Genomic DNA, 279,697 nt, shown 5'->3' on the forward strand with positions numbered 1-279,697 from the left:
CAGTCAAATTAAAACAAATATTGGAGAAAGGCTGAGCAAACCTGACAGTAACAGTGGTACTCATGTTTTCGGGTGGCAGGACTCTAGCAGCTGACCTGAATGTCCAAGCACCACTAAGCAAAGCTCCTTGAATTTTAGCAGTCCAATGCCAGTAGCAACAGCTTTGCAAATGAACCAGACAGAGAATTTCTCCAGGAATAACTCTCTGGCAAGTAAATATTTGGCAAGTCATACTCAAATAGTGAATAAATCTTGGAGATACTGCAATCTACTTGCAGGCAACTTGTTAACATAAGAAGAGATGGAATTTGTCAAAGACATCTTTGCCCAGGAATGACAGGCTCATGGGTTAATAGAAGTTAATTTTCCATCTCTAATACTGGGCACTAATTTTGCCTCGTACTGCAGACCTTGACACTTTTTTGGCACGTGACATTGAAAACAGCCAGCCGCAATTAGCGTTCACTGCCACATTCACTGTTTAGCCAAGGGAGATGAGAAATGCTCCCTGTTGGGAGCGAGTTTGCCCTTCTGCTGTGCCTATACAGGCTCTGATATCCTCTGTGAAACCTCAAAGTGGTTGGGCATGAGGTGAGGGCGTTGCATGGCCTGGCTGGCTCTGGGGTGGGTGAGTAGAATCATAGAATCATTCAGGTTGGAAAAGATCTCTAAGATCATCTACTCCAACCCCAACCCATGCCTACTAACTGCATCTCTCAGAGCCACATCTGCAGGTTTCTTGAACACCTCCAGTGATGGTGACTCCACCACCTCCCTGGACAGCCTGTGCCAGTGCTTTACCACTGTTTCTGAGAATATGTTTTTCCTAATATCCACAGAGTCAGAGAATCCTACCCCACAAGGCTCTACCTCCTGCTCAGGGGCTCTCCTGTGGCTGTAACCTGGATGAGTAACCTTGCACTGCTCTCCCACCAACATAACAGGCACAAGATGATTAATTTAAAGGCATCAGTCTCTTTTCTGCACTCAGCACAGTGCTTCCCTTCAACATCCATGCACACTCATCTCATTAAAATGCTGACTTCTCAACAAAGTAATTCACAGTCCCTCCTCTAACCCAGCCATGCTTGCCTGCCAGTAAAATAAAACACATAACATAAAATACAGACACCCAATAACACTCCATTCCCAACACACACTATAGTAAATAGACATACAAAATAAAAGTAGTTTTAATACATCACCCCGTGCATCACCTTTTGGATGGGGCCAGGGCCAGCTGCCTTCAGCAGAGATGTCTGAGGTGACCACTGTATGCTCCACCTGTCTCCTATCATCGTTTTGTAGGGGGGTAAAAAGCCTTATGTGGACAGAGACACTATAAAGATGGTGATATACTGCTCACTCTGCCAGCAGAAACCCCATGACAACTGATACTGCCCTAATCTCCAGTGGGAACAGGTGAGTTGAAGCATATCAGGTGTTCTTCCACCTAAACATTCAGCTGCGGTGAGTTACCTGGAGCAGGGTGGTAACAGCAGAGCAGAGTCGCTACCTTGTCTTTGTATAATAAACCTGCAGGGGTACTACAGAGAAAAATGCCTGACACACTTGCCTCATTTCACAAGAAACTTGCACACAGAAGTCCTGGCTTGACTTCGGCAGCATCTGCTTGCACATATGCATGTGCTGACCAAGCATGGCAGTACAGAGTTGTATAAAGCTTCCTCTGACTTGGCTGCAGGATTGTACCACATGCAAACAAAGAAGCCCTATGCATATTATGGAAGCCAGTCCTGTGGAAAATTAATTTCAGGAATGACTGAGGCGGCACTGGCACATTCAATTGGATCTGTTTCCAAAAAGACCTTCAGCCATTGCAGCCAGGTGCATTAGTTTTCATGAGGACGAGTGCATAGAGTGCTGTGAGTGTCATCCATGTCACATAGAATTCTTTTCCTGAACCCACACCTAGCACATTTTTGAAGTCTTTTTTCAATCTGCTCTTCCTGGTTGGACACAGCTGCAGGTTCCTCACAGTGCTGGGCACAGCCCCTTGCAGAAGGGACTCTGCTCCCCTCTTCAGCTTCTGCAACAGCACTGAAAATGTGCCCAGCAGGAAAGCTGGAATGAGCCTGGCAATGACTTCCCTTGGCTTTCTTGCTAGGGTAAATTTCCAACTGAAATTCCAAATCTGGCAAGAAAAGGAGGAACCATTTTCCTGGAAGTCCCCTGTTGGTAGTGAGGAGAGCGGATGTGGGGAGCCTCAGAACAGATGGCAATATGAGACAGAGGTAGGTATAGTGGTAAAAAATGGCAATACACAGATTTAGCAAAATATGCCACACCACAACACGTGACATATGTATGTAGTTTGCCATGGGGAGCAAGCACAACACTAGGTGCTGCCTCACCTACGTGAGTGATGAGGTCTTTGTTCCCATGGAAGAGCATGTTTTTCCTTCAAGAAAGGCAGCACAGGTGATAGCAGTCTTTGCGGAATCGGAATATGAAAAGAGCCTCAACTTTACAGTTTGAGGTGGGGAAAAGACTGGAAACACAATAGTTCTCATGTATCTACGCTGATACTCACAGATATCTGCACTGTTCCATGATGGGGGGTGAGAGCTGATGTTGATGCAAAGAGCAAAATCTCCAGACAATGCAAAAAAATACAGTAAGGGAACCACTTGGGGAAGAATCTACAGTGTTGAACACCTTTGCTGTTTGTGGCCCACAGACGGCTCTCGCTGTCTTTGAACTCCTCCAGAGATGGCTTTTTAATGTGTTAGATCAGAGGTTTGTTTTTTATCTTTGCAGCAAGAACGCTTCAGGTATGGAAAAATGTGTTCTTGGGGGCATCTGCTGAGGTCCCATCTCTGGAGATTTTTGAGGCACGGTAGATAAAGCAACTTCAGTGAATATTCAGTAGGGAAAATCCTGCTGATTATACAGAGCATTGTGGGATGAACTGCCAGGGCTTTTATTGTCTGTGACTCCATGACTATGTGTAAGGAAGCGAGTTCTTACACAAAAGCCGTTCCTGGCTTTATTTACGCCAAGGCTGCATTCCAGGAAAGGGATATCCATCATGTCAGAGACAAATGCAAACACAGAGCTTTCTCTCTTGCTCTCTCTTCCCTTTTGGACTGTCCTTTTCATCTGACAGGGAGTCTGTGCTGCTCTGCGTATACTCTGCCACTTGATTTGCTTGAGACTCTCCAGAGGCAAAGAAACGCTGAGGGCAAGATCTCCTTAATATAGCAACACGTCTGTTTTCTGGGAAATGATGGCTTGGCTAGAAGAGATGGTCAGGAGGGAAGGGCAGGCCAGGCTGCAGGGAGCCAGGGGAGGTGTTGGCTGTGGGGGCTGCTGGTGGGGATGGCAGGACACTGCAGGGGCTGCAGCATCACAGCAAAGCAGGTAAGTGTCCAGAGGTGGCCATTGCAGCAGGACCAGCATTTGGGGACCGGTGGCTCGTGGAAAGAGACCTGCAGAAATGCAGGAGTTTGGCCACAGTAAGGGGCGTGTGATTTGCAGAGGGCCCTAGTGATGCTCCATCATGCTGAGCACATGAGGTTTTTTTTCTCCCTGTGTTATGTGTGTGTGAACAAAGCTGGCTGCGGGGCTTTTCTGGCAGTAGCAAGAGAAGCTTCTCAAAGCTGCAGGAAGCTCTAGCAAGCTTGAATTGGCCCAAAACATGCCTGTACCCCAGCATAGAGGATCTAACACCTGGTACCAGCCATTGCTTGCTGCTGGCTGAAAAACCAATGTGCAGCTGCACAGACAAAGATGTCCCTGAGGTGGCAGAAGGGCAGCCCTGTGCACAGCCTGCCTGCAAATGCAGCTTTGCCAAGCTGCTCCTGCACCCAGGACGTGCCCGTCCTGCTAACAGACCAGGCCCTGTGGCTTTGAGGTTGGGACAAAGAGAGGGTGAGTCCAAATCCACATACACATCACTGTCTGCCTGTTTAATTAAAGATCAGGTGCAGAGCTCCACCATCTTCAGCAGGGAGATCTCAGTCTGACAGCCCCTTTATGAGGCACACAGACCATCCTGAAATAGAAGCCAAGAGGGGAGGGGGAACTGGCAGTGGACCCGCAGGTGCTGCAGCAGTCACCGCATGGTGTGGCGGCGGTACCTCAGGAAGGGTTAACAGTGCTGCAGCTCCCTGCCATGTAGCAGCTGGGCCCTGCTCTGCCAGCTGGCTGCCCGCCCTGCCCGGGGTGCCCAGAGTGAGCCCTGAGTGGTCACCATGCCTGAGCAAGGCCAAAAAATACACGGCGCTAGGAGGTCGTGCAATGGAGCTGCTTTCATCCACTTCCCCAGACCGTAGCAGAGATCCTCAGAGATCACCTGGCCTTGTGGAACTCACCCGCACTCCCTTGATGCTCCGAGTGCTGCCAGACGCATCACACAGGTGAGAGGCCCTTCAGGGCTCTTTCCTTGTAGAGAAAAGTGCTACTGTGCCTCTTTTCTGTGTGTGGCTCCAAACGGCCTGAGAACAGCACAGCTGGGCAACTCAGAATCCCTCTTGGGAAATGTTGTGCTGTGTAAAGCATCATTTGAATTTTTCATCTGGTGTGCCTTAGCTCACGTGGCTGCAGGCTGACACCAAGGATGCCAATGAAGGGCTGTGATGCTGTGTGGCATGCAGGCATAGCCCACACAGAGATGGATGGAAGAAACCCTGACATGGATCCAAGTGGAAGCGATCGCTCCTGAAGTTCAGCCCAGATAAGGCTTTTCTATTCCAGCCATAAAAGGAGCAGGCCAGATCTTTTCTCTGACTGCCTGGGGAAGGGTGGCACGGTTTAAGACCCCAGAGAAAACAGGTGCAAGCTCAGTTTTCTATCTCTGCTGACAGACAGCACTAGTTAGGGGTCACTGCAATCCCACAGCATTCTCCTCTGCCACGTGAGACGTGTCAGGGTCTATGTAGGCCTCCAGATGGGAATGTGCTGGTAAACCAGCGTCATTGCTGACAGCCCTGACAAGCCTTGCTCACATCCAACCATCTCCAACTGCGCTGGGCTCCTTCCCCTGCAGCACATCCAAGCTGTGAGCTTGCAAACTGCTCCCTACGTTCTGCCCACCAACCTCCAGCCGCCAGAGTGCATGCGCAGCTTCCCACTGCTGATGGGAGTGGGCAGCCACACTGATGCTTGTGGCAATGGCCATAAATTCATGTTAAGAGTCTGTGAGTAATGGCATTGCTGTATAAGGCAGACTCCTGAAAAGCTTGTTTTCAAATGCTCAGCAGCAGGATTAGGAGGTTGCTGGCTCTTAGCGGTGAGCCTTGCAGATGTTAGGGGCTGGCAAAGCAAAATCTGTAGCACATGAAAAAGTTGATCAGGTCTGACTCCCTCCTGCCGTGAGATTACTTTTCTCACTACAAAGCGTTTCTCCTCGCCAGTAAGTTCAAAGTCCGTATGGGCATGAAGATAGCGCATTGTTCGACGACGCGCTGTTCTGCTGAGCAGCCGCCTCGCTTATTCTCTGTCTCAGGTTATAAACAGCACTGAGAAGCTGCAAAATTGCTCACAGCTTAAACTACAAAATCATGATAACCCAGCCTATCTCACCCTACTGCGAGCTCTGCTTTAATATTCCTACTTAATCATTAAACCACAATAAGAGTAAGCCAAGGAGTATAAGGAAAGAGCCAAGCCAAGGCATATCAGAGTACTGCTCGGAATCTGAACCGAACTCCACTGGCTCCAGACAGAGGGAGGCCTATCAGGGAATAGCAAAGCTGTTGTGTGACAGATCGGAAAGCTGTGCCACAAAATCTGTCTCTGTTGGGTCTGGTGGAAGGAGGCAGAGCCAGCTGTGAGCTGCTCCTGCTGATGTCGGTGTGCAGTGTGCCCTATATACGTCCCCTCCCCAGGAGAGCAGCTTGTTATCTAGCACACACACTCCATCTGAGCTGCACTGTTGACATAGATGCTTAAGGTTATTACCGAGTATAGCAGTGGGTGCTGTTTTGTTGTGTGGGTTTTGTTGTTTCTTTTTTTTTTTTTTTTCTCCCCAGAATGCTTTACCCTTTACAAAGGGCTACAAAGAAAGCAATCCATCCACCTACTCATTGACCACCTTGCTACACGTTGTTTTACAGCAAACTGATCTTTTCTAAAGACATTTCTCACAAAGGTGGTGCTAAAAAAAAAAAAAAAAAGGAAAAGCAGGAAGGCAACAAGAAATACGACTTGAAGAAGCACCCACCACCAGCCACCCACCTGGTGACACTGAGAACTGGTCCCATGGGCATACATCAGGTTCCCACTGATTCTGGCAAGATTCTCCATGTGTGCATGACAGACAGAACAGATTCGGTCCTCATTGCTTTGACTTTTCCAGGATGCTCAATTTATTTGTGCATTTCAGGAAACAGGACAGTACAGTCAGATGTCCTGTACCTAGTTTCCCATCTCCCCCCAAAACAAAAATAGCTGTAGTCTGAAAGCACCACCCATTCCAGAAGTTGACAGAGCCAAAGCCTTCCCAAGGCAAAGGACCAATGAATTGCCGGTGTCACCTGAATGAGGAGTGACTGAAGAACCTCACCATCTGTGCAAATTTGGCCAAAAAGACGAGTCAAGTCATTATTTCCAGACCAATATAAGAGTTTGGATGGGGGAATGCTCTCACCTCAGCTTTCTTGAAAGCAGGAGTGGATGGTATTGGTGTTGATGAGACGATTCCAGGATCTTAGTTACTATGCAGAGAAAAGACCCATTTTTTATAGAAATGGGGCACATATTGCCTTGTCTCATTACCATGTCTTGTAGGACTTGCCTGCAGCATGGAAGCTTCCTGATATAGCTGTACAGTGCATTGTGTTGCTGTTACTGTAGTAACTTATTACTTGCACACCTTGTGTTGGCTTTATTGCTGCAGTACCTGACACAAATACTCCAGACTGCCCACACATGCCATCACTACTGCCTTACTCCCCAAACTAGTTTACTGCAGCGTCCTGTTGTGTCTTATTGCTGCATTACCAAAATGCTACTTTACTGCAGTGGCCTGTGTTACCTTATTGCTACATTTATCCTGGTATTATTATGTCAGCTTACTGTGGCTTTTTATGCCCTGCTACCATTTTATTACAGTACTCTATGGGATTTTAGCACTGAGTTATACATACATAGAATGTATTAATCCATTTGCCTTAGCCTAACATTGCCCTGACCTGTCAAAACCTCCTCGTGCTTGTCCTGGTGCTGGCCCACTATGATGGTCATTAATGCTTTGGATATTCCATTATCCAAATAATAGTGTACAGCTGTATTTCACAGCTATAGCCCTGCAGGTATGGGATGCCTGGTGGCTAGCTCTCACAGCATGGAGATTGTAAAAGCTTTCCAAGCCTGCTTTTCATTGAAACAATGCCATTGAGAACATAAGGAGAGGTGAAAAACTGATTTCCTAACTCATCTTCTGGGCGATGAGGTAGCTGGAAGACATGGATGCTTATAAAGCAGCAGATTACTGCTTGCAGCACTCAGTGGGTGGTGCTCACTGGCGAGTGCGCAAGAGAAGCATCACTTGCAATAAGTGATGTCATTAAACAGCAGTAATTCAAGGATGCAGGTTGCATGGAAATACTTACACGTTAGCATTGTCATATGTGAAGTAAAAGACATATGAACAGCCATTTGTATGTGCTCCCAGGAGGAGACCCTGTCTGATCTCATGATGTTTGTCTCAAGAAATTTGGGCAGGAAGCTAGGAGGGGAGCTCTCCCCTCTACAGAGCATACGCAGCTCCATCCGCTCGGCTTGCCGCTGCTGAGCAGATTAGCTGTGCCAGTGTGCATTTAGATAGCAAGCTGTTCAGCATCCAGGCCCCCTGATGTATGCCCATATGCATACTCACTGTCCGCAGTTCCCCCATGCTCTTGGCTGTTCAAACCCAGCAAATTATCTACAGGCAGCACACAGCACGTTCTTAGGGGTGGCACAGGGGGACACGTTTGAACGTGCATGGCTGGACAACTGGGACTGTTGCACAAAGACTTACTACTACCAGAGGGGAGCCTTTGGCTGGATGGTCAGCATGGAATGGACAGGTCCTGCTGAGATGGTTTAGTGAAAATCAGCAAAGACCCGAATGTCTCCATGAGAGGCAAAATGTTACCTGTATGTACGTGCACAGCCATGATGATTCTGCAGTCCTGGAGCTCTCATTTGCCATGTATTGCCATGTATGTAGGAGGAATTTGGTCTGAAGATCCCAGTTAATAGGCATATTATAGGAACTAGGTAAGTGTAAACAACAAATACCGTACTCAGTACTCTACTGTATAGTCATGCAGGTGTAGAGTCCTATAGACCTTATGTAAAATTGATATCAAGAGCTGTCTGGGAAAAATAATTGAGGTATCAAAATGAGAAAATTCATGGGTAAAGAGGGAAAATTCTTTTACTGGTGGAAACTATGCTGGCCTGATTTTATGCATACATTAGCCTCAGATATTAGGATAATATTTGCCACAGAAATAAATATGGTTGGTAGCCAGCTGTCTACTTAGCAAGATAGATAATTTTGCCTAGATAGGAATGCAGACATGTACCCATATAGCAATTTCTACCACCTGCACACACACACACACACACACACACACAAAACAAAAAACAAAAAACAAAACAAAACAAAAACCAAACCAGCTTGGCTTGGCATAAGGGAAGAAGACCAAGTGTCTATTTTCACATACACTTCAGATCTGAACTGCTTAAAAACTACAGGTTTCGTGGTACTAAGTCAATTGAAATTGAAAATTTTGTATATAGGCAGTATACTGTATGTGAATGCAATCCATTTTACATATCTGCAGCTAGTATAATGTGAGTTTTGTCATTAACCAAGTCACTTCAGGTCCGTCTTCATCCTAACCTCTGTAATACCCACGTTCCGAAACAAACTATTGGGTCATCTCTTGCATTTGTATTCATGGGCTCTACATCAGGTGAAACACAGGCACCCAAGCATCTGCACAGCCACAAACTTCTTCTGACAAGCCTTTCTCCATCAGATCTCTCCTTGCTGCAGACTGAATTTTGCTCTCCATTACACATGCCTACAGCAGAGTTACTTTCCCCTGTATACGCATGAACAGATTTTGGCCCACTGTAATCAGGGCTAAATTTCCTCTAAGTGGTTCAGTTCTACCTACTTGGAATAAAACTTGAACATCCATCATTAAGTAAGTATGCAAAACCTCAAATAAATAGAAAACCAAATACAATAGAAAACAACTCACTTTTAAATACCGCATGTGTGTGTCTGTGTGTTTGTGCATATGTGCGTCATACATCTAAAACACAACTACGTCAGGCAGTCTTGCACTAAACGTACATGCAGAGCAACCCCGCCGATGTCGGAGGATGTGCACCAAGATCAATCTGACGCAGTGGGGCAGATCCTCAGGTGATGTAAGCCACTCAAAGTCTCCTGCCTTTGGACGAGGATCTGACCATCGTCTTTGGACATGCTACATGCCATTGGAAGGACAGCGAGTGACAAACTTAATGAGGGCCATTTTTTCCTGATATTTTAAAGGAGGAGAGACATAGGAAATTAAAAACAAAGCTAAAGTCAATGGATCTGCAGGAGAGATGCATTTGATACTTTGTGGAAAGGAGCAGCAGCTTCCAGCAGATATTTTATTGGATCCAGATGGCCACAGGAAAAGGAGCAAATGGGATTGCAGTGGCATCTTTTATAGCAGTGTCTGTGCTAGGAAGAGAAGAGGTGAAGCAAAACCACCGATCTCTCTCAGTTCCTCTTTCTCCAAGCAGTGGTGAAGTCTGTTTCCTCAAATAACAACACACCAAGCCATTGTCTTGCTTCCTGTGTACTGTGGCTTGTGCTCCTACAAACCCAAGCAGGAATCCAAGTCCCCATGCAGAGCTCAGTGTCACTACGAAGCTGTGCAGATAAAGTGTTGATGTAATTGGTGACAGGCGGGCTGTCCCTCGCTGAGCTGCTCTCTGCTCCTGCTGTCCTCCGTGGCACCCTGCCCTCCCTGGTGAGGTGGCAGACTGGTGGGGTGACTGTCAGGAGGACTGCATCAGGCCCGTCAGGCGCTTGCTGGCCAGAGACTTTCCCTGGAGGAAGGCAGAGACAAACAGACAGACAGGAGACCCACAGTGTGAGTGAAGCAGCTGCCACGAGATGGGGACTGTTGGACAGTTTGGTGAGGGTTTTTCAGTTACCTGCAATTTTACCCCTGGATTTTGCAAGGTGAGTTGTGGCTAACTGGCCTCAGTCACTGCTTGTCCACCCCTGCAGACAACACTTGTCCCTGGTCTCAACCCAGATATTGAACTGTTGACTGCAACTCTTTGAATGTGACCATCCAGCCAATTCCAACTAGAGAAGTTGTTTGATCATCTTGCAACAAATTCAGAGTGCAAAGGGAAGGAAAATCAGAACTGGCATGGAGTTTATACCCACAAGGTACGGAAAATCAGTAGCTTAGGGTGGTAATTCACCCCAATTACTCTTAAAAACCAGGTGGCCACATCCAAATCACCTACTGAGAATAGCCCTGTGTTCGTGACTCCTGTTCTCAGACTCTTAAGTGTGCCGTTTGGTCCGGGCCAAACCTCTGCCACGGATCATACGAGCAGTTTGAACAGATCCGGGTCTGTTCTCTAGATCAACACATTAACATTCCAAGAAAAAAGGACCCGTCAGCCTCTTTGTTTCCTCATCTCTTCCCATTCAGGACTACAGCAGATGGATGCAGTAGCTATCTGCAGAAGCCTGATGTTACCACTCAAACGTGCAGCCTTTATCAAGCAATTTGCTGGGCTGACCACATGACCACACTCTGCTGTGACAAACAGTGCTGTTGCTTGGACCATCCCTCCTGGGATGGAAGTGCCACCACCACCATTTTGCAGGCTCTCTCCTGGGGCCCAGCTGCTGTATGGCACTGCTGCTGCTTAAGATAAGCCTATTTTCTTTCACTGTAAATCAAATTCTCATTTTTGAACAAACTCCTGGGGAGCTTGGGCCAGTGCAATCCCAGGAGGTGGTAAGTCCTCTGCAGGAGCTGCAGGCATGGTCAGCACACACTGCTATTGTGAACACCAGTGAAAGGGTGCTGAGGAAGCACTGATTCTTAAGCCCAATTTGAAGGAAAAGAAGGTAAACATCCAGATGTTAACTTCTGGAGCCATAACATGGCTGGTTTTAGGAAAAAAAAAAATATTTATACCTGTATTTGGATAGCTCCTTAGGAAAAAAACCAATGAATACTCATTGGGTTTTTATAATGGCCCTAGATAATGGCAGCCAGTCAGCTTCTCTGTTATCTTCTCTGTGGCAGGCAGCTGGGGACACGCCAGCTCCCGCCTCAGCATCTTGTTTGGCAGTGCAAGATGCTGCAGCACTCCCTCACAGCTTCCTTTGGCACTGTGGACGTAGCTCCTGGCTCTGCAGTGGGCTCGATGCTGTGGGTCTGGCCCAGTCTTGGCTGGCACAGCAGCAGCAAGATGGGTAGAAAAAGAAGCCAGCACACATGGATTAACACTGAGAGAGCTTTAGAATACATACTGCACTGCTTTGGTTCCTCAGTGGTCTCCAGCCACACACACATTTGTTCTAACCCAAGGATCAGCCTCACTTTTGGGGCCTGAATGGGGTGAGCACCTGCAGGCTGAATGTTACTGGTTTGTGGGCACCTGATTTGGGATTTTTCTTCTCAAAGATATAGCAACTGGTCCCTCTTATTTCTGCTTCTTTTTAATCTTCCCATGCTTCTGTAGCACGAGGTTCAGAAGGAGACACAGCACATTTGGGAATGCTATACTTAGCTTTCCACCAGACAGATACAACATAAACCCCAGCTCGTGCGACATGCTTCAGCATCCCTGGAAAGAAGCGCCCCTGCAGTGGGGTGGCCAGCTGAGAAGCGAGGCTGGCCCACATCGCCTCAGATGGCCGGGGTAAGACACATACCTGTATCTTGGGTATCTACAGCATAGCTGGGTGCAAAGTATGCCAGAGAACTTCAAGGGTCCTTTCGGGTCTGATCTGGCGTTGGGTCAGGATTCTCTTAGTGAGATCACTGACAGGTAGATGAAGTTTTAGGTCATTACAAAAGACCTCACATTTTCTTTAAACGGGCTCAGCCAAGATAAATGATTTTTTTCCTTCCACTGTCTTTGCTTAGCAGGAAGCCAGCTCCTGGCCCACATTTCTAGCTCTCCTTTCCCCAGTGCACAAAAATGTCTATAGCTCCTGCCTTATTTCCAGAAGTTTCACCTAAGCTTTGCCGACAGAGCACAACGTCTTGAGCTCAGCACACTACAGCGCTTCTTTTACTCTGTCATACGGAGTGCAACCTTACAACCTGGAGTAACCTAAGGAAAAAGTCAGGGAATTCTTAATAGACATTCTGAAATTTCCAGCCGTGTGCCTGGGAGGGGACCAGCTGGCCCCGGGATTAGCAGGGCTCTTACCACACCCTGCCGAAGCGACCCACAGGCTACTGGATGTACACAGCACTTTCTATGGCTGAGCAGCTACAAAACTAAAATATAAAATGCAAGTAGCAGTTATCTGAATGAAGCAGAATTCAGCAATTTAACACAGGCAAAAAGCAAACAAGAGGGGGAAAAGCCCATCTGGGATTGACAGAAAAACTAGGCAGATCTCCTTTCAAATCTCTTGCACAAGCCACCACTTTCCACCTTGCTCTTTTCTTTCCTCTACCAAAGGCAGCACTTGGCCTAGTAAGAGAGAAGGCAGGGGATGTGAATTGTGTTTTTTTCGTAAGTAGACGGTTTAGTTTTGTCCCATACCTGTAGTTTCACACAAGTGGCATGCTGTGCCCAGCACACAGTGCAGCTCACATGCACAACATGCAGTCGCTCACCACCAGCAGCATGCACAGGCCAGCACTCCCATGCACCCCATCAGGCACTTACCTTAACATCGGGTGGTATTTGTCCCCAGTAGTGAGGCCGAGGAAGCGTGTGGGATGCTTCTGGTGCTCAACTCTTTACCACAGCAACACAAACAAAGCACTGTCATGCCACTCCACTCCACACTCCTCACCCACCCACTTAGGACTCTGCTACAGCTGACTCCACTAATTGCTCTCCATCCCCTTCTTCTCCCTGGTGCTGTCCCTTCCCCAACCAGAAGGATCGCTTTCCTGGGGGAGAGGCCATCTCCCGGGGAGTAGTACATCTCCATCCCTCTGTAAGACCTCAGCAGAGGACTGGGACTGCTCTGTGTACCGCTGGAGGTGAGCAAATCTCCCACCAGCTGCAATTTAAGCTTTTTCACATGCTGACAGGCACCATGCAATTCCGTAACTTCTAGCTACTGCACTTTGACAACTTTGGGAGTGGGCAGGCAGTGTCCTGCAACCAACCAAAGGAGAAGATTTCCAGTGCCCTAGCCCTGCCAGTACTCCTTGATTCTCAGTGTTAGAGTACATCTTGGGGAAATCTTATTCAAGTATCATTTAAAAAAAATTCTTTTATTAGACTTGTTTTTTTTCATGAGAAGATACACTGCAAACATAAAATAAGCAACACAAATTAACAAAGTTAAGTACAAAACAGAGTTAAAACATAAACAATAAAGGAAAATAATTTAGTTCAATGCAAAATAAATACAAACTATGAACAGATATCACTTAAAGAAGCACACAGACTATCATGGACAACACCATCAACTCCATGCTGACACAGACTGATCCCTGGAGCTGCTGTAGAGGGCAAGCACAACAGCAGCATGCAGGATGCTCATCTGTTGCCACCAGCACCATCTCAAGAGTCACCCCAACATGGTGCAGCATGAGCCTGCTGCTGGTACCAAGGTGCCTGAGCTGCTCACAGCTCTGCTAACCAGGGTCAGGCTTCTACATCTGACATCTCCATTTCAATTTATCCCCTTTTTCAATTAATATGATGGGATATAAAAGCAGATCAGTGCTGTAGTCCAATTAAAATTGGTATCATCCATCCCTGCCTTATTTTTTGAGATTTTCCCATGCTTTCTAAGCAGATGCTACGCTTTGCTTTCAGAATCCCTGGTGCACCACTACATGTAAAATGAACATATATGAGCCCAGTACTCACTAACTCCTTAAGCAACTCCAAGAATGCTGGAGCTCTCCTCTGCCTTCCCAGCAGCACCGGGAAGGTGGATGCATCCCCACTTCTGCTGGGAAGCATTTTGGGCCCTGCGTATCTAAGAATGTGTTAGGGCCCATTTTGGCATTAGTTCAAGCAATCTGTGGACTGCTCCAACTCATCCTGTGAAGGGATGACCCTAAGAGACCACACAGTTCCAGTGCCAATGCTCACCAGGTGCTGCATGGTGCAGATAGCCCAGATCCTGTCCAATAGAGAACTTCCTGGGCAAGTGCAGCTCAGTGGTGTTTGAGAACCTGCCTGAAAATGTGCCCCATCCCTGTTTGTTTTACAGGGCCTTTCTAGGTGTCAGCCCATCCCTGCTACCGTATGCCTGTTTAAAAGATGCTGTCTGTTGGTGCTGGAATATCAGCCTGGCTGAAATCACAGAAGGGCCCAAGCCCTCTCCCCAGAAATCCTTGCTGAGGTCGTGATTCAGTAACCACAGCATGTAGAAGGTAGTTTTATCTTCCTGAATTTGTATGCAGCTGGAATAAAAGGCAGTAAATGGATAGTAAGCATATCCTGAACTCCAAATAGGGCCTTTCATTCAGAAGTATCCCAAAGATGGTGCAAGCAGGGATCACTCACCCAGTGCAGGAGCAGTGTCCTCTGGGGCCAATGCAGTGGCCATCCTGTGCCAGCAGAACCACACAGCAGCGTTTTAAGGGTAGGAAGTGAAGAGTAACTTACCCACGAGAAATGAAGAATACTTATCTTTTGAAGTAGACCTGCATACCGAATGGATAACACAATGTACATGCAATACATGCAACCCGCCATTTCCTGAACTGAGCGTGCAGCATAAACCTATCCAGCCCACACACTGTACTGGTAGGGCACTCTGTGGGTACCAGGAACAGATGTAGTGCACACAAGCATGCAGAGTCCTGTCAGTACGTGCACTTACGCCCCAGGCATGCGGCTCCAAGCAGGGCTAGCCACTGACTGGTTACTGCACATAACAGGCAAGTTGTCAGTGCGCACTGGGTCCCCTCATGCTTCACGTATGTTCTGGTGCTTCCCACACCTATAGAATGCAAGAACCTTTTCCCAGTAGAGACAGTATTTGTTAATGATTTGAGTACTGGAACAAGCAAATTTTCTTTTTAAGTAAGACAACATCCAAAGATAAAAATAATCCTTTTTCCAGATGGCTTTTCTTGGTGCCAAATCTAAGAAGCTTTGGCATCCATTCCTACATCCTTCCCTTCTAACTGTCTGTTCCTGACACCCATTTCATCAGCATTTCAAGGTATCACCTTCTACTATCCACACTTCGTCTCACTGTATTTTCTAGCCATAATGGCTTAAACTTTTGGCTTTATTATATTGCAGGTCATGAATACTTTCCATTCCCTCAAATGCAGTTATCTATTTATGCAATTAAGTAGAGCTGTGAAAGTAAAAAAGTAGAAAAGCTGGTAAGTTTATGACAGTTCTATGACATTATCAAGGAGCCAGCTGAAAAGAGAGAAATGATGATATCAGGCAGCAATTCCTCCTACAGTCCTATCCCGTGAACTGTGTTCATGGTTAGTATTTGTAACACATCATGGTGACATACAACTGCACAAAATATACAGTTCTCCTGAGGAAGGCTAGACCCTCCTGATACATTTTACGTGCGTGACTTCATACTCATGAATTAGGAATAAGGACCGGGAGAGTCAGAGTGTGACTTGGACTTTGATCCAACAGCAGACAAAACAAGAGGACATGCAATTCTGAACAGCAAGGGCCAGTAACATTGGCCAAGGGATGCAGTCAAGGGTTGGGAATATAGGAAAGTGAGAGCAGGGGTAACAAGACATAGCTGGAGGAGAATACTGCTGAAAGCATCTGGGAGGGGACAGCCACATCGGCAGGATAGACAACGAGGCTATCGTAGCTGCATAATGCAAGGGAATAGATAAACATGGACAAAGCATGGGACTTGAGGTTTTACAGAGAACAGTAGCTTCACCACACTGAATTGGGATAAACATACAGGCCTGAGCCAAGGACAGTTCAGCATGAAATCACTAAGACGTACCAGAAAACTAAAGTAGAGCAAGTGCTACTCTGAGAATACTGTTTGAATCACTGCAAGAAGGAGTGCACTTCAGACATCAGACAGAAATTATATAAAACAAATATAAAATATAGGCTCTCCAGTAATATTCTTAGAAAACTCACCCTTCCATAAGAAACCATGGAAGGACACTGGCTTTACAGACACGAAGGAATTACGTGTGAGACTCTGTCTGCAAGGCTCCTGGATGAGAATGCAAACACCAACTGCTGCTACCTCATAGACTTGAAGCAGCTCCTGCTGACCAGCCCCCGCTTGCTGCCTCCTGCAGTTCTGTCTCATACAGCTAATAAAGCTGAGCCCTTCTGTCAATTCAGTTATTCACCTATGACTGAGAAAGGAAACAATCCTTGGTCTTCATTGACTTGCTGTCCTGTACAAGATGCTCCATTCATAATGTCTAAGGTTCTTTAAATGAAAGCTCATTAGAGAAGTTCTATTCTTCTATTCTTAACCCACAGTCCAATCCCCATGTAAGCCAAACACAGACCACCTTCTCTTTCACCTCATTCTTTCTGCAATGTGTTTAATTTACCACTTGGAAATATTCCCCAATTCCTTGGATACATTTCACAGTGCATCTCTCTTCTGTACCTGATATCTTCTACTACTCTAAATTTAAAGTAAATTTCCGGAGTCTCTTAGTCTCACTGCATACTTGCATTTCCCCTAAAAGTTACCAGGAGGGCTCCTTTTCCTATTAAATATTTCACTTCTTACGAACTGTAACAATGAAAGATAAAATACAAGCTGTAGTTTACCATATCCAAACATAGGTTGCAAGCAGCTATGATGTGCCTCTACAAATCATGCCAGAGCATATGCTGCAGTGGCCAACTACTACTTGAGGAAGGAGGTAGGGCAAAGAAAACACAGGTAAGAGATATCTCATAGACTCCAATATGTAGCCAAAAGTCTTTGCGTTTGCATTTTTGGCTCCCCATGGCAGCTGCTGGTTTCACCTGGGAGCTGCCAGGTCCTATCACTCTTCTCTCATATTCCACTGATGGAAGAGCAAAGCAGGAACTTTTTCATCTTATTCAGGAACAGAGCTTTCTCGGCCCAGGAACACAACAACTAACAGCATGAGATGTCAAATGATTCAGACAGAAGTTATGACAATTCCAAACAAACGCTATATCCAATATCTGGCAACATTCTTAAAACACAGAAATTGAACTCCGGCACTCTCAAAAGCCCTGTGCGTGCCTTTTGTTCACAAACAAGTGCAAGTTGGGAATAAAGTGTAGAGATGTGCTCAATACTAGGTCAGTGCCTCAATACTGAGTTAGAAAATTTAACACCAGTTTACTTAAGAGAGATAATTCCTTCCTTGGAATAGTGTGATTTTTAAAAGTTCAAAATCAAGTCAGAATATTACGGCCCAGGTTTATCACTTGAAGTTACCTGCTGAGGCCAGTATCCCCATAATCCCTGTTATTGCTGAGTAACCACTGCTGTTTTGGAGAGAGAACTCAGGATGCTGCAAGGTGCAACAAAGAAAAATAAAAACAAACACTCTTGTTTCCCCTTCCATTAAATGGCCACCAGCACAAGTTAGGAAGAAATTGGTAGCTTCCTCTATGAGACAACAACACCAGTGGTTTCCCTAAACGTACTCATTAAAATATATTTTCCTTCCACTCTTGGCCCTGAAGGATCATCTCAGCTTACAAGAACTAAGCTTCTGTCTGATTATTAAATCATTTCTAAAGCAGATGGGAAACTACTGTGGTTTAAACAGCTAGGCTGAGACTGCATAGCTAAAAATAGTATAGCAGGCTCCTTTTAATTAGTAAGATGATCAGATATGACAGAAGAGAGAGATGTAGATATATGGATTTGTGTGTGTGTATGTCTTTAAAATTAAGTTATTACCTCAGTAACAAGTATTATTTATAACATATATGATACATGATATCTGATTTTTATGATGTCATTTATCTTCACTTGGGCAAGAAGACAGGCTAACTCTGCTTTCATAATGTCAATCCTTGCTATATTCGAAAGGAAAATTGTAATAAGATAAACCTGCCACCGTGTGCAGTGCCATCATTTTTTAAATGAGGTGGATTAGTAAGTGCTCTGGTGCAACAGACTGTCAGATCTGCAATGCGTTGCCCAGAGCGAGTGCGGCTCCCCGAGGCCGACCGCGTCCCTTGGTGCACGCAGAAGAGCCAGTCCAGCTTTGCACCTCTGCCTCCACAGCCGGGAGCCAAGCATAAGGCTGAACTGGACACGGACTGCTATGTCTGCCCTACTGCTGTGCTGCCCATGTACTTTTGAGGACTCCTCAAAGCTTGAATGGTGCATCTGGGAGTAGAATTTGCTACTCAGTGTAAATATATCGGCATAGTTTATTTAAAATAAATAAATAAATAAAAAAATCTCGCCTGTTCCTCTTTCTGGCAAACTCTTACAAAGTAGTAAATATGCAGATGGGCACAGTGATATATTTTGTATCAACATGCTTCAAATGTGTGCATATGCATTAGCTATATAAATACATTCCTCAGGAAGCCTGCCAGACATATACTACAAAGCTCTGCATTTAGTTTGTTCAGAAAGTACCCCTCCAGGTTTATCTGCTGTATGATAGCTCACACTTACCTGCAGTTTCCTCTTTTCTATCTGGATGTACAAATGTTTCATATTTATACAGTGTGTGTACATATATAGCATGCATATATATTAATGTACACAAACACACAAGTAAAAGCATATGTACTGTATATACACAGTCCAACATCTTTGTTATAAAGCTGAATATCACAGCGGTATGCCAAAACTGTACGGCATATCAAATCAAAACATACTTGATACTAAACAACACCAGAACAACTTGTTGATATACCTTCAGTGCTAGCTCCCTGCTGCCCCATGAACACTGCTGATCCCATCCTGCACACTTCCTCTGCCTCTGCCAGCCCTTCCCACCAAGCCAGCTGTGCTACTGCAAGAGGGGGGCACCCCAGGATACATGCACAACACTGGGAGAAGAAGAAAGCCAAGAATTGCCCTCTTTCTCTAGAAAATCTTTAGGGCCCAAGTAGCTGAAGATCAGAGATTGATGAAGGATGAGAGGAGAAGACCTCTGCCCACTGCCCTTGAGGTCTCACCATCCCATTATCTGAGAGGTTTCAAAGTGTCATGTTTTTTGCTGTTACTGCACTCCTTTTCAGGTGATAGTACTATGAGCAAGTCAGAGGGTATCATCCATCACTACTTACATGAGTACTGACACACGGGGGCAACAGAGGGAGCAGCTGCAGTGTAGTGGATGGCTACGTATATATATATACATATGGCAGCACGAATCATGCATGGAGGTCAGTATGGATACAGCTGAAATGGTGGGTGCTACTAGAATCATGCTTTTCTGATCCTTTGCACAAGGAAAAGCCAGGAAACATTCTGTAGTGGGCACACAGCAAAAAGACATCCATACGTTTAATTCTGGACACAAAACAGTTTGCTTTTGCAGTGATGATTAGCTGGAATGAGCGCTGCGATGGAATTCTGCTCCCCACCCACCCCGTTTTCAGAGCTGCTATTTAGATGAGCTACGGTACTAAAAGAGAAGCTGTAAAGATGCTATCTGCAAACATAAAGTTGAAATAAAAAGATAAACATCCGCATTCCCCCCAATGAAAAATGGAGTTCTGAAGAAAGGGAGGAGGGAGAAGAAAAAGAACTTACCATGCTGCGAGTGAACTTTTCTAGAGAAGTTCTACGACCTTGCTCATTCTCTGGCTTAACGGGGAATAAAGTGGGGAGAAAAAAATACAGAAAAAAAACCCTTCAGCTTAAATGCAGTTTTTCAAAACAGCAGCAAAATATAAGGAAGCAGCAAGGGGAAAAAATCGTAAAAAAAATTGTAAAAAGCAGAAATCAATGTTTGCAACAGCAAACATGAGAAACCAAAACCCCGTACAGAATGAGAAACATCAGTACTTCTACTCTTGGAGAATGTCACCTTTCCTCCCGTGAGTTTTTTGAATGGATCAAACAGCATCTGTGCATTGCTGTGTCTCACAGCTATTGGTATTGATTTCATGTTCATTGAATTTTCCTTCTGTAGCTGTTTGAGCTGGGACCTCTGATTCTGGTTAACATCTGCCAAACAGCTGATTGGAGACTGCTGTCTACTTACTTCAAGAGATGAAAAAACACAGCAACTTTTACAACATTAAAAAACAGTGTGTGAGTGAATACAGTGCTGGAAGGAAAATCCTATCGAACTCATTGCCAGGGAACTATGTACTCCTCTACTTATCCAGAGGACACAAGGAGATTTCCAGTACGGTTGGCTACGTCAAGACATGAGACAGCCTTCACATGTCAATGCAAGGCCATGTAAAGACACAAGCCAATTTGGGGCACTGGCATTTTTCTATCTGAGTCCAGAACTATTGATATGCAAGAAGACATTCAACTTCACTGCAAGAAGACAAGTGTATGTATCATGGCTCTGTTAATGTATCCATGAGAACTCTGCTCACCGTCACATTTCAATTCATTTGACAACAAGGAGATCTAACTGTCATTAAAAAGAAACTAAATAATTTATTGTCATGTATGTTGGCATATACAGTAGAAAAAAATTGTTATGGAGCTGAGAAAAAACTCAATAATACGAAGCAAAGCTCACTACAGTCAGAAAACAGTGAGCATTGGTGATTTCCAGGAGAGAAAATAATTTCAGTATGGTGAGTCGGTGAAATGGAGATAATGAGATGGAAGTAAAATGGCAGTGAAGGGGATAAGAAGCTGTTTTTGAGAGAAAGCCACAGCAATGAAGGTGCATAATACTGCATTGGAAATAAGCATTGCACTGGAGCTCCTCATCAGATGATGTATTAAAATGTCGGAGAGTGGCAGCTCATTACACCTTGCCTCTGAGACCTAAAGCAAGGGATGGGTGGGAAGGGAACAACAAGAACAACAGCAAAATAGAGTGAGGGGGTCCCCTGGGAAGAACTTCCACAGAGACCTCTGACAGAGAGTTAGAAGAAATGCCAGCAGGAAACACATTTTCAGCAATGCTCTTACTGTGATCAAGCTCAGCTTTTCTCGTAGATGCATCACATTTGGGCTGCTCCATGTTGTGGCCATGGTGCTGTGAGGATAGGGACATCAGTTCTCATCCTATGTGACAGATATCACCTCAGCCAGTGTTGAGAACAGAGTCAAGGCACACATCGGGTGACAAGACAGGCTCTGTGGCTGATGGGGAAGCAGGGACATACCCTGGCTGCCACCAGGACAAATCCACAATTTCACCCAGGGAAATAAACACCTTGACAAAAGACAGTGCTCTGCTAGGCTCCATGGAGCAAGGTACTTGAAGTCTGCAGCATCACATTGCTACAGGCTGGAAAACTGGCCGTTTAAGCTGAAGCATTGGAATGCACTGGCGACAAAGGAGATCAAGCTGCTGAACCTGGTCTGCACAGTCTCCCTGTACCTACTGCCAAAATGCAGTGTCTTTGTTCTTACTTCAATCACAGTGATGCAGCTTCCGGCCTTGCACAAATGCAGGTTGGTGGTCTCCAAGGATGCTGAGCACCTCACTGTGTGCCAAGAGCTCATTTAGCACAGGTCACTGCATGTGAGGCCATTTTCCTACCACAGCTGAGGACATTGTGGGGAAGCAGGCACAGGTCACCCCAAAGCACAGATGTGCCCCACAGAAATGCCTTGCAAGCACAGGCTGCAGCAACGCCGCGCCTTGGCATGGGGACAGGAGGCTGGGACCAGCTGAGTGGAACAATCATTCCCATAGCATCCAGCTCTGAGTCAAAGTGTGACATTCTCTAATAAAATAAAAAGCAGCTGAGGCTGGCTGGCTACAGAGCGATGAGCTGGCACGAGTAGATTTCCTGGCAGTGAGCAAGGGTGCTGGTGCATGGCTCCCCAGCTTCCCCTGCCTGCATCCCACCAGCAAAGGAAAGGAATAATAAACAAAAAATAATGAAAAAAAAAAAAAAATCAAGAAAAGAGACAGGCATTTCTGTATCCCGTGAACACATCTTGGGTCCAGCCCAGAAAGTGCTGGATGAGACTATGGACTACAGAGGTACAGCACAATGGCAGCACTTGCACAAACACACACTGCTACTGCAAAGTGCCACATGCACAAGCCAGGTCAGGCAGTCCTTGTAGGTGCAGAAAGGAAGTGAGCTATCCTTGCCGTAAACACAGCAGCTAACAACAAAGGACATGAGTATTTGGATAAAGTGTGAAACCATCACCCCTGCTGTAGATGAACACGTCAGGCCAGGTGGGTGCTGAAAAACAGATCTTGTCAATTAGCCATTCACTAATTATTGACAATTTCCTCTGAGTTTCTCTTTTTCCACAATTATTTATCTAACCATCCTGATTTTAAGTTCCTTTGTGTGGATTCTGCTGGCATAGAATTGCGTAAGTAGAAAATCTTACGAAAACCAGCTGACACTAATTATTAAAAGTAATTAGGAGAAAATTGCTCAGCATCTTTATAGCATTCAAGCCAGTCCTGCCACTGAATCACACTGGTCATATGCACACTGATGGGACCAAGCAAGGATGGCATCTGCAGTGGGAAGCAATACAGAGAATTGGGACAGCGGCTCCAGATAAAAGCAATGCTTCAAAAAGCGTACGCTAAAAAGGCAGCCTGCCCTTCCTGGCATGAAGCTCCCAGCTACCACCTTGCTGACATTTTTGCCAGGGACTTGAAAAGGAATCAGAAAATGCATTGCAGGTCTGCAAAATTCCTTCCTTCCCTCCCAGGATTCATTTTGTTGGCTACTGAAGGAGAAAACCATGTGTTGCAGAGGGATGCTGCTGCACGAAAATGAAGGGTAATCACTTCCCTGACATCAGCTCAGGAAAAGGCTAGAAGCATGTCCCCAGCTTCTCAGGCAGCCATTTGTAACTGTCCAATGGGAAAAAGCAAGAGCCACGGACAACGCTACCATATGACTGAAAAAGTACTTCGCATCTTTTTTTTCTGAACACAATGAGCTCACCTTTTGGTGCCAGCTGATGAGGGCAGTCCTGCACAAAACCCTGCAACACCAGTCTGCGCCTGCCGTGGTGCAGAGCTCATTCCTGCAGCTCTGCAGCCCCTGTGGGACACTCCTGTGCCTGTGGGAAGCCACCACGTGCCCGACAGGAACATGGGAGCTGTAGCAGTTCGGCCACCGGTCAAGCTGGCAGTCAGGTGGAAATGCCCACCAGAATCACTGCTTCACCTTCTTTTTGTGCACAGTAATGGAAAGCACCTTGAGGTCTTTCCTGCTCCTTTCACAGAATCAACCAAGTTGGAAAAGACCTTCAAGACTGTGAGGCCTCGCAATCAGCCCCATGCCCTCTGCCTTGCTCACTATGAAGCCAGCATGGAGATGGTGAATGGGGGCCGGGCCAGGCCCTCAGCCCTTTCTCCTCCCCAGTGTGCTACTTCCAATCAAACCCATGCCAGAGGCTGACCTCCTGCTCCCTGCTGAGCTCCATGAATCTGCAGGATGGAGGCCAATAGTATTGTGGTTTTAATAATGACATTGTGAAGAACAGAGGGGAAAAAAAATCCAAAACAAAATAACAAACAATGTATGCCTGGTCTGTATGCAGCCTATGTCCTCCACTACCACGCATCAGTTGTGCAGTGTATCTCAGTCCTGGCCTGGAACTTCTCTCATATCTCTCCCTTTCATTACTGCACTCTCAGAGCAGGGAGTGGAAGCTCGCATGTATGTGGTTATTGTACAGTGTGGAACTTATAGTGTTTTCCAAACTCCAAATCCCAGCATCCCAACAATGTCACGCATCTTTTGAGGCACTAAGGAAGCCTTGAGATGTCTCCACTGAGCAGGTAGCTCTTATTCTTACATTTGACAGAGAATAGAATATGAAGCAGAGTAAAGCTGAACTTTCTTTTCCTCCCAAGACCACGCAAGAATGTAAATGGGGGGAACTAAAGGATACACATGGATTTTGTGGTTCCCAGTCCTGTGCTTTAGCCACACAGCAGTCTTTCCCCTTGTCCTGCCATCTCAGATTACCACGACCCAGTGCTGCAGGGCTGAAAATGCCAGAAGACATAAACACACCCGTGAAATATTCATGCGTGAATATAAGCCATAGGCATTCATGTACTCCGTGCATACAACTCTCTTTGCCCAAGTCCAGTTGGAACAGTGCTGTTCTTCCAAAAAAATGTATTTTCTGTAATGTAAGTAATATTGGTATTGTATAGAGGCAGCATTAGGACACTGTCTGGTGGATAAGACATATTCATGCTCCTGACATACCTCATCAAGCCTTTAACAATTGCAGTGAATTTCTGCTCACATCAGTAAAGCCAGGACTTTGTGTGCAGGCTCTAAACCAAATCCTCCACCCATGCAGGCTTCGACAGCTATGTTTCCTTCCTTCTGATTTCCAGACATTTACAGGAATTTTAAATGGATGCCTCTCAAACCTGCACCAAAAGCACTGACGCTCTTACCGTGCAGCTCAATGCACAGAAACTTCATGTTCTTTCTGTCAGCATTTGTGTACCTATGCTGCCTTGGAAATGTTCACTCGCTCAACACAATGCGGCATGATTGCTAAGAGCTAGGCAGATTCTGGAGTAACATCAATTCCCATCTTGCACAGTGTGAAGCAGGTGAGCAATGCATCTACACAGAACTACATACCACTGCCTTTTTTGCACCTATGTTTACTTGTGCACCCACAGCTCTTTCTAACAGAAACTTGATTCTTACTTTCACGGCTGTGTTAACATGACACCAAGGCCTGCTCCTCCGGCAGTTTGCGGGGGGGATGAGGATGTCATGCTGACACATCCAGGCCTTGATCTGACAGCAAACAAGGACTGCAGAAAAAAGCCTCTGGTTTGAATGGGCTCAGCTGGGAGGAGAAAACCCTTCTGCTTTGAAGCAGATGAACCCTCATGTGTTCAGCGGAGGGAGGATGGGAACGACATGCCAAAAGCTGATAGAGAAGAGGATGGCAAAGGTTTTTATGCTTTATACTATCAGAGGACTTTGCATAGCACTTCCTTCTTTCCCCACCACCTCTGAACTCTAAGAAGACCTAACCTTTTCAAATATAAGCAGCGCTGCACAGTGCTGTCTCAAATCAGACATTCTGAAACAAAGGGCTGACTGCTGCCCTCCATTACCGGCCCCATGCCACCTGCCTGCAGTCCCAGGCATAGCGGACAGAGGGGTTTGTCTCCTTCTGTCACACTGCGCATGCTTTTAGGATACACAGTGACAATCAGGACAAAAATACCACTGGGATTTCATGGTATTGTGCCAGTGCAACATAATTTGGCAGCACACAGAGAATGCAGCAGAAAAACAACAGGGAAGATGGTAATGAGAAAACCCACGCTCAGGCTGTAGGAGCCAGTTTATGAGTGGTCCTGGAAGTCAAACAGAAGAGAGACATACAAATGTTAATATGCATGCACACGAACACACATGGACACACAGACTTACAGGAGTCAGGAGATGCAGGAAGCATCTGAATACAGCTACTGGTGCAGAGAGCTGTAGATTACCTCCCAGCCCCTTGGAAAGGATGGGCATTTGGGCAGGAACTGCCACACACCAGGTAACCACTCCTTCATTACCTTGAACTGGGGGTTCCTGGCAGAAATGCCGTGCTGGCAAAGCACACGTGGGTGCCAGCAATGCTAAAGAGCTCAAAATCAGCTGACCTGTAAAAAATGTGGCTGAAATCCTTAATTGTTGCATGGGTTGCAATTATTTCCTGTCTCCAAGGAAAAAAGAACTATCTTTTTTATGGCCAGAGCAAGGGAAAACGAGAATGGAAATCACTACAGGGCAGTCTAGAGGTAAGGCATCCAAAGGAAAGATCACCTGGTGAGACTGAGGAGGTGAAAATCAGAATGGGTGAAATTTGCAAGACCAATTAATAGATTGATGAGTTCTGCTTCTCATACAGACACCATCTACAGAAAAGGCATTGCAGTTTTAATTGCCTGCACTGCATTTGGGAGGCTGTTGTGCAAGACAAGCAAATTTCTGGGTGTTGTTTTTTGTTTTTGTTTTTTTTGTCTTGGGCCATCCTACTATCCCAAAAACATGTGTTGAGGTTGTGCATACGGATGCCATACTCTGTGCCCCTCGTGAAGAAAACAAAAGTTCTTATTAAATAAAATGTTTTAAAAAAGGAAACAATATTTTCATTTTCACACTAGCAGCAAGCAGCAGGCGAGAATCAAGAGGTGCAAATAGATGCAAGCATGTCCTTTCCAACAGATACCTTCTTCTTTGCCAGCAATAAGTCCTGGTAAGCATTTGAACGGAGGAAGCGCGCATAGCTGTCACTCTTCATCAGCTTGTAAATGTGCTCCTGCGGGACAGGAGGAAATGAGAGACAGAGAATTGTTATCAAACCTCATTTAGACATCACAGAGATTTAAAACACAGTGAATTAGAAGGACGAGAGACTGATCAAAGTCCTAATTAAGTCTGCTATTATCGATTATGTGTGTTGTGCTGGCATACAGGAGGTCCATCCTGGGGCAGGACCCTGCTGTGCTTGGGGCTGCATAAACACAAAGCAAAAAGATGGCCCTCACCCCAAAGGCTGGCACATATTATTCAGTAATCAGTGTTATTCTATAATGACTACAGCTCTCAGAAATCCCCAGATCATGAGCAAGTGGCTATCCAGGCTGAAACTACTGAGATGTCTCAGGAAAGAAGAAATAAATGCCAGAATTTGTCCCATGGATTAGGTTTCATTGTACTACTCATAGATACTTGCACTATCACTCCACCCCCTCATTATAGTTCATGAAGGAGAACCTATACTTGAACACATTTCATTTCCACTTAAACATATGCCTAGAACAAACAAACGTATTCACATCCTGAAAAAGCCTTTATGTCTGACTGACTACTCATTAAATTTATTGGGCAAATGCACGCATTTGCATTGTATGTATAAAGTTATGTCAGATGAGTCCCACCCACAGGACTCTTTGACTCCTATTGAGCCAAACTGCTGGTATTAGTTTGCTTGGAGTACATCCCCCACCTATGTGCATCTTCAGATTTACAAAAGAGTGTTCCACTGCAGCAGAACCTATTCCTTTCCATTGCCTTGCTTAGTTTTACTTACTGAAGAAAATTCCTTAATTCTGTCAGCTCTTCTCCTAATTGTCTAATTTTCCTTTGATTTGTAAATGGATATTATCCCAAACATCAAGAAAATCACATCAAAATAATTCGACCCAATAAGAACTAAGATTACATTAAAGGAATTCAAAAGAAAAACAGGCACTCTAGACATTTATCTTAGAATTTGCCTATGGAAGCGTTCTTACAGAGTTAATGAACAGTTTTATCTACACTGATTTATACAACACAAAATATTTTCTCCTGCCCTACAGCCACTGCAGTTGAAATTTCAGAACAAGCAACCCAGACACAAGTCACAGAGTTTATTTCACAGTGCTAACGAGCCAAGCAAAATTCCCTTATCTTCACCATCACAGCCAATCAGAGATGACCTGTCTGTATAGAGAACTGCCTCATTCAGCTTTCTTGTGCTATTCAGTGCACAGTTCTAAGAGGGGCATAACTACCACTGGTTTTTACTGAGATGCACAATAAAATGCACCCTTTGAGCTACAACCTGGCGTGGAGCACTTTTTACCAGTTAATTTCATTTCCACAGTTGCTTTCAGACCTGTCAAACCCTTACTTGTGTGGCATTATCTATCTGAAGTACAGCACAAGATGTTGCAATGGAAATGGTCGTATACAGTCATCTAGCAAGCATGACCCCTTCTCACTGCAGGAAAAAAACAGAAGTGAGGGCACAACTCCATGCTGATCACCTACGGCACTGCCAAGGATTTCCCATCCAGCTGTGGGAAACTGCTTTTTACTCAGGGCAGAACAATCCACGCATGATCTGAGCTGAGGACAGGGAAAATAATGCACGTCATGGGTATGGTCACTGGCAAGTTTGTATTTCTCTGGAATGAATTATGATTTTCAGCATGAAATCACTCTCAAACACCTCAATAGAAACAATTCAATAGGAATAGAAATAGAAATTAACTTGAGTTAATTTAAATCAACCACATGGCAACCAGTTCAGCCATACTGTTATCTCTTAAATTCTCAGAAGGAGACTCTATCTCCTACTAATACATTCTTCATAATTAAGTGGAGAAAAATAACCCTAACTGTATATCTAGAAGACTTTTCCTTCTTCCCCATAATTGTGGGGCAGCTGATGAGTACCTGGGGCAGGCACTCTGCAGCCCATCAGCAGCAACAGGTCAGAGGGGTCTCTCAGAACCTCTCTCTTGCTGTGATCATCCCTCAGTGCACCCATAAGGCAGGACGCTGGAGGGAACAGTGCAGAGCTGGGAAGGAAGGGGCCGCAAGGCTGAAGGCACAGCAGTGGGCAACAGAACATCTTGGTTGACATTTTGATAGACAGCTAATTAAATTGTTGACTACCTTTGGATTCCAAATGGTTTCTTAAATGGTCAGATAACAGGGTCTGCTCTGAAAGGCAAAGATAACATTTTTGGAAATCAGTGTTCAATTTTCATTGCCACACAAGCAGATCACATTAGCTGCTTGCACATAAAAGAAGAACAAAGCAGAGCAGAAACTGCTGGCTATACAACCCTCCAGCATGCCGACAACAACTATCAGTCTTGCTCATGTCAAGATGACTTCAGGTATTTGACCTTAAAACAGTATAAACTCAATATCTGACTGCTGAAAGGGGAAAAAATTACTTTGACCCTGAAATGAAATAGACCACAAGCCAATGTCTTAGCTAAGGCCACTCTCTGAAGAAGTGGACTACAGCACACTCATCCCCACTGCCACCCTGGGAAGGTAGCTGGTGTGCAGGATTTTCTCTGCTTTTCACATCCTGGAATCACTGAGCAGCAACCCCGCTACCTTTCAGCTGTTCACCAGCGACACAATCAAAGAGGGAATTCTTAGGCTTTGAATGCTAATGAAGAAAGAAGGCTGGGCATAGGGAAAGGGAGGGACATGCTTCAGATGCAAACTTTACGGCTTAATTGCAAGAATTCAAAGGGCTTGCTTTGAAGAAGTACTGGAGGCACAAATGATGCACTGATCATTTATTTTATAGCGCTTCACTTTTGAAGCACCTAGAGAAAATCTGAGCCAGCTGCTCAGGTCAGCAAAGACTGCCTTCCAATTTGCAACAGTCCAGGACAGCTTACATTGCTGCAGCTAACTCCCTGCTGAGACTGCACCACAAAGCTTCCTGTAGAACTGTGGCTGCAGTCCACATTCAGCTCAGTTACACAACAAACCTAGCTGCAGGACAGGAAATGCTGGTGCCTGGGACATTTGCTCTGATCCTTAGCCTAGTCCATTCTTTGTCACCAAGCTGTTTGCTGCTATACCTTCTGCAATCTGCAACTTTCTAGGGAGAATTTATAGCTAGCATTTAGCAGCTCCTAATTTCTTAAATAAATTGAAAACTACTTGAGGTTGAGCAACTGAGCATAATCTTTTAAGGCAGCCTGAGCAACGGGCATATTAGCAGAGGTGCGTGCACAGATTTAGCTGCCCTGTGCAACATGTGCAAATTGGCTTGTTCCCTTGCATCACAGATTTTTAGCTCACCTGGGATCACTGCAACCCGCTGGTCTCTCACTTTCTAATTTACTGAGCAGCTGCTTTCATTCCTTAACACGTGGTAGAGAGGGAGCATAACTTCACCAAAGACTGCAGCCAGCATCTTCAGTGGTGCACCTGTAAGTACACATGCTCCAGGACATACCTGAGGCTGCTGGCAATAAATTCAAGCCCTCTTATCCTTTTACTAAGAGAACTTTGCATTTTATAAACTTGCTTTTTGCAATGGAATGAGCTCATTATTACTGACTCCCTGATTACACAAAGCAAATTCACTATTTGTCTGATTTTTAACAATTCCCTCACAGGACTCCTGCAAACAGAGTGGGCTTACTGCTGACCATCCTCAGTTGTGCTCCTGCAGTCCTGAACTAAGATGCCATCCCTCTTGCTACTACCATTGCATGACAAACAGTAAATTTCAAAGGGCAAAAGGCTCTCACTTTTGTGAATTAGTGAACAAAGGAACCAGACACGTAAACCACAGAAAATTCCTCTTCTATGGCGTTACATGTAACCTCAGCTTCAGCAGAAGCGTAGGGAAATAAATGCTGATAAGCTCCAGCATCTTTTGGCTTGTTTCCATTTACAAGCCCTATCTCTGGAAGGAGATGAAAGACAAGCTCTGTAAATTTTCTTGACAAAAGGGGAATGGGAAAAAAATAGAAGAAAGTGCAATCCAGACGGGAATGTGGGAGGTGGCTGAGATAGCAGAAACACCTCAAAGCTGCCCTTGCTTCAAACCAACGTGCTGCAACGTGACCGGGGCCCTCTTCCCCCACAGGCAAAGCACAGCGACCCTGAGGAGAGTGCGTAGCAGCCAAGCAGGACCTTGGGAAGTATGTGGGAAAAAACCAAATGACAGAAAAATAACAAAGCAAACTTGCTTGCACAGAGCACCTGGTAGGCCTCTGGAAGCCTGTTATCTGTTGAGAACATTTATTTTCAGCAGAATATCTTGGTTCCTTTCTCTGAAATATGCATGTGATAAAATAGCCGTGTAGGTAGTTAAACACAGCCATTGCTAGTCTCACCTCTTAGCCATTGTGATATTTTGTGACAGGTCTGAAGCAGGTTTTGCAGTTGTGAAGGCCAAGCACAATTTTCTCATGACCTCTGAATACCAGCTTGATTCCAGCAAGCCCTTAAACTTTAACTTGCTGAGGGAAAGTTTTCTCTGCTTGTGCCTGAGCACAGTTGTACACTTGGGTGGTGAGGAGGATGAGGGGGAAATATCTGATTCTTTGCTCGCCTCAAGCCCAGGCTTCCCACTAAGCACACTTGTAGCCCATACTGGGTTTTTACATCATATAGACACTGGATAGCCAGACAGCTGTTGAGAGTCACCTGAGCCCCAGTGCTCCACTTCGCCATTCACAAACAGGTTGGGAGCCGCTTGCTGTAGCTATCCCACTTGCAGCCCTTCACCCTGCCACCAAGACCTGGCGTTATAATAAGGCATTTACAGACACCTTTTTATGCTGCAAGCAGGCGAACGCAGCAGCTGCCCCTGGAGCCAGCTCAAGGGATATGTGCAGCATGTCAGACAAATCCATTTGAACACAAGCCCCAAAGCAATATAAAGCAGCAGAGAAAACAACTAAATAAACAACAGCAAACCATCACAAATGTTCTACCTTTGCACTGGGGGAAACTGTTCTGCAGATTCACGCATGAGAGAGCAGAGCCTTATTGAACGCCTCGTGGCCTTCACTGGAAGGGATGACAGAAGCCAGCTGAGGCCCTGTCAGGGGTCTGCATCCCAAAGGGATGTCCCCAACTGCACAAAGAGGGTAGAGGAAGGAGAAAACAGGATGATGCATTCTGAGCATGCAACGAGCAACTGCTGCACCTTGAATTGGGCACAGGAAGCCATAGCATCTGCTGGCAGACATAGTGAAGATGAGGCATGCAAAAGACCTTCACCCCTCAATGAGCCCAACTGATAACATCAGTGTGGGAAGGAGGAGGGGAAACATGGGGTTTTCAACCCAATTCTCTTTCACGTCTCCAAATCCCTGCTCATTCAAGTCCCTGCACATAGCACTGTGTCATTCCCAATGACAGTGTGCTGCCATTTTGATCAACCAGCCCACATTAACCAGTGCTGCCCAGCAGCACTGCCACCCAGCTGCTGCTAGAGTGCTACGTTTGCCTGATTGATAGTTTAGAAAATAAATGTTTCAGGTTGGTAAGTGACACTTAAGGGTCTTGGCCTGAGTATGAATTGCTCTGGAAAATTTGAGCAATATCTTTTTGGCCTCTCTGAAGTTATTTAAGTGACAAAATAATTTACACCCACAGTTTATCTGGTGTATTTTCTTCACACTCAACCAAGTTGTTTTTACTACTTCAGAAAAAAAAGATGAATAATTATACTATAACATAGACTAACCACCTTGCTAATCTAAAAAGCATAAAACCTCTTTTCAGACCCCAAATGAAAGTACACCAGGCACAGCGGCGTAAAAGAGCATTAGCAGGAGAAATCACTGTAAGCAATGAGAGCTCATTTTGAGTAATACACAGAAATCCTTTGTTTAGCCCTGTAGATACAAAGTTAGAAGCCTAATGTAAATCTTCTGTGAGAAAGTGCATTGATAAAAGTAACACATCAATTTAACCCCGGCTCCTCTGTAAATGGATGAGACAACTGGTTTGCCTCATACCTTCAGAGGTACAGAAGGGCTGCTGGGGCTGGGGCAGATGCACTGCAGAAGGCAGAGCCCTGCCAAGCACTGTGCAGTTTAGGGGTCAGCTTGGTACTGCAGGAGGATTTAGTCCTAAATATAGCAAGGGCTATCCAGGGAGACCAGAATGGGCTGCTGGGAGTCTAACACTGTGTGAGCAGCTTTAGGTTTTGAAACAATGATCGTGGTTAAGAGGCTGATTCCCACAATGTGGGCCAAATCCTGGCTACTGGCAAAAAGCCCAATTGAACAGGTTTTGCCTGGGAGGAGGGGGACAATCTCATGCAACATTTGGAAGACTGGTATCTCTTCTCCAAACAGTACAGTACAGTACCTAGGAGACACAGCAACAAATATGGCTTTTTGTGCTTCTTCTACATGCTGCAGTACAGCCATGAGACAAAACTACTCAACTTTTTGACCAAGATCTTTGCAAGGCTGCCTGTATCTTTTTCTTTCTTCATTTTCTAGGGAAAATCCTGCCAAAAAGCTGAGTTCCACTCTTGGAAGGAACATGCAGCATCCTTGCCACAGCAGAAATTAAACTGGGGCAATCTATGTCCCCTAGGGGACAGTGACAGCAGGACGCAGCCATATAGAAGCAAGCAGCATCCAGCTTCTGAGTAAAGGTGGTGATGCTGAGGTAGGTAGGACTGATCTTGCTTGGATGCTGACACAGGGAATACATCCTGGATACAAAAACTGCCTTCCAGGTCTCGTAAGCATTTTGGCTGCACTTCTATGTCCCCTTGGGCAAGCCTTTAGGTGACCGAGCTCAAACTCTTCAAGTCCATGCTACAAATACTTATCAAAAACTTATATCTGTTTGCAGATTAATGCAATTCAGACAGCACAAGAACAACATTCATACCTGCTGTGGTCTGCATTGCTGATAAATCTCCCAACAGATTGTTATTATTTTTAATTAGAAAGATGAACTCTTCAAGAAATAGCAAGCCAAGAACAATTAGACTGCAGTGTTCCTGCAGTATGAGGGTTAGACAGGTGTGGAAATGACTTATCTTTAAGACTGCTTATCCACTGTCCACAAGAGGTGGACTTACAGAGTCCTGGCTGCTCAGGAGGAGAGGGATGCATTTGCAAGCTTTTTGGTCACTGCCTGGGAGAAACAGAATAGTGTCAAGTATGCCCTGACTTTCACACGAGCAGGAAAGGCTCCTGCTTTGCAAGAAATGGTTGTTTCTTGCAACCCAGATGCACAGCGCTGGCACAGAGGTCCCAGAGAACCAGCCTGAGTGTTAAATTCAATTTTCAAGCAAGCCAGAGGCTTTCCCAAGCCATCCATTCAAAGGTATTTTTCAGAGTTAGGAGATGGTAAAGACAAACGTCTGGTAAAGACAAAAGTTGCTTGTTCAGACATTCTGTCATAGAACATGACTATTAGAGCACAAATTAAAAAGCCAAAGATTGAAAAAAAAAAAAAAAAAAAAAAAAAAGTACTTTCAGATGTGTAGCATGTACATACATTTAGGATAAAGTCTCAGGAAAGTTGTAACACTTACTATCTTACTATCTGCTCTTACTTTGACCTCTGCTTCAAGTCTTTCATTTCCTGGTTTGTGCAGCATCAGACACACCAGCATAACCCTCCACGATCACTTTCCTATTTTTGTTGCAGGCATCTAATTGCTCTTCTGGGTGCATTTGTGGGACTCTTGGTTTTAGATTCAGTTTAGATGTAAGCTGTTCTGGGAAATCCACAGGGAAGGAACTTGCATTTTTGTTTGTACGTGTAACAAATACTCAGCAACAGTGAGATTTCTGGTGAAGGCTGCATCTACTGGAGAGCACGACAAGGGAAGATCTTCCCCTTCTGCCCCACAGAATCAGAGCCAAAAGGGGAGAAGAAAATAAAGGCCAAATTCTTGTGAAGTTTCTACTTTTCATAGACAACATCAGGGTGCCAAAGGCCTGCAAGAGGACTGGGCACTATGTGTGTATGTGCATGCACATGTTTTGTACATACCGCAAAGCAGTGCTTTCAAACCCTCATAGTGTGAGCTGAGCATTAGGGGCCTCTCGAGCCACCCTTCAAGGCAGGGTGCCTGGGTCTGCTCCATGTCCTCTTCTGACTGCCCATACTGCCAACCAGAACTGCTTGGTTTTCTATCCCAAGTTACTATCCTTGACAGACAGACAGGTAACTGGGGTGAGTAGTTGAAACGTAAAGAAAATAACACTAAGCTTTCCTCAAGTTCTTACGTGAGAGGTGATCCAGATGTGTGCAATGAATGATTTTCATGTTTTCCTTCCGTGCTGTGATTTAGCTCAACATCTACAAAAGGAGTTCTGTATGCTTGGTGAATAGGCACCATGAATATGCTGCTTTATATGCTTGCTTTCACATCCTCTGCATGCTTGAAAAAACAAAGTCAGTAAAAGAAAGGTCACCCCTTATTTTCCCTTCTTGGTAGAAAATGACATTACATTTCCAAGAGACCCTTTCTCTCACTCGGAGTTTTTTTTTTTTAATTCAGCACGGTCCCATCACCTTATGTCAACACTCACAGCTTCTTGGTGGCACCAGAATGAAAACTAAGGACTGACCACTGACAAATACTGCAAGGGCTCAGCTGTCTGTTACCAGCACCAGCAGAGGAAAGCATGAACTGGGCCCAAGTCTGGGCCAGGTACATTTCTGGTTTGAACAGCACAGGGTTCGGCATTGTGGTCTAATCTGCTCAAGAATTAGCTAAGGATCTGTGTAGTACAGTCAAAATCCCTAACAGAACCCAGATTAGAACTGAATTTCCCTGAATCATCTTCACAGAAAAAACAACAGCTAATAATTCAGGTAAAGGAACGTCATTCTAAAATTCTACTTCATTTATAGAAGAAGAAAAATAAACAAAGCAAGCAGAAAAGTAATAGCAAAGACAACTACATGGCTCACCTTATCCTAGCATGCCTGGCTCTGAAGCTTACCAACAAATGCCCCTACAAGCAAACATTAATACTGGGCAACACAATACATCCCTACAGTACTAGATCACAATGCCAAGGTCTATGGGATTGATGGGACTGGGGCAGGGGGTAAAGACTTTCTGAGAGTAGAAAGACATCTCTAGAGAGGGGAGGTGATGCTTGACGCGAAGGAAAAACTGCTAAAAATACGCGTTGTGCAGAGTAGCCATAATTGTCATACTCACAACTTTTGAGTTCTCATGTTAGACAAGTTAGTTTGGCTGTCAGCAGCTTCATCAGCCAAAAGAGGCCATTTGGAAGGACCAATGACTACTCTCCAAAGCTGGCTGTGCCTGCCTCATATTGCAGGGCCCCAAAGGGGTTGTTCTGTGATGCTGATAACTCCAGTGGGAGCACCGATCCCACTAAGTAGTTCACTGTTTAAATGAACTGACCTTTCCTTATGGTGCCCCATGTATTAAAAGCTGCTTCACTCCCAAGTGAAAATGGTTCAATAATTGTAATGTTTTACTCAGTGGACAGTTGTTTAAGAGCAGAAAATAATCAGCTCTGTTGGTAGGCTCTCCTCTGGAGGAGTCCAGCACCAAATCAACAGAAGGTGCTGCACGAGTGAGTTCTATCATCAGTAATAAACACACCCAAAGTCAGGTTAGATTATGAGCTCTTTGAGGATACTTAGAGCTAAGATTTTCAGTATCGTTTTTTTGAATGCAGAGACCATTTGTCTTCATACATTGAATGGCCTTGGGATGCAGAGATTTCAAATGAGAGGCATGTTTGTCAGGAGCCCTCTTTCTCCCTGTTTTCTTCTAGTTGTCTGACCAGATTTATCTCTACTGCCTTCTGTGTTGGCCTTGATGGTTGTACAGCATCTGGGAGAGCTCTCTGGGGCTGGAAGCCAAGGTTACACAAAGCACCACATCTCTGTAGACTGTTAAACACCTGATAAAAGATGATGCTTTGTTATCAACTCACAGCTATCAGGCAGTCACTAGCTTGATGTGCGCTGGGCTCTGCTGCACCTTCTTCCTCCCAATGCTTTACTTTTCAATGCTTTTTATACACAATCGACATTCTGGGGGTCTCCCAGGTCTGCCCATGGGCTAAAGTGCAACATCACTTTGTCATATTTTCCACCTCAGAAGCTGCGATTTCCTTTTCTCAGTCCAGCCAACCCTTTTCTTTCCTCATAGTCTTAGTGTCCCTGCATTGCAGGCATTCAAAGAATGTCCTGTTCAGTAATGTAATTATTTTCTTGTCCCTTATTCACAAGGACATTTAAGTTATTTTCCTCCATGCTAAGCCTACACAGGACAGGACAACACTTACATTTCCTCTCCCACAGTGGACTGTTTTGACTACTTGCGTCTGGTTGAATCTCTAGGAATGTGGGATGTGTGTGAGCTCAACCTCCTGGTGCCAGCATGCCAAGATAAGGCAGCTGGGCTATTGCCTGCTGCAGGTCTGTGAGACAACACAGTCCCCAAGGTGGCAATGTGTAGTAGGCGATGCAACAGCAATGCTGATGGCCGGAGATACCAGGAGGGTACCTGAGAGACTCAGGGGCACCTATGTGGGCTGCCATGAAGTGGAGGTGTGAACAGGAGTGGTCCCTCTCCAGGTGAGGCAGTATCAGCCAATGTTGTGCCAGCTTCCAAAGGGGCATTAGGCATACTGGCAATGTCTGGTTTATCCCTGCTTCTTAGCTATCTGTTCAGGCAGTCAGAAACAGCTGGCTTGGCCTTTGCAGAGCTACCAGAGCCCACCATGATGCACAAGAAGATGACCAGGGTTCCCCATCACTATTGTGGCAGACTCTTTCTCTAAGATGACCATAGCTGGGCCTGAAAGCCTACCTCTGCCTTGTATTTCTGTTTCAGTGAACCAAAAGAGATGAGTTGAGGACAGCAGTAACATAAAAATTCTCTGAAATAAAATTAACCCAAGGAGCTAAAATTGCAGTCTAACTGCAAGAGCTCTGGCCTGATTTCATCAACTACCCTTTGAACGGCAATTACATTGTAAACTGATCGGTTCAAACCTAAATCCTCAGTGTCTTCTTCTGATTAAATTCTCATTGCCTAAACATCCATCTTATTCTCTGCTCTTCTACTTATCAATTGAATTAATTCCTCCATTTTTCACCTATCTTCTTTAGCCAGCATTTTACCATCATCTTTTTATTTTTTTTCAGGCAATGTAAATTTGCACAAGTTCTAGTTCACTACAACTGCAAAGCAAAATAAAATACATTTTAGCTAGAATGTCTTTATACTGCACTGTTTCTCAGATTTAAAAAGAACATTTATGTTGTCTGATATTCACAGGGGATTGCCTTAAGACTTTGCGTACATTCCTTCTACGTGGGCCCTAAGGAGCAGGACTGCATTCAGGAAAATACAGTATTTGATGCTGGTTTGAAAAATTCATTGCCTAACCTTGTATAAGTGGTCCTCAACATCTCCCCTGAGATGAAAATATTTTGTTAGCAGAGTATTTTGAAGAACTGCCCTTGAACACCAATTTAAAGAAAATACAAGAACAAGGGTTCTTTTCATTTGTTGTTGATTTTACTACACACTCTTGATAAAAATGATTTTAAGGAGAATATATTTTAATTGTGTCCCTGTTAATATTTGCAGAAAGATTCATTCTTCCTTTCTCCTTTTTTAGCCTTTATAAAATGACATTTTCACTTTTTCAGAAGGTTATGCTGTTTTATCCTAGCTCGCAATGGTTTTTCACAGATTATCTATTTTCCTAGAGGCATTTTCTGTATATAGTTTATCAGTAAAATTTCCCTGATAAATACAGGGCCCCTAGGAGGGAAGGATTATGCTCACTGCATTGCTTACTGTCCTAACGTTATCCTAAGGCAGTGTCTGCGAGACAAGTTTCTAGTTGTGTTTGAGGAGATGCTGTGTTTGGGGTTTGGTTGGGAAGACGTAATCAGCTATAAATGAATAAATGATAGAGCAAGTGTATTAATAAGAATTTTTACAGGATATCAGCCATTCTGAAAATGTGACAGACTGTTGACAGGGGGTACAGAGAGCCCAACTGAACTTTATGGCACTCTTTCATCTTTGCTTTCTCTGAGACTTGGCTACAGCTCGCTGTGCCTTGCAGACTTGTAAATTTCAGAACATTTGTTCCCAGAGGAGCATTAGCCTGTAACAGCTGATAGATTCAAAGAAAATATCATTTGCCCAGCTTGAATAGATACCCTCAAAGTCACTTCCAACCGTGCCTCTCTCCTTTTTCTTACAAGTGAGCAGTGACAATGTGATAGTAGAATATCATGGTAAAACTGAAAGTTTTATTAGCAGTAGTTCCATAAAATCAAAAACAAACCTGTGCATCTTCATATGTGTATCTCCCTGGGTCTTTGACGTTTTGGCTTGTTTTCTCATAGCTGTGGGAATCCAGGTTGATAGCACTCTGGGCCCCAGGAGCTAGAAACTCTTGCCAGATTTCCTCCACTCTGGTGGTCACGTCCTGTAGAGGTTGTTTTTTGAGATCTTGGACAGCCAACCAAAATCTGTGGGCAAAAATAAAAATGGGAGAGACTTATTAAGATAAGAGGAGATAAGATTTTATCTTTAGATAAGATTTTGTTGATAAGCCTGGGAAGAGTCCCAAATGGCAGCTGAATTTGCAGAAGGCTCTCCATTTAGCATGACTTTGGGGGAAGGTGTGATATACTTTACACTAAACCATTACAATGTGGTTAAGATCAGAAAAGTGACTTTAAAAAGCGAAACATCCTTATTCAAACCATCTCAGCAGACGTGTGACATTAGGCGAGCAAGCAGGAAACCTCAAGAGCCCATGCAGCTGGAAGAGGAACACGAACTGCCTTCCACCACCCGCTGCAATCTGCTGGTAATTTCTGCCTGCAGGATCTGTTGTCTGTAGAAGATGCAAAATGCAGAACAACAAACTTAATATTCATATCATTTCCATGGTGAAGTTGTGGCACCGGCATTTAGAAAAGTCTTTTCTTTTTTTCTTTTTATTTTTGAGACTTGTAAACTGACCATTATTCAGATGGATGCCATGAGAAGGGATGAATACAGAACCCAGTTATGCCCATGCCATTGTGCTCTGCAGGGAGAGCCAAGGTCAGTGCTTGGTCAGGGCAGCTGAAAGAGCTTGCACAATACTGAAAATCATGTGTCCCTCGCTTTTAATTATGGAAGACTACCAAATAAATGAATTGAACTTTATCTGAAAGACTCATTTCCCATCTCAAATTATTAATTGGTGCCTTGCCTATTAGCACTAAAGCAAAAGCTCCCTCATGTTGGAAGGAAGATGAGGCAGTCTATTCTAAAGCAAAACCCTGCGGGCAGCAAGGGAGGATGGAGAAGCCAGCAGTCTCTGTGACTCCTGCGCTGCTTTGGCCCCTGGGCTAGCTATCAGCAGGGTTTCCTGGTGCTGCCACAGAAACAAGAAGGGATCATCATCAAAGGAGGCTGCCAATCCATTTAGCCTTGTCCCATACTTGCAGAAGGGGAAATGGGCCTGTTTGGGAAAAAATAATTGAAAATTTTTAATTGTAAACGTGATGGTAACTTGCAAGTGCAGAAAAGGCATGAAGAAGAAAGATGCTAATCAACCCAGAGTAGCTGGGACATTTTAAGATGAATACTTGCCTAGACAGGAAATGTTCTGTCCTGAGAACCTGGGAGCTGGGCTGGGAGCAGGCACAGTGTGAAGTGACAGTTTGCCAGCACAGGAGCACCATCCATTCTAATAATCATTTGGCTCAGTCTGAAAACCACCCAACCAAACCAACCTGACGCTAACAAGAACAAGCTCTTCCTACTGCAAGCAACTGCAAATTCATGCCCAAGGCAGAATGGCCTCTTCAAGGCAAAGGGGGTTTTTGCCTTGGTGGAACTTTCAAAGTAGTTCATTTGAGCTCATATCTGAAAGTCACAGAACATCAAAGAGAGGTACCCAGCCCTACAGCCATGACTCCCAGGCAAATTATCTGCTATGAGAGCCCATCCTTAATTCAGTGCATAAGTTGGGCTTCATATGGCATTTCTAGAACACTTATAAGGCAGCAGCAGAGCCTTCTGCTCAGGAAGGGTGCAGACACACAAACGCTACCTTGAATTTTATAGCTCTTGAGCAAACACACTCCCTGAGTCAGTCCTGCAAATGCTGGAGCACAAGCTGGTCCCAGGCCTATGAACAGCCAGTAGGAGATCCTGCATTCCCTCCTCCTTCCCCCGGGAGCTGACCCATGGCAGTCACCTTGTGTGGGGCAGGAGGGAAATGTCCACCCATGTTGTCCCCAGCAGTGCCCCAAGGAGAGCAGGAGCAGCACAGAACTGCTTACACTGGGGGGGGAGGCAGCCCTGATTGCAGGTTCTCTGCCCTTTACAAAACAGAATGTTAGATCTGGAGAAGGCTGATAATACGGTGTCCTAAACTAGTGTCAGAGACATAAAGCATTCTAGCCTCATCCAGCATGTAATTAACTTGCTGTCACTCGTGGGAGATATCCTGTAATGGTGCTTTATCCCATGCAGACTCCTCATGGCACAGGGAGCTCCTGGAGCTCCAGATGCCTGCTCTGCCCCTATGGGGTGCTTGCAGATGCCCTCAGCAAAAACGCTGCTGGGAAGCCCTGGGGCTGCTCCTGAGATATGGTGCAACACAAAAATGAATTTCAAAATTGAATCAGACACAAAATATAAACGATTAGAGGAGAGACTGTCAGCATGAAGATGGTGCTGTAACATCATCCCAGGGCAGGATGTGACACCCCTGGTTGGCTGCAAAGTTCTGGAGTGACTCTTGGTTTGAAACATGACCATGTTCCTCTCTTCTTGCCTCATAGCCCACCTTGCATCTTTCACCAGACAGCCTTGCTCTCATTTCCTTTCAACAAGATAAAACCATCAATTTAACAGCACAGCTGGGAGGCTAAGTGAAGGTACAAAATAAGCACACATCATCACAGATGGGGGTGGGGGGTGTTCACACTCCTGCATAGCTTTATGGCTGCGGTAAGCATGGGGTGGCTGAGGCCAGCAGAAAGCCGCCCTCAAAGAGACATGCTGGGACTGGTGGCTCAGCGAGGCCACGCGCTAGGGGCAAGCACAGCTCTGCTCCTTCACTGCTGCAGCATTCCTAGCCAGTGCAGGCAGGAATGGGAACAACACGCCCACTGCCCTGCTGCCTCCCCTGCTCTGTCCTCCCTCCTCCTCCCCCACAAGGCTGGGCACCCCACTTCTGAGCAGAGAGGTCCTCACACTGCCATCTCTTTCTTCTCTTGGACAGGATGTGACTCTCTGCGGTTAAGCAGCACCCAGTGTGCATCCGGCTGCCTGCCAAAGAAGCGAATAAAGCTACACAGAGCTCAAGAAGCAGCTCTGCTCACAAGTGACAGCTGGAGCGGAGAGATGCAGCCACCAGGCTCAGGTCTCCAGGATGAGTATGTGTGATTCGCAGGCAAAGGCAGAAGAAAATCTTTTCATGCCATGCTGCTTTCCCTCGGCTGTGGAGCGCCCGTGCCGCCTGGTGGCCAGCAGGGATCGATCCTTGCGCCTGGGGCACCAGCGCCAGGGCACCCACATCACCTGTGGCACCTGGGGCTGCTGGGAATGGCTGCAGCTAGGGCTCGGGGACAGCCTCCAGAACAGTTAACAACTTAGTGTGAATGATTTTGCTTTGTAGAAGTACTGGCTTAAGTATTTTTTGCTTAATAGGTCTGCTTTCTGTAACGTCCCAAAATTTCATTTCCTGATGAAATTTAAAGGAAAAAAAAAATCTGGCAACATGTTTTGGCCATTAGGCGTCACGTAAGATAGAAACACTTTCTGCAGACAAAATTATTTTCCAGATCCATTTGCAACATGTGTTCACAATAGCACACAAAACTCCCATGCTGCTATACTGCAAGCTCCACAGCACATTCCTATAAAGTGTCAAGTGTTCCCTACTTAGACCCATAAACAGGTGTGCAGTCTTCTTTCCCATTGGGTAAAATTAGCATGTCCCACATTCCCACCTAGCTTTCTCCTTCCAGCTGATGCCCTCTGAAGTTGGGGAAAAAAAATCAATCTACTGGTTAGATGAACATCTCAGCTATCTTGAGGTGTCTCACGAGATTTGCAGGACATGAAAAATATATACAACTCTCTCTGTGGGCTCTTTTTTTTTTTTTTTTTTAATTGAAGTTTTGTCATTGCTATATTTTGGGTATTTCTAAAATCAACGGAGGCAAAACAAGTTGTAGATGAAAGACAGCAAAAGAGACAGAAGAGAACAAGAAAGAGTTAAAATAAAAAAAAGAGAAAAATACCCACCTACCTGGCTTTCCTGCTCTCACATAAATAATGGACAGACAGTAAATAAATAAGTTACAGGGCTCAGCCAAGCCCAGGAGACTGGTGGACATGATCCTGCAAGTATATTCGAACACAGAAACACAGTTGGAAGGAGACCTGGGAGGTGATGGAGGCTGATCTGCTTCTGTCTCAGGCAGTGCCTCTCTCGAGACCCTCAGCAGCACTGATTTTTTATTTTTTTATTTATTTATTTTTTTTAGGAAGACATAGAAATGCCTCACTGTCATCCAGCCTGGGATTTTGGTCAGGGGCAGAATTTAGTCCCTTTATTATACTGCTGGATTACAGTCAGAGCACACATAATGGAAGTTCCTTTCTACCACCAGGAATTTCTAGATTTTCCAGCAGTCACTTTCACAGATCTGTCCTTAGGATAGCATGGTGGCCTGCCAGACTACTGCCAACAAAGATTCACTTGATGCTCCCAAGGTAGAACATGTCCCTGCTGTGACAATTCCCGTGTCTCCAGACCATTACTAGGAGGAGGGGCTTTAACAGACACCTGCAAAAGTAATTGCTCTACCAAGGGGTTACATGGTGTACCCTCAGAAAGTTCCTCACAGCTTCCCAGAGTTTGGGTTGGAAGCATCTCACTTATCCATAGCTGCCTACCATGCAGACACTGTCACTTGGATTCGTCTCAGGCATATAGATATTGGAAAACGAGAAAGCTTTATGGTGTAATTTAGTTGCTTTTAGATTTGTTTTCACTTAAAGCTAAAATGAATCCTTCTCTGGTGATCCACTGACTCCTCTTCAGCTCCTCTTACACTAAAAGGAGCCTTGGTACTGGATGACAGAAGAAAGCATGTGCTATCAAGCTATCAAGCCTAGGTGAGACAGGTTCCAGCCTTGATGGTGAGCATTAACTTAAATCCTGCTTGCATGTTTAAGCATCCAGCAGTTGATTTCCTTTCTACCATATACACTTAATGAGGATTCAGGAGCTTTCTCTGCCACACCTGAACCTCAGGGAGCCACCTTTTGCTTCTTAGCATTTAACAATCCATCCTGTCCCAGCTTTCTTTATGAGTACTTCTACCTTCATGTCCTGTTGGTTATTATTTACAGCCCCAAGCAGGTCTACCAAACTGATCCAGTATTAGGTCACAATGATGCCACATTAGGCAGTAGCATGATAACGACACCATAAGAATGAAAGTAATGATATAATATTAACTAATGATGATACCAGAGTCCTCCAGAAAGGATGTGGGATTTAACCTCTCTATCACAGCCACTAATTTGCAACTTCCCATGGCTACAGGCTTTCTCATAACCAACAAGAATGCATATCCGCAGGAGGAGCACCTCTGATTGACTGAGAAAGGTAAATGCTTGCTTTGTAATAATGAAAATTTCACGATCTGTTTGAATAGGATGCACCTGGGGGACACCCACTAGTGGTAAAACCTGCTAGATTTCATTAGTGCAACCCCAAATATATTTCAGGAAACCCATTTGAGGAGCATTTCAATATAGTATATTAATTTTGCACTTCATCACTACAATTTAATTGCAAATGAGCACCAACATACGTAAGTTCAGTCATTAAGCACATACAAGTTCAGTACCTGTTCAGCAATATACCTGTTCAGCAATACAGTGTCAAGTTCTTTTATGTAATTTACCAACACTTCCCCATTTATCTTAAAAATAACTTTCAAGTTCTTAAAAATCACTAACATAAAAGCACATTGATTTTTCACTGTTTTGCTACTGCCATGCTTTTTGTATTTCTCCCTGGGCAAGCAAATACGATAAATATGACAGTCAGTTCCAATGTCATTTAAAGTCACTTTCTGGGAAATTTCACTTTCAGATTTCACAAGCTAGCAGACAGCAATAAAGCGACAATTGTTCATATGCTTTATTAATGCATTGAAGTGAAGGAAGTTTAACAAAACATAAATTTCAAGACTGTGCAATTAAGTTCTGAACTGGTATAAACTGAGAGCATCACCAAAGCTTGTCATAGCCAGCAAAGGCACAAAACCAGACCAACTGCACGTTCAGCTGGTGGCAGATTTCTTCATCATTTGAGCAGGTATGAGTCGGACAGTAAAACTGGGAGCACTTTGTCTGCATCTGCCAGATACCTTTGTGGCCTATTGGAAGAGGACATCTCCTGTGCTAATAGCAACAAAGAGAGCACAGGAGTGCACACTGACACCGTACCACCAATTCAGACTTTGACTTTGGCATTAGCTTGCCCTGATGCCAACACCGAGTGCTGGCCCACCAAAATTGGCAACTTACTCCTGCTGCCTTTTCCTGCTGTAGTTGAAGCAGCAGAATTGTGCCACAGTATCTACATCAATATCTACATCATGTTTCATACTACAAGTTTCACCTTCTTCACAGTGAAGGAAGCCAGAATGCACCTAGAACACCCACAGAAGAGAACTCTAATATAGTGAGAGTCAAGCTCTCAAATAGTTAAGAGACACCAGAATTTGAAGTACCAAATGCAAACCTGTTTTGCTGAGTGAAAGCAACAGCTTTTGGCCACATGAACATCACCCCATATTTTCTCCACATGACCCCTGCCACAAACACATGCACAAATTCTGTGTATCATTAAGGGACTTACAAGCCATGTCTCATCACAAAATTTCAACTTTGCAAACCTATGAATGTTATACTTGACAACACTGACTCTGCTAAACACTGCTCCTGGGATTACTTATCTCATTCTAACGCAGGTATTTGTAGCAGTGCTACAGGCCAGACCTTGCCATTCTCAGCATTACTCAAATTGGTGTTTTCAGAAGTTCAGCACAGACCAAGAACTGCATTTCACCTATGCAAGAGAGTATGGTTAGCCCCGTTTATTTAGTTCAAGTGAAAAATGGTTTCACCTGAGGTTTTCTGAGCTGAATTCTGATTCCAGGAAACGAAGGAATTGGTCACGTCCTACTGGGTCCTTCAGCACCTCATCCATGGAGAAGCCCCATCTTTTCACACGCTGCTGACTAGGTTCTTTGCTGTTTGGAGAGAGAGGGGAAAAACAGATGGAATGTGCATTTCTGCCTGCTGTCCCAGCAGCTGCTGCTGTTCCTGTTAAGCAGCAAAGGGAAAAAAATTATCAGACAAGGAGACGGTAGCTGTTTCCTTAAGAATTTCCAGATATACAAGATAGCAAACAACACACAAGAAGGAGCTATAAAGACCAGGGTCATAGTTAATACGATTGTGCTGCTAATACGATTTGGGTGCTGCTTATATGGCAAAATGAGAGAGAAAGTGAATAAGGGAGACTTCTTGTACACTTCGCATAAAGAACTATTCGTTTTATGTCAAGGCAGAAAGAAATGTGCCAGCAATGTTCTCTAGGCTATCGGCAAGCTCCAGAGCATCACCCCATATTCCACACAGTACTGGCTGCTAACCTGGAACTGCCTTCAGACTGAGAAGCAAAGAGTACAAGATTTTTAAGAAATGATTACTGCTTTGTGGTCTTGTATTTTTCACTGCCTCTGACTTTTGGGTACTTAAGTCTTGCAAGACGTAAAAGCAACCCTCTTCCCCTCCATGACAGTCATACTCTCAGCTGGGACACTGAGATGTGGAGGCACCCAAATTCTCTCACAAGCTTTCTGCTATATTATTTCTTAATACAATCCTGCTTACATAAGCTGTTGTTTGAATTGCCAGACATGTTGCAGAGATGCCTATGGGGAGAGGTACTGCCTAGGAATTATGAGGATCCCACAAGACAGCCTACATCAGAGAGTAATTTGGGCTCACAATGTGTTTGAAAGCTTCTGGTGTGATGGCATCATACTATGAGACAACCATTAAAACACAGCTCAGCTGCTCACATTTGTGACAGTAGAGCCATTGTAAACAGTACGTATCTATTAAACTATATGTCTTGTCATGTCCACAGTGATTCCTAATCCTGGAGCCTTAGGGGACAGTGGCGATCTGTGCTGAAGACAAATAAGCCACAGGGGTAAATAAAATGCCCACTTTGATTTCCTCTTGCTATGGAGACTAAGCAACACTGATGGGCATGTCCTCACTCGAGGCACAGAGCACTGGGGCTGGCTCCTCCTCTGCTGAGAGAGCCACACTGGACATGGGGACATGAGAGCTGCGCTGGTGCAGAGCTATGCACCAGCCGAGTTCAGGGAATTTCCTGATGATTCTGGAAATTAGAAGCTGCTCTGCTTGCTGCTGCACGGACTGAAAAGGCCAAAGTGCTGTCGAAGACAGAAGCCTTTCTGAGACATTTCCCCAGTGCCGCAAAGGATGAGTTGCACAGCGCTGACCCTGCTCAGAAGCTGGCTTTGCCATTAGAAAGGAAAGGGGCATAGTTTCTCTGAACAGGGGCTCTGCTTTCCTGACACAAGAAACAGCCTTGCAGGCAGCGCAAGGGCTGCCAGAGCTTTTGGGAATCATTTAATTATTCATGCAAGTTGCAACTAGATGCAGACACAAGGAGGTATCTTGCTATAGTGAATAAAATGAAAATACAAAGATGTTTGTTCTCTCATCTCACAACAATACAGCAGGAGAATCACTTTCGTAACTCTGAAATCATAACAGAAACAAAGCTTTTACTCTAGTTCTTAGTAAGTCCAAGATATTAGGTTGATTATATTCCTTGGGGACACAGAAATATTTTCAAGGGTATCCAGCCACCTCAACAGACCCAGAAGTAATGATGTCTGGATTACAGTGTGGGTGGAGCTCCTCCAGAGTAGTATTTTGCAGGGGTTGCATCTGTAACCCTGCTAGGGAGGATGGAGAAATTGAGAGAAACTGACTGAAAAAGAAATCCAAAATATTGATTTTATATGAAAAGAGGCAGAGACCAGGGAACTAATTACCAGCTTCTGTGACTTTCAGAGAAGCAGGGGACAACACCTTTCACATCCCACATCACATGTGTTTTTACACAGAGAAATAACTTGCCCTTTTCCTGGAATACTGATTCATGGTGAACTGGCTCTCCTAAGCTGGCAGCATCTCAAAATTTACACGATGATTTAAGAACAGATAGTATTAGATTTGCCATTCTTTTTCTCAAAGATTTGCTAAAATGAACTCCCAGTTCTGTTTGGCACTGAACAACAACAGCACCTCTGCTTCAGAAAAGCTGCACAGCATTTGCAGCCATCTGCCAAAGGATGCTCTGAGTGAAGGTGGCATGGTGAGTGACAGCATCTTGCTATTACTCAACGTGTCCTGTACAGCAGTGGCATCTTGCACGGGGTTCCGCAATTTGGGGAGGATCTAAGAGCAGGCTCTCAAGGGTCAAAGGAGGTGTGCTGGAACAAGGATCTTGTAGAGGTATCTTGTACTAGTGGGCTCTAAGAACCAAGCCCAGGCATGCCCTGTAGGGGCATGAAATCACCCTAACTTACACAGTAATGCAAACTGAGCACATGGAAGTGAAAGGGCTGTATAAACCACAGAAATAATAAACTATACCATTCTGTTTAACTTCAGTTATGTGAGTGTATCATGTGAAGATTCAGAGATGAAACTTCCTATCCCAACAGCCATAGGAAAAGCAAACCAATAAGACTGCAAGACAACTCTAACATTACCTAAAACTGCCAAATCTTACCTCATTTCAATGTCCCACAAAGCTGCATCATCACTTATCCAGGGGTTAGAAGGCTCAGCAGGAGTGATAAAAGGGTCATACTCCACATACTGCTCTGTGTACGCTATTAAACTGACATATGAAAAAAAGTAAAAAAGAAGAAGATAAAGACAATGCCTGAATACTCAGTCATGTATCAGAGATATAGGTTTTCTCTCTGCTCCTCCCTTCCCCCCTTGTTGGAGGGCTTTTTTTCCATGTTTGGATCAGAGTGGTTCTTAGTACTCGCACACAACAGCCCCTTTTTCCTGGAAGGGTGCATGCAAGGATTTCTCTGCAACACTCACCAGTTCACTCAAGGTTTCCTCAAGGTTGGTTCTGCGGAGATGCCTACAGACAGCCTGATGTGGCAGCAAGTGAACTGATATGATAGGACTTCCCACAGACAGCAACGTGACTCTGAAGCACATGTCCTCCACATTTGTTGCATGCTGCTATTCCCCCCTTCCCTTTTTTTTTTTTTTTTTTTTTTGCAAGGCCTTTTGTACTCACTGCTTTAAGCATTGCAAGTAACCCATCAAAATACTGTCATGCACTGTAGCTAAGAACACAATTAAGTCATTGTAGGATCACAGTCCTAAGCATCAGATCTTCAGCATATAGGAAATTTTGTTTTGCCAGTGTATCAGTTAGCACAGTGACAATGCAATGTACTCAGTGTAGTTAGTTTATAATCATTAATGTAAAATTAAGTAAACTATACAGGTATTGAATAAGCACTTGGCTTTTATGCTGGTCTGCTTCAAGCCTAGAAAAAGCACACAGCCTCAAATCCTAAGAGCTGCCTGTGAAAAGGCCCATGTCTGCTTGCATTCCATTGGGCATTCCATTGGGGTTGGGACTAGGTGGCAATTTTATGAAAGGTAGGCAGTGAAAATATCAAAAGAAATTTGTCCCAGTCTATACTCGAAATACTCCAGGGCACTTTTTCCTTTTTCTGCCTCAGTCTGCCAACTAATTAAATAAGTTAATTGAGTCTCACCATACTGAAAACTAATCTATTTTCACTGTGATTGTCCATGCTAAGTGTTACCTTTGGGTCTTCCACACCTTCAAAAGACAGGAGAAGGAAAATACCCCGTGAAACCATGGGTCACAAAAGGCAGAAACTTTCCCTGACCTGCCCTACAATAATTACTTCTTTTTGTTTGTCCTAGCTCTTATCATGAGGCATTAAAATCATACACTTTTGTAACCACAGCAGGTTCCCACTGCCCCTCAGGGCACTCAGGGCTGTCTCATCTCATTTCATTAATTACATTTCACGACTGCTGTGGGTCAAGGGTTGGAGGAGGGAGCAGCGTCCAATTTCAGAGAGCAGCAATCCCAGAGACATCAATGAGAGAGAGGGGTGGTTAAAAAAATAAAACATAAAAAGCCAACAAAAACCAACACAGAGGATAAATCAGGAGGTATATGCTGTGAAACTTGAATTGCTTGTAACAAAATAATAAGGTGGCATCAGAGGGGAAAAAGTAGATGAAATAAGGGTCGATTTGCTAAACGCATGTTGCTGATTCAGTATAATGACAGGAGCTGAATTATGGCCTCATTGTCTAAACAAGGCTACAGGCAGTGGGAATCCTAAGGGAAAGTGTTTCTGCCAAAAGGTAAACCTGGGCTTTTGACTTTTCAGGTGATGCTGTGTCATTCTGGCAGAAGAGGTGATGGCTAAGAGTTCATGGAAGGGGGCAGAGCTTGCACTGAGAATCTGTCTACCTCACTATCAGGTGGCCCTGCTGAGTCTTCACAGCAACTTCAGGTGGTTGAGAGGATAACACAGGTTTGTGACACATTCTCATTTAGGGAACCAAGATTACTTTTGATAGGAAGGTGTTTGGGCTTTCCTCAGCCATTTCCGTAATGTCACATGTACTGGGATTGCATCAGCACTTCAGTACAGTAGGTATAATTTATTCACAGTTTTACTAGAGAGCTGTCAAATGTCCTTGCCACATCCTAAAACCAACAGTGTTCATGTCCCAAGAGAGGAAAAAGGATTTGGAAGTAGAAAAACTGTTCCCTGTGTTCCTGGAGCAGCTGAGGGATGCCTCAGTCTTAAAAGCAGAGCCCAACCTGAGAAGTGCCTTGCTACTACTAACAGCACCTCCTTACTCAGCACATCTGCTCTTGGATCACACATCCAGTGTTTCACACACAGTCTTCAGGCAACATAGGCTTCATTTCAGGCAACAGGTCAACTTAGGCCACACAAACTCATTCTCTCTCACCCACCCCTATCACTGCTGAGCCCCTCCAGGGCCTTCCTTGCCACCCCTTGTGCCAAGCCCCACCACAGCCTGGGGCTCTCCAGCAGCACTGTCATCCACAGTCCCTCCAGACCAAGAAAATTGTTTTTTGTCCAGTTCTACTGAAAACTAATAGATTTTTCTTCTGGCATTGACAATGACATATTTATCATGGCAGTATAACTTGAACAACAGGTGTGCTGTGTGGACAGGACCTGATGTTCACAGTCAGTGAGTTTTATTGAGACCATCTTATTGAATAAATACCAACCCAGAAAAAACTCAAGCAAAACACATCTGCTTGTCTGTAAATTACCAGCCTGGAAATTATTACTGTCACAGTATATTAAGGTCACCGTAAGTAAATTCAGTATATAATGAGAATTTTTGGTAAAACACAAAATTATCAGAACAGAACCAGAAAGCCCAAAACATAAATGTGAATGTGCTAATTTCAAAGGTGTAAAATAGTGTGTGAAGGATTTCAGAAAGACTCTGAATATTTTCTTTTTAACTGGATAAACTTTAATTTAAATTGATAAACATTATGAGCCAGTAGGAACTTTCTGTTGAGCTCCTGCCATTTAATTTGCCTAGTTTAGTGTACACACGCTAATTACAGGAGCAAGTACTGCAAAGCACAAAATTTCATAGGGAAATCTCTTTTTAATTTGTTTAAGTAAAAATTCCTGTTATTTCTCCAGAAAGAGCCATCCCTTGTCATGCCCATCATGTTCAAGACAGCTTTGCTCTGAAAGTGATGTCACAGAAAAGCATGCTGATCCGTACATTTGTCACAGCAATTCCACTGAAAACGTGCGTAGCTTACAAGTATCTGAGTAAAGGAGCTGTCACTCTCAGGAAGCTAAATTTGAGCTTGTTCTTTACTTGTTCATACTTTCCTACATGGACTAAATTTTCTGCAGTGAAACTGTGCCTTGATTTGCCTCTATGAGAAATCCACCTCTTTATAACATTGCCTTGAGTAGTCCAGATACAAACCTAGTACTTTCCATAGGGTTTCACATGCATAACTGAGGGCAGAAACTGGCCATACAACCCCAGCACAAATGAATCCCAGCATGAACGCAAACATCACATGCAACAAGATGCAAACACAGTGCCCTCCACAGAGATTTGTCAGTCTAACAGGAGAGGAGCACTCAGAGTTCATCCAGAAAGTAAAAATTGAATGCTTTTCAACTGAAAGAAGAATGACTTTTCTTTAAGTAAACACTAGACTTTAGTGATGTAGGAAATGAATGCCCTGCAATGGTTCTTTCCATTGTGATCACATTTCTCTTGCTTTTACAGTACAACATCCTCCTTTTTCACTCACTTTTTCTTAGTGGCAGAAGGGCAAATATCAAATGTCAGTGGTCAGCAGACAAGCAGCATGTCTGGACGAGGAGGGAAAAGAATTCACTGCTCGGAAATGGAACGAGCCTTTGTGCATCCCTGCCTACTTGCTATTTCTAGAAATGCTAAATTTGAGATGAAGAAGTAATGAAAAATCACATACTTGGGGACACTCACCTTTCTGCTACTTTGGACATCTTTAAACAATGCCTGTCTATCTGCAGGTTCAGAAAAGTTATCTGAGGAGAGAGATGACAAGGGCATTAACAATCCAGGAGCTCCACAGCATGCATTGATCACATCCCAACACACTATTGATTTCTCATTCCAAACAGCTTGAAAGTAACTCAGAAAGAAATGGGACCCTCCCCCAGGTAATAGAAGCAGCTTACTAGCTGCTTCCATCAGGAGTCTCCATTTCATGTAGCAAAGTCCCAGGGGGAGCTTCAGAAGAAATAATTAAAAGTAGGAAAGACATATTTGGAGCTGAGGCTCCTAGACAACTCAGAGTGCAATGTGATCCTTATTTTATAACACACACTTTCATTTCTCTAACCAAGAAAATAAAGGTTTCAAAGTACATTTGTACTGTGCTATAAAGTAGTTCTTCACATACTCTGCAGTCCATATTGCCTATGATGGAAAAAGCTCAAGAGATGTAGTGTTCAGTCTTAGTTCAGAAGATCAGTCTAAAACTAGCTGCCTAAGAAACATGTTTAATGCCTTCTTTACTAAAAAGCTGACCCAGCAGTTCCTGCCCATACTTCAGCGAGAGCTGTTTCTTGCAGGAGAGCAATTTTGAGCCAGAGCTCCCCATGGAGGGGCAAGAACCCATGATTAAGACCTTTCCTCAGGTCAATTCCTCAGAGCCATTCCTCAGAGCAATTCTACAAATAACTTTTTTCCAGTTCCCCAAAAGCACCATGCCTGTGTTCTGGCTGTGCCAGCTTCTCTAGCCTTTGTCAGTGCCCACTTTTCAGGCATCCTCGGTGGATGGAATTAATCTGCCTACTAGCCCACAGAGAAAGTAATCAGAAGGTTAGTGTTGCCCATAACTGCGCTGCTCAGTTAATACACATCTTTAAATACTTACTGCTTGACATAAAGGAAGTGAGGATCAAGCATAGTTAAACCAATGGTGGTTTCTGCTGATATCTCTACAATGTTAAATGTTCTTTTTTTTTTATTTAAGCAGAAAACAACTGCCTGACTGTTCCAGATGCACCCAGCTCTCAGGACAACTGAACTGCTGCACAGATATCCACTTACTTGTTTCCGGAAATCCTCTTTTGTAGTTTTGCGTATGGGTTGGGAGGGCACATGAACAGGGCTTTGGGGCTGAGATTCCTCTGTAACCCCATACACTGACTGCAAGGAACCAGCAAACAAACAGAATAGATGAGAGCTTTTTCTCTGTTATGCAATGAGAAGTGCAGTATGCAAAACAGTAAGGTAATAAGCCAACAATTTCCTACATTTTTTTTCCCCACACAGGTAAACAATCATTCAGCCGGGAGCAAAACTGACAGATCTGACTGTGCTGCAGATGCCTGCATTTGGGATGTCTGTAGGCACGCCAGCGGTGTGCTCAGAGCTTCCTGCACAGCTTGCTTTCCAGCAAAACACTCTCACCTGAGACCTTCCCCTGTTGCACATGAGGTGTCCACTCTGTGCTGCTGCAGTCTATAGGGCTGCTTCACAGGACTTACTGAAAAAGGAGCTCATCTTAAATACTAAAATACAGCTGATCATTTTTAGGAGCTCTGAGGGCTGTGTCTCTTGTATTTGCAAGAGGAATGCTGTGAATGATTGTTGTGGCGAAGTAAGCGCAGAAAAAATGTACTAGAATCCAACCCTTTTCTTTCATTTTCTTCCACTCACTTGAATTTCTTGTCATAAAACTACATATCAAAGAAAGAGCTTAACCAGGTGTCAGTCGCTCAAGTTCACGTGAACCTAAAGATTGACTTGTAGCCATTTGTTTTCAGGACAGAGACTTACACTGAAAGTAATATCAACTGTCCTGTCATTTAATATTTTTGCTTTTCACTTTATGTTCAAAAGAGACAGGTGAATATCTCTGCTGAAATTTAACTACCAATGGAATTTAGCAGTCTAATTTCACCTCTAAAACTGATAAAAACACATAAGAGTAAGAACTTGCTGGAAGTCAAGAGAATTCAAGCTGCAAATGATCAAGCCTTTGAGATTATTAAGGCACATAAAGCACTCTGAAAAACCTGTGTCCAAATAACTTCTGAAAAGTGTGACCCAAGTGTTTTTGCCAACTGATTTTATTTTTATGGGAATGTAGAGACAGTAGACATCTGTTGCTAAAACTGCAATAGTAAATTCACCAATTAAATCAAAACAGAACTGACATTTGCCAAACCCGTCTTTTGATTTCTATTGGGAAAGTCTGATATACTCTAGGTGTCAAGAATGACTGACGTTAAAAAAAATGAAAGAAAACCAGAAACTCACGCTGACCTTTTTCACCTTCTGTGGGTTTTTCATACGACGACACTTTCTAATGTCCATTTCTGTGGTGTTCACACAGCCTGGCTGAAAAGAGACAGTTAAAGGAGATGGGTATCACATTAGTGTCTTCTGCTTACAGTCTGCATGCTTCCTCACCTACCTAAAATAGAGTTTAGATCTTGTCCAAAATTCTTTCCTTATGTTTGCACTCATAGATTGTGCTTTCTAAACAAGAGAGTGCACATACCCAAAGTTGGCATCTCAGCATCAAATCCGTTTACTTCTAACTTCAGCACAAAGCAGAAATGCCACAGCTAAGAGGAGAGCTTTTTCTAGGAAGTCTGTGACAAACTGCTTTTCTTTCACCCACACAAAAAAAAGATCTTCAATACTTGATATTTATAATATATTTCTGAGTCAACAGTTCCAAGCATGCACAAACCAATAATGTCTGAGATACTCTTGTAGAAGCCTGTTCTAAATTGTGAGGAAAATCCATACAGTGACCTTAAAGACAATATCACTGTGCAATTCACGGCACAGTGTTAAATGAATTAAAACTGATCATTTAAGAAAGTCTTTACCACAGGCCTGTGCACATCCCAGAATGCTCTCTCCTGGCTGTCCAAAATTTTCCTTTCTGTTTTGTCCTTTTTCCTGTCAATTCTGAAAAAAAACCAAAACAAAACAAAAAAACAAACTTGTGTGCATAAACACACAAGTTACCACACAACTATTTTTTCCTTGTTCCATTTTCTAGCTAGAGTTTTAACTCAGTGACAAAAATGTTCAGAAATCTCTCTCTCTCTATTTTTTTTTGGGTATAGAAACGTTACATTCTGACTTCCAAGTCCATACATCATGAGCAAAACATCATGGATTTTTACTGCAATGTGTGTCAAGAGGACTTTTCCTATTAAGATGGAAAATTTATCTTAACATATGTTTGTTTGTTTGTTTTCCACCTGGTGAGAAAAGCTTCCTTTCCTGATGCTCTCTTCCCAGACCATTTAGCTTTGGCTCCGTCAGCATCATCTGGCCTATATCTCTGGGCATCTCTCTCCTGCAGGCTGAAGGGCCACCTCAGAAGGTCCTGCTGCACCCAGAGACCTCACTGCTATGATCACAGACTCCTATGAGGCAGCTGCCCGAGGCAGCTGCCCATGGCCCCTGAGCAGTGACAGCACAGGCAACACTTGTGGTCGCTGTGCCTGGAGATTCCAACAGAGCGGCTCCATCTGCCCTGGTGCTGGCAGTGTGGGGTGACAGCGTGAGTGACAGGGCCCAGCTCACTGACAGTGTTGTGCAAGCCAGCACTCATCTGGAGATACGTGATGGGGTTAGCATGGGTGTAAGTCACTAATTTCAGCCATCATGTAGCCAGTAAATTGATTCACTCAAAGCATACACATCACAGAGCACTGGAGGTTGTTCAAAGCAGCTGTACCTGTACCTCTCAGCAGCATCTAGCAATTCATGTCTGATGCTCAGCTCTACACGTGAGCACAGCACAGTCACCATCAGCTTGTAGGACCTGCCTGCATAAAGACAGATGACACCCAGAGAGGAGGAACCCTGCGTAAACCCAGATGACACCCTTGCCTCCAGACCAGGCTTGAGAGCCTGACAGCATCCCCGTGCTGACTTCTTGCACTGCTGCCACCTAGGATAATGACAGCAGTGAGAGAAAGCACAAGCAAGCTACAGCTTCTGACAATCAGGTTCTCACCTCTCTTGTCTTTCTTTAGGAGAGGCAGTGATTCTCAGCTGAGTCTGTGCTAGAAGTGTACCAAGGAAATTGGGGACTGAGGCTGACGCATCTGAACACCCCTTCCCTCCCCACAAAATCCTGGAGTCCAGCGCATTTTGGAGCTGGCTGAGATAAAAGAAACCAGCTCAGCATGAGCAGCCACCAGACACCACTTCACTGTACCAAGCTGAGAAGCAAACACAGAATGCAAAACCAGGAGAAATGCTTTTTAGATGTTTTGCTTTGTTCTCTGTTTTAGTTAACACACCGCCAAGCACTGTATTGTGAATTTTAGTCCATTTTTTCTCCATGAAAAGATGAGTATGCAGTGCTGACCCTGTAAAAAATCTGAAATTAAAATTTCTTTCTTAGGAAATAATTTATGCTGTAAATGGAATGCAGAATTTTGTTTTGACTGAGATTTTTTCCCTTTTGGCAACAAACCTTTAAGTAAATTAAAGTACAACTGCTAGTGTAACTTCCAATTTTTTCTTCTAAGCAGAACACTGGTATTCTCTTCAGAAAAAAAATCCCTTAATTGCCTTGTTATTTTGAGGATAATTACCACATACTTAAATAGTGCATAATTACAATTAATCAAAATTCCAACGAGTTAATCAAAGATAGAGACCAATGCCTCAGCCACCCCCTCAAGTAAAAGTGTCCCTTAACTTTTTAGCATCTGATGCTAAAAGTGCACATTCTTTCCATTAATACAGCCCGTTAGTACCCTGTATTCTTATACACCACCTTCATCAGCCTTCCAGTTTTACAGGAGATGATTACGTGCACAAAATGGGCACACGGGCTGTTAGGTACACTAGTCTACAAACCCTGGACAACGCTCATTTTGCAGCAATAATAACAACATGCTAAAAACATCAAACTGTTTTTGGAAAGATGTGAACAAGAATGAGCATTTCAACTGTGAGTAGAAGACGGGGAAAAAAAAAAAAAAACAACAGTATTTAGTTGGAGTAAGTTTCATATAAGTGGTACCCAATCCTCCACAATGTTAATCCAGCATAAACTGGAGTGCAGAAAGTAGAGGTACAGCTGACTGGGGATTGCTATAAATGAGAAAAACACAGTCTGTTGTAAATAGCACCTTTATAAGCACTTCTAAACAACAGTATTTTAAAAATGCTTTACAAGCATCGAGTTATAGAGACCGATATCAAAATTTTGTTCTTTCCATTTATGGGAAATAAAAATACTATCCAACAGTAGAAGCAGAATGTGCAAGTGAATCGCCCAATCTTGCATGGAAAATTCAGGCTCAGGAACTCCTGATGGGCATTTCTACACAGAGACATTTAAACACGTCTTTCAGATTCTGGCACAAACCTTAGCAACTGGCTCTCTATTGTTTCCAGTCTGCTGATGATTTACCAGTTCCATCTGAGCTTAGCTGCAGTGAAGACTTTAAGAGAGAAACTCTAGGAGTCCCCCTCACTGTGCAGCCCTAGATACTGGGGCAGTTCACTGCTCCAGAATTACTCACTTCACTTGGGCCTCAGCTTGCATGAAGATGAATTCCCATTTCCTTGCAAATGCTCTCTGAAGTCTTGCTAAGTTTTCCTGACAAAAGATGAAAATAATTAAGAACAATTAATTCTAGTAATTACAACAATTGCTTGAGAGCATTTAGTACGTTGGGAGTTAATTTTATTTCCCCTTCTTTTTTTTTTTTTTTTTTTTTTCTAAGCTGGAGAACTCAAGACATGGAAATCAGTGCTGGTTTCAGGTGATTTATACCACAGGCAAAGCAAGGTCACGACACATCTTTTCAGGCTGCAGCCAAGAGGACCCTGTCAGGAGAAGTAATAGAGTGTGATGAAGACAGCCCGAGATCTCTTAGTAAAATGGTGATGGTCTTGTTCCCAAAAGATAATACTGAGAAGCTCTGCAAAGCTGACAATTTCCATTTCTGATAGCAGATGGCTGCCACCTGCATGATTCCCTCTCTTTGCTACTTCCTTTTCCTCCCCACACTGGTTCCTTTTGCTAAGGTGTAAAGCCTGAGCATCCCCTGCTCTGTTCAGCCCTGAGAGCACTGCACAGCTGCACCGCACTCAAGTCTGGGAATTGCCAGAATGATTCACAAAAGGAAATAGCTTGTTTGTCTGAACAATGAAAATAGCTCACTGAGAGACCAGATCCAGATGCAGCCTTTTTCCTGCATCTGAAGAATTCTAGTTCAGGTCCATTGCAGAGAGCATCAGGATCTGAACATTTGGAGATGGGTGTAAGTTCCTCACAGACCGAGGTCAAGCTCACTGACACGGCCAGAATCTGAGGCTCAAAAAGCACCTTCTATGATTCTATGAAGTCACATCCACAACCACTTGAAGACTAGTGGTCTATGAGACCACTAACCTGACCCATTACAGCTGGTTCAAGTGTTACAAATTTTCTTTGAAAATGAACAATATTAGTTCTACTGTTGTTCTTTTTACATTGATTCCATTTAAGAAAATGCTTAAGTGCATGCATTTCAGTGCTAGAAGTCTCCCTACTTTTTACTTCAAGCTCTTGTATAACACAAGACAAAGCTTGGCTCAGTTACCACCAAGTCTACTTAAGAATTTCAGTATTCTACATGGAGGAAAACAGTTAAGCAAATGATTTACAGCTGTGCCAAGCTGTGATGATTTCCTTTACTATGAACCACTTGTAATATCTGCAAAAAGAATTTTTTTGTGGCTTTGATTTATTTTTTATTTTAAATTATGTTCATATGTGCCCTCTGGAGTAAATATGATGAAGCCAATTAAATATCACCAATTGAAACATTCTTTGAATCATGCTTATGTTTGTTCAGTTATAAATTAAAGTTAAATCCACTCATGCAAGCTCAATCATACAATGAAGAGCTCTGCTTTACCAGCAGAAATTGGGAGTTGCTTGTGAATGATGCAAGCAGAACCTCAAATGAAATGTCCCCTGTGATGCTTTGTAGAGATTCTCTTTGGAAACTCCAAGGCAGTGCTGGTGCCTGCAGAGAAATGTCCTCATGCTACATCTACAAAAGTTGGTACTGAATGTACAGGACTCCTTCCCACTCCCCTAAACCTGTTTCTCTCACGTGTGCTCAACTTACACCTCCAGTGCTGGGTCTGCTTCAGCTCTCATAATGACTAGGAAAAGTCAGTGCCATTCTTACCTGATTGTCTTTAATTAAGGGAGCAAAGTATGAATGAAGAAGCGACCTCTAATCGTGCAACGCAATATTCACAAGAAGAATGAGAGACTGCCAAGATCTAATTATTTGCCATCATTGGCGTGTTGCTACTCTCAGTAGACAACTATGTGCAAAATTACTTAGCCATAACCTCATGGCATGTGTGGGAGTGTGTGCTGCAGAACCGTCTTTTGTTGTTTTATCATAGATATTTAGAGTACTTACAGTTAATTGGTAGGCTGTGACCAATTTTAATGGTTTTAATAATGAAACAAAAAGTATGCAGAAGTGAAAATTCAGTAAAATGTTGTATAAATGCATATGGATTATTATATTCCTTCCTTTATGTCTGTACTTCACAATTAGAACTTGTGGGACAAGGGTGGATTAAACAAGTGGCAATTTTTGTATGCCCTCTGCTGAAAGAACCAAATGGTGTATATGCATATCTATGTGTACAAAAGACACATAGATATATAGTAGAAGGAAATATAGTAGAAGGAAAAGAAGAAGGAGAAAATGTGTTCTAGGAAAAAAAGAATAGAAAACCCTATAATATACACAATATAGATGTGTTCAATAATAAACATGAACACACAAGTCCACTAGAGCCATTTTTGTGAAAAACACTTCACTGAAAAAATCCACATTGGACATTCAACAATTATGCTGCTGAACCAGAAGACAGACAGAAAGCAAAGTTCAGCTCGTCAGACTGATATACACTGCTAGCATTCAAAGAAACTCATTTCAACACTGACATTCCTGCCTCCATCCTCCCCTCCATACTGACCCAAACTCTGCACTCTCAGAAGCTGAGTTTGGTGATATTTTTTATTAATAATAATTTCATAAGAGAAAACACTCCCTGAATAAGTGTGATAGCATACTGAATACACAGTCCAAGCTTCATAACTGAAAACTTTCCTTTACAGTATGTAACTATATTGTAAGTATAGTATGTAACTACATGCCATGGGTCATCATCCATGATTTCTGCAGGTTCATATCGGCTATATAAACCAGGAAGTGTTAACTGGAAAGAGGAAGCCAATGTAAACTTTTATGTGATTTGCCTCTTGGTGCTGATGCTTTAACTGGAGAGGCTGCAGAGCTGGGGACATTCCTCATTCGTGAGCCTGATGTTTTTTCCAGATCAACCTTCAACAAATTCTGACAGCTAAAAAAAGACACACAGTAAAGGCTGACCCCAAGGCATTAAATGGCAGCATTCAGCTGGCAAACAAAGCCTTCCCCTATGCCCCCACACACTAAACTTTAGCAGGAGTGTACCTACGGCTTCATAATCGGCCAGCTCCAGCCTAGCTTTGTTCTGCATGGTCCGTTTGCAAAGATAGATGGCTAAAGGGAGAAACAGAACAGAAAACAATTACAGACAGATTATTAGTACAAGATCTTGAAAAAAACACAAACCTCCACAATCTTCTCATCTGAAGGCAACATAAGCCAAGGAATGAAAGGGCTGAATACCCAGCTGACATCATGTGCTAGCAATCAGAGAGGCCTTAAACATCTGGGACATCTCATTTAAAAGTGCTGAGAGTTGATGCCATCTTGGTCCTAACAAGATGTCTGAGAAAGACACAATTACTTCTGGTGCTGGTAAAAGATTTAGCATTAGCAACCTGTTCCCCTCAGCACTTTGGAAAAAATTCCTTCAAAAGCGAGCAGCCTTGTATATCTCTGCATCTCCTTTTCTCTTAAAGAATAATTAAGAAAAAAATAAATCAAGATATTGAAATGATAAAATATTTTAGAAATACAGGCTGGATCATAGAAGTATAACTTGAGCAAGTTTTCATTTGCTCCATCCACTTATTTTGTACATTTCAAACAACTGAGAAAAACTCTCACCCATTTCACCATACACAAACACTGCAGAAATTGGTGCAAGCTGGGATTCAGAGGGTACCTAACCAGTTCCAGGCTACCTTCTGGGATTGGCTCAGCACATACCCTCTGGGATTGGACTGTCAGCACAGCCCATTTCCGCTGAAGGCTGAAACAAAATATGCACACCCGGGGTATACAGTCAGACGTGATGCATAAAAAAGATCCAATTCTCTCATTTTGTGATGAAATCCGGGAGTGAATTGCATAGATTTCCCTGCCTTTTGCCTTCTTTTTGTACTGCAGGGCCAGGTAAAGATTAGCCAACAGTGCACCAAACTGGCATGGGGCAGAAGGCAAAGCATCCTCTATAGAAAATAACATTTTTCAGAAATGTTTGGGTTTTCTTTGAAAACCATGGGATTTTGATTTGCACGTAAATATGATTTTCTGGCACTTCCATGACTGTTTTTCATTGGGAACCTCATCATCTATGTAAAATATGACAAAAAACAGTGATATTTGTGTTATTTTCCTCAATGCCATTCCTGTAATTTTAACATCCTTATAACAAGCCAACATTCTGCATGATAACCAGAGCTGATTGGGTCAAATATATTTATTTCTATACTTCTCAAAAGCAGCTTTACCTGGAAGACGAATAATAATACCAAATAAACTGAGAGTCTTGCAGTACTTCTCCACACAAGGCAGTGACCTGCCATTAGCAAGTTCATTACTGTCCTGTGAGCAGTTCTGTGCAAATAACAAAAGTATGAAGAGCTGCTGGGATTTCAGTTTTATTTGGGTCTACTGCTAATTTGGGATTAACTCCTGGGAAGACTCCATCTGCACAGACCCCTGATATGCAGAGGCTGATTATAAGCATATGTTAGAGATTTCTGGGATAGATGAAAATCTGTCACTACAGGGTTCAGAGCTAATGCAGTCGCAGCTCATCCAGCTGTGGGTCGGCTCATGTGGGGCTTGATTTGAGGTGTACTGTTCCACCCAATGCCTTTGCTGCACAACAGCCAGACAGCGGAACCCAGTTATTGAACAAACACCATAGGCAGAAACACAACCTCCCTCTTCAGGCTGTTACTCTGATATTTACAAAAAATACATTTGGTATGGTTCAGACACATATATGGTGTCTGTTTGTAAAATCTGGAAGCCATTTTGCAAACAATGAACAGCATTTTGTCCTAAGCAGTCCCCTCACTGGGATAAACATATAAGTCTGCATTAGCTTCCCTGCAGTGGAGGACTGCAAATGAACTATCACACGACAGACAGCATCGCAAGTTACTTTCCCATCCTGTCAAACGACTCTCAGAATCCGGAATGATGAATAATTATTACTTGGGAAAGAAAAAAATGATTATTCAGGGAGGAGTTATAAACTGATCTTAGATTATGAGGTATTTCAAAAGAGGCATTTCCAGAAGCTCCTGCTTTATGGGCACACACATGGATTCACTTCCTGTTTGAGTGCCACACCAGGATGCATCAATTGATTTTATCATTCAGCTGTGAAAGAAGTGTAGTTCTGGAAGAGACAGCAATATTGCACGGAGACAGCTAAAGATAACAATACTGACATATTTTCTTTATGTATTATCACTGTCTGCAGGCATTCACACATCTAATACCCCATGTTACAGTTTATTAGCTCATAAAGCACACTCAGTTTTCTCTTTTTACCAGCTAGAGGCTGGTAATCTTAAATTAAAAAAAAAAAAGTGTGATGTCATGCACCACAGAAGCTTAGCTACGGGATGCCATCAGTTATATACTGATGTATTGATCAGCCAGACAAGTGCCCAAATGAGGTAACTTTTTATTGATCAACATATCAAATTCAGCTACAGATCAAAGCATGCTCTCCTACAAAAGCCATACTGATATTATTTAAGATTCCCACAGTGCAATATTCTGCTTGCCATAAATCCTGCTGAAACGAACAGAGCTACTGGAGAATGAAGGCAACAGTATGTGAAATCCTGGCCCTGCTGAACTTGTCAGCTGAAGGACAATTTCTTCCATCACAAACTTTCTGTACTAGCTTTCTGCAATGAAATAATTATGCTCTCACCATAATCTGTGTTTTCTGGCTCCCAGCAGTTTGAAGGCCAAAAGTATGGTGCCTAAGAAACAACATAAGCATTTTCATAATTTAAGAGATGAAAAGCAAATCAGATGCAGAAAAATTGTTAAATACAAAAAGAATTACACATCTACAACCCAGTCTCTATTCACAGGGGAAGGAAACAATGCTACAGTTCTCAGTAAAATTGACGATGCTTTTCCAGAAAGGTATCCTCTCTAACATTCCTCACTGCAGGTAGAAACATTGCAGTTCTGATTGAAGACATCTACCCTGATGGCATTTTAGACACTCCTTCCTTCTCATCTGAATACAGACTCCTTACTCTCTATCACCAGAACTTCCTCTTTCCCCAGGAATTCCCAGGCACCCAGATTTATTCACTTACTTATTTACATAGGACAATGAGAAAATCTTTGAGGCCTTTTATATACGCCACAGGCCAACTTGCCTTTTTTGGAGTGGCTTCCAGTTTGATTGATAGCCAACAAAACAATTCACTTCAAAATCAATCAGACGTAAGAGCTCAAAACTCAGCTGATTAAGGTCATTCTGAAAGCAGAAGTCCTGCTAAGCTTTCTGGTTTGGTTTTCTATCCAAGTCTGCATATTGCAGTTGCTATAATTAATTACAAGATATTACTACATCTGGTTGTATCTCAGTTTTGACATGAATGAAAAATAATGTCCTTGTGACCACACAAATTACAGAACACTGTTTTGCATTAGTGATGCAATTCCACAAAAATGCATAGGACATTTACACACATACAAAAACTATTCCCTGCACCACTGTACAGTGAGAAAACTCAGAGGGATCAAACAGCACTTGGTTCAATACACTGCACTGATATATATCTCCTGAACTTCACAAGATGATGAGCTACTCTTAAAGAGGGGACTGATGTCAAGGTAGAAAGTGTCAAGTAATGGAAAGTGGAGTAATGGAAAAGAAAAACGATCCTATCAGCTTATTTTTGCAGAAAAGGTCTGAGGAGAATTGTTGCAGGAAATGACAACAGGCAAACAGTAAACACAATTGCAGGAAAAGATAAGGGGAGAGAAAAAAAAGTCAATAAGCAGTCAAAACAATTTGATGATGTAGTTTACACGGGCTTAAAATAAGAAATTAAATGATACTCTGCTTTTGAAACCTGGACTGGATTATTTGAGAATTAAACTTCCTATGGTGTTACAAAAACACAACTAAACAGGCAATCAGCATTGCCCCAGCTTCTGCCAAGCCTTGTACAACGAGAATAGTAGGACTCAGTAAAAAGCAAGAGAACTGTCATGAAAAATAGCCTGAGTGAGCCAGGTAATCAGAAGGTGAGCAGAGATACGCTTAGGTCTGTGATCTCCCTGTTCATTTTTTGTTGTTGTTGTTGCTGTTGTTTTTTTCCCTGTTCCCTGTGCCATTGGTCTCGTGTGATAACAATACCACATTAAGAGTGGGACTGTGAGCATGAGCAGCAGCAGCAGCAGATGCAAAGATGAGAACATGCTTTTCAAATAAAAACTAAAAAAGAAAAAACAAATGGAAAGGGAAAAATGGTACGGTGAATAGAAGAGAGGTCACAGGAAAGATAAGGAAGCTGACAGAGATAAAATAACAGAAAAATACAAATTTAACCAGCAAGATTAAACAACAGGACAATAGTTTTGAACTTACAGCTTCTTTTAAAGTTACACGATCTGTCTAAAAGGAGTTATTGCAGCACTCACACCAGTTATCTAGGAGTTTGATAGCAGCAAGTTTTGAAAAGGACACTGAACTCAAGCACCGGATGCTTTAAAAACTGAACATATCTGGAGGCACAGAGACAATGAGGGATAGAAGTGTCCCAGCTTAAATAGCTGCCAAGGTTAGGCATTCTTTGTAACAGAGCCAAAGGCTGAAGCAAGCCCCCTCCTACACCAACCTGTAACCAGAAGCAGATTAGAAGTATGAACTTTCCACTGCGCCGGAGCTCAAATGTCTGATTCCAAAGTTTGCACTGGTCCACTTCGGACAGGAGAGTGGATACTCAATTTTGTGCTACCAGAGAACAGCAGAAAGGGACACACAAGCAAGGCAGAGGGCTCACCAACCTGAAAGCGATAGAACGTCCCATCATCTTTCAGGGTAAGGACATGGTCTGAGATTGGAAACACATAACCCTGTGCAGCAATAAGACTTCCCAAGTGTATTGCTTCCCCTGTTAAAGAGTAGAAAAAGAGAGAAAAAAGAAGAGATGTGTCAGGATGATACGCCCTGCACAACCCTCTGCTTTCAGCAGCAGGGCCATGGATGAGTCACAGCATGACCTCACATGCATAAGCCATGTTTCAATCACACTTCATCCATACACCTTTCAATGAAATCATGCAAAGCAGAAAGCAGCCTTAAAATATAGATGAAAGTCCCTAGATGCAGCCTTCGCCACTACAGCAGCTAGGGAGGGACATTTTATCGGGGCATGTAGCAACAGGACTAGGGGAAATGGCTTTAAACTGGAAAAGGATAGATTTTGACTAGATATCAGGAAGAAATTCTTTACTGTGAGGGTACTGAGACACTGGAACAGATTGCCCAGTGAAAACGTGCGTGTCTCCTCTCTGGAGGCTTTCAAGGCCAGGCTGGATGGGGCTTTGTGCAACCTGGTCTAGACGGAGGTGTCCCTGTTTCTAGCCGGGGGGTTGGAACACATGATCTTAAAGATCCCTTCCAACCCAAACCATTCTATGAGTTTATGATTTGCACATACTTTCAACAGATCTCAGCTGTCAAAAGCTGCATCTACTGTCTCAGACTTGCAAAATACACATTAGATTATCACATGTGCCCAGGCAGATAATAAATCCATTGTCTGCAGCTGAAATTCAGGTTTGGACTTGACTGGACTCACAAGAAGAAATGTGTGTAGAAAATTGCCCTGGGTGAGTCGATGTGGCCTCTACTCCTGTCCTACATAGTGACAGCAGAAGCAGACTGCAAAATGAAATGTTTTTTTTTTTTTTTTGTCTTTACAGGAAAGCAAAAGAAACTTCTGGGCCTGAACAAGGCCTTTTTATCCCCATAGCTCTCAACCATTTGAAAGGTGATTTTGATTTTGGTTTATCTGAAGTGTGAACTATTTGGACTGTGCCCAAACACCGATCACAGTTTATGGCTCATTATCCATTTACCTACCTGCCATGATAAATCACCATCTGATCCCATACTGGTGTCTGTATCATCCTTGGCCACCGTGTCCTGTCAGTTGTGGCTACCCTTCTCCACACCAGGGAGTCCTGTCACTACATTCGCCCACTTAGTCACATATCTACCAAATTTCTTTCTGAGTCTGGGAACAGCCTTAGAATACATCAGGCTTTCTTAGGTAGCAACAATTTCACAGACACGCTAGGACTCCTACAAAGTGCTTTCTGTGCACTGTAGTTGTAAGATATTAGATTTAATTATGTTGCTGATTCTTATCTGCTTTCCTTCTTCCCACCAAATATTTAAATCAACCTTGTTGTTCTACTCTTTACACTCTGCAGTGAAGTAGTACATATTCTGTTATGGCACACAAACAGTACAGCAGAAATGTCTGTTAATTCCCAGCCATGGTTCACTTTACCTTGATCCTCAATGCTGAGGTTCTTCATAAGCCACTGCACAATATCAGCACCTGCAAAATAAAATCAATAAATAAATGGGAAAAAAGAAGGCATTGAATACTGAGACCAAGAAGTTTTTGAGAGTCCTAGAGAAAGATAACATTGAGATGAGGTAAAAAAAGAACTTATATGCATTTATTATCCATTTTCCTTTTTATCTCTCCTGAGGTTTCAAATTGTTTTTGCTTTCTGTGCTGCACTCTAATTATATACTCATTGGTAGTTACTAACCCCAAATGCCAGAGGAGACTTCCTACACTCTAAGTCAACTGCTACTCTAATGGTTTCACGTAACTTCTTCTCTCCTGGTTGTGTTTCTCTCACTTCAGCACATAGAATATATCCTTGACGTGGTCCCCACCACATCCTTATCTCCAAATTGGAGGGGTGTGAATTTGAAGGGAGGACGACCCCTTAGATAAGAAATTGGTTGAAAGGGTGCAGACAGAGGGTGGTCATCAATGGCTCTATGTCCAGGTGGAGGCTGGTAAAGAACGGCATCCCCCATGGGTCTGTCTTGGGACTGGTGCTCTTTAACATCTTTATCAATTACATTGACGAAGCAATTGAGTGCACCCTCAGCAAGTTTGCTGATGACACCAAGCTGAACGGTGCGGTTGACACAGTGGAAGGAAGGGATGCCATTCAGAGGGACCTCAACAGACTTGAAAGGTGGGCCCAGGTGAACCTAATGAGGTTCAACATGGCAAAGTGCAAGGTTTTGCACTTTGGCCAGAGGAATCCCAGGCATTTATACAGACTGTCCTTGAGAGGGCAGTCTTTGAGAGTAGCCCTGCAGAGAAGAACCTGAGGGTCCTGATGGGTGAAAAACTTAACATGAGCCAGCAGTGTGCCCTTGCGGCTCAGAAAGCAAATGGTACCCTGGGTTCCATCAGAAGAAGGGTGGCCAGCAGGGACAGGGAGGAGATTGTCCCTCTCTACTCTGCCCTTGTGAGGCCCCATCTGGAGTACTGCGTCCAGGTCTGGAGCCCCCGTACAAGAAAAACAGAGAGCTGTTGGAGAGGGTCCAGAGAAGAGCCACAGAGATGAGGGGGCTGGAGCACCTTCACTACAAAGACAGGCTGAGGGAGCTGGGCTTGTTCAGCCTGGAGAAGAGAAGGCTGCAGGGTGACCTCATTGCAGCCTTTCAGTACCTAAAGGGAGCCCACAAACAGGAGGGGAATCAACTCTTTGAAGCGGTAGATAACTGCAGGACAAGGGGAAAAGGTTTTAAGTTCAGGAAGGGAAGATCTAGATTGAATGTCGGGGGGAAGTTCTTTACTATGAGAGTGGTGAGGTACTGGAACAGGCTGTCCAGAGAGGTCGTGGATGCCCCATCCCTGGAGGTGTTCAAGGCCAGGTTGTATGGGGCCCTGGGCAACTTGGCCTAATATTAAATGTAGAGGTTGGTGGCCCTGTATGTGGCAGGGAGATTCATGATCCTTGAAGTTTCCTTCCAATCCAGGCCATTCTGTGATTCTGTGATATAGGGAGTTTTGTTTCTGAAAGTACTATCCAGCAAGGAGAGGAAGGATCATTTATCGGCACCTGGCATCTTTAATGTCAGGACAATCATACAGAAACATGGAACTGAGTTATCAGCCAAACAGAGAGAGCTAAAAATTTAGTTTGTGTCAAAGACAAGCAGCAGCTTGTCTTTGTGCCTACTGATCCCTTCTTCGTCCCCTGGCACTCAGGAACTCAGTTGACCCACAGCCAGTCACACAACAGAACCCCAGTAAAACACATTTTGACTAATTTACAAATTTCAGAGTCCTAGCTGAGTACTGCTTTAGCTCATTTCTGCACACCCTGCATAAACTAAGCGTGCATATACAATAAATAGGAAAGAAACTGGCAATCTTTTCACTAAAATTACTGTACATGATTGAACATTAGAATGCATTGACTCTCACCCATAAAATGTGGCACTTTATTCTCTAGTGCAATAAGCCACATTTTTAGTGAGCTCTGATTTGTCCATGGACAACATTCTGTGCATTCAATACACAGAAGATTTGCTTGGGATTTTACTGGCAGACACAGTGCTAGCTGAAAAATACATAGGAAAATGTTTGGAGTTCATAACTGTTGTTTTGACATACTTGTTAATAAAACTTTCAACTTTATAAACATGGATGCTGCCTTCTGCAAAACAAAAATTGCCTAAAGGTACAACAAACACTTGGGGTTAGAAAATCATTTCAAGAAGACTGAAATCGAAGCCTTCTGTTTCGTTGGAAACAAAACATCACAATTTGCTGTCTTGGCTCAAGGTAAACCAGAATCATTCTTGGTTTGTTTTGTTGTTTTTGTTTGGTTGGTTGGTTTTTTTGTTTGTTTTTGTTTTTCTGTTCATATCCCAAACTAAAAAGTCCACTGGTTTCCCTGATTTTGGTCTCAGACTACAGGTCTGCAGTACTCTCTTAGTCATTTCATTCCCAAATGATGCGACAGCTCATATCTGAACATCTTTTAGAGTAGTTAATTCATTGTCTTGCTGAAGGGAGGTGAATTCCAATCAATCCCTTTCCAAATATACAGGATACTTAACACAAGATTAACTCTCAATAGAATGATCATATTCTACTTGAATTTATTCAATTTTAATCAAACTGCAATCAAGCATTTAAACAACGCTGAAAGCTGCTTCACCAATCTTTCTTGTCGCTGTTAAGATTAACAAATAAAGGTTTGACTCAGTCAGAACTACTGTGATCAGTCACTCCAGAATATAAGCAACATTAGAGATCAAGGATTTTAATTTGTCTCTTAAAAACATGAAGTCATTCCTGAATGTTGCCAAGAGCCTGGAAGATTTTATAGCTGTTCTCCAGTTGTCCTGAGGCAGACAGATTATCTTTCTGCTGAGTTTGCTGAACCATTATTTATCACCTGCCAAGACTGATTACTCACCCTCGGGACAATGACAAGTCTTTCCTTCCTCTGTTAATTACTGTCATCATTAATAGCCATGTCACTAATTAATATTCAATCATAATGAAAACTTCACTGCCATCTCCTACAACACCTCCAACTTTTAGGGTTAATCTCACATTGGCTTTGCTTTTCCTTGTGTCTGGTTCTATCCCTGCAACGTAGTTTTGCCTATCTATAAACTATTTATGTCCTTTCTCAAATAAGAAGTTAAATCTATACTTTTAAGGTGGTGGAGATACGACTGAATCCCTTACAAGATCCTCCACTTTCAGATCAAAACACAGATGCTTTATCTGTAAATTTTCATGAAAATTTCTTCTTAATCTTCCTGTAGATTAGGCCTGACTGAGTCTCCACATAATTCACCTTCCCAAAAAGATCTTCTTTGGCTAATTTTCACATTCCACATTTCATGAGTGCTTCCAGAGGACCTAACAGAAACCCTCAACCATGACACATTTCCACTAAACACTAACAGCACATTTGAGATCTTCTGAAAACAGATGGTTTTCACAATATAAAGTATTGCTGGATCTAGGTAGAGAAATGGTTTGCACATCCTCTGTGCTGTTTGCTAGGTATTCCGTATTTTCTCCAGATCTGTATGCTTAATTCAAGGGTAATCAACAGTCTGAGAACATCTATTTCCTACCCACCTGTTAGGAAATTTATTCCCATTGCTTTAGGCTTTTCTTTGAAGCTGAGTTAGATGAAGTTGCTTAACACCAAAAGAATAGTTATCACCTTATGCTCAAACAGATTCACAATGACCATTTTTTCCACCTACCTGGTTTTGAGACAGAGTAGCAGTTTTATATTTCCTGCTATTTTCTCCTTTTCTGTTCAGCCTCAGTGATCCCATAATAGTAGCTAGTGTTCTCAGAAGGCCATTGCCTGTCAACATGACAAACGACTGGCCAGCCATAGAAAAATAAATTAAAAAAAACTTCACATGGTGTGAGGCCATTGGCAAGATGCAGTTAATGAGGTGAGTCACCACCACTGTAATCGATACCTTTCCTACTCAACCTAAATTGTTCTAGCTTTTCCAGAAAATCCAGGGCTTACACAGAAAATGTAGACCCACTCATAATCAGATTTGCCCATCTTCTACAAACTATGTGAAATAGTAGAAGAACCCAGAATGATGAACCCTCCTCCAGCAGTTTCTAAAGATTTTTTGCTTGGAGTGGAGGCTGCTCCTCTGGGTAAGGAACTGTTATGGAATAATTTGTCATATATACACAACCTACAGTAACAGACATTTGATTTCTTGGTTATTTCCTCACTACTTTTTTCCAAAGCTAGTGGAACCCTAATGCTCTCTGAATATATTTTGATGTTTGTTTTTTTCAATTTTTTTTTTTTTTAAAAGAACATGAAAAAATGTGAAACGTGCAGATTCTCCCTATATAATATCTACACTCTCTATGACACATTAAATGAGCAAACAAACTGCATGCCTCTGGTTTGTCATCTACAAACTCAAGGTTTGGACAATATTTCCATGCAAGGCTAAAAAAAGTGTTCTTTCTGTCACTTCCTTTTTGAAAATAGATGAGCCCATTTTAACACCAATTTTTCCAAATGATTTGCTCCTGAACACAGATCAATCCTAAAATATTCCTAGCAAAAAATGTAAGACTGAAAAAGTTCACAAGCAGTCAAGTAGGCATAGAAGAATACCTGCCCAGGTACAAGAGCAGTCCCTCAAGTCCCTGCTTTCTATTGTGGTGTGTCACAGTTGTGGCAATCACACCAACAAATTGTGTGCTAATTTTTTAATTTTTTTCTCCCTCCAACAGCACAAAGTCCTTGTAAGTCTACAAACAGAAAGCTAATTAACTATCCACACTTTCATCACTGAGTTTGCAAAAATAAACAAAGGAGCATCACCCATGGTAAAGGACAAAACAGTTTCATATGAAATTTCTCAAGGTCTTTAGCACTCCTTGCTGCTAGTTTTATCACACAGAGCCCCCGATCACTGCCACAGTATCTTCATCTTTTACAATACCGGAATTTAAACAAATAATAAAAAAGAAAGAAATATCTGGTTCTTTTTGTAATGTTGTGTTAAAAATACTGGGGAAACACTTTATAGAAGCTGCCCATGATACACACACAACTATGTACTGATGTAAAAAAGCAACACTCAGCAGCTGACTCAGAAAATGTGGTAATAGCAGCTCTCTTCCATCAGCATGTGGTAATTGCACCACTCAGTGTCAGCAAGGAGCATCATCAAAGCTACAACAGCTTTGAGCTCCTACCAATAGCAATTTCCCTTTACACTATACTCACTTTAAATCTTGTTCATGAATTATTAACAGCCGTTAGCAGCAGGACTGTTACCTGCTTTTGACCGGAGCAGTTAAATTTTTTAAGGGCCTTTTATTTTTGTTCATCTCAGCTTTTGAGTGCCAGAACTTACAATTCATTTTTCTTGTAATAAAAAACTGAAAAATGTAATACTTGTGTGAAGCAAGAGCGTTGCTTGCTGCACAATGGCAAAGCAGCACACGAAAATAAGTTGCACAGGCTGATTAAACAGCAACAAGGACAGAAGATGTGCAAATTTAATGGGTTCAGAATCTGCAGATCCTCTGACTTTTCCTGACAAGTGTGGATCACTTATCATAGTGGTCAGGCTGATATGCTATTCCAACCAGCTCCTCATCTCTTCTCTGCCCTTTTACTGTTCTGTGCAGAAAGCTATACTCCATGCTTGTCTACTTACAACAATTACCAGTATTTCAGAAAGGAATCCCAGAATAGCATTCCAACCAATGTAGGTTTTTGTATGTTGTTTTTGAACTTTAGAAGCACGCCATACCTCTATTGCATGAGTGGCCATGGATGAATAAACAAAATGCTGTAAATCTGACCACAGACTTACCAAAATTGAACGATAATGATCAGCTCTGACGCTTGGCTCTTGCTTGTCCCTGTCACAAGGTCCTGAAGCAAAAATTAACAGCGAGCCTACTAATACCTTCTTTCACAAAAGGGAGCAGCAATTCAGGCTCTCGGCCGCAACACATGGGCTTGGCATTTAAGGACAAGAGGCAGAGAAAACCTTCCAGGGGAAAGCAATGCCACAAGCTCACCCTGCCGGACTGTGAGTTGAAAGGACTCTTCCTTCCCCCAGTGAGTCAAGTTAGCAAAGTACACATACTGTTGTCACTCGGACTTGCATGGGCTAACCCACCTGAGAATGCGGGCCAGTCAGGTCTCAGGGGTATCAGGGCCAGGCTGCTCCTGCCACAGCACTGCCCACCTGCAAAATGGGCCAGCTTTACCAGATGTGAATGTGAGCAGCACAAGTTACACCAGACTTTGAGCTTTTGAGCTTTCAGCACCCTTCTACCAACAGAGGGACACGGTCAGCTGAGAGCAGCGGATTCAAAGCAAGCACGCTCCAGCTGCATTAGTAAGGCCCTGCTTCTGAGCCTCGTAATGGACACACACATTAATCCTGGTGGAAGATGTCTGCCAGCATGGCTTAACCCACGTCTTCAAATGGAAAAAGTGCAGCACCAGCAAAAGGACTCCTTCCAGATGACCTGCACTGACATGAAGCACTCGGCCACACGCCAACACCAGCCTCATTTTTACCCTGTGTTGGAGCTGCAGCGCTGCAGCAGGGTAGGTCCAGGCCTCACACCTGGCAGCTCCAGCTCCTCACACTCGCTGGCACCCCGTTACCCCACGCAGTGCTTGAACCTCAGGAATGACTCTTTGCTGTACCCAGCACTCCTGACCCTGACTCGCTCACTGAGATGTGCACCCAGTCCTCCTGTAACATCCACAAAGATGGGTATGATGCCTTGAGAGCCATTATAAAGGTACACAAGAAGCAGAAAAACAGCATTCCTGGTCTCCCAGCAGCAATAGCGACGCATGTAATAGTACCAGAAGTTACCTCATTTTACAAATCGCTAAGAACTGTAGCTGCAACTTTATACCTGCATTTCATCACACGTTTACAGCTGCTTTTCAGGCTGCTCTGCCTTTACATTCCTGGAGCTACTGAAGGTGCCTGGCTTTGTGCCACACAGCAGTGCTCAGACACTGCTTCTCGCGCTGTCAAAACAGCTCAGCAACAGAACAGCCAGGGAAGCAACTCCAAGTGATGCTGGAACCAGGGCTTTTGAAGGTTCCCGTGTCAGATCTTGTTGGGGCTGCAATGTTTTTACTGTGACACAATTCACGTGCACAGTCTTTAAATCAAAGGCAATCCCTCCATCATTTCAATCATACATTAGCATTTTTAATAGCAAATTTTCCCCTGATGGAAAGGGGAAGATCAATAAAGCGTAGAGCTGGCCGGTGTATTTGAGCATGGAATTATCAGGTTTCTCCACACTGTGTCTTCACTCCCAACGTTTCAAACATTGTCAGATGAGGATCCTCCTTGCCCACACCAGCACTGTAACAGTTTCCCTACAGAGGTGCAAATGCCACTGACTCATGCAAGGCAGTACAGTGCACCTCAAGCTACAGCATGTTAACAGTTCTGTTACTATGTTTACCTGCTAGGAAATCTGACCTTGTTGCCCTTACATGAGATGCTCCCATGAATTTTGGCAGGGATCCTGTTGGCACAACTCAATGTTTCAGGCCATGACAAATATTTATTCCACAAAATCACACTCTTCTGTGTTAACTATGGCAACGTTACTGTCTCTCTTACAGGCAAGGACAATTAGCAGCATCAAATTTTCTAAGAAACCAGCTTTGTTCTGACACATTGCTACTCCTTTCCATGCCATTCTCCAGGACAAGCTGTGACAACATGCGGTGCTGTAGTAACAGCTTCATTCCCTGAAATTACCCAACATCAGTGGCTCTTTTCCCTTCAGGAGTTCAGTGTCCTGACACCAAACCAACGAGCTCTGTGCACCCCCCCTTTGCCTGCCAGGCCTTTCAGTACACAAAGCAGGGTGTGCCAGACAGCAGCTGTCCTCACAGCCCCTTTGCACTGGTGCTGCAGTTAGCTGGGACAGTTCTTCAGCAGGATTAAGGCTGCACGTAGCTTTTGGCCAATGGTAACTCCATATAAATTACGATCAATAGCAACTGCTGGCTGTTTCTTTAGAGCCATACTAAATGAAGAGGTTGTAATTTAGCATGGCTCCTGAAGCCTTGTGCTAAAGGTGTTTGCATTGGCACAGAACACCCGGCAGCTGGGACTGGCACCAGCTCCTTCCTGCACCTCAGATACAGGCATTTATCAGGGTAAATTTTAAATTTGTTTAAAACATATCAGCAAGCAACTGTCAGAATTCATACATAATTAACTTCCAAGTTCAAAATATGTAAACCATTTGTTCTTTCCTGTGCTTGATGGATTTCCTAGGAGTGCACATAGCAACAGAAGCAGTAAAATCAACATCCAGATTCTCTTAAACGCCTTCATACCACAACTGCCTTATCTGTTTGGTAAGTCCTCCAAGCTTACTTGATCAAATAACTGAAAATAAGCAGCATTTTTAAAAGCTGAAAGCTGTGTTAAACTACTATCATTTTGTTTAAACAACTGAAGCCAGTATCAAAGCTTTCTGTAGCTCAGAACAGTATCTGTCTGCATAATTTTCAAAAGGCATTTTCATTTCCATTCTAAGAATGAATCTACCTTGTAAGATATTTAACTATATTTCCTTTTTCTTTCCCTCTAAGAAGCTAAAGATCAGCATTTTATTTAACTTCTTTGCAGGTAAGTATGGCTTTGGACGTGGTATAGCTGCTTGGTTGCTTTGAGGCTCACGCCTTTCTGGAAGCTTCACAGGGGCTCTTAGCAAGCATGGCACAAAACATCCATACGACACCATAAGCCATCTTCTAGCAGCTTTAATCTCCAAATAAGTAAATGTCAACTCGTTTCTATGTAAAGCAAAAAATAAATAAATACATACAAAATTAAACCAGCAATGCTGTGTTCTGTGATAAGTTGGGAAGTGCTTTACTCATCAGAAGTTTTGAGAGAAGCTTCAAGGATCCTCAGATAAGATTTTCACGAGAGATTGGAGAAACTAGAACTATATAGATACTTTAACAACCAAGAAATACTGTAAATACGAACTCAAAAAAAAAAAATCAAACACGCTTCACCTGTGCTCACTGCTGTTCCTGCTGCCAGGAGTACGGAGCCCCGTGTTCAGGCTTCAATGCCGCCAGTGTGCCACCAGGGGGCGCTGTGCGCATACAGACGGAGCGGCTCCTCTGCCTGAACGTCGCTTCCAGGGTAAGGGGTTGGCAGCGAGGCCGTAGCGACAGCTGCCTTTCAGCGGGCCGTGCCGGGAAGGAAGCGCTGGGTTTGCAGACGTGAACACATCTGCTGGAAACCTATTCTAAAAGGTGATGGAACTGATGGAACACGGGTAGCATGGCAAGCCGAGTCAAATGAAAATAAGCTCCTCTTGGATGCGGAACGGAGCAACGTGCGCTGCCGGCAGGGGGCGGCGCTGCCCGCGGAGCCGTGGCTCACGGCCACAGTTTGAGACCGCACAGCGGTCGCCGCGCTCCGAGGGGTTCTCGGATCTCCGCCCAGGGCTGGAGCCGCTGACCCGAACGTCATCCCACAGCGGCCTGCCGGGCGCCGCGAGCAGGAGGAGAGACTTGTAACAGATGAGATGGCACCTGCACCGAAAGCACTGCACTTGCTTCTAGGATGGAATTGATTTTGAAGATAATGAAAGCCAGCAGGGAGAGGGGCAGGAAGAGCAGGCACCATCCTCTCCCTGTCTGGGTCAGACAGGGTCAAAAGGGGACAAGGTCTCTGCTGAAGTCACTTGCAGGGTCACAGAGAAGCAAGTAGAAAGGTCCCAACGAGTCACCCGTCACAACTGCAACCTGACAGCAAAATACAACAGGTTGCAAGTGAAAATAAGCATGGAAAGGCAGAGCGAGGAAAGGCTTTGCTTGTCTTGTGTTTACTTTTCACTGTCATCCCAAGAGCACCCATTTGTGAGGAAAGCAGTCCGCTGCGCGATGCTCCTGCTGCTGCGGGATGAGTCACCGCCATCGCACCAACAGCCCAGGCAAGGCGGCAGCAGAGCAGGCAGTGCTGCCATCACCGTGTTTATTCACTTCTGCTGCACCAGGAACAGCTACAGCATGGTGCTTGTCACCTCCCCACCGCCGCCAGGCCATGAGCCTGTCCCTGGAGTGAGGGTATGTACGTGCAGAAATATCTGTTAGTCTCAAGGGCCTTTTCCAAATGTACTTACTTCTATTTTATTGGGGAATAAAGGAAAATCTGCATTTTCGAGATCCACAGAAGCAAAATCAGATAGAAACCTGTGTGCAAGAGAAGGAATTGGGACTGAAGTGACAGAAATCTGTGGCTTTGTCTTGTTATTCCCACACAATCTCTCCTCAGGGGCACAGATCAGAGAGTACCTGGCTAGAGCAAGCATGGAGGTGATGCATGGAAGGTGTGGGACCAGACATCGTGCTGTGCAAAAGCACAGTAACTCAGTAACAGTTAATCATGAGACCTGATTAAGCACAGTAATACAGAATGCGTGCCTTAATGTTGTAAATACTATATGTATCTCAATATCAAATGTGTTGCTGAAGGCCACATAAAAATTATGTCTGATCAACTTTGATAGAGTGAAGGCCTCTCAAGCAGCCTTATATTTTCTATGAAAAAGTACTTTTCCCTTGCTGTAGTCAGCATTTGGGACTTTGTACCAAATGCACTGCAAGCAACACTGTCATGAGCTGCAGAAGCCAGTCCTGGCTGGTCAGCATTTATAGCTGCCATATCTCACAAGTCTAGCAGATTGTGTGTAACATAATGATTTATTCTGAAATAAACTTTTTATTCTGTTTGCACTCGGATTAGCAGTAGCTTACGCTGCACATGCACGGGTGAGTGCAGATAACAGTGGAAAGCACAGAGCTGAAGTCCCTTACTTAGGAAGCGTATAATTCACAGTCACACCCCTCCACCATTGATATTTCTTCCTCCCTTGCAGTCAGAAGAGTAAAAAAGTAAAGTGAAAGGAGTGAGAGGACATGCATGGAAAAACCAGTCACGAGGAATAACAGCTTAGGTGTTAAAAAAGTAAGTATACAAAAACTGAGTTACTTTTGCCAAACCCAAATGGTCCCAATACTACCGTGAATGTGAACATACCTTCCAGTGAAGCCTAGCAGAGTCCTGTGCATGTATCAGAATGGAGAGAGTGGCCTAAGTTTTAAGAACACATGAACTTAATTTTCTCTGCCTTCAGGATCAGCAACTTATGCAAAACTACCTTGAGGGATTCTGTGCCAACATGTGAGCCAATCATTATTCATGTGTCATTAGGGACAGTAATTCAACAAACCTGCTTGCTGAATGACAGTGCTGCATCTTCTGAATCATGCATCACATGGTTTTCTTGTGTAACAATTACTTCTTCCACAATAAGCTCCAAAGCTGGCAATACCTTCATTCCATTCTCAGCCACTACACTGAATGAGCTTCCACAAGAGATCCTTTCCTCTGCTTTACACAGGAACTTCATTAAAGTGGTGCCCCAAGCAGAAAGGATAAGCTAGCATCCTATCCCCCCAAACTACTTGCAGACATGCTACTTAAGGTATGTCTTCAAAGTTTTCTCAAAGCAAAGCCCTGAAAATGTAAGTCAGAAATATAAAAGATGTCAAAGTCCTTCTCTGCTACTCATTGTATCTGGACATTTTTCACCTAGTGCACTGGAGCTTGGCATCAGGCACATTTAAGCTTTAGTTTTGGAACGCAGCCATGCTTGACTTTGGAAAGACCATACGTGATAGTTGTGTGGGTCAGTTATGCTGAAAAAAATGTTGGGAGAAGTGATCAAAACAGGAGTTGATCATTGCTTCTGAAAGCCGTAAGAGTTACCTACCCATTCAAATTTGAAAACACAGAGAGGCACGTCACATACGTAGATACGATAAACAGAAATTAGGATAAACTGCAATACAGCACAACAAGCTATTGACCCAAGCATCTCACACACCGGTAACACTTCCCTTCAACATACTTTTCCATTATGAAATATGGCAAAGCCACAACCAGCATCTCAAGCTTTCCTCTCCTGTATCCCATAAAAACTTTTCTTCAAATTACACCTACAAAACTACAGGACGTGCACCCAGCCAAATGACTGTGTTTCTACCAGAGATGCTTTTGATACTGTTATTTTAATTCTCTTTATTATCTTACTACACAGAAGTAGAAATAGGTCAAAGCGTAAGAAGGAAAGGTCATACCTTCATAATAGAGTTACTCTTTTTTTTTCCCTTTTCTTTTTTGGAGTCTTTAACGTAGCAAAACTTGGCATCAGAAGTCTATTACACAGAGGAAGTCCACTTTCTGAAGATACACGGGAGTGGAAATGTAATGAACTTATTCCCTTGGCTCTTGTACAGGTGGAAGCCGCAGTAGGTTCCCACCTCCATTTGCTAATTCTGTATCTCACACTTCTGGGGCTTACAAAATGGGGTTAGGAAGTTGGCAGTCTCCAGTCTGTTGGCATGATCCTGTTACCTACTCCGTAGCACCAGAGTTGCCTAGTTAGCACAGTGAATGCTTTGACCCATCACCACATCAGGCTATCCAGGTATTACAGAAAAAAAAACCCAAACCAATTATCTGTAAACAGAGATCAGTCTGACCACTAATGAATTTCTCCCTGAGAAGAACAAGAACTCCATATAAAATCACAGCACATTCTAGCAAAAGCAGTAATTAATGGGGCTTAATTACTTCATTAATAATAAAATGATGCTAAAAAGTTGATATACAGTGACAATAAATAGATGTATTTTTAATTACCTTATTTTCATCCTTTCTGCAAAAAGGATTATCAGTGGCTATCAGGAATGAATATAAATTTATTATATTCGTTTACATAAACATCCAAGCCCAACATGCTTATAATGTGTAATCCAAACTCAGCTGGCTTGCTTTTCTTTTTTCCCCCATTGAGATCTCTTCAATTTTATCATCGGTTTATTAAATGCACATTTTTGCCTTAAATCTATTTTGGAGTAATTGTATGCATTATGCTGGTTTAGATTGCTCTCTTTTATGAAATTAAATCATTGGGTGACTGTATGCTGGCTGTAATTGCCATTCTAAAGTAATAATTCTGAAATCAAAACAACACACCTCCTTGCTTACTTCTCCTTTTCTTCTCCAAAGCTGTTTGCATCCCTTTGCCTCCACAAACACAAAAGACAGGGGCATGTCCCTCTGATTACTGCTGGGCCATATATAATAACCACTCATGCCTTTGAGAATTTCCCCCAAATAGATTTGTGGTGTAAATAACATCAACACAACAAAATGGTGTCCTATATGCAATCTTTACGTACTTCTGAAAGATGACACTTGAGACATTTTTCAGTAATGTCAAAGTTATTTAGTTTCTTAGACATACAGGCTCCTAGGAATTTATGTCCTATTGACTTCCAAAAACACAAGTAGTACCATAGTAGTTAAAGCCATTTTGTAACATCAGATTTACTTTTTCAAAGATACCTCGGGTATCACCTAGCCTAGCCACATAGATACTGGAGGAGCTTGCCCTTGGTAACAAGCACTCACCTTTTGCTTCAGTTGGCATACAGTCCAGGCTAAGTTACATAATTCATCAGGTTATCTCTTTTCCCATTACATTTTAGGGGGTCAGCATTTAGTTAAGCAGATGAACACCCCTGGGAAAACCTGGCTCACTTTTCTCCAATTATACTTTCACAGGTTAATGAACATTTTTAAAAAAACATACTCAAACACATTTTAGTATATTACAGTAAAATAAACAGCAATAACTCACATCAGCCTTATAGCAAAGCAAAGCTTTGTTCTAAAATAAATAATGATATATCAAAATTCTTATTTAAGGGCAAGCGGATAATCTCTTGCAAAATCTAATGCAAAATTAAATGAACAAAGCACTCAGTAAGTCACACATTTTAGATCCCAGTGGACATTTTTTCTGTACACTGCAGGCATATCTATAACTCCGAGTTTAAGTCTAAAAAACAGCTCACAAGTGTTGCATCAAATTGCACATTCAGCACAATCCCAATCAAGCATAGAAGTGTAAAACATTTTGTGACTTAAGCACATCCCAGAGATGAAGAGAGAAAATTGGGATGACGAAGAGTGGCAAACAAGGTAAGTACAGCAGAATGGGTCAAGCGTGTCTAGGTAAGATTGGGATGAGGTAGGGAAAAGCCTAATTAGGGGAAAAGATGAAGCCTTCATGTATATCACACTAGGGGTGAAGTATTCTTACAGCTGGACATAATCGGCACAGGTTCCTCCTAAGAGGAGATGCTGGTTCTCCATAGTACTAGAAGTACTCCAGATAAGACAACAGGTTCTCAGCCAGCCTCTCCACCTTCAGTGAAGTAGCTGAGATGGCTGCTTGTCCATCACTTACTATAATAGTAAGGTTAGAAGCAAAGGACTACTTAAATACTTGCATGTTTACCTGGATGTTCTTTTAGTTGAGCTAAGAGACTTACCTCAGAACATCTTTTGTATGCATACTTCTCATTAGGTGAGACAATTCCCCTCAGAACCTGCAGGTTACAAGGAAAAAGGCAGAAGCAGGAGGGATTGGACACAGCTGAGAAGGATGTAACCTTATCTTCTGTCCCTCCTAGCATCTGCAGAAAGCTTGCAAAGGTATCTTCACCACAATGATTTCAAGGGTGGCCACATGTATGGTTGTGTACAGCAGCCTGCCTTCATCTGAAGCAAAGCTTTTAAAAAACTACTACTTTTAGAAAACTAGTCTCCCAATACCAGCAGAGGTCCTGCAATTCCTCTGTCTTGTAACTGACCTACAGAAACTCACAACAGAGCGCTTATTCCCTAAACAAACACAGTGCAGCTCCTGGAGAGACTCCAAAGCCACTTCAGCAAGCTCTCCCAAAATATAGTACCATATATCATCATCACTACTGCAGTCCTACATGGCAGTTATAGTTATTTGTAGGCAGTAGGTTGTGTATTATTCTGTGCCTCCATAACATGACATCATATCGCTGTCTTCAACTTCAAAAGTTTAATAATAAAACAGGCAAGTTTTTTTGACAAGATAAAATGTATCTGCCACTCATTTAATATGCAACTCTGTATAAGTTTTCATTAGAGCTAGGACAGTGGAATTGAATAGCATCTCAAGAGGTAAGGCTTGCTATACAGTATGAAAAAACACAATGAATGATACACTGTGCTTGTGCTCCCTCCTTTGGCAGAGAGGCAGAGTTAGGCTTGGAGCCTCAGTCATGCTGATCAGCCACTATCAGCCAGTGAAGCGACACAGCTGAAGAGCAGATGCTGCTGCTTTACTTTAATTTGATAAAACCAGCAAGGTGGCTCAACAGTCCAACGCAGACATGATGCAAAATGACTGCAGGTTTTACCTTTCACTGCAGGAAACATATTGATGTCTCTCTGTCAGCATCCCCTGCTAAGAAGTGTCCTACCCCCCCCCCTCCCCCAACTCCCCTCTACAGTGCAAATGCCCAGGTCCATATTAATGACCACTGCTACTCTGAGGCAGCCTGAAGTGAAAATATGTGATGACTGGTGACCATAACAATCAAGATGTGAGGGCTTTTCAATCTCTCCTTATACCCCCCATGGTCCTGTTCTTACATACTCTCTTGCCACATGCATCTGCTCTGATCCCTGAGAAATGTAGACTGTTTTCATACTCCTACATTCTTCCATATCACTAGGACTGCTTAGGACTGAATTTGGTACAAGTGTCCTCTAAGAAGCCCAGAGGTCACAGGTTCTGATTAACAGGTACTGCTTCCCACAGCCTCTTCTTTACACAGATGGCAGCAACAACCTTTTCTAAGCACAAGATTAATCCTAATCACAGATCTACTTTGAACTGGTTCAAGGCAATGCACGAACTGGAGAAGGCAGCTCCAAGCCACTCTGCACATTTGCTGCCTTTTATCTAAGATCCATTCTTCCCTATTCCATCTAGCTCCTGTAGATGTGGTAACAGAGACAGTGACTATCTACATTTGGATGGCTATAAGGAGTACACTCTTGCATCCACACTGAGTGAAGAAGCAGTCTTGTATCTAGGTCTCCAGGTTCACCTACAGTACAGCCTCCAACACCAAGCCACTTACTCCATTCTTCACCTCTTGTGTGAATGGGTATAATAAAACCTCAGAAGTGTGCTGATAACCTGCAAAGTTTAGCAACATCCAGAGACAGAAGGTCCCAGTATAAGACTACAGATAACCAGAAAGCTATCTTTAGAGAATCTCTTTTGGCAAGCACGGGCCATAACAGAGCAAGTTCTACTTCTGTGACAATAGTCACAGACATACAAAACCTTCAGCCTGACACAGCACAATGAAAATTTCTTTCTTAGCCTAGTGCTTTGCAACCTCACAGGACTATTCCGGAGCTCATGCTATTTGCTATTATAGTGTTGATAATATTCTGATTCATGTAACATAATTCTCTATTTCAGAAAATGCTCCATGGCCAGAGACCATTTTGAAGAAAACTCAAGCAATTCATCCTTGAATCTATCCAAACTGGTAACAAATCCTTTGCAGAAGAGAAGTAATGAGGGGGAATTTAATCTTGACATTACTGGATTAAACAGTTGAAATGCAAAGACTAGAGGAATCGATGGCACAAGAGACAGCTGTTTTCAGAGCTGCAGTAAATTGACAGAGTCTAGACGTTATGAATGAGAGCTTGTCACAGCAGAGGTGGGAATCTAAATTTTAATGATTCAATTACGGAATGCCGTGACTGGTGGAAAACATTGAGCTATTTCTGTCTCCCTATCCCTGCAACTGCCCTCGTACCGCTGTGGGCGTAATTACATAAGACAAGCAATCCTTTAATGGAAGGTGGAATTATTTAAGGAAAACAGCTGGCAAATTTAGAACCAAGTAGGAGCAGAGAAACGTCAGTGCTGAACTGAGAGTGTGTCAAACATGACCCAGATACCTAATTAGAAGTTATACTCAAATCTAACTTGTACAGGGCTCAAGAAACAGGCTGACTGAAGACAGTACGGAGTGCAAGAGGTGCATTCTTGTGCTTTACTGCCCTGCTTATACCAGGTACCATCCTGACCACTCCACTTTTCCACAGCTTTAACTTCACTGTGCTAACAGATCTGTCAGGAAAGTGGCAGGAGAGAAGGACCACGCAAAACGCCTCACCTGCGAGTTCTCAGGGAGAGATTGCGCAGTTAGAGGGCAGCTGGAGGAAATGGGGGCTGCAGCTCTATGCCTGTCCCCCAGCCTTCCCTGAGCACCTGATCACTGAGACTAAGTGGCCAGAGGCAAGCTGAACCCTTGCTGTTGGCCACAAGAGCACTTCTGTCTTAAGCACTCCTGCCTGATGGGACAACACCTTTCCAGAGATCACCTCAAGGAAGAAAAAGGGAATGTGGAAGAATCTGCAAAGTTCAAATGCGACTCCCTCTTGAGTTTATTATGTTCACACGGAACAAGCTGCTGTAGCTGGGTCCCAACCCACCAAAGGGATTAACAGTATAAGAAAATGTAACATTAATTAAGAGTAGCTCCATAATAGCTATCTATAATAAGGCAAAATATTATGTTCTATTAAGAACAGCTGTTCTTAAAACTCAGCACTTTGCAAAAAGAAAGCCTGGGCTTTACTTCTTTTAGTTTTCCCGTTATGTTATTCTTCACAAGGGCAGGGAAATTTGTTATTTTGTGTTTTTAAATAGAAGTGCTCCAGTGCAGAGGGATACATTCAGGAGCATGCCTGCTCAGCTGATCCTGTACAAAATCATGTGAACCTACAAAGATCCTCATGAAAGAATGAGATGGGACAGCTTATGCATGTTAATGGGAAAGAACAGTCTTCCAAGAAGGACGGCGATGTAGTGATGTGCTCCTGAAGGACCACCACAAGCTGTCAGCCTACATGCTGCTGAACGATGGAGGGATGAAGGTCTCCCCACCTTCTCTGCTGCTCACCATCAGGCCTGCTTCTCCCAGGAACATGTCCTGCACTTACTGGTCAAAACTTGCAATGACACGACAAACCTTGCACTTACAACAACAAAACTTGCGAGTGCCTTTACGTCTGCATTATGTATTTCTGGGCACAACTGCCATGTCTAAACTGATCACTGTCAGCTCCCAGTAGGCACAGAGTGCCTGGACACACCACCAAGCTGTTGTAGCAAAGCAAGTTTTTACAAACAATAAGCTGGCAAGTTCACTTGGAAATTATTGTTCTTATTTTCATTTTCATGTTGTATTGTTTTTTCATCTCACAGGCATATCACTTTCAAGTACATCTTACAGCACACCAAGAAAGCAAGATACTGGTTTGTATCAAGTCCCTGATGCCCTTTGGATGTCTAAAACCAACATTTCTTACCTAAAGGAAAAAAATCCATAATATAATAGCCATATAGCAATGATGCAAATGACGAATAAATGATATTCCAAAGCAAAACTAGAAATAACACTTACATTTAGTTTTGACTATTTTTTCTGCTTCTCATTAATATGCTGTTTTCTAATTTGTTGTTTCCAGCAACCAGTCTTGAATAGCCTAGCAATTGAAATTACATTAGAATACAATAAACCTTTTTTCTCTATGATCTCTATTGCAGTTCCCTCACCTGTCAGAGTGCCTCAGGTAGGAGAGCATTACATAAATCATTAGACATATAGCAAATACCTTACTTATGAAATAGTGGTTCTCAGTCAACATAACCTATTTGGGAAAGAGTCATGATATTTACTGAATACTTAGGGGAAAAGTAAATCATTTAAAAAAAAAATCAGAAATGATTCAAGTGGATTCACAAATAATTTTGGCATTACCCAGCAAAAAAATCAATATTCTTAGTTAAATAAATTAGCAAATAAATGGTGAACAGGGGATACAATTTTATCTACGATAAAAATAGGACCACAAACAACATTCCTATGCAATGCAACAAGCACACAAAACAAACAACCAAGAAAAAGTGATGATAGAACAAAGTCTCCCATTGCTACAGACAGACATTTTTTTTTTTTTTTTAAGAGTCCACGTTACAGTATGCTGTAAGTGTCATAATTAGCATTTCATGTGAACAAACTTCTCAAAGTTTCTTGACTGTTTTATATTCATTTCTAGGCAATGTTTAACATAGTACCTTTCTGGTCACATAACTGATGTATCTTCATGGAAATAATTCTTATTGTACAAACGACATTGTGATGGAGGAGAACCTTAAGATTCTCTTCTTGCAAAGCAAGCAGCCATCAAACAGGAATTAACTGAATGAGGACTTAATTGCTTAGTTCTATTTCTCTGCAGGACCAAAATATAATTTTCTTCTCTGCATGTGGTAGTGAATCATACATCAAAAATATCCAAGCTCATCAATTCACACCACACTCAAAACAAATCCATTGGAAGCCAGCACGCAATCTGAGAGATTTATTCACACAGGGGAAAAAAATTGTTAAAGTAACTGCATAAAGGTGTGTGAGGGAAAAAAATAAGGCTGGTTATTTATAATGACAAACATATGTGAAAAAACTGAAAGCTTTAATTTTATTTTTTTTTTAATTTACCATTTCTGTTGGAAATTTTAAAAGCCAGATCGCAAAATCATTAAGGTTGGAAAAGACCTCAAAGTTCATGTGGTTCAACCATCCATCTACTATCAATATTGGCCACTAAACTATGTCCCTAAGTATTATATCTACAAGATTCTTGAACACCTCAAGGGACAGTGACTCAATCACCTCCTTAGGCAGTCTGTTCCAGTGCCCAAGCACTCTTTCTGAACAGAAATTCTTCTGAATATCCAACCTGAACTTCCCCTGGCACAACCTGAGGCTGCTACCTCTCATCCTCTTCCTGTTATCTAGATAAAAGGCCAAACTGCCAAACCCCACCTCACCACAGCCTCTTTTCAGGTATTTGTAGACAGCAGTAAGGTCTCCTGTGAGCCCCCTCTTCTCCAAACTGAACAATCCCAGTTCCCTCAGCAGCTGCCAATAAGGCTTGTGCTCCAGACCCTTCACAGCTTCAACATCCTTCTCTGGACATGCTCCAGGGCCTCAGTGTCTTTCTTGTAGTGAGGGACCCAAAACTGAACACAGATCTGCAGCATTCCCAGGTACAATGCAATGCAAATAAGAAACAGACCAAAGAATTCTAGAACAGGCAAAAAACAAAACAAAACAAGTTACTCATCAACTATTCAGGGTCTCCACAGAAACCTGGTAACACTAGCACTCCTGAACCCTTCAGCTGTGATGTCCAGACACAAGTGGTCTAGGACTTTATGCAGCTCCTCAGTCCCAGTGGGAGCAAAGATGCTCTGCTGCGCATCTGATACTCAACAGCCCACAGGAGGGTTAGAGGCAATGCGGAAACAAGGAGGGAGGTGTGAAAAAAGATAACAAAAGTGTGTTGGTGGATCACACAATTCCCAAGTTGCCATGAGTTGAAGACAGGAGAGGTGAAGCACTGCAGATGGAGCGCAGTCTGTCCAACACTTGCATACAAAAATCAAAGACACGTGGTACTTGTAATTAACCTGATCTTTTGCTGCATCATTCACATCTGAAAACAAACTTTTTGTAACAACGCTGTGCTTTTGAAGATAGCAAAATTAATGTGAAAATGCATTAATCATTCATTCCTATGAATTTCTACAGGCGTTAAAATATTGTTGACTTTTCTTTTTAATGCTTTATTCATTAGCCACGATATTCCATCAGTTAAATGCCATGTTTCTGAATAAAACTGCAGTCAGGAACAAGAACACTCTTAATATGTAATATTTTTCTTATTGTGGCTGAATTACCAATACATCTCAATACTGGATTTCAGCAGGTAACTTAACATCACATCTGTCTCAATCTACTCTAGCTTTTAGTCTCTTTTGAAAGGCCTCACTGAAGACAATTCCCCCCAAAAACGTTAACCATTTTTAATAGATCTGCTTTGTTTCAGGCTCACAGCTTCTACATGATGTCTTCAAGCCCACTGATTTTTATGCTCCTATTCTTCAGCAAGATAAATTCTACTTTTGTTCTGTTCTAACTTTGGCCCAAGTGGCTGGAACATTTTCTTGTTTTTATTTTCTCTTCTGACATCATCTCTAGCAACTAGGAAGAGCAGACAAGCCACCACAGAAGGTAGAATCTGGACCATATGGTGATTTTTCATTGTATTTTTATTTGCTACAGGAATATCCACAGCATGATTATTTAGTCTTCTGTTCCATCATACTTTAACTTGATGAAAGCAAATTTCCAATTCCACCAAGGGCAAATTGGACCAGGAAGCTTCACATGATGCACAAAAGAGCTTCCTGTGGAGACAAACAACCCTGACAAGAAGGGAGAACTGACTGAGACACACACGAGTGGCATCAGGAGCCTGCTCTGAAAACAGTCCACTCCTTCCTCTCAAAGCTCAGAGCGGTTGTGAAGTCACACATCCTGCAGTATTTGACCTGGGCTTGAGCTGCACGGGCAGGCAGGACCACAACCACAGGACTCAAAATGCTCCATCCCAGCTACATTCGAGCCGGGAAAGCACTACACACACAGAGTGGTTTGTGATAATGGGGTGAGGCTGCAGGAACTGAAGTGAAGCATGGCTGCAGCAGAGGGCAGTGATACACAAATGCTGGCATTCACCATTCTGTACAGCACAAATAACACAGAAGCTTATCCTTAGTTATTTCTAGCATGCAGCTCATGCACTCTTAGGTTTATTTTTTATGTAAAATCATATGCTTGTTGTGAGTATGTGAGCACATACATGCACACTGTGTGGTCTCATGCAGATGCTGACATCCTTAATGCTCACTTTTAAAAATGTCAATTCTGGTTGCTTTCTCTCATTTCTTTGACAATCGTATCTTATTCAATTAGTCTGTTCTCCTTATCTCCTCAACGTTGAACCCTTTAAAATTTTGCTTCTCAAGGCACTGACTTACATCTTAACAATAGGCAAAGAATTATGACACTTTAGAGAACAGATTTCAATCTTTTCCTCCCCAGTTCCTCTTCTCCTTTGAAAGGCAGAGAACTGGATGCTCTTGAAGAGGAAAATGGAAGGAGGGAGCTGCAGATGAAAACAGCATAACTCTTCAGCTCCTTAACTGGGTTAATTTGTTCTCCTGGCATGGGAATACAGAGCTTAAGAGAAAGCTACAGACAAAATTGCAGCACACATGCTTCTCATGTAGTAGCTGATGTATCTAAGCCATGCAGTTCACAGCAGCTTTGAAATACTAGATTAAAAGAAATAACAACGTTCTTATTGAGGGAAGGACGGATAACATTTCCTTTGGGTGCAATTTGAAGAATAGATGTGTAAGAGAAGGAAATGTAAGTTGTGACAAAGAAGCTCAGCCTTCACCTGAATTAGTTTAAATGCAACCTGCTCAGAGCAATTACTTTCTAGTGGGAAACAAATGGAGTTATATACTCAACCAGTATTTCCATCCTGCCCCATTAGGCATCCTCATAGTTACACAGCACCATATCATTCCTGTGCACGTGTACATAAATATATATTAGTTTTCACTCAAGTGTTTGTTCTTTGTATTATTAACAAGCTAGTAAACAATCCTAAATTACTTCAGATAGTAAGTTTTAGTAATGGTTTTTTCTTATCTTGTGTTTTCTTTAAGTGAGCTCATTCCTGTTCAGCAAAAGATTGCACTTGGTTTAGATTTGGGACCATCTACATATACTAACTTTGTTTGAAACAGAGCCAGTACTGCATTTTAAGTCCTCTGTTTCTCAGAGAGCAAAACTGCATGAAGAAAGTCAAAATTAAAAAAAAAAAAAAAAAAAAAAAAAAGACTGATTGACTTGGACTCAAATCTCTGAATCACACAGTCATTTTGATGTTTCAGATACTCGAGTGGCTGTCAGATGCTGTGGCTATCCCAAATCCAGGGATGTGTATTTTAGATCTAGAATGCCATTGCCAAAATGCTCAGCCCAGCCTGCAATCAGGGCCAGTCTTACAGCTAAAATCCTATGGTCAGGCAATGTAAGTTTCTCAACATACAGCCCTGGGGAAACCAATTTGCAGTCAGCTTTGGAGCCTTTTGATCACAGTGAAAGCAGTTTCTGTGAAAAACCAAGGCAGGCTCTAACTCTAAAATAAAAGCATTAAGAAAATAAACATTGCAGCAAAGCTTAGCAGCCAGCTCACTGGGCCTTGCTAGGTGATGGGTGCTGCTGCTTGTTGGCAATGCCAGTGCTGGTCCTGCTCCCCTCACCACCAACTTCTTGCTTTGTACAGTTCCTCTGAACCAGGAGCTTTCAAATTCTGAAGACAAGGAACCTGCTCTTTACCTTTGCACCTCTGGCTACAAGATGCATTTGAGCACCCCCGAAGGGAAAATGCTACAAATACCACCAGATTGGCTCCTGAGGAGCTCACCTCACAACATGCGTATGAAATCTACTATACCATAGCTGCCCTGAACTATACCATTGGGGAACACTATCAGTAATAAGCCCTCTCTCTTTTCCAAGATGATGAGATTTACTTGCTCCAGCCAAATGCATTTTCTTTGAGCAGTTGACATTCTGAAATGCTCTGGGACAACTCTATGTGCATTTGCCAAGACGCATGCTGGCTTCTTCAGACAGAGACACATGGCAGTTTAAACTTTGTATATATCATGGGCTTTGAAAAACAACAGGCCATCTGGCTGTATTCAATACTAATGGCACTTACTGCTCAGAGAGGTCTGGAACTTGGTATAAAAGACATGGCAGGTCAAGAATGAAATGCATTGGCAGAACTGTGTGCATGAAACTTGCGAGTCAATTACCCCAAGCCAGTACAGACATCACCCATCAGTGTGTTCCAAGCCACACAGGTAGATATGAGAACACAGCAAGGACACGAGCAAGCACTGGGGGTAAGGGTTAGGAACAGTGCACAAGTGGGGTGACAACAAGGAGACTGCTACTGGAAGGAGTTCTCTCTCCTGCGAGGACAGGACCGCTTAAAGTAGATAAGTAATGGGACAGGATGAATTATCAAAGCTTCTTGTAATGGGGGGTAGAAAACTGGTAGACAGCACATCTCTGAAGGGTTCTAACAGCAAAGACGCTGGTACACAGGATCAGATGGGAAAACACGGAATGAGATTGGGAATGAAGGGAAGATCGGGAAGTATGAAGGAGACTTTTTACACTGGAAAGGTCAGATGTTGCAGGTTAGCATTGGCTTTTCTAATTTTTATCATCAACATTGTAAGGGGCTAAGTCTGAATCAGTGTGAGAAGAAAGTACAGGTGTTACGTGCACTGACCTAAGAGAAGACTAGTTTTCTAGTTTTAAGATGTGAAAGTGTGGATATCAAAAAGAGTAGAAAGCCAGCTTTGTAGTTGGATATCATAATGAGATATTCTTATATCAGTCTAGGACAACAGAGAATTGCTAATCCATTTGCAGAAACAAATCATCATTGAGGAAATGGTTTCCTCATTAAAAGAGAAATGTAAACATCTATTTATCGCGGTAACTGTCATGATGGACATTGGCTGATGTATGACAGCTCTTCTCAGTACTTGTCTTTAGTCAGTTTTTGCTTCCATTTGTCCATTGTGCCAGCATCATATTCTAAACTTACCAGAGAATCTATTGAATACATGCACAGATGCTACACTGTCTGGTTACATCTTTCTTTCATTCTCCTTCTGCAGTTTGCCCATAAAAGTGAAGATTAAGCTACGATAACAGTCCTCCTTTGACTGACCTACTTTGAGTCAAAAGCCAAGGAAGAGGATACACAAATCTATTTCTAATGCAGATTAAAACTTGCCTTTGGCACAGCATCCACATGCAGACTCATCACACATTCAAAAAAGGTTTTTTCTTCCTTTTCCCAGTCTCCTGTTGTCTAGCGAGAACCATTAATGATAACTCCCCAATGTTTTCTCCTTATGTTATAGAATTCTTCATTCATAACTTAAGCACCCAGACATGAAAGCGAAACAGAGATGAGTGGTTTCTTCCTTGGGATTCGAACTTTAAATCAAACACCCACTTTTCTGTACTATAAACAGAGCTGCATGTTTAGAGCACAAGGCAGTGCTGTAAAATCTTAAAGAAAAAGAAAAATTTCTTCTGTGAGAAGATTTTACAATAGAAGTGTCAAGCAAAAATAAAGCACTGTTAATAACAGTAACTGTGAACCTGCCAAGTCAGTCATATTTTAACATCACTGTTCTTCTTTTCAGGAAGAAGAATAGTGTGCAAAAATGCCAGTCTGAAAATTAAGTTCTTCCTAAGAGGATAGCTGTAAAGATACACCCAAAGCTTTTTGAAGTTATCTTGTGTTCATGAAATTGAAGAAATTAGAAAAGCACTAACTTTGAGTAACTTAAGATCATAAGAATAATTCAGGTCGCAAGGATTCACAAGAGATCACCTAGTCCAGCCTCCACTTAACACAAGTGAAATGCCAAGTTAGGTCAGACTGCTCATTTCAGCTGTGCTCAGGGATTCCTGAATAGTTCCAAAACACTCTGGTTCCACAGTCTCTCTCCTGGCTACTACTTGGCTGCTCTAACCACAAAAAGCTTTCTCCCTATATTTAGTTGGAATTTCTATTCATGCAACTTGTGTACGCTGTCTTTTGTGTTTCCACTACATGTCTCTGATGTTATCTTCTCAATAAGCTCACATTCCTTTTAGCTCTGCCTCCTTCAGACTGAACAAAAACCAACTTCTGCTCAGATATGCGCTCTTGCCTCCTTTCACACATCAAGTGCCCCAGCACTTGACGCTATTTGACTATCTATTAAGAACACAAAAAAATCATATACAAGTAGGTGTACACAACTAAAGAGAGAAATATGAAATGGAGAGAAGATTTTGGGCTCTTAGCTGATCCATTATTCAACCATACTTTTCAAACTTGGAGGCCTCAAGCAGTCCACAGTGCATCATAATGCACCTGTCTTCAAATCACCTGAAGGGAGTGTTACTGAGCTTGTTCCACTTCAAATTTGAGAGTTTGTTGTGAGCTTTAGAGAAAGACTTTGTTCTTATTTTCACCCTTCTATTATTCCCCATCTATTGAGAACAGCCATTTCAGGGTGATGCAGCTGCTGTTTTAGAGGAACAGAGTGCAAGTAGGTACCTTCCATCATGCCAGGGAGCTGCCAACCTCAGTGCTACTTAAGGATAATCAGTTTAAAGACGACAACTTGATGACTAGATCAACTGCTTAATCAATGTTATGAATACTATCAGGAATACCAGAAACCTATTTCAGTTGAGTAAATCTCAGGACATCCAGCTTGTGTATTGTAGACTACCACCTTATCACAGTTTTCACATCTCATTATAGACTTATGTTTATTTCACACAATAATCCAAAGTCACTTTAACTGCCAGTGACTTTGAATTCAATATTCTGGAATCAATTTCAGACAGAAGAGCTTGTTGTTCAGTAAGAAGGGATTAACTGGACCAAACCTTATTTAAATAAAAACTTCAGTTTCCACATTCCCTGCCTATGTGCCAGAGCTCTGCAGATTTATATCCCATTCCTGTAGCTTAAGTCAGACATTATTTTCCTGATACAAGGATATTAAACCACACTCTTAAATGAATCATCACAACCTCAAATTCTGCTCAATCCAACATTTTTCACAGTAAGGATATTTCTGAAGTGCTTTAGCTCAGTTATATTCCACTGCAGGGAACCATCTTTGCAGCAACTTGACACTAGTTGCATTACCAGTATTCCTGTTGACTAGAAATACTATCTTATTATTTTACAACAGTCTAAAGTCTCCAAGACCAAGAAGTGTCCATGTGAGCTGCCAGTTTTTGTCCCCAGTTATCAGTTCACTGCACATATGCAATAATACACTTTTGCATTTTTAGTAATTATTTCAACTTTACTGGAGTGAAGATGTCACTGCAGGCACAGAGATTGAAGTTCTCCACATTTTCAGAAAACAGAGCTGAAACTTCACTAAACTGACCAATCAGTGTGTGTATCTGATTTGGGTCAGAAAACAACTCCACAGGACTAAGGACTTAAGTAAGGACTTACTTAAATAGTTAATCATTTTGGTTCAGTACTTCACATATAACAGCAAAGTACAAACATTAAGCAGCGCTGGGCAATTTTTTTCTAGCATTCCTTCTTTTTGCATCTTTGTTGGCCTACAGCCAGCTAGCACCAGCTCACGCTCTCTTCTGTTCTAGGCAGGGTTCTTACCGGTAACGACACTGGGGATTTTAGACAGAAAGCTCTTGACAGTTCGGATGGGGACTCCACCAGTTTTGTCATCCTGCATTCTCGTAATGATGTCTTCAATCTGTCAAAAGGAAGAAAAGACTCAGTGGCTTATGCAAAACAGCTAATGTTATGCCTGTGTAATTTGACTGCTTTGAAGCCCTACTGATAGGACGTGGATCAAATATGTCACACGTTATTATACAAATACAGACTGAGAGAAAGGGTCAACAACTCCCAAATTTAAAATCTGAGATAAAGTCCAGCTTGAAAGATGGTAATATGAATGCACCGATAATCCTATTGCAGTCATTCTTTTTTGTTGATCAGTGGTGATAGAGACAGAATGCTGTGAATTTAGTTAAATAATATATGTAGGAATATACACAATCACTTCACAGGAACATACACAATCCATCATACACAGGAAGGTGTACAACCATCTCCATAAGTCAGTTAAGGAATCTAAGAGGGCTGCTCTGGAAGTAATGCCTGTTATTTTATTATGTTGGCCCAGGATAGAGCAGATGGTGGTGGTATGGCAGTAGAAGTTGAACCTTCCCACCAATATACATTATATTTTGTCACTGTGTTGAAAAACAGCATTCCATAGCTGAGAATGTGCTCTATCAAACAGTATTACTGTGCACTTTGCAACTGTTGTTATGCCCATGGAAATAAATGGAAGGCACTACTTTCAGAGCAATCTATGTAATTACTGGAGAAAGGAGCTTAATACAACCTTCCATTTTCCTAATACTGGAAGGGATATTAACTGAGGATACCCTCTGCACCTACTTGAAGGCAAGAGCATAGAGATCAAAAAGCTGAAAGCAAGAACAACACAGAAATATGGTATTTCTAAGAATTCCTGTATTTCAAATAGAGATCTGAGAAACACAGGAAAAATAAAAGCAGAAGCTTTCCTGTTAGCTCAAGCGGTTCAGTGTAGAGTACACTGCCTGATAGTCACAGGACCTTCAGCTGTTCAGGTCAGAAGCTAGCAGTGGTCACACTGAGAGCAAAGCCCTTCCAAGGCATCACACTTCTGACAGCTTTCCTGAAGATTTTCCTCTTTAGAAATGATGTGAAATAAAACCTCAGCAAAGGGCCCTTGTCCAGGAGGACAACCTCTTTCCAACTCGGACAAGCGTCCCTCATTTAGATGTGAAAGTAAATGTGTTTTACAGACTCAACATTCACATTTCAAAATAAGTATAACTTCAAGTCTTCCCAAGATGGTAAGAAAATCTTCCTGCCAACATCAGATGCTGCATCTGATCACCATGTTTTTAATCACTGACTATCACATAACTGAACTGTTCACACCTTGTTTACACATTATTTTTAACACAAGCCAAAATGGATTCTCAGCAGGAATGAAGTCAGAAAGATGAAAATAACTTGAGAAAGTTACTAGATTGCTGAAGGGTCAGTTATCTGGTTGGCCCTGCTCAAGCAGAGGCTGCACCAGCTGACCTCCACAGGTCCCTGCCGACATCAACCCCTCCATGATGCTCTAATTTACAGCGTATTTGTGATAGAATAATGCTTATTTTGCCCCAATCCAAGCACTACAAAAATTAATATTACCCTTTCCCAGAGCACACCAAGCAAGACTCTCAGACCTTTTTGTCCCACACTACAACCTGTAAGTTTACTGCCTTGCTCCAGATGCACTTGTAACTGGAATCCGAATTCAGATACCAGAAATAAAATATTCTAAAATGAGTCTGATGTCACAAGGAACACTTACAGACTTCAAAAACACAAGCATAGTTTTTTTCTTAAATTGCTGCTATTGTTGCTTCCTATTTTTTATTCCAACAAAAAGTTCAGAATTGAAGAGCTAAAAAAAAAAAAAAAAAAAAAAAAAATAGCCTTACTGAAGGAAAATAAACAACTTGTTTTGCTCACTGGAAACCAAGTAAACCACCTAACACAATTTAAGTCGTTGCAAGTTGTGATGATCATGTCATGATAAAAAAGCTAAATTTCAAGCAAAATAAATATTTAATAAAGGCAAAATGTATTTTCTTTTCAAACCAGCTCCATTCAAAGTAATAAAGCTGGCTCTGATACCTTAAATGTGACTGTTAATTTGGATTTCAGTTGCAGTTGCCCTAGAGATGATTCCTTCGTAAAAGGCTCCAGAAGCAGCCTCTTCCTTTTGTCCTCAGGCCTGACTACCAGCAGTTTCTGCTCTGAGTGTTGGATGTTACTTTTCTCCTCCTCAGATGCCATATCTATCTTTCCTGTAACACTCCAGCATTTGCAATCCACTACCTAAGAGGTTACAGCCTCCTCTTGCAAGCAGTCTTTCCATTCCCAACACAGTTCCTGGTGGTCTCCAGCAGATTCTCTGGCTCCTCAAAGGAGCACATGATGGTCAGCTTAATCTTTACTTGTGAACAAGTTTAAAATGAAATATGGTCTGCTCGTGCTGGCTGGTTCCCTCCACAAAGCCCCACATGTGCATCTAGGACCAGGTCCCTCTGACAAGCTCTCTGAAATCTGCTTGTTTCACCTGTCCAGGTAATTTTCACCCTGCCCAAATGCAGGGAAAAGAATATTAAAAAAAAAAAAAAAAAAAAGAAAGAAAAAAACATCAGCAGCTCTGAAGGAAGAACCACCTCTGAGACAGCGCTGGGAACAAGCGGAACAGCACGGCTAGAGAATTGCTTTGTGACCTCCAGCAAACAAATCCATCTGTCTCTGTCCAAGGCTCCCCTCCTGCCTCACGGAGATAATAGCACACCAGAGGCGACAAAGCACAATTCAAAGATACCAGTGAAGGACACACAGCTCGTGAGACAGCTACAGAAGATCCACTCAGCATCTGAGGGCATCTCACACACCCAGCACCTGGAGCCAGGCCTGTGCAAGGCAATACATGGGTGTCTCTCAACTGGCAGTGCTGGTTGGCTGCTTCCACACCGCTAATTCCCAGTGACTGCTAAAAGCAGGGTCTGGAATTGATGCTGCTTTCATCTCCACTTTTTCCTAAATTTCAGAGCCAATTTTCACATAAAGGCAGAGTGCTGCAGGGTCTCCTCACACGTAAATGTGTGAAGCCAGAAAAGAACAACTACATTCTTCAGTTGTTACTAGAGGGTGAAACAGAGCTAATAATGTCATCTTAAGACTGCTGACATGCTTTAGCATTTATAAACATCTAATCGAACAGCTTGAGAGGGTGGCAATGAGAGAACATATACAGAGACGCCCGCTGCAACTATATGTGCCCTGCTGCCAGTATCACCACGGCTCCACAAACAAGTGTCTGCTTGTCAAGCCTTTACAGTGAGGGGCAGGACTCACCCCATTGGTAGGATCATCTGAAATGGTGGCCAGGAACAGTGACCCTTCTTAGCCAGCTGCTGAAGAGAAGGACCAGGGCCTGGGGAGCACCACACAGTGCTTGAACCTCTAGCCAACATTAGAAGCAAAAACAGCCACGGAAAGCAGGAGCTGCAGCTATCCCCCTCAGGCAGTATGTACACCATTAGAAAAAACAGTTTAACATTCAGCAAAAGAAAACAAACCCAAAACACAGCAAATTAATCCTGCAAATAGAAATTCTCCAAATAAGTTGAACTAATGCAGTTTTCTCCCCCTGCCAAAACACAAGCTTTTTAGGCCATCGGCGTCAACAGTTAAAAGCAAAAAACATCAATGCATCAATGGTTACGGAAACTCAATTTTTCATTAAAAACATTTTGACAGACAATTCCTGATGAGCTCAATTTCTACATGAGCTATAACCACATGAAAGAAAAGACTGTTTTTTGCATGTCAGAGCTGTGTAAAGATACTCAGAGTGAACTCATTTACTGACCGTGCAACTTTAATTATGAAAGCAAAGCTACGAACTCATCAGCAGCAAAGGTCTTACATCATTCAGAATAGAGCCACTTTCATCAGAAACCTGAGGTCAGCTTCAAATTAGATCCAATATTGACTTTGCAGTGCTCTGCAAGCAGAAGCGTTAATCTTCTTATGACCCAGTGAAGATGATGTGCGTTTTAAAACACTTCAACGGAATCCAAATACCTGAACAATTATTACTAAGGCATGATACAAGTCACATTTTAGGAGAAAAACTTATATAATTAGTGCTACACAATATAGACTGAATATAGGTGGTTTTCATGCAGCTTATGAACTAGGCATACATATGTGCAAAAAACCCACCATGCACAGACAAAAGCACAATGTTCTAGCCAGGAAAACTGATGTGCAGCACTGTTCTCTTCATGCCAATACCAGGAGGGGCTTGGGGCAAGCATGTGCTTCCTTCTGGCAACATTTGCTGAAGCCACTGTCTTCAGTGATGGGCAGCCTCCTGCCTCCCAGCCAGGGGCAGATGCACAAGTTGTCTTGGAAACGCTAGAGATTTGCTTTCCCATTGCATCACTACACCTCATACAAGTGGTATGCAGCTCTCTTGATCACTCATGCAGTGTTGAATGAGTACAGAGCACACATACCTACCACAGCCTGCATGGGGGACTAATTTAGAAGAAGCAAATTCCATCCAAGACATGAAGGAGCAGAGCTGCATGCCCGCCCTGCTTCCTCTCTCTCTGGGCACAGCATGCAGCCCCTCACTGGCAGAGTGAAGGCCCTGAACCCAGCCTCAGGGACACTTAGAGGCAAAGCTTCAACCCAGCTGTTCTCTGGAACAACATTACACAAGTTGGCTCAGTTGGCAGGCACCAAAAGTAAGGGCGATTTCAGTTCAACAGCTTTGATTCTTTGAGTAGTTTCCCTGTTGGCTGCACTTTGAATTTCACTTTGAGTTCTGGCTGTGCACTAACTATCCTAATGCAGAATGAAATTATGCCAAAACCTGGTTTAGCACTGCAATGACCAAGAAAGCTCTAGGAATCTTAAACCCTCCAACAACACCAGATTGAGGCTCTTATCTGTAATGTGATTTAAGGCCAGTTTTTCAAGTCTGATGAAAGGCAGTACATAAAAGGAGTTTCAGTATTGCACTCAGTGACATAAAATAACAAATGGACAAGCTGATCATAGCAGCCAATGGCTACAGGGAGGTGCTGGCTCACAGACTCATTGCACCCAGGATATGGCTCACTTTCCACTGCACTCCACCAAAGAGGCTGCAGAAGCCAATTCAGGAGACTGGGACAAAGCTGACGTGAACACAAACCGGCCAAGCTTACACACTCTGCAGAGAGCACTCCTGTCCTGGGCAGCCCCAAACTGTGGGCAACACTGCACCAAGCAATACACTGCACTGTATCCTCATGTTAAAGCAGATCTAGCTGTCATTTCTGCCACCCAAGTGCATACACTCATCTTCTAAAGCCTCGCCTGCAGCAACCCAAGACAAGCTCTCTCTCCTGTGATGTTAACTAGGTTGATAAATGTAGTACTTGCAGAGAATCTGGCAGCAGTAAAAGGGTTTTAAGTAGTAATGGAGTTTGCAGATGCCTGAACAGGTTTTTGGCATTGTTATTGGTGTCTTTAAAAATCCAGGCTGTGATGAAAAAGGAACAGAACTGCATCACCTCAAATGCTCATTCAAGATTGAGTGGGTCATTCTCCAGTTCTCACTTTCAACAAACAAAAAAAGAGAATTTTTAAATTAAACTTCAGGCTCCAGCCCTGAGGAAAGTTTATATGTCCATGCCCTCCTAGAAAAGCAGAAAAGTATTTGTAGGGAAAACAAGGATACTGTGAATCATAGGACAGGACTTACACATTGCAGGCTTTTGTTTCAAGCTGAGCTTCAAAACACTATCAGCTGCAAGCAAAATCAGATGGAACCGTACAGTATAAGCTGAAACCTATCACAATGAACTATGAAATACAGTGTATGAGAATTTTCTACTCCTTTTTCGAGGTTCATATACAAGCCTAACCTTTGCCCAGTAACAAGGTTACTTGAAGCCATTTAGAAAATATTTCAACCACCACTTCCAATTTGAAACATAGAAATGACTCTTGTTTTTTCTAGAAAGGAGCCCTGTCACAGGCATCCGGTTTCTACTGATCTCCTCCTCATAAATGGAGGAGGGAAACAACCCTGCACATCCTTCCTTTCAGTATTCAGTAGCTGATGAGCTCCTGTGGCTGAGCTAAAGCAAATTATGCAGAAATACATACATACACACCACATGTTAACTCTTCAAAGCAAGAAAGCAGCCAGGCCTAGGGAACTGTTTTTTTCTGACAGAAAAGGAAAGAAGCACTGTTCTGTATGCACCACTGTGGCACATAATGCAGTGTGACAGGTCATTTCATGCATCATTTAACTCTTTGCACTGCAAAGCGCCATACCACAATGAAGATGAGATTCTCCCCCACCCTAAATGCTATGAAGTAGGGGCAAAGCAGAGCAGCTTGTAAATTATAGGAAAAAGAGGCAACTCTATTCATCACACTCGAGAGATAGTATTTTTAGCTTGTCCCTTTCCACATGAAGTGTCACCATATTTTTATGTATTTACTCAAAACAAATAAATAGAAGTATAGGAGCAGAGAGACACAGATGAAAAAAATTGCCAGCCAGAATTTAAAGATTACCACTGGAAAAGAAAACGTTTTTTGTTTGAATTTCAGAACAAAGAGAAGAAGGCTTTTTAAAGAATTGTTTCCTGGATAGTAAAAAGAATGTAGATTTGAAGTGTTTTGCATTTTCTTCCACTAACCATATCTTATCTCTGCATAGCATACATACATATTTCAATGTATTTTAAAACAACCAATTAATTTGTGATCACAAAAATAAGCAGCACTGGATACTGAAGACCTTGGTTACCCATGCAGGGACAAAGCTGGAGCATTCAGCACTGCGTGCCCGTCTGCTGCAGCACTCTGAAGGCCCTCCCAACACTGCAGGGCAGCCTACCGAAATCCAGGCGCTCGACTTTGTTTCACAGCGCTCTACTGAGCACTGCTAAACTGAATAGCTGGAACTGTGGAGGTATTAGAGAGAATCTAAGACAAAATTGAGCACTACGCTGTCTGATCAGAACTATCTTAACTCAGGAATTTATTCAAATATGGTAAATTATGCTAATAGACCACTTACCAGATTCAGAGCCTCTTGAACTAAGCGACTCAATAGATCTGACCCTGGACTTTCGATAGCAGCTATTGCTAAAATGCTAAAGCAAACCAACAGTAAAACAAACCAACAAACTCACAACCAAAACACATAAAAGTCACCAAAACACCAAATAAAGAAATCACACACACCCTTCAAATAGCCCCCTAAAAACAGCAACAAAAAACAGCCCCAAGTTTTATAGATCATTGACTTGAAGACACAACATAAAAATATTCATATGATCCTTGTGACATGGCCATCATCACTGGATTCATTAAAAAAATTAATGCAGCACAATTATAATTTATTATCGTAAAAGTGATTAATTTGTTCCCTTCAAGAAAAAAAAAAGTTCCAAATCAAACAACAGTTACAGGATCTGCCAGGACACAATTTCAGTCCATGGATGATGTTACTTAATTCCAAACTCATTTTATGACACAATCAGTGGTTTCACTACTATTAGATCACTATTAGATCCTTTGGTAGCAATATTGTCAACTAACTAAAAGGAACATGAACTGTTTATAGTAACACTTCGGAAAATTGATCATTTTCACTGTTCCTATTGAAAGAAACGCCCCTCTTTCTTGGTTAAAGGAAGTTTGGACCAAGCACTCATACACTACCATGTATTTTACCTAAACAGCTTCACACAGAAGAAAAGCACGTTATTGACTTGGAGAGAAAAAACTAGCAACGTTACTGCACACTTGAAATATCATTTGTAATACTGGCATTTAACACACCTATGGCCCAATGGCCAGGCTCTGCTGCTCTTCTTAATCCTGTATTCCATAGCATGTCATAATCTGCAGCTTCCATGAACCCTGCCAGAGACACCAATTTTAATTACTTCTAATTTGTCGATACATTTCTTAATTCAAGGAAAATAGAACCTTGTACAATGAAAGTGTGAAGTCATACAGAGAAAGGTACCGTATCCTTTCGTGAACTTTTATCTGTCTTCTCTATGGAAGTCAGCGTAAGATACAACTGAACTCTGCATAGCAGAATTACTCAGTGAGAACATGAGGTGCCCTTGTCCACCTCTCCTACCAGCAGGCAACATAAAAGACTATCTCTGGATGCTCTACTGCTCACTTGTTGTTTTATTCACAGAGAAAGACTAGAGAAGAACAAAACAAACAAAACTACATTCAGTGGCTACAGCCCAGAGGCTGCTTCAATGCGTGAACCCAGCAAGTCAAAGTAAGCTGCCTCCAGAGCATAATGCAGTGTTACCCTGCCTTTATATCACTGCCACCTGGCACCAGAATCTACATATAGTAGTCATTTCTCTTTTAAATGCAGAAAGTATTAGCTCCAGAAAATGAATGGTACGTGACTTGTGCGCAAATAGTTTTTCCTATGGATTTCTTGTTTTACTGGTAGGGAAGAAAAGCGACAGTACCGTGCACATGGTAAATCTCATTATACAAACAATTTTACTCAGCACAACAATGGTTTCTGTTTGTAGAATACTGTTTGATGAAGGAAAAAAAAGATTTAAATGGTTACATGTTTCAGTTCCCCAGACAGTTCTCTGGGACATCTTCTTGACTGCATTTAGAACTGCATTATGCTGAAAGGTAGAATTGCTAAACATCCAATTATGTTGTAAAAGTGTGGTGTCTTTTAAATTGTCAAACATCATACCTTAGACAGGGTACTTGGTTGCAAAACATGTCTAATGCATGGGAGCCTAGTAACATATGACAAAGTGCACATAAGTTTTACGCACAACTTACAATAATATAAATCACATATCATGTGAAAAATAAGTCTCTTTAAAGCTACCTCACCTAAAAACAACGGCTTTTTACACATACATTCTGCCTTAAAAAAAACAAGTGAAGTAATAGTACTGCAGTGGTGGGATTTGTACTCGCGCAAAACAGAAAAGCTTGCAGCAGAGCACCTTCAACTTCAACCCCCTGCTTGGCAGCCCTCTGCCCCATACCCCTAAGTCCTGCCCTCATGACTCCTTACTCCCACCTGCGCAGGTTAGCCAGGAGCTCCAGCACAGGCAGGCACAGGTGTTTGAGCACAAGGGCTAAGTGCTATATGCACTAAAGCAGAGTGCTACATGCAAGGTGTGCCATCTCTATCTTTCTGCACATCAGAATCAGTCGAATGGCTCAGCAATTAGAGAAGCAAACACAAGAAGTTCATGACTGCTTCCTCCTAGACTGCTAACATTCAGGTTGAGAGTGGTGTTATCACAGTAAGGGGCAGATAAAGTAAATGGCTGAAGGTGCAGGCATCTCATCAGTTACATGGCAAGCCCTGGGCTGCCTGTGCCCAAGATATTTAACAGAGAGATAAATGGCCAGGCTCTAAGTGTAGCCATGCAAGCTCAAAACATTTATTATGTTTGGAAAGTTTACAACGGCATTGGTCTTTGTCTATTAGCAGAGTGGATTAGTACAGATAAACAACCCAATTGCCAAAAACTACTCTCACCATTTGTTCCTTACATTAGTTGGCCTGATAACAGAGGGCAGTAAACATGTTTAAAAACCACAAAGCTTTGATGAATATTTTTCGGGTTTCTTCCCCGCCCCCATAAACTTCCAAGCCTATCAATTTATTCATACTTTTCAGATAATTCAATAAGCAGCTTTGCAATATGCTTCAGTACCTATTCAGAATTGTACACTGACTCTTTCCTTCCACCACTTGCTTTCTACAATCTAACAGAGGTTATCTTTACAGCACTTTTGTCGCCGAGGCATCCTTTTTTTTTTTTTTTTCCCCCTATAGAATATAGTGGCATATTAAAAGGGCAAAAAAATTTGGCAGAAAATAAGCTTCCCTGCATTCCAGCTTGTCCTCAGATATCAGAGGGGCCGGGGTGGCTGGGTTTCAATTCTGGGTGATGTCCAGCTCAGCAATGTAAGTCCAGTTGCATCCAATGTATGAAATATTATGATTACATATTCTCTAGCAATGCATTGCTCATTCATCTTGATGTGTTCAAGTGGACTCCCACAACAGCCCTTAAGGAATTTGGCTCTGCCTAATGAGAACTCATGATTAGTAAACAGTATCATTTATTAAAGAAACAGGAATACAGATTCTTTTGGATTGCAGGTGACAAACACTATTTGTAAAAGCACGTGAGGTTAATCAAGAACATGAATAATACAGGCAGCTACAACAGTGTTAAGTGATGGAACAGCTCTGGAGATTTCTAAGTTTCCCAAGGAAGCACTCAGAGTAATTGAGTGTGCAAATCTCACCCAATAAACACCCCTGTGGGACGAGAGAAAGAGGTGCTCAACCTGTCGGCTTGTCCCAGAAGTCAAGTGTCCTCCTGACTGATCTACGATGATTTCTTCCCTTACATTCCTTCTGTTAGGCCATTTAATACTGCTTTCTTACTTTCAGAAGGAACTTGAATAACATTAGTCAAACATACCTTTGTTTTGTAAAGCTTACTCAGAGACTGTGGTTCTGACAGAAGGTGAAGAACTGGCTCAGAGCAACAACAAGTGCAGTTCTTCCGTTCCATAGTACCCCCAGTCTCTCAACTGTGATGTGACCTCACAGCCTAGTCATGTGCATGTTTACTCCTCTCCACCCTCCATGCTGTATCTCAGAGTCAGCATGCCAAGCTCCCCTGGTACTGTTAACAATCTAAGGTTTGGCAGTTTTACATGGCTTAGGAATCTGTCACAGATCGTATTATCCACCTCATTCTACTGGAGGTTCACCTTCTGGCAAGAGGGGAGCATCTCATTAAGCTGCCTCCAACAAATATTCCATGTAACCCCCAGAGTCTACAGTCACTCAAGCATCACAACATTTAAAAGGAACTGGGGAGGTTACATGTAGTCTTGTCATGAGGATTAGAGCTCAGTGGACTCATGATCTATATTGGCACTATTTATGGGGTAGGATGATTGGGTCACAAACATAGTCTTGCTAAATACCATGATATCAGTCTTGAGTAAGGCACTGGGCATAACAGCCAAGCCAAAGGAGGAGGCTGAGGGAGGGAGGAACACCCTGTCATGGTCTGTCAGTACTGCTTATTTGACTTACTGTAAAGAAAGTGAAACAGGGAGCAGGATTTGGTACTTAATGCTGATCATAGAATTCTTAGAGTTGGAAAGCACCTTTAATGGTCATCTAATCCAACTCATTTTCAACCAACAGGAACACGTACAGACAGATCAGGTTACCCAGGGCCTGATCCAGCCTTGCCTTGTAAGTTTCCAGGGAAAGGGCATCAGCCACATCAGTAGGCAACCTGTTCCAGTGCCTCCCCACCAGCACTGTAAAATACTTCTTCCTTATATCCAACGTAAATCTACCCTCTTTAAGGCTGAAGCCATTTTCCCCTGTTTTATTACCACCAACCCTATTAAAGAGTCTGCTCCCTTCTTTTCTGTAGCTCCTCCTTAAATACTGAAAGGCCACTCCTGGGTTTCCCTGGAGCCTTCTCTCCAGGCTGAACAGCCCCAGATCTCTCAGCCTGTCTTCATAGGAGAGGTGTTCCATCTTCCAGATCATTTTTGTGCCCCTCCTCTGGACATGCTTCAACAGGTCTCATAACTTCAGCAGAAGTCATTAATGAAAACTAACAGGAATTGGACACTTAACCCCCTCCTAACATACAACACCAATTGACAGAAGTGCAAGGACAGGAAACACAGGTCTGCATAAATCTTAAACAGGATGGCAGGAGGTAGTGGCAGAATACCATCAGCTTGGCACTATCCTGTTCTTCATTTCTTATCTAGACAATCACTGAGATATTACAAGGGAAAAGAACAGCTACTGAGTAAGTGGACAAAGAAGGAGAAAGAAAATCCACAAGTCCTCTTTGGTTTCTTTGCTACTATCAAGTGGCCCCCATTAGTGCTAGGAAGTAGGCATGAAAAGAAACAAGACCTGATCAGCAGCTTGGGCTGCACGCTGGTCCGTGCACCTGCTTCAGCTCAGCGGTGCATAAGGGCACAGCAGGAGCAGGGTGAGAGGGGATGGTGGAAAGGCATCAATAATACATGTCTTAACAGTCAGAGGGGAGGAAAAGGAATGTATGCAGTCCACCACTTCAAAGCATTCCTGGCCATTTCTGTGAGTGCGGCAACTCTTTCTCTACTGGTTTATTCCTAGACTACAACCCCAAGCAGCTCTCCAACACACTTGCAGAGAGAAGGGGCAGCAGTTTCAGTCAGAAATTCAGCACAAGTTCTTCCCCGTAGGGAGGTCTGATTGCGTTCCCACAGTTACCAAAATCTGATTACCAAAACATAGGCTACTATCAGGTTTGCAGAACAGGCAGGACCTTTCCAAAAACTAAACAGTTGTTCACTCAGATGAAAGGTTCTCCACAAGCTTCCACTCAGCATTTGTTCAGACATTTTTGCATCTACTCACGATGTCCCGCATCCTCCTGACTTAGCACTCCCTGGGCTCAGCAGTAGTCATTTCTTCAATTTTCCTGGGATTAAGAGCTAGCACACACTTGAGCACGGAGTTTGGTTGCACAAGATTACAGTATTGGCAATCTGCTGTCCAATTTATCATGAAGGTTTAATGCTCATTTTCTTGGTATTTTTACTTAATGTTGGTCAGCCTTCCTAGATTGCTGACCTGCCTACCAACGAGTGAGCCGTTTATCACAGCGTCCTTCAAAAATTTTCTTCCTAATTCTGTGTGTCTTCTCATGTTAATGGGAGTTTCAATGAGAATTTGGCCATGACATTTCAATAAAATCTCACAAAATATTCTAGGAAATTATTCCTTTTGTTATCAAAAAAGTGAAAAAGTGGCTCGGTGATTACAGCCTCAGATTTACCATTGCTTGCACTCATAGCTTAAAAGTTATTTTTATTAATGAGCTTATCCACAAGCATTTTAATTAAAACATGACAATTCATAGCACTGAAATTGTGTACTTTGCTTGCTCTTTCTAGCTCTGTCTCAACATGGTTTTATCTTACACTGTAGCAAATTCCATATTAATTTCTTCATAGAACAGTGACAAAAAAATAGACATTTAGAGTTCACTGAATATTGTCCAGCTGAATACAACAGCCTAAAGAATCTGGTACAAGCAGGAAGTAAGGATATAGCCATGCAAAAACACTGAACTAAACTGGTTACCACTGCTAGCTAGATTTGTCTGGTGAAAAATCTTTGTAAAAACACTGCTATATTCTCTGCACGTGGAAATACACAAGTGGAATCACCCATAATTCTCATGACTCTGAATTGCTTTTTGGCTTTTTGTTACTACAGCTTTCTCTAGATTTCATGTTACTTAGAACTATTTTAATGACTTCACTCTGAAAAGAGCACAACATATAATCTGGTGCCTCATCTGAATGATGCTATTGGGCAAATCTAGGTATGCCCTAGTTGCTGAGCTCAAAACAAATGAGTCTTTTAGTGATGTATATACATGGGGACTCATTACTGTACAGCTCTGTACAAAGAGCAAGTGGAAATATTAGAAAAAAGCCAGAATAAAATCTCGGTCTTTTCAGAGCCCTCTGTTCCTCCAATGGGAAAAGAAAACTAAGCTAGCATAAAATATTTTCTCCCCTCATTTGAGGTCACAGCAAGACACCTGCACAGCAACACAGATGAGCGCGCTGCCTCAGGGGGACACTAAAAAATGCTGCTTCAGAGAAATCTGGGACAAGTTTATTTAAAAGCCTGTACTTAGCCTCCAATGTCTGCATTCTGTGCCTTGCCATTGCTTTGCATGCTAGTTCTTCATCAGAATTCCTTTCTTCAGAGTGCAAAATGAAAATCCCCTATCCCTGCAGTTTATTCAGCCAACCAGCTGTGGTGGCTGCAGGCAAGTGGGGATGGAGGCACAGCTCCAGTGCCTGCTTTACTCTCTGAAGCTGGGCAAACAGCTGCTCAGGCAACCTCTGGATTGTGATATTGTCTCCCACAGCATGCTGTGGAGGACTCAATCTTCGGTTCCATCTTTCTGCGTAGAGAAGGGACACAATCTAATCCCTTCAACCAGTAGCAGCTCTCCTAGAAGACCTCAATAAATTGTAAAAATGTGTCTTAGAAAAAGCTATAGACTCAGAGCACCGTGTCTTCATAAATTTCTATTTATTTAGAAAAAAAGAAAAACTTCAATCTACACAATTGTTAAAGTAGCTTGTGATTACAAAATCATGCTACAGGACACGTTTTATACAAACATCTGCTGCTGCTTATATTGCATCAAATTCAATTTATGAAATGAGTTTATGAGCATAAGGCATAAGTAAACTACAAATACAAAAACAACTCTTACCACTAATATCCCTGGGAGACCAAAAAACTTAGTTTTGTGATATTTTTATTTGCATTTCCCATGAAGTCTGGATTTTTGTTGTAATTAACAAGGCGGCAAAGCACGAAACTGTGGCGCTTTGGGAAAAGAGAATTACCTCACAGACCTGTTGCCAACTAAGTAAGAAATAGTCAATGACTTTTTCCACAGCTGGGTGAAGGGTTAAGCAGAAATAAACCTCATTCTCACTGCAGGCAAGGTGGGGGATCACAGATTGGCTGTGCCACCTCCTTGGACCTGCTCAAGTTAGCTACATGGATTCACATGAAGGACATGAGTTATACTCACAGACGCACATGGAATGGCTACTAGGAATATGTAGCTTCCCACACAGATATAGCAAGCAAAATGCTGCCTATCCAATCAAGCAAAATATCCTTAATTAGAAGCACACCTTGCATTAGGTTCTGTAGAAGGAAAATTCAATTTGTACTTAACGTGAAGGCTTTTTTCACATTCCTTTATTAGTAGCTACAATCCTAGCTATTGAAACCTAAATATCTTCTTCCCATGCTTCTACATGGGAGGTCATGAAGCTCAGCTGCCAAGCGCACACAACCAGGCTTCCACAAGAGCTCTCTAGAGATGAACACTATGAAGAAACCCGGAGTTTGGCCCAAGCCAGCCTCAGCACTGTAGCAATGAACCACCTAAACCCCCTAGTTCTCATCTTCCCATGCCATGAGAGGGTATGGCTGTTAGTATTTCTCTTTTCATACGTGACAATCTAGAAACACCAGCCCATAAGCAGTGACTCATTAGCAGCCAGTTAACTCCAGCTGCTAAGCAGCACAAACCCCGCAATGTAGTAACCCGAAAGACTCAGAAGGCTGGGTAGACTAAGACAGAGCAAACATGCCTGCAGTGCAGAACACTTCATCTCTCCTTCAAAAGAATGCTAGCCAGTAGAAGTAGGCTCACAATAAAGGCTACAGAAACTGTCCCAACACCTCCGGTTCTTCCTCTCCACAGCAAAACCATAGGATGCAATTAAATTTGCATATGTTTTGAATAAAACAGGAGCTTTCAAAGTAATACAATACATATAATGGACCTTTCCTCACCATACAGTTTTCAGATGCTGCTTCTGTTTGTTTAAATGACACTTCAAACTCCTTAGACGTACAACAAAAAGGCTACTATGAAACTACAGCTCATTTGACCACGGTACGTTTTTAAACTACTCAAACGCCCGATGGAAAATTGTAGAGTTAAAAAAAGCAGCTTTTCTTTTAAGTGCAATACACATTTCCGTAAAAACTATCAACTGAAGAAGTTCCCTGTCCTGTGGTAGCAATGACCTAAGCAAGTGTGGATGCCTGGGTCGCTTACTGCTGGCAATATTCACCACAGCTGAGCAGAGCAAAGGAAATGAAGCTCTCAACCTCTGCTGGAATTTCACTCTGTATTTCAGAGGCTTGGGAAGCACAAGGCAAGCCCATGCCAATGCTGCCTGGTAAAAGTCACCTTGGGTGACTTTTTTCACCAGGGTTCCTCTTGCTCTGCATTTATGGCAACTGAACCACAAAGACTTAACAACAATTTCTCATGATTTCAGAGCACAAGACAAAAATCACATCAAGTTCACTCCATGATACTCAACAGCACCTTCTTTTGCCCTGGCACTGCTTTCCTTGTGAGTGGTCAATACATTACTCACCCATTTTCAGTGCAGCAGCCACCGATCACAAATAACAAAGCAAACATGAGTGCACAACTTGAGGAGTGCTGCTTCATTTTGTCACCAGCATAAATTTCAGCATCAGATTTTTCCTGGACACCTCCACTATCGCAAGTACAGTGCCCTGTCATTCCCAATATGTATAATTCTGCAATACAATATGTGCGCGTTCATGCTAACTGGCTAAAAAGAGTAGTTTAAATTTATATCACTTCCCCTCCTCCTCCCAGATTAATCTGCATTGTGTCCTCTGCCACTGCACTAAAGAACTGGATGCCAGCAGAGATTTATGGCCAGCGATAAGCTCTGCTGAAGATCAGAGCTGAGTTATGCTGGCAGATTGTTTTGGCAGTCTGGGCTGGAATAAGACCATGACACAATAACTGAGGCACAGCCATGCATGCACATATGTATGTTTGGGTGCCTAGTGATGGACATGGTGGGCAGGAGGCCTGAGACCAAAATAGCACGAGGAGCAGCTAAAAATCAGGATTAAGCTGCACTGGCAGAACTGCAAAGGAAAGTTTGCACTGAGACTGCCTACACAGCATCTGACTCAGAGCTCTTGGTCACATCTGTATGAATAACAATTCACCACAAGTGCAACTGCTTGAGGAACAATGTTGGTGTGACTGGGTCTATTCAAACAGCTTAAGCAACTCTCCCCTCTACAAATTATTTTGGTATGAACGTGCTGTTTGCAAAACCTGCAATGCACTTCACTTCCAGCTATTGAAAGTGGCATATTGAGAAGTATTTAAGGACCATAATAATGTATTTTTTAACTGCTGCACCTAAATAAAAACGAAATAGCAAAGTACAGCAAAGGCCCAAGCTGTTCTGCACTGCATGCTTCCCTGATCTATTATTCTCCAAGATAATTCCAAGTACTTTTTTCTATCAATCAGTAAAATTTACATTTACTAATGAGCTCTAGACACACATCAGCAACAAACAGAAGAAAAGATCCTGCTGGAAAGCAACAAAATTAAAAGGGTTTGGTGAGAGCAGGGCAGGCAGTGGCGGGAGGTGAGGGCTACCCAACCAGGAGCCAGGCTGTCCCTCAGGTGAGGGACAGGTGTTGGAGCACAGGTACTGGACCATCAGTCTCAATAACCATTCAGACTTGCTAAGGAACATGTGGTGGGACTTTTCATGTTTTGAGAACATGAGAATTCTCATGTTCTCCCTGAGGTTTTGGAGAAAAGTCCTCTATAAGTGCAAAGCACTGTTAAATTGTTTTTGACTGGGGATCAGAGAATTCAGGCAAATCCTGCTCAGTGCCAGTGGTTCAGCTTGTGTAACCTCAGCTCCCCAAATCTCTCTAGCAAAGCACACCTCCATTTCTCTGAAAGGAACCCTAAGGCAGGGTGCTCTCCCACACCTTTAAAACTGATAACTTGTCAAGTCATTCAGTCTCACAGTTGCTGTACTTCTGAAACTAAAGAGACAGCTTTTACTCTGCCCCTCATAAGAAAGTGAAAAACTGACAGGATTTTCATTGTTTTCAGCCATGGAACAGGATTCAGCCGGGCTACACAAGATTTTAGGAAATAGGAAGACAGACAATTCCTGAAAAGCTTATATCCACAGTCTTTTAATATGACAGCACTCATCCATGCAGTTTCATTAAGCAATAACAAGATATTTAGCAGCAGCTACTGTAGAAGATGATTCCAGGGGATATGGCTACTACGGAGCAATCAAGCCCACGGGATTAGAAGCAGTCTGCTGAGCCTAATGCTTTAACATCATAGAATAATTTATCTTCTCATGATAACCATATTTTCTCTAATGTATTATTACTTCTATGTTAATGGGACCCTTACAGCATGAAAAGCCTGTCACACCCAGCACCACGCTGCTGTTATTTCCTGTGTATATACCACTCACTGTCATCAATGCTTGTTCTTGAGCCTTTTTAGCTGTTGACCCAATTTAATGCCTTGCTGGAGATTGTCTTCCCAGCCATAATTAAAGTAAAAAGGGATCTCACAATAAATGCATATCTCCAGTGCCCATGGCATCTGTTAATTCTACTCTCAGCGTACGTGCTCGCTTGCTACAAGTATTCCAAGAAGATACATATTTGGTAGCATAAATTCTGTCTTCCGAGGCAAATTTATATCAGAATAAACATTTAGATCCCAGCCAAGAAAACCTCAGCTAACCCTTCAGATAGCATTTTGCAGCATTATGTGTGTTCAGGAAGGATCATGGGCCGCACAGTAATTTGTAGCATTACTCACAGCACTGCAATCAGACTTTACCTCAGCAAGGCAATTAATTTAACCCAATTTGGTTGCCCTTAGAGGCTGACACGTTGAGGCAGAAACAAACCCTGTCTACAACGTGGTAATTAGCAATACACATCAGAATAAAAGAGCTCATGCAGTACACCCATTAGCAGATAAGTTTAGCTAAATAATCTTCAAGTACAGCCTTTCTAACTACCAAAAAAGATACGTTTGGTAGAGTCTTCATGCGCTTTCCCACAGTTTTTCGAATTTCTGCAACTCAGATCCACATCAGAAATATACAGTGCTGACAACCTTCTGGCTGACTCTGGCAAGTGATAATTCATAGCATCAGATCAGGTACCCCCAAGCACTCAAAACCTTATAAACAGGCTGTTACTACTTCACTACTGCTCAACACCTCCTAAAAAAGAAATAAGAATTGAGAGGAAAAGGAAACCACATTAACAATGCAAAAGTGGATCTCCTTTCCTTGTGCACTGTGTGTACAGGGGGATATCATCCACTTTTTGCCACTGTTCAACTATTTCCATGCCCATATCAACTGACTGGAACTCTGAAAACCCATTATTTGCCGTCACAGCCACCCTTAGGATTTTGTAGATAGCACACCAGGCATCCACTCATGCTGGCCACATGCAAGGGAAGGCACAAATGTCATTCTAAGGCAACTGAGGGAGTGCTGCTTAGAGTATTTTGATTTCAGATCTGGACCCAGCTTTTGACATACCAGTAACTACAGTGGCAGAATGAGCAGACACCGATTGCTCACTATGAAGAAGAAAACCGGTAGGAGGAACTTCATTTCCTCAGACTTGACAGAGAATGCAGAAGCCTTATCATGCCCTCCTCCCTTCCTCATGTGAGGATAAGAGACTGCTTGGGGAAAATAAAGTACAAGATGTAAAAATCATAAGTTGTTATTAAATTACAACTGCATTTCTCTCCAACTTCCTCTCATCCTACTGATCTTGCTTTTAAATGCAACAGTGGGGTTCACATTCTTGAAGTATATTCCACCTGGAGGTGTAATAATTAATGTGACGGTGATGAGCAATCAGAGTAGGGTCTCTTGAAGCCCACACATTTGGCAGTTCATTCTTGCTTTAAGTACTAGACATAGTACAAGGGATTGATTGAAAACACCTTAGGAAAGAGCTACAAAGATGCTTCTTACTCCTCGAGAAAAAAAAAAAAAAAAAAAAAAAAAAAACAACAAAAAACAGTACAAAGTGAAAGGGAAGAAGGGAGAATGTTCCATACCCCTTCCAAAAAAGGGGTAGAAACCAGAGATGACATCCATTGCAGTGGCTTGAAGAAAGAAGGAGCAGAGGCTGTCACACAGTACTGCAGATGAATCACAGCAGCATCCTTCATAACCCAGGAGCTATTGCGCATCATCAAAATACCATGGCCATGTGTTATGACAATTCAGCGTCACTAGGATTCAGCAGTTCTCCAGTCACTAGCAAGAGGTATTACACTGCTTTCAAGCAGTACAGAAAACAAGTACCGCTGTTCAATAAAATTTGCAGCTATGCAGTGTTATACAAAGGAATGGCTTAATCAAATCTCATGCCTCAGGGCATAATACAAATGCCTACAGAAAGAAGAAAGCATTTATCTTCCCACGCCCACTCCCCCAGTATTTCATAACGAGTTGCTCTTGACTTTCTCTAAAACAAGGAAAAGAAATGTTATAAATAAGGGCATATAATACAAACAACGATAGATGATGCATAGGACTACTTTCCAGATAAGAATTACCAGAAACTTTTCATCATTTCTACTTGCATCGTCCTTAGTAAAAGGCATAAAGTATTTGGAAGAGAATGAAGTTCCATAAATTATTAATGGAAAATAGGTAGAAAAGTGTCCTCATCTCTGCCTTCTCTATTTTTAATATACACTTAACCTGAGTTCATTCACCACCTGTTCATTAAAAGTATTCACATTCAGGTTTGTTTCACCTCACATTAAGAAAAAAAATACTTGTAGCTATGACACAGGTAAAAAAAAAAAATGCTGTTTAAAAAGTCACTGAGCAAACTGGTTTTTAGTAGGTTTTCAAGGGTGGATAAAATCCAAAATAACTGCTTAAGTTAGCAGCCAACCTCTAATGTGCTTACGTTAGTTCTGCAGAAAGACAGACACAAAGACATACTTTATAAAGCTGTTCCATACATTTTGTATGATGCCATAGTAGCAAACAATCAAATGGCATGCATTGGATAAATCAAAGTTATGACCAGTGAAGACATTCCTAGAAAAAACAAGAACAACTCAAATGACCTGAGAGGGATTTTATGGTAGAATGCTAAGGCTCCAATCCTCCTCCAGGCTTAGAGAACAGCCTTCCTGAAGTTGGTGTCAATCTGATCTGTGAATACTACAATGAGAAAGTCTAGGAATAGTTCCTACTACCTGACTTTTTCCTCATTTCGTGACTAAACTTGGTACAAAGAAATCATATTTAGATGACATTTCTTTACTGTAAAAATCTTGAGACTCAGTGCTGCAAGGCTCTCATGTAATGAATGATAAATTGCACAGTAACACTGCAGCTGCAAAGAAGGTGAGAGAACACTTGAAAGCAATTCACAACACCTCAAAGCCTTGTACCAGGACAAGAGGTATATAGGATCTCTGTTTATATGGAAATCCTGCCCTATGGCTGCTATTTGATAAATGCAAAAAATTTTGCAACTATAAAACAAGTTACATTTAGTGTGGACTCAAGAATTGTGGTTGAGCCGCCAGCACTCAACACTGGGCACTGCTACCACAGAATCACAGAATGGGTGCAGTTGGCATGGTACTAAGAGTCCACCTGGTCCAACCTCTGCTCAAGCAGGGCTAGCCAGGTGGCTTCTGAAGATCTCCAAAGAAGTGTCTTCACAGCTTTTCTGGGCAGACATTTTCACTGTCACCCACACAGCACACAAGCACCTCCTGATAGTTATGCGGAACCTCTTGTGCCCATGACCTCATTCTGGCACTGGGCATGATGGAAAGGACCAGGCTCCATCTTCTTTGTGCCCTCTCTTCAGGCTTTTATAGACATTGATGAGACTCCCCCCTGAGCCTTTGCTTCTCCAGGTTGAACAGCCCCAACTCTCTCAATCTCTCCTTACAGGAGAGGTGTTCCAGGCCCTTTGCCATGTTGGTGGCTCTCTCCAGAATGCAGATACCTCTGTTGAACTGAGAAGGCTCAGAACCAGGCCTCCCATTCCAGTTGTGGCTTCACCAGCATTGAGTAGAAGGGAAGGATCACGTTCCTTGACCTGCTGGCTGTACTTTATCTAACGCACAATTAGCCTTAGCAGCAAGGCATGTTGCTGACTCATGTTCAGCATGGTGTCTACCAGATCTCCCAGGTTCTTTTCAGCAGATTCTTTACTGCAGAGGAAGTAGCCTGCTCAAAGAAAACTTTGAGCATTATCATAAACTGATCTGAATCCAGGTTTACATCTGGTTCCAAACACTCATCTCTGACTCCTTCACTTTCTGTTTTGCTGGGATTGCTGAAAACATGCATTTTTAACTGTTTAAAGAACCTAAAAGGCAGTTGGAAAATTAAGTTCTTTTCTGGTCCCTTCCATAAACAAAAAGCAATCCTGGAGAATGACAGAAGAACTATTACCATTGACCTATTTCTAACCTAAAAGGAAAACACCACACTTTAACACACTCGTATCTTTTTAGCCACGTAAGAACCCCTTAAAACAGATTTTTATTTTAAGCACCAGAAGTAAAAACCCAATGACATCTAAAATTCAGGAACACAAGTGCAATGATTGATGCAAATCTCTAAATTCCTCCTCATTTTTCTAATCATAGCAATAAACACAATTATTTTTTTTTTTCCAGGTGCATCAACAGTTGCATCCCTCATACACATTTACAGGGAAGTTCAGAGTTCCTTCCTCTATGGTTGCATAGGAAGCTTTTTTTGTTGTTGCTGTTCCATTTCTATCCAAAATTTTGTAAAAAGGCATTTCTCTAAATAAATTTAAAAAAACCAACAAAGCAGAAGCAGCCACCCTACTAAGAGAGAACACTTCCAAAACCCTGCTAATCTACTACATCTGTTATGAAAATTGCTCACATTCTTAACCTTATGGAAAGTGCTCATTTTAAAGCTTTATTTACCTAATGAAGCCTTCAGATGAGATCTTCTGGGACATGGCATTTAAAGGCACTTTCTTACTTGAGTTTCTGAAATGAGGTTATTCTTTTTACTATTGTCACCTTTTACCAGAATACAGTTTATTTTAATGGAACGTCATATCTTCTCATGGCTTGCTTTAGTGAAAGCTTTCCATCAACTTTACCCCAGTTTGGATTTTTCAAGAAAAACTCCACGAATGCTGGTTTGTTTGTTTCAAATAGAGTTTCAATATTAAAAACATTCATTATCTTCAGAGTTAGCGTGCCTTGAATCAATATATTTAGCTCCTCACACTGTGCTATTGTCATTTGACCTAGCTGGTGCCACATTTAGAAAGTGTCTAAAGTGGTAGGAATGATTCCAGCCCCCTTCATGCCACATTCAGTGTCACTGATACCTCACTGATTCCAACCTTGTATCTACATAATGCATAAGCAACTTAGGACACATGTACAGGTACATGGGTACCAGCGCTTATTCTGCACTGAGATCTCTGGGATTTTTGTTCAGTCACCCGTGTGTGAAGTTTTCACTGGCACACCAAACAGATAACAAGCCCTGCACCAGCTGCTGCTAAGTTCCCTCTGGACTGACCCAGGACCTTGTTCCACTTCATATCGCTCATCATGTATGGACACAGTGCTGTGCAGCCTGGGCTGTGCTTTGTTAGAAGAGCAATAATACTATAGTTGGTATCTCCGTGCCGCTTCAGAACTAAGGTATGCCTTCCAGCACCCACTCCACATCATAAAGCTGCTTTGACAAGTGGAAAAGCTCGGCTGAGGAGAATGAGCCACTTGCACATGGCTACGGAAGTCAACAAGAAAGCTAAAAGCAAGTCCTGGCTTCAGAAGTCTGATTGGGTTTTATGACCACAGCCCAGCCTCACTTACACTTCACAGATGAATGTGCAAGTCTTCAAAAGAAAGCTACAAAAACTAAAGGCTGTAATTTCTGTCTCATTATGCCTGAAAGTGTGATGTGCATGGCCATGTAGCCACGACATCACAGGTGGTGACGAGAGCCAGGGTAATAGTACATGAGGTGTTGGAAGTACAGCCTGCATCGTTGTCCCTTGCCAAAGCCATCATTAAGATCCTCACACAGGAAATCACAGGAACATGTGCCTAAGCCATTTCCACCAGGTTTAGCATTTAGCTATGCATTAACTTCTAGCGTCTGCTTAAACTCAGAATCACTTATTTCAGAAAGTTAGGTGTACATTTACTCCTGCCCCTCAACCCAAAGCTGTGATAGCTACAAAAGGTCCCAGAACAAAGTCACCAGAGAAATCTTTCAGGAGGGACATTCTCCCATCACACAGGCTGTGGCCAGGGCTGAGCCAGCAGAGGGAACCCAAATGCCACACACTGCCTCCAACCCAGCAGCAGATCCTAGCTCTCCAACTGCAGCACCCTGCAGCCTTCTGTCTGTGTATACTGGGGATGGTGTTTTGGTTTTGCAGGTTTCCGCCCCCAATTCCCCTCCTCCCCCTCTTTTGTCCAGTGAGACAAGCCTTTCTGGCACCAAAAAAAGACATACATATGGGAGCTTGTCCTTCATTGCCTGAGAATTTCTTCTACTTAAATGTTTGGGGAAAGCTACAGTGTCCTTCCCATGAGTTTTCTGGCACCCTACTTAAATCCCTCTTCAGCATCTTGAAGTAAATTTGCATGTGAAAAAAGAGACTACCCTAAGACAATTACAATGCCAACTGAAACTGATTTGAGAAGCTCCTGCACTGCAGAGAGCTGGGGAATTTAATTAAAAGGGACAATGAGAACTCTGTGGGCAAATGAACACTCTGGAAGGACTTTGGTAAGCCTGAGAATCACTATTTTTTTCCCCTTCCTTGTGTTATAGCATTTGTGGGAGAGAGCTATTGGCTTCTGCTCAGATTAAATTCACTGTTTCCTTCCTGCCGGACTGCCTACAGCCACTTTTCACACACACTTTCAACAAAAGCACATCTGCATCAGCTCCTCTACAGATGCAAGCACTTGGTAGAAGCTCCAGAATGATGAATGCAGCAGACACACATGGAAAAAGCAGAAGTCAGAGGAGTCCTTCATTGAATCAGGCCACTGCAGATCAGAATACTGACTCTGCATTCACTTGTCCTATCCACCTTAGTGATTAAACATGATGAATTCTCATTCAGCCTTCTCTTCTTCGTGTGAGTGGCAAAAATAACTGCTGGCTTCTCTGACATGGTCTCTGTCAGGAATCTGTAATTCCCTTTTGTCCTGGTTCTGCTGCTGAACTAGATAACATGCTGCTGACAACAGGTGTCACCAGAGGGTAGGGATAATGGGTGATGAAAATACTCCCAAGGACAAACTGTGCTGCTGGATTTCAGAAACTTCAGAGAGGTCACATTCTTCCCTTCCAAAATAAAGGAAAAGAAATATCCTGCATGGATTCAAATCCAGCAGATCTGTCAGACATTATCCACATGACTGCACAATTTGCCCAGCAGCGAGGATGAATGGAAAGGACTGAGAACCAGAAAATGGGAAGTTCATTCTACTAATGTTTACATGGGGAAAGTACAACCTCTTATTTTTAGAGCAGAAACATGAGGCCATAATTCATGACGTCAAACACTGATATAGGTTAGGCTTGGAAAGAAAAAAAGTCAGTTCTAGGCTTAATTTGGAAGCATATCTGACAAATTGAAAAGCAGGTCTGTGCTTCTGTGACTTATAATAGCTGGACAGAAATTTACATGGCCTGTATTTAATTTAGATTCAAAATGAGCAGCAGTGTCACTTATAATGAGCCTTAGCTGTGAGGTATGTCCCCCATTCTCTTGCTTGTCAGGCATTTCCATTATCTCTTGTACTTTGTTATACATAAAGCTGCAAGGAGATATTCTAATCCAGGCTGTCTGCAAAAACCAAAGGCCCAAAGGAGCCAAGACTCATCTGTATAACAACCCAACACTACTGAAATCAGTAATGATATTCACATGTAGAAGAAATCAAAGTGAAGAAATCAAACCGCAGAAGTTCAGCTGTGTTAGCACAACCAGCAATACTCAACTCTCACCATCACTTCTGGATTTGAGTGACAGGAACTCTAGCATGAGTGCAATGGATACTGTTGAAATGGATACTGCTGGCTTTACAGCTGAGGAAATTTTGCCCTTACTCTCAAAACCATGTAATTTCAGAAACTGACAGCTATGCTACTATACAAGTCATTAGACAATCTTACTAACATTGACTAACTTGGTCAGTCCTTTTTACATCCTTGCATCCTTCTTTTCTTCTCATCTCCAAGATTGATTGTCCTGCACTTAATCACATCTGAAATGCTCCTCATGCTAGTGGAATATTATATGATTTTTTTTTTTTTTTAAACAGCATTCATAACCAGAAAATGCTTTACACTTGATATAACGTACATATGATATCATCACTTATACATAAGCAACCAAGTTAAATGGATGCTTCTTTGTAAACATTTCCTGGCAAGTTAAGAGCTTGTTAAAGAGAAAACTTAAATACTGAATTCAAAGTAAGCGAAAGGAAATTTTCCAGTCCTTCCTCACATACTCACTTAAGACAGTCTTTTCTCAGACACCTGCTCTTTTTCTTAAAGCTTTATCAACTTCAAAACATTAACTTCAATTAAAAAAAGTGTTTGTCATCAACTGTCAAACAAGATGACTGCCCTAATCTTCCACCTCAGTTTTTGTCCAGACCACTCAGGTCCCAGGAAAAGCAGTTTGGTCACAAACCATATTAAAAAAAAAAAAAAAAAAAATAGTAATAATAATAATGAGCAGAGAGGAGTAACTATTCTGCCTCAACCACAGCCAGGAACAGATCAGCTTCATTTAGCTGCATTGATTTCACTTGAGCAGATGCTTTCTATCAGCTTTCCTAGAGACAATATCTGTAAATAACGAACCAAGAATCATAAATGTGGATAATTTTAAGCTGAGCAGACAGCCATTTCTATCTAAAATGAAATAGTGAAAGGTACAGCTGAAGACACCTACTGACCTCATTTCTTAAAATTCCAAGTCCTCATTAACATTTTGTTTTCCCATAACTGGAAGACAGGTTACATTTAACCTAACTCCTCCACTACAGAAAGTGACTCAGCATTTAAAAGCAACAATACCAGCACTTTTTTTTTTTTTTTTATACACCTAGTCCCTCATGCTTCTAGATTTAAATTTTGTTGATGGTTTAAGGAAGCCAATACTGTTTCATTGCTGGTTTGTTTCAAATTTAAGTTACCAGTTAAATTCCCAAGGTAGCCATCACCTTAACTACGTACCTTTCTTACAAGGAGAATGTATTTGGATTTACTGCATAATTTCCATCTGACATTGCTATATTCACAAAATTTAATCATCCTACCATGACAAGGTGAGAATGGCTATTTTAATAGCCTCTGGTGTTCTTGGACTCATCTCTTCGTGATCACTGCAATGGTAGGGCCAGCCACTAGCTAAGTGCTGGAGGAGGTTACATTCACAAAACTGAAGTGTGTCCTGATGAAGCAAGTAGCCAAACCAAGGCCAGGATCCACCAGAGGGACTTATCTGAAAACTGCCTCATTAGAACCATAGTTTAGAAGTTGGTAGATACCTCTAAAAACAGAAGCAATCCATTTTACAGTTGTAAAAATGTTTTTCAAGAGTTGTATTGTTCTCAGAAATTACATTTTGCCTTAATGCTGAAAAACTGGTTGTTACTGGTACTCAACTTTACTACCATGAAAATATCCAAAAAACTTTTTGCAAGGAGGGAAGGAAGTGAAAACTTTGTAGTTACTTTATTTTAATTGCTTATCAGCTACCATTAAATACATAAATACAAATTCATTTTGAAAAGATTGGCATGATTACTTTCCTTAAGTGATGAAAATGACTATGTAAACCTGAGTCATAAACTATAGGATATAATTAACTCTCAAACCATCACCCAGACATTAAAAATGTCCGAATTGGTAGTAAAACACTCAGATTAAACATTTCTTCCTTCATCTGATGTTTAAACCTAGAAAGTCTTGGTAACAATTGTTACCACTGGAAGTATTTATCAACATAATAGTGAATACAACAAAGAAAACTGCTAATGATTATGCTATAAATTTAATTAACAGCAATGAAAAAGACAATTCAAGTCTTGCACACACACGTAGGCAAAGTAATCCCCACCACAGCAAGTCATCTTCCAGTAAAAGTTACTCTAACTTGGGTTTTCATGGGATTAACATTAATCTCTGCTTTAAAAGAAAAACATTAAGTAGGAAAATAAGGAACTAATGTTTTTTGCAAAGCACATAAACACTAAGAACACTGTCTATAGTAACCACAAAATGAGCAGCAATAATGTAAATAGCTGTCAGCAAATTAAAGATTGACTAGGTTCTAGGACAACTTACATACAGAAAATACTTCTCAAAATTACAGAAAGGACAGAAGTAACCTGGAGGATACGATAATCTCCCCCAAAGAGACTCAACCGGAAAGAGATACAATGAAAGAGCAGAGAGCTGCGTGGCAGAAATTAATGCAACCTTAGTAGCATTAATGTTATTTGAAAAGTTCATAAAGCTAGTGCAGAAAAAGAAGTGGCAGTGAGCCAAGGTTCTCTTATCTTTAAGGCAGGGAGAAGTGAGGAGGACAAAGCAGTCCTGGAGCAGAAAATAGAGCTACACTCAATCCCCCATCAGCTTCCTTCTCCTGATTTAGATTCCCTTTTGGTAATGCTGACTGTAGGTTTGTATTCAAGAATAGCAACCACTTCACTAGATTAAATCTGTTTATCTTGGAGCTTGTTCGATGATCTCAGGTAACTTGCAATACTTTGGGAGTATGGCATCTGCAGAATAAAGAGCTAGGAGTTCAGCATAATGTCTAACTCTGTTTTTATATAGTAAAGGAAATTGGACTTGAAACCAGCATAGCACACCACTCATGCTCATGGCTCTCATGATTCAAAGCGTTGCCTGCAGCACCAGTGGTCCCTCGCCCCCTAAGGCCCCTGCTGCACCCCAGTGCACCCGGAGACATTGAATGGTAATTGGGACAGAAATGAAACCTTCCACTTCCCTCTCCTGCTTCCACTGCCATGATTGCACTCATGCAGACGTTACTAATCCTTACAGCGCTCTGGCTACTCTAGGGACAGAGATGTTACAAAAACCATCTAATGCCCATAATCTGTTAGAGAGAGCCAAGCAAGCTGCTATGAATGCTGAACAAGGACTTGACAATTTTACAGTTCCAGCATTAGAAAAATTCTGATCTCTCGATACAAAGATTGGGTGTCCAAAGAAGAATAATTGACATCACAACAGTTTAAGTTTTTATGCAATTAGCTGCTACAATATTACACCCTATGACACAACGTGTCATTTCCACATATTGTATGGAAATGTGCATTTCTTCCCTGGACGTGTGTGCTCTGCAGAGAGATAAGTGGATTAGGAGATCAGTGTCTGTACCCCTAGTAATGAAACTGTGGACCTTGGAGAGAAAATCCTGATAGGACAAAGAAATCTGAAAGTGAAAATGACAGAAGGATTGGTAGGCAAGTATAACAGAAAATAGTGCTATTTAACATAATGGACTTGGATATATTTTTGTTCTTCCCTGCTACTTGAAAGAAACTATCTTTGTTGGATCCAGCAGCAGAGATGAGCAGAATTAACTGATCATTTCTGTGCTTTGTGTTTTAGAATAGTTAATATCCTAATTTTACATGAACCAAAATACTCATGTAGCTGGACAAAACAAAAAAGATACCAAATAGTTGATTAAAACAATTTTTTTAAACTCTGATTTCCAGAACAGATTCAGAAAAATTTAAAAAGGAGAAAGAAAATTACAATTAAACAATTGCAAACAGCAGGAAATGGTAGATCTTCAGTTTCCCTTTTGAAGGTAAATAATTCTTTTTTCCTACCAAGCATAAGTAAAATGATGCTTCAAAATGAGCAACTCAATATTTGCATCAAAACTCGCAAAACTTTTTGTATGTGAACCCATTTAATAATAATAAAAAACCTCACAAATGAAAATAACTAGATGTTGTTTCCCAACCATTTGTTAAGTAAATGTTTCCCAAATGTGAGAGGAAACACGTAAGAAATAATCACAGCAACCCACTTCTTACCATCATCAGGCCTGACTACACTTCAGCATGTCAAAAGAATGATGTATCTGGAAAATACAGAAGCTTGTGCTCTTCCTACAGTCAGTTTAAAGACATATATGGGCAGTGATCTTAGCAATTCTGCCACACAGATTGATGGACAGATACAAGAAAGTAGTTGACAAGCCACCTTCACGGTATGAGAGCTGCTTGTCCCTTGGGCTCTGCTGTAGGCAGGTTGATTTAGCCAGGTGAAATTGCTTGTGAGCCTGACTTTTTCTCCCAGGCAGCACTGGCCCTCCTCAGGAAAACTGGGTGGGCAGCATCTCAGGGATGTTCTTACGAACAGAGCAAACTCAAATGGCCACTGGAACACAGACACACACAGACACACACACTATCCAAATCCCTGAGCAAGAAAAGGCCACTAGACATCTGCCTGCTATTGGCTGTGGAATGAGACAAGCTGTTTAAAAATAGCTCTACCTTTGGCACAAGGAGGAGAAATGCAAAAGAACCTCTATTTACAAAGTGAGCAACACCTCCAGAGTAACAGAAGCTGACTGGCAATAACATGAATCACCTCATTCCCAAATGGAGATCTGACACCCCAAAAGATGAAATCAGACCACGTTCCAAACAACAGAAACTCCCGTGCTACCTTGAAAACAAGACACCCCGTTGACATAGACAGCATAGTCCTAATGCAGTAGTTAACATTTTCTAGCAAAGAGCAAACCTTCCGGTCTAGTCATATGCCAATGCTTTCCACTCTACTTCCCATTCACAGTGAAGAAAAACACATAATTTAAAAAGGTACAAGGAAACATACAGCAGAGAAGTCACTATACTGCTCTGGTCCTCCTCCATTAAATGTATGTAGGGGTCAGGTGTGTCTTCCAAACACAGAAGCTTCCAGGGAAAAGGGAACATGAAGTTACAAACTTCAAATCAGTAGACAAGAGCGTAAATCACAGAACATGCTCAGTGGAATCTGCTTTTCATAAATACCACCTATTACTTATGGCAATAATTCAACTTACACACCACAATATTAGCCTCTGAAGATCACTTCATAGTTCCAGTTATGATCTCAATTGAAAGCTCACAGCCCTTCCTGGAAAGTAACAAGAGGCAAGGGGACTAGTAAAACCACATTACTGATGTAAACAGTCAAAATGTGAGGCACAAGAGATTTTGCTTCTATTCACATTTCTTAGTTAGGTCTTTTGCTTTTCTATAGCTCTAGAATCAGTCATCATGTAGGCATAACAATATAGAAGAGATTTTTCTTAGTTGACCCTTATAAAACAAGTTTAGCAAGGTGGTATTATTTTAAATGTTATTCATTAAATATGCTTTCAGAAGTCATCTGCTGTAAAGATAAACCAGCAACTTTATAATGCATAGGAGAAATTTAAATAAACTCATTACACAAATCATTACACGAATCATTGTATTAGGCTTACATAGGCCAATCTTCTTTTTAAAGGAAAGGAGATTTATATTTAGCCAATAGTGAAGACAGAGAAGTGAAAGAGATTTGCCTGCTAGAGCCAACACAAGGTATTTAGACAAATCACAGTTGTGCAAAAAGCTGCGATTAAAGCCCTCAGTGTTCATCTCCAGGGAGGTGGGAATCCAGTGCTGTAGCTCTGGATCTGCAGCCTGGCGCAGCAGCACCAGCTTCGTCCCTTCCTGCCTTCTCTGTATATCAGCCCCACACACAGTAGGTCCCATGGCCACTCTAGCATCTGCAAGCCACTCAAACCCATAGCAGACTTGAATTGGCATGTATCCTGCCTGCATGAGAGAAACATTTGGTCTGCATGCCCCTAACCCTCAGGTTGGTATTTATTTCGTTTTTTTGTTTGTTTGTTTTTTAAGAAAGTTACCTAAAATGTTTCACTAAGCCTGAAACAAAAGAAGTGAAGCAGAAGGCAAAACCACCATTGCAGGGCTCCTCAGTGATTTTTCTGCTGTTGATATTAGAAGAGCACAGAAAGGTCTCTGGATGCTACCAATGCAATCAGCCTAGGCACAGTGAGTTCCCAGCGACCAGTTGCAGCCTCCACAATAGTCACCTGCATTTCAGGCCACACTCTTTAAAAGCAAGTCATCGATTCCCTCTCAATATAACAGAATATATTAGGCTATCTTCTGTTTGAGAAAGGCAGTGGTGGCTTTATACACAGACTGTTGTCTCAGTTAAAACCAACACTGAAGCAAGATGGGATTTGTTACTATGAACAGCAGGACTTTGGTATCCTATAGCCTTAAAAAAAAAAAAATAAAAAAAAAAAAAAAAAAAAAAAAAAAAAATCGATGTAACTTGCTAAGAAATGGTGCTCATCCAAATGTTTCAACTTCATACTGTTAGCAGAAATTGGCCTACAACTTTCATTTCATGCCTCTGTAAGACCCCACCTTCTGTATAGGCACATTTGTGAGTAAAGGCACATGGAAGTGGCAGAAGACTCAGGCACTGGGTGACCTGCTGTTTTTTGAGAAACCTTTTCTCTTGAGGAGAAGAGAACAGAGGAGTCATCCAAGGGGGAGGACAGACCTCACTCCTCTCATAACTAGTTTGTTTCAAGGGTATCCTTTCCCTGATAAAGTGTTGCCTACTCCTTTGGAGTGCTAAAGACACAACCTGAAGCCACAAACCCTTTTAACAGATTGAGAAAGGGGGGAAAATTTTTATTTAGCATCTATTTCACACTGTCACAAGAGCATCCCATTGTCCAGGTGGTTCTGCAGTGGCTACTGCCATGGACCCAAAACACAGCATAGAACTAAGGGCACAGTTAACAACCCGTGGAAGTATGCTGCTTAGAATCTCTTTCTATTTGCTGGTCATACCTTACTCTTTTCCTCTGTTCTACCCCTAAGGCTATACCTTTTCTCTCATGGAATAAAAAAACTTCCACAACCATGCATCTGGAAATTGAACATTTAATGAAATTTAACAAAAACTTCCTGCTTTAAATAGCATTTCCAGACCCAACAGACTACTTCACCCATCCTTTTTGGCCCATACAGATGTCTGAGTAATCAGTCAAAAGCCTAACAAGTGCCATTAAAATGATGATATCAAATGAGTGACAGTTGCTTTCCATTTGCAATATGCACTATAAATTATGTGCTTTCTCTAAGTTATCTGCAGAAGAAATGGCCTGATACTTCACTAGTAAATCAGGTTGTTTTTGTAAATTCAGTATTAGGAATAAAATCCCAGTACAAATACACTTTCCCAACAAAGAGTCCTTCCTTTTCCCGTTTCCAGATAGATATCAAGCTATGGTAAAAGACGTGAATACTTCAAAGGCATTTACCATCCTTTGATTCCAACTATGCACCCCTATTTTAAAAGGAAGAAAGACTTCAAGTAGAAAGCACCAATATCTCTGAACTTAAGTTCATACTTAGATTCACCAAAAAAAGAAATACCGCACTTGTTTTAAAATCGATGACTTGAGAACTGCCTAGTAAAAGCAGTTAGCATTTCCATGCCCCCTTCCTTTGCCTGTTTCTAATTTATTCAGGAATCAGAAAAATCTCCATATCACCACACTAATCTGTAGTTTCTTAAATTAAAAAAACCAAACAAACAAAAAACAAACAAACAAAAAAAAAACAACAAAAAAAAACTAGATAATCAGCATTGAAGTGCTGTGGAATTGGAGCATTCCTAGAGACAGCCAACACTTTCACTGTTTTTAACAAGTCTTAAGGTAAATCTCTTTTTGAAAGAAATGAGAAAAAAGTCTCATAAAATAACAGCTAGTATTGCTAGTCATAATTGCTAGTATTTTCTTTATCTTCTGCTTGGACTATCTGAAAATTGTATTTCAGGAAAAGTGATTTTCAGAAGTTTTAAAATAAATGCAAAGGCAGCAAGATTTAACACAATTACACAAAATGATTTCTACAACAATGGAACTAATCCTGAGAAACCATGACGTAAGGCTACTTGCATTTTCACAGAATTCTTCACTCACATTCAGTTCAGCAGCAAGAGTAATTTTATCTGCCAGTACTGTAATTTAGTACTGCGCTAACATGAGATCTGCCTGCCTTCATTAATGCTAACATGCCTTCTTCCCAGACCTTACAAAAGGCCTTCTATGAACTTGTCTTCTCTGGTGGAAGGACAGAGACCAGGCTGGTAGGGCAAGGTAAAAGTTATAAATGCTACCTTGGATTGGCGTGTTAATCACAAAAGCACCTCTTCATGCCTGTTCTAGGGCTTCCCCAAGATGCACAACAGCAAAGATTGAGAAATCAAAGTCAATGAAAAGCTCAGGAAGCAAAAACCTTTTCTTTCCCTTCCCTCCCGAGGTGAGAGGGATAAAGGAAACTCCTGTGAAAGTGCCCCTTCCTCAAGCCAAGAACTGCTTCCTTCAGGAGACTGATTCAAGACAAAATATTAAAGCCTAGTTATACAACATAAATTTTACGCTGACATGCACTGCTTTCCAGTCTTCTTCTTTCACAAAATGCAGTAGAACAACACTGCAGCAATTGAACAGATCAAGACAACAGGAAACACGTTACAACAGAGGTGCAATGACAGAAGGTCCAGCACAATAGAAAGGCTAGATAAGGCTTTATAAAGGAAGAGAAAAAGACTGCTCACCCATATCAGAAGATTTGGAAACAGTGGAAAGCTCCACCAAGAAGGGACCTCTGACCAGAGATCCTTCCCTACTGCACTCAGCCCTTTAATGGAGTCTAAGAGAGGCGCAGCCAGGCTCCACTCCTTCTGGTCACAGCTGAATTGCCTTCACCTGTGCTCGCAGGGCTGACGGGTCCTTTCCCCAGGTGCTCAATCAGTGGTTCAGGCCATGACCATGTACAGAGTTTCCACACAAACAGCAACAATGACAGAATTAAGTGTTTATGAAATAGACAAGCTTAAATTAGTGTTTCTTTGAGAAGCAAAATGTGAGAATTCCTGTCCTAAATTAGGATTCTGTTGGCTCACTGACAATATCAAACTTAATTTCACTTAAAGATGTTTACACCAAATTTAATAGATAACTTAAATAGAAATACTATTGATCTATACCACTGGGGCAGTGGAACCAGCTGGGAGAGATAGAGATGAATGCTGAAGCCAGCCACTGGCACTGCAACTGAGGAAATTCAAGTGCTTTATTGGTTTCCTGTCCCTGCTAATTTTAAGAGGAGAGAGGAAAGGAATTTATGTTACTGTAACAGGCAGGTTATCAAGAAGGTCACTGCACATTCTGTGTGCACACTTGTTTCTCCTGTCCCACTACCTCAGTAGTGGAGTCACAGTGAATGACTCAGCTTATGATGCATCAGTGTGAAATGTAAAGGACTAGCAATCACTTTTTAGATATCTGTGAGGCAATTGAGCCACAACCACGTGCAGAGATGCTGTTCATTGCATCCATGTAACACCTGCATTTTACTATTAAGTGGGCCACAAAGGGGGTGAGAGGTTTACCCAGACACATCATGGGAATCAGTGTCATAGGTAAGAGCAAAGAATAAAGGAATGCTGGCCTGCACCTATAAACACTAGGAGTATTCCCATTTCTTCATTCTCTGAGTCACCAAAATGTCTTAATCTTCAGAATTCTTTCCATTTCATCACTAGCAGCTACCCTCATACAGTGACACCACTTAAATCAATAGCAGATGATTCAAAAATATTCTCCCTGACTCATTTCCCTTAATGAGACAATCGGTCTTATCTGGAGCAGTACGCCAGAGTTAAGCAAACACAGTTATTGATTGCAACTAAATAACAGCACACATTGTAAACAGATTTATTTTTCTCTGGATTCTTCTTACAAATAAGCAAGCGGTTGTTGCTTTTCTTGATAAGATACAGATGCCTCTGTCACTGTGTTATGCCGCAGGTCGTGCGTGGAGATGCTGCTTTCGTTGCCCTCAATAGGACACTCATGGGTAAGCCTAGCTGGTAACTCCGTCAGTTCTTACAGGGTCTGCAGAGCATAAAAGTCTGATATGAGCAGGCTTTTTGGCCTTCTGAAAAGGGTTCTTAGTTTACGCAACTCAATAAAGGGGAAACTGCACTTATGCAGAACAAGAGTGTAACAGTCTCAAGAAGCAATATCATGACAGCAAAAGGCAGCCCTCAGAGAAACTGATTAAGCATCTCAGATTAATAACAAGCAAACAAAAAAGATTACAACTCACGACAGCAAGTTTTCTTGAGGGTGACATACTTTGGTGCGAAAGAGAAGAGCTGGGAGGTCACACATGGCCATTTATTGGTTTGCTAAAGTGAGGAATGTGCATTATTGGGCAACTCGCTGTTTGCATTCAGATTAATGCTAATTTAACCCAGGATGTTATTAGCTTTGTTTACACAGAAGGGCAGGAGGGTTCCATGGCACCATTTTCCGGTGCACACTCCAGGAGGTGTGCCAGGGAATGGGAATTACGCCACATCGCTATGGTATTCACTACATTCATTATCCTTGAAAAAGAGCAAGCACACAGTGCTTTCACACTGCCCAGGTGTGACATTAAATGGATTGATAACACAAGAGAAAGAACATCTCACAAAAGGCTAGATATGTGCTTGGCAGCCCCAGCAAAGTTTCTCACTTCTTGGTCGTCTCACAGCATAGATACCAGTGAGCATTCTTGAAGGCAATATGGAAAAGGTCTAAGCTTTGTCCTTGGGGCCTATGATACACACAGGACTCACCTTATGATGATACACAGGAGTGAGAATGACCATCGCTACCCATTGACCTTTGGTGCCAGGGGCAGCTGGATTGCAATAATGTACAGGGCTTATGGTTCTGTGGTTATTTACTCCCACATGCTAGAGACAAGTTCTTTTGGCAGGAAGCATTTGTTGAGCATCAGGCTGACTGACTTGTTCTGCAATCAGCAGCACAGAAGAGGAAATCCCCGACTAACTGATTAGCAGTTTTCCTTTCCTACACTCCACAGGCTTACTTACCTCATTACGGTGGAGATTCTGAATCTCAGAGACAGGCAGGCAAAGCTGCATGAGCTGTTCTGCTTTCAGTGAGCCAAATACATTGAATTACCTAATCTCAGAAGTGTTAGCAATACGGTAGTACTTTGCTTCCAGAGCACTTTACAGCTGCAGAAATCAAAACACTTCACAGAGACGCATGTTACAAAACCCTTGGTTCTTTGGGAGCCTGGGGATAAATTAGCATCTTTTTGAGCAAATGCTCTTGTATTTTTAGGCTGACTTCCACAGACCTGTGCAATTTGAAAAGGCATAGCTCCCAAGCCACAATTTCTGTGAAGCTAACTTATTTTTGCTTTTCTGACCTCTAAGTAAAAGGAATCTCTGCTTCTTTGCTTTATAGCTCATTTTATTCAACTAAAGAAAATGCAGTATATGCAAGTAGTGGAGCGTGCTTTATCTAATAATCTCCATTTAAGGAGTGGTAATGAACATGGGCATGTCCTATGTCCCTGGTATACTGTTTATGAGCAACATTTAGAGTTACTCACAAACTAGCAGCATAGGAAAGATCTGCTGGCTCATAGAAAGGAGCATTAGAGTGGCAAAACCAACTCTGAGTATACGGATGAGGTGTTCTGGAAGGTTGTAAAGAGCAAGTTAGACAATATCTGCCAACATTTGTTGAGCTGATTTGATTTTGTCTTGGTGGCCTCACCCTTCCTCATGCTCCACAGTTCCAGAAAAAGGAAGGGAAGCAAAGCAGTGGAGCCTCAACAAGAAAGCACAGGCAGGGAGATCTTCCTGCAGCAGCCAGCTGGTGGAGAATAGCATCAATATCAAATTTGCCTGCATTGATGCTTGAGTAATGGAATATCTTTTGTTGCATGTTTGTGCTGCACTTAGTACAACAGGCTCCTGGTCCATTCCTGCTTTCTCAACCAATAAACAAATCCAAATTAGAAACAAATGACACACTGTCCCAATTTTCCCTTCTTTTCTATTCCCAGAATGCCTGCCTCCATCTCTTACCTGCCTGTACAACAGAGATGCGCTGCTCCCTTACCACATTTATTTTCTTGGGTATTTTAGACAAATCCTCTATTCTTCACATGAATGTATCTTTCAAACACAGAGACTCCAGTTCATGGATTTGTGCAAACTTCTCAATACAGTCAAGCCACAGTGTTAAGTAGGATCTTTAAAAGTTGTCATAATATAATTTTTACTGCTGTTATTACTACTAATGAACTGTAATGGAGTCTTTTCTAAATTGTCCTACTGACAAGTCATTTACATGCATATCCGTCTTCTTACAAGGTAACAATTCAGCATCTGCTTTTAGAGACTTCCTGCAAAATAAGCCAGTGAACAAACCCTGGCCATGTACAAGCATCTTCTTTGGCAGAGGTCCTTCAAAGTTCCCTGTTCTTTACCCACACAGATGCTATAGATGAAATTAAGGTTCTGAGTGACAGTGGCAACAGAATACTAATTGTACCAGGAAATTTAAAAGGTAGCACTTACAGTGTACTGGAACTTAACCCTCAACAAAAGAGCACTCTGAACATATAATGTCAGTATTTTGAGAACATTTTCTTCCAATGTGTTTTAAACAAGGAAGCTGTATCTGTTGGTATAGCAGCAAATCCTGCCAATACAACTTGGAATGAGCAGCCTCCCAAGGGCCCTGCAGAAGTGTGCTGTGTGACGCAGTTGGGATGAGACCTCAGACAATGTAGGGAAGAAAGACTGCAGGACAAAACACCAGGCTTGAAGGGGGTTGGTGAGATGTCTTAGCAGATTTTTAATTTCTGGGATTCAGAGCGCTTGCGTGACTGTACAGAGAAGCCTGGCTTTTCTTTTTATGTCCTGCAGCACTACGTCTGGTAAAAAAATAACAGCATGTCTGATTAGAGTGGCTTACGGCATACATTAGTAAGTGCTCCCAAGGCAGACCAGTCTTTCTTTTCACATCAGCCTATCACCATAGAAGTGACTGAGGCAGACCTAGAATGGTCTGAAGTACTGCTGAGCCAAACAGGGAATGTGAGAACAAAAGCAATATAATTTTAAAGAGAGGATGAGAGAGAGCCCAGCATACACAGATAAATGGCCTCTCTGTTGGCAGCGTGCAGTAATGAACAGTTAAGTACCAGAATTTGTAATTTCCCTTTCAATTAGGAAAAGGAGTAAATGTCATAAGCAGCTCTCCCTCCCAAATTGCTGGTGCCCTGAGTTGTACATTTCTCTGAAAAACCAACATTTCTGAACAGATAAGGTATCTGAATGCTCAGTCGAAGGATGATCTTAGAAGTCTTTTCCAACCTCTATTTAAAACAAAATCCTACCTCCCTCATCAGGGCTGCATCTGCAGCCAGAAGGCTTGTGCACCAATGGCTATTACAGTGTTCTTTCCACCGACCCAATTCACTTTTGGAATGTGTGTTGATTATCGGTGATATTTCCATCTGTTCAGGTGCTCAGTCATTTACAAAACTACTTATGCTTATGTAGATATTTCTGCTTCACTCTCCACCAAGCTTAAATCCATGTTTTTCTAGAAGATGGAATATACATAATCTCTCTCTCTCAGCCTTCCACCTTGTCTAAAAACACTAAAAATGACTCAAAAATATCAATGGAACTGAGGTTTAAATTATAACAGGAAAAAAAAACAACCACAGACCTAAAACTCCCCCCACTAAGATTATAAAGAAAGAGCCAATCAGTAAGTTACTCCACTCATTTAATATTCATTTCACTCATTTTTGGACATTCAGAGTTTGAAAAGACAAACAGAACCAGTAGCCTGGCTGCTTTTGCCCAGTGCATACTGGGGAAACAAAGAACGAGGACTACCAGTTAGAACAGATGCTGAATGGTTCCCTGAACTCTTTTACCTCCCTTTCTCCTCCACTGTATTTCCCAAGCAGCAGGTATCACTTCAGTGATACACTTTATCCTTTTATCACCCTACAGAACCTCAGGGGTTCAGGTTCTGGCTCACAGTACACAGCGCTGATCAGATACCTGCAGCTGGGCCAAAAAAAAAGCCTGCTTCCAAACCCCGAAAACATGTTCCAATAGAGCTTAACAATTCTGCCGAAGAACTGAATAAACTCTCTCGACCTTTATTCCAGACATGAGAAGAAACACATGGTATTTGAAATAAATGAGAGCTTTCAGACCTGTAACAGGAGTAATACTGATGACCAACAGCCATGAATATCTGTGACCAGCATCTTTAGTAACAAAGGCACAAAGTATGATGGAATCAATTTCATTACTAGCAAAAATATAAGCGTAATATATACTAAAAGAAAGCAATACAGTTTCATTTCCAGATCCCAGACTGAATATGAGAATCTGAGAGGCATTAAGGATAGGCACACTGATAAGAAAATATTAAGAATGAAAAAGATAAAATCACACTGTGTCGTTTTTAATGTTTAATTCAACATATGAAAGGGATAGAGCTGAATGAACTTCTGCAAGATTGCCTCCCTGGGCCTTCTGTTTTCTTTTTTAATACTGAATTTGCTGGCTACCAGCTAAATTAGGTTTGGATCTTCACTTTAGCAAAATCATACACACAACCTTATTTTCTTTGTCTGCTCACCACTGTCCTGCAGCACTTGAAATTGCCAGTTGGGTTGCTTCATACATCTTAGAGCTCCTGCTAAGAAGTGACCACTTGAGACAAATGGTTTTTCTTTGAATGCCACTCAAAGAGCAAAGCTATCGCAAGGTTTCCTTGAGGCAAAGTTAAGGCATATACCTGGGGAGCTGGAGAGCAGGGAGCAAATGCTGGAAAGCTGCAAAGAATAACACCAGACCTCACCATCACACCCTTTCCATGGGCCCCAAGCACAACATGTAAAAGGGACACAGAGAGAGACACAGACAGTTACCCAGTGAGAGCAGTGATGAGGGACTGCATTACTAGATCATAACATCTTGCAAGTATTTCAGCACTAGAATGTGACAAAGTGATGCGTGAAAATGTAACCAATTTAACACATAAGTGTTTAATGAAGCTGGAAGGAATCCATGATCTTACTTCTGAAGCCTTCCAACCCCTGTCTAGCTGCTGAGGTTTCTCTGATGTTCTTTTTAAATACACTCAGCATAGGATTTACCTGGTGTGAAGAGAACCTGAATCTGAGCCAAAAACGACAATGGATGGATGTATGGAACAATAACAACAGTTCACCTCTAACCTCACATTGCTGGAAGGGAGCTCATTCTTTCCCCTTCTTGTAGAGGAAAAAAAATCATCAAAATGATCTGAAAATATATCACCTCCCTCTTTATTTCCACCTCAGAATCAAAATCTAGTACATGAATAAACAACAGCCACATCTTACTGGGTTAGAGAGAAGTAGATATAAGGCAAAATTTGGCAATATAATTCTTGGAAAAAGGAGTTAATCGGCTCTTCCAATAACTGTTGGTACCACCAAGAGGAAAAGTTTCCCTGCTTGCCAACTGCCAGGTAGCTGTGTAGGCTAAATAAACTTTGACACGACTTACAGAATTCACTGAATAACAGTGGCAAATGAACGAATTCACATCCGCATTTAAACCTAAGTGCAAACTGAAACATTGCTATCAGAAGAAAATAGACCAAATGTGATGCTAATGCCCTACCCTTGGCAAACTGAAAGAGTGGCAGAGAGATTTTTCTATTTACTTGGCAAGTGGACATTATACTTTTTGACACTGGCTGTAAATCAAGTGAAAAAAATAATTGGATAAGTAGCAAATTTAAGTAAGACTGCTGTGTTAAAGAATACATGCTGAGCAAGTGATGGATTTCATTGCTAAAAAGATTCAAGGCTCTTAATGGAATTGTTAAAGTGCTTCTAAGGAAATGGCTTCTAGGTCCACCCTCTAGAGAGATGTAAGGGCAGTACAGCTTACTCACCAATCTGACCCTCAAGGGTGCGAGCACACATGCACACAGTACTTAGGATAGAAATTGTTGTAATGAACATTAGAGTGCACGCCCTTTGACAAGATAAGCCTGCCTACTGAGTAGCTCACATGAAATGAGTTAGTAGTCTCAGACATACACATATATATCTATACAGATATTACTTTAAGTAAATGAGTTTGATTTCAGTCTTAGAATGGGATCAAACACCAAAAGATGGTGTCTACTGATATCCTGACTTGCATGATGCCGTGCAGCTTTCTAATGCTAGCAATCCACTTCCTTTTCCATCTTCCATTCCTGAAGTAAAGTACAGACAAACCTTGCTGACAGACCCAGCTGATGATCTTTAAAAACAGAAAAGACTATACGGACATATAAAATTTATAGATAAGAAGACTCTAGGGAAAAAAATACACATTTGGTACCTGCATAATTGAGAGAAGCTCCTGCTTTGAGTGCCAGGTACCTGGTTTTGTCTGCTAGCCCATATTCCAAAAAGGGCTAGGTTGCAAGTTCCAGGCATCAGATGTCTGATGCAAGACACCAGACTTTCTTGTGGATGCAAGTTATTTTTAGGAACACTTCAAAGCTCAAGAACAGGGGTATATTTCTGAATCTATTTCCATGTTTGGTACTACAACTGTTGGCCTCTGTAGGGTGGTCAAACATGGAGTGTTCCAAATATGCTCAGATCTCCTCTGCCACCCTTTGAAGTGGTCATAGTCAAGAAACAAAGGAAGGGCGGCTTGGAGAAAGCTATAATCACTTCAGTGCTACTGTCAGCAGAACCGGGAATTTATTTCCCCACTAGATTTCTCTGACCACATATTAAAGTCCAAGTTTGTTGGCCTTTTGTCCCCAACACTAAGCTTTGTTCTAACTTCAGTTTTTTCATGACCGGTCAATGTTAGGACGACCCCATTCAAAAAGGAAATCTCAACACTGGCTGTGCTTCCAGGAGAGGGTAACACATTTTTTTCATATCTTCTCAAATTATTTCTTATTCATCCTCTTTAAAGAATGAAGATAACTTCAAACAAAATAGTAAAATCTATCCATGTATCGAAGAATGTTGATAAGAATATCGTACATTAATCAGCCCAACTCATGAATAACTGTTGCTCTACTTTCTTTTTCCCAACCATAGTACGGTGATGTTTTCCTGCTACCCACACAGTATTCCCTTCATTATCAGTCTTAACAGCTCCATCCCATCATTGACACAGAAATTATATAAATCTGTACAAGAATAAGATTACATTCTGTGTTCAACAGGAGACATTAGAAAGCCAATGTCTTTCAAAACTATTTCAGCAACAGGAACTTGCAATGTTAGTGGCAATCTAAGTAAACTTTGCTGTTTGCTTTTTCTTCTTCCCTGTCCTAGAAGGTAAAAAAGCCACAAAGCTTAGTGTCATCTGCCAAAACTAGTTCTAACTTTCCAAGACCACCTTACAGCTGCTAGCTTGTGACTGAAGAGTGAGTTAATTTGCAACAGCAACCAGTACCAGGAGCTCCGCATCCAGCAGAACATGTTACCCAGGCAAAGACCAGCCATGGTAGCTGTCTGCGGACAAAGATTACAGGAAGCAGGGATTGTTCTGCCTGCTTGGCAGCTTCATGTAACACCTTCTGACAGCAGCCTTATTCCCCCTGCCAAGCACTGCAAAACAGTACAGTGGGAGTTTGCAGTGCAAGGTTACAAAATAAAAGAGCAAAACAAAAACAGCGGTCTTCAGTTGCTGCTTGGGTTTCTTTGTGGTTTCATCCTCCCACAACACTGCTTCAGCAAGTATTCCACTCCAACAAATATACGTGTCAAAATAAATACTTAAATACAACCATCTTCATTAGTATGGCAATTGTAGTTACGCTTAAAAGATCACAGACTCAAAAATTCACAGGACTACAGGCACTGAACTTCCTGTAATAGGCTATTATCATTCATTGGGAATGCTAAGTTGCTGTGTAGGAGCAAAACTGAAGTTTACAAGATAGTGTAAAACTGAATGCTAATGATTTATTAGCATTCAGTACCCAGAGGAACTGCGATTTTTCTGAACTGCAACTCAAAGCTACAAATGTTTACCAGTATCTCACATGTTTTTGTGTTTCTGATATTTCTTTAAAAACCTATCACTCAAAGGTTCTTCAATTTTCATTTGATACTTAGAAAATTCTGTTCCTTCAGAAAGAGTTAACGTTAAACCACTTGGATAAATTTTCCTGTGCAAGGACAAGTTTACCTGTTCTGTAAAATGATGTCAAATTTTAGGCTCCTAAATTTTGTTTTAAGCCAATGAGGTTGCCTACTTCTCAAAGGTGCTAGCAATATGTGCGGTTCTTTCAGACATCAATAGGATTTGCATCAGTTAGTATTTCTTGAAAGCAGACTACTGTGTCTAAACACAGCTTTGACAAAATTCTCCATACACTGCATGTGTGTCAATACAAAGAACGAAACTCTCTCATTTTAGAAATGTCTTTCAAAACAGAAGACTATTTGTTTGAACCCTCAGATAGCACACATCAGTTTGGAGAAAACACAATCTGCACCCAAATCTCCTCTCACTGTTCTCACCCGTGTTCTGATATTGTACACTTACATTTCACCAAGCTCTCTGAGCACTTCCAATGGAGAAAAATTATGGATTTTTAGTTCATTTCTTACTAATCACAGAACAGTCTGGATTGAAAGGGACTTCAAAACCCATGCAGTCCAATCTCCTGCCACTGACAGGGCTACCCCCCATCAGATCAAGTTGCCCAAAGCCCCATCAAACCCAGCCTCGAGAAACTCCAGGGCTGGTGGGCCAGTACCTCACCAACCTCTGAGTAAAGAATTTCTGCATCATGTCTAACTTAAACTTACCCTCTTTTACTTTAAAGCCAGTATCCTTGTCCTATCACTCCACTCCTTGATCAACAGTACTACTTCACCTTTCCTGTAGGCTTCTTTTAAGTTTGGAATGGGAATGTTTGATTCATTTCATACTAATGAACGTTATTATACTTTTCACTGGCTGAATATGCAACATTTTAAGTTCAGAACAAAAAGGGACATGAAAGTCAAAGATATTAAAAACAAATCTAATTTTAATGTTTTAACATGGATCAAACACTTTAATCTGCTTTGGATTTAATGAATTTATCTTGTATTAGTGACCTGCACAGTCATGTTGCGTTGCAAGCCACGAATATTGCAAGTCTCCCTTGCCAAAAATCATAGGAGAGCCAATCTGAAAATCTCCATAGACAAAACTTGCATAAGCTCTCTGGGCACCAGCTCTTAACTACTCACACATTTGTCCATATATTTCCAGCAGTGCACAAGAAAACTAAACGACTCATTCTAAGACCCATTTACAGAAGTACAGGCAATAAAATATTTGTGAATACCTGATGGATAGTTTGGGGCTACACAGATGAACAACAACAATAATAATGTCACCAAAGATTAAAGATGCCAGAGGAGCACAAATCATTCACTCTAAATAATTTTTTGAAGCCATTCTATTTGTGTTTTCCTGAAGTGGTGATACTGTAGCCACTCCTCAACAAAAGGACACTGCAAAAATGGCCTCATCTCTGTTCCCCTATACATTTAGGACTACCTCTCTTTTCTTGTTTCAGAAAAATTGCCATAGGAATTAGCATGGGTTCGACTCATGTCCTCTAGTTCACCAGAAATATCCTATGATGTTGCAGAAAGCAACCAATATCCAGATGCCTGGAGGCAGCACAGTTTGCTCAGTCTGGTCTTCCTCACACACAAGTGCAGCTGTTTAAAAAGTGTAGAAACAGAGCAAGAAAAGAAACTGAGAATACTCAAGCAACTATCTAGTAAGCTTAAGAAAAGCTGAAAACCAGGCTGAAAAGGTACTGGGCTGACCTCATGCATAAAAGTGGGATGCTTTTTGGGGCCTTCTGGTAGTGAGCAAAGATTATACAGGTGATGAATGGGCAGAATTGTCGGCATACAGAACAGTGAAACATGAGAAAACAAAAACCACACAATTCCCATTAAGGCTCTAGCATAACAACTAATACATAGTACTACCTCTAAATTTTTTTTGCTTTGATGGGTTTTAGTCTACCACTATTACTGTAGTATCATTTTGTGGGTTTAACTGTAGGAAAATATTTTGTATGTTTCAATGCACTGTCGACATATCTAATTTTGGTTCTGTATTATACAATATTGCTTTTTTCCTTTTCTCCAAACAAATACGTGACTCATTTTATACTCCAAAGACAGGCAAATGAATATTGCATTCTGCCATGACAGCCAGTAGATTTTTGTAAAAGAAATAATAGGGAGTGTTTTCAAACAACTACAGCCACAGAATTTATCCTTCCCATTCCAGGCATGCTGACACCAGGGTTCCCTGGCAGTGCCCAGTGTTCTTTTGCTGGTATCTCAAAGCAAGCTTGTCTTTCATCTTCTGATGGATCTTTTGGTTTACTAATAGCTTTCAAAAGCCTCGTTTGTGCCTGAACAAAATTGTGAATGGGAAGAAAAATCATTCATCACAATCATCCCGTTATTTTATTGGTACAACAAATATAAAATATAAGCCTTTTACGAACCTGTATAATTGTTATCATCAAGCAACTTTGATATTGTGATAAAAAATAATATTAATAATAAAAAAAAAGCATCAACCTGTTTCCATCACCCACAACCCATGCATTTTGTGGACTTCTAAGCTGCCTTGTTAGCTTTATCATCTGCTTATAATAAAGGAAGATGCTCTATGTAGAGCTTTGAGTTAATTTTGACATAATTCTGAAAGAGTAAAAATGACTTAAAGGCACCATAAGGCTCAGATGGCAAGAACAGATTAAAAAGTAACAGCGAAAGTTTGACACATATCACTGAAAACATAACGCTGAAAACAACGGATCATTCCCTAGAATGAAGGCAAATAGGTTTTAAATGCTTAATTGAAAGCTAGAACAATTCACAAATCTTCCCAACGGTATGGCCTGTTAGCTCCAAAATCTGTTCCAAATGGCTGCTTGATAATTTTGTAGGTGACAGAAGATTTTTTTCCCCTTTGCATAAAGCACAATAGTCAGCAACTTCCTTTCTCTCCAAGTGTTTTCCTGAAAGTACTCACGGACAGATGAACTCCAACTACTGTTGAAATGCCTTTAATGACAGCTTGTTTGACTTTCAGTAGACATCACAGATCAAATCACCATGTCCTGCCAACTGAAGAGTACAAACCAGAGAAGTTCTGAATGTGTATGCTACTTCTGGTGTTAAAAAACAGCACTCAGCTCTTCTGTTACGTAGAGCACTGTTCTGCTACTCAGACCAAAGTACTGATTTGCACGGGGTTGATACAGAGAGAATTGCTGTTCATGTAACTGGAGACCACTTTCTGCAAGTATCCATGTGTATATAAAGGAAAAATTTTGAATGTATTAGAACTGAAATCAAAGGATTTGAAAATCACTTTATGTCTGCTTTGCCAAGCTGATGTAGAATGCACAGTTCTAGTGAAGCTGCATCATACAGGATATTACATGAGTTATACAGAAACTCTGCTGTTGATGAACATGAAATACATACATCTGAACAGACACTGTTACATTGTTTTAATTTACTTCAGAGAATTTCACATAGTTACAAGGAAAATTTGGGAAGATCTCCAGCACAACCTTCTGCTCAGGCCAGGCCCACCTGCGAGGTCAGAGCAGGTTACTTGGGGCTTTGCTCCTTGGGGTCTTGCAGACCTCCAAGGAACAAGGCACAACCTCTCTGATCAACCTGTTTATTGCCTGCCTGTCCTCACAGGGAAAAGGTTTTTAGCAAACCTTGGAGAGATGCCACTTCCTGTATGAAACCTGCATCAGAAGCCATTTGTGTAGATTTATTTCATGAGAGCTGGGTTTTTCTTCATTTATTTACCAGTTGCTCTCTACAGTGTAGTTTCAGTACTAAGCAGCTCTGCCAGGTTAAAATGAGGTCAGGCCCTGCTGATGAACAAGTGGCTGAAATAGTCCTGCACTCCAGTCCAAAATAGGTCATTTACGAACACTTCACCATTTTTAGCTCAAGCTAAAGTGAAACAGAAGGTTTTCAGCATTTCAAAGGCTGAAATTCACTTAGCACGTTATAAAAATCGTAGTATAAGCTGGCAAGCAGGGCAGGAAAGAGGCAATTAGCAAGAAATTTGAACCAAGGTTTTCTGAGTGAAAGGTGGGTCTATGCTGGCTCTGAAATTTCTGTGCTCTCTGGAAAAAGAGAGATGGGCACCTCACAGACAACCTGTACATTCTGACACTCAACACATGCTTACCTCAACACAGCAATTTTAAGCTATCACGCTATAATGACCATAGTTTGCCACTGCTTTTCTTCCCTCCTCCCAACCCCCCAAATATTACAGCATAGGCAATGTGCAAAGAGGAATGCATCATTCAACAGAGCTACTGGAAAGCTGAGCAACTGTACTGAGGACAATAAATTTAGCCATTTCCATGACAGTTGGTTTAACATCTCTATTCTGGTCCCCTTCCCAGAAGAAAACCTTCCCCCAGACATTTGATTAGTTACAGTTGCCAGCTGCATACTCCGCAGTTTATGACAAAGTTATTGTACTTGTTAAGCCAGAATGATTTCACAAGGTATTGTCAGCTTAATGTAATTTCATAGAAACATATCTAAAATCTATTTGGAGCTAAGCTGGGATGCATCACTGAACATATCAGTCTTCAAAAGATGCAACAGTTCAGAGCAAGTCTTTTTTCTGCAGTGAACATTGTCTTACTACTGCGAGCAGAAGTATATACTCTCAAATATCAGACTGGCACATCAGCTGAAATATTATTTCCATGTTAGGCATCACTATTGCTCAACCATAAGGCACAGGGCATTAGTTGGTTTGTGGCCTTCCCAAACATATTTGTTCTGGAGCAAGATATGTCCAGAATGGCGTCAGTCACTTGTAGCCTCTTTCTGGATACAATCAGAAAAAAAGTGGATGAGCCCCTAGACTGGTCCCGCTAAAAGCGTTTCTATCACAGTGCTGAGAAATTTATTGGAGACAAAGTTCTGGGTCAACACAGCATCTTTCTCTTCTCCAACATCTACAGCACTGACAACTTCAGGAGGTTGTGGCGTGGGTAACAAGGTTTTTCTGTTAGAGAAAGGCATTAATTTGGTGTGGGAGTTGCTCTCCACACAAGCGGCGCTAGGAATTTTGTGTGCTAATAACTGAAGAGGGAGCTGGAGAGCAAAAACAGATTCCTCACTGCACAGTTTGAAAAGAAAAGAGAAAAAAAAAGAAAAAAGAAAAAAGAAAAAAAGGAAAAAGAAAAAAGAAAAAAGAAAAAGAAAAAGAAAAAGAAAAAGAAAAAGAAAAAGAAAAAGAAAAAGAAAAAGAAAAAGAAAAAGAGAAAAAGAAAAAGAAAGAGAAAAAGGAAAAAGAAAAAGAAAAAGAAAAAGAAAAAGAAAAAGAAAAAGAAAAAGAAAAAGAAAGAGAAAAAGAAAAAAGGAAAAAGGAAAAAGGAAAAAGGAGTAATGTTTCATTAGTAACTTCTTATATTAAATGCATTCATTATCTTGGTTCTTATTGTTGACTCTAGATACTCATTCAGCAAACTCATTATTAAGCCTACAAATTCCAAGAGATGTAACCTGCTATGAACAATGACTTTCCAGACTCCCTTTTAGTAGACACGTCATTAACTTGGTAAGAATTCAAAACATTTTCTTCATAAATTTAGCAATATTTTGGCAAAATAAATGAATGTGATAGGCTCTTTTGTTCTGCATATCAGAAGAGGATATATGAAATCCTTTCGTATTAGCTTATAGTCAGCTCTTATCAGTCATTTTTCTGCAATGAGGGAGAGGGTCTGGAAGGTTAGGAGGGTTAAAAATCAACCTGGATACTTCACAGAACCGGTAGTGAAAATTGCTGCCATCTCTCTGAACACTTAATTTTCTTCACTGCATCTTTTAGAAATCATTAGACATTTTGCAAAGGGAAAGAGCTGAAATAAACAGACTGTCTGCCTATCCAGAGTGAGGCCGAGGAAGAAAGAAGAATCCATGCATCCAATGCAAAACCACAAGTTTCAGACTATTGTTATGCTCTGAGGTCATTTTAAATTGTTTTACTCTTTTCTCAGATGTCCTTTAAACTACCTTTTTCCCTATGACACTATACTACTTGCATATTAATGATGAATTGTATATTGCGCCTTTGGCATGAAATGAACTTTGACTTTTTTCTGCAGTGAGTGATAAAACTCTGCTGTTACTGAATAACATAAAAATGAATTTTATTACCAGCCTTACTGCTTGCCATTAATTCTGTTATTGCTGTAATGGCAACTTATAGAGCTGCACTCCCAGTTATCAGCTAGATCACTGGCCTACTTAATAAGCCAAATACACAAGAAAGCACATAGTTAAGGCTAAACACTTTGATTTAAGCTAGACATGAACACCCATTTCTGGCAGTTCTTGTAGTAACTAGATGATCTTAAAGGTCCCTTCCAACCCAAACCATTCTGTGATTTTACAATATGTAAGGTTGAATATTCCTGAAAGCAAAAGCAAATCAGATAGATCCAGACATCAAAATAAATGCACAGAAGGAAACTTCAAAGGTAGTGCAAATACTGTTGAGCCAAAAAATTTTCACCTGACCATTTCATATTGGATGGTATTACCATAAAGACTTTCCATTTCAAATGCTCAACCCTTTCTCATATGCAACTTTGCTCTTCCTTACATACATGAAAAAGTGCAGGAGAATGGATGTGGGGACTGACTCAACTACACTCCCGTGACCTGATCTAGCAGAACTACAGAAAGTGCTGCTGTTGCCTTGGCTATTAGATTCCTATTCAAACATTTTTACTGATCTAATGCTAAATGATAAAATTCCCAAAAGTTCTGACAACACAAAAGACCACCATTTTTTCTTCTCTTCTATGTTTGCAACCCTTCATGCATCAGCATCTCCTGAGGCTTTGGAGTTCACCTTTACCACAACCTTTTTCACCTCTTCCTATTACCAGTCCAATGGTCCAGCTACAAAAATAGCTACAACTTTCAGACTTCCTTTTGTGCAGAAGCATAACTGTGTTGCACAGCTCTGACTGGCCGGTCACATACTGATTTTAAGCTGCAGCTCATGGTAACTTGCGTATTCAGTGCCTCTGTTCTCTGTGTTCACTGTTTTGCTTTAACATTTGTTTCTCGTTGGCCCATTCAATTAATCTTGTTGCTGTTAAACATAGCAGCCTTTCTATTTGCAAATCCCACCATCTGGAACTGTCTTCTACTTATGCTTCAATAAATCACATGCTTTTAGATATCTAGAAGCCTATCTCGTCTCTACTGGCTAAAAAATAAACATCTCTCTTTATTAGCTACCACTGCACCTAGGGCAAGTCCATCATGCCCAAACTATCTCCTAAACTGCTGCCATAATGAACCCATCCCTTCTCAACTTCAGAGAAGCAAAGTCTTTCAGATCGGGTTTGTCTTTTTTTTTTCTTCTTTTTTTTTTTTGTTTGTTAAAACAGCCCATGTGACAAAATCATGAGGCATCTGGGGATACAGCCTGCATGAAAACTTTTACACAAAATAAAGCCATCTTATTCTCTTCACTGGCCAGTATTGCCTGTTCCTGGAATTACTTGTGATAAAATAAACAGCCTCCAAATAAACAGCGAAAGTCAGTTTTTTGTGTAGTCTACTCTGAAAACATTTGCTTGAAATAGAGCAATTAGGAATTTGTCAAAAAAATGATGACAGCTGATAACTGCTGCTGATATACAGCCTGGCATTACTCTCATATTTTAGAATCAAAAAATAGACAGTAGTGTACATATATTTCAACACTTTGAACATTACTAACTGTCTCTTTCAAGACTCAATATGCTATCAGAATTTAAATTGAACAGTCCTTGCTTTCTAACATCACTCTGCAAACATGGCATTATAACAATTTTTGAACATAACACCAACTTCTGAACAGATAACAGCATAAACTTAGGCAACAAAAGATGCAACAGAGGATCTACAGTCAAAATTCTTAAGTGGTGAATTATGACTACATCAGGTCAAAGATTTTTACTCCGAGTCACAGGCTGAATTTTAATTTCAAGGTGTATCAACTGCCCCAAAGAGTCATGAAATGTGCTTGATACAGGTATGACTAGTGGTCAAAGAGAAACTACAGCAGTTTTTAAGAAAGCAATGGAAAAGTAAACAGTACTAAGCTTTTCTGTTAGTTCACAGAGAAAACAATTGCATTTTATGCTATTCTATTCTATGTTGTTCTCCAGTTGAGCAAACCATCAACTGTGGGACAACTTTAAACCACTGCCATGGAGAGAGACTTACGTGTGAGTAAATGTGTGAGTGTATAGTTCCAGCAGGATAAAAACTAAAAATTATAATAAGAGAAAGGATGTTCTATCATCTCCTGCCAGACGCTGGGTGCAGGTCAAGCTGCTCCATCCTGGTTGGCCTCACTAAGGCACCTCCATAGTTAGAGCTCCTTGTGCAAACATGTGGGGTGCTCTGGTTGAGATGTGATCCAGAAACTTCCCACCTCCTTGCATGGGTTCTTCCAGGCAAGCTGAACTTACTGTGTCTTCTGCAGTCTTAAAAGCTACAGTCATTTTATGAAGTTAAAGTAATAACTTGATTTCCCCTCCTGCTATGACATCATAACGATGGCTAAGAAACCACATTAAAAGATGTATTTTCTACATCAGTTGTGCATATTTTTTATCTTGTCTCTGTAAATCATGGAATGTTTGAGCATTACTCCAGTCTCAAGCCCAGAAACAAGCAATAGGAAAATAAATGTGAAAACCTCTAAGTTTCTTTTCTGCTAAAGGAAAGACACAACTTAGGAGAGCACAAACAGAATAAATCTGCTACTTTTACCCTTCAGGGTACGTAAGCAATCATTAAAATATGCAATTAGAGAAAGAACCTGAAAGCAGTATAGGTTTTAAGATGGAAAATTCCTCATGGGATAAACAGGAAGAAAAAAATAACAAAGCATCAATTTAAAGCGAATCACAGCCTGAGCTAAAAGAAAGAGCAGTACGTAGGAGGACAAGTAGCTGCCGAGTCATGGTAAATTACAGGACAAGACAGGCAGCTTTATTAACCCCTGACCTAAAGCACTGCCTACTGGATACGTGAACATCTGTACTGCAGTAGACGCTTTCTACCTAGGCACTTAAATCTCAGTGCAACTGCCTTCAGAATTCTCAGTCTGCAGCAGGCTACAAAACGCAAGTGTTAAGCCTTCTTTACGAATCATTGTACAATGCATGTGCAAACAGTCTTACACATTTTACATTGATTCTAAATTTCCCTGACATCACAAGATGATCTGTTCCTGTAAGGCTCTGGAGGTTATAATTATATATTTGATATGTTTGTGTATGCTTTTTTAAATTAGCCTGAAAAATAGATTTCATGTCCTTTTCCCCTTTCAAACTGCCATTTGTAGATAAAATGTTGCCACTGGCTGAGATGCAAAAATATAACCCTGACTTTCCCTTGCTTGCAAGTACTGTCCTGACCCATGACGCAGCTATTCTTCATAAGGAAGAAAATCTCATCTCAATCTCCATCTCTGCGTAGGAAGAAATAGTCCATAATTAGATGTGAAATGGGCAAAGAAATGAATTAATGTCACTAGAACTGCACAGAAGAAGAGAAATGAATTAACATCATGAGTATTTGCTGCACTCGGGGCAGCAAATTGCAGACTGGCTAAATGCATATAAGGAGACAATGTATCACAAAAGATGGCTGATTGGCTATTCTTGACTGCCAAAAAGCTTTCAGGATGCACTGAAAGAAAATTCATGCAGCCAGAATACATGATTTCTGTAGCTGATAAGAACAAAGGAAAGGAATTACTGCCTCTGTCTCAATTCTTGATTATCACACAAGGTTCTGGTGTTAAAAACAAAGAAGAAATCACAGTGAATCTGATTAAAAGACAGATGAAATTAAGCAGTTGCGTCCACTTAAAGGAAAATATGTTCTCTGTTGATTTAGCTACTACTTTAAAATGTGCATTTTAAAACACTTTGCTTGGGCTTCATAGCCTTGTTTCTTATGGATTTTCCCCAAATTCAGATAAACACAGCTTATGTTCGGTCTTTGTCCACTTGCTGCATATAAAAAGGTTATTTCAATAATCTCACTGAAAAGACATTGTAACCTGTTAGGAACACACGTAAGGAAAGCAATTATTACTACTATGTTGTTACTCTTTTAGCCAAAGATTGTGTTTTAAGTTGTTCTTCCCCACAAACAAACATCACAAATTTTACTCTAGTCTTCTGTGAGCTATTTGCTTCCACCCACAGCGTAGTATGAAAAGCTCCCTGACAGTGGCTCCACATCCAACTTTGGAAATCCTACATGAGAAGAAGGAGAAAAGAAAATAATAGAATGATTACTGCATTTCCAGAAATCAATAGAAACTCTGGATTTAAATTTTATATCCCCTCCTCCCAGAGCCTGAAGAAAACCATAATACTTGTTTTAAGCCTTAAGTTTTTGCACTTCATGAGCATGCTGCTGGTGGGTTCCAGCAATGGCATGTAAGGTACTTGAGCTGGGCCAGCCAGCAGGACCCCAAGTGCATGGGCTAAGTACAAGGAGATGGGGTCTGGACCTGGTGACACTCTAGGCAGAGCAGCATCTCCACCTTGCAGCCACCTGATCACAACAAATGATTTCTTTAAAGCAAGTAAATAAATATTGCTACAAGCAACACATGAACTTTAACACGTCCTTCCTCCAGGAGCCACAAAGCGCGTAACCCAGAAGTTACCTAACCCAGGGCTGGAGCCCACATCATACTAGATACTAATACTAGATTGTAATAGATCCTAATACCATCAGGAAACATCCCGATGTTTATTCTTAAGGAATAAGAGTTACCTCTCAGTAACATCTGGGAGTACGTTAGTAATTTGGATTTCACTCTGTTCTTGTAGTGGTAAAATTCAACTGAAGCTACAGGGCTATATAAGCAAGTAAAATAATTGGTCTGTGTTGCTAAACATTTATTCCCTTAGGCCTCCCAAGCTGTAAAGCTAAAAGGACATTTGCTTTACGATTCCCAGAAATCATAGTTCATTTCAGCAAAGTGATTAAGGCTCCAGAACTATTTGGACACCAGTTTCCTGTCCATTTTTATATGCAGGAGTTGCTATTTGTTCTCAATTATTTTTCCTCAAGCCCAGAGAGAATCTGACCTAAACAAAATGATTGTTTTCCAGCATCTTATTGACCAGTGCACTTTCTAGCCAGCCAACCACTGGCACAAAAAAGAACATTTTCTTGATGGCTAACATTTGATGACCTTGAAATAAACCTGCAGCAACCAGTGGGAAGTCTGGGGAGATCAAACAACCCATCTGGGCTTGTATTCTCTCGAGTGCTGTCCTATGTCTGGCACTGTGTGGGCTGATGCTAAGAGAACTGCATATTACTATAACATTCAGTAACAGACCTGCAGAGTTCAGTAAACAACAAGAATTGTTCTGCACTGAGTACTGTATCTACGGCATTAAACTGCCAGATATCTCCAGAGAACAAAAGCTGTACTTTGCACATCTAGGTAAGCTCCTTTCTGCAATCTCCAATGATCTAGAGCATACTAGGGAATGGTGAGGGCTGTGCAGATACCATGTCACTATCAAGAAGAATAAATTCCTGCCAGCATGAAGCTCCATGGAGCTGCTATGCAGCAGTTAAGTTAGTGTAAGGTTTGAAGAACACGCTAACTCATTCAAAATGCCAGGAGATTTTAGGAAAGTAATGCGAAGATGAAGTCAGGCCCACATGTAGATTTAAAACATTCTTATTTATGAAGCTTTGCTAATGATAGCTGGTATCAAAGACCTCAAATTTATGTTTCAGGCAGGAGTTCTGCATTCTGCAAGAAAACTCTTTTAAAAATACCTTGCTGGGAAACTGCTTAGCCAGAACTGCAAAGATAAGTGTAAATCAGCAAATGAACTGTTTACAGTGCCCTGTTTTCCCTTTCAGTTGCATTTGTTTACTTTACTAGTAATCTGTGACATATCAGAAACATCACTGTAAAATGATTTTTAATTGCTGAAATGTGTTGGAAATCATAGTGGGCTGTGCCATATGCTGTGAAGAGCACGGAGCACACCTTGTGTACTGGAAAAGCAACAGGTCTTGAAAAACTGTTGGCAGTACCAGTAAGAAGCAAGACCCGGGTGATCAGCATAATCTCATTACCTGACATGAAAGAAAGTAAAGCACTGCTCTGCTGACATGGGATAAGCAGGCACAGCAGGGGCTGCTGTGGCCCAGCGATACCTCATCTGCAGTCCTGTGCTTGGTTCTGGTCATCTGGAACATCCAAGATCAATAAATACACGGTGGAGAAGAGCTATAAGAAAGAACAGAAGGTCCATGCTGTGGAAAGCAGACTGAAACTTGGCTTGTTCAACCTATTGAAAAAGCTAATGGGAAATAACACTGCTCTTCCTGAATACATAATAAGAACAAACACAAGAAGGCAACAAGCTACCTAAAACTTAAGAAAGGACAATGGTTGGAACCTGAACAATGGTCAGGAGAAAAGCTCAATAACAAATTCAAAGGCAAGCTCTGCCAATTAGCAGGGAAGTTTCCAAAGAGCCTTTTCATCAGGGCTGGAAGCAAATCCCTCTGCTCTGCTGGGATGCCATGTTTCCAACAGGTCAAAGGAACCAGGACAGAATGGGCTGCAGGAGTAAAGGATTCCCAGACTGTACATCTTATTCTTTAACTTAAACCCTAGAGAACTGGGGCTAGTCCCAGAAGTAGAAAAAAGTATTAAAGGACTCATTTCCTTCCCCTCAGCTGGCAACGCTGTTGAGAGAAGAGCCACATGCAGCTTTTCTTAGACTCCAGAATTGTTTCTGTGCTGTGTGTAATTCTCTACCTTTCTGGAACGAAAGTTTAATCACTCAATTAAAACAAGAGATGAGTCAGCAGTGATGCTATAACAACTGAAATGCAGCCAAGAGACTGAAATGATCATCCTTACTGTCACACTGAAGGGACATCTGTGCCATTTCTCATGTTCAAGACACAGAAGGATGCATTCACAGCGACTCAGGTACATTTGCCAGCTCCCTCCCTTGTCAATGGAGAAAGGCTGCTTCAAGGGGAATCTCAGAACAATACAGATTAATCTCTAACTTGTCCTTTCTAAGTTCATCCTGATGATGGGCAGAGGGGTAACAGCCACCCAATCCTCAAAGTTCCCCTTGTAAATATTTCTTGAAGAAGATTAAAGAATGTGATCTTCTATGTAACACCCACAGGAACTTTTTTGCTCTATTTCAGAGCTCTCAAAGTATTAAAAGTCTGTTTTAACAGACTATTAATTGTGTTTTGAAAGTTAATCATGCTGAAATTTCCATAGTTATCTGCAGAGCCCCCCCGGATATTTTTTTTTTAGTACGAACATCGAAAAGATTATAAGTTCTAATCAAAAATCAGAGGGTTTGAAAAAAATCTTAAGGAGTGCATAAGGCAGGATAAGAAATTTGGAGTCAAACACTCTTGGCAAATGTAAGCATAATCTCATATTTATTGCATGTGAAACAGTTGTTGAGATAGTGACTTCCTGGGATCACCAGGAGCCTCTGACCTCCAAATCAGAATAAATCCAGCAATTTAGTAATCATCAGTGAGAAGCAATTTGGTACATCCTATCCATCAAACAGTAGCTTATACGTGCAGAACCTCCAGGCAAGCCTATCCTGAAGTACTTAAAGCATGCCCACGTATGGCTACGTCAGCAGATCTGTCCTCCTTAGCCTCCTTGTTTTCAGCACCATGTCAATTTTAACTGATTCTGGCTCAGTGAAATGGCAGGTTGCTGAAAACACTGTCAGCAATCGGCAGGCTGACTCCATTAAGTACCCAGTATGGCTAACATTGGTTTCACAGGCCTTAAAACCTCTCCCTTGTGAAACTTGCAGTTCTTACTCACGCTGCCACAGCATGAGAAGGTCACAGAATGCAATCCATGTGAGCTGCAGTGCTCCATGGAGCAAAAGTCCTTTGTGTTTTAAAGAAAGGTCTTTGGTGAGCTTAGGCAGTGCTAAAATTTACTGCACAAACAGTAGATTTAATGCTCAGAATTCTGCTGTCATTTCTGTGGATGGATGAAGGAGATGATGCTACACTGGAGTCCTTAGTCGAGTGCATTTCTTCACTGAGTTGCATCTGTTTTCAGAGTACAAAAATGCTTTCCTTATGAATGTTAAAAATCATTAAAAAACTGTGTGTTGTGGAAAGAGTAATTTTCAAATTAGCAGCTGTAATTATTTAAGAATGCCTTGCCCCATCTTCATAGACAAAAAGTCAACATCATACTTAGCATTTCATGAGTGTATGGAAGCACTGAATTACTCCTACCTCACTCTCCATTTCATAATGCTTTAAATAAAACCCCACATTCTCTTCTTGGTTCCACTAAGTGAAGCTTTATGGCACACAACATGCACTAAACTGAAAGAAAAAAATTTAATGGCCCATTTTTAAAATCCAATTATTTGAGCTTGAATACTGCATGATGCAAACACCTTCCATCATCTCACAGGGCAGGAGAGAAACTTTGAGATCGTGAAACCCCTCAGAGGCAGCATCCTCCTTGCTTGTGCCAGCTGCAGGAACATAATGCCAAATTTATCTTTGTACCATCCAATCAACAATGCTAGCAAACTACTGCAAGCAAGCCTGGCTGCAGCTTGCTAATAGCTCAAGCTTACACCATCTTTCTTTCCAAAATGTTTTGCATTCTGCTGGTGTTTAGGCTAGACTAAAATACTTAGATATTCAGTGGGATTGCTCCATTTCTGCATGATAAGAGCCCCTTGAAGAAGGAAAGCAATTAACCTCCATGGAATTCATGGAACATATAAATCTTCCACATCCTCTGTATGAGTTTATATACAAGCTGAAAGTGACCAAGTCACAATAAGAGCTTTATGAAGAAGGCGACTTTTTTTTTCTCCATATTAACCCATTTGACATTTATGTGAATGTTTGAACAGGGTCTTATCAGGCAGTAAGGAAAACAAATATAGTATATATTGTGTAGTATCAAAACATTCTACAGATAAAGAATGCAATCAATGTACAAAATGAGGATCTCACAGTGGGATATAAACACATAGTGCTTCATCTGAAAACTGCCAGCTTTGGAAGGTTGCAACCTTCTCCCCCCCTTAAGATTTTGTTGACAACAATCACTTAGAAAATAATTGAATTGTTCTATACATTCTACCCTAACTTTTTGCTGAAGAATGGATTCAACTGTGCAAGAAATAATCCCATTTTTCTAGGAATCTATGTTCAGAGCAAATATTCAAGAAGAGTTACTGAATACTTCCCAAAAATGCAACCCCCGAAAGTTTGTTTTTTAACTTTTGGGGTAAAAGTACTTTGTCATTTTCCCTTGATCTGTAGATTTGTTTTGCCCTTCTCTGCAGATTCACACTGACGTTACCTGACATACAGAATATAGCTAAATTAAGCCAAAGCTATCAGAAATACTGATAAATACTGATAAAAATACGCTGTACAGCAGAAATGTATCAATGCACAAAACTGAAATGACAATAGTTTGGCTGTCAGTGTCATTATCATCTAAGAGAAAAGAACACTGCAACAAAACCTGTGAGGGATAAACAAGCTCCATCCTTCTTTACTATCAAGTAGAATAACTTCCAAAGCAACAGTGAGATGCTAAGTCATTGCAGATGCCTCCAGCATGTCTGCCCTCATTCTCCAACTCTCCCCTTTTCACTGCAAAGAACCCTGCAGGAAGCATCCCATATGGCTCTTCACGCACAGCACCAGCTCAACATGCAGCTGGTCAATTTGTCTCAGAAACAAGAAACCTCTAAGCAGAGTTGTAAAATGACAAATAATTTCATTCTGGAACAAACAAACAAAAGAAAGTCCCATTGCACATTTCTGAAGCAGACTTAGAGCTTCCCAATCTTTACGACCTTTAAAACAAATCCCAAGTATGATTTGTTTATTTAGAAGCTGTTCTGAATTCCCTAAACAGTTACAATGAATATGAGATTGGAAATTTCTATACGAATTTTCTAAATGAATTTTTGTTTTACTAACTTAGTTTGTACTATCTTTTGGTAGCTTACTACTTAACACTCAGAAGCCAGCTGCTCACTGTACGCTGCCCCAGTAGCACCCCAGCTCCTTCTATCTCTGGCCTCAGCCAGCTGGTTCCTGCAGCCAGACGAGCCAATTGCCACCCTAACCTCCTCTGCAGCAGTTTTTGGGGTGGCTCAAGCTGATCGAGCCAGGCTGCAGCTAGGAAGGCCCATCAAAGTGGAACTGAGGATTCAAGCACAGCCAGGCAGAGTACACCAATGCCTTAATTTGCCATCAGCAGTAAGTCTCGCTAGTTCAGCATCTTAAATTAGCTTGGTTATTTTTTCTTTCTTTCTCTTCAGTTCTAATGAACTCTTTTCTTAATGTAATTGGCAAAGAATTAAAATGATTATTAGAAGAGAAGGAGGAACATCTGGAAAGTGGTGTGCATCATTCTAAACAAGCTGCACAACAGATTCCTGCATTACTCATGTTGATTTATGTGAATATATTTGATCAGAAGAGTATATTTTATTCTGTATCTAGGTCAAAGCTTTAACATGATGTACTGCGTTAGCTAGCTAGCTAGATGCTCATCAGACTTGAAAAACAAAACTGATTAAATCATGCCAAATGAAACTGACTCAGATGGAGTTGGAACAAAACCTGCATGGTGGTTCAGCGCAGTTCACGTTCTCCTGAGTCATGCCTCACAAAAGGTATTTAAAATATAATGAGACTTGGAAGATGGAAGGCAGTAAGTTTTATAAAACTATGCCAGCTTTGTAATAGAGATGCAATGAAAATTGACTGCATTTCCTGACCAGGAAACTTTCTGTCTCTGTAATTAAAGCATCTTGTATTACTGTAAAATAAATACGGTTGAGCTTCAGAAGCAGCTGGCCAAGGTTAGAGGATAGAGCAGAGCAGATCTGCAGAAACCCTCCCCCAAGAGCAATACACCCAGAAACCTAAAGCACTGGTATAGAAACGTATGTGGACTCTCTAGTGGCAACAGCACCTGTAGATGGAGTTAATACAGACCCCCATGAAGAAAGGGGGATGATTCAGCATGTTACAAGAAGAAGCTACTTCTCTTCTGTCGCAGCAGCTCTGGAACTTTGAAAGTGATGTGCTCAACAGGGACACCCAAACACTCAGCTTCCTAGGCTCCCACCTCCTGCATCACTGTTGGTCCTACTGTTGCTGCCTCTCCTCTGAAGGTTCCTGCCGTACAAGGACTACCACTGGGTTCAACAATGCCCCTGGTACCATGTCCTCACTGCCAGCCTGCACAGACAGCCCAGGATACTTCCCTAGGGGCAGCACCAAGAACAGAAGCAGATTTTTAGCTAAAATCGGGTATTCTTCTAGCCTCTAGATCTACCAGAGAGCTGTAGCTCAAAACAGTAAATCATACAGAGGTGTAAAACAATACTTCTCTCTTCAACAGCTACAAACTTTGATGAGAAATATCGCAGTGCCCACTTCTTCAACCTTCTGGATCCATGAATTTGTGCACTTGATTGCACTTAAATGTCAACAAGCTATTCCTTCTTACTGTATTTCTACAGGAAAAATTGGAAACCCAGTTTCAGAACAAAGCACAAATATCTTGGTACTTGACAGCATTGTTAGTTAGCTGTACCAGCAGAGGTTTTGTTTTGTTTTTAAATCAATAACAACAAAACCACTACCAAATGGCAACTCTCATCCTCTGGCCTGAGAGGTGCCACAGTTAGAACAGCCTGAAATAAAACTCTCAAAGGACCTGCAGTGTTTGAACTACCCTGAGTCTAACTGGGTTATGTAGCAGTGGAGGTTGGGATGCAGACCTCTGTTAGCTATAGTCAGTATTGCTGTATGTCAGAAACACATTTTTCATACAAAAAAAGATAGAAGTCAAATTTCAGATCAGGCACATTTTGCTGTTGACCATTACTGCTTTCCCAAAGGAGTGGAGCAAACACCCAGTAATGCTCTTGTCAGAAGACACAGGTTTGACAACTGAAAGCCTCAGTGAAAAGAAATTTACTTGACAGTGAATAAATGTTGTCATTTCCTTAACACTGCCCTGCTCTGCTGTAATTACAGCTCACATGTGCAAGGGACCCGAGTGAATTCTGCAGAACAGACAAAAAACATGAACAATCAGGCATTGCTTACTGACATTTACTCAGAGCCAACAGTAACTTCTTCAACTGGTAGTCACTTTGCAGCAAGCACGATTTGTGTAGATGCCACTTCAGAACTAAATTTGCGAAAATGCTCTTCCTTTCAACCCAGGCCATTCTACGATTCCATGATTCCAACACAAGTAGGTGTGACCAACAGGAGTCTGACTGGCTGATGCACAGCCAGATGTTGGCAGCTGCTTTGACTCAGCCACACTACCACTTCCCCCAACTGCTCAGCAGCACCCTGCCTGCCTGACAGTGACAAAGAGATCCTGAGGTGCAGAGGGAATGCACTTCTACTGGTGCTGTAGCATTAGATCTGCTACGTGAGTGGCTAACCAAGCAGCTCAGTCCCATATTCACTTATATGAAAAAAGAGATCTTACACCACAAGTGGCATGTTTCCAGTTAGTATTCTTTCATTTTTAATGATGTTTTAAGATGTAAATCTGCGTTGATGTTTTAAGACAGAGTTTTCAGCCATGAGTCCAATCAAAGCAGTAGATCTACCCATAATTTTAAACTAAGCCCATGCTTTTCTCTTCTGCAATAGCTTCCAAAAGCTTTTCTGCCATTACATCAGTACTTAGTACCTGGACCAAAAGGCTGTGCTCTTGCTCTACTCATGTGAGCAACAAGACAAGTTGGTAACCCACAGCCAACCACGCCAAGCTCCACAGCAGGCACCTAGTGCCACAGGGCATATGGTGGGCACCTCTGTTGAGCTGGCCAAGCTGGCACTGCCAAATGCAAATGGTGCAACTCTGGAGAACAAAGGAGCTGCACCAATGAGACACTTCAGTCCTGATGCCAAAGCTCCTAACCTAGATAGAAAAACAAAACAAGGGAAAATAAGGGGCCCAGCTTGCTCCTTTAGTTTAATGTTTTCTTTTGACTGGTTTCTAATTCTTATGCTTTGTCTGGGGCTGTAGGTCTTTTTCTGCAAGTTGCCAGTCTAATACAGTTATGAAACAAAAAGTGATTAACAGTAAGAATCACAAATTTTATGTGAACAAAAACATATAATTTGAAACAGGGTGAGATTATAAATATAATTCCTACTTTTCAAGTGGGAAACAGAAGCAGAGCAGTTATTTATTCCCAGAAACCAGGACAGGAAGATGGCCCTGCACTGTTGAAGCCCATCTCCATTTCTAAGCAGCAGAATGTGTCACCAGGGCAGCTTCGCCTCTCCAAATAACAAGTTTCTAAGGGCATTCCAAGCCAATATTAGAAACTAATATTTGCCTCTCCTTACTTCTGCCCTGTATGTATTTAAATAGAATTTATAGACCAGCAGTGAAATGAATCTGTGGAGGAAACTAGTTTGATAACTATTCCAAAACAAACCAGAGCCCATCTTCTGCAAAAGAAAGCCTGATATTTCAGAAACCTCCAGCAACATTTGATGGAGCATCCAGAACAACACTATTTATTTACTATGGCAAGGGAAGCATAAACAAACACTGTCTGTAAATCATTTTCAGCAAAATTACACATTTTGTGCTAAAGTATGGAGCTTGATTCCCTGTGGCCTTGTATCTTCTGCAGTTGCTTACATCAGCAAGAAGCACATCAATGGTATAAAGAACTATTATTTAACATAGTAAAATTTAACCAACATGACACATTCATCTGCACCATTGTAAATGTCTCAAAAGAGGCAAATCTCATTTATTTGCGGAGAAGCAACACAGCCTGCTGGACAATACACAGATATACACATAAGCAAACCCATTAAACCCATCAACACTAACAATTTCTGTATGCTAAGAAGAAAGTTAAGGTGGAAAAAAGACAGCTGGAGTAGACACAGTTTATTAGCATTACTTTATGATGTTCACAAATACATCTTACATGTGGAAATGCTCTTAGAAGACCATGCAAGTTTAAAGCTTGCATTTTAAAGAATTACAGTTGCTTCAGCAGCATTATTGCAGATATGAAGCATAGTCTTGTATACAAACTTAATGCTTAAAGGCATTTTTTCTACAGAGCTCTTCCCTCAGTCAGTGCTCAAAAACTTCAGTTTCTAAAGCTGCTAGACAACTGTGTGTCTCATGCTTAGCGGCAGGACTTGTGCACTGCACACCACTCGCACTCTGTTCAGCAGCCTGAAGGATGGATTTCCTGTCTGTGTTACTACCATCACTAAATCCAAGCACTTCACAAACATTAAGCACTTTTTTTCTCTTATCATCCATATTCTATATATTAGTAATGGGTGTACATAGAGATAAACACCAAAATAAAATATACATACTGGATTTCAGGAACCCCGACCGAGAAGCATACAATGCGATCACCTGACACGATCCCTGGGGCAGCTCTCACCTGCTTTAACTGCATCATTTCTTCCACATTTCTTGTTTCAATCTCTGCACTTCTCAGCTGTCAAAGCAAATAAAACACGTGCAACAGCTTCCACGCACAGCCCTGATTTGTCTCCAGGCAGGGCTATTCCATGTAATCGACAAGACTGAAGTGTTGTACCAAACTCAGACTGTGGCCAGCCAGTTAGAAAGACAGTATCACAATTCAGAAACATCAGGGGAAAAGCAGAATCATAGAGACACTTCTCATTGTGCCATTTCATAGTCTTGTGAGCACTACTCTTTACAGCCTTAATAGTATTCTTCAGAGCAATCTTGTTACCTACAAAACAATCTAGGAAGATCTGTGGTCTTTTAATACAGCAATTTTTTAAAAAGCCCAAAGATTCCATCATGTGACACAAAATCAATACCCAATTCTATTTGAAATCTTGTGGTACCTGCAATGGAGACAGATACTGTCAGGAACCCAGATAGCTTAGGAATGAAGCAGGCTTCATCCTCAGTGCTTGCTTTAGAGCTGGGCTCAGCATAGGAGCCAGGGCTGAAGATGCTTCATCTTATGAAATCTGCGGTGTTAAACGCAAAGAGCTTATAGAACAAGGCATGGATTTCTACTTAGATGGCAGAGACACAGAGACCAAAACCTTAAATGAAACAATGCTGTTGTTCAAAAGTTTGTGATTGCCAGGGTTCCTAAAGGAAAGGTCATGAAAATATTTGTATAGGGGAGTGTCACCCATTCTTTAATACTGTTGGAGAAATGAGGTGTCTGTTCAGACACACAGTTAGCCTAAACAGCTAAAAAAACCTAAACAGTTAGCCTAAACAGTTAAAAAAAATTATAAGCACCAGAAAATTGGGTCTTAGTAATTGGATAACACAAGCAAGTACTATGTGAATGTTGTCAGGTTCATAACATGTTTGTATGCTGGTGTTTCTTGAATCTTGTCCCATGACTAATCTAGCTATGACGCTGCTTTGCATGGGGAGAGAGGTCGGTTGGCTTCTGGAGGTTCCTTTTATCCTGACTCTGCAAGGAGAGCTTTCAATACAAAGATATCTCAAGGAGAGACCAATCCTGTTGGTTTTTCCATGAGACCGTGTGACATCAGCACAAAGTCGCATATTATAAGCAACAACTTTAAATTCTCATTGTGATAAACCAGCAAAAAATATAGACAGGCTTGAGTTCATTGATGGCATCAATTTCTTCAAACCTGTATTTTCATGATTGATAATTCTTAGACAGGAAATTTTGTTTTTCCTTCTTCTGGACTACCTTGCTTATCAGAATCTATGAATAAAAGTAACTCAAGTAAGCTTTTAGCATTATTCTGTGCCTTGCATTACTGAGAAAAACAAATCTGCCTGGGATCTCAGTCAATTTGTTTAAAAGAAAGAACAATCCAATGTGCACCAGATTTACTATTTCAGTGCTGTTTCCTTTAAACCTCTTAAGTTGCCATGAGATTTGCCAGTTTGTCATTTGGCTCCCTGTGCATTTGGGGGCAAAGTGCACTTATTCTGTATGTAACTGCATTCTTAAGTGTGATTGAAATGTGCTTCTCATCTGACATCTTGCAGAGAATTCAAACTTAGCTGCTTTCATTTATACAAGCATCTATGCAGCTAGAATTTCAGATCAGGCACTTGAAGCATTGGAAATCATTATTCCCTCCTCAGGCTTGCTATAAGTAAGCAGATCAGGAGGAGAAATAACATGGAAAGGAGAAGGATGGAGAAGGATGGAAGGAGTTCATTCAAACATGTCTTCCCTGTATGAAAATGCCTGTCTGAGCTTTCATGTGTGTTGCCAGATCTAGAGTTTATTAGAGCAATGCAACTGGGAGGATGGAAGAGAAAAGAGAATACCCTACAGGAAAAATTTGCAGATGATGATTGTAGATGAATGTGGCACAGTGAAGAAGTGTAAATAAAAAGAAGGGCTGCAAGTTCCGTGAATAAGATGATCTTAGGAGGACAAGCTCACAGGAAGAAAAACAGATCTGAAATGAAGGACTGACAAGCATGGTGAGAAATGAAAGCACCAGTGTCTGTCTTATGAGAGATGTGCAGTGTCCTGAGTACTACTGCTCACTGCGTGCAACTGTCAGAGAAGGAAAACAGTCATTAAATAGCAAAGGAGATGGGTGCAAGGATGCCTTGGAAAAAAAAACAATACCTACTGCAAAGACAGGTAAAAGATGGTGATATGCTAGACAACAGCTCTTGTTAATCTAGCAAGGTCTTCCAGACTAGGGGAAGAAGATGGAAAGTAAATATCTTGAAATCGCATCTATTTCAAAATAAAACTGCAGAGAAGCCAGGTAGAGACAGGAGAGGGGAAAAATCCAAACCTTCCCTCTTTGCTGGGAAGCCGAGACTCTTGCCTGAGGAATAATACTCCAGCCCTTATAATGAATTTCTCAGTTTAGGCGCAGAAAAAAGCTTGTCTTTCTCTGATTCTTTGCTACTGCTGCATGACTAATGCTTTCAAGCATTGTTGCACTGAGTTACAGGACAGGGAGCCTGTGATCCTTTCCACTGTTCCTTGATAGTCATCAGGCAACGTGCACAGTTCTCACTGGGAAGCTGGGTTTCTGCAAGGTGTCTGAACTCACACTAAGTGTTCCATGTGCAGCACAGCAGCACTCAGCGTTCCCACACTGCGTTTCTTCACTCACACAGCAGAAATGCCAGCTACTGCACTCTTCTGCCACTCCTCCTCCTTGATTCCACATATGCTTCATCCCAGACTGCGGTGCTTTGGGTGCTGCCAGGGTACTCCAGGCCCCTCCAGCTCCTGACTGTTACAGGAGTGCAGGAGGTCCTGGCTGCAGGACCAAGCATCCCTGTCTGCTCTCAGTCAGCATACAGCTAGCTCAGAAAAACAGAGCAAAGTGGGACTGCAGCCAAGGGTCCCTTGCTTCCCAGTGAGGGTGCCTAATCATAGATTCACAGCAGAAATTAGCAAATCATCAAGAAATAAGAAAATAGCGAGAGGCACTCTTCTAGAGCGCATCTCTAAGAGAGAAGATAACAGGATAGGGTCTTCCTTTAGAGGAACTCAGTGCAGCAGAGGAGGGACCAACTCTGGTCTGGGAAGGGGTGGATGGAGCACGGATGGGTGTGAGGGATGGGCTGCATGTCAATGTCTGGAGGTGAGGAAATGGGAAGGGAAGAGGCAGAGCTGGGAAGGAAAGGCACCAGCAGGAGTTGGAGGTGACCAATATTCCCTGCCCTCCATGAGGAGGCTGTCTTCCAGTTCAGACAGCTACAAGGCAAATCAAGAGACCAGCATCATGGTGGACCAGAGGTGTCAATCCTTCTGTGTGAAGTGTGGCAAATGTTTGTATTTCTCACTTTGAGGTCAGTGACAACTGTGCTTCACTTCAGATGTCTCCAAGAAACAGACTGGATGAAACTGAGCATCTATTAAAAAAATCATACAAGTTTCATCTTTCACAGGGAATGCATTACTGCAGAAGGAAGACAGCTCTGTATCTGCGCAGCACCTTTAAAGGGGAAGGCTCCTCTGGGCACAGAGATTCCCCAACTCTTGAGGAATGTACTGTTGCAATGACACTGAGAGGGAAACAGTCAGAAAAGGCTTAATTCAGAAATGGCTCAAGCTTTTGGGCCCTTTGCCCAGCAGGTTGCCAACTCTGACTCTGTTTCACTCCTCAGCATTCACATGGCTGATGACTTGAAAGCAATTAATCAGTGTCCTAAATTCCACCTGCCAATGAGCCCCTTTGCGCAGTTTTCTTAAGAGAAAAAAAATTAAACTTTTTAATTAAGTTTTTTCATCAAAAATCCTGTCCTGCTGATAATGGCCAGGAATGTATGCAAAAGTAATTACTCACACAATCTGTTTTTCACACGCTTGCCACTCTCTTTTGAGGCATCCACTCTTCCTCTTCCAATTCATTATCACCCCTGCCCTGCCTGCAGAGCCACAGGAACAGCATGCCACTGGTTTCCTTCCCTTACATTAGATGCTTCAGTACCTTCACAGGTCAAACATTTGGATGCCTTTCCCTCTGACACAATTGCATAAATCCGTATACATTTGTTGCCTACTTGCAGGAGCCAGGGACCAAGGGAGGTAACCAAGCCATGCGCTTCCCCAGTGAGCTTAATTAGCATGTCAGACAAAACCACAGGGGAAGGAAATTTATTAAGAAGCTATTTCCAAAATCACAGCCACCTGCTAGACAGTGCAGTTCTTTGGCCTCTCCTCACACAAGGAAGAACTGCTGGGTTTTCCTGCAAGGATGCAGCACCAGCCAGCTAGCACTGGCTCAAGTTTGAAATTTTATGACTTCATGAAACAAAAAAAAAAAAAAAAAAGAAAAGAAAAAAGAACACTAGAACAGCGTGACTATCTTCACTGAAGTTAAATGTCTCCTGCACCCTCCAGGGAAGACAGAAAAGATCAATAACTCTCAAATTTACGATGACCATTTAACTCGCAATACTTCCTACAGCAGATGACAGGCATCTTCATTTATTATTTTTGTCAGAAAACACTACCCTCTATGGTTTACTGCATAACCTGTGTTGTTCACCACTGTCAGAATGAAAGCAGTTAAATCACTAGGGCACTTGCTCTATTTCCACCTTGGCTGGCTTGCTTGCACTGAAACCACTTCCCTGGCAGAGAGGAGTCAGGCACGGCGCTCAGCAGCTCCCACCACAGCTCAGTACAGGAATCTGCACAGCAAGAAGTGACGCTGCTTCAAGTCATTTGTGAAACAAAAACTGCATTCTCTTCTTCAGGGAGGAGGAGGTGCTTTGGCCAACCCTTGCTCTCTTTCACTTGGAAAAGGTTGTGACAAGAACTAGGAAGCTGTGCAGCAAGGTATGAGTCCTCACAAATAAATCAAAGGTGTGCTGACAGACTGGTCATCAATATTGCATGGAAATAATCCTTCATCAACAGAGAGTTATTGGCTGATGGACTCACCTTTCAGATTGAATTTGCTAAACCTTACCTGTTGGCAAGCCACATGATCAGCCTGCTATTCCTGCAAGGTTGCTCTTGCACTTATCTACCATGTAACTAAGAGCAGCAGACCCTGATGATGAGATTCTGGCTGGAAGATCTCCAGCCACATTGCTACTCTGCTCACACCAGGCAGTCAGATAGCTAGAGCAGTACTGCCATAGGAAAAAAAAATTGCCATTTCTTTGATATTACAGAATAGTTTGGCTTAGAAGGGAACGTATAGCCTACTCAGTTCCAACTCGTGCTGTGGGCAGGGCTACCCCCAACCAGATGAGGCTGCCCAGGGCCCTATCCAGTCTGGCTTCCAGCACCTTTAGGGATGGGACACCCAAAGCTCTCTGGGCAGCCTGTGGCAATGTCTCACTGCCCTGACTATTTTAAAAGAGAGTTTGCAAAGTGACAAAGTGGGGAGAGAAAATATAAAAATTTCAAGAAGAGGGCTGGAAGCCAACGGTATTTTTCTCACGAATCCTTAATGTCCTTTCCTGAGCAACCTAAACCTCCAGCTTCACCAGATCTATACCATTCTCAGCCTCTGGAGGCCAGATTCCTAGCCATTTTCTGGAAAACTATGCAGTTGTCCCATTTTAGTGGGAGAACAAATGGCATCTGTTTAGCAACAGTTCAAAGCCTAGAGAAGCAACAAGGCTCCAAGCTTTACCTGTTTGTCAGGCTGTTCTCTCAGTGGTCTGTCTCTAGGCATTTGCACTTGAAATTCTGGTCTTTGCTTTCATGAAATACAATCTTTATAGCCAAGATCATAAAATGTGAGGAAGTAGCTAGAGTCAGGGCAGCCATCCACCAGTTTCACCCCCTTTACATAAGAAATTCTGAAAAGAGGAGTTAAGACAATTTTGAGGTGTACTATTACCTGGGTGTTTTACTTAAGCATTCTAATTTCCCAGCGTTAGAAGAGAATCTGCAAATACGAAGTCCGCAGTGTGGCTGTTAATACATTATTAATGCTGAGTTCATGACTCAGCATTCACCTGGTGCATGAATCTAACCACAATGAGCGAGATTAAATGAAGACTGCACAAGCGTTACAGTTTCCTACATAAAATATTCTGTAGATTGTGAGTCTGTACACACTGCTAGAGCCTAAGCACGATTAATCCCTTCAGGGTAGAAGTAAAGTAAGAATGAAAATCTCCTGACCTACTTTTTCCTTCAGAAATTGAAAGCAGTATTTTTACAGTACTCATACCTTACTCTTCTTCCCAAAATCCTCAGCAAATATTGTATTCTTGACAATGTCAGTTGATGTTTAAAATTACAGCTGACTTCACATCTCTGACATAGAGTTACTTTCAGGAAAGCCTGGTTTATTGCCTATGATTATTTTTATTTTATAGACTCCTAACTTGTTCCCTGACCCATAAATCCCTTTGTGACTCTCCAGAGTTTAATTCCACAAACATAAAAATCCATCTGCAGGCAGACAGTGTCAGGGCCATCATTTGTTTAATTTCTGCCATGAGATTTTTGCACTTTGTCTAATTTGAACCATTTCCTAAGTGTTTCTGCTTTACTTCCACTTCGCTTCAGCTCTGTTTGCTGTTACTTTTAGTAAGTCAATGAAGGTGAGTTCTTTTTCTTTTTTTTACCATGCCAATTCAAACCTGCTATCCAAGACTCTATTAAGTTTTCAAATTCCCAATTTAAACTATTAAGAATACCTAAGTGCTCAGCAGTCTCCTAAGCACAATTCCGCCACAAGTTGTTGCTGCTTAATGAACTGCTGATTAGAGAGCGTTCTTTCCCTCTGCCTCTCTCTTTAATAGTCCCTGGACAGCCTTTACACACAATTTCCCCTCCAGCAATTCAAAGCAGTTGGTCAGGCACCACTACACAGCAAGCGCATGCGTGAGCACACACATGTACTTATGTGGAGAGAGACGAAAGATGAATATAAACAAAAATTAATGTAAATCACAGATAAGCGAGACTATCCCACGTGGGCCTCTGATGAAACAGCAACCAAGCAAGAAGGAACAAGATGCTTGTTTATATTTATTGACAAAGAAATTAACATTGGACATAAGAGAGAATTGGTCTGCATCAGCTGTACATATAGCAAAGGACCTTCTATTGTAATCTCCACTGCTTTGGTTTCCTGGAGACATATTTTCCGTCTCCACAATTCAACACAAAAGCACCATTTTTGAGTTACGAAGGAAGAACACATGCAGAAAGCCACCAGTCCCCATCACTGCTTCATCCCTCCCATCATATATAGATGCTTCTGACCCCACAGCATCGCTCTGGACCCAGTGAGTGCTGCTGAGAGCCCCATTTCCAGCAGTGAGGGAAGGGCTCAGGCCTCGGCCACTGCTCTGCCTTCCTACACAGAGCAAAACAAGGCCAGGCAAAGCATCCCAAAACTACACCCCTCACTTGCCACTAGATTAACAGGAATGCAAGATGAACGCAATGTAACTATTAAATAAAGTTGCCAATATTCAAATACCCTCCAGGTAGATACAAAATAGGAATTTGGAGTAGCAGTGTTACGAAATGGATCACCCTGCATGTCCAGAGCAATTATTTGTACATAAGGGAAATCTGACAAGCCGGGTGAGCTGCTACACTGCAGAACGGCTTGTTTAGGGCACAAACCTTTCCTGCTGCATGCTGCATAGTGGGCTAAAATTATGATAAAGTCATTTGCCCTCAACCTTTCCCTAAGAATGGACAATGGCATGACATCTCAGCTAAAGGATGTAGACATACTGCACCACTGCCAGTGAGCAGCTCTCAAGGTAACCAACAGTTCCCAATCGCCTGAATCATTTTATGACCAGGTCAGATGTATGTAACTTGCTCTTGTTGTGGCCTTATTCAGGGGATTTAATTCATTAGTAAACATTCTGTGTCTGTACATAGTGGGAGCCAGAGTGACCACTCTGTGTGGCTGTGCAGACACTGTGCCCATCCATTACTGCTGCCAAATTCAGCCTCTTTCCTTAGGCAAAGATATCTCTCATTGAGTGGTAAATCAAACACCAGCTATACAGAGAATCCTGAAATGGGAGCACTGACAAAGCCAAAAGGCAGTGACTTTGGTAACAGGTAAGAATGCAGCACTTGTAAGGAGAGCAGGCAGTTAACCAGGGGAACTCACTGCCTGAGGAAACAGTTCAGGCAAACAAACTCTAGAGATCAAAATGGTGTGAATATTTGTATGAAGACGAATTGTATTTGCTTCTGAATGGCAGAGGATTCCATTCAAAAGAATCAACTTCTAAATCAATTAAACTTTAACTGGTACCCATGGTGGCTGTACAGAATAGCGCAGCATGCAGCCACAGGAAACAGACTGCTCCCTGGGCAGGGGTGTCATCAGCACCCAGTGCGCTGCTTCACCTACCAGGGCAGACATGGAGCAGCAAATATGCAACTGTCATTAGGTATGGCCTCATCTGCACTGCAAAACACAAAGTATTTCTGTTCCAGAATCTTGCTTGCTTTTATTTGATTATTTGAATAAGCGCTGAGATGTGTATGCTTGCTGTACAGTCAGCATCATAGAATAAGAACATGAAAAATAGGAATTCAGAATAGAAGTTGCTCTTTTGATCTGCCTATCTGTATAGTAGGGACAGCAATACTTACACCATAACACAGTATACGGATTTATCGATATTTATAAATCAGAGAGAAATCAACTGCAAAATAGAGGGTGGTGAGGAAGCATTCAGCTCTTCACAAACTGTGACTGGGCAACTCTAAAATCTGGAGAAAAATCACTCTCACAGAGAAACGTCAATAGCAGCAATACTGGGCACCACAATTACTCTTCAAGAGAAACCAGGGCTACAGGCAGGTTTCTGTACTGATTGGACTCTACCTGTGACACACCTGGACATGCCTGGAGAAGCTGAGCAAGGACAGCACACTCAGTGCAGAGCACTGAGCGCAGCATACTTCAGCAAGAAACACAAGCTGATGTTTAGGCATTTACTGGACATTAATCATGGACTTTAGAGACTTTTATGGAAACAAAGAGGAATTTCACTAAACATGTTTCTTTGCACTTAGATCTGCTCCTGGAACCACTGTGGATATCACATTGAAAGTCAACATCCCCCGCTTTTTAAAGCACAGACACTAAGACTAGCATCACTCTGCCCTTGTTTTACAATAACCATACATAATAATACAATAGAGCAAAAAAGACCTACAGGTCAAACTGCTGTTTGAGATCTGCTCACCTGTGTGGCAGTTACACCTCCAGAAATGTTTCCTCCCAGTGCCGAGTGCTGTGAAACCATTAAGCTCATTATGAATGGGAAAGAACCAGCACCACATCCACATAGCTTCACACTGCTACCTCTTTCACTCTGTAACTTAGCAATCTTAGCATAGCTCCTCTGCTCCCTTAGAATCTTCACCATGCCAGCTTTCCTTGTACTCACACTTTGAGGGAGACTGGGGAGTGAGGCTCTTTCTGAATGATTCACTTCCAATTATTATTTCAGTGTGCAACTTCTGTATGTTTGAGTACGCAGAAGAGGAACAGAACAAATATTTGAGTAAGCTTGCCTTCCATGAATGCTTTTCTTTGATTTGTATTTTCTTAATGAAAGCAATAATAAAACAACAAACAAACAAAACAAACACATTTACCTTGACTGATTCCTTCTGTAGGCTTCAATGAGTGAGAAACTCGCATAGGGAATGCAACAGGGAAGAACAGACTGGCTAGGTGAACTGGAAAGGGACTTGGTGCACAGAAGCCCTGCACTTCCCAGAATGTTCTTCCCTGATAGAAGGACTGCAGCATCCCAGCTCTGCTTGTCCTTCAGAGCTCACATCCCATGGCAGCATGATCACACAGATGCTGTACATCCTCCACAGAATGGGTCTGAAGTCCTAGCTATGCCATCTGATGGAAGAGATAAAGTTAGACACACAAGTAATACGTGCTGCCTCTTTGGCAGTGAGCACCGCAAAATCATTCAACAAGGGAAAAAGCCAAGGCTAACACACCATAATACTTAGGCCAAAGCCCTTCCCCTTTCTCAAGCATTTTGTCTTGCTTTATGTTTGAGTAGGCTGGATGTGAAATGAAATCACAATTCATAGAAATTTTTCAGTAATTCAAGAAAGCCAAAACAAACAAACAACAAAAACAAAGAATCAAGATCTAATAGATAGCACAGTTTACAGAATACCTAGAGTAAAACTTCCACACAAGAGATCAGCACATGCGCTTTTTGGTTACATACAGGACCTATACATAGAACAGAGTGGGAGCACTGAGACATGGAGATATTGCAGATTAAGAACACCTTCCTTCAACCCCAAATAACACCGTGGAGTTAGTGTCAGTTATAGTTGTGCCTGAACATCGTGTTTTCACTAACGTAATAATTGAGCTCTCCAGGGAAGGATCTGGATGTCCTGGTGGACAATAGGTTGGCCATGAGCCAGCAGTATGCCCTTGTGTCCAGTGGTATCCTGGGCTACACTAAGAAGAGCGTAGCCAACAGGTCAATGGAGGTGATCCTCCTCTCTACTCTGACAGTCCTTGTTACAGAGGAAAGAGAAAACAAAACAAATCTATTACGTGCTTGGATTTGCATCACTGTAATAGATTACCAGGTCAAGGTTACCCATCAAACCTGTGCGTGTTCTATTTGGATAGAATAAGGTACCAAGTACCAATTTTCTAAAGCTGGAGATAAAATTTTTATCTAAACTACCTATATATGTACCCATACACTTGCAATGCATGAAAATAGTACTGCTTAATTTTAATTACTTAAATATTTCCATTTATAATGACACTGTGCTTTTCTACCACCCACTTAAGCCAGGATATAATACAAGAATACAGTTACCAGAATAGACACTAAACATTACTCTTTGCAAAGCAGTATTTTAAAAATCAAGTAAAAAAAACCCACCAAAACTAACATGCAATTTAGTGTCAGATCCCAGAAGGGTATAATTAATCCAGAAAGACACATACATTATTGTAAAATCAACTGCACGACTACTTCTGATACCAAGAAGATGCATCCCACCAGACCGGCTGCTCCGCTTTATCAGACTCAGCACACAATTCCCACCACCCAATCATCTCCAGGACACACTCCTTTTCAACTTACAACTAATTCCTCCAACTTTATTGAAATAAACTTATTTCAGCTTTCAGCTATTTCTAGGTTTGGAGCTGGATATCTTGGCAAAAGTGTCTATGCCAAACAATACCATAAACATCTTCCTTCCTCCACTATGACTTCATGTTCCTCCTGGTGCAACAGAAACCCAATGTGCTACTGGTGTGCTTCTGCTTGTTCGGTTGGCTTGGGGCAATGCAGACAAGAAAACAAGAACAGAAACTCTAATGTTCTTGTTCCTAGATACATACTTTAAAATATACATGAGCTAAGAGCCACATGGGTCAAGATTGAAATGCTGAGACTACTGATCAGCATGAGTCCATACAAAATTTCAGTAGATATGGAATGCAATACAACATATTGGAAAAATAATGAGAAAACTCCTAGAAATCAGAGCTTGAAATTAAAAACCATTTTCAAAAAGTGTTGGATTTGAAACAGACAAAAAAGATTGCCTGGTAAAGCTGGAGATCTGGGGATGAATATTTGTAAACCATAAAATATCAGCTACCCTTGAAGAATTACTCCTACATAAAGACCTTTTAAACATCATCATCATTTTTAAGGCTGAAAATGTGCTCAGTCATTCTAAAATTTCTTTTAGTTTAAAGCATTCTGTGACATCAAATATATAGTTAAAATACAGGGGGGAGGGAGAAGAACAGTAAAAGCTGTTACTTGGTTCACTGTCTTGAGTGTTTCTATAGTGAAGTATCTCAGGAGAGTAAAGTTAATCCCTGGGATTATTTTTCAACAGATATGAACAGTGATCTTGTCTGTATTTCTTAGAATTAGGAAACATAAAGTGACAAATCCAAGCAGCGAGACACCTGTGTGATGATCTCCCTTAAGTTCAATTCTGGTATTACCGAGACACTGTGGTAAAAACCTATGTGAGAAAAAAAATGTAATTTCTTTCTGCCTTCTTTCTCTTGGTAGTTTCATGTAAAGCTTGTACGTATGAAAATACCTTAGTGATTGTAAACATCATCTTATATTCTTAATTTATTTCTACTCTACAGTAACGTAGCCCATACCCATGCACAATTAATGGAATGAGAGCAAAGTGAAGATGATCGTGGATTAAAAAAAAAAAAGCATTTCATGATTTTTAACAGAATATTATGACATTCTGATTCTTCTGCTGTGCTAACCTTTCTGTTTGTGCATGAAATATATTTTCCTGTTATATAAATTGTAGCAGAGACAGAAATCTGCTTTGTTATTTTATTTGATTTACCAAAAGTGAACATTAATTATTCAGTCCATATAATTAACTCCCAGCAGAGACAATATTCAAGATGCAGGAAGACTGCCTTGGGCAACTGAACTGAGTTAAGCAGTTCCACTTGAGAGACTCTCAAAATAATTTAAACTAAGGGTGGGCGTAAGAAGCATACTAGTTACCAAGGACTTCTTTCATTACAGCAGCTTTAGCTCTGTATTTCCAGAGTACTCCACAATTTTACATACTTGTTTTTCCATTTGTCCTCCTTTTATTCCCATTTACTCCACAGGCACATCCTCCTTCCTTACCTCCCTCATGCATGCTCCCATGCAGTCCCAGTATCTGGCCCTCTCCGTTCCATTCCCTTCCACCCTGTCCCTCCATCAAATCTGAGATGTGGCAAAGCAAGCAAACTGAGGCAGCAGCCCAAGGAGATCTTGGGTTCTCCTCCCACAAGGCCTATGTATAGCAGTAGGGCAGTTCCCACACACGGCATTCCTACGCCAACATCCCAGCATGAACATTTACTCTCATTAGTTTCTTCCCTTTGCTTATAGGCAATTAAGCATGGGGGCTACTCACACTATTTCTCTGGGGAGTGCCTAGGGCACTACAATTCTGTACATGCTAAAAGTAAATGGCAACAAACACTGATAAAATGCATAATTTCAGAGGGATGCCTTAGATAGCATTCCATTTTGGGGACAGGATGAAAGCTATGCAGGTTGCTGCACTTCCATATCCCCATCACTGCCACAGCTACAGCACATTCAACAGGAAACCTTGACTATTCCCCACTGCCTCTTGTGACATTCACTTTTAAGAAAAATAAACAAGCCAACAAAAAACCTGATCACAAAAGCTCCCAGCAACAGCAGGTGTTCTGTGGGGAAGACTGTAGGCATCAGGGCCCTCTTCCTTTCAGACAGCCTGGTCTGAAAACAGGAGAGAAGACTCTGCTCAGACATCACCCCCATGGATCATGACAGATACAAAGAAGACAGCAGCAATTCTAATACAGTACACTAAAAAAAATTGGAATGCATTGATTGGGATATATACATTTGTGGAGATGACTGAACACAACTACATTAGGAATGACGTAGTTATTGTTGATCTTGCTTTGAAGGCTAGAAGAACTCTAATTTTCCTCCAGGATATATATTTGAATTTATTATCTATGATAGGCTTATATGTTTAGGTTCAGGTAGGTAAGCAATCTATTACAGCAGTATATACATGCAGGCATGTGCCATGTGTGTGGATGGACAAAGAATACAACGTTTTAGATTATTTATTTTTCCAAATGTTAGCTTAATCAATTACTGAAAAAACATCATATTTTGAAATATGACAAATTTCAAACAAGCAATGCACTCTGAAGGCTAATTGAGTTTAGCAGGTTCCAGTAGGCCATGAATGATGCTTAGAGAGACTCAGAAAACCTACTATCCACAACAAACAGTGAAATAGTGAAATTGGCTGTCTCTTCTCTTCCCTTCACTGATGTTATTTAGAACTTCTCTAACGATAAGTATCAATAAATCCCTTCCAGTCTAGGTATGCTTTATTTTTCATGACTTCAGCAGCAGTCTTTCTTTCAAGAACCTGAGTTTAGAGCAGTAGAAGCTCACTTTACAGTGAAAGGTGACACCGAACGTGGAAGTTTACAGAACAGTTTTAGCAAGGCTTTTTCAAAAGTCCTGTAAAAAGCTGCTGAGAGTCAGCAGGTATTTGAGAAATATTATCCCTTAATCTGGAGATAAGCAATCTGAAGTACGGAGCAAAAACATAACTTTTCCACAGTTATCTTCAAGGGATGAAGGCTGGTTGGAAATGCTTTTGGTTGCCATGACATTTACTTTTTAAACTCATCCTGGGACCATACTTCACTTCTGTGCCATTAATGACACAAAGTGCATCATAAATGTTGCCAAAAGCTGAAACACAGGATAGAGGATTTTGAATGAAGATGACTGAAGAGAAGGGAATGCGTGGAGGAGTGATATAACTCCCCACGTGGATCAGATTCAAATTCAGCTATCGATCACAACTGAAAAGAAAAGAATAAGTATCATAAGCTCAGTCTGTATATCACTAAGATGAGAAAATCATCTCTTAGTGGAGTAAAATAGTAGCTTACAGTTCTTCAAGGAGAGAAGTATGGATTGTAATAGTGGAGAGTTTACATGCACCAGGCAATTAAAAATACGTTCACAATAGAAGGAGGCTAAGTATACTCACAAGGTCTCAAAACGCGTTAAGTCAGAAAAACAAAGAAAACCCATTAAATAAAATCTTCAAAATACATCTAAGAGGGCACAGCAGCAAAAGTAAAATGTTTTATTGCAAAAGTTATTTGCACATTATGGAATAAAGTGGAATTCCTCTATTCTTTTCTTTTCAGCCCTACTGAAGATCTGCTATTTAATATAATTCATCACTTCTGTTAGGGGACTGATGTAAGAGACTTTTCCTATATTCTCATTATTTGCATCTCTTTCAGAAAATGTCTTATAGGAACCCCTAGCTCCAACTTCAGAATGAAGCCATAGAAGAAACCAGAGTTTTCTGTTCTCTTTTGCTTCTCTCTCATCTATTTTATTCTGTTCAACCAGGGATATTACCTCTCAGAGAGCTACTCAAGTCCCACTGAAAGGCTTATTTAGCATAAATTTTAAAATGAGATTACTATAACACTACTAGTTCAGCCTTCATTAAACACATTCATTGCTTTTGTTCAAAGAGCTGAGTGAAAATATTGACCACATTTCCTCTCTTCATGAGTTTTGTTAGTAACCTTTCACCTGGCAAGTATTTTCTTCCAAAATAGTTCAATGTTCTCCTTTCCAGTGTCCAACTTCTTATCCATCTTTTAATTCCCAATATTAAACTGAATCTTTTCCCTTCCATTTCCAATCCTTTATGAAGCCCACACAAATATGCACACCTACGCTTCTCTTCCACAGGAAATCATTTATCGCTCTCCAAGAAATCAATGAAGAGTTTGAAAGAATCTTTCAAACACCACTTGTCAACAGGACTTACAACTTTATTTAATCCTTCCTTCAAAAGTAAATCAGAATTTTCACCTGTGCTGGGGAAGCACACAGAACCACACAGGGAAGCCAGAACAACAGGTCTGCAGAAGGCGTGCTAACGAGGCTGTCTTCAGGCCTGGTGCCACACAGAGCAAGCCAAGGTACTCGTACAGTTGATGTGGCACAGAACGCTAAGGAGCTTTCAGCACATAGCAAAGAGAAATATGAAATAGCAGCAAGTTATGAAACGGATACTATGAATAATATTATCTTTGCAGTTTAGGAAAAACAGGGAACACCTCCTAATTGATTCTGTGATTCTAATTTCCTGTTGTTTTATCTCATTTCTCCTCCATGGTTTATCTTCCGTAAAAATCAAAAAGCAGTTGTCAAACTGCTGGCGTGGTTCCCTTGCTCATGTCAGCACCACATTCAATAAGCTCTGAGAAGAACGATTTCAGTATCAATAGTGAGCAAGCATGACACTCCTCCGTACTCAGCCAGAGTAACAGGAGCGTGGAGAAGCTCTTTCTTTAGCACCTGGATAAGCAGCAAAATCTTCTTTGATGTTTCTCTTTGAAGTCAGGGCAGAATTAGCTTTTCAGTAGTATTAGGAGTGACTCATCACTTTGAGCACCAACTAGGATACTCTGACATTTTTATATATTTTTTTTTTATTCTGTGTGCTGTCAGGAGAGAGACACCTCTCCTGCCAGCTCCAGTAGGAGCAGCAGTCATTACCTGAAGGACTCCACATTTATCTCAATCTTGTTGCTCCTCCCTTACAAAAGTTAAAAGCAGCCCTGTGTACAGGAACACTGAAGTTCCTTCTGCTAAGTCCAAGCACAGTGGTCAGGCTGAGGCCAACAGCTCCACCTGACAGCGTGAGAGGAGGTGACCTGCTGAGAAACTCCACGCTGGGGGAGTCTGCCTCTTAAACCCAGACAGTAAGAGAAGGAGGCATGTGAAGGGAAATAATGGCGGAAGTCCTGTATTTCAGAGAACACACTTTATCTGCATATGCTACTCTTTAAGACTCCACAATCGCAGTTAGATTAATGGCCCCATCTGTCCTCCCAGCACATAGAAACAGGAGACCCTGTTTGGTGAGTGAGTTCAAAAATCCCCTGACATTTCTTCAGGGCTGAGCAACCCTACAACCTGCACATTCAGCCAACATTTGCATATACCAAACTAAAACACCACCAATCATCAACTCCAGCACTTTTGCAAGAAAACTGAGAGCTGTAAAAAATTTCTTCTGATGCACACAGAAACTTTCTCACACAACTAAGCAGATACATTTTCCAATACAAATAGGGACATTAATGATGTTGGTGCAGGCTTAATTAGCAAGTCATGGGAAACGTCTGTTCTTTGCTGTGATTGCAAGGACTCCTGTTCATCTCCAAACCAGGTCCAAGTAGTTACATAATTGCTGTGTTCCATTTTCTCTGATAGATTCTTTTAAAGACTGTCATCTCTTGAGCTGCAGACAAACCGAAACCCTCTGCTGCTCTTTTCCTCCCACAGAACCTGATCATGAACTGAATTAGAGAAAGGCAGTAATCCCAGGAAGCATATGTTTTCTCAGCCATGAAGGACAAGCACTGTCTTCTTTCATAAAATACTTAGGAGCAACTACAGTTAAGTCTTCTTAGAAAATGAACAAATTTTTCTCTCTACAGTAAAGTAATCTGTTATTCTTCATGGCTGAGATAATTTTCCTGAACCACAAAATTAATTTCACTACATTAGAAAACAAAATATGGTGGAAAAAAAATCTATGGATTATTCTAATTCATAAAAAAATGTAAAAAGAGAAAAGAAAAAAAAGGAGAACATTTGGAACAACTTCTTTGCTCTTGATTTTTTTCTTGAGAAGGGGTGAGGAGTAGAATTTTTGCTTCTTTTTTACTTGAAAAGATCCAATAATACAGTCTGCAAGAATTAAGCAAGGACAAATCTTCCACAGGACTACTCTATAGATGCAGCTTGCACTACTGAGCCTGTCCTAATGGAATGATGTTAAGTGTGCCCCAAGTTCCACTTTTTTTTTGCCAGGTCAGTGAATGAGGTGGGTTCCTATCCTGGCTTGTCCATATACCCTATGATGTCAGAAGAGTCCCGCATTGTGCTAACATCATACCATGCTGGTGCATACCAACCAGGCAGGTGAAGATGAGACTGGACACATCTTACGTGTAATCAGGGCAAACATTTGGAGCTTAGAACTTCACCTGTAAGACTTTTTTCATCATCTTTGCTACATTTACTGCAGCTGCTTTTTGGTCAGAAACTGTTCAAGGAGTATAAATCCCTGTAAGGTCTGACTACACTGAAAGCTTTCTGACATGGCAACATTGCACTGCAACAGAGCATAGAATCATAGTTTGGGTTGGAAGGGACCTTCAAGATCATGTGGTTCCAACCCCCTGCTGTAGGCAGGGACATGTCCCTCTAGATCAGGTTTCACAAAGCTCCATCCAGCCTGGCCTTGAATGCTTCCAGGGAAGGGGGGGCCAACCTCACTGGGCAACCTGTTCCAGTGTCTCACCATCCGCACAGTAAAGAACTTCCTCCTGATATCTAGTCTAACTCTACCCTCTTCCAGTTTAAAACCACTTCCCCTCATCCTGTTACTACATGCCCTTACACAAAGTCTCTCCCCAGCTTTACTGTAGGCCCCCTTCAGATACTAGAAGGCTGCTATAAGGTCTCCTTGGAGCCTTCTCTGCTCCAGGCTGAAGAGCCCAAGCTCTCTCAGTCTCTCCTTGTAGGGGAGGTGCTCTAGTCCCAAAAAGATGTCTCTGTGAAGGTGGATGTATCTTTCACATTAGTATGTACCTTGCCATCCCACCATGAAGAGGCTGCCTCACCACCATTTTAGAACAAGGAGCTGGGAAATATGATGATGCACAACTTGCAGGAGGTCCACTAAGTACTGCCATCATTTGTTTTCAGACAGCAGAAGAGTTTCTGGTAACTACAAATTCATTGGCTTTTTTTTTTTTTTTTTTAAAGTCCATAAGCCAAAAAAGGAAATACAAATCACAATTAGTAAGAAAGGCATATTTGTTAATGCCTGGAAAAAAGTGTACAAGTTATCACAACAGGACAGTATGAATGCAAACCGTATGGTTTAAACCAACAAACAGCAACACACTTGATTCTAAACATACGTACTGACATATGTTCAGCACAGGTCTACTCAGAGAAAACACATCACAATGGTGGGAATGCTGTCAAAGACAAGACTGAAATCTAACAGACTGAGAACAGAAAAATTAAGGCATTTGCTTAACAAAGGGCTGGAGAAAGTCAGTTATTTGATTGTAATAAGTTGTTGCTATAGTCAAACTGACAGAGAATCAGAAAACAAACGAAATGAAATAATCAAACAACTACATAATTAATTTAAAGAAAAAAGCATCATAATAAATATATCTTCAAATTCTGAAGTAAGTTTGTGAACAACAGGGCAAAAATTCCGAGTCCATCATGTTTTTTAATAAGGCCTGAGGATGTGTCTAATTAGAGGTGTCACTCATAGAAGAAATACAGCTTCAGATAATAGAGAAAAGCAGAACTGCACAGGATTCACATGTAAAACGAATGCAAAGAGTCATGGAGTTGCTAAGGAGCTCCACTGGGTAAAAACATGAGAAAATAAACAGTATTGGCAGGCTTCTCCACAGCACCTAAAAATAACACAACACAGAGAGAGCACATTGGAACCAGCATCTCTTCTGTGCAGAACAGTTTCACAGGATGCAGGAAATCATTGTCTCAGTTCTGTGCCCAAATCTTGCAGAACTCCTATCCTTCACTATACGAAACAGAATCAAAATTTGTCGCTAGAACATCTGCTTGAGCTGATAAAACATTCTCTGGTCACAATAGAATAGGATCTTTCTAAGCAATGTTGTAACACTAGTAGAGAGGGATAACTAAGAGTTTGACTTCCTAAACGTTCAAAGTTCCGTAACTTCATCTCAGTGATTTGCCACAGTACTGCTCCATTTCTACATATGATGAATGATGTGGACATACAGTAATCTCTGGTACAAGTAGCTTAAGCCTGCCAGCAAGACAGTGTTTTCTCTCATCTACTGCTAAATGTAGTTTTATTTTAATTACTGATCCCAAGTTCCACAGGAGTACCAAAGTCAAAAATATTTGTTCCCTGACAAAAGCCTTCATGGCCAGTTTCCCTTAAGTTATACATATATATAAGAAGAAGAAGTTGCAGCTTTATGCCTCAGGTTTCTTTCTTCTTTGTATGTTCTCTGAGTTCCTTCCCACTGAAGTACGGCAGGAATCACGTTATCTTAATTTTTTCACTGAAGGATGTCAATCTAATAAAATACAAATTGTTGTGTGAAGAATAGGGAGAGGCTATGATTAATAGAACAGAAAATTAGTCCCTAACATGTAACCCTTTAAAAACTAAAGACAGGTTTCCCAATCAATGACAGAGACTGTCCAAAAACTACAGTGTATTTTTTAGGGACAGAAAATCAGAAGAAACCTCATGAGTCTACACACTCAGTCTTGCACTACTGCAGACTACCTTTTGCATGGGAAATGACAAATTCCACGTTCCTCCTACTGGAAATTTTTTAACGATCTCATGCTTTAGAAACCTCTTCAAAAATATCTGAAGCGTTAGGGTTAAGGCCTTATCATAGCACTACATTTAGGGATAGCAATCTTTTTTAACATCATCTGACCCTAACAAGAGCTGTATAAGCCTGCTTCCATCTGTTTTATTGTGTCACATTGATTGCTCACGTACCTTTTCATGATTAGCACTGAATTCTTTTTAAAGAATGCAATTACTACAGATGAAAGAAAAGAAACAAACCAAGCTTTTGATTCAAAATGAATAGGCTGTTTAGTCCAAACTTTGGACTAGTTAGCCCATACTACTTTTTAAATTGTCCTAATCCTCAAATTTACTTTGTTCTTCCCAAACCATCCATCAGTCCTCTTTCAATTACCTACAACTGTTAGCATGGTACTATTAGCAAACATGAGCATTTTGTATGCAACTCAGCAGGAAAAGCACTAAACAAACATGCTCTTTAGAAATTATCCCTATTGCCTCATTTTGTAAGTTCTTTTCTTTTCCTTTTTTTTTTCCTTGTATTTATCCATTTGCAAATACTGTTTTCTTTGGGCAGTACTGTACCTAAAAGAGAAAGAGTACGGGTCCATAGTCACACCAGAGCAGAGCAGGAAAACCAGAACAACATCTGGGGAATTCTTCCCAAAAAACAGACAATGTAGGACACAAAATATTCTGGCTAACAGGAGCAGAAAGCCTGGTGGGAGTGCATAGATTTCATCTTTAATTGAAAAAAAAAAAAAAAAAAAGAAAAGAAAAAAAGAAAAAAAAAAGGCTGAAAGTTAGACAAATTTTCACTGATCAATATTTATTACTGCTGTAACTGCCTTGAAACAAGAACTGTAGGGATTTAGACAAACAAACTGGAACGTTATCTAAATTCTCCATGATTTCTGGAAATGCACTCAGTGAACTCTCCTGAGAATGCTGTTTTGAAACTTCCTTTTGTAATTCCAACAGATTTGTCTACTTCTGTAACCTGTATCAGAATTTCGTCTGCTTTGAGTATGAAAATGAAACCTAAAATCTGTGAAAGTTATGTTCACTGTAAGTATCTCAAAGTTTTCCATTGTTCAAATGCAAAATATGCACAGCCTGGCAACCAAAATGAGACAGCAAAGCAAACTAAGATAACAATTTTATTTAATCAGGCAATAGTAAAAGGTATGTTGCAGCCATTAAGTGAGATTCTGCAACAGAAAGCACAGTTTTGGCAAAGTAGATTTATTAGTAATTTGTCAGAACAAGGCCTTACCCATCCAGTGGAAAAGTTCCAAGGCAAAGTTTGGTCACACAGCACCATTCATGCATTTGTCATTGTCAATAAAATCCTCCTCTAGTCCAGACTTGGTTATTTACTTTCATAAAGATGATATAATTTGTGTTGTGGGGTTTTTATTTCTTTCTTTATTTTTGAGCTGCCTTTGGGCAGTGGGAGTAGGGGAAGTAGAAAGATTCTAGAGGATTCCCTGGGTATGCTGCTAGCCGTCAGGGGTGAGGATTCAGTACTCGTAGCCATACTACAAAGAGCATCTTATACCTATAGGGATATTTTAAATAACTAATACTACTCAAACTAACTGCAGACCTGTTTTTCTGATGCAGTATTTCATCACACAAGTTGAGAGCAACATGTAAACAGCACACTATCAATATTAACTAATAAAGAACTTTAAAAAAAAAATAAAGGTCAAATCAGCACTAGGAATGAGATTTGGCAAGCAGTTGTTATACTGATATAAGTCACACAGGAAAACTGGAATAAGAAGAAAGAAAAAAAGAGGAGAAAAAAAAACAAACAAAGCCACATTGTTTCTTTTTTATATACCTTGTTTGTACTGAGGAATCACAAACAGAGCTAAATGAACCTTGCAGAATTCCAGTCATAAGAAGTTTGCAGATTGCACCCCAAAGATTTAGCCTGCAAGTTTGGAGGTGAAAGCTTCCTTGGAAGCTTCACTTAGCACTCCTGTGCCTTCCACAGCCACACCCTGGATTTGACAGAGCTTTTGGATAGAACAGCTCACATCTTCTCTAGCCTGAGCACAGAAAGTAGAACTCAAAATCATTAAAATCTAAGTTTTGTATTATTAAACTCTAAACATTATTTTAAAACCAACACTACTAGGGAAGATGGAAAAGAAATGAAAAGGCTTGCGCAAAATTTCCCCAAGCCACAGCACCCTTGAAGACAGTTTTTGTTTCTGTGCTCAGCTGCAGTTACCTCAATGGCACGTTAGGTAAATATTCTGCAGTAAAAGTGTTTTTCTTCCCAGAAATAAACAAAAAAAATTGTGCCCTTCTTTATTCACTGTTACTTATTCTTTGCAATACTTTACTCATCCTGCTCTTATACATCCTTGAGAAAATACAAGCATACTGTGATTTGGAAGTATGAAAGAGATGTTGGGCTTCTCATTCTCACAGATCTACCTACTTCCTACTACAGAAGATTATGGTTTCTGTATATCTCTACCTTGTTCCTTGAAACACATACACTCCTGTCAGCTTTGATAACTCAGGGAAGTACGGTGTGGGATCACCATGTTTGTATACATCTACAACCTGCTCCATAGCTAAAAAAAAAAAAAAAAAAAAAATTATGATAGAAAAATAAAAACTGTCTGGCACTAGGTTATAGGAGAACATTTCTCAATTGGAAACAAGCAAATAAAGCTAGCACAAGACTGCCAGCAAAACTGATGGTTGAGAGTACAAAGCAGAGCTCATTCAGCCAGCAAATTCACTAAAAGGTGGAAAACACTTCAGAATTAGAAAGTCCTAAGAAGATTAAATAATAGGCTCTACCGTAGTTCCTTAGGAAGAGAAATACAACTCACTCTCAAAAAAGTAAGCACCTCTGCATAAGGTCTCAGTAAAAATCATAAAGAGAAGCTAGGAAATAATGGCAATAGCAGTTCCAAGCTCACAGATTGATGTGATGAAGAATAGATATTACACATGGACTGCTAGCTCAAGTCTGACCACCACTGGTGCAGGATAACTGCAGTAGCTGCTGGGAGCTCATTACCTTTCCATAATAGTTCGTGCCCACAGTGGAAGAAAACAATTTTTAAACTGAAAAATGAAATTTCCCAAGCAGACATATCATTGCACAGCAGATGATTTCCTGCCTGAACTCACAAGCCTGTGTCCATTTTCTAGTGCAGTTTGGGAAAAGTGCTTGTACAGACAGATGGGCAGGCAGAGCTCTCCAGGAACACATGCTGCAGATCCTAGAGTCTATCTCTGGAGGGTAGTAAGTGAATAATTCTATTTACCCTATTGTCTGTGATAGCCTTGACTTTCTAGAGGTATCAAAGTTGGAAGGCTATATTTTTCAAATTTTGAAGCACCTGAAAATGTAAGAAGATATCCTCCATTGAGTTTTTAGGGTGCTAGGGAGTACAGACACTAAAGTACGAACATCTTAAAGTCTCATGTGTTTTAGAAGTACCTCCACACATTCAGGAAGTTGCGAAGGCCACTCTGATTGTATCAAAGCACTGTGACATCTGCTCGCCAGAGCTCCTCCAAAAAAGAAAAAACTCTTTGGGCTGGCTTTGCTCTTTTCTATGGAAGAATTTTATGCAGAACTTAGAAGTGTGACAGTTTTAGCTTTCTTAATAAGCCTTTTCAAGATTTCATAAATAAACTAATTAACAGGTGGGAAGAAATGATTACCTGAGAAATGTTATCTTCCAAAACACTATTTGAAGAGGCTCATTTATTAACGAGCTCTATGCCATAGAACTTCTCTTGTACTTCTGTGTTTATCTCCTGAGAATGGAATGATTTAGCCTAATTTGGAGATTAATATAAGAAAACAATTTAGCTTCCTGTCAAACTGAATAGGTCAAACCAGCTGACCCTTCAGCCCCTTCTGGACTTAAAAAGTATAAGAAATTATCTGGTTACCAAAATTGTCATAAAAATATAGCCAAATCCAGAAATGAGTCAATAAGTGATTTGGATTGTTGGTGTACTTAAAATTGTAGTAGGTGGTAAAAACAGAAAATATCAAATCAAAAGTATCCTCTGCTCAGTAAAATCTACTCATTTGAGGACTTCTCTGCTTTGCTTTGAAATATTCAGAAATAATGCATGCAACCCATTTAAGGATATACAAATTCAGTATGGTGTTTTAAGTGTTTCAACAAGGCTGTATTTTTAGGAATAACTTCAAATTTATTAGAGGCAGTCAGTCTCCCTTTGGATTAGGCAGAAGGTACAAGTACATCATTTACCTGTACAGGAAAAAGCTTGTCACTTCCTAGACAGCTCTACACTACTGATAATTTGCTTATGTCTTGATACAATATTACAGAACTCTAATTGAGATTATGGTGTAGAGAAGTATGACAACTTCTTAATTTACGGGGAAAATAAAGGATGAGATTTCAAGAAGGCCTAGTAAATTCTCATTCCATTAAGCCACATAAAAAGACAAAAATCATGAGCAACTAAGAAACCCAGCAGAGTGTGGGGGGGTTTGGAGAGGGGTATATTCCAGAAGGGAAAGGAAAGCCTCTGCAACTGAACAAATGTTCCTTGCCTGGTGCTACGACTGATGCAAAGAACTGAAGGAGCTGCAAAAACTGCTCAACTGAAAGCGCTTCAGGACTTCACAGTAGGCACCACTTTGTGAAACTGCTGAAAATCTGGCAAAAGATCTAGCAGGGAGAATGAAGCGCACAGGGAAGGCAGGGAATGAAACCAGTGACTTTAAGTTCTCAATAGATGAAAACTTTAAAACTTTGGAATTTGGAAGTTGACCCAAAAGAAAATAAAAATGAATAATCCTTCCCCTAATCCCCATTTGTCCCCTTCTTTTTTCCCTTTTGAGATAGGAAAATAACATGAGAAACAGATATTGATTACCAGTCCATTTTACGGGTACTACCTCCTTTCTTTAAAAATAAGATTTATCTGTTTCCACACACCTTTGATAAACTGGACTCCACCAGCGGAATCCCTTAATGTTCCTAACTTTATGATGGATTTCTGCATTCTGACAGCAGAGCTTTGCACGGTACTTGAAGAACACATGCACACACACACACGAAAAAAAGCAATGCATGAAGATCAAAGACACGCTGTGCTATTGACACCACTGCCCCAGGTAAAAATAATCTCCAAAATAAGTATTGCTTTAATATTCTGTCATTACTGTTGCAGTGATGTAAAAAAATGGGTTAGCTAGACAGTGTCACTGTGCAATTCTGACTTCTTCTGTTTCACTTGGTGTTCGTGAATGGTGCCTGTAATCACATCCACCTATGATAAGCTGTCTGCACCTGGTCAAGGTGGGACAAAAGACTTCCAGACCTGTTCAAAATGAAGAATAGCTTGTAGTAGGTCAAAAATTATTACAGGTCATCCTTAAAAGTATTTAGCTATCCTCCTCTCTATTTGCACTGGACCATCGCACAGCTACAAGAGACAAATTCAAATGCTCTGGAAGTCAGAGCTTGCTTGAAGTTAGGAATGGTACTGAGAAATAACAGCATTTCTGCTGGCTTGTTTTTATTTCAGCAGCCAGAGGAGACTAGGAACCAGCAGAAGCTCAATGAAACACTCACCATGTTGATATGAACTGCAGTTTATCTACATAGGGAATTACATTTTTCTTAGTCCCCACAAAAAGTGGAGGATGAAGGGCAGAATTCTCAAATAGATGCAGATCTGAAGAGTTCAGGCTTCTCATCCCTGCACCAGTCCTTCTCAAATCCCTCTCTAGTGTTCAAAACAGCTAATGAATGTTTACTTCATTTGTCAAAAAAAAAGACAAGAAATAGGAAGGCACTTGACCAGGTGGCAGAAAAAGAATTGGCGTTACCAAAAGAGGTCACATTTAAACAGATCAGTTGAAGTGTAGCTTTAATTGTAAAAACAGAAGGTAGCATTTCTTACAGCATAATGTATTGCTGTTTCTACAAGCAAGAAATATGCTGAAGTAGTCACAATTTTTACAAGAGCATTAAGGCTATTCTGCTAACCTAGTTATTAATTGTGTACCAATAGTAGCTTTCTCCTTTTTTAGTTTTGTACTCTACCAAACCACGTGGTTACATACTGTATCTGGAATAATACCGTACATTCGTTCCATTTTGCCAGCTATCTCTGATATGCTCTCCAGATTTTAGTATTGTAAGTATGGATTTCTATGATATAAATCATTGCTTAAAATTTAAAGCCAGGGAGTTTGACATTTTCCCAGTAAAACCACAAATTTAATGTTAAGTACCTGTATTATTGAGAATGATCACTAAGCAGAAGAATCATTTCATATTCAAGCAAGTACTAAACATTAAAAGATTTGGCCTGTAACAAAAGTTTTAAAGGCATATTTCATTAATAAATACACTTTTAGTGTCCTTACAATGGCACCTGAGACTAATGCAGAGAATCAGCAGCATAAACATTTGAAAAATGAGAAAAAAGAAAAAAAAAAAAAGAAAAAAAGGCTTCTTTCTTCCCCCTCTCCATATTATCTGAGTGGAATACCACCACAACCAACAGATTTTATAATTATCAAGTGTCTGAGCTTCACTGTACCATTAAATCACTTGCAAACACTATTCACTGCTTCACGTACTCCTCCACCGTGAACATTATCCTATAATTAAACAAGATGACAATGTCATAAGAACATGAATCTCACTTTGTGAAGCACAGTCTTTAAAAAAAATTAAAAAAAAAAAAAAAGACAAAAAAAATTCAATACACATCACCCAAACATACAAAGGTAGCAACATGACCAGGTGAGGTATTTAGAGAAAAAAATTGAGCATTTTCTGCCTTCCTCTGGCTCTTTTTGTCAGGGAGGTTAAAAAGGAAAAACAATGTTTGAAGTATAAAACACCCAAGACTGACAAACTTGCAGCATTCAACTTGCCAGCTTAACAGGCTTTTTAAAAAATAAACAACTGATCTATTATATATGTTTAGTGTAGGCACAGCTCTGGATCTCTCTGAGGTTGACCAATGCAATATCTTCTCTCTTTAATTACTTAGGTTAAAGATACAGAAATGCAAGTGCTTCATCTTTGTTCACTTTGAATTCTGAGTATGCCATTACTTATTAATCCTTCTATATTTCTTTTATGCAGTGCTTTTGTTAATGATTCTATGCTATATTAGGAATGATAGCGCATGTGGAAAATGAAGACAGATATAAAAGAGTACTCTCAAAAATAGCTCAGAATTTCACAGAATTATTTATTTGTTTACTGTGGTAAGCGACCTTCATAAAAGTACTCAAAGACAATTTTTTAAACCTATAAATATACCCAACAATTCTCAGTATATAATAGAAATATATATTTTTAATTGGAGTTTTTATTAACCAAAACAGAACGCCTTGGATTGCATCGCATCAGAACTCTATGCATTTAATAATTGTCAATATTTGGCTGACAGTTGCTGACATATCTGTTAAAAACAGAACGTCTGATATAGAGAATAAACAACTAGGCAGCAAGCTGATCGGAAAGATGACCCCTAGGTGGCATGTCAATTGCCTGCATTTTGGGAGGCATAGGACTTAACAGGCAATGCTATGAATACCAGTTCTGAAGACTGAGCAGTCATTTCTGCATCTTCAGCCTAAGCAGTAGCACAGAATTCAGCCAACCTGATATAATCTTCTGGTACACTGAATAAGCGTTACTCTACAAGATTTCAGTGAGGTCCCATCTGAAATACTGTTAATCAGTCACTCCTGTTCCAAGAAGACACATCCAGACTGGAAAAGGTGCAAATAAGGGATTTGATGATAATCAGAGCAGAAGTAGAGAACACACTTTTTCTACAGATTACAAGTTTCACTTGTTTAGCCCTGCAGACTGAAAGCCAAGAGAAGCCAGGACAGCTCTTACAGAAGCGGTTACACTGGAGAGGGAAGAAGCATGAGTATATCAAAGGATAATGACGGCAGAGGAGAACATGGGCGTAAACTTGCCTATTAAGAAGCTTAGCCTGGAAATGTGACAAGGTCTTGTAGGCCTAATCTTGAGATTGATTACTTTATGAGAAGAATTATACATGAGATGCAAAAGCAGAGCCTGGAGTCACATGTCCTTATATTCTCACACTTTGCTGATTTTAAGCAGTTCAGATAAGGGCTTTCTTTTCTTCCCTCAAGCATGCAAGAAAGGGGTCGGCACTAATATTCAGGGCTCCTGCCTCCTCCAGCAGCCTCAGCTCTCCCCACAGTCCTCACTACCACCTGAATTCCAGCTCCTCGGGAGCCAGAAGGGAGGTACAGCCTCAGAATGGAAGGGAGGGAGAGAGAAAGAAGGCATGAGAGAAGAAAATAAAACAAAAACTAACAAACAAAAAGCAAAATACCACACAGTGGTGTCCAGGCTCTCTAGAAACAGACTGAGTTCCTCAGTACCTCAGTTTGTTCAGGTTAGAGCTCTGCTTTCTGGTGACAGTAACAGGATCTAAGAGAATGGCATGGAGTGTTAGGCGGGTGTTAGGAAAAGGTTCTTTGCCAGAGAGTGGTGGGTATGAAACAGACTCCCCGGGGCAGTGGGCATAGCCCAAAGCTGACAGAGTTCAATGAGTCTTTGGGCAACACTCTCAGACACAGTGTTCGGACTCAGGGTGGTGCTTTGTGGAGCCCAGAGTTGGACACAATGACCCTTGAGAGTCCCTTCCAACTTGGGATATTCTGTCATTCTGTGAATATCTCGGAAAAACGTTCAGTATCTGTGAGCACACTACAAAGTCTGACCCACCACTGGGGAAGCTTACATCTTCACACTGAGCATTCAGTCTTTTTTCAGACTGAGTGCTCCAATCCGTTTTCCAAACTGTGCACATTTTCAAGTTGTTGGCTTTTGTTCCCAATCCCCTCCATACCTAAGAGCATAAAGAGCAATTAAGAAAAAAAGATCTGAAAATTTTGAGCAGAGTTCTGCAGCACAGGATGAACTCTGCATCACAGAGCTTGACTGAGAACACAGGTGACCTGGATCCTGCTTTCTTTTTCAAGTTAAACGTCATGGCTTGGACAATACAGTTTCATTAGCAGGGTAGCTATACAAAAAAATCAGGCAATTCACATCATTCCTCTGCATCCAAGACCAGTAAGCAAGGAGCACCAGGTGCTGCAATCAGAACATCATTTCACAGTGGTTATTTTTAACCTTCCAGTAGGGAACAAAAGCTGATCTCATTAAAAGACAAACAGGACTAGATGACTACTTGAACTAAAGGAAGAAGAAATTAAAGAAAAGAGAGAGTCTTAAGTGTTCCTGGTGAAGTATCTTCATTCTTCATAGTCAGTGTCTGTGCATGGACACCGTTCAAACAAGCTAGATTTAATGGATTCCGCCCTAATGTCTTCACTTTTTTGCTCAGACCCAGGGGAGCTGGGACTGCTGAGTAATGGAGCTAAATCGCTCCTGCTGCTTATTAGCAAGTAGCTTAATAGACCCCAAAAGGAAAAGCACTTTCCAGTCATGATGAGGATCTTCACAGGTGGTACGCAAGAGTTAGTCATGCCAGTAGCAGTGCAGGGAAGAATTGCTCTCTGCAGTTAAGCTGCCACAGGTAAAATATAAAAGCACAGACTATCAAATCCAGCAAAGACAGGGACAGATGCACAGGGGGGTATAAAGAGCAGTCCTTCAGACACCTTGAGGCCAGATAAATACAAGTTTGGGGATGTATTCCACCCAGGAGCTGAAGTTTTCTCTATATAGATTTACATATCTGTATATTTCCTCAAAACCACGTATCATTGGGATATCATTACTAAAGCTCACTTTGGGGATTTTGCACTTTAAGTATATGCTACAGTCAAGTTTCTGAATAGAAAAGCTTACCAAATACAGATTCATAACCAAAATGTTCCTCGGCCCTTTACATAAGCCCCAAACCAATGAGCCACATTGACCCGTTCTTCAGGAACCTATTCACTGCCTCCAGTTCCCAGAGAGGTGCTCAGGAAGATGCACCCAGCAAGTGATCCAATAGGATGGAGAGCTGTGCTCGGGAAGCTCTGTAGCGAAGGCAGTTTGTCACCATGTGTCAGTGAGAGAGCAGCTGTGACTCATTTCACAGTCTACTAAACATGAAATGAGTTTGTTTCCATCTGCGACAAACCCTGCTACCACTTGTGATGCATGTTAGGAGGTATGGCTATCATGCCTTCTAATATCATGGAAAATTCAAAATTAAGCAGAAGATTAAGTGACTTCTTGGGTTCCTCCTGCATAAGGCAGTGCCAAAGTCTCAAATCCCACTGAACTGAAGTTAAGGCTCAGTTCGCCCTGTGCAGAGGTCCAGGTTCTGGTCCTCATTCATCAAGAGTTCCATTCATCACCTTTCTGCCTCATAGAGCCATTGCAGCACCAAACTCCATGACAGTGAAAGCTGCCTGAACCTGTATCAGCGTTCCATGGCCGGTGAGACATCCACACAAGTCCAACCAGCAAGCCCCCAGAAGGTGCACCTGCCATTTCAGAGTGAAAACGGAATGATATGCAGAAGTAATGAACACACATTGCATTTCAGCATGAAATGGTATCACAAAATGAAATATTTTGACAGTCAAACATCTGGCTTCATTAACACTGGCACCTTTCTTGTGTCATATGCAATTATTATGTCATTTCATGTTGTAACAGTCAAAACAGGCTTATGTTAGGACACAAACAGGTAAGAGGTTGAATACAACACCGTAGCACCACTATTTCAAGACAACCAAACAATTCAGCTTCACAGAATTGAACAGGAAAAAAAAACATCCTACAATTTCCAGCACAGTGCAAATTTCAGTTTCTAGCTAATTCAAACTATCAAATCTTGTCAAATCAGTACATTTCCTATTTTCTCAAGAGTACTCTGTCAATAGCAAATACAGATACCTTTAATAAAGATATGAAGTCTCAACAGAAATTCTCAGCAAGGATTCAGAGTAGGGTGCATTTGTGCTATCAGCATCACTAACATCATACTTAGTTTATTCACATTGCAATACAAAAGTACTGAGATTAAAGAAAGTAGTTGGAAAACTTCTCCTCCATACCAGTACATTTAATGAGCATCAGTGACAAATACACGCTCTATTTTTCCCTCCGCTTTCTGATCAAATGCCAAAGATGTGACAGATGCAAGACAGCTGTAGGAGCTCCCAAACTGAGACGGAGTTCTACCACAATCTACCTCAAAGTGGTATCCAAACACTGCCTCAGCAGCCTAACATCTTATTCCCCAGCATAAGCATAGCAAAGGCACAGAGCCAGAAGCTGCTGTTGCAGACAACAATAACATCTTTGCAAATTTAATCCAGGAAAAGCAATTTTCCAGTGTGGGACTGGAAGTCACAGGCTCCTGAAGTTTAACTGCAAGCTAAAAACGGTGCTCTGATCATCCTCAGGTATATCGCTCTCTTACATCTCTATCTTCATTTTTCTCACAATTTCATCCTAGCATATAATTTAAAAGTAGCCCCAAAGTGAAATGTCATACAAAATCCAAATATTTTTTCCATAATGAGCATTATTGTTTTGTGGGTTTTTTTTTTGTACAGCACTTGTTTCTAAGGATTCAGAAGAGCTGCATGCTATAGAGCGTTACAAAAAGAAATTTTTAAAGTGAACAAAATACAGGAGTCAAACATTGGGAAAGTTTTTACATATTTAAGAAAATTAGTGTTTACAGTGAGGAGAAATAAAAGCCCATGAAACCCACCTACTTTTTTCCCCACTTAAGCAGGCCAGAGTCTGCTTAAGTGATAGTGATGAAGAACACCTTTAAATTTTTGGCATTTTACTGGGAATATTTTAACTCTGAAACTTGTGAGATACAGAGGCAAATTAAAACACCGTTGAAGTTTGAATAATTGGAAGCAGAGGTGGAGATGCTGCGTTTGGGAACAAGGGTCTTTCCGCAGGGAAATTCTGCTATAACGTGGTCTGTTTCAGAGACCAAACATTTTTCTCTGGAGAAATTATTTTTATAAGCCACCAATGATTCATCCTTGGCAGAGTGATTCAACTTTAGCTGGCAAAGCTGAACTCTAGCAAGAGGAGGAAAATCACCCTAGTTCTTCTGTTGTTTTGATGAAAGAACCAAGTAACTTCTTGTTAGTGAGTCCCCTTTAGAATATCACTGGATTCAAGGTAGGCTATGAATACAATTTACCAAGGACAGACACAATAACACTGGCAATAAGAAGCTGATTAAGGGGAGTAGCTATCGTCATTAGACAGGTATTCCTACCGCTAGGATTTTCTGCAGCACAAAGCTCCTACTCGCACTCCACAGGGGTAATTAGCTTCTGGAAACAAAACATGCTTGAATGGGAGACTTCTTGGAAAGATGCAGTTTTTACAAGTCAGTTAAAAGCTGAAGGTATTATGTGTGCAAAAAGGCTTAGAAAGACTGTGTCATTTTGCCAGCGAGATGCCTAGCAGCAAACATTTGCTGTAAAAGTCATTACCTGAGTCAGTTTTTCATTAGCTGTGTTGCCACTCCAGAGATATGAGATGAGCCAGTACAGTTGCAGACATTTAGCAAATGCACAATACAGAAATTAACACAAACCTCAGTCACACAACTAGGTGTGTTCTGATTTTGCAAAAAAATTGTTAAAAGAGAAGTGAGGGCATGGTAATCACCTCATTTTTCTTCAACCACATTAATTAAATACAGGAAAGATCCTTTGCAGAGGACTAGAAGCACTAAAGGCAGCACGTCAAAGATAACAACTCTCACTGTTTATCCCTGTGTATCATGCTGCATATTTACCATTTGGTACAGTAAGATCTGTGTTTCTCTAAGTAAGAATTCATCAACACTAATATAAATTGGCAGAAAGAAGCCAGAAAACGTGAGTCTTATAAATAAGCTCTATAAGCAATGTCAAAATTACAGTCTCTTTTTTTCTTTCATCCAGCTTCCATTCCAAAACACATTCATCACAATTCAGCAATACAGTAATGCTCGCAACCCACAACACAGGTGAAATTTAAAAGCTGCTATCTTCAACCAGAAGATGCATGCACTGATATCACCACAGCCTTCCTAACCTCAGAGCCACACCTGCCATTCCCTAAGGGCTGGGGACAGAGCTGTGTGATTAGCCTGACGAGCCCTTTTCATGGGGAGTTTGAAACAGCCCAAACTCATCAGGATATCCACATGCCCACTGTGCAGCACCTAACACAAACACCTCATCTGCATATTGTCCAGCTCCATCTGGTGGATAATGCCCAAGGGTTCCAGACAAATGTCTAGAATCCAAGCTTCTGCTCTAAGAAAGATCTTTTGGAGGAATTTAGACATCCATCGCCTTTTCTACCTCTGCAGGACAAAGACTGAGTTAAGGATTACAGTCTTTTCCTTTTCTCAGGAAGAAATGCCTATTCATCTCTATCATACCATGAAGCAATGAATGGGAGCTAATCCAAACGATCACCTCAGTGCAGACACTGATTAATTCCTGAACAGCTCTGCCAAATGAAAGTACCAAAGGGATCTGGCCTCAAAGACCGTTACACATTTTTATCTTTTCTCTTGAACCTCTACTTTTTCTTACCTCTTTCATTTCCATTTTTAAGGGCAACAACAACAAAACAAACAAACAAAAACAGAAAAACACATTTAAATATGAACTTGAAATTTCATTTCCTTGTGTTTTACTCTTTGCTGGAAATGAAATTACTTCTTTCACTAACGCTGACTGAATAATTATCAGCATAGATTCATTCCAACATATTGTCAATTATTTTTTTTTTAAAGCAACACATCATTGATTTAAACAAAAAATAAAAAAGGAAAAAAAAACCTACCCTTGCTGCATTTAGCACAGCAATCAAAACCACTTTAAAGCCTCTGTGAAAGCATCCTTTAGGACAGCAAAGATCAAGTCATTATGAAGTCTAAATATAGCTTTCTATATATAAAAAATTAAACAACTATTATATACAATTATTAGTAGCACATATTTTCTTACAAATCAATACTTACTTTGAACTCTCAAAATTTCTGTTGAATTGTATAGTTAATGGGAAAGTTTCTGTGAAGTGGATAATTTAATCCGTGTCAGGACAGCTGGAAGGAGCATCTTTTGGATGGTTAGAAAATTCAGACTATTGAAACAGAGCCAAATGTGTGCCACACTTAGCAAACATTGCTGAGAAGAATAAGCACTTGCCATTTATTAGCCCACACACCTCATTTACTCTCAGCTCAATTGAAACCACACACTTATTATGCAATAGCTGTTATTTAGCACCTGCATTTCAGCTAGTTTCAAATGTATTTATAGAGGTTCAGTCTTAGGCAAATATTATACTACAAGCTGTTAGTTGATGTGTGTTTCTTTATAATTTCTTCCTGCATGTAAAGGACAGCTCAAACAAGAGAACGCGCAGGATGCACCCACAGGCTGATTCAGGCTGAACAGGGAGGTGGCTTTTGGTCTTCCTAGAGAAAGAGAATGGTTTGCGAGCACAACAGGCCCCCAGTCAACTGATGGGGGTATTTATTCCTGTCTATTTCATGTCTTACATAGCACTACATACGCCTCAGTTTCACAAAATGAATAGAGGAGTTTCAGGGTGCATAATGGGAGAACTGAGTGCTTTCATGCTAGTTTGACAAATGATGCTCAGACAAAGTTGCAGTTCAGTGATAGCAACCTGCCTGTTGCTTGCCAGATGTACGAATGATGGGAAAGCAAAGACAGAAAACATCCCCATGCTGACAGAGATCTGGATGGGATTACCGTGCATCATGCTTGCAGAGCAGAAACAAGAACAGCTCTGGGCTACTGGAGTTCCAATGAACATCCATCTTTTCTAATCAAAAAGCTGCGCAGCCATTCACTGCCTCTAAGTGCTAAATGTCTACATTCTCTCTCCCTCATGAAGAGCGGCAGAAAAGCCAGAATTCCCAGCCTACCTCCAGAAGGCCTCCATGGTAGAGAAAGCAACCACACACAGCTGGAGACCACCCCCAACACTTTAATCTGGCCAGGGTCAAAGTCCATGCTGAATTGGAGCTACATTAGCATATGCCAAACTGAGAAGAACTTTTAGTTAGAACTTTTCTAACCCCTTGCCTGGTAATTGATTTCTCAGCCTACAAGGGGCTGAACTGTGTGAGAAGATGCTCAAAGCCCTGCACTTTTGGCTCCATCTCAGCAGAGATCTAGCTGTTGATGAACAACAGGTTTCCACAGTCCCATCACGGGACTCCAGGATGGCAGCCTGAACACAAATGATAGACGACAAAAACAGGCTCCTAAGCGAGTTTGCATCATAACTCTTCAAGAAGATTCTTTCAGTAAGGGTTTAAAAATCAATGGAGCAGAGCTCTTGCTGTAATTATCATTGATAGGTCATGACAGAAGTACAGGCTGCAATGGGGAGAGAGGCAAGAGGCCAAATTTGTTTTTGACATAAGCAAAGAGGTCGCACAGAGGACAGTAACAACCATAGCCTCTTCTTACCTGTCTGAATCCTACTCGTAAAGACCAAAGGTCATCACTGCTAACCCCTCAGAGGGGGGGCCATGGTGAGATTTAGGAAGCTAAATTCTTTTATAAAGATGAAGAAAATGTAAAAGGCACCATTTATTCACATGGAGACATAACTACTCTGTGAAATAATAGCCGCACCCTAAATGAGACGTTTTCAAATAATCCCAAAGTTTTCTGATGTTCTTGCCTATGCTCCACTTTCTGATACAACTAAATTACATTGAGGATGGTCTCCACTTATGCACCCCTCTCCTTTGTCAGAGGCACAAGCAATCTCTGTAGCCACCACCCCAGCTGTCAGTCAGACAGTGCCAGACATCTTCATTTCCTTTACTTCAGTAGACATCTTTAAACAGCATTGCCTCGCAGTCCATAAGCTGTATTAGTGCTGCTACTGTAGCACAACACCTCTCTACATAGGCTGGCATAAAATTAACTGCCTGTATAGCAGTTTACAAACCTTACAGCACATCCCTTTGTAACACAGCAAGCAAGAACAGCAGAATATTGCAGCATCAGTCTTCAATGTCACACAGCTTCTCCATCACCACAGGGACATAAAATTAAATGACTATCTGAAAGACGAAATAAAACACTAATTTGTCTGACAGTTTCGTGAAGCTACTAGAGAAATAACTGCTGCAGTCAGCCTTCTAAAATCAGGACAGTACAACTTGCCAAGGGTTAAACTGCTCACACACTGCAGCCTGAGCCTTTCTCTTGCTTAAGGACTGTTTAATTATGTATACCAATGCAATAGCTCCAGCAGTAAAGATTAAAACAGACTCTCACAGCCTAACATGAGGGTATTCGACCAGGAGCCTGCAAGGCTGTGAACCAACATCTTCCATTTTCATGTGGGTATCTTAAGACCTGGGGTGGGAATTTCATCACTTCCTGAGAAAAATCAGAAAACTCTAAAGTCTCAGTTAAACTTTGAAAACAGATTTAATATGAAACATATCTGTTCCTGATTGTGTCATGAAGTGTTTTGAAAGTGCTCCAGTGCTTTTGAAGTAGCAAAGAGAGCATGCAAAGCGTACACAGAGTGATATTTTTCACTTGCTCAGAAACAATGAAGACCCTTAGCTTAAAACTGATTTTCACGGTGGAATAAAAGTCCTCAGAGCCCTTAGTCTAGGGTGCTTCATGGCACCCCTCACCAGCAGCAGTTTGTCCTCAGCACAGTCATTGCCTAAACAATCATGCCTTTGAATGTGAGGTTCTCTGCTGCAGACACTAAAATGATTATTAGACTGCTTCCTTTAAGCAGACAAAATTAGTTAAAGCAAAATATTAAGGTTTCTAAGAATTAACAGAAACAAAAAAGAAGTGATGTCACGGTGCAATGTGATAATGGGGAAAAATCAACACTATAGTGAAAAAAGAACAGGTGCATTAAAAAGTTGATTTTCCTATATCCCTTTTACCACCTACCAGCAAAAATGTCACAAGATGAAGTCACTCTTTTTTCCATCCTTCCTCCCCATCACATTAAATTGCACAGAGGAAGCAGCTACTATTTTATTTCATGAGCCCTCTGGAAAAGTGTGATAGATTTCTCAAGCAACAGGAACTCTTCAAGTCTCTTTCATATCTTTCATCTCCCAAACGTATGCCTTAAGGGAGCCCCCTCTCCCCCTTTTTAAGCCCAAGTACTTTTTTAAAAATCATGAAGATAGGGCTGAAAAATAGCAGATCCCAGAAGCCCAGGGCTTAACAACATGAAGCTCTTCGGCAAAGCGTAAGAACTTCCCTATTCCTATTTTCTGTGACTTCAGGTAACACTGGTAGAGGTAGAAGACACACACCGTGGAGCTTGGAGTGACCTTCACTGGGCTGCACTGACCTGTAACAAGAGCTGCATTTTCCAAATTCCGCTCACTGCAGGGATTCTATTAAAAATTAAAGCAAAAATATAAAATGCTGCACAAGAACAAGTGTAAAGATTATGGGAATGGAGTGCATGTGGACATTTACTGTAACTTTTTAATAATCATTATTTAAACTCCGAAAAACAAGCTACCAGCGCAGCAACAAAATGCTTTCATGGGTTCTCCATACTGCACTACAGCTTCACCCCACTCTGCTATCAGAGCCACACTTAGGGCATCCAGCAGCAGCACGGAGCTGCTATCTCCCAAACACACTCATTTCCACTGCAGTTTTCTTCCAAATACCCAAGAAGTGTAGGTTGCCAACACCTACGCTTAATGTCAGAGGATGGTAACACTCTGGAACAGGTTGCCCAAGGAGGTTGTGGATGCCCCATCCCTGGGGGCATTCAATGCCAGGCTGGATGTGGTTCTGGGCAGCCTGGTCTGTTGGTTGGTGACCCTGCACATAGCAGGGGGTTGAAACTAGGTAATCTTTGAGGTCCTTTTCAACCCAGGCCATTCTATGATTCATTATATGATTATAGAACAAACAAACAAAAAATGAAGTAATCAGAGCAATACACATAAAAAACTATCGGAATTACAGCTGGGGTCCATTAGAGGCTCACCATAAACTAGAAACAACAACACCAGATCACACCTCACCTGCAGATACTCAGTCTCACCTTAGCTGAAAGCTGCTGCTGCTGCCCATGGGAAGTTCAAGTGGCAGAGCACAGCCATGCTCACACAGACTAACAAACAGGTTCTCATGGCCTGTGATAAACACACCTAATCCCCATCTAGAGAACAGTCAGAGAGTTCTGGGAAACAAATTTCCTGCCAACTTACCCCTGCCCTGAGAAATCAGACAGTGCAGAGAAAGCCCTGCCAAGCCTGGCCAGTGCCACAGTCAGCCAAATGCCACACATCAGGGATTTAGAAGTGCTATCTGCTACAGTCCAAAAAATAAGCATGCCCATTATTCTGAGTACAACACACTTCTGGATGCATTATTAAATGCCAGTAAGTCCATTTTTCTCTGATATAGAAGTCAAAAATGCACTTTAGTGTTGCTACCTAAGAACATAACTGTTTCCTGCAATACAAATCCACTTCTACACTTGCTTCATCTCTTTTTGTATTCAGATTTGTATCTGAGAATTCAAAAGGTCAGCTCTGGAAGGTACTGATAAGTCACTGCTCACTCTTACTCCTGCTCACATCATAGCATGCCTGAGCATTCCTTTCTAAGGGCCTGGCTCTCACAGTGATGAGTGCTGTGGTGACTCAGTAAAAGAGCAAACGGTGAGATGAATAAACACATTAAAAAACCCAATAGCAAATATTATATCTCACTGCATTTCACATTTACTCCAAGGGTTAGGGAGACAAAAAGAGAACAGGTGAAATCACCTCCTGAAGACGTCTCAGCTGTCAGCAGCATAGCCACGAATAATAACAAGTTAAGCCTACTGACTCCTTCCAGCTCTCATTTCCAGCAACCATGCCTGAGCATAATAAGCACTGCTGTGAGCTCTCCTCTTTGCCCCTCTGTTTGGAGCTGTCAGTAAACCCAACCAACCTGAAGAGTTCAAGCTAAAGGATGACTATGCCGAGAGTAAAGTGCACAAATGCAGCAGGCTCATTCTTTCATTCCTATATAGAAGAGCACTTACGTGGCTCAGCTTACAAAGGATGGCTCCAGAAATAATGCATTTCACAACTTTTGGAAAATGATGTGAGCATAAACAAGGAAGAAAATAAATGGGAAACTGAAATGTTTTGGCTAACATCTTGTGGTTTTTTGAAACAAATCTCCTCTTATAAAAAGTCTTTCAGAGTGAGAAAGCCCTAACAATCTCAAGTCTTTTCACTGCATAGGCTTACAGGACAAAAGATCAAAACCGTGAAAGGCATATTTCTGTAAGCGTAGGCTGGTGTCAGTTGCATCTGTCAGTGCATCCACTTGTAGCCACGCCACTTCTGAAGTCCTTCACATCAAACCCTACAGAGAGTACAAAGCCAAAAGAACCCCAGCCCCCCGCAGCATGGCCACTTCCTACAAACGTGTATGTCCTGTCACACCTCTGGTGATGAGCAACAGTCAAAAGAATCTAAAAAGCAGATAGAACTGAATCAATCTCCACAGAAGGTCACCACAGCTAGACAAGGACAAAGCAGAGAAAAGACGAATTCAGTGTGGGTTATCTGGTCCTGCAGTATCACATATGTTTTGTTCCACCTGAAAGAATGGTGGAATGAACGCTTCATCACCACGTACCACTGTTAGCCAGTATTGAACACAGACAAGTACGAAGATGCCTTGAGGTCTGATAATATTGCACCCGTATCAGAACAGAAGTGCTCCTAACATCTCACTTCTTGTGAGTAGCCAAAGCTCTGCGATATTTTTAAAGTTGGTGTAATTGTTATCATTGCAAGAGCACTCCAGCTCCTGGGCAAGCACAAGAAAAAGCAGCAAGTTTTTATCTAAAGTTTGGAACTCAAATATTAGATTGCAGACAGTGAGCATGGCAAAATGCTTACATGCATTGCTCTCAAACATTTGTGGTACTTGCAAGATGCTTTGTTTACTCATTTGCAATATATGATAAGATGGCAAATTGAGAAACTTCAGTTTTATTTTAGTCCATCTTCTCAATTCTTCCATCAATATAGGTAGGTCTAAACCACATTATATGTTCAGATCTCCACCAAGAACCACTCATCATTGCTCTCATTCTCTCTCACACAGCACCATAAATACAATCACCTTAGCATAGAATTTTCCCCGGCACTGAAGGAAGTACTTTGCCATAGGCACCATTCTGCTTCTTCTAACATAACTTGAATTTGCACCCAGTAAAAGTAAAGCAAGTAAAAGCAACAAATGGAATTTAAGCATGTCGACACTGTGAAGTCTTAGCCCTCTTGGTTGCCATTGTCCTTGGGTTTCTGGAGGAGCTTCCACATAGATGTACCATATTGACTGAAGATTAGATCCATCATATCTATTCTTTCATTGTTATTATTAGTTTTAATATTGTGAAGTCAGAGTTAGACACTGTCTGGAAGGGACAGGGGCATAAATTCAGCACTGCTCATACACAGTGACTTACCTCGTGCTTTTGTAACAAGATTGAGTTATATATAGTAAAATTAAAACATTTTAAAATATTTTTTTTCCCATCTTCATGGCTAAGATGACAATCTACAGAAAACACAAACCACACTGGGAACACTGCATTAGAATGAACGTGCAGCGACAATCCCACGCCAGTGATAACCATCAATGACACAATTCATCCTGACAAAGCACTGAAATCTACGTAGACTTTATGTGCTTCCAGCCCTTCACCACTGCTTTATTGAACATAACACAGACAGCCCAATGACCAGTTGGCTCTGAAATGTGCCCCCAGGCCAGAAGCAGCACTGCCCTTGAGCATCCACCAGAGAAATCCAGCTTTCTTTTGCAAACACGATAAAATTGCAGCTGAATAGGAAAGAAAAGCATGCAAAGAACATGGTACACGGTGTTGCAATTGGCAGCACAGTGGGTTTGTTCCAACTAACCAATTTGATACTAATTTCATTACAGATTTCCAATATGCCTGTAACAGAATTTCCCCATCTGCTGCACCTGAATGCTACTGCTCCCTGCTCCAGACTGATGCAAAATAAAAATGGCTCTGTTCGCAGCAAGGAAGGATCAAACTACTACATTTTAGATACGCATTCCTTACTTCTAACAAAACCCTATTCAAAGACTTTAGCAGAGATCAAATTCTAAATAAAATACACCAGATTTTTCATTTCTATCATAAGGTAGTGTTTAGAAATTTCTTTTTAATTCCTGCATTTCTGCTGTATCAATAATAGTACCGGTTATGATTGGAATTTAAAAAACCATAAAATAACATTAATCCTAATAAAAATATAAAACAACCAATGCTAAAATGTGAAATGAAATATTCTGGTGTTGTTAAGAGAGGTATCTTGACACTGTAAAACAAAATTTTCTGGAGAATCAGCATGAAAGGAAACAAATTCTCAAGCCTCTTCGCTATGAGAAATATAATTGCCATCTCTCTGGCCTTCATGGGACAGCCAGCAACCTTCAGGTGTCCCCACAGAGAAACACATCAGTACATCTGCCACCAAGGAAAGCAGAAAACAAAACCGATCTTCCATTTTTAAATACGTTCAGTAAATGAACATCAGATTAATATGAAATGCTTTGAGTCTATAAACAATAGATGTTCTACTACTCAAAATAACAAAAATTAGTGGAAGTGTCACACCAATAAGAGGTAAGGAGAGCTTTCAAGCAAAACATTCCTGGCTGCCTTGAAGTCAATATGTTTTTATCCAGAGTAAATTAACCAGAGTGTCAGAGCTGAGAAGAACAAAGAACGTGTTGGATTGAAAGGCTCAAAGGTGGTTGATTCAATTTGTAGCTGCTGAATTCTTCTTTTAAATAAAGTTCCCCAGGTTTAAGGAACTGTACTCAGTGGCAAATTGGGATTCATAAAAGTATTTGAGCACCAGGTTAACATCAACAATTTCATTAACAACATTTGAATAGTATGATTTCTGTAAACAGAACACTTCATTAAACCATTCCCAACAAAAAGCGCTTCACATTTTTATAGACATGTCTGAAAAAAATGTTTCTTGAGCTCAGTCTTATTCATGAAATGAGACCAAAAAATGGCTTTGATTATGTTCAGCTGAAATAAATATTATTATTATTATTATTTTTTTTTTATAAATGACTGAGCAGGACAAAGGAAAAGAGAAAATGTCTTCAAACACCAAACTGTTCTCCTTAGAGATCAAATAGAGGGATGGAAAGACAGCATTCAAAGAGAACTGATGGTCTGAATTATGAGCCCAGTGCTTCAGATGCTTGTGGGCAGAGGAGTCCAAAGCGCTAACATCAAATAGCAGGCACAGCACACTGCAGTAAGCAGACATAATGAGGTATGAATAATATCTACTCTGTAGATAATACAACACCTCAAATATTTGAGAGTCTGTACAATACAGCGGAGGAAGCAAACAGGAGCAATACTTTATCCCTTTTGAAGTAGGAGGAAAAATAGCTCCTCACAGTGACCTTAGCACATATTCAACATTAATTGCAAGCAACAGTACATCATTCATGAAGTGACTACAAGAAACTGCAAAGCAACATCCAGTTCCTCTGAAGTATATTGTGTCACAAAGAGGAAAACTGTGTGGTTCTAAATGAATGCTAAAAAAAACCTGAAAAAAATGACAAATTCTAACTTAAAAATCTGCACATTTCAGGTGTGCAGGAAGTTATGGCTCTTACACTGCTCTTCTGTACAGTGCAAGGAATGAAAGAATTACTTTCCATCCCAACCCACAGTTTGGCATCCTGTCGAAGGCAAATAGTGGATACTTTTCAGGAAACTACAGGCATCCCATACAGCAACACAAATAAGCCAAGAAACACGCTGTATTGCATGTATATGTAATATATATATATGAATACATATGGCCTGGTTGTACTTAGAGATAATATACACATCAGAGATCTTCATAGAATCATAGAATTGTTTGAGTTGGAAGGGACTCTTAAAGGCCATCTGGTCCAACTGTCCTGCAATGAACAGGCATACCCACAGCTGAGTGCTCAGAGCCCATACAGCCTGACCTTGAGTGACTCAAAGGACGGGGCATCCACCAAATCTCTAATCAAAAATGGAACTGTTGTCATACTTGCCAAGCTCACTCATATACAGGTGAAGTGCAGACAGGAAAATGTAGGCAGGAAAATATCTGGGCAGATGGCAGCTCTGCAAAACGTTCTTCAGAAATCCACTAACATGTAAAATGACTTCTGAATAAAACAAACAGTGTTAATTTTGTAGCAGTCAAAAACATCCAAGACCAAATCTTGCTTACACAGATTTCACAGGAAAGTTAGTCTATATTTGGAGCATAAGTAAATTATTCAGCTTATTAAGCATGACTACCCCAACATCCTGAGGTTACCTAGAGGCCACTGGACACCAGCAGTACAACTTTGGAGTTATGAAGAAACCACCAGTTTCCTCTCTCTGAATTAGAGACAGCTCTGCATCAGATGCAGTCACTCAACGATGATCCACAAGGACTGCCCAGCAGCCAGCTTCCCTCAACCCAGAATCTGGCCAAGGGCCTGGAGAGCCTAACAGAGAGCATCGCGCTTCTGCAGCAGATCTGCTCCCATGCCTGGGAGCAGCCTGTCCTCACTCTGATCTCCAGAAAAAAAAACTGTTTTTCAGGTAAGTATGGTGCTCCCCATAAATAGAAGCCACACGCACAAAAACAACAACAACAACAACAACAACAACAACAAAAAAAAAAAAACAACACTAATAAAAATTTGCTAATAACAGCATATATGTAAGACACTTCTTGCCAAAATTATCTGAAATACAACATTTTTCTTCTGGTAAATAAGATGCCTCTTCAGAAGAGTGGTGTAGCAACAGATGAGTAAAGCCACTGCCAATGAATGACACCCTGGTGCTGATTGCTGAGATTAGTGTACTGCAAACAAACAAACAAACAAAAAAAAAACAGAAAAAATATTTAGATTGTCAAACAATTTTACATATGGAAAACTTCTACTTCATTTTCTTCCTATGTTATGTACTAGAAAGAAGTTCAAGAACAGTTTAAGAATTCTTCTACCAAGGAAAAAGTCCAGAAAACCAATTCTCAAATGTCCATGCATTAGCATGCAACAAGATTGCCAACATAACTTCTCTGCCTAAAATAGGTTAATCTAGTTTGCAAGTGGATTATGTGAAGCTATAGAAAGGGAACTTGTTCTCCAGGTTGAGCAAAATCATAGAAGAGCTTCTGCACTTAAAATTTTCAGCACTCAGATTTCTTAATATCTCCACTACACCTCCACTATGAAGCCCTCTGTTTTTTTGTTTTTTTATTTGTTTGGTTTTTTATCAACCTTAATTTCGTAAAGAATTAAAAGGTTTTCCTTGGAACTATTCTCTCAGAATTGAGAGAAAGCTAATGGAAACATTTCTGGTGTAAACAGTGGGCTGTACAGCATTCTACACACACCTCTGCTTGCCATTGTTTTACATTTCAAACTGAGATCAGGGCTCACAGAATCATAGGGTTGAAAGGCATCTCTGGAGATCATCTAGTCCAACTCCCTGCTAAACCAGGCTCCCTACAGTAGTAGGTCACCCAAAAAAGCAGATTCCAAAAGTTGAGGCCAGAATTTAGTTTTTCTGATCTGTATGCATGCACTGGAGTCTTACCATCCTAAGAAACATGAGCGCAACTCCCTTCTCTCTGCTGTTTAAACTGGCAAGCAGATTCCTTATCAAGTGTATCTGCACAGACAGCCCCATGCTATTGCAACCCAAGGCACTGACCAAACAGCGCGGATCCTGAGAAACACTCATTTATGTGCCACTCTCCATGGACCAAACACTAAGAGAATACACACACAACAACAGCAGAGGACCTTTTCAAATGAGCAAGTAGCACGAAGATTAGACACTGCACCAAGCCACAGCTCTGGAACTCCTTCAGACTCCTTGTATTTATGCCTTATTTCCACAACAAGAATTTTAATTATGGGAAGTTAATCACATCCTGAAGGCATTACAAGGCAGCCAGCAGTGGTGAATGCCTCCAATCCCTCTGGAGTATAATTATTCCACAACCACTATACTTTAGGGTTACCTGATTGCCATTACTGAAAATTTTATTCTCTCCCTTTCTCAACCCAAATCTTTTAAAATAAAATACATCTCTGACTTATTTTATACAATCCCCATTCTTTCCCTGTAAGTCCAGTGTAAGACTTTGCTCTTTTCAAACTTCATAGCACACCCAGCATAGTGCAGACTACTAGAGGCACTAATTCCAAAGGCAGCAGACTTGTTTTGAACAGAGCTTTATTTGTTACTCGATTCAGGAAGGATTATGATAATCAGCTTCACAATGAATAGTTTCCAGAAGACTTGATGGTGGCAGTGAAAACATCTGGTTTCTTACGGCATACTACCTTTCTGGTGGGATGGCATTTTTGATGTTATGACTTGTTCCCCTCAAGCTGCTATGGTATAGTAAGATTAAGCTAGACAGATCAACGTGGGGTTTTGTTTGTTTTAATTATGAAGTCCTCCATGCTCTGTTCATCTCCAACCTCAAAATCCTGAGGGAAGAATCACAAATAAACCTGTAAGCAAAAGAACTCTCACAGAGAATAGCCCTTATTTTCAGAGACTTGCAGCTTCAAATGAAAACGATCAGATAGATTGGGAGCACAATTTTCAAAAATACAAGAGAAAGAAACCCTCCTTTCCTCAGCCAGTCCTCAGGCAAAATGGTTTCCCACATCACACACAAAAGCCTTTTTATGGGAACAACCATGCCAAACTTGGGACTTTCAGAGCAGGGCACTGCTGACATCTTTTCTAAATCTTTTCATTACCTGTCTATAGATTTTTGCCAGAGCTGCATAAAGCAAAAAACTGCAACTGCACAGTTCCCATGTCCACATAGTAGGGAAACAACCAGACTTATGCTTAGCAGGCTTGACATCAGAGAGCACTTAGACTCCAGAAAGGGAGAATGAAGCACATGACGGAAATTTTGGAATATGCTAAAAATATCATTCTTCCTCTTAAAGTTTAAATATTTCAGAAATTGATGATATTTCAGTCTTTTTCCTCCCTGATGTACAGGCCTGAGGTTCTTACGCATTTCTTCTTCACAGAATTTCAACAGGAGGCAAAGGCAAAGAATCTGTAATGAAAGTAAAGTAGTAAGCTAAAAGGGGAAATAGTGCACTTCTGAGTCCACTTGCTCAGCAAGAACCTGGACAAAACACAGCTGAACTTTGACTGAAGCAATCAAAATAATCAATATAATTGTAAAAAACCATTAAATGTTAAGCTCCTTAGCCAAATCTTATGGTAGCCAGCATACCCATCACTTGATATTGCATTCCAATGTTTCTGTTTAAAGCACAGTTTTGGAGTGAGACTCTAAACGAAAGCTTTCCCTTACATGATTCAGCAACTGACATTTTAAACTCTACTGTCCAAACAGCTGACAACAGACTCCAGCTAGCACTGCCATGCCAAGTAGCTACAGCACACTGATTTATCCAGTGTATTTTATGTGATATACCAAATGAATGGTTGCAAATTCTTTTTTTATTTGAATTTATCAATTTGAACACAGTTAATTGAAGGCTAAGGAGCTCTAAGTATTTAGAACCTTAAGAGTTCTGATTTACGAAACTGACACTCAACAGTTTTCCTCCTAACCAAATTGAGGCATCAAATCACTTGGAATCTGTAGAGGATAACTAAGCAAAATCTTAGGGTTCCAGACTTTTAGAGTGGTGTTTTAAAATTCTGGCTATTGGACAAAGCTTCCAGAACATCTCCACTCTACTGCTGGTTTGAGTTGCCATCCAAAGTGTTCAGAGTAAGCACTGAAGCTCAGACGCCAAGATCCCTAAAAAGAACTGAAGCACGATGAGAAGGAAACTTGCAGGAAAGGTTATTTGCCTGCACTGATTCTCCTGAGATAAACTCAGAATCATTTGGTAGAAGCAAATAATAATTTAAGAAAAAAAAAAAAGCACATTCTGTGCGTAATTCTTTTTTTTCTTTAAGGTATCAGATAGTAAATCTCTTATAGATATCCTAGAAGAGGATTTCAGATAAACTAGGACAATAGAAGCAAAGATGACATTGTTTCAAAACTAATGAACAGATCTATGCAACGTGTACTATGAAGCAGAAATTATTAGTGAGCTACGTTAAAGTCTGGAAAGGAATCTATTCATCCCTTTTAAAAAGTCCTTCCATTCTCTGTTCTCCCTCCCACTCTCTAGAAGCAATTCCACAAGCATTAAAATGAAACAGTGATCTTCCTGATAACAGAAACATTTCCTTGTAAGATTAATTACAAAAACACAGGGAAGTGCTCAAGTTCACTGACTCACATCCATACCAAAGTAAGGTTAATGCTGTATCATGTATTGACTAAAACACAATGGGAAGGGTGCAGTTTTAGCCAATTAAACATCAGCTCAATATTCCAGGAGAACAGCAGCACTGATAGTCTTCCAAATCACGAAAAACAAAGGCCTTATCTTTCAAATTGCTGCAGCTCCTACAGGCTTCTGAGAAGTCTGAAAATAGCACTTCATCAGTCTTTTTCTTGTCTGATTTAATTATTTGACACTGTTTCTTTCTCACTCAAATGGAGCAGGAACGAGGACAGCCAATCTGGACAGAAACAGCTCAACACATTGGTAAAAATAAATGGTTTGATGCATCTATAAATACAACCTTCAACCTCCATGTAATTGCTTTGAATCTGGTACTGATTAGGTAAATTAAGAAGTACTACTGAAATTATTTATGTTCATCAAGCAAGTGCTGATCTGAATAGCTTGATTTGGGGAGGGGAAACGTCCACCTGCAAGTGGGAGACACTTGTAATAACATACCTGCCATCAGAACTGGTCTTACTAGCAGTTGTGTGGAGAGCAAAGGACAGGAAAGAAATAGGATTTTAGCCCACATATTGTAAACCACAAACAAATCTGGAGAGATAGCATGAGAACTTGCATAAGCTCACCCAGAAGACTTTGAAATTTCAACCAATACTTCAATCATAGTAGAAAATTCCACAAGTATTTCTCTACTTTGAGGGGGAAACAAAGATTTTTTTTTAAAAAAAAAAAAAAAAAAAAAAAAGCAAAGCTTTATTAGTCAAAGCTTTTAAGCCAGGGAAAAAGAACTATGAAAGGAAGGAAAATGAAGGAGAGTGCCCAGAGATGAGAAACTGTAGGAGGAGAAATCTTTAGGTACATACAACAGGAGCTGACTGCTTCAGCTAATCAATTTCCTCTATCATAGGTTAAAAGTTTGACCACCTAGATACAAGAAGATACAAACACAGGGAGTGACACCTTCAGTTTACGCATGCAGATAGACAGTGGTGATTACAGAACAAGAACTTCCTGCTCCCCCCAGGTGCTGCTTATGGGGCAGAGGAGATCGCTTGTGTCAGGATGGGGCACTCACCTGTAATTTATCTGATACTCAACACTAGCAAAAATGCCATGACCTTAAGTTTGTAGGATTACATTATTTAGGTGCAATAATGCAATAAAATCATGATTTTATTTTAATTCCAGGATAGTGACTCTGTAGAAGCCTCTTCATCTTATTTTTGCTACTTTTACAGTGTCTTGGTTTTATTTGGCATCAGAACTGAAGGAAGTGTCAAAGGCTTCTAAAAAACAACACGTGAGTGGTTTTCTGACAAACTGTACTAGCAAGGAAGAGCCACTGACAGAGGAAGGGAACTATACAGGAAAAGAAGTCCTTTGACATTTTCTACTGAGTAGGCTACAGCAGACTAAAGTTTAACGAACAGAAGAATAAAAGAAAAATAAAAAGAAAGTTCCCACAGAACTGGGATTTTCTGTCTCCATCACAGGGTATATTTCCTTCTCTTCAAATGATTAACCCTACTCCTACATGCATGGTCATATACTATATATATGTGCATTACTGAGAAGTACTTGGATACATCAGCTTTGTCACTGTTCTCTAATCCTCTGGCAGACTGCTGTTAGATCTCCAACAGCTTCCCCTCTGCTCAACTGTCCAAGCCCAGTTCCCCCTGGCCCACCTCCTACAGGATCTCCTGGTTCCCAAGCACCTGGATGTGAAGCCCCATATCACCTGCCCAAGGAGTGGCAGATCTTGGGTTCTAACAGCCATACTGCCTGACTTTGAAACACACAGCTATGCTTGGTTTCTGCCAAACCTGAGCCATCTCTTCAGTACACATGGACTTCAGGTTTTTCACTTATCTGAACTTCTTTTAATTCACAGATGATTTCCATGGATAAACAAAGGTAGCAAACACATGCTTTTTCTTTTTTTTTTTTTTTTTTTACTTACAAGGAAATTGTTTAGGACAAAATCCTGACCAAAAGCTTACTAAAGGCAAGGGAAGCATATGCAATGACTAATTTGTTTTGTATGAAGTCATTAGAGATCTTGAGGACAGCCAAGCTCGAATTTGCATTTTCATAAGTAAAAGTCCAATTGGCAGCTGGGAGAACTACAAAGCAGAAGTGGTGTGTGGGCTCCAGGGGGTCATGCTGGCAATACACTTGAGTGAGATCAAATGCATTGCTAAGTATGGCACTAAGGCAGCTTTCAGACTTCAACATCAGCTACTGACTAAACGCTTTCTTTTTGCTAATGACAGTAAAGGTCAGTCTCAGAATATGAACAAAATTCCAGCTTGTGTTGTTATGTTTTGATGCATCCAAGTCTTTCTATAGCATCTTCATATGCAGTATGCACCCTCAGCTCTCATGTTGTTATTAAGCAGCTTTCAGTTTGAATTCTGTACTTACTCAAAGCAGCTGTATTTCAGAAGTCTGTGAAATTACATGTAGTAACATTTCTAGAAACATTATAGGCATTTATTTCATTTTAATTTGAGCCCATTAATTAGAAAAAGGCCCAACTGAGGCACATCCAATTCAGCAACTTTAGGTTTGATTTTTTAACATTATTATCCGTAAATTACTTTGCTCCAGAACTATAGTAGGCTGAAGCAAGACATTAATTATCTGAGTCTAAACTACACACTGAAAGCTACTGTCCACTTTAATTAGTTCAGTACTCCCAAGAAGTCATTAAAATAATAATAAAAAAAAGTAGAGAAAAGTAAAAATAAGGTGCAAGCCGATTGGTTTTTTTTTCCTCTGTAGGTTGATAATGCAAGTTTTATGTCAAAAGCACCAGTGTAATCAGCAAGAACAAGGCATGCAAACACGATGCTTTTGCATGAAGAGACCATCTGAGAACATAAATAAATACACAGTGCCTTAAAGCCACGTGACGGGAGAAATACAGCAGTGTAACTTCTCCTAGTGCCTTTGTGCTGACATGCACTGAGCATTGCTACTTCATGGAGCTTCAGAGCATCTGGACCCACAGAGGGGGAAAAGCTCTGCTTTCATATACCCTACTGCTACCTCACTGCAGCTGTCCTGTCATACGCTGCCTGTCTGCTGGCCAGAGTAAATGAAGAATGATCTGTAGATTTTTCCTCATTTAAAATTGGCTTGGAAGGACTTGTGCCATTATCCTGTCTCCTTGCTTCTCCACAGAACAAGATGTAATTCTCATGTTTCCACAAATTATCATGATGACGTATTTCATGAGGTTTCATTTTACCTCTGTTCATACTCTGCTTCCAAAAGCCTCATTTTCTCTATCATTTCCTAAATACCAGCACTGCTGCCTATAGTGTTGTGGTTTTGATACATCCATCCTGCTCAGAGCTTGGTACACGCAATCTGACAAACATATCAACTTTCTAAGATGAAAATATCTTTTTTATATTCCTCTGTCTTTCCTTCTACCACTGAAGCCTGCACTGCTCTCTCTCAGAGAAAAAAAAAAAGACTGTACTACACGATGCTCAGATGCTGGAAACTCACAACAGTTTCTCTTTTGAGGAGGCACTAAGGCAGCTGACTCAGAGAACTGCTAACCAGAAAAGACAGGCATGAGTGACAGACACAAAACAGCTTACTGGTAACATCTGGATTGCAAAAACACAAATATCGAAGAACAGTTTCAAAACATAGCTGAGCCAAGCAGCTCCACAGAGGCACAGCTGAGTTGCATCAATCCTCTGCTCCACTCCAATGGGCTCAGTGAAGAGAGCCGTCCTGACAATCTGTGTTGTAGGGCTTGCTCTTTACCTGCTGGATTTAATGCTGACAACTGTTTCCCCTGTTAAGAACCAGTACCTCTAGGACACCCTTAATCAGACTGCCATCTATGCTATGCATTCCCAAATAAGGAGAAAAAAAAAAAGCAAATTTTTCTTTAGTCTCTTTGTGTGTTATTCTTCAGTCTAATAGGAAAAAGAGCAAATGAAAATCTCTACAGAAAGTCATTAAAGTAAAAGAGACAATTGATTTTGTCATCCAGCTCCTTATACATACAGCATATCTTGGGCAATCCTATAGGAGCAGTAACCATTTGAGATTTTCATAATCTTTAAACATCTTACATTTAAGAATTTTGAGAGTGCTTTAAGCAACCACATCATCCCACTCCCCCCCAAAAAGATGCATAAATTGAGGTCACTGTATCCCAAATGATTAAACCAGAGTAATCTAATATTCATACTTTCCCTGGAGTACATCTCTTGGTTTTCAAGTGCCATCTTGAGACTCCCTGGCAGCGAGGAAGACTACAAAATATAGCTGAGCAGTTCTCTCGCCTGAACTGCTCTCAAGACAGCATTTTGAAACAGGAAGAGACAGGACTCAGGAGAACGTATGAATATCTTATAAGGTGCTGGAACACGTAGTAATTTATTTTTCAGCAAGGAGAAGCAGTTTTTATTTCAACAATGTGTAAAAAAAAATTTGAATTTCATATGCACTTTTTGGCTACTCATGCTCTGACTAAAAATAAGAGCAGCAATGGAAGAATCATAATTAAGGAACCCGCCTAAAACAGGCCAAGAGCCACCGTTTTACTTAACCTGATTTCTACCACAAAAGATGAAGTTTTGTTTCCATTACAGAACAGTACAGGAAATTTAGTTTTCTTTCTGTAAGAAACTAAGAGATTCAGAGGACTCTTTAATTAGGACAAGAGGCAAGCAAAATGTCCCAAGAGCTTTATCTGCTTCAGTGCAAAAGTGCTTCTGTCATTCTGGAGTCTGGGGCATGTGCAACAGAGCATAAAAGCACTATAAACAGGAATGGCCAACTTTTATGGGCACCATTATCTTAAAAGTTACAGTGAGCCAGATTCAGCACACAGTCTGACAGAGGAAAGAATGGTCCTCAGCTTCACTTCATCCTGGGCACGGTTCTGTCAGAGGTTCTCCCTACATCATTTTAACCCATCTCTTTTCAACATATGTTTTTTCCACCAGGTTAGATCACTCATCCTGCTTCAAGCTCTTCCTCTCAAGTAAGCAAGTAGTGATATCCTTTATTAGCTCCATTGTCAGCTGACCTGGAACACCTACCAAGACATGGAGGATAGCCTCAAAAAGGCACATAAAGTGTCTACTGCACATATCCATTTTCAGTCAGAAAGCTGCAGAAAAGGGAATGTGTTTCTTGTGATGTTTCTGGAAAATCTCCCCAAATCAAGAAGCCAACAGATCTGAATATAACTCTACAATAACCCTAACCCTTGATCTAAATATAGATAAGAAAAATTTTCTAAACCATTGCTGCAGTCCAACACTGATGGAATGGACCCATAATAAGAATGGTAAACAAAATCATTTTTGTAAAATAAATTGAAAAGTTTGACATGCAGTTTTGTTCTATAAAAATCAGAAGGGATTTGGAAAAAAAAGATCATGGAAGGAAGGAGAAAAGCCAATGAAAGTCAGTTTCAAGTCACAGCTACACTTAAAATATCACAGGCTTGGGTTCAAATAACTGTTCCCAACGAGGTAGCAAAAGAATTTAAATCAAAGCAATGTGAAGGGTGAGTGCATTGCAATACTTGAGCTATTATAGGTCTCCATCTCCAGATTTGATAAAAACACTAAAAAAAAAAAACCAAACAAAAAAACAAAACAAACAAAAAAAAAAAACCAACCCCCAAAAAATCCTTACTGATAACTCAAACACAAGGTTTCTTTAAATAATACAATTCTCATCCTGAATGAGAAATGCCAAAGACATGTATCTCACAGCATATAGTTCCACTATGAATTATAGAGCTGTTTTGTAACGACTAGAGTATTTGTTCAGCTGCTTGCAAACTTACTAACCCAACAATGAACAACTCATTAAATATTTAAGACATTTCTTTCAGAAGTCTCATCCTTAGGAACCCAGGAAGGCACAAGAAGTTTCTATTTGGCACAAGTTTTGTCAGCAGTACTTCAAGTTTTGTACACTAAGCATTCCATGGAGGCAAAAACATTTTTTGGATCAGACCCCAGCATTAGTAATGAACACCCAAAATACAAGGCAGAGATTTCTGAGATGAAAAAGCTCCTTAGTACAGACTCTAAGGTCACTGGGTTACCAAAGGCAGAAGGCGGTAGAACATTCAGTGCTCTGAAACACCCACTGTCACCTCACTGCTCTGTGCAGTTAAGAGCTGTTTGCTATGGGCAATGGAAAAGCCCTTTTCCAGTCATCACCCACCCCTTGATGAATCATTTGTTACCATACCCACCAGCTATTTCATTTTGTTCAGCCCACTTCAGCTGTGTGCTGGTCAAGGCGCAGAAAAAGGTATTCAGCACACTGCCAAGAGAGATAGTTCTTTCTCATGAAATGGGAAATGAATATAATTAAATAATCAACAGATTGCAAATACATTTTAGAGATTTGCCAAGGATGATTCAGGTCCACTCCTGAGACGCCTGAGGAGTACCACAATGTCATCAGACCACTGTAATACCACTGCAACTCTACATAATCTCAGTTTTTAAGCAGTTCTGCAGAAACAGGAAGATTGATCAGTAAACTTCAATTATGGACCTAAAACTGTTGTTGGCCTTCATTTTGAAACTAGGGCAAAAGCCTTCCTTTCAATATGATTTACTCGCCTACAAGAGCCTGTGCAAGAGATGTCCCTTCCAAACCTGTAATGGGGCTATTGGTGTTCTTTTCCATTGTCTTTGGTTTAAGCAGCAGCGGCACCCTTAATACTTTGTGAAGTTCTGACTTTGTAGATGGTAACAACAGAAACAGCCTGGGGTTTTCCGAGCACTTTACAAGCACCCCTCAGTCTCAAACTAGAGCTGAGTTTTGACCTTTCCCAGGACTTTCCTCAAGTTTAGCTCAAGTCAAATTGGAAGGTCACTCAAAATTGAGTGTGATTTTTTTATCTAAACTGCTGAGCACCAGAGAGAGACAACTTCTAACAGGCTCCTCCAGCACAGACCCTGGCTCCCAAAATGGTGGGTGCCTAGACAAGACAAGGGTTTGCTCTGTGCTCAGACTGCTGCCACCTTCTATAATCTGGTCATTTCCCATAAGATGAAACTGTCAGGTTCCACATATATGAACAGCATGACCGCCAGAGCCCAGACTGATATTTTCTGGACATCTCAATTCATGCTCTCACAGTGTTTCAGCTCTCTTATTTCAAAGGCACCACGCAAAAGAAAGTACTCAAAACTGCTAAATACTTTACTGCTGAAACTAGCTAGAAAAAAAATATTACTTGAAATTCAAACTTTCAAAGGAACATCTGTTTTGGTTTGGTTTAATTCTGCCTTTTCTGGAAAGTTCTTTACAAGCCAAGGACACTGCTGGCTTTCAGGATTCCCCTCTTAATTCAGCTGATAGGGGGCACAGTTCTGCCAGGGGTTTATGTGCTACAAAATGAACCATAATGAAATGACTTCCAACAGGCCCATGAGCAGGTGACAAGCTGTCATTGTTTCCTTATGCTTTGGAGACAAGTCTGTGTGTGAGATGTAAGCCTAGAATCTAAAACAGCCTCTATCTTACAGTCTCTCTCCACTCCCTGTTATTCAGATTCTCAGCCTAAGTATTTTACTTCTCCTATCCATGGCTACATCAGAGAAAGGTGGTGAGCAGCTGCAATGAGTGTAAAGGACCAGAGAAGAAATTAAGACACTAGGGAGAAATGAAATAAAATAATAGAGCAAGCTTATCCCATCCTGCGCATTTCTGTAATTCATTTAGAAAGAATTTAATCTTGTCCTTGAATGTCTCTGGGGACCTCTCTGCAACCTGACACATTCAAATGGTCTCCCGGGTCACCGAGTCTTTCCTCACTAGTTTAAACAAATGCATCACAGTCAGTGAAGTGGCCTCCCCACAAACTACACATTACAGGCAGCTACCCTCAGGGTCACTGAGAGGATCAGGGCCTAAGGGATGCCCACCCTCCACATCCGCCATTTAAGCTAGCTACACTACAAGAACAGTAAGACTGACAAAGAAAGGCCTTTGGGAAAAAGTTCATCAAGAAATTGCAAAGTGGATTAGATCCACATAGCCTGTGTGCCTTCACCTCACTTCAGAGGTTTACTCTGTGCCCTGTTCTGCGGTTACATGCTCTCAAATAAATCAGTGTTATGCAGTGATGGGCAACAGGCTACAACTGGAGCTTGCATGCAACTCATTAAGTGGAGTCAGCTATGTAAGATTCCTTTAAGCACTTCAAAATCTTTCTTGCAATCAGCAGGTGCCATTTTTTCTTTTTAAGGCCAATCTCGAGTCTTACTTATCTTATTCTTCCAGTTTGCTAGCCAACTGTCCTGCCTGCTTTCAGGGCGTTCTCCTCCAATCCCCTATGCTTCCCTCAAATAGCCAGGAAAGTCAGACACGCACACCTGAAATGAACAATGTAGCATAGACTGCTGTGACAAAACTTTGAAACTGTCTTACTATCATACAAGTTTGAGTCAAGGTGTTTCCTACATTCCCTAAAACTCCTAAACATCTCTCAAGTGGGAGGAAGTGAGCGCTATTGATCCTAAATGCTGGATCAACAACATAACATTGTTTTTACTGTTGTTAAAAGAAATCAGAGATTTCTTGTTCACATGAAGAAAAGTTGCTGTAATTTCACACATTTTAAAATGCTTTCCAGTCAAAAATACTTTCAGGAAGGTCACTGCTGAAGTAAGTAACTTTCCTGGCAGAAGGACAGAGGGAAATCACAAAGACTCCATACTTCCAAAGAACAGATGCTTTCACTTCTACATACATTTATAATGTAGGTTTACCCACTATTTTTGCACAGGCAGCTTTCTATTTACAAGCCAATGGCTAAACTACTTCCGCACACAAACAGCCAGAAGTAGCACCATTATTATAGCTGTGTTTTTCCAGGCATGGAAAAAATATAATTAACAGAACTCCAGTTAATTTTACTATCAAGAACCCAGCAGGGAGCAGTGCAAGTGACAAGAACCCACTGCTGCCAAGATTTATGTGACAGTCTGTGCAAGTTATTGAATGAGCTAATTTGTACACAGCTACAAACCCATGTTTAACAAAATTGTGTGGATTTACTGATGGGTAAAGGCATCTAATTACAGCATCAGTGAACAAAATATTCTCTTTGTCTGGGGCACCATCTCCTGCATTATGGTCATGCCAACAAGCAGAGGAGAACTGTGCTAGCGAGCAGAGAGGCTGTTAAGCCTTCACAGTCCTCCAGCTCCAGGTTTCCTGACTGAAATCCTCAACAAAAGCAAGAGATGAGGAGAAAAAAAAAACATGCTAAATGGTAGCAGAGTCAGAGATTAAAATTCTTAATATGCAATAGACTACAAACATATTTGCATCAAACAGTGAAAAAATACAACAGAAAATTACTGGTAGAGAATAAGAAAAAAGCGACTCCTCAAGCATAGATGTGCTAGGAAAAGAAGACTTTTGTATCTAGACATAAAAACATAACTGTAGAACCATTTCTAATTAACTACAATCTGTCAGAATTGTGATTTTACAATAAATGTAGATATAGCTAAGATAAAACCACTCTCTCGCTTTCTCTCAACTGGGAGAGACGTAAACAATTCATTAGCACGTTCTTGATTAAATTCTTCCTACCTTCTCCATTCTACTCTCAGTTAAAGCATTAGAAAAGACTGTGCGTTTTGTCACTTCCTGTGTATGTCGCAAACACACATCAATTCATCTTCAGAATTACCGGTTCCAAATATAATGTCCAAACATTAAGGGCGAGGCAGCATTAATGAGATGTTTTAAAGCAAGAAAATAGGAAACAACAGACTGTAGAGAAAAATAATTAAAAACAAATACATTTGCTCAGCTTCCCCACCTCCCGCAGAAACATATGTAGCCTTTGAGTTAAAACACTTGGTGTATTCGTATGAGAGTACAACTCCCTGACTCATGCACTTCACTGTCCAGCAGTTAGCGGTTAATTTCAATTTTCTTCTGCTTTGGGAAGGGAGAGGCAAGGAAAATGGAGATACAGTGCTAAAGGAAAAAAGAATAGAACTGCTTCCCCCTGAACACTGTTTGACAGCTTCTAATCAAAAAAAAAAAAAAAAAAAAAAAAGAGAGTCCTTCAAAATGTCTTAGGATGTAAAACTTGACTTTTTAAATGGAACTACATTTGCATACTTTCGTGGTCCTGCACACATACTTCTATTTATTGAAATGAATCCTCCCACTCAAACTTCATCTCAGAGCCTTGTGAAAGAAATCTGTAATCCTCTGAAATGATACTTTAGTAATCAGGATAGAGGAAAGGTTTAACTGAAGTTATATCACACACACAGGAAAGTAGTTTTGTGTGGATTTCGTTCACTTCCATTGAAACCTTCCTCCCCTCTGTCTTAATATTGTGGCTCAATACTGCTTCTGAAACAGGCAGAAGCTGTCTCCTGAAATCAGCCAGTCTGGGAGCCCTCCTTCACAGGAAAATCTGCTTTAGAAGGGACACCAAAGTGACAATATCACCAGTCGGGGTGAGGACACAGTGTGCAAAACCTGGGATTTCTGCAGTGCTAAGTGTTACAAGAATCTCAGCAGAACCCCAGTAGCCAGAGATATAACAACTGAATATATCTTATGAGAGGCAAAGCCCCCAGGGTGAGACACAGGGACTCCTAACTCTGAGTATCCTGCCACTGGGAGGGGACCCCCATCACATTGGACAGGTTGCTGGGAGCAACACAGGGACCCCCACAGCATGAAGGGTACCTGGGGCAGAGCCATGCCCTGTGGGTGTTGCATCACCCACTCATTTGGGGATGTTGGGGACACGTGGTTTTGTGTGCAAGCACTACTTCAGGGACCCAGCTATAAATGGGTGTTGATGGAACTGTGTTTGAATGTCAGCACTGTGTCTGGTACTGTAGTTTATCCACTGTACTGCTGACATTGATCTTCCTGATACAGTTCACTGATTGCTGGCTAACTATGTCTCTAATAAACAAACCACTTCAGTCCCGATTTGATTTAAATTGCCTTAAATGAGTAGTTTTTCCCTGATGAGAACAAAAAGGTTTCAGAACGACACAGAAGAAGGGAAAATGGAAATAAAAACCGAAGGTGTAATAATAAGCAATAATAAGAGGCCCAAGGAAATTGAGGAAAAAAATAAACAAGGAATACATGTGCCTCCTTGGCACGGCTACAACTATCAAGATGTGGATTGCTCACATTGTAGCATTTCATTAGCACCACTGCAACCTTTGCCTAATGGTGAACAAGAATTTGCATCCAGCTCAGTGAAAACATGAACAGCACACCGCCATGCTACATAGACATAGCGAGTGCACTCGAAGATACTACCTTATGTAACAACCTGGAACTGAAGACTGGCTATGTTAGGTGCAGAAGTACACATACACAGTTCCATCACACCAAATCTACACAGAAACTTTGGATTTTGATTTTCTTCTAGTAAGAGCCACTCAGTTTGTGTCCTGATCAGAAACAGGATGACAATCTACTGTCCTGAAGATGTATTTTCATTTCTGGAGGTTTCTGTTGTAAAACAGATTATAGCAAAAAACTTATACATTGACTTTCAAACTCTGCAGTCTCTCCAGCACTACTTTCTCTTTTTGTTTTGTTCTTAACAAAACAAACAGTTTCCTGGTTAAAATACTGCCATTAGCAGAAAAATCTTATTTAGCATCCTTTCCAAAACAAAGTACAAAAAATAAATCAAACAAAATGAAAATATTCCAAGACTATAACTTAAAAAGCTAACAACAAGAAAAAGACACTGGAAAGAGGGAGAAGGGAACTTTTTCCAGAAATGCAAGGCACTGAATACACACTACAGCTAGAACAGCATAATCTTACCCTCTAGCTGAACCTTCCCTTTTTATCTGTGTTCTAAAATTGCTCTGGTTGCTTTGCTAAAAATACACTTTGAAGTTGTCATAGCTTTTGGTCCTGGCTTGTCTTTTTTCTGCCTCTGAGAACAGCTAAAGTAATAGATCACAGTAATTAGACTGACGGATGCAAGAGAGTCTGTTTCAATTACAAAGAGGAACAGAGAAAGAAAGCTAAATAAACAAATTTAAACAAAACAACAAACATAAAATATGGAGAAAAACACAAGAATTTTAAAATGGCTACAGACTTATCACCAAAATCTGTAATTATAAGGCAGGACAATACACTTGAGCTAAGGCTACCTTTTCTAAGAACAGAAAGACAGAGTCATGCGGGTAAAATGCCAAAAGAAATTATTTTGTCCAATGTCCTATCCCTGCAATGAACAGGGATACCCACTGACTATAATGCCTGACCTTGAGTGTCTCCAGGGATGGGGCATCCACCACCTCTCTGGGCAACCTGCACCAGTACCTCACCATCCTTACTGTAAAATTCTTCTTCCTTACACCCAATCTACATCTCCCCTCTTTTAGTTTGAAACCATTTCCCCTTGTCCTATCACAAGAGATTCTGCTAAAGAGTCTGACCCCTTCTTTCCTATAGCTCTCCTTTAGATACTTAAAGGTCTCCCTGGAACATTCTCTTGTCCAGGCTGAACAACCCCAGCTCTCTTGGAGGAAGTGTTTCATTCCCTATTCCTCTTGGATCATTTTTGTGGCCCTCCACTGGATGCATTCTAACAGGTCCACATCTCTCCTTTCTGAGGATTCCACTCTGAATGCAGTATTCCAGTTGAGACCTCGCAAGTGCACAGTAGAGGGGCAGGATCACTTCCCTTGTCCTGCTAGCCGCACTTCTTTTGATGCATCCCACAATACGGTTGGCTTTCTGGAATGTGAGGGCTCATTGCTGGCTTTGTCCAACTCATCATCCACCAGTGTGCTTGAATCCTTTTCAGGAGGGCTGTGCTCTATCCTTACATCCTCCAGCTTGTACTGAAGGAGGGGGCAGGGGAGGTTGCCACAACTCAGGCACAAGACCTTGTAACTGGCTTTGTTAAACCTCAGAAAGTTCTCCCGGGCCTAGTGCTCAAGCCTGTCCAGGTCTCTCTGGATGGCACCCAGTCCCTCAGGTATGTCAACTGCACCACACAGCTCGGCTTGCTGAGGGTGCACTCGATCCCACTGTCAATATCACTGATACAGATATTAAAAAGCACTAGTCCCAGTACAGACCACAGATCACTTGCCACTGATCTCCATCCAGACATTGAGCCATTGACCACGACTCTATGAGTACATTCTAGAAACCAGTTCCTTCATCAAGAGTGGCTTGGCAACTACGTCAGTCAATTCCCTCAGGACTCTGAGATGCATCTCATCGGGAACCACAGACTTATGGGTGTTATATATCCTCTAACAGGCTAACAAATATAGTCAGGTTATAAAGGTTACCTGCTCATCCTCATTATTTCAAAGGCATGAAAGTGTATATATGTAGGCACGAGTTTATGTGAAAAGAGAAACAAGCAAATAATTAGAGGACCTACCTACCACACATACATTTTCATATTTCAAACTTTGCAGACTACCTGCTCCATTGGATAGTCAACGTCAGCTAAGTCTCAAACAAACCACAAAGTACCCACAAGCTCTCCCTGTAGGAGAGTCACCTCCACCTGACTACAAGCACATTTCTGCATTTAGATGACCATTTGAGCATAGATAAAGATGAACATTTGCTTCTGAAGTCCTTCAGACTCCAACTTCGCATGACTTTGCACTGATGCTTTAGACTCATCATTTGTACACACTCAACAGATGCAAAAATCAGACTCCCCAACCCCCAGTTCTACCCACCCCAAGATACCCCTGACAGCCACAGTCAAGGTCAGTGGCGCTAGCACTGTTCAAGGCCACCTACGTGTCACACTTCAGCAGTGCAGATGTACTATTGCATGAATAAAATATTTGCAGGTATCTTAGTTCTCATTCAAGATAAACTAAGGAAGGTACAACCAAAGTCAGAATGACTTCCCAGCTCACTGCATGCCATTCTCTACTTTTGCAAGGAAAAGCCATGTAGTCAATCCAAAAATATACTGATATCTATCCTAAAAACAAATAGTTCCTTGACCACATTACTCCAGATGGTGGCTGCTGCAGAGCTCTGCATTACTAAGAATTAGGAACCACTTTCTAATTCCCTGGTTGATTTTATTCATCACAAATTTATTAAAAACTGCACATGTGCCTGTATTGTCCTCAACTTAGTTAAGACTTCTCCCTGCTTGACATCCCTCCCATGGAGCACTCCTGCAGAGTAATTATGTCTCCTATCTCACTCAGTTTTCCTTAGCTAACGACACTGCTTCTTCCCAGCCCATTCTCTATTACCATGTCACATTCTCTGAAGATATAAAAGATGATGGGTTTCTATTCTCAAAGTACTGATACACACTCATATTCAATCCCAATTTAGTTATTCTTTTAATATGGAAACGGGGTAGAGATTAGGAAATATGAGCAAAATTGATTAAAATGTCATAAACTAATATCTAACATCAGCACAGAGAAATTGTTGTGTAAAATTCAAAGAGTGTATGTCTGCGGCACTATCAAGCATTTTTATCACAACTTTATTATTTTTGTGTTAAAGAACCAGTTAAAAAACAGAATTAATTGAGAATCTCAGATTTCACATATTAAAAAAAAAAAAAAAAAAATCAAGCTGAAAGTCCTGAAAATATAACTCAAGAGACAAATAAAAAGAATGCCAGAAGTATTCAGCAATTTAAATGCCTTTTAATCTTTTATATTTTATGCTATTTTCTAGGAGAGAGGTGGTTTCTCCAATATCTGTTGTAAACAGAAGTTCTGCTCTAAAAAAAGCATATAAATATTTACAAATAATGAATCCAATGGCATTTCATGATGCAAGTCTCTCACCAGAACACCATGAAATCTTGAAAGACTCAGGAAACACAAAAAAGAAAATCCAAAAAAAGATAGAGTGCTTTCATTTAGTAATGCATTAAAGTTACGTGCATGGATATCATCTCATATCATCAGCCTTTTCCTCCTTTGCTGCTAAGTCATCACTTGCACTAACCTCTTACCGCTTGCTCTGCTCCCGATTGTTCGGACAGTATTCTGTTAAGATAGACTTCACATAATATTAAGTGGAATTTAAAAGCAAATAGTAGTCTCAATCTAACTAGATCCCAATTCTATTTTATAATGTAAAATACAGATTTTAACAAAAGCTTCTTCCTCTCATCTTTCTGACTTTTGGTCCACACATTCCTTGCATGCGTATCTCTTTGCCTTGACTTCTGCCTTCACAAGTGCCCCTGCCTCCTTTTCCCTCCCCATCAATGCCTTGGCCCCACATTCTCACAGCAGCACTCCAGATATTCACTACATCTGAAACATGGGGAGCTGCGTAGGGAAAAGCTGCTATTGAAAGGTTGCTTTCTTTTTTACATGGTTTTTAGTCAGATCTTACATGAGCTTTTTTAAATCAAAGAGGATAAGGCTGGCAAATACTAACGGTAGCACACAACCCAGATTTTCTTCTGAAAGCATCTTGTGGTAGTTGCAAGTTTATATTACATTTACTTAGAACTGTAATTGCCTTTGGAAATTAGATTTTTCTGCTTGTTTAAAAGATTGATGATGAGAAACAATAAAATTTGGAAGTTAACTCAGTAACTGCTGACCAGATGAGCATAGCAAAATTTAGCAGCAGAGATGGAAATGTACTATCAAATAATCTAGGTCATTTCTTTGATTACAGACTTTGAAATCTCACAGAGCATACGTGATCAGAGTGCCTCTAAATGACACCAACAACAACATTTATGAACTCTTCCCCACTTCATTTTTGTATTTTTATCCTTCTTGCCCACAAGCACTTCTAAATAAATCCTCCTTATTGGTATTTTCAGTTCCTATTTAGTCAGGCCCCAAGTATTTTGACTCTTCTTTCCCTGATTTCAGCAACACAACAGTGTTTCCATCATATTTTCTCCAAGACGATTCTATCTACCAAGGTTTCTTTTTGGCCATAGTCCACTGTTAGAGTAACCTAAGCAGGTCTAATGCCAAAAAGTGTCCATGAGCAGTTTTCTTTTTTGATACAGTCAGCACGTGAACTTTCAGGTCCTGAAGTATTGGAACAATGAGCAAAAGAGCCCCTGGGACAGAATGAACCTTGCTTGCAGGCAAGAACAGGAATCAAAGGAAGGAGGGCCAAATTTCAAAGGATAGTGACAAGTGTTTAAAACAAATTACTATCTTCTGTTACTGCTTGCTTGGAGTGCATCTTTCTCCTCTTCCTGGTTTCTCACTGCATCTTTTTCTTCTGTACTGCAGCACCCATATGATGCTTACAGACTGTGCTGACGACAGGGATGTCACTCATTTCTGCAGTAGCCCTTGTGCATGAAGGCTACCAGCTCCTTTGGAAAGAGTATTAATGCACTTCAAAGCCTTTTTAAGTTTTGCCAACCAGCCCTCCAGTAGTAACTCCAAACAAGACCTGCACTACTTCCAGATGTGATCAGACCAAAGAAAATGCAGCTCTGACTTTTTAACTCACAGAGCAGTACTTAACTGGTAACGCACGCTTACTTTCACTGGATATCAATGTGCCACATGAGAAGATAAAAGACAGGAGGCCCCAACAGCGCAATAGTGCTACCCGTAACACCCCATAAGCAGCCCGGGGCTCAGGAATATGAATTGAAGCATACAGAAAGATGAGAGATAGCCCAAATCCTAAGACCAAGATACATCTTAATTATAAATGTCTACACATGACATAACCACCCATCAGCTAGGCGTCAGGTATCCATTACAATCAGTGGGGGTCTACTCAATACTGCTTGCATAATTTAGGGTACAGTTCACCTTAACAAGCAGAGGGTGAGGCAAATCATACCCCAAACACCTACTTGCAGTAATGATTGCACCTGCATTATGTAATTTAAGCACAGATGTCTTCCAGAACAGCATGGCAACATGGAACATTTTGGATTCAAAAATAACATGCCACACAATTTCATAAATATCAGCCCCCAAAAGGTTAACTCTGAAGGTAGAGGAAAATAAGACATGTCTCATTGAGACCATCTGCTTTAGCAATCAAAGTAGTTAGAGTCAGTTTGCTTGCAGAAGTCCATAGAGAATATCACAAACAAATTGGATTCAAAACAAATCAGTTTATTTTGTTCTGCATGGCCAAAATTCATCTCACTTAGCTTTAAGTATGTAAGTAAAGAGAACAGTCAGTTCTAGGCTTTTCTCCGTAAACAAAACAAATTTTGCTCCAAAGGGACCCTCACTATCATATAAGGTCTGATTTGTCCTTTAGATACACATACCTCTCACCAGTGATTATAAACAAAGGCAGGATACTGTGAACACTCTGGTGGCTTTTGAGTTTCAAATAGACCTAACTGAAACTCAGTAAAGAAAGCATGAACTATCTGAGTTTGTACACAAAGGGCTTCTCTCTCCACCATTCTGTCTACCTTACACCCCCTAAAGAACTGCAAGAATGACAGCTGTGACAAACAATGAAACAATTGACAGCAGAAATTACTGTGGCCTTGTTATTGAAGACCCTTATTTCTTCCTCATGGGTATCAAAAATAAATTGCACCTCAGGTTTCTTAATACAAGCAGGAAAACTTTTTTCCCTTTTTTGTATGACTCAACTAACACCAACACTGAACTGCATGATATGCAGACAGACTGTGTTCTGCATTTCAGGGAGTCCAGTGTAGTGTTTTTCTCACTCATTACTGGCAATCAAGTCATCTGAAAGGAAATTAGAGATGAAGAGCTAAACATTCATTTGCAGAGAGGAGAGAGGGAAACAAAAGGAGAAAGTCTTGGCCCAGATTTTGCATATGGTTTCTCAACATAAGAAACATATAATTGATGCATAATACATCACTAACAACCAACAATAAATTAAGCTTAGAAAGCCAACAACCAATAGAAATTAACTTTGTCCGAAACCAATAAAAAACAAACAAACCTCACAGATGTACATTTGCCTAATGTAGAATATCACACTATTGAACAACGTGTGAGGCATGGTATCCTAGAAGATAGCAGTGTATTTTGACATAACTTTATTATGAAGGGCTGATAATAGTATCACCTGAGGAACACCAGCATGCAGAGATGAATCAGATGGAATAAGCACGCTCCCCTCCATTGGTACAACAGAACTCACAAGACTTATTCTACAGTGACAATAATGAAACAGTAGTAGGCAAACGAATGAAAAAATCCTTAAGCAGGAATGCTGTGAGATGGAAAGAAAGTGAGACATATTCAAATAAAAATAAATTCCATTTCCAAGAATAGATAAGCATACTCTCTGCAGAAGGACAGCTTTAATGCCCTAATTGTAGATCACGCAAACAGAAAGTTCCTTCCTATCCCAGATCGGCCTCCATCTATTGGTGTTGGACCTCTTAGTAAACAAGTTCCAGAAGACAATCTGACTAACCAGCTACTGCTGCTTCCGAATTAGCAGTCAAAGTGTGTTCATAACACATTCAAAACAAACAAGCCTACACATTACCCAGAAAATTTTCCCATGTTAACAATTCCAGATTCCAAACCAAATATGCAGCACCCAAACCAAAATTGTGGTTATCAAAAAGTAACACTTCAAACAACTTATGCTCAGTATGAAAAAAACTATTTTCTCATAGTCTGAAAGTCATCAAGATTGCAGTCAAGCAGAAATCAGTATAATGTACACCCAACACATTTTAGTTATCTACGCCTATTTTCCAAGATGTAGAAGTGAGTGAAAAAAATATTTTCTACCCAGGATTGTATTACATAAACTAACACTGTAGCTCCCATGTTGCCAGAATGGTAACTTATTTGAGCCACGCAAGAGACATTTTATTTTTTGTCAGAACTACACAGCACTTTCTTTCATATGATTCATACAAAATATTTTGCTGGCTAAATAAAAAATATTTACAAGATTTCATCAAATTACACAGCACAAATATCATAGACAATACATAAGCCTACCCTAGAGGCAAACAATATCTTAACAAATAGGTTGTTCTCCTTCAGCTTTAATACTACCTCCAAAGTAACTCAGAATAAGACATTCCATCACAGTGAAAAAAGCGTTTTTGACATCATTCACTGGTGTTATTTTATTTTTGCCTGAGTCACTAGCATTTCTCTTTTAATTTAAGCAATGCAATAGGAAGTAACAACACCTACCTGCAGAGAATCAAACTATAAATTGTGTAACAAAAACAAAACAAAATAAAAAAAAAAAAAATCTGTGAGAAGATTGCTGCATAGCAGACATTTCATACGTACTATGGTAAAGCTGGGAAGGTACATAGAATCACTTCAGCTACATTCAGTAAGATCGGACAGTACCCAAATAAAATTGCATCACAACTTTTCACAAGGAATGATACCTTCCAATTTACAAAATTGTAAATCCTCTACCAAGTATTTCAAACTAACCAGTATAAATGTTTCCACTGAACAGAACAATACTACCAAGCCTTCAAATGCTACAGTTTGAAACTATAAAAATCCTGAAAAATTATCATGGATGTGTACCCAAGCAGACAGGAATCTATTTCTGACTTCAGAAAGGGCAGGGATCCCCCCACAAGCCAAAGGCCAGCTAGGAGCAGGCTTCTGTAAGCAGCTCCACTCTTACCTTCCTGTAGACGATCATGTTTGGGGAGCTCTCCTCAGGATCTGCAGCTTCCACACTGCTGGGGTCAGCGGGCGGTTGGGCCATGTTTGCCTCTCGTCACTGGGCCTGTGGAGACAGGAGAAGTCAGTGGGCTGCTGTGGCTGAAATGCTGAGTTACAGTCTGAACCAGAGATTGAGTATCTGGAGGGAAGGCAGCGCCAACCCAGGGGAGCTCAGCTGCATGCAATGCACCTGAGTGACTGGAAGGAGTAGAGCCTTCCCATCCTAGACCTCATTTAAGGGTTAGAGTAGAGGCAACGGTATCTTGCTGGGGATCCCTGCCTACTGGAGGCCTTCCAGAAGCAAGCAGTTTTTCTTCATTTCTGCATCCATGGCTGCTGCACTTGGGCTTGTTCTCATTTGCTGTAAGCTAGGATTGTGCCACCCTGCTACTATCACTACACTTTCCATCATGTTATAGTATTACAGCTGCAGGAAACATGGAGAGGACAGGTGACAGCCTCCTTAACAGATAGAGGAGGACAATACAGGGAGAAAAGTTCTGAACAATAGGCTGGGGCAAGGTGGGGCTGTGAGGGCTGAGCCCCTGGAGGAAGATTGGTAGAACAGCAACAATGCCATCTGTCAGGCCTCCACATGCCAGGGTAAGGGCAGAGGGGAGACTGCTCTTCTCTCCTCATCATACAGTGAGCAAATAGCAGCAAGAAGCATGTTAGCCATCAGTTGTAACGCACCCTAGTCTCACTCAACTGTCCTCTAAACACATGAGGAAAGTGATGCCTCATCTCCTTAAGATCATGCCAAGCTCCAGTCAAAAACATTAGGTTTTTTAAAAAAGTAAGATCATGGTGCAAGGAAGACTCTGAATTCTACGTCAAAAGCTATTTCTTAAAATTTTCTCCTACTAGCAGGTTTGACAGGTTACACCTTAGAGGAGATGCATGATGGTCCTCACTAGCCCAAAAGGTAGCACTGCCTCTGGCAGTCACCAGCACTACAGCTGCTTCACAAGCACAACTGCTTTAACACTAAAAGAACTGCTGCCAACATTTCATTAAAATTTGAGACCAAAATATGCTGAAATGATGTAAACAGATACACAATCTACAGATTCAGTACTATGAGAGCAGTTCACCACCAAAACACATCCATCATGTGAGACTTACCTTCTCACAGTCCCACAGACAACAAAATGCCCCAGCACCTCATACACATATATAGCATACTACTATACCTATGATATAACCCCAAACCATTCCACTTGTCAGTTATCAGCTCCTACATGCAAGTCAATTGCCACAAGTGGACAAGTTCAGACCAATTCCCAGCTCTGCCTCATTTCAGCGGTGAAAAGGCTAATGTGGTAGCACTGCATCCTGCACTAGAAAGGGAAGCACTCTCTCCACGATGATGATGTAACAGATATCAAGTACAAATAACCTATGTTAATTCAGATACCTTTATTTCTTTCATTAAGTATGTACATACACAAATGAAATGGGCAGAAATGCATATATACATGCACATACCAATTTAAATTCAATAATCCAGTTCTAACTTCAATCAAACTATATATAATCACATTTCAAACCTGCTCAGGCCACTTTAGAGGTTATTTTAAAGTTAATTGATATCCTTTAAATATTACATTAAAGTTTTTCTAAATCATACTCAACTCCCATTCTGCTCTTTCTAGAAGCACAAGCATTTCACTGTTGTGCCAGACCATGAGCTAAAAAGGAAATGGAATAAACCTCTAAGCATAATGACTAGATTAAAAAAGAATAATAATAGTAATAATAAATAGCACACTGAAGGGTAAAGCATTTTAAAATTATAGCACTTTGAATGATTTACACTATTGTGCTTTTTCACAATGCTTCTTAGTTTTGATTTCAAGGCGTGAAACTAGTGGGATCCATGTATCATCAGTCAATTTAACAAAGCAGACGCACAGCGGAGATTTTATGCAACTTCCCAAAGGCAATGACAAGCTGAAGTAGAATTGAGAGCATACATCACATCACCCAAGTTTCAGCTTCCTCTGCAGTATATGAAGATCATCTTCACTCCTTACATTATGTCTGAGATAGTATACACATACTTAAAAAAGAAACAACGGGAATCAACTTTTAATTGAGTAATACTCTTTAAAGAATAATTTTACGGTTTCTAGTCAAAAAGCCCACTGCAGCAATATTTAGTTGTGCTTCATTCTTTGCACCATTCACTCTGAATGCCCACAGTTACAAACCACGGTTCTGTAGTTAGATTGTCAGCTGACTTCATCTTTTTGGGTACTTCAGTATTTCCCAATACAGCACATCTACTCCAATGCTGTGCAACAAAAAAAATAATCTCACAGAACACACAGCAGTGGCTGTCGCACTGTTCACAGTGACATCAAGGGAACACTAACTACCTCTGAATACCTACAAAAAGTATTCAATACAAATGAACCTGTTGTCAGAAGACAGAAATTTGGGAATGATCCTCCCACCACACCAACCATCTCTCGTTGACCTTTACTCAGCTCAGTTCTTATTCTAACCTGAGATTAAGTTGGGTGAAAGCATCTCAAAAATGACAAGGTGTCCTTCCTTGGTTGCCAAGTCCAACTCAGTAATAACTATGTTATTGCAGAAGATCTCCACTCACTTTATGCAGATAGAGAGGCAGATTTCATGTGAGCATTACATGCAGGAAAACACCAACTGATTATTTCTGATTTATAATGAATAATCCAAATAAGCCTGCAGAACATTTAGACATGCACATTTCTTAAGGATTGTTACCTTACTATGAAAACTAATACTACCTAGGAAATTAGTTTACGACCAGTCTTACTTACATGTACTTGGCAGAAGTAAAACCCATCACTCGTACTGTTTTGGTGGTTGTACTATTTTTCCTGTCTGCATGTTCCTATCTATATGTTTTTAAAAAGCAATACTAAAGATAGGATGACTACAAGAACTGCAAAGAGCTTTGAGCTATTCTCCTCTAGGCTGCCCATCCACATCCAGCCAACACAGGCGATGACTCCACTGATAATATCTCCAGCCACCTGATAGCCTCACAGCAGCCTGCCAGTGCTTTCATTACAGCCCCAGGAGGGCACACAGCATCATCCAAACAACATCAAGTCTGGCAACACTAGACAGTTTGCTCAAGGGAGTACCCATGGACTCCAGAAGTCAGAAGGAACAAAATACTCACTCAGTCTTAATGATGATCCCAGTGAGAGTGGATGTTTCTCCCCTGCCCCCTCTTCCTTCCAGGTAGAATTTTGAAATATTTTTTGGCCCACAGCAGTGCAAAACTGTAAAATGTTTTGCTGATAAGGGCTACCACACAGTAACAAAACGTTAAAAAACAAAAAACCTAATTAAAGCATGAAAGAGTTATGTGACTAATTTTTCAAGGGATACTATTGTAATCTACTTTTCACACCACATTTTCCTCACTGCCAGTCTAACATACTCCAGATAGAGAAATAGGTTTAAAAAAAAAATAATAAAAAAAAAAACAAGTCTCTTCCTTCTGAGCCTAAGTAAATGTTTGCAGTGCATCAAAAAGAAGAGAATCCAGCTCCTTCACACACAGACATTTCTGTTATGCAGGGCAGAAAAGGGTGAAAACAGACATTTATTAAAAAAAGAAAAAAGAAAACCACACTTGCACAATCCCCACATCCTTGCCAATTATTACCTGAAGAGCACTGTCAGCATCTCACTCCTACAGGCAGTTTACCACACTATCAGCAGCTAATACACATCAGTGCACATCCACACAAAGCAGCAAATTAAAGCCAAATCCATGTCTTCAAAGAAGAGAATAGATATAGATAGATAGATATGAACCTAACAATCCATGAAGTCCAACTCTTACATTAAAAAGACGCTATTCTCCCATGGCTATTTTCCTGACAATAGCCACGCTTGAAGTAATCCAGACTCTGCAGCAGCAAAAAGCAATAACACTTGAAAACCAACTGTGCTAACAGATCTCTGTAACACACAAGGAGCAAAGTAGTAGCCTGTAAATGTGTGGATAAGATGGCCTATAAACCTTAAACTAAAACTTCCTAAATAAATAAATGCTGAGGCACAAATGGTAAAAAGAGGATGTTTGGCTCTTATTGATATTTTTTCTTTTATTTTCTACTATGACTATTTCCTGAGAAGCGTAATCATACTGAACTGGAACTGAACCACAGTGAGTTTCATCTCCCTTCTGTCTGATCTGGCTTCTCCAACTGCCCACAAAGCATCTTGACTAATGCAAACAAAGTGTCTGTAAGAAAACTCATTGGCACAAGAGCCCATGTGCATCACAGAAATTAACCCATCAAGGAGTCTTTACTGACTCTGGATTTTTGATATTAAGACAGAAAGAGAAGAAATACAAAGTTGAAGAACTTACACAAGAACAACTATTTCTTGAATTTATCATACGCATTTAACAAACCAATTCAGGGTCATATTTAGACTGACCTTGTGTTTTGATAAATTATTTGTGAACTTGATAGGCAAAATTGGAAGTTGCATAACAACATGCTCATATTTAGTCTTGTAAAACAAAATCTACTGCATGAATCCCCATGTAAACATCCTCCAATACTGCTCAGCTGAAATGTAAATTGAGGCAACAGTAAGTAGAAATGACCTTCTTGCTGTGCAATTAAAATATTTCAAGGACAGCTTATAATTGTCATGTAGTATTTATGTCACATCAAAAGAGCTTCGGAGCTTTAGCATAAAACTATAGAATAAAAATATTTTTGTATCATTAGCATCCAGCTAATTTCATTCTAACAAGTGAAACACATCTAAACTATATGGCCTTTCACATGCCTGAGAAATTATTTAACTATACTCCATGCTGAACTGACGATTACCCAACAGAAAAAAAAAAAAAAAAACCCTATGTAGTTTGATCTATTTGATTTAAATATTGAAACATGTTACTGGTGTGACAGGAGGGAGGAGACAGGAAAAATAGTGCATTAACCTGCACTCAGTTAACTCTCATTAATATTAAGTTGATATTTACTTACTACTAAAATCCCTCTAGAATTGCACCAGAAAGAAAGAAACCTGTAGGTTTCCATTTTTCTCCTGGTTGCCTATCATTTCATTAAGCTAGAGATCAAGCACACCAAGCAAGATGTGCATACTAGGGGTCAGCACAGAGTACATGGTAGAAGTCATCCTGCTCATCAAAATGAATCCATCTCTCTGAGGATCCCCCAGACCCAACTGGTCTTTGTAGTCTGCCTGCAACTCATGTTGCTTAGAGCACTGAAGGAAGAACAGAGATGAGAGTTGTAAAGGTAAACCTGTACGATTAGTGAAACAACTTTCCAAAAAGGAACCAATACAACTAACAGAACAGACACTGCCACAGGTTGCCAGAAGATAGTAGAAGCCCCTTCCCAGGAGACACTCAAGGTCAGGCTAGACTAGGACCTGAGCATCCTGACCTAGCTGTAGGTGTCCTTGTTGACTGCAGAGGAATTGTGCTGGATGATGATTAAGCGTCAATTCCAACTCAGAAGATTCTATTATGAAGTTGAACCAAAAAGAGTCAAGAAGACAGAAGGTGAGGTCAGGACTCTGCCATCCTCACCAGCACTTTTACTGGCATGGAGTGTGAATTGCTGCTGCTGCTGCACACTGCCCTGCAGATCATCTCACCCAGCAGAGCAAAGCTCTGTGTGTTCCCCTCCCAAAACAGGTGTTGTGGAGGACCTAATTGAAACATGGACTGGGGATTCCTATGCAAGGAGCCACACCACAGAATCACAGTACATGCCAAGCCAAAAGGGACACACAGGGATCAGTTCCAACTTGCACCACCCAACATTCAAATCCTATGTCTGAGAGCACGGTCCAAATGCTCCTTAGACTCCTGCAAGCCCAGAGCATGACCACTGCCCCAGGAGCCTGGGTCTGACTAGAGCCAGTGGTGACAGACAGAAGGGCCTTGTGCCCCTCTGGGTCCCAGAGCTCTGCTACCCTGACTGGAAGGGCAGCCAAGGGATCTGCCCCTGATCCATGAAGTCCAGTTCTCAAAAAACACAAAAATCCCTTCAATGACTGTTTTGGGCATCCATCTGTAGGTGAACAAGGTTGCACTGAAAATAGTTTCCCAGTGGAAGATCATCCACAGACTTTCTGCCCCTCTTTGCAAGTGCCAAGCGCTGCAGTACCATCAACAATAGTCATTCGGTTGCTTTTTTTAAGGAACAAAGTATAAACGCTTCCAGCAACTGCACTTAATGTTTGATTTTGGGTCCAATTTCCTCTTTGTTTATTAGTAAGCAATTTGTTCGATACCAGGAACATTCATAGATTCCAAAAGACCTCATTCCCGCCTGCATGATGCAGAGCTCAGGGAGCTCTGAGCTAAGGCACAGGGTTTCAGCATTTCTCCAGCCCTATGACAGGCAGAAAGAAAGCCTGTGCACACTTGACAGAGCAGGAAGGAAGGGCACTGATCCAGACTGCTCCCTTTAGCTTCCCTTTTTCAGAAATGGGATCCTGACGGAGACCAGGATTGCCAATTTCTAATGCTTTGACATCTCCTAAAGGTGCAGTCTCCTTGCACATATGCGACTACTTGTTTCCTGTAAAAAGCTTGCCACAAAACATCTTATGGGTATATTTATATTTCCATACAGTACTAGGGCAGGGAGCGAGCCCCAGGCTTCTGACCACCTGCACTACTTAGCTGCTGCCTTGCTCCTAGCTTTCCTTTTGGAGAGCCCCAAGACAGTATCTGGGCACAGAGGTGGGCACGTAGCTCTCTCCTATCACTACACCAGATATTGTGCATATTGACCCTACTTGAGGTTAGGCTCTGTATTTCTTACCCATCCCTCCAGCAGTTTCCAAATAAAATTCCGCAATTTCACTCATTCTGATACCGCAACCCAAATCACCTCATGCATAACCCTGTCGTGGCAGGCTGCAAAACTATCTCACATTTTTTAAAGATTTCCAGAAAAAAGAAAAAGAACACATGATACAATCGTATCTCCAGGTCACAGAGATACCTCCTGGTGACCAGAAAAAGCTCCCCAGGCAGACATGCACTGCAGGCACTCCAAACCACTTGGCCTCCCCCATACCGACAGGTCGAACTTTCAAACTCAGTCTACTGCATAGCATAACGCAAGTAGCTATTTTCTGTAAATACTCCTCTCCAATCACTTGCTGTTCTCAGTTATGTATGTCCTTCAATAGAGGGACTAGATGTTCAAGGTGTCAGATTAGCCACAGTTGGCTTGTCCTGTTTACCTGTCAGAAAATCACCCTGCTTATTGATAAACCACGGGAGATTGTTTTCCTCACTTCTCCCCAGACAGCCATGCCCCATTTGGATTCCACGTATTTCTAAAGCTGCAGATTTTTCTAGGTATTTAGCATGCTGAAAATATTGTCTAAAACTGGATATAAAATCCAGGGACAGAAGTCAATATAAATTAACTTTCTCAGCATCTGCCACTGGCTAGGTCACACATTACCCGACACCTAGTTAGATCCATACATGCTAAATACACACTACCTGTTTTCAGATCTGTCCACCCAAACTGCACTAGAAGTATTGCTGACTTAAAAGAAAGACACTTTCCATTTTCAGATCTTTATTTTATTTGATAAACAGATACACAAGAAGAGCCAGACAACCATAGGGAAAAGTACAACACGGATGGGTGGTACTGAATACTGACACATGAATTGTTTGTTAACAAGGCAAACTCTTCCCTTTACAAAATCAATTGTTAAAATTGGCACCTATGTACCAAGTTTTTGACTTAATGGATCAGGAAGAAGTTGGCTACGGTATATCCATCTTCCTTCCAAAGTATTCAGAAGGAAATGCAGTACTCACCTATCATCACTTTACCTTCCAATAAAACACTGCTGTGAGCACAAGGGCTCTTGGAAAGGGTCTGAGCCAACTTGCTGTTACCAAGGATAGCTGCAGAGAATGTAACAGCAAATATATGCTGAATACTTAACTAAGTGTCAACAGTATATGAATTTAGAAATGCAAAGAGACAGATGTAGTCCAACTCTGAACCTCATCTGAACCGGTGATCCCAAATAACTGCAATGTTTATACAGTCAATGAGGAGCAACTGCAAAGGAAAAAGCTGAAGCTGCATTTTATTATTTTGCAACAATGCCAACATTTTTGCTAAAATCATCCCCTGGGGAAAACGAGGTGACTAATTATACCAGTAATACACCCTCCTCCGATTGGAATCCCTTTTTGAAAAAAACAATTTCCTTAGATCATTTAAGGCATGCAAAGAAGCTGGCCCATCAACTATACTGTCTCAAAGTGCCTTCTACTTCACACATCACAGAAAAAAAATATTGCAAATGCAGTAAGCTACTTCTTGGAAGAGAGATGAATGGACTGCATTTTCTAGTTTACACTGTATCTTATAAGTTGAAAACAGCAGAATAAATTTATTTAAAAAGAAAACAATGAGAAGTGCAAGCTAAAGACATGAAAACCAAACACTAAAAAAAAAAAAAAAAAAACAACAACAACAACAAAAACTTCGGCTCCAGAACTTGTTGGATACGCAGTTCAGATTCCCTCCACATAAATGCTCTGTGCCAAATGGAATTAGCTAAAATTAAACTCCCTTCAAGTAGTCTAATGCAAGTTGATGTAACAACCAATTCATCCCAGCATTGATCAGTGACTGTACAATCTCATTTCAAACACCCCAAAGTGTTGAGAGTTCTTGCCTGGTTGTTCATTCTCAAGAGGATGGAAAATTGCAGTTCCCTGCAATCACATAAAATGGGAAATCTGCTACCCAAAATTACAGGTGCTCTTGAAGATGTGGTACCATGCAAAAGCTCTGCTTGCATTCCATGTACTTGAAGGACATTATGCAATATACTATGATTTCACTGCCCAGCTGTTTATCTCAGCAACTTACAGCCTTTACAAATGCAAATTAAGTCCAAATCATTTCAGTAATTGCAATGTAAAAGGCATCTGAGGCACTCCTGAATTAGCCAGCTCCAGTTCACACACCCACACAGTTCAGCATAGCCTACAAATCCCATTGCAGCACTTTGCCTACCCTGAACTCCACAGTGCCATAACCGGACTACTGTAAATAGCAACATATGCTATGTGCATTATAAATATTAATATGCTTTACTGTACTGCTGTTACACTACAATGCTCCTGTGAAGACAGCTCCTTTAATTGAGCCAATAAGCGTCTATACTGGACTGCATTTACACTAGTGAAGTGATGATCTATAACCAGTTGCTCATCTGTGGCAGAAACAAATACTATTTTCATTTACAAAATGATAAACTAAATCACAATGAAATTAAGTGACTTCCCCACATTCATATAGCAGCAGACAGAGCTATAAATTGAACATAGAAACCCTGGCTTTCCAGCCATTAGTTTTCATTTGCTCAGCACACAACCCCCACAGAACAGTAGGTCTGTATTAATCAATCCAAGGATCTTTTAACAACCCTGCGAATCTCACCACCAATGCCAATTGCTGTAAGCACAGTGGATGACAGAACACTCCTTTCCACTGGGATGGCATTTGCAACTCTGTCCAAGATTCCTGGCAGAAAAAAAAAAAAAAAAAAAAAAAAAAAAAGAAAGAAAGTACTAATTTCCCTTCACTGCCAAGCTGCTTCATGGTCCCAGCATGAAGCCCCATATATGACAACACATTCACTATACAGAAAGAGATTAAGGATAAGTGCAGAAACCTGCAGACTTAGTGTCAGAGATTTAGGAACATAGTACCTTAGTTCAGAATATAAATGCAAATGTTTAACTCTTTGTAAGTGCTCCAAGATGCAAAGAGGAAATTCTGTAGCTTGAGGAAGTCAGATGTGTGACTCAACAGGAACAGAGCACCTGACTTGTCCAGGTGCTTCTGCGACCCCCAGAATGGGTCCACCAGCAGCAGCAGACACCTCAACACTTCTGAAACACAGCCAGCCAGCACAGCTCTTCCCCCAGTCAGCTTTTTCCTAATATGCAGACAGCAGCAAGCATTCAGGGTTCAAAGTACTACTGCATCTTCAGCAGCAGCACAGAGACCCAATACCTAGCTCACATCTTACTTGACAACAGCTCAAAGACTAACGCAAAGAAATACCTTTTCAAATAAGCATAATAATCCCACGGTACCCAAGCTTTCTTTATACTTACAACAGCGTGGTATGAATTCTCATACTAAGGCAACGATGAACAGCCAGAGAAAAATCCCATGAGGAACCAGGAGCGTGTCTGTTCCGAGAGCTAGATGGATTGTTTGTCCTCTGAAGCACCCCGGAGCTGCTCGGTGACGTGGACCTGTCTGCACACACAATCTGCCCTCTACAGCGCCGAGGTGTGTTTGCAGAAATGCTTCTTCAGCGTCAGGCAGCGAGCACACAGAGCGCTGTAACTGCTCGTAAGGGCAGAAGTGCTCTCCCGTAGCGCTGGGCATAGGAGGGGCAGCTCGCCCTCCGCCTGCCACCGCTTCACAACTGCAGGCGTTGATTGAGAAATCAAGTATTTCAAGCTATAGCCTTTGAATTCACCATCCCTCATTCTTGAAAAGCCGGAGGCTCACAGTGCTACAGGAGAGCAAAGCCGCCCAGCAACAGCCCTGCGTTCCGTTAGGAAGCACAAGCCACGGCATATTCAGGAGTTTCCCCACAGACTAACAAGCAGCATTAAGGCGTTGCAGTTATTTGCTCACCCTACTACTCCGTGCACAGCTTCTTTTCTTCCCCTGCCGTCCGCTGGTCTGCTGCAGTCTGCTGGGACAGGGCTCCCTTCCCAGGCTTTCAGCTGCTCACAGGGACAGACCCTAGCACTCCTGGCTTCATTAATGTTAACCAACGCAGTTATCCTAGGAAGAAGCAGTGCTCTGCTCACCAGCGTTATACGCGGGGGCTCCACCAGAACAATGCAGCGGGTACCAGAACACCTTAAAACCACTTAGCAAGGAGGCAATCACTGCCTGAAAAGGACACACCTCTTGCTCTCGTCCTCAAGTGTTGTTTTGGCTAAAACAGGTGTACCTGCATCACCAGCACCACCAGAAAGAAATGAAGGCAGGCAGCACCAACCACCGCATGCAGATTCTTACTGTGCCTCTCCTTACAAGGGCTGGGCAGCAGGAGGAAGCCAGCAAACTTGGTCAAAGAGATTGAACAGCAGTCTCTAAACATCTATTGCTGATAAACCTCAGTGTGAGACGCGCAGCCAGTAAATGTTCCTCCTTCACTTGTTTCTAATCTCCAATTGAGTTTAAAACGTGAAAAGTAAATAATGGCTATTCAGAAGCCACACTTGCAGGAAAGGAACAGGAACATTTGCCATTAAGCATTCTATCAGTCAGGTTGCTGGAAAAAGGAGCAACTTATCTAAAAATAAGTCAATATTGGCCGCATCTAAGCAGTTTCTTCAGTTCCTTACACACATCTGTGAACAGCAAGTGCTTTTATACTGTGCTTGTAGCCCACGCCCCCAGGTCCACAACCACAAGTCAACGTCTGACCTCTATTTAAGCAGATTTACAAGGCAGCAGAGTGAAAGTACTCGCAATCAGCCGCGAGTAAGCACCACCAATGGCGCGCCTCCTTGTGCTCCAATACCAGGGAAGTACCACGCGGACATGGGACGCTTGCCTAGAACTGAAGCTTGTGGACATGCCCCGCTGCTGCGGGAAACCTGCATTTCCCTGAATAGAATCTGCAGTTCCCTCAGGGAACACTCGAAGCTTACTGCTGGCCCTGCAGCCTATGCCTCGCACTGCGCGGCTGAGCGGCGATGCCCGTAGCGCCGCGGGGACGAAGGCTCCGGGCGCTCCGCTACGCGACCCTCTGCAGCCATCGGGAACGAAGCTTTGCTGCCCGAGAGCGGCGCTTCCCAAGTTCCCCACGGGGCACAGACACCCCTCCCGAGCCCTGCCCTACTCGCCGCACGGCCCCATCCTTCCCAGCGGGACGCCCTGCAGCACGGCAGAACCGCGGCACCGCAGCCCGCCCGGAGACGTCCTCACCCCACCTGCCCTGGCCCACCCTCGCCTCATTACCTTGGCAACCGCGCCGCCCTTCCGCCCCTCGCGCCTCCTCAGGGGCGGCGGCGAGACGGGGCCATGGCGCAGCCTCCTCCGGTGGGCTCTTTCTCCGCGCCTCTTCTCCGATGCCCCTTCTCCTCCGGCCGGCAGAGCAGAGAACGGCGGGCACACCGTGCCTGCCGCTCGCTCCCGCCGGGCGGGGCGGCAGGGGCGGATCCGACCCCGTGGCTGTTGCAGCGCCCGCTGCGGGCGGGCCCGCCCGCTCCTCCCCGCCCCGCCCTGCCCTGCCCTGCCCTGCCCTGCCTCGCGAAGTGCAGAGCCAGACCTGGGTCTCCCTCCCCGGAGTGAGAGGAAAGTTCGGCCCCGGCGCTCTGAGGGGGCAGGCAGAGCCAGAGGGGAGTCCCGTTCCGCTTTTCCACTAAAGGCAAATCAATATCGAGTTGTCCCGATGCCGCGGCCTGGTTAAGGACACCTCAAGGACCGTAAGAGGAAAAATCTGCACCTGGTCCAGCTGTGGCTGAGCCGTTGTTCTTAGATGCCCACCTCCAGATGCCCAAAGCCTCAGTGAAGTTTGTCCGCTGGTGGGATGGAGAAAGTAGTGCTGCCTTGTACACGTTTAGCATGGTCTTGATACTTCACTGTCAGCATCACTTATGTTTGGTTGTGTTTTCTTGCTGTTTCCATCGGGCACACTTCATGACCACACAGGGTCTAATTTTACATTGTAGCCGTCTTGCACTCTCACTCGTGTTGTGCTGTGTGGTACAATTGGGTACAGCTCTCCTGGGTTCCTTCAACACTCACAGTGCCCAGCAGCAACCAGGGCTGCTGGCACCAGGGCCCTGCACACCTCCCACAGCCACAACAGCTTCAACAAAACTGCTCTGAAGCACACAGCTCTTGTAAGCAAATCTGTTGCATGGGCAGAAGCCATCACTGTTGGCTGCAGTGAGTTTCTGTGCATTAATTAGATGTGCAGAGGTGCTTGCATGCTTCCTACGGACATGCTCCACCAGTTCCTCCTTTGGATAGGAATCTTGTTCCCTTTCTTTTTCTCCCGAAAGAGAGCTAAGACAACTTTGCTCAGAAGCAACAGCAGTGCCTGCGGTAACCCCACAGACAGATGCTAGAGACACTTCCCCTGCAGGTCCTTCCCCTCCGTGTGCTGTCAGAAAGGCACTGCGGGGCATGGTTCACTAGCTCACTGGCTCTTACAGCACATCACAGTGTGCTGGTTTGGAATTATTAAAATGGGTTAACTCTTATAGGACATTGTGGGGTGCTGTTATTCACACTAAAAGCAGCTCAGCTAGTTATTCATTTACACTAATATTTATTCTGAAAAATGTCATCATTTTTGCCTTATCACAGAGACTGATTTAAATAACCAAAGCACACCTTTTATAAAGCTCTTGTACCTCCTGCTCAAACGTGTAGCTGGGCACATGCTTTCCTTCACAGGTCTGTTGGTCCAGTAACTAAGCCTTACCCTGTGGCACTTCCTCCAAAAGATAGTCATTAAGTGTTAATTATAAGAAAAAATTGAGTTGCTGGCTCAGGCCACAGAACTGGGGCTATTTCCCATGGGCACAGAAGAGGAGTCAGTGCCACTCTCTGGCTGAGCATGTGAGGAAAGCAAAGAGGTTTTCAGAGTTGCTTCAAGTAGGTTCTATTTTTCATAAAATGTTTAACAGTGACCCAGTTTTACTATGGCTTTCACTGTCTTGGTTTTTCTTATCTCCTGTGTCTTAGCCTACATCATTAGAACAACAGAGCCATAGGCTTTACAGACACTGCTGCAGCAGTCTAAGACCTTAGCTGGTGTGTTAATTCCTCTCTCCTATTTTGTTTCAGGCAGCTGCTATGGCACAGTTTCTTGTAGTTTTAAGGAGGCTTTAGCCTATCTTTTTTGTCACATACTGTGGATGTTTTTAAAGTGTTGGTTCAAAGCCCTTTGCTTGTTTCATGATACAGTTTCAAATACCAGACTGTAGCAGTAGTTTTGAATTCCTCAGCTTTTTTAGAGAAAGATCTTTTGCTCTGTAAATATTCAATTAACTTTATCAAATTTATGGTAACACTGACTAGGTTTGAATGTTTATGAGCAGCACAGCCTCATGCTAGCATTCAGCAGGAGCAGGGTATAGGATACTGCTAGATTTGCCCACCTTGCTTCCTCTATTTGGAGTTTCAGGAAGAAAAAAGATTTCTGCATCTTTTCATTGTAATCACTATCCCGTGGAGCAAGCAATGCTTTCACTTTTTCACTTTCTTTCACTGTGCATTATGTAAGGTGGGTATTCTCAGTCGCCATTTCACAGTACCCTTCTGCAATTCTTAGCTGGTCTTTCCAGAAGACTTTTAAGACTTCTGATCCTCTATGGCATATGCTAAGTTCTGTATGGATTAAGCAGAAAAATGCAGCAATTACAAAAATAGGTTATTTCAGCCATTCAGCTTCAAACAAATAAAGTCTGCAGAAAACTGGCACTTCCTTCCACCTCCATCATAGGCCTCTCTGGAAATTCCATCGGTTGCGAGGCAAGCATGAGGAGACTTGCTCCACTGTCCTTTTGCATACCCTTCCCCAGAGGGAAAGCTTGTGCAGGAGGTGCTGCCATGTCTGCCAGATGTCCACGAGTACAAATGCTTTCTCTCCAGGGAGAGCTCTCCCTCAGGATCTCTGCCCACAAGAGGTTGCTTTAATCCATGTTAATGTGTTTTGCAGAAATAGAACTTGTCAGGCTGAAGAAGGCAGGTAGTGTGTACTGGCAGTTTTCAAGCTGTGAGTTAAACAGAGTAAGCCAAATGTGTACATTTAGATCTATAAGGATCTAGAAGAACAAAAACAGAGCCTGTTCCTACCTTTGTGCAAGAGGATTGCAGCTGTCTTTGCAAACATGAAATTTGTGTCAGCTCTGATGCTTCTTAAGTTTTGGGTGATCCTTGACAAACTTCTTGGTGACTTCTTATCATTAGGAAAATTAAATGGTGCATTTCATGTGTGGGAGAACTTGTTCCTTAATTGTAGAGCAATGACAAAACCAAACATACTGAGAAGAAATTTATTATATAAAGTTAAAAACATCAGAATGCCATGAGTAGTGGCCCCCCCTTGCTCATTTTTATCAATAAAGAATACTGTGGAAAAGAAACAGAGTGTATGCAAGTGCACTTGGGACAGCCTGGAAGACCTTGTTTGTTGGTTGTTTCAAATATGGTTGTGTAAGAAGTTTTGTCTCATACTATCTGGGGCTGGTCTGGGGACTACAGTCCCAAAACGGACCAAGAGCAATGCAGCTAATCAGAAGGGAAACAATTCAGTTTCCTCAATGCCCTAATTCTTGCTCAAGCAAAACAGAGGCTTCCTTTTCACTCCTGCCTTGGAAATCACACATCTGAACAAATCAGAGCCCTGGCCAATTGAGGAGATTAGCAGTCATCCTTCCTGCACTAATCGTACATGTTGAGAGGGGATTTTAAGTTTTTCCATCTTCAATGGCTAGGACTCTGCTAAGGTCTCTCCATCACTTCTTCCTAATCCCCAGGAGATCAGCTCCTTGACAGCTGGCACTCTTTCTGAAGGGGATCACCTTGTGCTCAGACTCAGAACTTGCCAAGATTTCTTAGGCCAGAGCCTCCACTTCTGCCACCTGAAGTGTCAACGAAGTGTTATGAAAGCTCGCTGCACTTAATGGCAGAAATGAGTGAATTCCCATAGAATTTAGGCTTTCTCCAGATAGCCTGCTCCTACTGGACTGGAAAGGGTGCATAAGGAATCCTTGTTTTGAGTAAATCACAGAATCCTTTGCTATTTTCTTCTGTATACTGCAGGAGTTTCCTGCGGATTCTTTCTGTTTGAAATAGGTTTTATCATGATTAATTACATAAGCTGCGATGGGAGCTGGTGTGCAGTGGGAACGAGGAGCCTGAAGTGTGGAGGAAGGCATGAGATGTGTTTATAAAAATGCTTGCAACTAGCAAGATGCAGTATGTGCTTGTCATAGCTCTGATCATGCTGCTTATTTGCCATGTCCCTCTCACCACTATTTATCTGCATCTTATTAAACTGCACATTTGCCAAAGCAGAAACTGTATCATCTCCTGCATTTGAAAAGCATTTAACATATGGAAGAAATTGAAAATATCACCATAAGACATATTTCTTTCCTGTACTTGTATGATTTATAGTACCCACCAACACGTCTCAAGTACTGAAATGTATGTCTGTGTACTTACATATGCTCACTTTGTGTACACTCACACATTTTCGCATATAGAATCTATTCTCTAATAGTAATAAACATTTTACAGGGTGTTGATGGTTTATTTAAACCATGTGGCACCACTTCTCCCTCTTTGGCTCAGTTATGCAGCTGAACACAGCGTGTTTTCTTTTGTGAACGGGGCACTTTAACGCAGGACACTAACTTTTGGTGAATATTCAGTTACATATTTTTCTTCTGTTTGTTTTTCTGTTAAAAGCAGTGAAGTCTGAGGGGTCAAACATTTCTACAGTTTGAACGAGTAGTCCCTAACACTCACTTTCAAACTCAAGTAAATATTGATTCATGACTTTCAGATACTGTTCCGGCTTGTCTGCTGCAGAGAAGGTGCCACACTTGGGAGAAATGTGAAAGACCAACCCTAACAGGCAGGATGTGACAAGAAGGTATGGCTGAGAGGGGTCAGGTGTGCAGCACTCATGAAAACAAATATTAGCTGACGAAGCTCACTTCTTCTAGGCTTTTGATAGAGACAGTGGGTAAGGAAAGCTGAGTTCCAGAACTGGGGTGCAACCTCTGATGCTCAGCACCGCACCAGAAAGAACTCTTTTTTTCTCTGCTGAGCACAAAAAGATGTGAAGGAGGTTTGCCTCACAGGGCTGCAGTTACTATTCTTTAGTTTTGTGAACCCCCCTTACCTGAGTAGCCAGACATGCACGTGTCTCAAGACGTTTTGCACATCTCAGAAGTGTGAAACATGCAGTGGATCCAGGACTCAGCTTCAGTCTCATCTTCCACCTCTCTGGCCAGAAGAGCTGCACCAGAAACTCTCTGAAACACACTCCCTACTTCAATAAGCCTGCTAACCTTTAGGAACAAAGAGATTGATAAAGCCATTTCAGTTAGAACCATTTTGAACTGTTCTGCTATGTTAAATAAGAACACGAGAACAAGGCTTGCACAAAGCTTAAATCAAAATAATATGTAAGGTTTATTTTTAAAAACGTGTGTTTTATTTTTCTCATTATCCAAGAAACTGGTCCAAATCTGCACCTTACTGTGAACACCACCACAGATCTTTAAATACGCTTCATGCCAGGATCTCAGAGGACATTATAAATAATGGAGAAACAGTAAGACCTGAAATCCTCCTACAGGTAAATAACCGTGGTTGGCATGGTTAAAGTTCTGCCATTTGCTGAAGCTGTGTGTGCTTTTTATGTTCTGCACTGTGTGTTCAGATTGCTGATATTCTAATCAAACTATGGCTGCTTGAGCTGGAGCGTTTCATTTTACAGATCAGCACAAGGCTGGCTTTTGGTTTTTCATCTTTTATTTTTTTAATGTTTCAGGAAAAAAAAAAAGCCTGCCTAACTCTCTCCAATGGGATCTGGAGGGGGAAAAAAAGTCTTTTTCCCATGTTAAATAAATTCTTTTAACTGAATATTCCAATGTTTTGAGGCTACCATTAAAAATGTATCAGGATGGGCCTGGGTAATGAGGATGTGCTGTTCTGTGAAAATCTGCCCAAATTTTGACAAGTTACGAATTCTGAAATTTTCAATTTGCTCCTGCTTACATTCTTAGCAACTGAAGGCTAAATTCCCCAGAAGCTGACTGCAGTGATGCATATTCAGATTAAGATAGTTAATTTTAACTAAACATGTAAATTACTCAGTGGGTTAGGTTGTTTTTTTTTCTGCTTGTTATCAAACTGTAGCATAGAAGGGGACTGAAATCACTTAGTCTGTCCCACTGCCTCGGGTAGGATCAGCTGTGCCCAGTGTTACTCCTCAGAGGACCTTAAAGACATAATGTATGTGCCGTAGACACTACAGGAAACTTATTCCTGTATTTAGGGAAACACTATCTGTCTTTCTCCCGATATTGAAGATGAATCTCTCTTGTTAAAATTGAAACCTATTATTTCTTGCCCTTTGTCATGGATATAGACAGCAGATTATCCTTGTTCTCTTTGCAGTGGACTTTCACCTTCTTTAAGACTCCTGCCCATTTTTCAGCATCAGATCAGATAGCAGCAATTCTTTTTTCTTCCAGTCTGTGTTTTTTCCACATCTCTCCTTTCCAATTAGTCCATCCTGGAGTCAGTTATCCATCCTGTGCAATCTGTGCCCATGCAGGCAGTGCAGGATCATGTTCTTTTTTTTCCACTAGCCCAGCATTATTGACCACAGTTCTATTTGCGGTATATGATGCCTGCTATATCTTTTACCACAGAACTGCTTTGAAGACCACTCTTTTCTGTCCTGCATTTCTGCAGTTCCATGTTCCTATCTAAACATAGTTCTTCATCTTGAATGCTACCCACATTTTCCAGATCATATCTGCAATTTATCAAGATCACTGAATTTTGATCCTGGCTTCTCACATACTTGCAGTCTCTTGCTGCTTGAAATTATCTGCAAATTTAATAACAACTGTCTTTGTGTCATCATTCAGCTCATTAATGAATTTAATGAATACTGCCACACTTAGATCAATCCTCTGTGGAACTTATGCAACTCAGCCTTACATTCTGACAATAAAATATGTTAGAGTAAGGTCTGTTAATACAACTCCACGCAAGTTTTTTGGTATGAACATTTACAAGTTCACAATTTATCTTCTGTAAGCTAGTTGTTTATAACACTTTCTGCTATTTTTTTCCTTTGAGCAGGGTAGGAAGCAGCAGGAAATTCTTTTACTAATATACTTTGATGGGACTCAGATTTCAAAGAGGGTTGAGCAGAGCTGAAGCAAATTCTATATTTCATTAAAATACTTAATTGTGGAAAATATCTTGAGATGCACACTTATTAGCATTCCCAAGAGGTAGTCACGCTTAGGATATTGCCAATCTTTCTTTTTTCCTTCCTTCTAAAAAGGTTTCTCAGATTTCAGCTCAACAGCTAATGGCAATAGAGGAAAGCATAAAAATTGAAATATGAAGAAAGTCCTCAATACTCCATTGGTCCACCTCAGTCTGAGTAAACTTCTTGCATTGACAGTGGCTTAGAGAACTTCTGCAAGTGTTTTTTCCTCCTTTGAACTCTATATTGTGCAAAGGAATAGTACCTCCATGACAGTTAAAACATATTTAGAAAAGGCCCACAGATCAGCTCATGTGGCTGTGAGCTATAATCTACCCACACATGCTAAAAAAACAGAGCTCTTTTTGATCTGTTATAATCAGGTGGTCCTTCTCATCCTTTCAGAACAAGAAGGAAATTTTCTCTGCGATGCTCAACTACTCACTTATTTGAATAATCCAAAAACAAAAACCTAATTCTGGTACTTCTCCTTCTCTAACAGGTTAAGTCTTCTGCACAGAAGAAGAAGAAGCAGCCTATTTCTGAGCAAATAACTTTGGGGAGCTAGCCTAGATGGGAACTCAGAAGTCATCTTGAAATGACAGCCATGTTTCTGTTCTTTATTAGACCTCATGCTTTTTTTTTTTTGCTTCACAGCTCTGATGCTCTCTGTGAAGATGGAAATGAACTGTCCACATCCTGTCTACATCTGCAGGGAGCTGCAGGCTCACCGTGTGCCATCCCCATGGACGTAGCCTGCAGGATGCCCTGACTGGCCCTCCAGTCCCCTAGGGCTGCAGCAGAATTTTGGGATACAATGATCTAACAGATACCTGCTACCAAAATGCACTCCCCTCAGCCAGCTCCTGGCCACACCCTTCCCACACTTCCACCAGCTGGATCTAGTGGCCACGTGGCCATAGGAGAGGGTTGATTAGGCTGGGAAATCTAACGGAAAACAAAGCCAACAAATGGAGACTACTTTGCATCTGGAACAGGGATGCGAGACCGCCTTTTTCAAAGGCTATTTGATTTTAGCTCAGTTTAGATGCAAAGCATTACTTCTGCATATTTCTTTCTTACCTTCCATCCTCCACATATAAGCCTCTGCCCACACATTTCTAGTCATCTATTTTTAGTTCATTTAAATAGTTTTCTGTTTTAACTTACAGCTTTTAATCCTGTGCTCCATGACAAAAATCCTGGACTCTTTCCTGGCAGTCATCTTCATACAAGCTGTTGCACTTGTTTGGTCTTTGCAAGACCGGTTTGCACATTAATCTTCCAGTCAATTTCACAGTAATTTAGATTATCAGAAATTAATTCCCAACAAAGCTAAAAATACTCTGTTCATTCTCCTTGAAGGATAGTGCTGCCCGATGGGGATGATGCACAGAAAGAGGCAATATGAATCCTTCCCTACACTAAGTGACCTTATGAATTCAGCCAGGCCAGAAGGTAGGTCCTCCTTTTGGACAACATCCTAGACTTCCTTTGCAGCCATGGCAGGACAATTAGTTTCACTTGTTTTGAATACAGATTTGATGATGGGATATGTTATCAAATGGGGATGATTCTATCTGCTCCTTCTCTTGAGGAGAGCCAAGACAACCAGTTCAGACAGCTGCTAAGGATGGAAACAAGGGGAGAAAAGACACAGACAAGGGACTCTATTCAGAGGGATTTGCTCCCACACAAACCGTTAACCTCTGGGATTGTTTTCTAAACCTGAGAAGGAACCAAGAGAGAAGGACTAGGATGGACCGTGGCACATGTGATTTGTGGGGCTCACTGCTTCTTTCTTGTATTTAATGAACAACACTTTTTGCATATTTTTAGAGGAAAGCTATGAAAATGATGAAGGCAAACACTAAAGAAAAATGCAAAAATAAACACCTATTGGAACATCCTTATACATGTAACTTATGACATCTCAGAGGCATCTCAGAAATTTTTTTATGCAGATATTTTAGTTTAAGAAGAAAACTTCAGCATCACTTTAACAGACTGCCTTCTCAGGGGGTTTCAAGTAGCTGGAAATTATCTTTTTTTTTTATATAGCAGCTGGACACATCTCTACACTGTAAGCATTTTGTCCAAGACTGAATGAGATTCTCAGAGAAAAACACTATCTGGTGTTATAGCAGATGTGGGAATTCTTGTCACCTTAAGCTGCCCATTCTCAATCCTACAACTTCATTTACACAGAGAACACAGCAGCTGCTGAAAAATTTCCAGAGCAAGCAAAATAAAAAGGAGAGTAAAATCATCTTTTCAGAAGTGTCTTGCCATCTGGTTCTTACCATGCATGTAAATACTGTCCTTCTACAAAAAAATCCCCAGTGCATATCAGGCTTTACTCAGTCCCTTCACGTGCTCTTCCTTCAGTGCTTCTGCCTTAAATTTGAACAAGTGCTGCAGATCTAGAAAATCCATATATGCTGCCTATCAGCTCCTTGCATTTTGCCCAGCCTTTCTATTAAGAAGAAAATTGCAACATCCCTACTGTAAGAAATGTACCTCTCTATGTGAACTTTTGCTTTCACAAGCCTGAAGCATTGCATGTAGGCTGCTGGTTGCTGCAATTAAAAGTCTCATGAAACTAAACACCATGACTAATGCTGTGTTCCAGCAGAACTTCAGTTTCTCATTCTCCCTTTATTTGGGAAGCAAACACAATGCTATTTGCAACAGCTATTTTTTCCACCTTTTATTTTTGAAAAACATGTCATTCTGCGCTTGACTAATTAGCATATCTCAATCTCAAGGGCACCACTCCTTCCTTCCTTCATTCTCCTTTGGCACGACCTGCCTGCTTTCCTCAGCTGTTTCCCACTACTCCTCACCACCAAGGGTCAGCTCTGACCCTCGGTGTCCTTATAAAACATGCCCCCCCATGGCTTGGTGGTGATGGGTTGACGATTGGACTAGATGATGTTAGAGGTATTTTCCAGCCTTAACGATTTTATGATTTCTCCTTGCCTACCCAGCACGTCAGAACTTCAGCCACTCCTCACAAGAGTAACCAGCCCAGCTCTTCACTTTAGAACATCACAGACCTCAGTGAATGTGGGAAAGCTCAGACAAAAGAGGATCCCTGAATTTGTGATGTTTTCTATCTGCAAGCAGAGCTCAGTTTTCCAACCTACACTTGAATTCTCATAATTTCTGTGACTGAGGCACAAATATCCTCTAAGTTAGTTCTTCCACAATGTCAACATGGAATTGTGCACTTCTCTGGAAAAAATAATGAGAAGACTAGCACCTTGCTTACAAGAAAGCTGCTAACTCTGCTTGTGTTAAAGGAACAGAGCAGCGCATGTCTCGAGTCTGACACCAGATGCTCTTACACTCTCTTTTTCTCTACTGCCCAGATCTTCAAATAGTGTTCCCAAACACAGATTTGGATCTAGTTTTACAGAATTGGTATTCTCAATTCATAATGTATAGTTCATGTAGGAACTACAACTCATAAGTATGGAATACATAAATAAAGTTTGTAAACAGAGAAGTCATATTCCTCCCACACATATTTCTACCTTTCGTCTGTGATGTTCAGCTATACACAACAGTCCTCAGTACTCTTCCTTCAGTCGGTGCCATCATTAGCTCTGGGCTCAGTGAACAAGAAATACTACTAAAATGTATAAAGAAGATAAAAATGGTGAGTGGGAAGCTCTCTTTAAGCATTTATGTTATCAGAAATAGACTGACAAGAGTAGGCACTGGTATGACAAGCATTTGCTAAAAAGGTGAATAGCTCTCACCCTGCATCACTTAACAGGCTGTGCCTGGGGGGCTATCTCACTCACAAGTCTGGCATACCTGGCACAATGACCTGGTCTGCTCCAAGCAGTGCAGGTGAATTCCCTGAGCCTCTAAACAGCAATACGGACAAATTTGATCACTCAGTCCCTGAAGTCTCTGGTGGTCTGACTGCACAGCTGCAAACAGAGAGGTGACACAGCACGAACATTTCCAAAATATGCACAGACAAATATAAAACTCTTGTCTTCTCAGAATATAACCTAAACTCTCACAGTTCGTACCCCTTTTCAGGATATAAGCAAGTCCATACATCATGTCCTCCTACCAACACTTTCTTTCCCTTTGCTTTGGACAGAAAAATATCTAGATTATAATTGGAGATGACATGCTGTTACAAATGAGAGCCATAAGGGAGCCCAACCAAAGAAAATCTCAAAAACTACTTTCCTGCAATAAGAACAGAAAAAAGAATAGCAAAGTCCTCACATGATCCTTTTCTCATCTTCTCCTCTCCTACATACCAGAGATGCACTTTCATCTATGGTAAGCCAGAAAATGGGATGGGGAGATGACTCCAAGCCCTATGATGCAGGAAGGCTTTTTCTGAAGCATGGTGAATGTTATCCTATATACCACAAAGCACAACCCAGTAAAAGATACCTGAAATTCTGTAGAATGCAAACACCATCTCTGGGAACTTCCATTTTGGCTCAACTCAGAGATATTTATTTGAGATGGAGGTGGGGGTCCTGGTACAAGCTCATCTGTCACAGCACTGTTTGCTGTTATTAACTATCCTAAGGAAAATAACTGGGACTGTCTAAAGTGATCTCTGGTCTGAAATTCCACAGACCTCCTGAAGAATCTCTCGTGGAAAGAATTTCCATGGTTATGAAATGCAAAAAATACTGCTTCTTTTATTCTCTGTTTTCTTTCAGCACACCCATGTTCCTTCATGCAGAATGCTTGCACAGGCCCAAAATATACTTTACTACTCAGCATTGTGTAAACCACATGATGCACTGTAACTTGTCTTCTCTGTAAAATATGCCGGCTTCACCTTTTCCATCTGCTGTGAAATGGAAATCTTGTCATTCTCCAAATGATGTTATTACTTGTGTTGAGGCCATGCTGTGTTTGCATGGACTCTTTCTGATAGGCAGCCAGAACAGAAGGCTGTACCTGGAAGAAGAAGATGTGTGTTTTCAGATGCACCTGTATTTGACCTCGCAGGAGCAGTGACTGTATATTTTCTGCTGTCTGTTTTCCAAAACCTTTTCAGAATATCATTTTCACTCTGATCCCTCACTCCAGGCTTCTTAGCACCAGCAGGACTTTTCCCTGCCAATTGTGAAGAGGAGGCCAAGAGCAACTAAGATGGGGGCACAAGAAAAGGGGACTTCAGAGACAGGATTGTCAGTGCCATGTCAGTGCTGCGCTGTGCTGCAGCTCCTCCAGTGATGTCACAGCCCTGGACACAGGCCAGAACAGCACTTACCTTGCAGAGACTTGCAAATCCCACACATTTTCTGACCTAATGGGGAACATCAGCAGCTATGACTCCCAAAAAGCAACATGGATGTTTGCGTGTCGTGTTACCAGCTTGTACCTGATACAAAAACTGAACCTGTGCATCCCAACTACTGCAAAGCAGCATGGGGGTCTTCCCATCTAAAGGGGAGGAGTTCGAAAGGAAATATACTGGTAGTCTCTCCATTAGATGTTTTGGGGATGAGGGAATGTAATCATTCCCAGAAAAGCTGTAACTATTCTTGAGATTAATTCCTTGCTTTGTATCTCAGTAGGAAAGAAATCTTCAATACTTGGTATGATTATGTGAGCATTCCAGTTTGTAATATCATAGAAAGATGTAACATACTATGAAACCCTAATGTTCCATATCATGTCAGACTTGTGGGTAAAGAAATTTTTAGAGGAACTCTTCTCTTTTTGCTGCCACGATGGATGGGAATATTTCTGCAACACCTCTGTGGGAAAAGAAAACACTATCTGTCTTTCTCACTCAAGGCTCTCCCAGTCACCCTGTCAAAATGGGTGAATAAAAAAAACCATGTGAAATATAGATCTGTTTTCTAACATTCTGTATTGCTTAGAGGGACAGACCCAGTTATCTTTCATTTGGATTTATTCAAAGTTTAATTAAACATAACCTCTCTTAGACTTTATAATGAGTTATGCCTCTGAGTGTTTCTTGTCACTGTGAGAAGAGCTAAAAAGCTGAAAAAAAAAACACATGTACTACTGTCCTACTCATCCTATAATGATGAACATAGGATCTTGAAGAGAGTAATAGGACTTTTAAGGCTAGACGATCTTTTTCCAAGGTTCAGGTTTCCTGCAGGAGCTTACAGAAGCTGCCTTATCTTGCTCCCATGACCTGCAGACATGCTATGTATCTGCCTCTGATCTCCTTGCTCTGGACTCAGTACAACTTCAACACTTTGCAGAGCTTTGAGCTGTGTTCTCATCTTCAGCCACAGCAGAGATGGTCCCCATGGCCAGAAGAGGCACAGGCTCAGCTGAGAGATTGCTGTGACACTTGGCTGGAGTAGTGCATGATAGCTGGGTGAGGACACAAACACTGCTGCCTGTCCTGATTGCACTGCCTTTCCCCAGCGTAGGTCTCATTAACCCCAATGGCAAATAACCACTGTTTTGTTCTTGGTTTTTTTTTTTTTTGAACTTGCTCGATACAAACATATCAGAGAAGAACTCACAGGGATTGGTTTGTTTGATTTTTCACTTCACTGTCAAGGAAGGCACAAATGCTGACAATCGTCACGGTTGGTAGTTACTAAATTTGATTTGTCCAAACACATAAAAACCTGCACTCTGGAAAGTGTCTTTGCCATCAGCTGTCAACTGTGGTCAGTACTGCAGCAGGGAAGCCTCAGCTCACACCTCCAGAAAACAGCCCTGGATAGATCACCATGAAACACAAGTGGTCCCCTGCTAGCTTAACCTTTCTTCTAAATACAGAGCCTGTCCTCACTAAACAGGCCAACACCAGGCCAGTCATAACTTGAAAAGAAAACAGGAATTAGGATATGAAGGTCAGGGCAATTTTCAGCCCACGCTTGTGGGAAGGTGAGGAAGAAAGCCCTACATATTCCTCCTAATATGGTTTTAATAGCCAAAGCCTTTCAAATATAATTAGTGTTTATATATCCACTCATGAGAGCAAATTAGTCCCTTCCTCAGGAAGACCATTAACTTGATTTTTTTTTTTTTTTTTTTTGGCTCTCTGTGAGTTGTAACCAATTAAGAACCCAAGATCTGCAGCTGTTAGATTTCACCTAGAAACTTGGAAGTTGCCAACAGGTGAACAGTAATTTAGTAAGAAAACACACATGAAAAAAGGACAAAATAATCAAGAGAGGACAAGAAATGATCTGATTCTTTGCTGAAGTATTTAAAATAACCCAAATAGAAGAAAGGTTGATTGAGTCAACCTCTTTTTTAAGATGTTTTCCCCCCCCATTCAGACTTGGCACATCTGCTTTATTAAGTGGAAGAACCCCCATGGATCCCAAAGGTAGGTGGATTATACTTTTAACTGTCCACCACACACTTCAGACTCTAGATGCCTAAAGCACAGCAACTCTGCCTGTGTTTGAATCTGCTGCTACCTCCAGGAATCCAAATTATTGACAGTAAAAATTCAAACACCAGATTACAGAAAACAGGGGAAGAAAAAAAAAAAAATAAAAAATCTCTAAATCCTGGAGCATCAGTCCCGAATAAGGGATGGAAATGTGCAAAGAAGAGTATACATGGGGCCGGTTTGTTTTGCTTTTTAAAACTGGAGTCAGAAAGACACATGAGAAATGCCCTTCCTCTGCTTACCAAAGAGAGGTGTCGTCTTTGCTTTTTTCTATAAGATGGTTTGACAGTTCAGCATTGCTGTCTGCAGTTGTTTCAGTTGTGGTGAATAGAAGGAGTTCTGGATGTTTTCAGGTTCTCTGTTCTTGGTAACAACAGAGGTTCATCCATGTGCTGCAGGACAGAGATGCATAGCGATCAGTTTGTACAGTTTCAACTGATTTTTAGGTAAGTTTGTGCCATGCACATTATTCTGTTTCATTACGCATCTCACTGCAGATTTCCTTCTGGATGAGTGACCTGCACAGGTCACTCATAACAGCTACTGGAACGCAAATCATGAGTAGAGGAGGTGATTGATTAGAGAGGAAGTACATCCATTGCAAAAATCCAGCTGCCTCTCTGTCCTGGACATCCAAAAGACAACAGGACTAGTGGCAGTACCAAACAGGACCAGTATACACGTTAATGCAATGGGCCACTTCTAAAAGGTCACTCTAAAAGTAAAATATGGTGCTCCAAATGCAGTACTGCCAGCGATGGCAAGTCCCATTTCAATGATAGCAGATTTCAGTCTCTGCAATATGACAGCTGCCTGCACCCAAAATGTTTTCTTTCTCTCTCAACCCTGTGAGAGAGAGCAGATGAGTGCACTAGCCACCTGCCCTAGGAACAGAAAGTGTCCCCAGACTGTCCACGCACTGGTCCCTGCTCTTTACACTAAGATGGTGCTGCTCTGTCCACAAGTAGGGACTGCCCAGCAGTGACATCTTTGGAATCTGTCCTCAAACAAAACTGCATAAGTCTTCACACTGCCATAAAACTCTAAACTCTTCTCCCTACAGAAATCAGGCCAGAGAGTGGGAGGTGGGGGCTCAGAGAGAGAAAGCGAGTGGGCGAGAGATTAAACAGCCTCTGGTATTCAAAGCCTGTGGATGACAGTTTCAAAAATATTTCTAAGGATACACTTGGCAGGCACTTGTCTGCAATTTCCTTCTAGATACATATAAACAGCAAAGGCACATAAACGGCCTCTTACTCAAAGAGTTACAATTATTCTAAGTATCGTACCCACACAAAGACGGATTAGCAGCTGGCTGGGGCACCTCTCCCAGCGCTGCTCCTTCCTCCGTCCCTTGCAAGCACTGCTCCTGCACTCATCCTCACTGAGCCAAGGGCCAGACTGCACCCCAGATCTCTGGGCACATAGTGGTTTGTGATTCCTGCTCCTGTAGCCCTGAGGGTGAACACAGGGTACTGAGTCCCAACAGACGTAGGGGCTGAATTCCCAATGGATTTTAAAATGCTGTGAGTGCCTGCCTACTCCAAGGTCCTCTGAGAACCCTAAAGTCCCAGACGCACAAAGAAATATAAACTGAGCGGCAATTTCTTCTTTGCAGAGACTTTATACTTAAAACTAAAAAAATTATTTCAAACTGATGTCAGCATTAGGAATGTGAAGCTATAACATCTGAATGGAAGCTGTGCTGAATCCAGCAGAGGGGATACCTACAGCCATGTGGAAGGGGATGCAAGGAGACCAACTGTGTCCTCCATGACTTCTCTTCCGATCCCAAAGACCTGCCATGCTTTGTAAGTCTTGTCAGCCAGCTGTAATGTGGGCAGTTCTGGTTCACCTCTATGGCTGTGTATACAGAACAAAGAAATGAGCGAAAACAAGAGCCAACCCCAGAACACTCCTTAAAATCCTTCATGCTTCAGCAGGGTAGGCATATCCTGTAGGAATCGTGGGTGTGAGTTATTAATGGGAGTACTGATTTACCTTTTTGAATTGACCTAACATACTACTTCTGTGCAAACAAATATCATATGTTCGGAAACAGACTGAACTCAATCACAAACGTAGTGTGATGCAAATGACAGTTACACAGTAAGCCCTTAGATATATGTGCAAAAAAGTGCCATCGCAATTAAAATGTGAGATACTAACTCAGAAAGTAGTCTGATAATAAGTAGTTTATTCACCAAATTAACAAACCTCCTAGCTATGGGTGGATGGTAATTACAGGTATCATGAAATGGAGTCACACTGTGTAACTGCACTCTAATTATATTTGCTGTATTAAAGTGTGACCCTGCTATTACACTGAGAAATGAGATGAAAAGCAGGAGAAAAATCCCAGCTCAGGATCCCAGTGGGAGGAACAAACCCGTAGCAGTGCATATTCACAACTGCTTTTCCAGCTTCACAGCTTGCTGCCAAAAATACGTGGCACACACGTCTCTGGAGTAAGAGTGTGAGTGCATGTGTTTGTACTGGCATTACACATGCACTGCTTGGCTTAGTATCCTCCCTGGAACCATTGCTCTGTTCCACTACCAGCAACAGGCAAACTCCATAACAGGAGTGAACTGTCAGCTGTACAAATCCCATACTTTCCCTACAGTATATTGGATCCTGGCAGGCTTATTACTGAATACGAGTACACTGTGCTGGTGCCAGTGTGTTCTCCTCCTCCTGGTCCTCTGTGCCTAAAGCTAAAAAAAAACTGGGAGGATCTCACTAGTTTTACGGTTGTTGGGTATTGCTTTTTCAGTGGCAAAGCTTGTTGATTAGCTCTGCAACCTTTCCACTGCCCAGTGAGCTCAGAACAGGCATGGGAAACACTGCAGTACTCACTGAGAAAAGGGGCTGGGAGGGAAGAAAGCATGGGAATGTCACCAGGGGGAAAAAGGAAGGGAAAAAAAAAAAAAAGAGGGGGTGGAAGAAGTCTGTGTGGAAGAGCAATAAATACATCACAACAGTACTTACAGATGTCCCTCTGAAAAATACACACTTCCTGTCACATGTGTGACGTGTTTTGTCTTTATTCTCAAACCTGAAAGAAAAGAAACCTGTTTGAACTTGTGTAACACTGCCATCCAGTGCTGCAAGTGTGTCCCAGGCAGCAGCCCTGCCTCTGTGCCCAGTCCCATCTCACCACAAGACAAAGCTACAGGCCTAGCAAGCCCCAGTTATCAGCATCCCTAGTGCAGTGCCCCATGCTGTGGCCCCCCACCCACATGAGGCCTGGCAGGCTTCAGCTTATGGCTCTGGAGTACCTGGACATCCTCAGTCACCAGGACACCTGGAGCACTTCAGATCACATCATCAAACCCTCCTGCAAGGCCATTGAGTCAACTGCCCTCACCACTTACAATTCAGTGCCTTCCTTTAGAATGAAGATAATGGGAACAGCTATATTAGATCAGGTTGAAAGGCTCAAGATCTTGAATTCACTGCATGTTTTGGCTGGAGAAAGGCAGGTTGTCATTGTAGCCTTCTTTATCACAAAAGCACCCAAAGGAATAAGAAAGCAAACCTCTAAGAAGGTGAACCCATTCACATATTTTCTCACTTGTTCTCCAGTTCTTTAACGCCCAAGAAGGAAGGCTTCTTATATACTAAGTACCCTGACAAGTGGTAGTGTGCCCTGGGCTTGAGACCACTACGGAGGCAGCTGCTCAGCAAGCAGGGGAGGGAGTCACAGAGCAGTCAGGAGGATGCTGGCTGGGTTCTCCTTTCATGGTCACAACTAAATACGATGAGAGACAAATTTTTCTAAAACACAGGGAGCAGCTAGAAGGGATATTCTGAGATTTCTTTACTGTTCCTTTCAGGTGGGTATAAGCATCCGCACAGGATTCTGAGACCCTTTTCATTTCAAGACCTCTGATAATAAAAGCTATGTTGACCAATGCAACCCCAAATAACTTAGAAGCAAAAGCCTCAACATCTGCAAAAGGCAATCTGTCTCATTTCATAGTAGAGAACTTCCTTTTTTGCAGTGCTACTTCAGAGTTTTATGCAGGCCTTTCCAAACCATTCATTTTTACAGAGAAATAATTTTCTTCTGGTTCCATTTACCAACCTTCATAGAAATGACTGGAACTTTTTCACCACTAAACAACTGGATAGCTTTGCTACTGAATAATTACAAAAATTATACTTCCTTCAGCGGAACAGCAGCAAAATGGACTGCAATGAATCACAAAAATAGATCTGTTGGTTTTTGAACATGCTTTGGTAGGAAAAGAGCAGCTGAATTTGATAAAATACAGCCACTTTCTCAGCTGACTTGCATAGTCAGGAGAAACTCTACCTTTTAGATCAGGTGAATTTGAAAGGAAATCTTTGCTGTAATGCAGAATAATGTCTTCATAGATGAGGGAATATAAACAAACACATTTCTTCTTTATTTTTCCACACTATATTTAGTTAATATTGAATGGATGGTTTGAAAACTCATAGTAAGAATTGATAGTGGGGTCTGGGGTTTATTCTTGTTTTGAAGAAATACATCATTATTAATTAAAGCAGATACTGGAGCTCCTGAAGCTGAGTGGATAGCACAAAGTATTTTTCACGCCTTTAGTCATAAGGTTTTTGAATTAAATTTCTAACACATGTACAGTAGTAACACTGGTTTTGCAAAAAATAAAAATTAAAAAAACCCTACTATTGATTGACATAGGTGGAAAGATACAATCATTCATTTTCCCTAAGAAACCAAATCCCAAATGTTTGGGATTGATCACATAGTGATTCTAGGCATTAGTTTTGGCCTATTCCATGGAAAATCATTGAGCTCCAAAATTCAATCAAAATCCATTAGAAAGGGATCTATGTTCAGTTTTCAGTCTTCCCTCAGCCTCCTGTTCTTTTCTTGACCTAATTTCTATTGCTCCTGCTTGCTCAGATAATACTCAGCCATCATTTCTCATTTCCAATAACTAGAGGCCCCTCTTTTGGTGTTCAGCAACAAGGTGCACACATCTCTGGTTGCCTTTTGGTGCCAACCTAATCCTGAACACATGGACTAACCTCTTCGTGCTTCACTGATGCCTTAAGATGAGGATAAATGCCTGAACAAAAAGTTATAAGAGTTATGTACATTCCATAGGAAAACAACCTACATTTTTCGAGTAGCATTGACTGCCAACAGTATGCAAGACAGTAACTGTCCTAGAGTTCTTAGATTCCATGTTGCAGAGCAGCAGAACATCAAGGAACAACCACCTGAGCACAGTGAACTTTGATGCTCTGCAACTGCAAATCGAAACATCAAGAAACAACTGTAGATCTTTAATACAAAAATGTATGGTGACATGTAAATATGACAGCGGTAATGATGAGGTGAAGATACTCATTCACAGAGAACTCACCTTTTAAGGATTAAAATGGAGACTATGTTCATCCATATGAAAGAGGGTCGCTTGTCCCTGTCAGTATCAGCCTATTATGGTGCTGCTGTCAGCGTGGGCAGTGAGACCGGCTGGCTCAGTTTCCATCATTCCTGGCATCCTTACCCCTGCTGGGAAAGGTGCAGGAGAAAAATCTTATTTTAAGCATGAAGGTGGGCCCTCCTGTTTTTAGGTTCCCAATACTAGTACTTAGATAGGACTACATTAACAGAAGAAGTTCCTCTTAAAAATCCAGTTAGTGAAACAGATCAGCTGGACACTAAATAGTCAGAGAACTCAAAGACCGTATCATATAAATGAATCTTCCACATAAGAGTTCTGGTTAGTTTGTTTTTTTAAACACCCTGCAAAGCTTATTAGTTGCTTAGTTATTATATTCCACAGTCATCATCTGCAGGAGTCCAGATTTTCATACTCAGCTTTCCATTAACCTCTAAAGTCTTTTAATGCCAGGAATACTCCCAATTCAATAACACAGTTGCACTGAAGGAGACTGGAGCTAAAGAAAACAGTTAAGTTTCTGTGCAGTGGAATCAATTTGCAGCAGATTTGTGTATGTCAGTGTGTAGTGCATGTCTTGTATCCAAACCCAGAGAGACAGAAGGTCATGATGTGAAGTCCCATTCATTGCCATCAGCCAAGTCTCTGAGTTCCAGGGGAGGAATGCAATACACAGCACATCTTGGAGGCCTTTGGCATATGCATTTCGAAATTAAACAGTCTTCCACTCTTGAACAAGAACTCTTACAGACTGAAGAAGAGTGCTGTGGGGAATTTTATGCTTCACTTTACTCACATAATTAATATCATATAATGCTGGCTCACCATTGTCTCCCATCCTGCACAGCTACACAGACTAAATCTACAGAGAGATTCTTCCTTCATTCAGAATGCAAATCCTCAGAGCCCCCTTCTCAGCTACTACCTAACTTTGGAGCTGGCTAAATTCCCATGACGCCCAAGATCCCATCAGTAAAGCTCTCTGGTTGCCTATGCTTCTGCCTCTGGGCCTGCCCAAACAGTGCTGAATAACTCAATATTTCAGTCCTACAGGGATTTGCAAATAAGGCATTTGTCTTTCAGCAGATATATCTGCTAACTACAATCCGTTAAGAATTTCCATGACCCAGAGGTAGCACAGACCAAAGGTGCAGGCAAGGGATGGTGGGATGGTAAGTCAAGGATAAAGGCAGTTAAACTACCCAGAAGAGCTGGTTGTGGTACCTTTGTGCCACTTCTGGATCTTCTGGCACTTCAAATCCTTCATCTAAATCATTCAGGAGCAGGATTTCACTGACCAAGTTCTTTAATCAGTGAGTACACAGATGTATGATTGACAAATATACAGCTTTATATCTTTAGACAAATATACTGGTCTTTAGAGAACATATAGTTGGAAGGATTATCACACTGGAAAGAGATAATTGGAAATGAATGGAAAAGCTTACCCACGTCCTGGGCACGCAGGAAAAACTCCAAGAGGAGTAATCTCCAGAGAGATCCTTCCTCAGTGGCAGTCAGCCCTTAAATGGGGTCTCAGAGAGTGCAGCCAGGCTCCACGCCTTCTGGTCACACAACTGAATTGCCTTCACTTGTGCTGCCACAGCTGACTCATTGCTTGCCTCAGGCGATCAGAGGTTCAGGCCATGATTCAATAGTTCTCATACACAAGTGAATATTACAGATACAGGCAGGACCTGACAAGTACACAGTGCCTTAGATATAAGCAGCTTGAATTACAGGAGGCATCTTATCATTCAAAATCCAGCATGTGCCTCCTGCTCCTTTCCTCACATTTGCTCCTGACCACCTTAGGGAGACTATTTCTGCACAATGGCTTTCGTTGCATTCAGTGGTCACTTCAGTCTCCATTTACCCAAGCTGTTCATTTCCCTGGGCAGCAGAGCACCTAAGAACTGAACCACCAAAGTTCAGTTCTCTGCACAATTTACCAGCTGAGTTTTGCTTGGGAATCTTATTTTCCTCCCCTTAATAAGAAGGTAAGCAGCCTGCAAAACAGCAAACTAGCTCTCTTAATATATATATATATATATTTATATGTTAGTAATAGGAGCAATTGCACTGTCTCTGTCATATCAGGCAGCTTACTCATGTGAAATAGCCATGGCAAGGGGTCACTAGCCGCAGGTCTTTCGAGGAAGACAGACCAGCAAAGAGAGCACTAGGTGCAGTGAGGCTGCCATGATCTCACCTCATCTCCTCTGGTAATCAGGAGATGGTTTTTTGGAGAGCTTCTGGAAGAAGCACCAGCCTTCTGGCAGAGATGGTTTCTTTGGTGGCTGAACCAGGAGCTAAAGGCTAAAAGCATGCAGGGAAGTCACAACAATCCTGAAGGCAGTAAGCAAATCAAACACTCCAGCTGCATGGTGTGTTGCACTGAAGACTGTAATAAAATGACCCAATAGGAAATGTTTAATGGAAGAAGATTTACTACCCGCTTCTCCATAATTTTTCATGTTTTGACGTTTGTCTTTGCAAATAGAGTTCAGAACAAGTGCATGATATGACCTCCATCCAGCAAGCAGAAAGTTCTGTGTAGGTATTTGCTTAAACCCTGTTTTCCATAGTTTGAGCAAATGCACAAATTACATGACAAAGAAGATTCAAAGTATCTGTGTGTAGAGTTCAAGCAATAACACAACCCAGGAACAAAAAAAGATCAAAGTGCCACTCAGCACATACGCATTAACCACGGAAAAAAACCACGTCACGTCTGTATGCAATAAGTCACCTAGTGCTGTGTACTTCAGGTAAAGTGGCATGTCACTGGAAATGCATGCACCTGCCACTTTTTCCTTCTACTTATCCAGTAAAGGCAGGTCAGCCATGGGTTGGGGTGTCTGCACCATTAAGTTAAACATCTTTGATCAAGATGCTGAAATTAACAGAAGAGATTTTTGAAGAGTGCAAAATCTGTTCCTCATTCACCTAAAATATATCTCTACACCCATAACCATGGAATGAGATAACACCATTTGACTAAATAAACATACAATCAGAACACTTGCAGGAAGACACTGGAATTCCATTCATTAAAAAATGTGTTCAGAAACTAGATGCTGTACCAGGCCTCGGGGAAAAAATGAATATGCTTTTCAGACCAGTAACCTAAAACTCTTCTTTTCAGCCCTACATAACCAAGAACTTTAAAACCTACAGTTTAAGTATACTTTAGATGAAGAAAAGCTATCAGCTGTATAGGATTACATCTAATCTACCATGCTACCAAACTGTATCAAATCTGAACACTTATCTAGGGAATGAAAAGGAGAAAAAGAATTCAGAGTTAAGAAATTACACTTACAGATAATTAGGATACCTTCATCAAAAAGAGGAGCAAACAGCATCCCTGGATCTGTTCAGATAGGCAGAACACCCAAATATCCCTCTAAGAGCTAGATAAGAAGACACGATGTAAAGAAGTGTTAAAGATGAGTGGTTTTACAGGTCAGCACATAGGTCCTTCCTATCTAAAAAACAGACAAGTTTGTGGTTTTGTGCATACATAGCTGTATACACGCAGCACTGAATTATTTTTTTTTTTTGCCACAAGTAAAAAAAACAAGTTACTCCCACCATGGTGCAAAAACTTGCATATATTGCCTCCAATACTCAAAATGGACCTAAAAGCAAGTAAACATCAGGCATTTTTCCCCCAGCATGTGCCTGTGCAGTGCACCTTTCTCTGCGTATTCCCTAAAGGCAGACCCTGGTCCTCCATCGATGGAGCAGCTGCACGTGGCTCTTCCTTGGTCTGGAGAGACCTGCATGGCACCCCAGGGCATGCTCCAGATCTCTGAGCAGAAAGCACTGAGGTCTGCTTCAGCCATAGCAACTTAATAAAAAGTTTTCAAAAAGTCTTTGTGGGAAAAGGCTGTAGTTATGCTTCACTCAAGAAAAGATTCTCTTGCCTCTGGCAGCTCACATTTCTTGCAGATGTAATTTCTGTACAACATAGCCTTTTATTGTAGCTCCTTGTTAACTATTTTTAGAGTATATGCAGAACTCACCCAATATACAATTGCTGTAACTGAATTTCACCCCAGACACAAGCTTGTCTGCAGGCAGAACATATCCATCAACTGTAAAAAAGGCACTGGCAAGATGAGAAGCTGCACAGCTCTTCAGCACAGGCACCAATAGAAGGTGGTGGCTCACAGGACAAAGTTGCTGCCTCTTAGAATTGCAGACAGCACAGGATCATGGTGACTGATCTCACTCTGGCATTTCTCTCTGGGCATTAAGTGGAGACTAAAAATCCCTACACAACTCAAGAGGTAAATCACAAAATCACATCGGTGTGAAGAGACCTCCAAGGTCATTGTACTGTTGAACTAGTGCTGCCACATCTCTCACTAAGCCATGTCCCTGAGTACCACATCCACTTAACTTTTATATACCTCTAAGTACGATGACTCAACTGCTTCCTTGTGTAGGCTGTTCCAATGTTTCACAACTCTCTCAGTGAAGATATTTTTCCTAATTATGGAAGGAGCATTCAGAGTTAATTGAAGTACTGAAGTCACTATTTGCCAGTTTGACAATTGCAAGAAAAAAAATATTGTTCTTCTTTAAAAGATCCCAGGTTGTAGAGAATAAAGAAATGCATGCTTTCCTCCAGCTTCCTTCTCCTTTCATCCATCTCTTGCTGCAAAGACTTGCTTTTCTTCTGATAAAAACAGCATGTATTTCATCAATAACTCACACATCACGTCAACCAGAACACATTAATTCTGACCAGTGAAAACTAGGATTTTTTAATTTATTTTTTTTTAAACCCTCGCTCAAATATCAGTGTAATACAAACAGCTTTGTTAGCCAACAACACTTGTGGCTTTTCCATCAGCACAAGGAAAAAACATGGCCAAGACATACTGACTCATGAGAAGTTGAAGCTGAAAGAGTGGGGAACTTCTGCTACTGCTATTGACAACATCCCATGGGGAGGGCAAATATACATATATACTTCTGTATATAGAGACACATCTATGTATGTATATGCATACAAAGAGTAAAAGAAAATGAGTGAGTCGGGTTTATAAGATGACTCTCTCCTTCACAGAAATATCTGAAGAGTAAAACCATGATGGGTGGGATTAACATGACAGTTGTCTGTGTACCACAAGAAACCACAGTAGTTTCTGTCCTAGAAAGAATCTTTACATTCTGTCTCTCAGGAAAAGACAACAGGGGGGTATTGTCACCAGGACAGAAAGGAATTGTTTTGGTTTTCTTTCACCTATAATTTTAAATGTAGAATAATGACGGATATTCAAGTTACTTTCCCACACCCAGGTCAGCATTAATCCATGCATCTCCAGTGCATTATCTCTATGTAAGCTAACACACAAAATATATGAACCCAGGACAGAGAAGAACTAGCAAGCCTGTGAATGGTCATTTGAGGAAGAAAAAAAAAAAAAAAAAAAAAAAAAAAGTCTGTGGACTCTGACTCATGAAACTGATGACTGCAATTGTGATGACATTGGATGCCTCAGCAGATTCGGAAGGTGGGAACATCAGAAGATGTGGGAATTGCTAATGATTGAGTCTATGAGGAGTCTTTTTTTTTTTTTTTTAATCCTTCATGGCAAACAAGAATGGCTGTCACTAGCATGGAGACTAGCAGGGAGAGTTAGAGAAATAAGAAGGAAGACTAGAGCAAGACAAGAAGCAATACTGCTTTTACAATCATTTTTAAGTAATTCTTGCAAATAGATTAAAATAGTTTTCATCACTTGTAAAACGCACACAAAGCAATCTCTGGAGTCAGCATTTCTCCTAATGCCCACTTGCAGATAGAAAACATGGATGGTGTCTCATTCTAACTGGAACACAAGTCATTTTTCAGCTGGTAAGTCATTAAGTGCATCTTTTTATTTTGCTTTCCACTCAGGTTCTAGACCACGGTGACCTTTGATCTCAAACACAGAGCAGGTTGCTAAGAAACTCATCACCTCATTTCAAGGGTTTGGAGATTAGTTTTGAGTTTTGTCCTTCACCATACTGGTAGCAGAAAACAATTTCATCAGAAAGTCTGCTTGAGAACTTGTTTCCTGGAACCTTCTATTAACAAAAGCCATAAAGCTTGTTAGAGGATTGTAAATTCACTGAACATTTAGGAAGGACCCAGGTAAGTAATGTAATACATCTTCCTGGCCCATACAAGACCAATTATATTCAAGATCTCTCAACAATTTTAATTCACGTTCTTGAAGTGTTACAACACGCCACAAGTCCCACAACAATGTGCAAGGCACAAAACTAGGGCAGATGATACCTGCTACCACTATTTTGCCATAGAAGAAAAAAACCATGGGTCTTACATTATTTACTCTCTATTTCTTCTTAGATATTTTTCACTTTCTTGCCTTGGGCTTGATGCTTTACAAGCAGTTTGGTTATTTGAAGAGTTTACAGTATTGTTAGGAAATAAACTTTGCTACTGTAGGAGGAGAAATCAGGTCTGGATGCATAGCAGTGGAAGAGGCAGAAAATGTTGTCAAGTGTCCCAAGGAACATGTATACACTATGGAATTGTCTGTGAACGAAGAAGGAAAAGGAACAATTATAGAAAGGGAAAGAAGTACTGAATAAAAAGATTTTGGTGTTATGATACAGTAGTTGCCCAGATGCACGTGGCAAAAGCAAATGAGAGATGCAAGAATTTTCCCAACCCGTATGAGACATTCAGTGCTCTGTGCATGGCAGGAATGCCCATTTTCAGTTTTTAAATCCCACATTGTGAACCCTCAGGAGTCAGCTGCATGACAAGCGTCAGTAGCAATGGCAGCAGAAGTCTTTGTGCTCCCAGAAAAGGAGTCTTCCTTCACACTGAGTCTTCTGCGAGTGACAAAGGACAACATAACAGCTGATGTCTTTACAAAATGGCTAAGAAAAACTATGATATCTGGCACCAAAGAATGAAAATGAAGGTTCTAGAAATACGTGAAGGACAAAACCTGCAACAGATTGCTGTAACTAAGAAGTAATCATATAGGAATTAATATTTACTTTCATTTCTTACTGAGACTGATACACTGCCCTGTGCTGCCAGAAGTATACTGGGAAATGGTTGTTTAGTCTTGTTTATAGGTTTTTTGTTTGTTTGTTTTTAACAAACTTTCTTCCGTAACTCCCAACTTAAATCACTCAGCAGGTCCCCATTGGAAGCTTATGGCAAGCTGGGCCTAACCTGCCTGGAGGGAGCTGCAATTGAAGAAAAAGTCACTTAAAAGAGAATATGCTGCTACAGACCACGTAGACAAACAAACAGACCTGAGGAAACAGATTGTTACTGGCAGAAGGACCCGAGCATCTCTATTTGTTACCCCCTGTAGGAGCAGTGGAAGGCTCCACAGCAGGTACACCCATACTCCTCAGCTGCTAGGAAAGCAGACAGATGTTTTTAAGAAAAGTTCCATACTGCAGAAAATGAAAACTCTAAGTTTCACTCACCATAAATGTGATGTGGTGTCAACATTTATAAATTTCAGTGTTACCCATGGTCATGCAGGTGTTCCTTCTAATCTGTTGCTGAAATTTATAGACTAAAGCAGATCTTGAATGCAAAGTTCTCCCTCTATGTAATCCAATTAAAGCAAGTGAAACCAGTCCTAGAAAGCTGGGCATCAAAACAAATTAATACCTTTTAAGGTATTAATTAAGGTAAGACAGTAAAGGTATTGACAAGCTTGTCTGTCCACCCAGACTGCAACTTCTTGTTTTGCTGGGCAATGTTTACTAATTATTCACCACCACTACCTTTGACACACAGGCAACCACATTGCTCCCAAAAGCGTTGGTCAGAAATTGCTGGGGTCCTCTCTGAAGTGAACTGCAGATATAAGAAGTCACTGTCTGAGAGTGAGGCAATACAAGATGAACTAGCAGCAAGACCCATATCAACAGAGTTCCCTGGGTACTGTAGCACCAGATGGTGACAGGTATCCCACCCTATGGAGCAAAGATGATACCAAGAAAAAGACCTCGGTTTTGATGCTGAAATTCCACAGCCTGCCCAAAGAGGTAGGTACAACACCAGTCCTGTACTGCAGCCACATCCCAAGCAGTGTGAGGAGACCTCTCCAGCAATGAGCCTCAGAGCAGCCCCCTGGCACTGGTGTTCCTCAGACCTGCCAAATCTGCTGCTGGTGGTTGGGAACTGCCACCACTACTGCCAGTGCAGGGAAGAGAGTGAGGCTTACTCTCAGTTTGCTGGGAGAAGACAGTCTGACACTGGGACCACAGGGTTAAGCAGCATACAGATGAAAGCAAGTTCCAACCATTCTTTCCTCATTCCGGGAATACCTGGGAACTCTCCTAGTTGCTGACCTAGAGATCACTTATTCTGCATTGCTCTTTTATTGAGCATTAGTGCCCTAATTAAATTGATTCACAGTCTTCTTTCTGTTTTGTTTCAGCATTATCCCAGCTGGTGGTGGCAAATGGGATAGAGAATGGATTTTAATGCCCCTTCAAAGGTCTGGCAGGAGACAGTCTTTCTGTTCTAACCTATCCCTAAGGAGCTTTCCATTTTCCAGTTGCATTGCCACCACTGGCATATCAAACCCCGGTGATTTTTAGGGCCAGGTTCCCTTTACAGGACTGCCTGTGCCATCTTCCCACCAGCTGACAGTCACGGAGACAGGCGAGGACAATTAAGGAAAGGAAAATGGCCTTTTCCCCCTCAACCCTTCCAGCACCCACAGCATTCTGCAGCTTTTATCAACACAAGGGACAAACATTGATCTGTAATTGTTTGATGTAGGTTCTCCGGTACTCTCCCCTCCACCACCATCTTCAAAAACATTCTTGCAATATTGCTGTGCAGTTTTGAAAGGAAATCCTGGATGATTTTAAATTTAAAATGTAGCAAATATACTACACTGAAGTACTAACTGAAGACCAAAGCCTAAGACCACTTAGAATCACAGCAAAATCAGTAACACTCATTCCAACTACAGCAAAAAGGAAGGAAACGATTAAACAAAGCAGAATAGAATAAAGCAGAGACTGCAAAGAGGACTTCTACTGCAAAGTTTAAGACCTCTGCAGAGCACAGTTTGTGTTGGGTCCTAGGCTCTGTGCTCAGGGGAGTTCACATGCTGTTTTGCTCTGTCTACATGTAGCAGCTCCTGACTCCCTGCAATCAACAGTTCTGTCTATTTCAGGGCTTGGTGCTAACAGACTTTGTGAAGGAGCAACGAGAAAGGGAGCAAGAACAAAGGCTATCACCTCCTAAATCTACTGTGATCCACACATACGTTGTAGTGGGAGTTACTGCAGTAACAACACAAATGCTGTAAATTCTAACAAGTGTCCTCTAACCCAGCTCTCCACTCCACCTCCTCCTTACCCAGGCAGTATTTAGCAATGATGTGATAATAGCAAATCACAGAGGATCTACACAAAGATTTTTCCATCAGCAATGAAAGTTTCTATACCTACTGATAATTCAGCTTCATAGGAGACCATCCTTCTTTTCCCACAGAGCGCTTCACTAAAGAAGTAAAATCCAGGGAATGAGGGTGTGGACAATCAAGCTGACATTTAATAAAATCAGGAGTGCCAACATTGCTCAGGAGAGCTCAGTGCCAACAGGATACATACTAGCAGTAAGATTCACTGTGCTCATGGAGTGCAGTGAACAGCAGGTAGGTCCAACTGCTGTCTGGTCTCTGGACTAATAAGTTAGGCTGCATGATTATACGCAAGAAAAAGCTTTAAGATTCTGGTCACAAGCAGGAACAACATCAGCTGTAGAAAGAGCAGCAACAAACAGCATAGATCAGGATAACGCCTTGTCTATCACAGCCATAGTAGAGTACTTGTTACCAAAAGAACATGAAATAACGATTTAGTTCTAACATAGCATAGTCCTAGGGCAATGACGTTGTGTGCTACTACAATCAATTTGAATTAAAACAAGCAAAGAACATAAATTATGAGAGATAGTCTATGCTGCAGTCTCTCTGTTTTCAGGAACCATCCTTTCCCACCCAATTACTTGACCTCACAGGAAAAGACCTTTCACATTACTCACTATAACACCTGGACCGACCAATACAACTAGCAAGACACTACAACAGAGGTGTGATGATAGAAGGACTAGGGCAATAGAAAGGTACCATAAAGGAAGAAGATTGCTCACCCATACCAGAAGATCCTAGATTCACCCGCAAAAGCTTCATCAAGGAGAGATCTCCAGAAAAAGATCCTTCCCCAGTCACAGTCAGCCCTTAAACAGGGTCTAAGAGAGGTGCAGCCAGGCTCTACCCCTTTGGGTCACACATCTGAATTGCTTTCACCTGTGCTCCCAGGACTGACTAGGTCTTTTCCCCAGGTGCTCAATCAATGGTTCAGGCCATAACTCAGCAGTTACTATACACTCATTAAACAAGAGGCAGACTGCCTTTTTTGCTAAGTACCAAGAAGGACTGTAAATAACAAGTGCTTACCTCTGAGCTAGTTTATATTCAGATCAGATCACCTCTGTATAATCAATGAATATAAAGATGTTATAATTATGAAATAAACCAGAGGGTTTAGCTAAGCAAGTTGTAATAACAAAAAGAGAATAGATGGAGTGCTTACCTGTGTCCTAGGCTCACTGCAAAACTCCAGAGAAGGGATCTCCAAAAGAGATCATTTCCCAGTGGTAGCCAGCTCTTAAACGGGTCTCGGAGAGGTGCAGCCAGGCTTCACCCCTTCCGGCAACACAGGTGAATTGCCTTCACCTCTGCTCCTGAGGCTGACTCATGGCTCATCTTGGGTGATCAATCAGAGGTCCAGGCTGTGATTCAGCAGTTCCCATACACTCTCTCTCCCAGCAAGGGAATGTGGTTACAAGATCACAATGCCTGAGCATTAATCTAGCCCTCCCCTTTCTTGGGCGACATGCAGAGGTGGAACAGTTCCACCCTTTAGCCAGCAGTAAGCAAAATGCTCTGAAGCTACTTGTCCTGGGTCAGCCCTGCCTTAGTCACAGGTTCTGAAAAGTGCTGTAGTTCTCTCCTCCGTTTCAGGGATGAGATCTCTGCCAGGATTTTTTTTGGAAGTCTGTGTGGTTTCTACAGTTGTTGGATCTTGACATAAATAGGTCTGCATTTATTGTCAGCCTTGTGATGCTTTCAGACCTCTCCTTGAATGCAAGGCTTTCATTGCCTTTCCAAAGAGCTGACCTGCTAAGCAAGGAAATTGCTGTGAAGGCTTCCATAATGGCTTTTATTCCCTGGAAAATCAGTCTTGTAAGGGAAATGTAACAGAAGCTTTCTAGCAGCTTAGTTGCAGTAACTGCACGCAGGTGAAGGCACTGTAACTGTGTGGTGCCTCACACTCAGCCCATGGCAGCCCTGCAGCTCAGGATGCATTTGGTAAGGGCAGGCTGACAGGGCAGCATCAAACCCAGACCACAGCACAGGTGGTAACAGCAGAGACCGAGGCAGGGAACAAATTCCATGCCTATAAACTGCTAATGAACCACAGCTGGCTTTTGCAAAGAAAGTCTGGGATGTTGGCAAGTTACATCAACCCTCATAAGATTCATTTAATGTGTATGCTACATCAGAGGCACTTACTACGAAGTAATTTGCTAAGTTTTTCTTTTGTTGTTGTGATTTCCTTTTCTAACAGTTTTTCTTCATTGGAATACTTTGATATTAATGTTAGTTATTACAAGACATCCTTCTCATGCAGAAAACTGTTAATATAGCTAGATATGCAAGGTGAGAAGGTTACAGTGCTGCTAAGTGAAGCAGTTTAAAACAGCGAATGAAGTCAGTGCCACTACAGTGCCTGTGTTCACTTGGCAGCTGGGCAGTGTTAGCTGGGCAGGGAGCTGTCATGGGCTCTGCTCTGCGCATGGAGGCAATCCCCTCCCAACCTGCCTAAGGGTGAGACCCAAATATAGAATACTGGAAAAAAAAAAAAAAAAAAAAAACCAACAACCATGAAACACTAAATGGGATTCTGTCATCTGAATGAGCCTAATTAGCTAATAAAGGTCAGTCTCATTAGAAGCTCTTCAGGGAAGAAGCTGCTGAAAGAAATTCAACAGCAAAAGACCATTAGCAAGCTGTCCTCCCTCACCTGTGCCAGGAGCACTCTGCAAGAAGCCAAGTGTCTTGAACAAGCATTGAAGGAAGGTGTTGACACACAGGTGTTCTGCAACAATGAGAATATGCTTATCAATCAGAAGATCATTCAGTGACATGTTGGAGCTCTGCTTTCTCTCTGCACAGGCAATGATGGATGCCATGGGTCTATAAAGCGATCCTGCCTCTGAACTATATACCCTCTGCTCAGCAGCTCCCAGAATACCACCTTCCTCCTCGCAGTTGGCAGCCAGGCCTTCTTCTGCCTCTTACTCCATCTCCTTCCATACCAGCACACTGCCTGAGGGACTCAGCTAAGAGTTGCTAAAGGCTGTTGTCTACACATGCATCTGCATCCTACCACTAGGTAACTCTGTTTATATGTTCATTCACTCCCGCATAGACTGCTCATGATTTATACCTTTTCTTTACTTCCCTGTTCAGGAAAACTAACTACAGAACTCATAATATGTCACAGTACAGAAGTGCCCATCTAAAGGTGTGGGTTCCAGGGTCTTTCACTTGCACTGAGGACAGAGGTAAAATGGAACAGCTTACCCCCACAAAGCTATTATCCCTCCTGCAACCTGATCTGCTTCAGCAGAAAGGTGTGGGAGAAGAGAGGACTGTTCCAAGAGGTCTAGACATAACAGATGTGCAGCTCTACCCAAAGAAAGGGAAGTATCATTTCTTTAACTTCCTAACTGCTGATCCTGCAGAGCTCAGTGAGCCCCAGGGATGCCGAGATGTGCTGTTTCTCTGCAGGATGTTTTCCCTGTGGGCTGGTGGCGGCTGCAGCATCATTCCCTCCTCCTAGGCTCTTCTGCAGGGAAGAAAAGAGACTGGGAAACCTGCGAGCATCCTTCAGATACTGTTGCCTGTGACAGGAGGCACGTGGGGGGTGTCTTCCTTCCCCTGCTGTGGAAGGAAGAAGTACAGTTTAAAGCTGTTTGTTCTTGACCGGCTGCAGAGCAACAGTGCCACAGCACAGGTGAACTGCTGCCTGGGGGCTTACAAAGGTCACTCTCAGGAAAACTCGGAGGCTTTTGTTTGCTTACTTGATTTCAGAAACAGAGCGGAAGGGGCTCCAAGGCCCTGAAAGAGCCGCTTCGCTCCCAGGTGCCCATGGTGGCCGTTTTTCCACCTCAATTTTACTCAGAGGCGTTTGCCGGCTGGCAGCCGGAGCAGCAATGAGCGGGCAGCGGCTCCCCCCAGCGGGCACCAGCAGCAGAAAGGCACCGAAACCCGGAGAAGGAGAGCCGGTGGGCTGAGAGAGCCACAGCGGGCAGCCACAGGGCAAAGCAGTTCCCAGCTGAGCGTGGTGCTTTAGACAGGTGTCTGCAGCACTGCCCTGGTTCCTGTGATACAGCAGAGTGCCGTTACTGCTATTATTTGATAGCGTTACTCTACAACAGCTGTGAGAGCATGGGGGAAGCTCACTTGGGGTTGTGCAGGCTGCTGCACAAACTTAGAATTGCTGTCTCCCCCCTCCAAAGCACACATCTGGAGCTTCAGGATAGCACCTAGCAGAGCACAACTGTGCCTCATGGCTTCCCAGAGATGGAGGTGGGAGCCCTCCATGACTACTTCTTCTCAGTCCTTAGTGCACAGGGGCCTTGGCAAGCACTGCTGCTCCTACTGTCACTGCAGCCACCTCCTCCATCTCCCTTGTGCTGAGGAGATGCTGGAAGTGTAAAGCTTGCTGATTGCAATCAAGCAGACACTTGCTCTCTATATCATAACCTTGCCAAGTGCTGGCTTTATGAATTACATGTGGGGCTAACAGCCCTTGTAGCCTAGCTTCAGATGCTGACAGATCTGAGGGTTAGAGGAGTGGGAGGCACTGGCTCAGCAGTCTGCCTGCTGGCCGGTGCTCGCCCACCTTCATTCTAAAGGTAGGAATGGAGTCTGCTTTTGTTGGTATCATGGAATCATTTGAGTCGGAAGGGACTCATGAAGGCCATTAGTCCAACTCCCCTATAATGAACAGGGACACCTACAGTGAGATTAGGGTGCTGATCAGGGTGCTCAGAGCCGCTCCAGCCTGACCTTGAGTGTCTCCAACGATGGGGCACCCACTGCCTCTCTGGGCAAATCTCTAAAATATGTCAATCTCTGTTTGGTTCTAATAGAAATGAGAGAGCTGCACACAAAACAGAGAAGGGTAAGGCCCAGCAGCAGTAGATGCAGTGTTGTCCTTGACACTGCTTGTTGCTAGGATGACTAGAGTGTGCTACACACAGCCCCGTGACCAAATCCTGCATCTTGGCTTTACTCTACTTGCCCTGGAGGGTTTGTGGTGATGAACTATTTCTCAACCAAGGCTGCAAGAGCAACTTTTTCCCCGCATATCAGGCAGCTTATTCTTTTTCAGGTTCCCCAGCTGGGTCCAGCTGAGTACTTCAGCCCTGAAGTCTGCTATAGGAAAAGAGCAGAAAGGAGTTGCTAACAATAGAGAAGGACATCCAGGAGGAAGACCAGGCTACTTCTCAGAACGTGGGTTGGAGAGCAGGCCTCTAGAGGATGCAGCTCCTCTCAGTGCCCTGTTTCATTACCCAGTGTGTCCCATGGGATTGCCAACTCTGCTCCCACCGTCAGAGCTCCACACTGCTCTGTGCTGCTCCCTCCTTGCTTCTGCTGAGCTGCCCACTGACTGAGGAGAGAGTGTCCTGATGGCAGCAAGAGCCTTGTTTTCTAAGTCCTACAAGCAAACCAATCCTCATGCACCGACAGTATGCATTTCACTCTGAGAAGGTTCCCGTGCTGTTTTCATGGCTGCATAGCTACACTGAAAGCATCAAAAATCAGTAAGCAGATTTCTTTTAGCCGATGAACAAATGGTGCTTAAAGGTTAAACTGAACCCACTGCCATCTTCCACTCATCCAAACAACTAAAAGCTCCATCCCAGGAAACCGTAGGACACACAGGGGCCTGTTCTGCATCAGCTGCTGCTTTAAGTTTAGCAGCCACATCCATTAGCCCACAACAGTGGATGTAACAAGCAGGAGCTGTGCAGCTCTTATCACTTGACAATCGATGCCACCTGCTGAGAGGGAGCTCCACTGTCTGCAGCCTTGATTCAGCACAGCAGGAGCAAAATGGACTTTGACAAGCAAACTATGCAGCTAAAACACTTTACAACTGTAAAAAGATGGGCGGGGAAGCAGAAGGAATGAGCAGAGCTGCCACTTAAGAGAGTTGCTCCAAAAGTAAAGCCTCCTATTTTAGGATGTTGGCCCATGACATCAGAGGTGGATATTGGTGGTATGGCAGAATAGGTTGAACCATGTCACCAATTTTCTTTACAAGTTGTTGCTATGAGACAGACAGCAGCAGAGGGGCAGTCTGACAGAAAGGCATCTGACATGAAAGTGCAGATGAAACCAAACGTGTCGTTGAATTCCTCCACGAGGAAAAATAGCACCCAGTGACATCTTCTGCTGCCCTGTGTCTGAAAGGTGTGAAGGCAGAGGAGAGCACGGCACACACACCGTTACTTGCAGACTCCTGCCCGGCTACCAGCACACCCTGCACTTCCCATGGCAGCTGTATCCCGCTGATGGTACTTACAGCTGAGAAACACTCAGCTGCCCCTCAGAGCCGCAGTTCCAAAACCAGAGAAGCCAGCCCCAGTTCCCTAAAGAAACATCTCGCAACTTTTATGCATGACATACCACGGGGGAGTACGGATTTGAAAAAGTGAATGTATACAGAGCAGGTCTCAAAACTGTTCACAGGGAAAGCGGAGCCCATTCGCCTCACCGGGAACCCGAGGCGGAGGCGTGAATCGGATAGCGCAAAATCAGTCCGAAATAATTGGAAACAACGGGAAAAAAAATCCCTTCTGTCCGTCTGCAGAGAGCGGCGGGGCCGCCAGAGGGAGCCCGGACCGCTCCGCCTGCTACCGTGTGATTTCGGTCCGTTTGGAGCAGAGAAGGTGCCTGCAGCCCTTGCCGATGTGCAGCAGTGCCACCTGGAGGTGAGACCTGGCTACGGCATGGCCGCCCCTGCGGTTGGAAGAGGCCTCCAAGATGAGTCGCGCCCACCCTGTGCCGTGGGCAGCCCTGACCCCACTAGCTGAGCTGCCCGGGGCCCCATCCCGACTGCCCTTGAGCACCTCCAGGGACGGGGCACCCCCAGCTCTCTGCGCAGCTGTGCCACTGCCTCACCACCATCTGAGTGAGGAACTTCTTCCTAACATCTAACCTGCATCTCCCCTCTACTGGTTTAATGCCATTCTCAGCCTTCCTGGTTGTAAGGAGGCACCTATGGGTAAAATGCTTCGTATATCCTGTAATTCTGCACTATCTAGAAACTCAGGTGTATGCAGGATGAACAGAACAAGGTCAAGATCGATACATAAGCTACTGGCTCTGGAATTTGGGGCCATCCACCTACAAACAGCTTTTTTGATGCAGCCACTTCTGAGCGATGCTCATATGGCTACAAGCAGAGCAGGGAGCCCTGCAGAAATTCATCTATCCGTGCCATCATATGGAGCTGAAAGCAGGAGTAGCCTGTGTTAGAGCACAACTCCTATTTATTTTTAAATAAATATTTATTTAATATTATTTATTAAATTTTATTTAATATTTTATTAAATATTATTTATAAATAACTATAAATTTATTTTTGTCCAACTATGGGACTTATAGAGAAACCTGGTCTGATTTCTGGTGGTCCAGTGGAGCTGGGCTAGAAGCCCTAACTGAGCTGCCACAGGAACAGAGAGCGCATGGCAGCCTGTGTGCTGGTCTGGAGTGCCTGCTGCCACCTTTCCAACCAAGGACAAGCACTTAGAGGAGAGCATCATCTAGCAACATCTTTAGCACCTCCTAAACCTTACAGTTCACAGAAATGGCTGGGAAAATGTCAAGCATTTCTCTCTTCATCCTCCAAGTGCAGACAAACGTGCTGAAGATGACGTCGGGATTGTCACAGTTCCTATCCACCTCCCCCTCCATCTCTATGGTAGCTGTGTTTTCAGCCACGCCTGAGCCTCCCACCGCCCCTGCATGAGGCTACCTCCTGGCTGCTGCAATCTGCTCTGCTTCTCCCAGCTCCTGTCTGCCACTGAATGCACATAGCGTCGTCATCTGACAGCCATGTGAGCTGCCAAAAATCCTATCCAGCGTGAGCCAGCACATCTTCAGTCCAGAGCAAATCTTTCTGTTAGCTTCAGGATCAGAAACCTCCCTACTGCTGAAAGTCCTCTCCAGCTCAAGAGGCTTTCATCCTGCTGGAGCAGCTTCCAGCCATGAGCAGACCCTCCCCAGAACCAGAGCAGCGAATGAAGGAATCTGCAGAGGGAGCCTTGTGGTGTCTTCCAAAGGCTCTGAGTACCTCCAAAGAAGTTGCAGCACTGACAGGAGAAGTGACGAGGCCCAACTTAATATCTGAGGCTGAAAGGAGCAAGAGAAACCCAAAGCCAAGCTCCCGACTGTCTCAGCAATATCTTACTGCTGCTTCTGCCATATTCAAAACACAGAGAAAAGCTGCTACGCACATTTTTATCATTGTCTTTTGGTAGCGAAGTACCTGACACTGCAAGAAGAAATCTCTCTAAGGAGACCAGACAGTCCTGAAGAACATTTTGGAAATAGCTGTCAGGCCTCATAAATACAAAGTACATTAGCGTATCCCTTGTGTCAACTAATACCATACCTAAGGATTTCTGTCTTTATCATAGACATCAGATACAAAAAAGATCTTATTGGGCTTGGTCTGCCCTTGGGAAACATAGAAGGATTAGCCTCTGTAGAACGTGTGCAAGTGCTTTGTTTCACCCAGAGAGACTCACAATTAATTCCATCTGCAAGAGCACAGAGGAGCAAGCAGTGTGCCACCCACCCCATTGCACCCAGCTGGGAGGAAATCCCACAAATGGGGGAGAATCGCCACAGCCTGGCAGCTGCCTGCACCCCACGGCAGCATCTCTGGCTGGTAGAAAGAGTCTGTGCTCTCTCCTTTTACACCACTGCTGCAAGAGTCTGTGCCCTTCTTTCCTGCAGCCCCCCTTTAGGTACTGAAAGGCCGAATTCTGTGAATGCTGTTACCTGAGGGCTCCCAGCACATTGAATCATCCAGGAACTACTTGTAGATCTTTTCCCCTTGACAGCTGTGCATGCCCCAGTCCTGCCTTTTCCTCACCCTCTTTACCTTCAGTGGGATTTCTGATTTCTCCTTCAAGACCAGTGCTGGATTTAGCAATCCTCCCTTGGAGTCTCTCCTTCAGACTTCCCTGCTGGACATGCGGTGTGCAGGGTCATGGGTCTGTGTCTTTCCCCATCATAGGAGCTCAGGTGTAGGGGAACCAAAGTGAAGGAACCAAATAGTCACCATAACAGGAATGGATAAAAGTAACCTGAAGGGCTGTTGCTAGGATAGATTTCTGAGTCAATACATGAAGAGCTCTAACAAGAAAAGCTGGGATAAAACAGATCCAGCTGGTAACCTGGTGTGTTTTCCCGGGAGATGCAATTCCAAATCCCCCTTGGACAAAGTAGGTGATTCAGCAGCCTTGCAGCACCCTGCACAAACTCTGTACACCAGGCTGTATTGCAAAAGGGAGGTAATAGCAGCATTTTCTCCTGTATGCACCTTTTTTCACCTCCCAGGCTGTCTTCTAGCTGGGAGCCCGGTCAGAGGACTGTGAAGCAGCCATCAAGTGTGCGGACAAGACGGACTCACTGCCTCCAAGCATCTGCTGATCCTACAAAAGGGCCCTGAGGCAAGCTTCTGCCCCAAAAGTCTTTCAGAAAAATAAGCTCTAATGTGATAAAGGAAGGAATGAATGATTAAAGGATAGGAAATAAAAGGTGGAAACAAGCTGCAAAATTTCACAATGGAGGAAGGTCACCATGGCAGTCTGGGAAGGATGAGTGCCGGAGGCTTTGATGCTCAGTGAGTGGACTTGGTAAGTTACCTGGAAAATGAGTGGGTAGTGGAAGTGAGAAACCTTATGGTGGCACGAGGATATGCTGAGTAAAACCACAAGGGATATCTGTGGAGAGCTGAGGAACAACCATATGCTACCCAGTGACAAGGTGAGAAAACAGTAGATAACCTGCAACCCAGAAACTCAAAATAATGGACATGGGAAAAGCAGCGCTGACCTCATTACGTCAAGATGGGCTCTTGAGCTGGCTCTTAGGAATAAGGTCAGCTCAGCTTACATTTGGTAGCAGAAAATGAAGTGTCAGGAACACTTTGGGAAGGAATAGGGAACAGAATGGAGAACGTCAGGATAAGCTCTACAGCACTCTCTTGGCAATAGGTGTCCCTTGAACAGGTACAGAAAATATTTCCTTTATTTTGGCTTTCCAATTAGTGTAATGCAGTTATTAGCTCTATGTAAAGCTGGGAGACCGATGGGAAAGAGAAGAGGAAAGGCTGTCCCCCTCTTCTTCTATTCCACATGAAAATAAATACAATATTTAGCAATCCCAGAAGCTAAGGGATCTTAGATCCTGGAACTATTGCTTTGATTAACCACAAAAGTGGTTAACCACAAAAGGGGTAATACTTCCTAGTTTTAAGCAGAAATTAAGTTCTTAAAAAATATTGGTTACTTAATGTCACTTCATGTTATTCTTTTTAACTGAAAAAATCATAAGGTGCTCTCTTGTACTGTTATGGTGCAAATTGACACCAGGAATGCAAATTAATCCAATTAAAAAAAAAAAAGAAGAAGAAGAAAAGAAGCATCCAGCATTTTCTGACATAAGAATGAAAACATTCGTTGTTCAACTATGTACAGCTATATGTATTTCAGTAATATATTGTAATTGCAATACAAAGAGACATGTTTGGTTGCAAGTATCACTCTTTGGTGCTATGAGATATCTGAGAATGAATACATCTTTGCACTCATCAATACAGCAAGTTATCTAAGAAGCGTATATGCAGAACCCAAGAAAAACCCTTCCAACAGTGGGTCTCTGTGCCTCCAACAACATTCGACTCCTTAAATAAGCTGCAGTTAAATCAAGCACAAGTATTGAGTGGGGGACATCAGCTGAGAGAACTAGCTGGAAAGTCAGGGCAGAACTCTGGAACCAAAGCTGGTTTCAGTGCTGCTTTCAGGCCAAGATGGCTGTGAGGGAATCGCAGCCCTCAGGCTGCCAGCAGCACTGCAAGGAGTGCGGCGGCACAGCGGCCTACCGATGTGAGGCACTTGCTGGGGAGAGCAGCACTCATCAGATGTCTGCTGCTCGTCTTGAAAAATGCAACCTCTTCAACTGAATGTTTCAGGCGCTCTGCAAACAATGTTAAAGACGGCTTCACCTGCATTTATGTTCTCTCACTGTTACGATCAGGTGCGGTGGGTCAGGGAGGAAATGAACTGAAGCGTCCCCAGGCCTCAGTCTGTGCAGAGCGGTGCAGTGCGGAAGTGTGGGACACTGTGCTGAGCTCTGCAGGCACAGCCACAACCCACAAGTGACGAAGTGCCAGGCGAGCACCTGCTTCTGCTGCACGTTATCTCTGGCGCACGGCTCTCTGGGCACGGCACAGCCTGTTCCTCCCATGCAGGCGAGTTATCAGCTGAGCTCCCAGCTCCTGCTAAGCAAACTCAGCCTGGGACATAAGATGCAAAGAAGATGCAGATTGGCCTTGACAGTCTTTAGCCTTGCTTCTAGCCAATGCTGAAACCCCTGCAAGGGAAAGTGGCTGTTGCTGAAGAGCTCTGAAGTAAATATTTCTATTTCTACCTCTTTTCCTCCCCAGCTTCACCTCACCAACAGCACAGCAAGGATTTCCTCACCATAGCTTAGAGCTGAGAGTCTTCACAACCTCCTCATCTTGCTCCAGCCCATTAGGAACCACCTCAGCAAAGCCTGAGCCTGACATAAGGGTAGCAGTGGGGGAGGGACAGCATCCCCTCTCACCCAGGGAACCCAAATTTAGGTGCCATGCGGGCTGTAAACAGGCCCTGCCCCTGTTCCCTGCTGTCTTGCAGCAGAGCGAGTTGCTCACGTACAGGGCTGTCACCATACTGGGGTGTCTGCTAGGAGACAGCAGAACACCTCGGAGGAGGATTTGTTAACCACCGGGAGATGAGAGAAAGATTATATAAAGGTCTTTATAAAACAAATCAGCCCCCACACCGTGCCTGGTTTCATGGGGAAAATTTGCTGTGCCCTTTCCCACAAAGGGAAAAGCTGGGGAAAAAAAGACTGTCTCATAATGCCTATTCAGCAGGTCTAGAACACATCTCAGCTTTCTGTAGAAAGCACAGTGCAATACAGTGCAACATCACACTAAAGCCTCAGTGCACCACGTTTCATCGCACAGCGCACCTCCCCTACACCCACAGCTGACCACCCCGTATCCTTCCACCATCCTCTCCTCTCAGTCCCACGTCCTGCATGCCCCAGCTCACCTCACAACTGCTCTACACCTTCTGACCCCATACCCACACCTGCTTCACTGCTCTTCTGGCAGAACCCATCACCCAGGGTGCAGAAAAGGAGGGCAGCCGCTGCTCCACGCTGCTCCCACATCCCCCTGCCCAGGCAGCAGCTGCCCCAGGCTGCAGATGTCTGCAAGTCAGGGTGTGCCAGTGCTCAGCCCGACCTACCCTGCAAGGTGAAGCGTGGGAACCACCAGTGTACATTACTTATGGCTATGGGCAGGGCAGCTCTTCCACCTGCAGGAATCCAGCTCTGCTTTTTTTTCCGTTGTTGTGCAGAACACTCATTCACTTGGCTGAGAAATGTCACTTAAAAACACATTCAAGATAATTCCCTGGGTCAAAGAATAAGATCTGGAAAACAAAACAAAGGAAATACCTGGTTTCCCTAGACCTGATGTTCAGTGCTTACAGATTTGGCTCCGGGATGCTGAAAGCTGAGTGATCCCCCAACCAGGTGTGCAGGGCTGGCTTCACCTAAACTGGCTTCCATTTCCATAAATACTAGCATCTCAAGAAGTAATGAATCATTAAAAAAAAAAAATAATAATAAAACAAACAAACAAAAACCCTGTCCACCCTTTATTCGCCT

At 41.7% G+C, this 279,697-nt stretch overlaps 1 protein-coding gene across 3 annotated transcripts; it reads right to left on the reverse strand.

Annotated features, from left to right (window-relative positions):
• Positions 1 to 6,342: 6,342 nt before the first annotated feature.
• Positions 6,343 to 237,762, reverse strand: RGS6 (regulator of G protein signaling 6). Of its 3 annotated transcripts, none has more exons than XM_042814417.1 (18): positions 237,740 to 237,762; positions 225,637 to 225,741; positions 94,331 to 94,430; positions 67,089 to 67,139; positions 65,575 to 65,681; positions 63,473 to 63,524; positions 60,821 to 60,885; positions 57,844 to 57,920; positions 55,174 to 55,255; positions 54,599 to 54,673; positions 53,378 to 53,476; positions 52,286 to 52,347; positions 48,462 to 48,572; positions 45,742 to 45,867; positions 38,865 to 39,051; positions 26,486 to 26,575; positions 19,898 to 19,951; positions 6,343 to 10,074 (listed from the first exon to the last, which is right to left on the reverse strand). In XM_042814417.1, exons 2-18 carry the CDS (start codon positions 225,718 to 225,720, stop codon positions 10,024 to 10,026), a joined length of 1,473 nt encoding a protein of 490 aa, XP_042670351.1. In that variant the 5' UTR covers positions 225,721 to 225,741; positions 237,740 to 237,762; the 3' UTR covers positions 6,343 to 10,023. The 3 variants fall into 3 exon arrangements, with proteins under 3 accessions (XP_042670351.1, XP_042670350.1, XP_042670352.1); XM_042814416.1 differs by lacking the exon at positions 237,740 to 237,762 and adding an exon at positions 235,864 to 235,927; XM_042814418.1 differs by lacking the exons at positions 19,898 to 19,951; positions 237,740 to 237,762 and adding an exon at positions 235,864 to 235,927.
• Between the last annotated feature and the right edge of the window lie 41,935 nt (positions 237,763 to 279,697).

This window comes from Centrocercus urophasianus, unplaced genomic scaffold, assembly GCF_019232065.1.
Source record: "Centrocercus urophasianus isolate 14NV4802_14NV808 unplaced genomic scaffold, USGS_Curo_1.0 seq_14, whole genome shotgun sequence".
NCBI classification, from domain to species: Eukaryota; Metazoa; Chordata; class Aves; order Galliformes; family Phasianidae; genus Centrocercus; species Centrocercus urophasianus.

Bases quoted from the DNA above. Each gene is read 5' to 3' on its own strand.
- RGS6 (XM_042814417.1), bottom strand. From the start codon at position 225,720: ATGGCCCAACCGCCCGCTGACCCCAGCAGTGTGGAAGCTGCAGATCCT. The intron at 60,886-63,472 runs GTGAGAGCATAA...TTCTCCCTTTAG, and splicing joins GCCAGAAAACACAGATTATG to CCATCTATCTTTGCAAACGG. The intron at 10,075-19,897 runs GTAAGTTCTTTT...GCCTTCCTCCAG, and splicing joins AAAAGTTCACTCGCAGCATG to GGAAAGTCTCTGGCCAGCAA.